This window comes from Calonectris borealis, chromosome 10 (genome assembly GCF_964195595.1).
Source record: "Calonectris borealis chromosome 10, bCalBor7.hap1.2, whole genome shotgun sequence".
In the NCBI taxonomy this organism is placed as follows: domain Eukaryota; kingdom Metazoa; phylum Chordata; class Aves; order Procellariiformes; family Procellariidae; genus Calonectris; species Calonectris borealis.
The window spans coordinates 2,231,819-2,467,640 of record NC_134321.1 but is presented as its reverse complement, the minus strand read 5'-3'; the positions used below and the strand labels follow the sequence as shown (position 1 = coordinate 2,467,640).

General features: G+C 42.7%; 2 protein-coding genes across 5 annotated transcripts; one reads left to right on the top strand and one right to left on the bottom strand.

Moving 5' to 3' along the window:
• Nucleotides 1–800: 800 nt before the first annotated feature.
• On the bottom strand, nucleotides 801–44,818 carry SUMF1 (sulfatase modifying factor 1). 4 transcript variants are annotated; one of them, XM_075158593.1, is made up of 10 exons: nucleotides 44,723–44,818; nucleotides 43,911–44,065; nucleotides 33,138–33,311; nucleotides 30,797–30,871; nucleotides 18,742–18,824; nucleotides 16,428–16,550; nucleotides 15,606–15,720; nucleotides 14,572–14,685; nucleotides 4,130–4,189; nucleotides 801–1,605 (listed from the first exon to the last, which is right to left on the bottom strand). In XM_075158593.1, the coding sequence occupies exons 3-10, from the start codon at nucleotides 33,309–33,311 to the stop codon at nucleotides 1,495–1,497; spliced, it is 855 nt and encodes a 284-aa protein (XP_075014694.1). In that variant the 5' UTR covers nucleotides 43,911–44,065; nucleotides 44,723–44,818; the 3' UTR covers nucleotides 801–1,494. The 4 variants fall into 4 exon arrangements, with proteins under 4 accessions (XP_075014694.1, XP_075014690.1, XP_075014692.1 ...); XM_075158589.1 differs by lacking the exons at nucleotides 43,911–44,065; nucleotides 44,723–44,818 and adding an exon at nucleotides 38,070–38,286; XM_075158591.1 differs by lacking the exons at nucleotides 43,911–44,065; nucleotides 44,723–44,818 and adding an exon at nucleotides 38,070–38,286 and having other exon boundaries at nucleotides 801–1,591.
• ITPR1 (inositol 1,4,5-trisphosphate receptor type 1) lies at nucleotides 38,399–226,775 on the top strand. Its single transcript, XM_075158588.1, has 61 exons — nucleotides 38,399–38,602; nucleotides 59,425–59,532; nucleotides 63,309–63,379; nucleotides 97,591–97,706; nucleotides 101,226–101,312; nucleotides 102,936–103,094; nucleotides 104,368–104,466; nucleotides 104,920–105,003; nucleotides 105,087–105,233; nucleotides 106,655–106,750; nucleotides 108,158–108,202; nucleotides 111,207–111,361; nucleotides 112,652–112,751; nucleotides 113,207–113,367; nucleotides 114,200–114,341; nucleotides 114,716–114,874; nucleotides 115,479–115,651; nucleotides 115,911–116,030; nucleotides 117,357–117,551; nucleotides 119,283–119,534; nucleotides 120,926–121,067; nucleotides 122,015–122,168; nucleotides 122,504–122,691; nucleotides 124,196–124,334; nucleotides 125,838–125,896; nucleotides 127,144–127,305; nucleotides 127,404–127,574; nucleotides 128,577–128,642; nucleotides 129,561–129,698; nucleotides 131,253–131,378; nucleotides 131,751–131,951; nucleotides 133,465–133,716; nucleotides 134,256–134,381; nucleotides 135,103–135,231; nucleotides 139,081–139,201; nucleotides 139,836–140,020; nucleotides 141,321–141,469; nucleotides 142,456–142,567; nucleotides 146,284–146,310; nucleotides 156,620–156,655; nucleotides 158,258–158,308; nucleotides 161,768–161,900; nucleotides 163,314–163,504; nucleotides 178,624–178,804; nucleotides 179,428–179,681; nucleotides 185,289–185,489; nucleotides 187,589–187,699; nucleotides 188,987–189,082; nucleotides 189,849–189,971; nucleotides 190,977–191,081; nucleotides 191,911–192,103; nucleotides 195,873–195,995; nucleotides 199,707–199,882; nucleotides 201,139–201,303; nucleotides 202,927–203,122; nucleotides 204,487–204,588; nucleotides 206,227–206,366; nucleotides 207,691–207,856; nucleotides 208,630–208,790; nucleotides 220,176–220,337; nucleotides 225,386–226,775. Exons 2-61 carry the CDS (start codon nucleotides 59,441–59,443, stop codon nucleotides 225,470–225,472), a joined length of 8,253 nt encoding a protein of 2,750 aa, XP_075014689.1. The 5' UTR covers nucleotides 38,399–38,602; nucleotides 59,425–59,440; the 3' UTR covers nucleotides 225,473–226,775.
• Nucleotides 226,776–235,822: the final 9,047 nt, after the last annotated feature.

Below are 235,822 nucleotides of genomic sequence, written 5' to 3'. Positions count from 1 at the left end.
GCTGGTGTTTGTCGAAGGGCTCCCCAGAGGTTCTCCGATATCTTCCCTTCAACATGAAACATGACTGGAGAAGGAGCTGGCAAGTGATGGATTTGCATTAACCCGAGGCTGAACTAAACCCAAACCCAACTTACTGCAGAAAAGACGATGCTGGGAAAGACTGGCAACAATGCCAAAGTTTTTGTTAATCCACCCCATTTTTCACTGTTGGGTCTCAAAGCAGCTGACAAGATGGCGAGGTTCAATCCCTGGTTTACACGCAGGCAGTTAGAGGCCTGTTAGAGGGCAGCAACGCTGCTGCTGCGCCGCGTTCGAAAGGGCAGCCCTCCCGGTGCGGAGCTCACTGCATAGGCGATTCCTTGTTCAGCCTCCGCTTGGAGCAAGCAACTGCCTGGCACAGAAATGTGACCAGATACCGCGTCCTAGAGTGAGTGACAGTGCAGGACACCTTGTGAGAGGCCTGAAATACATTCAGATCCCAAAATGAGGTAGCTCTCATTATTCCCATTTGCCCTCCTCCTTGCTAAAATTCCTCTCCTTCTAAGTGGGATTTTTTTTTTTTTTTTTTTTTTTTAAACCAGAGACAACAGTTTCAAAATTTACCTTATTAGGCCTTAGGGCTCAGTTACATCTGCCATCTTTTCACTTTTACGATCTTTAATAAAAGATTATTGTTTAGCTTCAGCTTCTAACGATGCCATTTTTGCAATTTGCAAGTCCCCAAAATAAGCCTACACTATGTCCAAGAGAAATTCAAAGGAAATTGCCAGTGTTTTTCCATCAATAAGAAGTCTTCAGTGTAAAGAAATGCTTGAAATTTTATTCAAATATGTACATCATTTCTAATCATCATCACCCTGAGGATTATCATCCCTCAGTTGCAGAGGCACTTTCTAAAGAGGAGCAAGTATCTCATCAGAAAAAGCACGTTTCTGGACCTGATTTTCACTGCAACAGGAATGTAATACAAGGGCTGCGCTAACCGCCTGGGTTGATAGCCGTCTGTCTTCCACTCCTCACCTCTTCTTAACTCCTTCACTTTTCTTTTAAAGCTGTCTAGACTTTCTTAACTGCTTCAAATTTCTTTTAAAGCTATCTAGAAGTTTATAAAGTCCTTGTTGAGTAGAAATTGAAACTATACATAAATAAAACTATTTAATAAAAATCTTTTCTAAAGGAGCTATTAATTAACCTTTTAAATCAGCATGTTTCTGCGCAGTTTTGTGCTAGTTAAGTCCAGAATACTCTCGCTAAAACCAACAGAATTCACTGATAAAAAGTTTGGTCAGGATAAGAGTCCAGGCCAGCTTCCCCAAAGATAAATACAGGAAAGTTCTTCAAGCAGTGTTGAGTAGTGTAGGGTTTTTTTCTCCCAGCAGGAAGTTTAAGCACTAGATTTTCCTACTCTGTGTCATCAGCAAGTGACAGTCCACACATCTCTTCTTCCTTGGGTGAAATTCAGCCCTTCACGTCTCAGTGCGACAGCCCACTTGGTCACGGTCGCTCTGGCGAGGCGTCTGCTGCGCAGCGGAATCCCAGATTTGAAGCTGAGCTGTCAGGAGTGTTCTGGCTACGGGCCACGCAGCGATACCTGTAGCAGTAAGACTGGAGAGTAAGGGGGGGGGGAAAGAAAAAAAGAACTTGTAGAGTATATCACAGCTTGTGTTTCCTTAGGCAAGAGTTTGTTAGATTAATATAGCCAAACATTTCAAATGCTGTTGGAAAGATCAATGAACTGACACAGACCAAAATCACTGTGTTAGAAATAAGGGAAATCCCACTATATAGAGACCAGTTGCAGCTGATACAAAAGGTAGTTTGAATGGCAAAGTGATAACACAAATGTCGACTAGTAATACATCCTGCTCCCAGAAAAAGCTAAAATGACCATTCTGCTTTCCTTCTCAGAGGAAGAGGAAGCACCTCAGTGCCTTGATCTGTGCATCAGTATTCCAAGGGATGACTGGGCTTTCATTCCCAGTTTGTCTTGTGCTTGTAGGATTTGATATTTCTGTGATAGACCACTTAGATCAAAAATGTCATCTTAAAAGATTCAGAAAAGGACTGCTGCAGGGTGCTTTGTACAAGTTACTTTGAGAAAGGCTGTTAACTTAGACACCACGAAATGAATCGAAACAGGACAGGGTCAGTCACCTTTACAGCAGGGTATAGACACTGGTCTATAACGTGTTTTGTATGCTGCCTGGCCGTGCCGATTTGGCCATGTCTCAGTGCACGTTAATATACTTGCACTCCTTGAAAACAAAAACTTGTGCTATTCACGGTGCTACAAATTCTCAATTACCTGACATTAGGAATGGTGGTTTCCAAACTGCAGAAGTAACCGGTTTAAGCGGTTTGCTGCATTAAGTTAGACTGCCCAAAAGCAGTTACCCATCGTAGCATGGAAGGAGGACAGCCACACTGGTAATTTCACTAATAAAGCGCTGGGGTAGCAGACCGTGCGTTTATGTAGCAACTCCAGTACAATCCATCCAAGTTCTGCCCCATTTTGCTGTTACTTCAAAAGATCTGGCTCAGGCTTTTTGTTCCTATCCTCCCGCTACAGGCTCCTGGCCTCTGACAAAAACACACCACTGCCATTCGGGCTGGTTCAGCTGCATGTAGTCAGGCTCCAAACCAGACCTCTGGAACGGCTGGGTTAAAAAGCACACATATTTTTTTTCTTTCCCCCTCCCTTGCTTGTTTTGGTTTTGTTTTGGTTTGGGTTTTTTTGTTTTTGTTTTTTTTTGGTTGGTGTTTTGGTTTTGTTTTTGTTTTTTTTTTTTTTTTTGGGGGGGGTGGCAGAGAAGAGCAAGGAGGAGAGGGTAGTTTTTCTCCTCTAAACCCAAATCCCTTCAGGAGTTTGGGCACAGTTACTGAACAGTCCAATTTGTATGACCAGGAGGGTGATGACAACCGAAACGGGCTCTGTCATCACAGGAGCAGCCCTGTGAACCACGCCGTCCCCGCGGAGGCAGCAGGTCACCGATGTTTGTCTCCAGGAGTTAACAGCATCTCCATCTAAGGAGATGCAAACAACGGTTCCTCACCAGCTCGGGCAGCAGTGCAGAGCAGGGAGCTGCTGCCCTCAGAGAACGGCGCACGCTGCTGCTGTCGCACACTGCAGAGGTCTGCCCCAGACCTCAGCTGTACACCCTAGGGTTTAGAAGCTGAACTGTTTTGAAAATAAAAGTAGCTGCTAAGCCTACATGTAAAAAGGTGCAAAGTTTAGCCTTTGTCAACTAAGAGAGGTAGAACAGCAGTAGAATAGATTAGTCTCAATAGATTTTTAGGCACGTAATAAAGAGCCCTTGTACTAATAGTATTCAGTGGGGTTTTTTGTCTGGATACACAGCCTAGTTTTATCACCTACAAAAAAGACTAGGACAGGCTAGAATCTTCGCAAGCCTTTAAAATGGGTCACATTATTCATCACTGAAGACGAGTCTATTCCAGTGTTAATTTAATCAAAACTGCTAATTAACATCTGACATTGATTTCACCTAAGAAGGAAATCAGTGTAGAAAATGGGATCTCACTGTAGAAAATTTAATCTAATTATGAGAATGATTTGCCAGCTGCAGGCTTTGAAAGGGAAAAAGAACAGGACAGCTTTAATGAAAAAGGAGATCTACAATAAGCATTTTTACCAGCGCAGCATGAACAGAGTTCAAAACATGATTTGTGTCATGAACGGCTATTGCATTCTGGTGGTAACCAGACTTTTCAGAAAGAATTTCAAGTCTGCTATCAACTAAGCTGAAACATTCATCTCCCAGCAATCTTTCTGGATCGAGAGTTATTCTAGAACTGAAAAAAGTCACATCCATACTTTCTACTCTTGGAAGTATCACTCAAGCACTATAATGAAAATAGCATTAGAGGCATACATAAATTTTAACTTCTACATCTAAGAAAACATACTGGGTAAAGCAGTTTGTTTGTTTTAATTTCCAAGCAAACCAGAAAGAATTCCTTAAGACCATTAGGTATTGCTCTTCCTTAAATTGCATTAAACCCCTTAACAAGATCCAGGCTGCCAGGAAACTCTGTCAGGAGATCATTTCATTGTCAAGTCAGGTACTTTCAGATCAATATGAAAACACCACAGGCCTTTTCACATTACCTTATGGCACATGTAGGATCCACCCTTCTTCACTCTGTCCGTCCCAGATGAGGGCCCTTTCTGCGGAGGAGAGGACACTCATGAGTATTCGAGGAAGAACAATTGCCAATTACAGGGTAAAGGCAGAAAGCTGTAAGAATAGGGAGACAGATAAGGAGCAGCCATAAATACTCAAAATAAACAAATTTCAGCTGCGTCTGCCTGAACCAGAAAGCTTGAAATAATTATGTTGTAAATGACTTGCAGACAGGTGAGAGTAATTGTTCTCCCTCCCCGCTGTTGCAAATATTTAGCATTGGAGTTGCTGCCCACTGGCCAAGAGTGCCTTGTGCTTTGTTTCTGTAAAGCACCTGGTGACACGCTGCAACAAGCCCAGTGGCCATCATGAGAGAGTACCGATCTCTGAAAACAGGTAAGCTTCTGTAGTTTCAGTCTTTTCCTAATGAGAGATTAGGACATTTTCACACGCAGGCTTGCACATGTAGTGAAATCTGCGATTCTCATCAGTTCCACTGCAACAAAACAAACATATGCGAACCCATGAGCCTCCAAAAGGAATGCAGGGAACTCCCCCTTTTCCAAACACAGTTCCATTGTTTGGTGGCCAGGTGTGATGAGGGGCTGTAATGCCCAGTGTTTGGTGCTTATTCTCTTCCCAGTCCAAAATGAAGTCTGAAACACAAATTAGTGACTGTGCAGCAAGACATTCTGCATCATCTCCCAGTCACTATGTACTGAATTTGCTGTTATGTGGGATCCTGACAGCTAAAGAGGTCTGCAGAAAGCACTGCACTTACCAGCAACAATTCTGTAATTGCTGTACATTTGCAGAGTAAGGTATATGATTTATTTGAAGTGCTTATGAAATTCGCCCTAGAATTGATTTAAAGAGGTTATTTCACTCTTCTTTTTCAATTCGAACTCCAAAGGATGGCCTAATAGTTCAAGGAGAAAGCTGGGCTTCCTTGATAACGCACTCTTCTGCTTGCTTTGATGCGTATTTATTGCGCGGGTGAGCAATTCTCCCACTTCATTCCTTTTAGCTGTGAAAGTTACTACTGCGGTCATCTAATGCGTAGAGACTACTGCTATACTTCATGTTTCCACTGTTGATATTCTTACATTTCTATACTCCACGTGCATTGAGAAACTACTTTTAGGAGGGAGCCACGAGAATGTGTGTCCTACAGAAGTGACAAACAAGATCAAGAAAATAAATTGTGTTTTATTAGTTAATGGCAAGCCTAGCCTACAAGTTGGTACTGCCTCTAAGAATCCTCTCAAAGTTGTAAGATTTGCATGTATTTCTATTTCTGTAATGTTACACTGGTGTGCAACAAAAACGTTTCCTTATCATGTACAAGCCTCCAATAAAGAATTTTTCACTTAACTCGAGGTCCAAGCTGTTGTTTCCTCACTGGTTGATAGGGTGTATAAATCAAGTCCATATTTCTAAACAAAACCTTATCAGAAGAATTTGTGGAATACAGGAAGAAAAAAAGAGCTACGATGTTCTCCAAATCCCTGCATTTTCTTTATCAATATATACAGGTTACAAGAAAGTCATCAGCCCAGTTTTTAGCAGTTAGGAAAAAAGAATTCATTGCTACAGAGTATGTAAATGATGCATAATAGTATCATAAAAAAAGTACCCTAATAGGTTAAAAACAGAAAACTGCTGAAAAAGAAATTGTGCCAATTATTTTGTCTCCTCCTGTCCAGCAGCCATTTATCCTGGAAGTATCTGAAGGGTGCTGGGCTGTTTGCAAAGCCTTAAGAACACCACCTTGACCACTATAAATGCAGTCACCAAAGAAAAATTTCACTTCTGTAGTACCTCCTGAATCCAGGAATAATCCCCCTTTAAGTAGCTCCTAAAGAGGGGATTTCACAGGGCATGACGCTGTCCACTGATTTGACCAGTTTGGTTTCACCTGGTCACCACGCTGTCCCACCCTGTCTCAAGGGATATAGTTGTCTCCCACCCAGCTCCGGCATTACCAGAGGTGAAGCTCTAGAGGAATCAACACAGGACAAGATTTGTAACACTGAGTATAAATCACGGGGACTGTAAGAAAATCCTGAAAGTTGATGCTAGTACTACAGAAGCTACTGACAGCATCCCCTGAGTTTGACTGCTTTGAGAGTCTCCATATCAAAAGCTTACCATACTGAAACTTCAGCAGTTGCACGTTTATTGCAAAATTTTATATGATAGGGGAAAAAAAAAATTAGCTTACTACTGCATTTAATACCCTACAAACACTGAAGGAAAACCACACCCACAGGCAGTGGCCGCTCCTTTCCAAGCCAGGGTGCTCCTCCACAGGACAGGCTTACTCCATTTCCAAGGTCTCTGGAAATTGTCTTCACAAAACTTGCATGCAGATGCGCTGAGCCCCTCTCTAAGGTAAGCCACTAACAAGCACAATCAACTCAAAGAGCCTGTTAATCTCATTTTAAGGGAAGCCAGGGTAGAGCCAGCCAGAATAAAACCGACCTAAAAAAAGCTACATGAGAACAAGACAAAACAGAGAACAATGGAGCTGTTGAGCAGGATTTCCCATTAAAAATTGTAATGCAAATACAGAGCAGCAATCTTTGCTATTAGCTCCAAAGTGACTTTTATAAACTAAGAGGAGCACGCTAATTTAGGATTAGAAGGTTTATTATCCAGCCATAAGACTATCGTATGTTTCAGCAATGACACAGGGATAACATATACCGAAGAAGCATGTGAACCAAAGAAAATGGTAATTGCATACAGTCTTTTTATTAATTACAAATATCTTCTGCCAGGCAAAAATTGAGCATCAAAGGTTATTTGGTAACAAAAACCCAAGTTAAATTGAACCCCACCCTCAGCCTCTGAAGCAGGATTACGGCACTAAAACGCTTTACCACCTGCAAAAATCTGATATAGTATTCTCCAATAATCCATTCTGTTACAAGACATTATTGTCTTGATAGATAATTTTTTAAAAATCACTGAAGGTAGAGAGTTAATCATAAAACAATTGGCATAGTTCTTGGAAAAGCAGAAAATCACTAGACATTAGTTGGAGAAACAATCACTGCCTGTTTGACAACTGTCCATGGGCTATGTTTAATTCTCTTGCTGTTGATATTTCCCTGTCTTGCTCTGCAATTTAGCAAAGGAGAAGATAAAAGGAAGTTGGGATAACCAGATTTCCCTATAGTTGTATCCAGCTACTTACCTAGGTACAAAATCAGATGCGCAAGAGACCAACTAGACTGATACCTTTCTCAGCTCGTGACTGCACTCAAATTAAATTAAGGGAGGTTAAAGAGCCACAGATCCTCAAAGGCAGGGCATGGTGAATTCAGTTCTCCTTCCTAGTGTTAAAAATTCAGCTAACAGACTCGCCTTATTTGAAGGCTATTGTGGAGTTAAAATTAGGACCATAAGATTGAACAAAGCAGGCAGTGATTATGTTTTCATTCACATGTAGCTCAGTCTCTCTATAAAAGGCACCATGTATCACCAAGGTGCCCAGCAAAGCCGTGTGAGCTGACCTGAAAACAACCAAAACTGTGTGAAAAAGGCATTCGTATTCCAGTCTGATGAGCATCACCATTTACATTGTTTTGTACTTTTGTATCACAGGTTTGTCTACCCAAGGAGAACATGGTGTTGGAATCAAGCCTTGTCTTTCCTTTCTATGGTTTGCTTTTGCATCCTGTGCAAGCCCCCTACCCAGCGCTAGAGACTGAGGACTTCGAAGTCCCCCTGATGATTTCTCAGCATCCCCAGCCAAGGGCCATATTTGCACTCCTTTACTTCAGGAGCCCTTTACTACAGCTCCCAGTAAGTTCACAGCTCAGCTGCTGTGGCAAAGCTCAGGGCAAGCAGCTCTCCGTCCCCCGTCTTATTTTTATATTCCTTTCTCTACCCCAGCCTTACTGAAGAAACCTCAAACATGTCACATACAGAAAGAAGCATCTGGACTCTATTTTCTTAGCTTATGAAGTTGATTTTGTCTGGGTAGGTAGAAGGGTGCTGCAGCTCCTTGGTCCACCTGTAGCGTGAACGATCTCCATTATCCAAAACAAAGCCCTTTTATCTCAGTTTGGAGCTGGGAATGGAAGAAGCCAAGTCCCTACAGACAAACTGGAGTAAGAGATTTCAATTTCTTGAAAGGTGTTAAGAGCTAGATGTCCTTACCAGCGACACCCTGCTTCTGATGCTGTACACAGGAGTTCCATACATGCCCTTCTGACCAGAGTCCTTTTCTCTGGGTAGTCTTTCTCCTACCTATATCACTTGCTTAAACTTCTTTTGTTTTACAAAGAACGTTAGCAGTCCTTACACCTGCAGATGTAGAAATGTAAACTCATTCCTGCCTGAGCACTGGCTGCTTAGAGAGTATTGAAAAAAAAAAAACCCAACCAAACCCCAAAAAACTTCACTGCTTTGTCTTCCACAGAACTACAGACTTCAGGTATGGCATCCTGAAAAGCCAAGATCCCCCCAGTCAATAGCTTTTCTAGAATGATGCATGCATTTAACATACTTGGTAAAGTAAGAGTGTCCAAACATTATCTAACTTCGGCCAGACAATGTTACAGCTCAATATCACATATTTCTTATAATTTAAAAAAGCAGAAAGCCTGCAATGTCAGTATTTGCTCCTGCTTGTATCTTCGCTGTAGATAAAGGAAACCTGCTTTGATTGTGCTTACCCATAATAAAAACTAATCAGAGCATGGCAATTAAGGTCACATTAAAACAAGCGAGTCTTTGTTCCATCAAATAATATTGTTTTACGCTATTATCTGGAGAAGTGTACCACCTGGTACAGAAGTGGAAGGACATTTGCTGTCCATATGTAAAGAGCCAGAGCCGTCCAGACTTTGATCCCAGATTTAAAGAACAGGATTTAGTGTATATTGGCAAGTTTATTTTGTAGTATAATGTTATAACAGACATATTATAGTCTGATTGCATAATTACAAGTGCTTGTGCATTCAATTACCAAAGCTTGTAAATAGGATTATTCTTTAAAGAGTTACTAAAATACATCACAGAAGCTTTTTTTTTTTAAAAAAATGAAAAAGAAAGTTGTATTTCTGTCATTACATCAAACAAATGCCTTCTGAAGTTGCATCATAATTTTCTATGCACAGTCAGCTACACGGCCACTCTGTTTTGAGCTACATCAGTTTTCAAACAGAGAACTGCAGGTCATAAAAAACTATGCACTGTATACAAAAAAATCTGAGCCGGAAATCACCACAATTAAAATGGCTCCATAAAGGGATTGTGGTTTGATTGATCTCGCACACGCTTTGCTACTGTCTGCCAAATGATCATTTACATTTTTCAAAGGAAAAAAAACACACCCTGGTGCTTCCTAGTCCTGCTCTTGCACACCAAATAGTAGCTGCAAGATGTATTAAACATTCTTTGTAAGTTTGTCTTAAACTGGATTTTTTTCCACTCATGAGAAAACTCAGCCCAGAACCACTTATTTCTGACAAAAGCAGTGCTCTGGTTTTTCACCCACTGCCAATACTGCAGGAGTTCAAGTATCAGTTTTACATTTGCTCAAGTGGATTTTACAATTCCCTCCAAACTGAGTTTGACCACACAAAAACCACTTCACCTACATGATTAAGACATACTGCAAGACTGCCTTTGTACTGTGGCCCCATTCTGTGCAACTCCAAGATGTCTTCAAGTGCAAGCAGAAAAATTTCAGAGAACAGCAGCAAGCTAGCTCCTTGATCTCCTGGCACTCACTCAAGTAAAGAATCCCTTAATAAAGTATCCCCAGAATGCACAATGTGTACTGGAAAGCAGCCATGGCAGGTAACAGTCTGGCACCCTAAATCTAAATGCACAACAGAGTTCTGCTTAGAAAGGCTTTTAGTGGTTCGTGAACATAGAATATAGACAAGAACTATGCTGAGAGGTGAGGGGAAGTTAGAAGAACAGGTCACAATTGAGAGACACTATTCCACTTGAAATTCAGAAAATTTAGAAGTTATTTCCATTTCCATGTGTAAAAGAGTTTTCCACAGAGGCTATTTTAGATTTGGCTTATTCTGGCTTGTTCTGGATTCCGGATATATGAGATTTCCACTGGACCACCCTGCTGCACTAAGTGAATGTTACTGGCTTGGATGCTTCCCATTTTTTTCTGGGAGAGTAACAAGCCCATTGTCTCACACAAAATTGAGGGACCAATCACTATGTTCCAGATGACAAGTGAGGTCATTCACTACATACAATTTGTTACTTAAAACCCCTCCAAATATAATATTGTTTATTTGCTTTCACAGCTAGTCTAAGTACAGCACACTAATCTGCACAGATCCTGCACGCTTGTAAAATGGGGAGACTTTCATTAAGTCAAAAATGAACAGAGACATTTGCAGCTGACTACACAAACTGATGAGAAACAGAATTCAAAATAAAAGCCACTTGCTCTTTATGTTTTGAACGAGCCATCGCTGCTATACAAAGAAGTGTCTGGACTAGAACAGTTGAGGAAACTTTTAGTTGTAGAAGTGTCTAATTAAATTCTTAAAGAAAGGTCTGTACAAACAAATCTCCAGTTATACTAATGCTCTGCTCTTAAAATTTACATGCATAACGTGTTATGATGCCTTTCAATGCCACTAACTTGAAAGTTCTGGCTGCATCCCCAAAACCCCAAGTGTCCAGTGTTCCTGGCACTTCATAGTTTATAATTTCAAGGACACAGTACCAAGCTCTGCATTCTATATACTTCTTGAGCTGCATAAAAAACTTTCAGTGTTGTTTATTTGGCTTCAATACTTACCTGCACAGGTCCTACACCTGGCAAAGAAGAGGAAGAACATTGTTTGTTCCATTGTTAGAGCATAATCTAAATCTAATACCTTAAGAAGTAGCAAACAAATTACAAAGCACTTTCAGGTGTCCCAGTTTATTTTTGCTCTTGGTAATTATTTGTGAATGCAAGCCGATCAATTACAGGAAAAAAAAAAAAGAATCTGTGTGCAAAATTCCATACATTCCTTGTAACCAATCCACAGTATATCCAAAATCTCTCCAGTACTGCTTTGAAGATTTCAGATGTTAAACTAAATATGTTAAAAAACTTTCAGTAAGCGCTGACCCTCTAGAAGAATTCCTAGTCTTTTAGGCAGAAGGAACACATCCTATATATAGGTTACGCTGACTTGTACTCTGGAGAGACTTAAGAGATTGGCTCTGATAGATATGGTGCTAATCATTTTTAATGTCTCAGAAGATACTGCAGCCTGGCTATTTTGGGACACCTTTTCACATTATGAGATTCAGTTTCCTTATCCATTTAATCAGAAAAACCCTTTGGAATTCACTTTGAAGTGCTCTGTCTCAGACACTAGATTCTGACAAGTAGTTTCCAACTGAAAAAACCCTAAAAGCATCATTGCTAACACCTAATTTTTAAAAACTTTCTGAAGCATCTGCAAAATGTTTGTGCCAAATTTAAAATCCTAAGCAAACTCATAGCCACTTAAATTTAACAGAGAGCAAGAGTCACACGACACCTGTTTCTCACCATCACCTTAATTCAACACCGAAGCACTGCTGCATTGACATTATAAACACAAAAGCATCTCATTTAAATAAGTTATTCTAATGAAGGTGCACCACTGCAATACTTAAGAAAAAGGATGTTTTTTCAAGCACCATACCGCAGTAGCTGTAGTTCAGCAAAATACATGATTCTAGCTAGCTGGATTTTGTGCAGCTTGGACAAGTTGGGAAGGCTGACATAGGCAGAGAAATCTGTTTCTTTATAAAACAAAATAAGATGAAGTTAACTAGTATCAATGGCAGGGAATGGATTAGCTGAAAGCTACATTTTGAATGAAGACTCCTGGAGGTTCTTTCCGTTATTACCACAGTAACTTCCACACAAATTAGTTGTTTCATGCCTTTCACCTACAAAAGCCAGTCATCTTACATGAAAAAAAGCTCTAAGACTTTGCCAGTGATGACACAGAGCCTTTAAGAGATATCTGTTGAAACAAATAATGCACATTACCTTATGCTAACCTACAGACAAAAAAGCAAACAAAAAACCTCTAGAACATATCTAGGTGCAATAGACCCAAGATCTGTGACTTTTGTGTTCTATATATACACAGCATCAAAAGTGGTTTTATTCTCCAGGCTCGGCCTAGTTACTCTATTTTTGCCTCCCAGTGTTGCCACTCCTTGCTAGGCAGGAAGACTTCTAGAGAGCTGTGCACTTCTCCCTGCGCCGAGAGATCACTGTCCAAACAAGCAGCCAAACCTGAAGTAGCTGTCAGACCGAGAGAGAGATGAACAAGAACAGGGACAACTGCAATACGCTACAAACTGCCAGACCTGTGTTCTTTCCTAGGGACACAGATGCTGTTTGTCTCTGAAAGGGTGCGGGTGGACGAGGGGTCTTTTCCCCCTGCCCCAATTAAGGCAGCGTATGCAGATCGTGGTGCACTGGTTCCAGGCACTGAGGTGAAGCTCCAGTAGCGAGAGGGGTAGAGCAGAAGTTTCCCTGGTACAAACCATGGTGAGGGACCACACAGCCTGGCACGGAAAGCTCAGCTTTGCTCACTCTCCTCCTCCTACCACGACTTACCAGGCCGCAATCAAATCAGTACTCACCTACTCTGACATGGGAGAGTTTGCTAGTTTTATTGTTCTTCACTTTCAACCAAATTTACATTCTGCTAGATACTCAACACTTCATCTTTAGAAATGTTGCTCTTAAACTGGCCTTGTTTCCATTCATAAGGTACAAAAAAAATGTATCCTTGGTTGCATATAAAACACCCACCAGAATGGAAACAGAATTGCAAGACAGCAGATGTTTTCTTTCCTAATCAATCAGTATGCAAACAGGAAAAAAAAAAATCTAAAGAATCAGTTTGAATGCTAAGTGTAAGTTCTATAAATTTCAGCTGTATATGTATGAAAGCCTTGAGTCAATGTTGGAAAAAGACAGGTGTGTTTATACATTCGAGAGACAATTCATGCACTATAACTTTCCATTATTGCTGAATTACAGAAACTGGCAGAAAATTTTGACTACTGTGAAATATTCAAATCACAACATATGAATTTGTGCAGTAAGTGAGAAAGGTAGTAGATGGAGATACAACACGGCCAAGGTCCCAAAGGAAAAGGAGGTTCTTTAGCCATTGCTAGGCCACTAAGACGGCCTACCAGCAAAAATTAGAAAACAGTCCATCGTATTTTAAATCAAACAAGGAAAAGAAAGCTACAGTCCCAAGCATTTCAGTTACTTGGGAAGATGTATGTAGCGCATTGTCCGACACAGAGCTGAAGTCACTAGAGAGACCTGTGGTAGCTTACTGGGATTCAGGTAACTTGAAATTGGCCAATGTGATTGGTACGGGTTAGGAGGTCCCCAGATGTTCCATCAGTGTGATGGAACTGCTAGTACAGATCTAGACCCCAAGGTAGGCCTGATTTCTTTTGCTAGACACATCCTCCTAGAAGAACAGCAGAATGTCAACCTCTGAAATGTACAGTACAGCAAAAAAATTTTAGCAAGTTCCTCAAGCTACTTTCAATTGCTGACTTCCCAGAAAGGCCTCCAATTATTCCAGCACACCAAAGAAAGACTACACGTATCATAAGAGACCACAGTATGGGGATACTCAAATCCTGCAGCAGAGAGCTCCTGCCCCGTGAGGTTTAATTGGTTTTCTCATTACAGATAACTGTGTCCGAACAAAACAAGCTCTGTGAGAGCAGAGCAGTCTATTTCTCAGATTTAATCATCTTGGATAAATGAGAGAGAAGGAAATGTAATACTGGAATTTGAATCTGCTGAGAGATACTGCATGAGAAACCCCACATAAAAAGCTTACCCTGGAGGACCTCTTTCTCTGCTTGCCTCAAAGAAAATCAAGGATTAACCTCTCAAAGCCTGGTATCCTACTTTTCCCCATAAACTTCAGCTTTATTACACGTTGAGTTTTAAACGAGCTAGTAGAAGCCATAAAGATAACTCACAATGGTTTGTTTTCTACCTAGGAAAAAAAAAGCCAAAACCAAAACAAAAAAAAAAACAAACCCAAAAAGGTAGTACAGCTTGTAGTAACAAAAAAAACCTTTTTTTTTTTTGGAACGTAATTCCACTGCATTGGCATATTTTTGGTTTATGTAATATGATGCCAGTTTGGAAGTACTCAACTGCTAACCAGTTGTGGAGGTCTATCCAACAACAACAACAACAACAAAGAATTGCACTACAGGACTACAATTCCAGTGTTGATGACTTGTGGTGTGATACGTCCTAACTCACCAGAACACAGCCCATCCCAGACACAGCAGAAAGGAGCAAAGAACAGTAGGTTTTCAAACAGCAACCAGATCAGAGTAGCAAGAGGGAATTCTATACTTCATGTGATGCCAATAAAATACTTACAGGGTTGTGAACTTCATCTGTTGAATGATGAACAGCCCACCAGTCAGACGTCCATTCCCAGGCATTTCCTACAATGTTGTACAAGCCATATCCATTGGGAGGAAATGCAGTGACCTATACAAGATACGGAACACAAGTGGCAGTTCTGTAAACCACTCAACGTGAAATAAGGTTTTTAATCCTGAAGACCAGTCTGCTGAAGGTGCATTTGTCTTTACCAGGAGCTGCTGCCTTCCTATCTCAAAAGCAGACACCAAATTAGTAGTGCAGAACTATAACACTTTTACATACTCCATCTAAATAAGACGGAATGAAAGAATGAGCTATTGCCATCCTCAATGCTCTCAGCACCACATTTCCACTATGGCAGATGGCATCTTCTCATTGGTTTTGGAGACTGATCCTCTAAAGAGAGGCACAGACACAGACCTGCACATAGTATTAGCAATCTGACCTCCATGCCCACGCTTACAACTTCCAGATTCCCCTTCCCATCAAAGAAAAGCAAGGGTGGCTATCAAGTCATGCATATGCAGACTTGCCTACTGATGAAACTTTTACTTTACTTTTACTTAAACTACCATTTAATAATTCATTCACGTTCTTGACTGCCTTTAAAATTCCACTCCATTGTTTGCCATACTAGACAGACTCAACCTTTCCGAAAAGGGAAGTTTCATTTCTTTTAAACTATTGCATAAACCACCCAAAAAATGAGAGTTCAAAAAATTGTAATACCAAAAGTGCAGGCAGAAAGTATTTCAGCATCTGACTATGAACCAACTGGAAATGGGGGAAAAGAGGTCAGTTTGAGAGGAACTAAAAGTTAAAATGAAAGTAATCTTTACTTTTCAATTAGCTTTTAAAAAATGTCCCTTGGTAATACTCAAGCCTGCAGTGAAATATACTGTAAATCTAAAGGTGAAAAGTACAGGAATGGAAAACAGCCATGGTACATTGTGCTGAACAAGACCTCCATTTTAGGAAGACTAAGTTCATTTGCATATGATTAATTCACTTTGAGACACACTTACAGGCGCAGTTCCTTTGTATCCATCTTCTGCAGTGTTATTAGTTGGGAACGCTCCCTGCCAGATATTGGCATAATGTTGACCTTTTGGCTGAAGCTTGTTGCCCCATGGAAAAAGTCTGTTAAAAGACATATAGAAGAACAGTTGTCAAACACTTAATAAATAAAATGAGACACACCACACACACACCCCTTCCTCCCCACCTTACCCTGGAGAACTGTTTGTATTCCAGTTCCATTTGTACCAATATCTAGCAGGTTTTCAAGGAGGGCAAGGGTTCTACAAGGACAATTCACACATGGAGGAGGGAAAGGCAGCACTTGCGCTGCCCTGTGCGGTATGTAGTCCAGGCCACGGGATAGAAAAGACATAAACCTGCTATTCACCTTGTCTTCCCCTCCTCCCCAAGCCCACAGTCAGATCTGGATCCAGTGGCCCTACAGTTTCTGTGCAGTGATGTAGTTATTTACTTCTTAAGCCCTTTTGCAACTCTTTTGGCCTTGGCGCTAAGGTCCTTCGCTATACCTTTCATCTCTGCAATAGCAGCAGTCCTGTGTCTTGGCATTGTGTCACATCTCCTCCTCTCCTGGGCTCTGTGCATTCTCCTCCCATTATTGAGTTCCGATTACAATATACCATTTAGCTACTTAGGGAAATTCACTTACCTAAAGGAATCTGTTCAGATTAAGACAGAGTTATATTTACCACAGATGTGCATATTACGCAAGAAAAAGACATTGAGGGTAATAAAAACCTACACAGCTCTTACCTATCTTGTAAATACCAGTTTTAAACATTTAGCAGGGACACATTTGTGACAGGTACCTATTTTCAAGGCCCCCTCGACAGCTGTATTCCCATTCAGCCTCAGTTGGTAATCGTTTCCCTGCCCATGTGCAGAATGCCACAGCATCATTCCAGGAAACATGAAGAACTGGATGATCCATTCTGGGGAACAAAATAAATAGGACAAGATCATCAGCAGAAGTAGGCAATCTCGCAGCTATGCAGCACAAGCTCTTCATGAAACTCTTTTAAGAGATGGCCACAAAGGACTGTGAGGAAGTTCACAGTTCAGTTACAACTGGACAAGGCATCAGATTACTTTTACAGACAAGAAGCTATTTAAAGAAAGACAGCAAGCTACTAGTAGATGCTGGGTGGGAAATGCAGCCAACAGAAAAACAAGGAAGAGGAAAAAATGAAGTTCTGTTTGTCTGATCGTGCTTTTATGTATAGCTCTATACAGTTAACAAAGACATTTGTAGCTTGTGCTTTCTCCTGGTCTCACCTCAGAAACCTGCTGCAGCCAGGAGCTGGTGAAGAACCATTGACACACTGGCTTCTGTGGAAATGCAGGTGCTCAGAGACCCAAAGGAAGACACCAAAAGCCTGCAGCATTACTACTCCTTGCTAGGCTAGTTTAACAGTATCTTAACAAGAAGCCAAGATTCTCAACGGGAAAAATTACTCTGCAATTTAATGGCAAATGCTCTTCACTTCCCTGGGCATTCTTCTCTTTGCTGCAGCTTCTCTCTTTGCTATCAGTTGTGGGGTTTTTGAGGGAGAGGTGAGATGAGAGAGAGTCCTTACTCTTAGCAACATCATCTTTTGCAGCACCCAATCCAGGAAACAGTGAACTTCAGAAATTTAACACAAAAGTATTTTTCTTTGGCTGTTGCAAGCAGTCCACAGTTTACACAAAAGCGCCCATCTTCCCCTTGGTTTCGTTCCAGGATTGCCCTTACAATCCCGGCCTCTTTTTCCAGAAAAAGACAGAAACAATGCCGAGTCATTCTTGTCACAAGGATCCTCCCCATCCAAGCCTCTAATAGACCAAGATACTTCAAGAGCTGAAGGTACTGGTCCAGAACACAGATACAGAGGACTTCCCATTAACTTGTCTTTCCTGCCTCATTTAACAAGCCAGCATACGCCTGCTCCATGTGGCAAGTTCACCAGCAGTTGGACTAGGCTAGGTTTGCACCATACTTCTACAAGACTAGATTTACATGGCAGGTTTCCAACCCTTATCTGCTGTGACCTAAATTTCTGTGTCTCCCCCTAACAATGCCTCCTGATACTATCTCTATTTTTGTTTCAGATAATTCTTTCATTGCCCTTGGAGAACAGACAACGGACTTGTTACTAAGCAGTTCAGCCATCAGATGATGTTACACTAACATAGCCCTGTCCTTAGAGGACTCAAAAACATGCCAGCATCTACTAGATCTAGGCTAGAGAGTATGACTTTATTTCAAACAGCAGTTTTGAAATTTTAACTAGTTGATTAAGGCAGCTAGTGCCCACTTCATTGACACCTGCCAAGCGAGAGAAAGAGTTGCACTATAAGAAGTCCCAAATTAAGACAGCCACATCCAAGTAAGCATACAGTAATATACATAACTGAACAATGGCTTTCAACATGTGCAACCCAGGGCTAGTTCTGCAGTATCCATAAAAAGCACCTGAGAATAATGAAGCCTTTTGATTTTCTAGGCATAAAATTCATACCAGTTCTGAACTGAAAGAGACTGTATAAAGACATGGATCAGCAAGTTTCAGGGTTCATGCTCGCAAAGCATGGCACTAACTATAGGCTAAGGAAAAATACAGTTTTCCAAAGCATTTAGAGCTTCTAGATAACAAAGTCACAACTGATTTTCCACAATAATCAGCCTGCAAAGTCAGAATACACTAAAAAGCACAAAACTCTTCAGTCATCTGCTGCCAGAGAGATAGGCCTCCAGGCCTAGATAGGACTCTTACAGCACGCATGCAGCTCCAAAACCAGATCTGCACTGAATACTCTGAAATTGCTGATCCTTTAAAGATCTACTCTGTTTCACTGCTGATATATAAATGTGAATAGATATCACACTGAAGCACGTTTCAGTATGGTCTCTTTTCCCTTGGGTGGAAAGCACTTACAGACCTTTTTGAAATACTACTATGCCATTGACCATACGACCACTGATTATTGCATGCATCACATTAGAAAATGTGAAAATACTCACAGAAGCAGCAGCAAGCAGGTTACTAATTAAAAACCCTTTCTTGCACCTCCACTCCTGGTGCAAGTTTACAGGTATATTTACAAGCACTGAGTATTATAATTGAATGGCCATTTATGGCTTACCTGTTGGAGATATTTGAGTCAGGACCCTCAGGGTGCTTCCAGTTGGCTCCCTTCACAGGCAACCACCAGGGAGCAGCTGCAACCTGAAAAGGGACAAGAATGGCCAGGGAAAAAGACTTAAATTCCCAGCTAAAGGCTATTGTGAAAAATCACCATGTGACAACAAACTACAAAGCTTTCACTCACAGCTCACGGCTCTGCCTGCAGCCAATTGACCTATTCCTCTGACCAACCAAGATGATAATTTGATCCACATTACAATACTGATAGCCAGGGAATAGCCCAAGGTATGGAACAGCACAAAGAAAATACCACCCAAAAAACAAGCGAGACGGAGACCATACTTCACTGAAGTACTGCCCTCTGGCTGTCTCCCCTTCTACATTTTCTCATCTGCAGGTCTGACACAAGGCACAGTTTATTCTCTTTGAAGGCACAGCCTTTAGCACACTACCTCTGGTGGACCAGACTGTTCCCTCAGAAATTCTCAGTTATAGTTCTTCACCTCTGAAAACATATGCCAAGAACATTCAGATGGTAATGAATGGAAGAGGTCATCTGGAACATTACAGTTTTACTCAATTCTTTTACAACAGTATGCCCCCAGTACAGTTAAACCAGCTAACCTCCTGTCTGACTTCAATCTGACACATTCTGCAGAGATGATAAAAAAAAAAAGACAGTTTGGGCTTAAAGAGAATTTTGATCCCAATTATTTGCTCCCTAGACTCAGTGTTTTGGATTAACTAAAACAAAATCCTGATGACATCCTTTAACTAGAGTCAAAACACGCATCTTGAAAGACATTTGCTTTCCAGTTAATTAACTCAGTAAGCTGATATTAAGTTATTTGCTATCAGCTTCCAGAAGGTGGAGACAGAAGAGCCACAGAAGTTAAGTGAAGCCTTTTATTTTTTTTTTTCAGTTGGTTTGCTGAGCAACACCAAGCAGACAAAATACTCTGTAACAATGCAGACATCGAATACTTCTCTCTAACCAAAAGTCTAAAATTTGGTTCTGCAATGCCAAGGAATTATTCCTGGAATACATTAATTAAGGATTTCTTCTATTAAGCTTACTTCAAAGCTGAGAAGGTCAGTGCACAGCACGTTTAACTATTCTGTTCTGATTCGCATTCGCTTAGAAATACTTATCTTAATAATGGGTCCCTTCAGAAAATTGAGGCAGAAAAGAACACTTACGTTAACCATCACTAGTGGTTTTATTCCAGCAGCTTGAGTGCTTGCTTCCAAAATATTCCTATTACAGAGATAATTTCCATAATGAACAAAAATCAAAGTTAATAAGCCTCCACTGCTTTAGGAGTTAAACAATCTACCAGCTGGTTAGCCCTAGACCTAGGAGATCCAGATGCCACTCTAATACTGGCCTGTAGAACAACCTTCTCAACCCTCAGCTCTCCCTGCTCTATAGATAGCAAAGGGAAGTAGTAGAATATTTATTTCTCTTCATCATGCTGCTAAACCAACTTTGTAAAGTGTTATACACACAGGTAGGAATTGTGCCAAGAGTGTTATCCTTTAACTCACCAAATCCTTCACAGGAAAGTCCAAAAGTGAAAGTCACTGAAAGCTGGTACTCAGGAGACAGAGCGTCTGCCCCATCAGACAATTTTAACAGCAACTTATAGGAGGAAGCACCATCCTTCAGCAGTGACAAGTATTTAACATGTAATGACATGTGTGTGAGAGAAAAAATTATCTATGACAAACATAAGTTGTTAAAAAAAACTCTGGTCCAAACTACACATCACATCCCTCATTTGAATGTTTCAGTAGGAAAATAAACTGTAGCACCTAAGAAAAAGAAGTGCTGGTAATACACAAAGACATATTATCTTATTTTTAAAGCATCTGATCAATGCTATAACAGCTCCCATGACAGCTTTTCACTCTTCTCCCATCATCACATACAGATTTTGCCTACAGCATACATCTGGGTACCTTACCTAAAAGCTCATTGTAAATCAATAGCAATGCTGGACTAAAAGCTGCAGAGTTGTTGGCTTAAGCGCAGCTGAAGAGCCCACAGCTCTTTGCTAGCTCTAGGCAAGAGCCCTGGAATCCCTAAACATGCTGCGGGACTCCTCCAGGCTGGGAAGCCATCCACATGTGGGTTTCTGATGCTCTCTCTTCCAAAGCAAGTGAAGAGAAGACATCGGTGTTAAATACACAAGAGATAAAGATGCTCTCAGCAGCTTGCTGATGACTGAAATGTTCTGTCCATGTGCTCTCCATCTAAATGGGACCCTTCAGGCATACTACTAAAGTAATGACATTTCTTAAAGATCCTGCTTTATGATTTCCCTAGCATGACAAGCACATAAATTGACAACATCAACCACATAATTCTGGCTCAGTATCTAACAAAGCCAACGACATTCTCCCCACAATCGGAGCCCCTACCCTTTCCAAAAAAGCATGAGAAGTATTTGATCTCTTACTAGAAACTACAGCTCTGTTACTCAGCATTCAAACCCAAAGATGGGATCTTCATTCAGACAAATACTCAGCTCAACTCCCAGAGCACTAAAGCTTCAGAATGACCAAGCTGCTAAACAGATACAGTCAATAGGCTTAAAACTAGTCTGATTTAACCAATTCCGTGTATATTTTGGCTTTAAACTCTAATCTATTCTCAAGATAGGACAGAAATCCAAAGTTAGAATTTTACAGCTCTTTAAGGAAAATAAGAGAGCCGCAGTACCATTTGCTAAAGCTTCTCTGTGAATCTGAAAGATCATGAGTAAGACTTCATCACGATAGTTTTAAGCACAACACATTTTTGTAAATTAAACTGCTCGGTTTTGGATAAAAATCTCTGCAGGAGACTGCAAAGACTTATGCTTTAGAAGACTTTAATTTTGGAAAACATTTTTGTTATGCAAAAGAAAAAGCAGATGCTTTCAATCAAAATGGTTTATTTTAAACCAAGAAAAATATAACCTCTCCGCATGAGAGCACTACGTGTGCACGTCTTCTGTTTCTGGCTCTGCTGAACTGAACACCAAATGGCTGCCAGTCTTTGCAGAACACCCAGATCTTTAGAGAAGTTACACATATAGTACTAGGACAGCGCTAACAGTGATAGACTACGTACAGCCTTCAATAATTAACTGGAGACTAATCTAAGCCAGCCACTGACACCAGTGAGCATGCACAAAGATGCTCCTTCCAAAAGAGGAAGTCATGTACCTGAAATTTACAGTCCTTTCAAAAAACTTCTCAGAAGTCTTTAAAGCTTTTAATTGCTCTAAATCTAATTAGTAGAAGAGCTAATTAGACAGAGATATTACAACATCACAGTTAATACAGCAAAGCCCTCCCTTGCCACTAATGAGCTTAGTTACTTTCATAATGCTGGGCGTTCTCATGCTTCACTCAGAAACGTATTCTGTAGACTGGCAACAGATTCATTTTGTAAAAATAGCAGCATATGCTGCTGAATAGATCTTGAAGAGATACTGAATTAGAGGACAATATCTCCTTCACTTTGATTAACTCTTTATAGCATAGCCTATCACTTGTAACAGAATTGGTTAAACATAACTGCTCTGCAAACGTTACACAACTGCCTCGATATATAAGGAAATGCAGTTCTAGGAGCAAAGCACATTTCAGAGGCAGAGAAGCTCAATGCTTGTTTTGGTCTGATGCAGCTGAAAACTTGGATTATCCAGCTCTCTGCTTCAGGATTAAACTTGAAGAACTCACTGTTCTGCTTATCACAGGCTCATAGCGCTGTCAAGAAAAGAGAACACGGTATGATAATACTGGGAAAATATACTAACAGTCAACTCCGACCTACAAGTTTTCCACTCAAATGAAGCAATTTACAGAACTGAAGCCTATACTCCCACTGTCAGCTTGCATAAAATTCAAAGTTTTAAGTATTCAATTTTCTTTTCAAAGAAGGCTGGGACATCCTAACTTTAATTGCTCCATTAGCTGGTGATTTCAAGATTTTTAGACCACTTTACAATTATCTTGAAGAAAATTCCTTCCTAAATATACATAGAAAAAATGAAAGGGAGGAACATCAGGAAAGTCAGTTTCATCGTCAGCATTACATCCTTACTGGCACTGCAAAAGCAGCAGGGGAATACCCTTAAACACACACACAAAACCTCCGCAAAAAACCCAGCCAATAACTACGAAAACGTTTGTATTGGTCTTGCATCTAACATGGCACTGGCCATGTTAGATAAAAACAACCCCCCACTTTAGCTCCAAATTTTGAATTCAAATCACATTTATATATTAGAAGAATTACCAAAAATAAACTCAACTGAGTATCTAATCTTGGCTCTAATTCCATTTCTAACATGCAGCAAGTCACTTGAAATAACAAAGCTGTAGATTTAACCTTAAGTCAGGCCCATAAGATGATGAGAAATTCATGCTGTTATCCAGTCATGTAGCACCAAACATCTTTTTTTGATGTGCTACAGCATTACAATGCTATTTTAATATAATAAGGCCTGCATACACTAAGTCAAGATAAACATCTGGAAAAGCAAAAGTTATTGCAGAGTAAGAACTTTAGCAATTTAGGAATCAACTATCTGGAAAGAGATTTTCTGAGTGAAAAGTAGTCTAAGACTGGAAAACACTTTAAGAATCATTTATTAAGTGGTGGGTTCTTAAAGAAAGATACACACACTTCAGACTTAACAGGTTACCATTTGAATCAGATTGTGTTAAGCACTGTACATCTTTAACGTGCAAAAGCATCCTCATGGCTGCAAAAGCAATGTGTGCATAGGCTGGAAGCAGGGAAGTTATGAAGCATTATCTCTGGGGAATAGACCCAGTGGTCTGGATACCCTCATTGCTAGCACTGGTAGGACATGAGAAAAAATTAGTTATTCAGTAAGAAGATAAGTTTTGGATGAGGTTTTATTTTATCCATGTAAAGCAGATATACATAAATCTCTGTCAATTTTTCCTCCTCTAAGCCATATCCTAAACCCTGAACAGCTGATTAATGAACTACTGAAGAAAGAGCCAGACAGAAAATAGAACATTTTTAGTAAGGCGGGGAGTTTAAGAAATAAAAGTAATTACTGTGCAGCAGATAAGCCACTGTCATTTTCCCCTCAGAAACCACAAAGAAATCACATTAGGTGGGTCCTGGTCACAAGTAACTTTACACCTATTTTTCTAAGTAGCATTAGTGTACCTTCCCAACAACCCTCAAAAACTTCCTCCCGCACTAACATTCAGGGCAGAGCTTTCTCTCCCAAGCACGTATCTCTACAGCCCACTCTGCCAGCCAGGCACTGCCCGTAAACGGATAACGTTAACCTACACCTGCCTGCAGGAGCCGACCACGGTATGAACAGATCAATGGAGCATTGGGATGGTGATTCAGCAATCCCAGAGATCAGCAAGCAGCAGCTCCTCTGGGCTGCTGATTAGCACAGCCCAGCTCTCAGCTGATGCTCACCCACGCAGCGTTTTGGCTGGCTGTTGTCACTGCCTCTGAAGTCCTGCTCTGGGTCAGAGAGGGAGCTCAGTGGAGGGCAGAGGCAAAGCTTAGCCCCCTCTGATTCAGCTCTGCAGTCAGATTCAGAACACATCGCACCATGAGGGGCAGTCTGAAACAACCTGGAGCCATGTAGTGGTCCACTTGATTTTAAAGCCATTTTCCAAATGCAAGGAAAAGCCCTTCGGCAGATGCGCGCTCCCTGTTCACCTTCGCCAGTCTGCAGCTCCGCTTCTCCTCTTTATCAGCGCACTGAAAACTGCACGAACATGACCTATTTCTCATCTCCATAGCAACGGGCATGTGTTTAAGTTGAAACAGCTGTAACTGAGTCAGGGAAACATTGCAATGTAAATAGTGTGGAAGTGAATACCACTTCAAGGCTCAAGACAAAGAATAGATCTCTCCTAGCCAGTTATCAAGGTTGTCACAGTAGCTGCATAAGGGAGACATAATCTACAGATGCAGCTATAATTCGTATTTGTACTTTAAGATACTCTACAGAGAAGAACAAACTTTCTATAATTACGTACATAAACTGAACTGAAACATGACTGTCAAATTCTCCACCAAATCAGTAATTAAGCACACTGAAACAGCTTAGTAGACGACAGTTGAGTGTTTTTTCCAGAAGATAACTAATACTTGATGTTGCCAGCTTCTGCGATGCTACTGCAAGTCTCATGCTATTTATTATATCAATTAAAAATCCCAGCTCCCCAAAAACTCTAATTACAGAAGAATCTGTTTTCATTCTTATTTTCTAAGGTTTCTAGCCTCCCTCATTAGTTCAGAAATGAAAGCAATAAGGGGTTTTGTTTAATATCGAATATTGATATTGTTTGCCATGAGTTAAGTCCCAATATTTTAAAACAGTTTGAAATTGCAGTACTGCAAAAGAAAAGACAGCAGCTTTATAGGATAAGAATAAATATATTTTAAGTCATCAGTTAGTGAAAGGATTTCAGACTTAATTGGAAACTAGCACTTTGCTTTTATGAAGGGACTTTTCCTTTGCATAAGGAAAGGTCATTGAATCTCATTCAAACAGCGTAATACTTCACAGCTATGTCAATCCTCCAAGAAAAATAACCAAAAATATTTGATGCTAAAATCCAGTAAGATTCATTAAGTGCAAGTTTTGGAATCCAAAGAAGCTTCTTTTGAGGAACTGATATTCCTGGTGAGTTCAATCTCTGGAAGTCTATTTTTCAGCCAACATCTAAATCTGCACTCAAGCTAGTAATTTTTTCCAAAAACCAAATGAATATGAGCTTTAAGAAAATGAGGTGTGCACAGATATCTCTACAGCCTCAGGCATAAGCAAAGCCCCACTTTAAAGTTGTAGTTTATACTGATAAATATCCAGTGAGAGATGCTTCCTGCACATCGTTCTTTATCCCAATAGTAGGAGTACAGCATAAGAAGATAGAGATGAACAGTTCAGTAGCTCCATCTTCCCACCTCATTACAGGGGATATCTGAAGCACGGGGGTCTGCAAGAAATAGGCTCACTCATCTCTTCCTTTGATTTCAGTTTCCTCTCTGAAAGGCTTCTGAAAAAGCAAAAGCCAAGCACAGTAGAGATGAAATCTACCCTTAAAGTAGCAATAACTGTATTTGTCAACTTCTGCTTATGCATCCTATGTATATTGACATTTTAACAGTATCAGACAAACTACACAATAACCTACCTGCTCTCGCCCCAAGCCACAGATAAGAAATTGCATGCTGTCAGAAGGTACATTCTCCATAGTAACTGCTGCAAACGCTAGCATTGCTATCCTACCTGCAAACATTGCTCGTTTCATTATTAATTTGAAATACTCATTTGAAACGCACAATGTTTGCATTGTTTTTAGAACGGGACTATACCCTTTGAGTTAAAGGCTAGAGGCACTGCTATAAATAACTAAATTCACAGCTCAAGACCACTGCAGAGGTTTCCATACAAACAGGCATGAAAAGAGCATCCAATAGTTCTAGATTGACCAGAACGCCTTAATAGTATTTGCTCAAGTCTGCTAGTGAACTAATTCCATTGCATTCTCAGATCAAAAATTTAATACCTCCTAAAGACAAATGAAGTATACAGATTTGTATGCTTTCAGTCTCTTCATTGCAGAGTTTATCTGGCCTAGAAGTAAAAATGAATTTTGCTATCTTCCACAAGCCAAGAATAAAAATGTCCCCACTACTCTCCAGTGAGCAAATCTGACTTATGCTGTACTCCAGTCTCAGTAAGTGCTATTCTGTTTACCTTTTTCATGGTAGCTGCACAGCAAGCGAAACTCTTGCAGTTATTTGCAAGAGCTCTCAAATCCCCTCACTGGCAAGCACGCCTCAGTACCTTCTCATTTCACACGCACAATCCTCTTTTGCTCTAGGATACATTAAAATGCCATATAAATGGCATTTTACAATGCCATGGAATAATAGCACCGGGCATGCATTTCTCCCTCTCTATTTCCTCCTTAACTCGGTCAGGGACATAAAAAAGCAGGAAAACAGTTTCATCATAAAATAAGAACAGCATAATCTCTAAATTTTGAGCTTTTTCCTTTTCCCCAAATTCTCTCAAAAAAGAAGGAAAGAAAAAAATAATCTTCAAGTGCTAAGCTATTGGCAATTCTAGGCTACGTTTTATCTATGACATCTAAACCAAAGGCCAAGTAGCCAAGAAAGGCCATAACTTCATAGCTGTAATAGATGCAGTAATTAGTTGTTGCTTTTAATCTGCCAGTCTGAGAACTGATTTTAATATGTGAAGCTATCAAAACTTGCTAAGTCCACACAAAACGTTTTGGTTTCAAGGGACCTTCCACCCTTGCCCTACAAAATCCTTTTTTATTTGAAAAAGTCCTCGCCAATTCTATCAGTAACACCCTCATCTGTTACAGTGCTAAATTTTCGCTTTCTGCCATGTTACCACCACAAACTCAGAGGCCAAAAGTAAAACTCGAGTTCCCAGAAATCTAGAACAATTCAATTATTGGCTGCTACGCCCCTTTTTACTGCTTCCCTTCCAGAGGAGGGTTAGGTCCGACCTACATTCCTGTAGCAGTGGCTATCTAGGAGACCACCTCACCTCCAGGAAATGCACACCCAAAGCTCCAACAATTATTCTACGTGCTAAGCTGGTTTACTCCTGCATTAGCTTTCACCAGCCCCACCTCTAATTTAGCTGTCTGCTTCCTTTGAGGGCCTATGATAAATTTGTCTGGTTTAAGAACTGGAGAAGCCAAAGTAGCCAAATAGAGCAAAACTCCCAGATACTCCCCAATGGACACATGCACCTCATTATTTATAGGAGCTGTTATATACCATGTAGTTCAATATCTTCACTTCCACCTTTCCCCAATTCTTTCACTGCATATGAAATACTACTTCCAAAATACACATCCTGTTGCTCTTCCCCTATATTCACATTTGCATTTAGCACCCTTGTGCTTCAACTGGAGAAAAGCCTTATCAAAACACGTCTGAGTCACTAAGGCAAAGTAAAAATACAGCCCTTTCTCCCTTCAATTTGGTGGAGGGATTTTCAGTATCAGTAACACACCAATGTTTATATCTTATTTCTGCTTTTCACAGTGATAGTTATGATTCAAGAAGGTACATACCACAAGCTAAAATATTAGTTGACTAAGGTATACATTGAGAAAAAAGTCTTAATCTTCTCTATTGCTGATTATTACAATCTGCTGATGCAAACCAACTTCACGCAATTTACACTTTTTCTGATTACATTTGAACGGTTACATTGCAGTAGCCAAGTTTTTTAAAATATGCTCACTTTAAAAAAAAAAAAGTAACTGAATACTATTAGATTCCTTTCACCGTTTTTCCACAGCAGACACTAGTAGAATTTAAACATTTGGGGCAATGTAACAAGAAGCTAGCTTTTATTTTCTGTTGTTTAATTTAAGCTTGCAGATCCCTAGGAAGAATTTGCTTTTGTAGAACCCTTAGTCCCTGCCCCATAGTTGGGATGCTTCTGCATTTTAGCACTAAGAAGTTTCTTGCAAGTTGTCTATAGAAACTTATTTCTTGATAGCACAATCTATAGAAAATTGCTAATGCAATTAGCCAGGATAAGCATGGCCTACACAGAATTCAGTTGTCTGAGAAGCAGTCTGACTACCTTATATTCTAACACCGCATTCCCATGGCTGATGCTTCCCTACCCCACAACTGAAAGATGCTTGCTTGTTCTAGTCTGCAAATTGCACTGTCACAAAAACCAGCGATCCTCAAAACAACTAAGGTCTGCACAGCCTCTCAACATTTATAACCTCTCACAGAAAACGCATACTAGAACAAAGACAGAGTTTTGAGAGGCAGAAGCATATACAGCTAAAATTCTAAGCTGTATCTTCAGACGTTAGACTTCTCTTTCCAGCTCTACCACTGAGCTGTCTTCTGACACCTTCTCCTTGCAGACAGAAGTCTCTTGCTAAAAGTTGGATTTCATGGTATATAGCTGGTGAGGGGGCAGGCAGACAGGAGGAAGAAAAGCAGCTTCTAGTTTCTTTTTCACCTCCTCGCAATATTACCATGTTTTAGAACATAAGTTTGTCCACAGCATCAGCATAAAGTTAAGAAGTGCCAAACTACAAGGCAGGCAGTCACTATTCCCCAGATCACTTTACCAAAATAATTAGTACAATCTTTCTCTGTGTCTATTCCAACAATGCTCTGCATGCCAGTAACTCGCAAAATGACCGAATAATAAATACAGAAAAACATGGCAAAAGGACAGTCTCCTAAAGTTTAGTTTTAACAAATACAGAAAACCTTCATAAACCAGCAACCAAAAAGACCAGTTTGGGCTCTATTCCAGCTCTCTGGCATAATACTTGTTCTGTTAGCATTACACCCAACACTTCAAAATTTGGCTGACACACCCAGGAAAGTGGCTCCCAACACTCTGTATGTGTTTACACAAATAGCCAAGACTGAGCTAACACCAGCTTCTTAGGGTTGGTTTGTTTCTCTTAAGACAGAGTGCCTGATTTAGAGATTTCTGCATCACAGAACTAGGGCAGGAAAAATAATTTCTCTAATACTGACAGCTGAATTTTCTGTTGTGAAGATGGGATGAGCCCATCTGCATTTATCCGATCTTCAAAGAAGGTGCTCCTCTATCGGTGCAATTTCACTTAAGTTATTTATGTCTAACTGAACTATTTCCAAAAGATGCGGTTTCAGTCCTGTTACTACCTTATTCCTTGTGTACAACCTGCTTTTCTGTGTTGATTCAAGCAGTTGCAGAATGACCCAAGTTAGCTTCACTGATCCAAAAGTAAATCAACCAAAAAAGCAAAGAAATTCCCATCCAGAGTAAATGCATCTTGAAGCCACACCCCCCTCAAAATTGCCACACTATGCACATCAGAATGCTTCATTTCTAAGGCCTTTTTAAAGGCATGGGACAAGAGATCTGGAAATTATCAAAGCTGAGGATAATTCTGATGGGAAGGGACCTCAGGAGGTCATCTTGTCCAAACTTCTGCTCAAAGCAGATAAATTCATCCAGAAGATGACAAGACATAATCTGCTTACTATCAGGAGCTGTAAAGGTTAAGTCACCTGTTAAGGTTAAGGAGGAGGTAAATGAAGCCTAAGAAAGGCTCAGCAACACATTCACAACAGAAAAAGAGGAAAGGGCGGGCAGGGAAGCTTTGCTACCGAACTTTTTGGCGTTTTTTTAAACCAATATTCACTTCCACTCAACAGGAAAACTGGATCAGCTCCAGTTTAATCAGCACTGCACCTACCAAGATCACTATGTTGCCCTAGCAAGATGAAGGGAACTGAAGAAACAGCAAGGCATACAGGATCTGCTACAGAGATGGAGGAAGCACAATAAACTTAAGCCACTCACAATATAATGAGGGGTCTTACAGACTCAGGTCTGCCATAGAAATGGCATTTTGTTGGAGTATTTGCCTCTATTAACCTAGAAAAAGCACTCATGCAAGCATTTGCTATCATATCAGATACACAGATTATCCTCATTTTCTTAAATCGGTAGGATCCGGGATTTACCCACTTTGTTTGGACATAAGACTGCATTGGCAGAGCATGCCAGTCACATGTACATACGCTCTCGGGGCCAGAAGAACTCCTGTTCTTTCCCTACAGAGCACATCACTCAGTAGAGCCACTACTGACATCCGAATGTCTGAAGCATTACTGTGTTACACGTAATACAAATAAACAGCCTTATATCTGCACCACTTACTACAGTCCTAAATATCTCTCATTTAGGAGACAAAAAAAGACAAGAAGGGGTTAATACTATCTTTTGCTAATCAGGAGCAGATTTTTTTTTTAATTGTTTGTTTAAAAAAAGAGAACAGAGAATAGACTGTAAATTCTCCACACTTGAGGGAGTCTATTATTCTAGCCGAACACCCCTCCATAAACCCCATTTTTGTACATGGCCTTGAGAACACCACACAATTTAGATATTACTGCCATAATTGCTAACACATCTACCCCAGTGATTGCTAAGTAAGTTTTACCCTGCTGTGTTACTCACTGCCTGGTGGATGTCAGCCTTCACTTCTTCACTCAGCATTCCCTCAAACACAAAGGAATCGCCAAATTTCTCTGCCTGTAGAAAGAACAAAAGATTCAATATTATCAAAGGAATGTTAATCTTAAAACGCCACTCATGTACAGCTTTATTTTATCAAGGATAAGGAAATTCTAATAGTAATTTTGAGTTCGCCTTCAAGGAAGCTATTTTGGAACAGAAGAGAAGGCATTTTATCTCTGGATGTCATTGTTCTTCAACAGCCACTGGACAGATGGCAGCTCACAGAGCTTCTGCAAATGTTTTTACTTTTATTAATTAAAAATGCAGTTCCAATTGTCCCAACTGTTTTAAAATGCTACAGTCAATAATCTAACATTTAAGGGCATATTTCATTTCTCTTATTTTTCCTTTGGGAATCACCATAAAAGACTTAAGCCTTGCCACTTACTGCTCCTTCATCATCACTAGCACCATGCATTAAAGTGCTGTTACAAAAACAATAGAAGAGTTAAAAGTAACCCAATCATTATATCTAGCATTATATAAAGCCAAAAGAAACAAAAAATACAAATAATTTCAATGAATCACAGTACATCATTCCAACATACGGTTTTTTCCCTTGGTAAACTAAGTTAATTAACATACCAGGGAAGTCAAAACATGTTGTCAGAATTCAACATATTTGCCCTTCTCAATTTCTTCATTTTATTATAGGCATTCAAAGACTGAGAATGATCACCATGAGCTGCTTCTGCATGCTCAGGACTCTTCAAGAAGCACAGTTTGAAAGAAGGATCCCATTCACCATGCAAATTGCAAGAAGTTTTAGCATATGACCATAATCTTTATACATTCAGTTTCAGAAAGGAAGGAGAAAATAAAAAAACAACCTAATTTCTCTCACTTGCCCAACCTAAAAGACCCAGACAGAGGGAAACAGGTTTACCATGTAAAGGACCCCAGATTTCAGTCTGACAGCCTCCATCAAGGGCTTTTTTCTTTTTTTTTGGAAGTTTCTTTAAAAAAAACCACTTTTGGTTCAACAAGATAGCTGTACATCTGGAGATTTTTTCTTCAGCTTTCTATTTACTTTCAGGTTTCATTTGCCACTGGAGTTCAGTCTAGTCCGTAATAAAAGAAAACCAAGAAGTAGCTTGGCTCTGTTAACCCATAGTAAGTAATGTGGACGTTATTTAAATACACAAAAACCAGCTCAGCTGCATCCCCAAAAAAACCCTGCAGAATCAGTGCTGTTTACTCTAACTCTGAGTTTATTTTTCCAAATCCAGCATAAAAGGGGGCCCCTGTGAGGGGGGAAGGGAGAAAGCGTAAGCGGAGCACCCAACTACACCAGCTGAGCCATGAAGCGCTGTCTGGAACATACTCCATCTGACGCAGTGCTACATTCAAATACCACTGCACATGTGCTCATTCCAGAAGCTGTTTGCAACAAGTAAGCCCTGTTCAAACTCAAAATTGTTAAGCAACCTTTTTTCATAATTATTGAGCTAAGAACTTAAAAACAGAAATAGTGCCATAGATAAAGCAGTCCTTCAGCCAACCAGAAGGATCCTGTCTTCCAAACGAGAACCAGTTTATCAAGTGAATTCAGCAAAGTGCCTCCTTTGAGACCTGATCATTACCAAGACTTTTATTTGCCTAAAAGGCCTGTCAGGGTTTTATAAAAGTTGCGTAGGAACAGTCAACTGTCAGGAAAGATCAGAGTCTCAGGCACAGGTAGCTTCTTTCTTGGAAGAAGTTTAACATATTCTTTCTTAGTCCATTGTTCCCAGTAACATGCACATTATATCTTCTTTAGACAGCAGGGCTTTCTATTGCTCAGCTCATTAGCAAGGAGCTGCACTGAACTAGCTGCAGAGTCCTCAGCTATCATAGTTTTTTAAATCCCTTCTCCTCTGTTCCTCTAAAAAAAGGAAAATCTAACAACATAGTTGTACTGGCGCAAATATGTCCTAGGACCCAAAGATCAAAAAAACCCCAAACAACACCACCACCACCACCCCCAAAAAACCCTGCACAGACGTCTTCAGCCATCTGTTAGCTTCACCTAGGCTGCCTCAGTCATATTGCAGGGAAGATATTAGTTCAGATATCAAGACACGTACTAAATGTAACAGTATACATCTAAATGCCTTTTCAGACACCTGGGCAGCAAGGTAAGACAATTTTCTCTCTACACTACTTACATCAGAAACGTTCTAGTATGCAAATCCCAAGCAAGTATTGTGACATCCTTCAAAAAAGAAAAGCCTTCATTTTTAACGGGGCTTTTGCCAACACAAAGAAAGATGACAGGAGACTGTATATGTTTCCACCTTACCTCAGTAACATACCCAGTAGAATTCACAAATCTCTCAAACTCCTCATTGCTGACCTCATACTGATCCATGTAGAAACTGTTAACGTGGACTCTTCTAGCAGGCCATTCTCCATCTTGCTGTATTTCAGGCTCATCAGTGCCCATTGTGAACACTCCTCCTGGAATAGCGACCATCTGCAGAGAAAACACCACCCAAAAGATTATGAATATGAAAGACTGAAAAGTCTCTTATCGATCTTACTCCTCCGCCACCTCATCTTTGGAGGTGCTTTTGCTCTGAGCAGCATTTCACTGACAAAAGCAGCACAACAGAATGGCAACAGTGGCATCTTCATCACCACCTGTTTGGAAGAAATAGCAAGCAGAACTTAAAAGTGAAAACAAAAACCCCATTTGTAGCTCTTTCCACATGAAGTCTGGGTAATTCAGAACTTTTACTGAGGGTAATGCTTGTGCTTTAATGAGGAGAAATGTTCCCTTACTGTACCCAAGAGCCAAGAAATAATCCAGAGTCCTTTCTACTCATTTTCAGATGAGGAATTTTGGCATTTCACTCTGTTCCTAGGAAGACTCGATGCATTAATGAAGAATCTGGAGATAATGAAACTGTAAAGGGCTCTCTTGTGGACAAGCCTGTGCTTGTTTGCATGCTAACTACACACGGTTTTTCATTTAATAACAGGCACGTGCAGCATTTTATTACCAACCATGCTGCTAACTGGCAGCTAGACACAGCACCTGCAGCTCTGTGTGCCAGAGATGAGACTAACTTTCAAGTCAGTTATATTCCACTCCTCTGGAAGACTGGCCTTGGGCAAGAGCCTCAAGCTTCAGAAGTAAAGGATGAGTGACAGAATAACATTTTAACTATTTCAATAAGATGTTTTCCGCTTAGGGCCTCTGCCAGTTTCCAGAGAAAAAACAAACACATTTTCTCTCAGCTTTAAGTGGGCTCTTTCCAGGAAGACAAAGGCTCCAGAGATCTTGTCATGCCTCGTCAGATGTTTCCTGGGAGCCCTCTAAAGACCACAGAGTGAGCAATGCACTCCTCACCCAAAAAACAAGAGCACCCACGATCCCTGCTCAGAAGCCTGTGCTGGAATGAAGAATGACAGCTCAGGCTGTGTAAAATCTTCCCAATGGGCAGGTGATGTTTCAAGGGCTGACGCTACCCAAGAGCTAGCTTGCCAAGAAGCTTGCTAGCTTACCCAACTCATCATCAACAGATGAAAGAATTAGGGAAGAAAACTTCTCCTTTCTTTTCAGCATTCCTGAGCTACCTTCACCCCCTAACTCACATTGAATTCAGCCACCTCATGCCTCCTCTGGCAATGGTCAGAGGTTTGTGAGTTGGTAAGCCCCCAAAAAGCCAGCCAGCACTGACATAGGCACCCACTGTGGAAAATAATCTGGCATATCATGTTGCACCTGGACATACCCTGGCAGTGATCTGTGATCACACACTACTCTTGCAAGGAATTCAAGCAGGTGGACCAGTGACAGAACCTAAAATGAGCAAAGCCAGTTCTAAGAAATAGCAGCATTTTTTTGCCAGATCCTGATCTTTGGTATGCAGCAAATTCAAGTCTAATAACAGAAGTATTCAACGAGAGAGAAGTTTCCAGAATAGCACACTTATAACACTACCCCAGAAGTGTAGTTTAAGTTCTGACAGAAAAAGAAGCCTGGGTTTTAGATGTACAAGAGTTCAAACAAAATTCCCTACACATATGGCAGAGTAACACAGTATGAAACGTATATTAGAAGTAGCCAAACTGCAGAGATAGGGTTGTAAAAAATGTGAACTGATGTAACATTATTTAGATGAAGAGGCAGGTTCACAGAACCCAGCGTGAACTTTGGACTTTATATATATAGCCATTTTGCAGCACAACCTAGATTATAGGACCCTGATTCTTATATAGTCGGCATTTTGGGGGTTTTTTCTTACTTTACAAGATTCTCTTGATAAAGTTGGATGTTTTCACCAAAACAATTTATCTGGATGCCCACACTGACTTACGAACCAGGAACACAAAAAGAATCATTAGTTGCCTTCCAGCTTCTGGAGTTTGTTGTTATTTAATGTTCACACCAGCTATCCAGCACCTCTCCTATTCTTAAGGGAATTTAGAGTATTTGATGTAACCTTACATATCCAATTTTATTGTTTCTTCTCCACTATAGATCTCTCCTTTTGCCTGGGTCTCTCCCAGCAACACTTAAAATTCACGCAACTTGCAAAAGGCCTGTAAGAAGTTCTGCAAATACTTTTTCCTTTGAACTAACCACAGCTAGCTGCATCCTCATAACTTTTTCTCCATTAAAAAGAATCTGAGCACTTACAGATTCCTTTAACTGAATCCATAAAAGGGCTTCAGGATAAATTTGCTTACATTTTTCAGGACTTGGGGAATGACAATGTGGTACAAAGTTGCACCACCTCCTTCCTTCCAATCTCTCTCCAACCCACTGTAGCTAAAACAACTCCTTGAAGCAGTCTTCAAAGCAAGATTCAGAGCTCACTAGCAAGCTGCTGTCTAAAAGCATGTGAAAAATTAACTCTTGGTTTACAGCCTAGCGTTCATTCCCAAAACCCGAAAAATCTCGATAGATTGCCAGTGTATGTTCAGCTAGGAATGTCCAAAGGCTTCCTTATGAACCTGCTGCTTTTGCAGCCCTCTCACGCAGTTGCAACTGAGACTTCTGGCATGTCCACCAACGTTGTGTCAAACTGATACCAAATATTGATTCCACAGGATTATCCTTCCCACCAAGGCTCATTTCACAGCTCCACCTCCTGTTTGGAAATAGGACCCTCCTTTGACAGCCAGCTTTATGATAACACCACATCAGAGGATGCAAGGCTTAGACGTCTGACAGCGCTCTTCAGCTGAGAACAGTGGAATACAAGTGAAGAATGGATTTTCTGCATAGATGTCACATCCAGAAACCATATTTGTATAGCTAATTAAGCAGCTTTAACATCCAGTTTTAAAATACAGGTAGCTAACACCAAGGAATTAATCTCTAAGAAATATCAAAGTTGAGCTGTGGAGGCAGAAATCTAACAGCAGAGGCTGACAGATCCATCATTTACCATATTAGGTAGAGTGTGCAACAATAATAGCCTGTATCTTCGCAATATTACTTAGTTACGCATGCAGTTCATTGTCCTCAAAGCTCAACTTCAACAACAGGGACCGCATTTGCCTATGGTTATACTTATGTTGAAAGTATTATGGTAATGTAGAGCAGACCCACTAAAATACTAGCTCCCCAGTTCTAAAAATGTAGTGGAAATAAGTAATCTCATTTGTGGTTGAGGTAGAGGCTAATTCTCCCCTCACTTACCTTTTGGTAAAAATGTTTTCTAGCTAAACATAATCAAGTCATGTTGTGAACATAGCTTAAAAACCAGCAGTAATTAGTTTTCATTACCTACTGTTGAAGTTGCCAGCTGCCTTGCGTAAAGCAAGAGTCAAATGACTTTTTCACCCTACAGCAAGACCCACAGCAAAATGCTGAAATTTATTACATGAAACATATATTAGTGATATAAAGCCCAAGTGCAATATGGATTATTTAATTTATACTCTTTAAATATTTTCAAATTTCTTAAGTGCAGCCTGCAATAGTAAAGTCGTAATTACCACTGTGCATCCTTCCCTTTACTTGGTAAGTTTCCATACCGCCTGTGTGACACAGGCTTTTTCCAAGCTGACACAGCTTCCCATTGTTGCAACACCGAGAGGCAATTAGAGAGGCAGCCACTCACGATTTTACTATTTGCAAGCCGTCCCGCACAAGAAAAAGATCCAACTCTGCTGTGATATAATTTTGTCTGCCAAAGTTCACTAGCACCCTTCATGAAATGAAACAGCAATCCCATTTCTAATAACTGAAGATATCTCATCCAGTGAGGCATTTGGTCTCCAACGATACAAAAGGACCTAGTATCTCTTTGCAGCAAGCACCGTCATAGCACATCAACCCACTTTAAACACTGCCTTCATCAAGAAGGCACACTCAGCTCTGGATGGTGTCTTTCAGAAGAGCAGCAACAGCAGCAGCAATAGAAAGGAATAAGCAACTACAGACTTTCACCTGAAGAGAACCTGAAAGGATATCTAGGTATGGATACATAAATGATGGCTTTGCTGAAACACACACAGGAGACCCGACACATCACTTTTCGGCATTTCAATTCCATTGATACCAACACAGACCTAAAAGAGACGGGCGGGGGGAAACCAGAGCCGCAGTAGCACTGATATTCACTGGGTAAGGGTCTACGCTAACAGAGCTACCACCTCCCTGGGCCGTACAGCCACGGACAACCCCACTTCAGTGAGTCCTCTGGCACAGGTATGCCCAGTGTTAGCCAGCTGAAGGTGTAGGGAGGCCTGCAAAACAAACGGTCGACAAAAACACCTCGACTGGGTTTGTCATGTCTCAGCTTTGCACGGAGAAGAGCGGTCAGGGCGGACACGGGTGGGGATGGAGGGAAGGCCACCAGGACACGGGCACCGCTGCCCAGGCCTCGCTCCATCTTCAGGAGCACCCAAACGGCCCGGGAGACGGTCTCTGAGCGGGACCAGCCGAAGCACCTGCGCCCAAGCAGAGGTTCTCGCGAATGAGGCCCAAGAGGGCTGCGAAGCAGCTTCAACTTGCGTTTCTACACAGAATTCCGCTCGCTCGGGGGTCTCCGTTCACTCCCGAGCACCGCAGGAGGCCCTGCTTCGCCCAGCACCGCCGGGGACGCCCCACGGTCCGGCCCAGCCCGGCCCGGCCCGCGGGGGCCGCCGCACCCGCCCGCCCCCTCAGCGCGCTCGGCCTCCCGCCTCAGGGCGCGGCGACAACGGCCTGGCGGGTGGGGCAGCGCGCGACCCCCCCCGCCCCACGCGCGCCTCGCTTCGCCCCGCCGCTCACCGGCCTGTGCCCAGCGCTGCCGCTCGCCGCCGCCGAGTACCGCCACGCTGCTGCCTCCCGCCCGCCCCCGCCCCGGCTAGCGCTGCACCCGCAGTCCCCGCCGGGTGCTGCCTCCCCGGCTGCTCCGGCGGCCGCCGCCAGCCCCAGCAGCAGGAAAAGGCAGCGGGGCAGCCAGGCGCGGGCTGCTGCGGGCGCAGCCATGTTGCTGGAGGCACCACGTGCCGCCCGCGGTCAGGTGACGAGCCGCGCCTTAAAGGGGCGTTGCCGCGGCTCGGAGGGGACGGGTGGCGGGGGTGGGTCCTCTGTGCCTGGCCCGTCCCCGCACCGCCGTTCCCGCGCCCCGGGGAGGCTGTTCGCGCACCTCAGAGGGAGCTGGGGCGCTGCCGCCTGGCTCGGCCCCCACCGGGACCCCGCCAGCAGCGGGTCCCGCGGAGAGCGGCGTGTGGCTCTACCCGAGGGCCCGCCGGGCCGGGCCGGTCTCGCACCACGCGAAGCGCACAGATACTTGTAGAGTTTGTGTTTTGTCTCCACAGGTACGTGAGGCTTTGCGAGAAGAGTGAGGGAGCGGGGGGAGCACCGGTCACTGGAGCGAGGGAGACACCTCCCGTCAGGCGCACCCGGGGAGGGTGGCCGTGCTGCCCGGAGCCTTTGCAGCCATTCCTTAGTTGGGTCTGAAGTTTGCCTTTCCATTGTCTAAAAATAACTAGGTGCTGAAGCAAACATGGCCTAACTAAAGCACGCAGACCTGTGCTTTTGCAGAGACGCTGTATCCAGTGCTCTGGTACCTGACGGATAGTATTTAATGTATATTCAAGATGTATGTCCAGTACTTGTTACAATTAACATTCTTGAGAAAAATATGTACATGAAATGAATGCAGATAGGTCTGTGTTCCTGAAAATAATTTCTTAACTATCCATCAATATAACCTCTTGGCACAACAGTCATTTACTGCTCATTTCACCTCCATAGGAAAAAAATAGGGAAATACAGATGCTGCCTTTAAGTATTCCCACTTTTAGATGTCAAAAACTGCAACTAGGGGTCATTGTAGTTGACCGATTATGTTACTTACTAATATTCATACTAAGGGGAAGTTCAAATTGTGTAGGTATCGCTCAGCAGAAGTGAGGACTGGCCCTTTTGTAAACTCTCTTGGAAATCTTTGCTAGTAACTTGCACCAAGGATAGTGTTCTCGAGGCCTTGGTCTCTAGCTGAGGCCATCAGTATTCATGTGTGTTTTAAGCTCTTTCTTTCTTTCTCTTTTGCAGCAGATTGCTGCAATGAAACTGCAGCTGAAGGACAGCCAACAGCATGTAGATAGCATTAAAGTCAGGGACTCATACAAGGTGCAGGTCTAAGCCCCAAAAAGTAAGTGCTTACACCTTTGACTGTGTTCAATAGCAGTATGTAATATAAGAGTGTATACATGCCTTCCTCCTAAGAGAACCCTCATCTCCTCTGTTAATGATGCAACTCAGCATCATTTCAGAATAAGGACTTAGGAAAAAATAAATAAATGGTATATTCCTTGGGCACTTCTGTTTGTGTATCTATCCTGGGATTTCGATTTTTCACACTTAAAAATGGATTTTACTAAGTATGACACAACCAGACTTTATGGCAAAACATCACCATGGAGGGGGGGAAAACATCACTGGAGGGGGAAAAGGAGAAACCTGCTTTTCTTTCCACGTGAACATCAAATCCTGTTACTGCAGTTTTGGGGTTTTTTTACAGGAGTTTTGAGTTCAGGTGACGGAGAAGCAGTTTGTCACAAACGAGGTGAATGGCAACATACTAGTGTAAAGCCAAGCAGGGCAGGAATGGAAACGTACTTTATAGAGGCACAATGGCCTCCTACTTTGCTCTTGGGAGAGGTAGCAATTTGCCATTAGTAGCAAGAAGCAAATTACTACCCCACTCTGTGCCTGCTTGGCTGGCTGGAAGTTTCTGATCAAAGCAAAGGCTCTTCCTACTCTCTGTCCCCTTGCTAAGGAGCTGCGGAAGTAGCAGGTGCAGATGGCTGCTTTCTTGTGTGACATAAATCCAAAGTCCTGCTATCTCATTCACAGGCAGAAAGGGTGCGCTGCTTTTGTATTCCCGTGTACACATTGCACAGCCAAGGTACATAGCCTAAGGCAGATGGTGATCAGCTGTCTCAATGCAGAACTGTCAATGCCTTCTACATCAGGGAACTGGTAATGCCCTTGTTTTCCTTTGTTTTTCCTCTGGTTCACTGCAGTTGTTAAAGATTTTGGTGCTCTGTCATTGTCCTGGCTTCAGCTGGGATAGAGTTGATTTTCTTCCTAGTAGCTGGTATAGTGCTGTGTTTTGGATTTAGGATGAGAATAATGTTGATAACACACTGATGGTTTAGTTGTTGCTGAGCAGTGCTTACACTAAGTCAAGGACTTTTCAGCTTCTCATACTGCCCTGCCAGTGAGGAGGCTGGGGGTGCACAAGAAGCTCGGTGGGGACACAGCGGGGACAGCTGACCCCAACTGACCAAAGGGGTATTCCATACCATATGACATCATGCTGAACAAAAAATGGAGTTAGCGGGAGGGGTGTGGCTGCTTCTCGGGAACTGGTTGGACATCGGTCAGCGGGTGGCAATTGCATTGTGCATCACTTGTTTTGTATATTCTTTTATCATTGTTATTATTTTCCCTTCCTTTTCTGTCCTATTAAATTGTCTAACTCATAAGTTTTACCTTTTTTTCCAATCCTCTGCCCCCTGGGGGGAGTGAGCGAACGGCTGGGTGGTGTTTAGCTGCCTGCCGGGTTAAACCACGACAGTCATGTAAACCTTTACTTTGTGTGGGAGCTTCTGTTCAGGACTGTCAGCAGAATGGATTTTCTTCTGGATCCTCCGCTATGCTGAAAGAACTCTTTACTCATTCTGTGGGATATTAATTCAAAATATTTAATATAATTTTTCCCTGTACAGATTAGGACTGTGCACCAAAAAGGAGCATGGCCATAGTGAAGGAGGGGTGGGTTTTTTGTTGGTTTGTATTAGTACTGGAAAGGAAGAGTACTCAACTGTATTTGCTGTATGAAATTTTACTGTGTGTAAAATGACAGTGCTGGCAGTCTTCACAAGCATGCATTTCAATTATCCATCATTAGTCCCTTTTGCCCTGTGACGTACTTAGAAAAGCAACAGAGTGCAGGCAAACGAGTACAAATTTAATTATAAAATCAACCCTTGCTGCTTCGGGGTCAGAAAATGTAAACATTCCTTTTATGTTGAAACAGTGATCTTAGCCCTGTGCATTCATGAATCTCTATGAAAATGCAAAATGAACATAACTTATTTTCTCCTTCCAAATTTCCAATGCAATTTACTGAAATGACAGCAAAATCTAGGTATCCCAATTCTACAGTCTTCTAGAACTGAAAACAGTGTGTCAGGATAACTTCCCTTAATTAAAGCCATGGGATTCTGGCTGCGTCATGATGGAATTCAAGAAAATAAGCTAATTTCCAATGAGCTGGGACAGTTCTCTAGTGTATCTTGCCCAGTCATTCTCATTGCTTGTTTTCCTAGAATTCTTTTCTGCATCATTTGTGTACTTCCATCGGGAAGGTTTATGTTCCTTGTTCTCCTGGGAGACTAGATGAAATAATTACAATTACAATTTGCTTCTGAGCAACATCCAACTTCCAGTTTGTAATCCTGAGGACTTCTGAGAACTTCTGCTGGTGTCATTTATTGATCATGTTTGTGTTCCTAGGTCATTTGTTCACAGGCAGCTAATCTCTTCCACACAGGATTTAATTATTCTCTTTCCTCGCACTGTGTGCACCATGCTTCAGGATTAAGACACTGATTTCACTGTTATTAAAATATTACAGAAATGAGAGACTTTTCAGCACTTAGCTGATAAGCTGAGATGTTGCTTAGCATTTGTCCCTATTGTTAGTAGTGCTTTTCATCTCCTAATGCTGCAGTGCTGGCATGGACAGCTCTGACAACAGGAAGCTTTTGTGATCATCTACCTCGTCATGAAGACCAGCCACGAGTAAGATTAGGCAGTTTGATCCTTAGAATCCTGGTGGCTGCCTGGAATATCTTCTGTTCTAATTTTTCTTCCAGGACTGCTGATTGTGCAGCTGAACCAACAGCAGAGACAAAAAAATGTGCAAACCCACCCAGCAGGCTGGAGTGCTTTCCGCCCAAAATAGTCCAAAGAAGTCAGTTAATTGCAAATTCAGCAGCATAAAACAAGATAATATTGTTCTTATTCTTGGCAAATAGAAGACTTCAAACTTTATCTTGACATCTTTCATCAATGTTGAATTCACATAATTGCTACAAATAAGGTAGTGATGCACCAGAATAAGGTTCAAAAAGGAGAAAAAGAACAGAGTTCTCCAATAGCAAAAAAAAAAAAAAAAATCTCTTGCAAGGTGTTTTCCTGTGACTGAAATCACATATGTGATTGGGCTGAACATTTATATTCTAGCACTCTAAAGACTGAAGTGATACCTACCAAGTAGTATTTTTTTTTCACTATTTCCTCTCTGGATTCTTGAACAGTTCTCATTCCTTAGACCCTCTTTGTGTAGGTGCGTGTGATCTAAGCCCAACCCCTTGTTTGCTACTGAGCGAATAGGACTCTATTCCCCATGTCAGGGTTACCTGCTGTAGTTCACATTATCAATGAAACGGTTGCTTTAAGAGAATAACTCTATGGTACTTCTGTGAAATTTTTCATTCCCAGACTGCCCTACTGTTTCATCTCTTCTTAAAGCTGTAAGATTATAGGAACCTTATGAACTCACATGCCTGCAGCAGCATCCCAAAACAAGTTCCTGAAGAGAAATGGAAACATTTTCCACTGTTGGAAATTTTCACGATTATCTTGTCTTCAAATCTAGCAAGTTCTTTGCAGTACTTGATCAGTATTTTTGGCTGAAGGGCCTTCAGTAGCATAAACTTCACAGCCTTTGAAGAACTGACCAAGACCCAGAAGCACATGTAGTCCATGAGAAAAAATGTAGCCTTTGATATTCTACCTTCCGGAGAGGCTGCAAGATCAGAGGACTGGCAGGCTGCAGAAGGAGCAGGAGACAAATGACATGACTGCTGTAGGAGAAGCATGAAGAGATGTATGCAACTCTTCGGACAACGAACTGGGGATTTGCAGACTGGGATAGAGCAGAATGTCCCCAGGTCTCCTCTGAAGTTCATAGAGCTTCATACTGTCAGGCTGGGGGACCCGTGTGTCCTCTGTCTGTGGGAAATCGCCCAAAACTACATTACATGCAATTTCTAACTGCTGCTGCTGTTATTTAGCAGTCAGTAATGAAGATAGTTCAAGGCATGCTGCTAGCATAACCACTGAAGGTGTTCAGTGGGCAAAGCTCCCTGCCACTGGCTCTAGTGACAGTCCTTATGTCACTGCCTAAGTGCACCAGATGTTTTAGCCATTCACTGTCCTCAGCCTACTAAACTCATCCAGAGATTAGATTTGATTACATGAGAATTCATTAGGATTACCTAATGATATTAGGCACCATTACTCTGCCAAATTTCTGATGAGTAATGGCTTGTATTATTGCAGCCATTTATGAAAATGATAGAACTCTATTCGCTGACCTTCGCTTAAGTTCCTAAGTCGTGGATTTCCACTTCTGCATAGTCTTGCTTGATAGCCAGAATTACAACTCCTCTGATGTTATTTTTTAAGGAAGAACCATTATAGAGCGAGGTTGAATCGGACCACTGGCTGATCTGGACTTGTTCCCTTTCTCCAGCAGCGGTCCGCTGCTGTAAAGAGGGAAACAAGCAACGAGCATGGCAGCAGCAGTTACACACCATTTCCTACCTGTTGTCTAAGGCAGCAGGTGGGTGCGGGTGGAGGTGAGAGGAGGGACGTGTTTTCTTCATCTTATGCCAATTAAAGTGATACAGCAGTTCGGCAGCGCAAACATTGCATCCACTTCAGAGAGGCACTTTGTGCCAAACGTAGCAACTTGTACCCTACAGAGGGCATAAAAATGACAGTATTATCTTGGACAATATACCTTGACTAATATTTTAAGGGCAAATAATTGCGTAATGAAATAAATAAAAGGAAATATTACTTATTTTTTATCACTGCTGGTCATTCCGGCTTAAGTTGCGTTGTCAGTAGACAGGCTTTAACGTTAGCAGCATGCCTATGCCAGATAGTCTTACTGAGGAGGAAACCAAGTAAAACTCGCTGCTTTCAAAGTTTTAAACTGTTCTTCTGCAAAATAGCTGGTTTACCCCACAGTACCGCACCTCCGTACAGCTGACGGTTCCCAGCGAGAGGCTCTTACCTTCCAGTAACTGAATTACCCCAGAAGAGAAAGCAGCGTGCAGATAACCCAGCGAAATCTTAATCCCGCACATGTAAACGCGTTTAAGCGTGACGTCTCCGCTATTTTGCGCTTCCCAAACCGTGCTCGCACCTGCATTTACTGAGTATTTATTTTGCCTGGCTTGATTTTCTTGCAGTTTGCGTGGCCGGTAGAGCGGTGCCAGTGCATCGTTGGGGAGCGCTGTCCCACCCGCCGCCCGCTCGCTGCCAGGCCTCTGTGTGAACCCCCCCGGACGAAACACGGTTTCGAGCCCCCCCGACTTCGCACGACCGCACGTTTTTAACACACAGACCTATGAGAGTCTCGGCCACCGGCGGCAGCCGGCAGAGCCCCGGCCCGGGGAGCCCGCGGCACCGGTACCTCTCCGGGGGTCGCCCCGTCCCGCCCTGCCCTGCCCTGCCCTGCCCGCCGGCTCGGGGCGCGGCACGCCGGGAGTTGTAGTCCCGCGGGGGCGCTCCCCGGCGGCGGCGCGGCACGGCCAGGACTCCGCTACCCAGAGAGCCCCGCGGCGGTATATAAGGCGCGGCGGCGAGCTCCGAGCGCAGTAACCATGTGGATGTGCAGCTGAGGCGGCGGCGGGCGGGGGGAAGCTAGGCGCAGCCTCCATCCTAACGGGACCGGGCAGCGCCGCGCCGCCAGCATGGGGCTGCTGAGCCGCCGCTAGCCCGCCCCGCCGCTACCGGAGCCAGGTAGTGCCGGGGGGCGGGCAGGGGCTGCGGCAGCGGCTGGGGAGGGAGGCGGCGAGCCCGCCGCGCTCCGGCCGCCGGGACAGCCCCGTTCTCCAGGCCGCCGCTGGGCTGCGGGCGCGGGGCCGCTCCGGGCGGGGCGGGGGGGCTGGGGGATGCAGCCCGCTGCCGAGCCGGTGCTGCGGCTGGGCCGGCGGAGCGGTGCGCGGCGGGGATGCCTGGCCCCAGGAGTCCCCGCAGGACGGGGCAGAGACCTCTCCGCCCTCCCGCCTTCCTTCATGGGTTCCGGTGTGCCGGGCGGAGGGGTGAGCGCCGCCGGGCCGGGCCGGGGCCGGGGTCGCCGCCGCTCCTCTCCGCGGAACGACCGGGGCCTCCGCGGTGGAGCAGCGTGTCCGCTCCAACTTTCCCCGTGTTTTTCCTCTCGTACTTGAGGCACAGTTGCAGGGGATGTTTCGCGTTGTGTAAACACTGGAGAGCGCTGATGGGGACTTGGCTGTGGGCGATCTTATTCTTAAATGGTCAAAAGCTGGGCAACTGTGGGTGGATATTTCTGAGGGTCTTGGTAACTGGTCTGACAGGCCAAATATTTAGCTGTTTCCTGGACTACAATAACTGGACTTCGGCGGGGGGGAAGGGGCACATGTGCATTCCCCATGTACGTGGGACGTGCCATAATTCTGAGCGGGTTTACGTCTTCATGCTAAAAGCTCAATTACTGCTAGGTACGCTGGTTGCTTTGGGGCTGAAGGCTGTCTTGTGGCTCCTCTGCCTGTGCAGAGAGGCTATGTGTGCCTGTTACTTCACGGACCCTTGTGTTATCCTGGATGCAGGGGGGTTTGCTGTAGGGCTGCATGCAGCAGTGCAATCAATGGCTTGGGGTCGGTCTATATAAAACCCTCTAGTATAAAACCTCTTTGCCCCATGTGGGTTCAGTCTGGCTCACAGTGGTTTGTATAAAAAAACTCCAACAGGTGAAAGGTTTGAATTACTGCATCAAATGTATCGCCTTACGCACTGTGCAACAGTTCGCATATGCCCGCTCAACTGCAGATGGATTGGACTGTGGTGTTGCTACTCGCAAATCAGGAAGGGAAAACGTGGCTAATACAATCCAGATCCTTGCCTTATGAAGATTTAGTGACTCGAAGTCATGCGTGGAGTAGTGTGCGTGTGTGGTAGCTGTTCCTTTTATTTATTAATGAGGGCCAGTAACTGTGCATGTGTTTTATTTCTTAAATATGCACTTTGTTATTTGCCTTTGAGTTTCTTTTCCTGTGCTCGGAAATTTGCCTGGTATCCCAGCACTTCCAAACCTGTTGAGCCAAAAGACTCGCTGACTCAGAGCCCAGTCCAAAGGCCCACATCTGAATTGCTTTCCTCGCAGGGTTCAGCTGCATGAGTGTGGGACGCAATGTGAAGCCAGTTTCCATTTCTTTCCCTTGGTGGTTTCTCTGTGGCTAAGTTAATGGGCTACCAGGCACTGGATTTTTGTTTGTTTTCTGAACCTCTACTTTAAGCCAATTTCCTCGCATAGCAAATATTCCAGGTTCTAAATGCTCAGTGGTTTTGCTGGGGTAAGGTCAGTGCCTGAAACAATAACAGTATTGCATGGCGTCGTGACTATAGCAAAGCGTTGGTTGTCCAACACTGGTTGTTCAGTGAGTGGAGAAAACCGGTGGCATCGATCAGGCCAAAAATTCTGGTGTAACAGGAGACTTGACGAAACAAATGTGAAAGTTGACTGCTACGGAAACCAGTGACTTGAAATGGTGCAAACTTGCAGCCGTCAGTGTGTGTAAGCCGAAAAAGGTGTCATTGTGGAAATGAAAAACACAGTTCCAGTGTTTTTCAAAACACGCTGTTATAGGAGTGCTGTCAAGTAAGCTATTTGCTGAGCTGGTTATTTCTAATGTGTTCTTTAAGCCATCTTTTGTTTGTCAATAATGATTTTTTTTCTTGTTAAAATACCTTATTCCACCCTGAGATTAAAGTGTTTGCTTAGACGAGTTTTTTCCCCATCTGCTTGTTTTGCAGGGTTGGTTAAGCCTTAAAATAGGGAGTGATCTTGTTTCCTCTTACAGGGGTTCATAAATTAGGAAGTAAACAAGCAGAAGAGTAACTTTGGTTTGCCTTTGCAATCATGGGGTGGAGCTTAACTGTGGGAAATAGTATATTTTTGTAAGATTTGCTAGTCCTGAACACCATCGTTGGAGGGTGGAAAAGGCCGTAGTGAAGAACACTGAAGGGGCGAGCACTTGGTTGGTGCGTTTCTTTGGTGACACTGGTGTTGGAGCTGCAGGTCTGGGTAAGAACAGGTGGATGGAGGAGGTGTACTGGGACTGATAAACAGGGTGGTGCAAACAACAGCAATGGTCTCTGGTTATAAACGAGGGGTGTAATGCAATCTTATTCATGGCACTGTCAATCCTCTTACATCACCTCAAAAAATCAGCGTTGGTGTGGGGTAGACTAGAAAGTGGAAAAATCAAGTTCAAGTGAAGAAATAATCTCAAGTCCTGGCAGCTCACAAGTGCCATTGCAACTCAGAGTGAGACTTGCAAATCATGACGTCCTGCTGCTGTGTGGCGTGAGGTCTTGATCTAATTTTATAGTAACTCTTCTTGTAAAGGCAGCGCTGAATGAGCATTACCATGTGGCAGTGTGAGAAGATGGCCAGTCACCTGCAAGGGTGACACATTTTGGATGAAATGTGCAAGCCAGGTTCCAGCTCCTCCAGTACTCTGTGAGTGTGCGCCAGGGGAAAGGTAATAGTCCCGGTGGCTGATCAAATACCTACTGGTGTGGTCCAGAAGCCCATTCTGGAAGCAGGAGCTCCTTCCAGCTGCTACCTGTAAGATGAGCTGGTCTCTCCTGATAAATTGCTGAAATGGACAGTATTGAGGTGAAACATCTTTTTCAGTGCTATAAAGCAGGCTTAAAACAGGACCCAGGTATCTGGAGCCTTTGTCTTGTACCTGCCTTTCGATGAAGCAGTCAGAAGAGCAGGAGTAGCCCATTCTGGTTGTTTTGTTGACTGTGCTGTTCCCCTGTGGTGCTGCGCGTGGTAATTCTTCAGTGTACTCCTTAGGAGTATCTGATGTGTCAAGTTGCAGAGCGTACTGGGAGTCTTTGAGACATTATTACCCCATAAATATAAGATAGTTGCAGGATTATGTCTTAAAGACGGGAGGAATCTTAAGATCCTGTGGGAGGTGGGATGAGGGTAGTGGCTCTGTAGTAGCTGGTAGACGAGCTGCTCGCTCGCCCGTGGGTGAGTGTGAGGGAAGGCAGCTTCACCAAAGCAGCTTATGGAGACCAGAGGAGTTTAGAGGTAGAAAATGGTGTGCTGCTAGAAAGTTATGTAAATATAATGTTTCTGTCACAATGTGACCGTAGTATTAATCCGGTTTTGTAAAAATCTGCCTTACGGTACGTTCCAAACTAGTTTCTTCAGCTGCTGAGATAGCACCTTCACTAGTTTCTGTTGCTTCAGTAGCCTGGAGCCTTTTTTCCGCTTCTTTTGTGTGATAGTACAGAAGATGAGTTAAAAGCCATTGAGCAGTTTCATATAGTGGCCTATGCTGGGTACGGACAGGTACTGCTTCGCTGGGTGCTGTAAAGGAGAAGACTTGGAAGAGCCAGCGGGCAGCATCTATGGGCTGCTAAGCCAGATCCTATCTGTGTCCATAGCTATTCAAAATGATTCTTGCGCTCTTCCGCTGTGCATCTCCCAGAGGCTGCTGCGGGAGGCAGGATGCCAAACAGCACGAACTTTGATCTGGCTCAATATTCCTTTCTGATTTCTCTTCTAACGGACGCTACAAAAGCACTACAGCAAACATTGCTGGTTCTCTGTCTTGGCACAGATGGATGGTGGCTGGGTATGGAGGCAGAACTCTCTTTCCAGGGTGCTGCAACTGCTCATTAGATTGGCAGAGGCAGCCGCAGGAAGCGTGTGTTATTCTTGCTTGTTCTGTACCTGTTGAGAAAGTACATTTCCAAGTCTTCAGAGCAGTTGTTTTTTTTATGGGGCCAAATCCCTTTGGGGAAAAAAATTAAGATAAAATCAAAACTACAGGAACTGTAATTCAAACGAGGAAAGCTGCAAAATTTAGCTGTGGATTATGAACTCAGAAAAGTTTCATTTTCATAGTTGAGGTTTTGGTTAAGCCTATCAAAACTCAGATCAGAACTTAATTTTCCTTCCTAACAGTGTTATGTTGAGAATAAAATATCACTTCAGATCTGAGCAAGTTAACCCTCTGGAGAGAAAAATGCATTAGAAACGTGCATGGAAGTGTGCATTATTTTGCTGATACGGCTTGCGGCAATGTAACTGCATCCTTGCATGCCAGAATGCCAACATGAGGAGTGTTGCAGAAAGCTGAGCGTTCATCCCTCACTGATCATTTGGCTGCATAGTTTATGAAAGGATGATAAAACTGAATGCCAGATGAAGCAAATTTCTGGGTTAGGATGTTAGATAATGTTTCGGCTTTTGGAGTAATCTGATACTAAGCTATAAGGAAAGAGGCTCAGATGCTGGATCCAGATGTAATGATGTACACAAACAGTTCATTCTCTCCTCATCCCTGCCATGTGCAAGATGTCTGCAGTCAGAAGACTGTAATCTCTGTGCGTATAGATGTAAGAAATTTCTGATCACAGTAGGCCAAAAAATGGCTGCTGCTGTAGCTTTTTTTTTTCTTAAATTTCTGGGAATTGTTTAGTAGCAGTTTAGTATGAAACTTCTGCAAACGTTTCTTTTGTGCCTTGGCCCATCCTATCCACTTCTTCAGAAATTCAGAAATCTGCCAAGAAGTTCTGAAGAAAAACGTTTTGATTGCGGTCCATATATGTCCTGTCTGCATCCCACTTCTTCTCACTCTGAGAAGAGATGCACGGACACAAAAGCAGATACCTGAGTTGGCTGATGATGCTTGATCTAAAGAGTTAATTGAAAAATTATCTTATGATTAAAATAACTCCACAACCTTGGCCACTCCTCTGTCTGTAAGGGTTAAGTAGATTCAGTTGCTAATGCTTTTTATGAGATAAGGTGGTACAGTATTTTGAACCTTTGCTTCGGAAGAATGACTCATGCTTGCATTCTAGAAAATTACTGTTGGGGGGTCAATGCGTACAAGTCAAGTTGGGAACTGGAGCCTTCATCTGTAAAGGAGCCCAGCCCATCGGGTTTTTTTAGATCAGCAGGGCTCAAAGTAGGTCCCCTGGCCACCAGTGGTTCTCCACACGTGCTAATCATGTGCTGGTAGTGGCTCCTCCTCTTCGGCTGCTTGTCACAGGTACTTAGGTTTTAGTCTGCAGACCTGAATGCCTGCTGAGGTGTCTAGGAGGGAAGAGCAGCGAGCTTACCCTTGTAGGGGTTGCTGCCTCTGGAAGACGAGAGAAGACTTACCAGCCTTCAATAGGAGAGATTTGCTAGTGGAAGAAAAGCGTTAACTTTATCGCCGGCGGGGACCCAAGGCTACCAGGAGACATCCAGCAAAGCCCAGTCGTGGAGAACGACGCCAGTGCCGCCATGGAGGCCAGAGAACCTCCACCAAGGTGCAGTACTGGTGAAGGGAGAAATGGGAAGTGTAGGACATGGGAAGGGTGAGAGTATTGGGCAAGTAGGGTCATCTCAAGGGAGATGAGCAGATGCAGGCGGATGAAGGCTAGTGAGGTGGACAGACAAGGAAAATACGTGATAAATTTAGGGAGTATTGCATTTGCTAAAGAGTGTGTATCTTGTGAGGAAGGAAGCGTGGAGGCTTGATGTGAAGAACAGGGCTGTAGGAGACAATCCATTCTGTGGTGAAGCCTCAGTAGATATATGGCCATGCAAAATGAAATTGGGACTGTTCCGTACCCTCTTCTTCCCTGGCCATTTTTCTTCCTTGGCCAAACTCCAGTTGGTGTTATAAACCAAGCTTGCTCTCTTTCCCCATGACATTGGTTGCCCTGGTTCTTTTGGCATATTCCAACTCTTTCCTTCTAATAGAAATATGCTGGAAAACACAGTGTGCTTGTAGGGACCTCATCCAGAGGCTGACGTCTAAGCTGCTTTCTCCCATCAGGGTTAGAGCCAGTAAGTACAACCTTCAGTAAGTATCAAATTCAGTAAGTGCTTCTTACTTTTAATGGGATTAAAAAGATGCTGTCAGGTCATACTTGGTTTGAAACAAAAAATGATTTTTTTTCCCCTGACAGTGTATCTCTAATAGATTTTCTTTTTTCAGCTTTCTGCAGATGCCTGTCAATAGGATCCATCAGTCGCATTTCTTGCATCAGTCTGATGGCTGCTGTATAAGATATCGCTGTCAAAGTGTAACTTCTGCCTAGCACGTTGTTATGAGCGTGTTACTTTCGACCTGAATTTTTTGTAACTAGCTTGTCTGGTTGCACTGTGCAAATAAAAAAAAATGCAGGTGCTCTTTCTGAGGAGAAGAGGACATCGTGCATGTTTGCTTTCCTGTATAGAGGATTTATTGAGGTTTAAGTTAAGAAAATTAGTTACTTTATCTCCTTCTCCCTTTTTCTTAAACTGACTTTTGTTGCACCTGTGAAATAGTAACTTCTGAATAACTTTGTCATTGATATGGTAAAAAAAAAATTTAAAAATGTATTTATCTGTGGAGTGGCAAATAGTATGAATAGAACATAATTAACTTGGCCATTGTCTTGCTCTATGAATTCACACGCCTCTTCCAACTTCCTTCAAGAAAAGGGGGAAATGTATGCTTGATTAGATGTGCAATGAGACTGAGTTTCCTCCTGGGAGAAGAGTGGCGGTGTGGACCGGTGGATGGGGATTCAGGAGACCTGGATTCAAATCTGGGCTCCGAGTCTGACCCACTGTGTGTCCTTGAGAAAGTCATAGCGCTGTGCTGCTTCCTCCTTCCCCTCTTCTACCTCTCCATCTTGCCTGTTCAGACTGCAACTATAGAAAAATCTCCTGCGTTATAAGCGTTAAGAGGAAAAATACTTTATCTGAGAAAGTGCATTTCTCCTTTTTAATCTAACGGTTCATCGAATGACAATTTGTCAGCAGATAGCAGGCTCCTGGACATGAAAGGTCGCAGTTAAATGGAAAACAAGATCATGTGGTAGATAAACGAACCATGCTGATTTTTTTTAATGTGTAATCTCTAAAATGTAACTACATGTGCATAAAATTAGCAGTGCTGAACCCTCTTAAAACCTAACACGATTCCTGAGCTGCCTCCCACTGCAAGTGTGCAAGGGCGAGGATCCCCGCATTCGGGATGGCGTGGCTACAGGTCCCCTGTGCTGTTGTCTTTTTCCACGTGCTACGAACAGCGTTGGTGGCTGAGAAACTGCAGGATTTCACTCTGCTGTTGACTTGGTGCTCAGCTGAGGAGCGAACGAACTTCCCTGAGATGGCCCGCTCGGTGCGTGGCACTTATCCCAGCTGCCTGTGCTCTGCTACCCAAAATCTGTTGTATTTGTCTTTCTCTGGTGTATGCAAAGAGCTCCTTTTAGATTTGCTAAGTCAGAAGCTTTGCAAATGACTTCGTCCTGCAGCCCCAGAAGAGTCATTATTCACTAGATGATCTTTTAAATAGAGCACTTCCTCCTTGCTTTGGCAGTTTTAATGGGATTCTTGTGAATCTTTCTCACAGCCCTCAGGGAGGAAACCTTCCTTTTTTATTGAAATAAGAATGGGAAACATCAGGTTTTGGTTTCAGTTTTTAAAAAGTTAGCTGCACCTGTAAAAATAGATACAGAATGCTGGGTGGGTGTTATCCAAAAATCCATGGAAATCATTACAGAAACATTAGTTAGGAGAAACGTTGAATCAAGCCTGTAGGGCTAAATTTTCGGCAAAGTAATCCTGTTGTAAAGTTTGGATTGACCAAATTATTTAAGCACTGGACTTTCACTTAAATCTAGAGAGTCAGGGTTTGGGTGCTTTTAAAAAAAAGTTAGCTCATTTGGCCTAATTTACAAATATTAAGGACCCAGTTCCATCTCATTTGAACACACTGACTTACCTGGTCTTGTGGGTTCTCACTTGATCAAGTCTTGATGTAATGTAAGCGATATCTGTTAATTTATGGATGATTCTTCAAATGCATGGCAATAGCTTATGCCATTAAGCCGTCTTTTATGTTTGGTTTTTTGTTGTGTCTCTACTCTTAAACTCTGATGTTCTTTCTGTTAAAAACTGAACCAAAATTAAACTTTCACTGTGGAGTTTCCTGTCTGCAGGAATGAAGTTGAAGCAGTTAAGTACAGTTTGAGATTCTATTCTTTTCTATTCTTACCTAAACAACTTAAATAGTGAAAAAGACTTTATCAAAGTGCTGCTCCAATTTCTATAATGGTACATATAAAATTGCCCATCTCTATTTAATTGAGCACTAAACCACAGTGAAAATATGATAATAGAGGACTGAGTACATCATGGGACTGCAAGGCACAGCAAGGAGCTTTTTTACTCAAAACAAACATCATTAGAACCATCTTAAAAAGATTAAGTCATTTGTATCCCAGTTGCTGGAAATCAAACCGTCAGCAATAAGACATATTTGGTCTTGCTTGTTTTACAAATAGGATTTGCAGTCATAAGTTGAAGTATTAAAATCCCACACAAAGCAGACGTGAAACATGGTATGGGCAAAATAGCTTCAGATTCTTTGAAAAGCCTTTCAGCATTAAATTGCTTGAGATGAGTAGCATACTGCAGAAATCTTGTTACAAACAGTCCCCATAAGGAGGGACTTCAAAAGGGGGCCTTGACTCCGCTATTCAAGGAAAGCAAACTTTCAGCATTGCTCTGAAGCCTGTTTTTTTCTAACTTAGCATCAAGATCTAGATGAGTGATGGGAGAAATTAGCGTGAAATGTTTACAAAGCAGTTGCATTTCCTATTCTCAGATCTTCAAAAAGCAGCTGTCTCATTAAGGTATTTGATATTTAACAGTCAGTTTGATTTCTAAGTGTTTGCACTCTTAATTCTGCTTTAACTACCATTATGAAATGTGTTTTCATGAGAAAATGGATTCAAGTGTCTGAGTTGAATTTCAGTGACTATATCAAACTTATACTGGCTTATTCAAGGCCATCAGGCTAAGCATATGATCTGCTTGTGCCCTAAAATATGACTTAAGTCCTCTCAATCTTCCTGAAAACCAGTGGAAACAGTTATGAGGGAGAGTCTGCAGAATTTCACCTTTGGTTTGGAGAGGAACAGTAGTGCTTATGGTAAAAGGCTTCGTACAAACCCTGTCAAAGTGCTTAGTTTGCATTTCAGGATTGGTTCTTTTCATTGGCTTTTGCTGTATGAAATGTAGCTTGTTTTGAGGATATGCACAAAAAATCTGTAAGTAAGATAAAACATGAACCCTGTAATTACGGCACTTTCTGTTCAGTCAGAAGACCAAACTTGCGGTCTTGTGATACAGATTTGTGTTCACCAAAGCAGTACAGAGTAGCAGGGGAAAGGCAAGTCCTAAAAATCTTGAGGTGAATAGAAAGTTTTTCTGGGTTTAATTCACTGCCTGGATTTAGCTAATGCGTTTTCAGATCCAGTCCTGTAGAGCAAAGCTATAGACTGGCAAAATGACTTGTAAAGCAGTACCTGCAATTCACATGAAATTCAGCAGGTTTCTGTATTTTTTTTTTTTGGGGTAGCTTCTTAAACAGAGACTTAATTTTATTTTCCTGTGCAGATAAACTGTATGTAAAACATAGTTAAAGATGCACTAACTTTTGTATGGATAATACACGAGGAAGTCATCACCAACATAATTAAAAGAATTCAAGCTGTCAAGGCTTAAAAAATACTGTAGAATATGTTCATCTTTCAGGTATTTTTTGACATCTATGGGTAGATATAGTCTACTTCTCAATGTACAGTCCACTTTTAGTTCAGATTTCATTTCTTGTCTTAAAAATTAAGTGTGTCTATCAAAATCAGAGTCTTCAGCTTAGTGGGAAAAGAACATTATTTTAAAATCTTATGTTGCTGCTGTCAACATTGTTGCCACCTGAGTTAAGCCTTGTAATACTTGTTTGGAGAAACTGGACTTACTTTTGCTAGATTTGTATGCTAATATTGCCACACTGCTATCATTTCCTTATCGGAGTACTTCTTTATCTTCAATTTTTCAAGTAAGTGTACCTAGAAGGATTCTTGTTTTCCCCCAGTGTTTGAGTGGAAGAGGATGACAATGCTCTATGGCTGGGACACTGCGTGTTACAGCTGGAACACAATGGATTTCTTGCAGGACTCCTTTCTTGCGAGGATGTGAGAATGCCATTAAAACTGGGATAACTGCAAATGTTCTCTTAGGGCTGTCCCTCCTCTAGTATTAATCGATTGCTCTTGGCACTGGCGTATCTAAAATAAATAAATTGCAGAGTAATGGTTGTATTTGTCTACTGAGCGCGATTGCTTTTTGAGCAGCGTGATTGTGCTTTTAGCCGTAAGAGCTGGGTACTGAAAGTATGTGAGAATCCTCTTGCCCTGCGCTTCCAGGGAGCTTCTGGTGGTCATCTCATGTCTTCGGCCAACACAATGCAGGAAGGGAAGCATCCCCACCCCAGCCAAGGGGACATGCACAGGTGCTTTGGCTGACATGTCCAGGAGGGAATCTGTTCTTTTAAGTCCTGTGGCCGCCTGTGCTACGAACTTCAGATAGATGTGCTGAGGTTGACGGATTTTTTAGTGCTTCAACTTCTGGTTTCTCTAGCTGAAGATTCCCTTAGAGGTCTGATTTCGGGGGGATTAGCGTGGTCAGGTGATGTTGACAGTCACAGCTGTTTATAAGAGGTTTTCAGACTGGGTACCTGGAGTCTTTGCCCTTGAAAACCTTCCAGTTTTACTTTTTGTCTCCGATATCCCAGTTGTTCTTCTCATCAGAGGTGGAAAATATTCAGTTTGTGGTAGCTGATCATTCAGTTTTTTATGCAAATAATTGATCAATTAGTGGAGTAATTTTGTCAGGTGTCACAAGTCCCTTGTGAGGAGACTATGAAAGCAGCATTGAAGTAAGCTAAATCAGTTTAGAAATTATTCTCTTTACTTGTATATCTTGTATGTAAGGAGGCCTGTTGGGTCATTTACTCCCTCACTCCATCTGCCAGTTCAGCATGTTCCTGAGCACCAGCCAACCTCAGAAACAGCATGTTTAAAGATGTCAAGTGGACTGATTTTTGGTATTCAGTTATTAAAGAATGTAACAGATGTAGACAGTGTTCTTCACACCAGTTTTGACTGTGGGTAAGCCTTAGTATAAATAGGTATTTTACCAAGAGGCTCACCCTACTTGGAATTGGCAGCATGCTTCATGAGAGCAGTGGAGGCACGCTCCATCTCAGTATCTCCTGTTGCACTGGAGATAACATCATGCTGATCGGTGTTAAAACGGTATTCAAAAAGAATACAAGAAAGCGATGAGTGAGGACTTAAGTGCTAAATACTGCATGCCTAAGAAACACCTTAAAAAATAAGGTTATTGTAGCCAGATCAACCCTTTCTAAGTCTTAACTCCAGCAAAGCTGGTGACCAGCAGGAAGCATGAGGAGCGTGGCTCTCCCATTTGGGAATAGGAGAGGCTGGGGTTCAGCGGTGCCGCAGGCAGCAGCTTGCACCCTGAGGTGCACAGAAGCAGAATCTGACTCTGTGGTGATGGCTTTGCAAGCTCACCCAGAAAAATTGAAAAAGGATCTGGTGAACAGACTGGCAATGAAACTCAGTCATACCGTGTACCTGAACTACTTCCAGACTTCAAACTACCTTTCTGTTATCCATAACCAAATAATGGTTATAGGTAAAGTTGCTAAACATTTTATTAATGGAAATGTCAATAAATTGCAAAAGGGCTTATTTTAGGGGTTACGCTATCACGGTATACAACATGGTATGTCGGGGTTACAATATCATTTTATATGTCATGGTCAGGCTCTTCCTGAGTAAAGAAAATACAAGAAAATTGAGGCTATATTCTGGAAAGTAATGCAGAAATTTGATTGTCCATCCTTGGACCTGATTTTGGTCAATGGTCTGAGATAATTTTTTTTTTTGCCAAGAAAAAATTATTCTCTTCTCTAGTGGAAGTCAATAATTTTGACCTTCACATTCTCTTGGGAACAGCTGTGGTGAACATCTGCCTCTTCTAAAGGAAAAATGATGTAGTCCAGTGAAGTAATCCCCCTCACACCCCAAATGGGATACCTTAAAAGCCGTTGTAAAAAGGGGTCGTTTGGAAGCATCTACATTTCTTGTTGACTTAGATACCTTTTGCTTTGGGCTGTATTAATTTAGGGCTGAGCTTAATTTTGAGAGCTTAAAAGTTTTTAGTATGACGTTCGTAGTTAACATCCAAGTCAGGAAATGAGGAAAGTTTTATTTCTAGTGATGCTAATTCAGTCACTCATCGTATTTCTGTACGTTTTGTGGCATATGTCTTAAAATAGGTAGTGATGTTTTTCTGTCCACTTATCAAGAGAGAATGGGAACGGACTGTATAACATATGCAGTGGCTGAAGGACTTGGCATTAAACAAGCAACCTGAAGCCAAATGGTTTGCTTCTGTATGCACACAGATTTGGTTTCAGAGGAGCTGAGACTTCTTTACCCTGCATATGAATTTGGCCTGTTATCTTTTGGTTTTCCTGAATTTGTTTTTAATTGTACAGATGAGACAGGGATTTACAGGCATGAGAATGTCTATAATGTGTTTTGACTTAATAATAATGAAAAATGTTACTATAATTACCACCACCACCAATACTTTGGGGATGAGGCAGTGAGGAGGGATAACTGTTTGCAGCTTTTTAGAAGAAAAGTCTAGCTTCAGGCTTTTGCTTGCACTTTCATATCAGTGCATTATTAACATCAACTTTTAAGTCTCCATGAATCTGTCCTTGTTGAGCTCCAGCCTTGCCTAATAAACTTGATCCTTACACTTTTGGTAAACAAGATAATGTTCAGTGAAAGGGAATATTTATCCCCTGTACAATGTCAGGGCTGTGCTCCATAATAAGCATAATTTCCTGCTGCTTAGTTCTCCTGGTGGTAAACCATTTAAAACTGATTTGGGTGTGATGTCGGAGAGGGTGAAAGTGTTTTCAATTATTTTCCCTTAAATCTGGGAGTCTGGTCCTGGGCAGTGTTCACTGGCAGGGCTGCCTTGCCGAGCAAGTCACCAGACTGCGAGAAGAGCAGCTTGGAAGAGCTGCGTTGCTGCCTACTGTTTGAAACCTCAAGCATAGAAACCTATTTCAGCGTTTTGAACTCAGTGATCAAAAAGCATGGCTTAGGAGGATCTCCAAGAAACCGGTAAATGGTCTTGGAAAAGATGTCTTTGAAAATCTATTCAGTTGGGCTTCTTTTTATCTGGGCTCACGTTGTTTGTCTCTTTCTTTATTGCTGTGACAGATAAATATAGAAAAGCGAGTTTATATTTAAATGACAGGTAGGTCCTGTATCATTCGGTCCAGGATTTGGGGCTTTAAAGAAAATAAGGATAGTTCTTAATACTGTGGAAGTTGACAACACTGGCTGTCTCCTCAGTGTTACATTTAGGCAATCTATTTTAAAAAGAGGATTTGAAGTATTCTTGATTTCACAGGGATTTGGCTTCCTGATACATACATAGTTTAAAGTATTTGACTCTGAAAAATCTTAACCTTTACGTTTTTTACATGCTAAATCTGTTGTCAGGCATATTCAGTGGGTCTTCACCTAATGCTGTCTTTGGGACCGCAGCTGTAAGTGGGTGGCTACCTCAGTGTTGGTCATGTCAATATTTTGACCTGACCAAAAAATATTGACATGAATCATGTCAATATTCTGCATTACAATTCCCATGAGCACCACTCCAGCACACCAGAGAACCTTTAAAATATGCTCAAACCTACCTTTGATTCTGACAAAGAATCTAGCAAAGAAACGTGTTGTGGATTAGATGGCACAAATAGTATGAGGCAGCCCTCTCTTCTTCCCCCATTCCCTCTCACAGGTGGGATGAAACGGGTCGGTACGTCTGGACTGAAATGGCTGTGAGCATCTGTTGGGATGAGTATGGCTACCCGTAAAACAGTCCCACACCGAATGGGATGCCAATAGCTGCGTGTTTTTCCCGAGTTTATTTTCCTAAGCAAGCATTTTGACATGCTGTGTTTTCTTTGATACCTGAAATTCCAGTGCAAGAACTTGTTCAGTTTTTCAAACAAATGAACAAACAAAAGTGAAGGGTCCTGTTGTTGTAACCTCCAGTAGCACATATCGAGGAATTCTGCCTGATAAATAGTAACGTTGTGCTCTATTCTTCTAGGGGCAGTAAGCCAGAGATGACTGACAAGATGTCGAGCTTCCTTCATATTGGAGATATTTGTTCTCTCTATGCAGAGGGCTCAACAAATGGATTTATTAGCACTTTGGGGTAAGAACAGCTGTTCTCTTATACTAAAAACATCCGTAAGAAGGACTAGCAGAGCTCAACTAGCTATCCTGAGCCTGACTGCCAGGAAACACTGGGTAAAGCAAGGTAGCTTTATGTACAGATTTGGCCCTAAATGTAAAAATAGCCTGAAGCTAATACGGCAAGCTAGATGTTGGGAGGATGGAGAGCATATCGATGGCTATGGTGTGGTTTTGATGTACTTGGTGGGGAGGAAGAAGCTTGTCAAGTTAAGGTGTGGGTAGAGGGAATGAATGCAAGCAAATGATTTTCATGTTGTTGTCTGTCCCGTGTCCATCCGTGTGTCCCGTCCTGTCCCTCCCTGCCCACCCAGTCAGGAATGAATATAGGCCCCAGTGCAATCTGCCGATTGGAAAAAAGGATGTAGCGTAGGCAATGTAAGTAGTTTAAAAAAAAAAAATTAAAAAAGACGCCCTGAGCCAAACCGTTTATATACCACTAACTTACCACTATGACTAGTTTTGTCTTTTCTTACAGTATTTGAGGTTTCTCATACAAACAAAATTGTACTTCTCCAGTCAAAGGAGAACATGTTTTCAATCTCCAGCTTTGCCAATGGCCAGCGCCCCAGAGCTGCAGTGGGAGCCGTGCCTTGCCAGCTCCTGCCCCCGGCGTGCTTCCCCACAGAGCTCCTTTGCGCTTTCTTCTGCAAAGACATCAGAGTAGGTGCTCTGTAGGAGAGTGCCTCTTGAGCAATAAGAAGTGTATGCCACTTCATTAAACAAAAAGTAGCCATTCACATAGGACGAGTTTGCAGAGAAAAGCCGTGGAATTGAAATACAGCTCCGACGACTGACAGGGTATGTTTTATTCTGCTCAACTGCTGCTGCGGAGAAGTCTCTCTGAACGTCAGAAGCTGGCAGTGGAGCTGTGTACTGACTTGGAAGACCTTGCAGGGGGCTGGATGAGAAGCTCAAAGAGCACATCTGCCACCTTGTTTCAAAGCAGTGAGAAGTTAGAGGGAGGGAAATAGCATGCATGACACATTGCTGTGGTACTTCAATACTGAATGAGTAGCAAAGAAGCAACCAGGAAGCTCGATGGTATGGTGAGTGGGCACGCACACAACATGCTCTTTCTCATTTCCAGTAGCCGTAAGGGCCTCAGGGTGGGTACAGTGACAGCAAATTTTTTGATGCCTACTGTCCAGATGCATCTGATAAATGGAGCTCCCAAGCAGGGTACAAAGACAGCATCCTGGTAAGTCTCTCGGCAGGAAACAATGGGCTGGAATCTCATCTGAGCAACTCCAAACTAACTTGTAGGTTTAGTCCTCTAGCTATTAGGATTCTGGAAAATAAGGGGGCAGAGAAGGAAGCAGACACTGAAGATGCACCATGATCTATTATAGGAAAGAGAAGAAAATATGGGATGCTGCCAGAAGGGAAAGAAGGTATGATAAAAGCAAGGGATGTAGTAAGTAGGGTTGGTTGAATAGTATTTGGCGAATGTATTTGACAAATTTCCCAGGTACTCGTCAAATATGACATGTACACTCTGCAGTATTCGATCAGCTGTGTAACTGGCCAAATACTATCTGCTGAAAACTGGCAAAACGAATGGAGCGATACTATACATTTGGCTATTTTTTTTCTTCCTAGTATTGTAGCAAGTTTGGCAGTAAATAATTCCAGAACAAGTAGAAAGTTGTTATGTTATGTTTAATCCCATACAGTGCATGATGAACATTATGCAGTGGCTGTGGCTTTTGATGGCATTGCTGAGCAGATATTTTTCACCATGGGTAGTTCTTTTAGACATTACAGGCCCTAAGCACGTGTATTTTTTAGGCTTGATGAGATGTTCTCATGGCAGGTCTAAAGATCCCTTAGTGATACAAGCATCCTCTTTGATTTGATTAGGACTGTTTTAAGGTAACTGCGTTATATAATGGCCACACATCTTCTGAGCCTAACTTAAGCCAGAAATCCCAATTGCTATGTGAAACATGAAATGCATTATCGTCTTAATAAGCCTTCATAATCAAATTAGTTTTGTCCCATATTTAATTTAGTCTTTGTCCTGGAGAAAATTAAAGAAGCAAAGGAAAGATTCAGTGTAATTGTACTCTATACCATGTGGAGTTTTGACAGTCTTATGTCATAACAATGTGTAATGACTTGTTCATGTGGTTAATGAAGGTTGAGAAACAGATACCACTATACATTCTAATGTCGTTCTAAATCTTTGAAGAGTGTTCCTATTTAATATTCCTATGACATGACTGTTGCTTAATCAGGACTTTACTCTTGCTGTTTCCCAAACTCAGTGCTGTCATCATTATGATTACCGGTGTACAATATATCCTCTTTTGTGTTTTTCACCCTGTAAAATTTTTTTCTTAGTAGTTTGGGAAGTTCCTCTTTACTTTCAATTTAATCTCAGGATGAGAGGGATATATTGCACTGAGATTATCTCTGTGTGGGATGATCAGAGTAACCCATTTGACTTGATTTTTTTTTTGGCCCTTTGTTCACTAGAAGCAGGTGTTTCAGTCAGCTCAAATATTAATACTACCATTCTTGTTGGAGCACATATATGTATATATGATACTGAATAGGGAGAAAATCCATGGGGAAAAAGCAATTTACTCTGAATGTTTGCATATGCAAATTTTAGATGCATAGAACTGTTGAGTCCACTTAATCTCTCTGATCTCTTAATTTTTATGCACTTCATTATTTTCCATAATTGTTGTCTCAAGATGCTCCCTGCATGTAACCAGCCTCTGCAAGGAACAACTCTCATATTCTAGGTCTCAGTCTTTCTCAAGTTGATTCTGCATGAGAATGGACCTCTCAAACCTTTAAGACCTTGGAGTTTTACTTTCTACTTTCGTGTAGAAAGCCTCTTTGACAGATTGGTTTTAAGGGGCCAAATTGAGTCATTTAGCATCAAATCTGAAACTACAAAATACTTCGTTACAGTTGCATTTTCACAATTTGGAAGTAGTGTTTGGTAAAAGTGCAATTCCATGTTGATCCAAAGCATGCTAAGGGCAGAGCATTGGTGACAGGTGCATCTTAACTATTTTATTTATTCTGTGGGATTTGAATTGACCCTGTGTTTTTTTGCTGATGCATATTCACAGGAGAAGCTCTGTCCTGACATTCCCTATTTGAATCTCTTGGGTTCACTCGTCCAATTCACCTCCTTCCTGGGTATAACAGGAGGAGGTTAGTTCGATCCCTTGACTCATCTTGTGTTTATGACTGGTGAGCAGGAGGGTGTATTTATGCCTTCCTTTCTCTTGGGAGTCAATTTTTATTGTGGCAGTTACTGTTTCTGCCTTTTCTTAATACTTGAGGGGTCATAGGGGCAGTGTCCAGTTTGCATAATCGTCGTATTTTCCTGTTCTCTACCCTTCATATAAATACATTTGCAACATTATTCAAATCTGTCCAAGAGGCCATAATTGTTCTAAGGCTGTCTCTCACCTAACTAGAATATGGGCTGTTCTGTCTGCACCTCAAGGAGGGGACATAAAGATGATGCAGTATACAGGAGCAATGACTTATTTATTGTCCCACCTATCCAGGAGCATAGCTCTGGGCAACAGTAAAAATTAGCTGCATGCTTCTTAGAAAGATTTGGCATAAGTTGGCATTTGGGGAATGTCTTCTGCTGAAGTGGCCACTCGGATAAAATCTTGCAAATAAACGACTTTGCTTAAATCCTTGTTAGCAACAACAATTGCAAGGGAGTAGAATCTCACTTTACTTCTCATTTCTTTGCAGCCTTGTGGATGATCGGTGTGTTGTACAGCCAGAAGCAGGTGATCTTAACAACCCACCCAAAAAATTCAGAGGTAAGTTTATTAGACAGTTTATAACCCTTCTGATTGGAAGAAGTCCTTCATTTTGTACAATCACATGTAACTATTTTGGACCTCCACGCTTTCTATAGAATATTTTAGTGTCGTCTTCTTCCATGAAGGGGCAACTCATGAGTAAAAAAAAAAGTCATGTAAGCATGAATGTCTTACGAAGTGAGTCGTGGGACTTAAAAAGAATGCTTTGTGAGGGGGTGGAGATGGGGTTGGCAGCTGAGGTTGGCTTTCAGATCTGTCCAAACTTACAGGGTCTCTGTAAGTTTAATTTCTTCTTCTCCATACTATCATACATGCCATTTAGTACCAAACCTATCTCAGAGAAGAGGAAAATGAAAAGGAGCAAACGTTTGTAACAACTATTGTTGTTTGACCTCATTCGATATTAACTATGTTTGACTTTGCTTTCATTCTGCCAGGAAACTTATGCTTAGTGATAAGAAATTAATGCCTACTTCTTTGCACAGTTTGGCTAGGGCTGATTTGTTTAAGAAAAATCTCAAACAGGAAGAGAAGCACTAACTGGGATTTTGTTTCAAAAAACTGTCTTGAATTCTTCTTTTTTCGCCCCTTGGTTGCATCTTTTACCCAAAGGATAGCTCAGCCAAATATTTTAAAAAATTGATCTATCTTTTATTGCTGTTCTTGGATGTAGCAGCAACTGTTTGCCCTGTTTCTTTGTTGGATAAATCTTGTTTCCTTGGTTATACTTTGCCTTTATCAGGGGCTCAGAATTACTGTAATTCTATTCAGGTTTGGCCAGAACTGCAGTGATTGCCCTTGAAAATTGTATACCTTCTGTACTGCTGGTTTTGTTTGCTGTTGTTTGTTTTTCTGGTTTTTGCCATGACATGAAGATGTCTCATATAATGAAACTCTCTTTTTAGAATATTGCTGAAGTCTGTGAGTTCTTGTTGGTTTTTCTCCCTTTTTTACTGGAAAACTAAATAGCTGATGATGCAAATATTTGAAGAGGTAACCTGGGGAAGTTTTAGCATTCAATGTTAAGCTCTCTAGAAAAAGAACAATGGTGTTATGTGAACTAGAGCCCTGACTGTAGGCATTTCTTGATGTTAAAATCACATGAAGGAATAAAGCCAGATTTAACTGAGACTGCTGGGTGTAGAAGAAGGGGAGGGGAGAGAGAGAAAAGAATGAGAAAAAGGCAATTCTTGCTAGCACAGTTTAGGAACTGCAAGTACAGAGAGACATTTGTCTGACATAAAACATTGTGGTTAGACATTGTAAATGTTCTCATATTACTTATAATTTATACATGGAGAAAGAATAGTGTGAACCTTTTCCAACCTTTGTAGTTACTTCACTAAAGCTTTCATGGAGAACTTTATGCTTAATGGTAAATGGCAACAAAAGTCATAAAATTTTAGCAGGCATTTCTGTTATTTATACACATGCTTTATAAGTGTAGTCTAAGATAAAATGCTTTCCACGATAAAGATGTTCAGAAGAAGTAATAATGAAGTTTATCGCACCATCTTCAACACAAATGAAAAATACCCCTGTTTTATTATGAAGCAAAGGCACCAGAGGCTTGTCTGGCGTGTTGCACGGGAAGTCTCTGGCAAAGTTGGGAACTGCAGCCACGTCTCTGCAATCTTGGTGTTTTTATGATACCTTGCAAAAATACCTCCCTTGCAAATGGAACACAAGGTCTTCCTAAGGTGCATTTACCCAAACAACACCACTTACATCTGGGATATAAAACAATCGTGGTCATCTGGTGAATGTAATTCAGTAGTCCCAGTATTTAGTTTTGTCATGCTTGAGATTTAGTCTTCATTGCCTTGGGCAGTGTCACAGGTACAGCAGATCAGTACCACAAGATACCTTTTATACAGTAGCAGCGTGAGGTGGGAACTGATGTCGAAATGTTCTAGTATCCAGTAAACTTTGTACATGGTGCCCACGTTTGTTCAATGATTTCATATAGTCCATACTAGTCATCACAGCCGATAGGATCACTGCAGCTTGAGGCCTGAGAAGAAGCGTGATCTTGGTTTGAATTCGAATAGGTGCAGAACACTGGCACTGGTAACTGAGAAGTAACTTTTGAAAATCTCATTAGAGCAGGACCAAAATTAATCAAATGTAAGTGACTTATTTATAGTTTACACAATACTGGAAAAACGCCTCTATGCTGTAACCTGTTTCATATCTATGTGCAAATTCTCTTTCAAACGAGCTTTAAGGTGCTTTAAGGTGTCCAGACACATATCAGTCAAATCTGAAGTCACCTTCTGGGAGGAACACTGAATGTGTGACTTCATGGCCAGTATTGAGGATCTTGCTTCGGGTAATATTTTTAAGAAATGTAATTCTAAGCTTCTGTGAGCAGATCTGTCTTCTGTGGGCAGATGTAAAACAGTTGTAAATGTAATTTTCATGCTTAATCGAAGTGGTGAGAGATATCTAGAAGCAAGATTTACTGCTTAGATATGCATACATGACTCTAAGAAAATGCAGTGTGAAACTAAAGCATATATATCCAGTAGCAGAATTAATCCATCCTGCTTTTTTCTTAGCCATGGGTGTTTCAGGTTTTAAGAAGTCTTGTTGCCTAGGCTACACTTAATCAGTTGCATCTCGTGGCAGCAGCAAGGCCCTGGTCTAGAGGGTGGTGATTTTTCTTTCCTCTCTGCTTTAGACCCCTGAAATACAGCAGAGCTGCTGTGCACAAAGTGGTGGTGTGTATGCCCCATTCTTCCTACTGGAGAGAGCCCCTCTCATATGAAAGGCAGTTGACAGTAATACTTAGCCGTGAGTATATGCTGTCACTTAACGTGATAACCTGCTTGTGGTGTGAAAATAGTCCCTGCCTGAGGAATGCGTTTCTAAAAGCAAGCACTTCGTAGCTGAAACGGAGGTGGGTTTTGTGTGCTAGTAAGTCACTCCTTTTAAAAGTGTTGGCTTCGAGTTGTCCTAAGGAAAATTCAGTGAGGGAAGCTTGAGGTATGTTTGGATGAGCTAGGTTGAGCAGAATGATTTGCAGCGGCACGACTGGAGTCGGAGATGGGAGCGATAGAGCCTTTCAGTCTGCTTGGAGGAAAACGTACAGAGGTATCCTGAGGACAGGAGGGCTTGCTTTGTTGACAAAAGTTGTGGAAAAAGTAGGCTGACAGATTAATCTGGCAGTGGTGGAGCCCTGAAAGGTATGAAATGCAAGAGGAGGCTGAGAGTAAGGTGCGATAGAGTTCAGGTAAGATTTGGGGTGTGATGTAAAAGTGAAAATGAGACATTAAAAAAAAAAATAAAATTCAGAGGTGTATTAGATGGAGAAAAACTGACGTGGTGGAGTTGGAAAGAACTCTAAAGAAAGGTATTAGTCCAGCAACCTCAAGTTACTATGAGTGTTTACTAGTAGTTATTTCACATATTAAATGCTGTTGTGCTTCTAGGTCCTTAAAATATTAGCTTGATCACTTGAAGGTGTGAAGGCTGATTTTTTTTTCATTCTTTTTTCCCATCCCAATCAGAAGTAGATAGCACCTGAAGTTAGTGGTTTGAGGTTGGATGGTAATTATGATCTGTGAGATTTCAGTGGATTTTTTTTTTTATTCTGGCTTTCTGAATCCGCTTTAAATATGGTGGTTTGGGTGTGTTGTTTTTTGGGGTTTTTTTGGTTTTTTTTTTCTTTAAAGTACAATGTTTCTCTGGCCCTTCATGTTTTCAGCTCCAACTAATTCAAAAGTCCTCTAAAACTGCCTTGCAAAATGTTAAGACTTAAGAGTACATTTGTTAGGGTGTTTCTTTTTAAAAATGTTAATATGAAAATTCTTGCAAAAGAGTATTTTACTTAACTGGTCTGAATATACTGTGTACAGATGAGATTCCTGGAAAAAATCCTAGTTGTATGAGTCTCCAAAAAAAGAAAGTGTGTGACAGTTCCTTGGTTATCTGCACTGCTTTGAACAAAAAAAGACATTTTATGTATTTTATAAAGCTGGAATTGCTGCTTAATTGCCATCTTTGAGTATGACTGTGCATTTGAATAGTGATTATAAATGAACATCTTTTAATATGCAGGGTTTTTGTGGAAAGTATGAACTACAGCTGACCCTCTAGCCTAGGCTAAAAGCACCAGTGTTTCATTAGAAATCATTCGTACTTAAATGCACGGAGACGGATAGCTATTTTGCAAATTAAAGTCGGACCTAGCAATAGTGGTGAAGCTGAGACAGAGCCCAGGGCTGATAATTTTGGGCTCTAGCTGCTGGTTCTGTGCTCTATTAGTTAGTTTGTGTGTGCTTTTGCAGAGGTTTTATTTGTGTTCAATTGGTATTGGAACCTAGCGCTGCGCTAAGCCAAATGTGTTTGCTTAATGCAAGACACTACTACTACACCAAAACAGTCTGTCTGACAGCCTTCTCAGGAAATTCCTTACAGCTCTTTATTTTGGATGCAGATCTGTCTGCCAGAGATCCAGAGGCTTTGCAATGGCTGCATGAAACACAGGAAAAAAGGGCACTTACTGGGTTAATTTGTCCAGCAGCTACCTCCTTCCAGAACATTGTTTTAGTAGTTGCTGGGCAACACTCTTTTTTTGGCAAGATGTTCAAGGAATGAACCCATATCTTAGACTTAAAATACCCTCATGGTGAAGCAGAAGATGAGTAGTTCAAATTCTGTTTGTTCTTTTGATCCTAATCCATACTGTATGCTCTTTCTGAATATTGCCTTCACGAAGCCCTCGGTTAGGCTCTTCTGGTGGTGTTAGGGGCTAGCAGTGAGGGCCTCAGCCTTTGAACTACAAGTTCATCTTCAGTAGAAGAAATTACCTGGATACTATAAAGACGCTTTAATATATAAATATACGTATAAAAATATATATCTGCACACCCCAGTTCTTTTGATGGATGTCTCTTAAATTCACACTGTGCTCAGCATTGGTGAAAGTCAGTACGCTTCTCCATAACAGAAATGTTTTGAGTTATGTTTTGTTCTTCATAGCTTTGCCATCAATGATCTGAAGCCTATACACTACTGCTTTGTTTAATATGAAGGAAACTGTATAATTTATGCAGTACTGATAGAGGCCATGGAGTTATGTTGCATACATATGGGATTATTTAGCCTTATTTAGCCAATGCAAGCTTGTTTATAGTTTGGCTGAGGTTAAGGGAATTTTCAGTTGAAGGGTCACATACATAGTTTTCCCAAACACTTCAGAATATTAAAAAACAAACTAAAACAAATACCCAGATCCTTCTGCCTGTTAGTTTTGGAAAAATATTAGCAGCATATAGAAGAGCACTTTCTAGATGGTGAGGTAGTTCAGTACCATCCCCTGTGCTCATCAAGAAGAATTTTTTGCGGTACAAGCCATTAGGTATCACGCGTTCAGCTTCAGATAAGCGTGTTGCCTCAAATGCTATTGCTCTCTGTATGTTCTCCATGCATACTTTTCCAAATCTACTCTGGTGAAAGCAATTATATCAGCTCAGATTGCTTTTTAAACTTTGATGTGAAATAGTCTGAATTGGATGACTTTCTGCATACATTAGATGAGTTCGAGTGGGTGTTTTGCAGAGGTTTGAGGGCTTATTCCTGGAATGATGGTGAGAAGAGGAGGGGTGATAGACCTGGGCTGCATGGCCAAGTTTAGGCTCCTTTTTCTCTTTGACCATGGAGTTTCTAATGCTGGTGAATTGTTTGGGTATGTTAATTATTAAGGTCCCTAGATTCCTTTAAGGAATATTTAAACAAATGTCTAAATATGGCCTTTTTTACTTTGATAACCATGTATTAGCAGATAAAATAACAGGAGTCCTTTTTCATTCAGGAGGCAGAACTTTTGAGGGTGCTTGAGTGCTAAGTTCAAAGCTTAGCATGGTGATCTTGAAGAGAAATACATCACTTGCAATATAAAAATGACTACTTTTCAGTTTTGAGATGTCCAAGACAGATTAAAATGCACACGCTGAATACCAAAAGTAGGAAGTGGGGCAACAACAGTAAATACCTACCTACCTAACTTCTCTGTTTTATGGCCAAACACCATAAAAAGAAAAAATTACGCTTCTTAGCCCCTTTTCAAAAAGAGTACTAATATAATGATTTAGTGTAAAATCAAAAGAAACTTTTGGGTTTCTATGATGGAAGAGAAAAATTATAAAAACACAGTCTAATGTTGTGCCTATAATTTTTTTATTTAAAATTGACGCATTGGTCATTTTGAGTACGAAAAGATTTTTATATCTTGCTGAATTAGGATATAGTTAAAATATCTAAAATATACTTTCACTGCCTTGATGAGGAATCCTTTAGTATGATTCTCAGTATTTATAGAACTGTACTAGAAAACTGCCAACTGCTAGTACGCATTTGAATTTGATGCCCTTTATATGATGAAGAAATCCTGAGCACTGTCTCTAAAATGTGAATCTTTAGCCCACTGCATCCTACGTACAAGCAGATGTTACAGGCAATTGTCACCGTGGCATTTACGTATTTCAAAAAACTGGAAAGTCAGAAGTGTTGCATTTTCATACAGACAAGTGTGCTTTATATGTGCTAAAGCTTGGAAAACCCTGTGAGAGAGAGAGTCCTAATCAAGAGTTGATGCACCACTGACATGAGGACACCCAAGCCTCCTTCCTCTCTGCAGGTGAGATGGTAGGCGATGTACGCTGCCTTCTCTGCTGGCCTTGGTGACTTCAGAGGAACACCTGAACACCTCATCTCCAAACATTTTTAACCACAGGTTTTGTGGTAGTGCCAGGCTCATCAAGGATTACTTATGTGGCTTGCTATATTAGCAAGCAGAGGAGGAATTGGAGTTTTCCCGTTATGAGCACAGCTGGAGAATAGGTATTATACTCTAACTTGTGTAGCTGCTGTGTCCTGTAATTTATTTAAACGTGCAAAAGTAGCTTGCATTGCTTTGAAATCCAATAGTGATGGGATGCAGGAATCAAAGGGAAGCATTTTTGTTTTTTACACAGGAAGGTAAGTATTGTCCTAGAGAGTGAATTGGGAAGCTGGTTTTATTTAATTTGCCATGTCTACTGCAGTGTGGTTCCTTACTGGCTTATTAAGCAAGACAAGTTTGTAGTCCGGTTGGTAGCTATGCGTGCTGAAGTACCAGGACATCCTAAAGACATCCCAACTCCATGGTGCCGGATATGCTTTGCCGAAACCGTGGATAAATGATTGGCTAAATAATTATTGGTTTAATTGAGATGCTTTAGCATGGTTTTGCTGTGTCCTAGTGATGGGGTACCAAGACCATAATGGGAAAGGTCTGTATGGCACAGATTACAAGAGTGTCTGTTTAACTTGGTGTTAAAAGTTGTCAGTACTGAGCAAGAGGAGGAGACAGGTCTGTTTGGGATACAAGGCGCAGGCTGTGAAGATTGGCTAGGCTGTGTTTGCATGCTGGTCTGTACTGAGAGTACTGTGGTTAAACAGCTGTCTGCCAACTTCTGGTTTTAAAGTGCTTTCATCTCGGATGTTTTGCATCTAGGTGAAGGCAGAGCAAAGCCCCTTTGAAATAGAAAGCGGCTATTAATATGCATAACTGGAACGCTGTATGAAAAATGCAATCTGTTGGTTAAGGTACTGCAAAAGAATGAGGGGGGACCTAGTTGAACTCCTAGTGTGAAGTTTTATGATCTGTGCGCTTCATTTGCCCATCTAAAAATGTGGGTAGTAATTCTGTACTGATGAGACATACTGTGCAGGACAACAAGAGAAATGTGCTGGTATAGTGACCATGTCCTAAAAATGAAGAAATAAGCAAAGTGCTGGTTTAAATGTTCATTCTTTCTCAACAGCTCTCACAGGTCTGAGCTTTTTCCCCTGCAGAAAGTTCAGGGTATTTCAGGTAGGATCAAGGGAGGGATTGCCAAAAAGCAGTGCTTAGCTATTAAGTAGAACAGTACTGTTAATAAACCTAGCCCCAACCTTGTAGACAAAAGAATACTGTGGCTTTGTTGCCATAGTTTCAGTGCAAAATCTGACCTTAGCTACAATAACATTCGGTTAGAAAGAACTAGCTAATCAGTTTTCTAAAATTAGTGTGTTCCCTAGTACATAAGCCAGTATGAACAGGATATTTAATGAAATATTATACTTAGTCACAAGAGCCCAAGGGAGTGAAATGCCTTGATGAGTTGTGGGGGTGGGGTGACATTGGTGCATATCTTTTAATACAGCAAAGTTATTAAAATTTGTGGCTTGTTTAATATTTAGGGTGGCTCAACTGTTGTGTGCTTCTGTGCACTCAATCTACTTTGCTCTGTTCCTTTTAAAAAGCTCTCAGAGTCTGTTCTGTATGCTGGGAAGACCGAGATGCTGGTGAGTGTCATCAATACTAAGTACTTCCAGAGGACCTTCAAATAAACTTCAGAGCTAGTGTTGTGCTTTTTGTTAGTACAGCCTCAGTGCTTTGCAGATGAAGGAGTCTTACTCATATAGAAGGATGCAAATACTGAAGCAGATGGATAAAGTCATGAAGTTTGTGGGGAAAAAACTGTGTGTGAGGGAAGCAGTCTCCCAGGTCTTGGGTACTAGACATCTTCAGCTTTTCACCGGTTGTCTAAAGTGTTGAGAAACTTAAGGGAGAGATTCAGAGAGGGGCTGGTTGGTAAGGTCTGGCATGTAAAATATTGCCATCAGTCCAGAACACCTGACTTGAGAGTACATTTATTACGCCTGAGACTCCCTGACCTGGCCTTGGGTGAGATTTTATCAAACTGTGGTAACTTAGAGTCAAAGATTGTTTCTTGGCAGTATGGGAACTGTGATGAATTATCAGGTTTTCTTATGTGCAAGTTGTTATTTGGGTATTAATATAGGAAAAATACGTAATATGCAAATTTGCGGTGCGGGCTAGGTGAGCTGTCTGTTATTCATTTCTGTTTGAAATTTAAGTTCTCATTCAGCCTGCTCAGTGGTTCTGCCTGGCCGAACCGTATTGCCCATGTAGCTTTCCAGAGTCACCAACACACTGAATTTTTCTCACTGTAGGGCTTGAATAGTAGCTTGCAGCTAAAGAAACTGAACTGCCTTCTCTGCAAATCTGTCATACAGGATTGTGCTAGTGAAACACAGCTTTGCTGGCAGTACTGAGACAAGAGCCTTTGCCATCCAGCTCTCCATCCCGACTTGTCTGCTGTATCATGCAGCGCTGAGCAGCATTCCCTTACTGCTTGGTGCTTGAGAGATACCAAATGCATGGGAAGAAGGTTTAGAGAAGGCAGGCAACTCAGGAGGACTACAAGGATGTCATGAGGGGAGAAAATTAGAAGGGCCAAAGCCCAACTGGAACTTAATCTGGCTATTGCCATAAAAGACAGTAAAAAATGTTTCTATAAATACGTTAGCAACAAAAGGAGGGCTGAAGGAGAATCTCCATCCTTTACTGGATGTGGGGGGAAACATAGCGACAAAGGATAAGGAAAAGACTGACGTACTTAATGCTGCCTTTGCCTCAGTCTTTAATAGTAAGACCAGTTGTTCTCCAGGTACCCAGCCCGCTGAGCTGGAAGACAGGGACGGGGAGCAGAACGAAGCCCCCGTAATCCAAGGGGAAATGTTTAGCGACCTGCTACGCCACTTAGACACACACGAGTCTATGGGGCCAGATGGGATCCACCCAAGGGTACTGAGTGAGCTGGAGGGAGTGCTCACCAAGCCACTTTCCATCATTTCTCAGCAGTCCTGGCTAACCGGGGAGGTCCCGCTTGACTGGAGGTTACCAAATGTGACGCCCATCCACAAGAAGGGCCAGAAGGAGGATCCGTGGAACTACAGGCCTGTCAGTCTGACCTCGCTGCTGGGGAAGGTTATGGAGCAGATCATCTTGAGTGCCATCATGCGGCATGTGCAGGACGACCGGGTGATCAGGTCTAGTCAGCATGGGTTTATGAAAGGCAGGTCCTGCTTGACTAACCTGATCTCCGTCTATGACAAGGTGACCCACTTAGTGGATGGAGTCTACTAGACTTTAGTAAAGCCTTTAACACCGCTTCCCACAGCATTCTCCTGGAGAAACTGACTGCTCATGACTTGGATGGGCATACTCTTCACTGGGTAAAAAACTGGCTGGATGGCCAGGCCCAAAGAGTTGTGGTGAAAGAGTTAAATGCAGCTGGCAGCTGGTCACAAGTGGTGTTCCCAGGGCTCTGTATTGGGGCCAGTTCTGTTTAATATCTTTATCAATGATCCCTCAGTGAATTTGCAGATGACACCAAGTTGGGCGGGAGTGTTGATCTGCTGGAGGGTAGGAAGGCTCTGCAGAGGGACCTGGACAGGCTGGATCCATGGGCCAAGGCCAATGTATGAGGTTCAACAAAGCCAAGTGCCGGGTCCTGCACTTCGGCCACAACAACCCCAGGCAACGCTACAGGCTTGGGGAAGAGTGGCTGGAAAGCTGCCCAGAGGAAAAGGACCTGGGGGTGCTGGTTGACAGCCGGCTGAACATGAGCCGGCAGTGTGCCCAGGTGGCCAAGAAGGCCAACGGCATCCTGGCCTGTATCAGAAATGGTGTGGCCAGCAGGAGCAGGGAGGTGATCGTGCCCCTGTACTCGGCACTGGTGAGGCCGCACCTCGAATCCTGTGTTCAGTTTTGGGCCCCTCACTACAAGAAGGACTTGGAGGTGCTGGAGCGTGTCCAGAGGAGGGCAACGAAGCTGGTGAAGGGCCTGGAGCACAAGTCTGATGAGGAGCGACTGAGGGAACTGGGGGTGTTTAGTCTGGAGAAGAGGAGGCTGAGGGGAGACCTCATTGCGCTCTACAACTACTTGGAAGGAGGTTGTAGGGAGGTGGGGGTCGGTCTCTTCTCCCAAGTAACAAGCGATAAAACGAGAGGAAACGGCCTCAAGTTGTGCCAAGGGAGGTTTAGATTGAATATCAGGAAAAATTTCTTCACCGAAAGGGTTGTCAAGCCTTGGAACAGGCTGCCCAGGGAAGTGGTGGAGTCACCATCCCTGGAGGTATTTAAAAGACGTGTAGATGTGGTGCTTATGGACATGGTTTAGTGGTGGACTTGGCAGTGCTAGGTTAACGGTTGGACTTGATGATCTTAAAGGCATTTTCCAACCTAAATGATACTATGATTCTGTTCTATGATTCTATCTATGCTTACTAATTTGGTAGTAGCTTTTGTTGTTTCTGTCAGCCAGAGTGAGTTACTAATGAATCCTCGCTTCTTCTGACAGTGCTTTGCAGTTAAGGTTAAAAGTGCCTGTAATTAGTCAAAAGCAACTGTAATTCACTTAGTGAATTCCCTCAGACAGCCTTGGACTGTCCTGGATATGTAGAGGCACAAACGTGTGGTGACAAATGCAGTGCAGTTTTATTCAGAAAAACGTTTTTCACCTTGAATGCACTGGCACTTGCATAGCTGAGCTGTCAAGCAGATCTCGGCTCTCTTGGTTTTGCTTCTGCGACATGTAGCTTATGATTCCTGATACAGCATGCAGTCACAGGAAGGTGTGATCCGTATTCTTGGATCTTCCAATTCAGATTCGGATTAGCATGGTTATGCTTCAGGGTTTGCATTTTTCTGCCTTGTAAACCCAGCTGCCTTTCCCAGTAAACTTTAGGAAACCATACCTAGCTTTTACTTTGGCAGAGGTATGGACAATATTCTCAAGTTTTTTCCCCTCTACATTTTTATGTGACCAAATTTTATTTCCTCTTAATCCTTGACTTAGTGTGATCATGAGGTGTTTCATTTTTCAGTGGGAGCCAGCTAAGTGTGGTGTGACACCCCTGAGGACCTTGTGTGTGTCTAACTCTTCAGAGTCTGTTCTGTAGGTTCTCACTTTGCTGCTGCTTCTAGGATAGAGTGAAGTTCTGTGCTGCTTGTAGTAACAGTAAGTTATACTAAAAGCTTACATTATTTTACCTAAAAAATAAGGCTTTATATTTTGCAAGGATTTACAGTTCAAAAGTATTTTCAATTTAGGTCATTTACTTAAGAGCACAAGAGATAAATATGCGAAGTACCTTCACCGAAAGAGGAACCCAGCCTCAACCCAGAAGTCAAATATTCACTTTTCATTTTCTGTGTAGCCTTTTCTTCACTGAGCGAGAGTCCTGACTAAAGCGATGGTATCTCCTCAGCTGTAAGCTCTGGGAAATAATGCTGTAAGTACTTCTGTTTGAGAGCAGTCAGAAGAAAAACGGTAAGGCTGCCAGCATAGCCGGCCATAAAAATGTGCTGTTACGAAAACCAGACCTTGCCAGTTGTCTTCAGTGAGCAGTCTGTGACACTCGTATCTTCCTCCATTGCCACATTGCTGCCGAAGATTCCATACCCTGTCCTTCTCATTGCAGAATTTGGATTCATCTTTCAAGATGAAGTATAGTACTTAATCTGTCAACACCTGAGTGCGATTTCTCTTCTTCAATTATTCATGCATTAATAGCACCTCCGGCTGAGTTCTTCACATTGCAGGGTGGAGATCAAGGTGCCAGTGCTAATCTGTCAAGCTCCTTGTGATTTGGGACCTGTCTATGTAAAAAAATCTCGTCTTTCCTGCATAACTTTAAATTTTGTGATCCAAATGCTAGGAAACGAGTTGTTGGTGAAGTTCTTGATTCTGAAAACTGCATTGCATTTTTTGCGATCCAGAAAAGAATTTGCTGCTTTGAGGTCAGTCTTGAAAAGCACCTACTGGTTGTTCAGGAATAAACTGGAAAATATCAGTTTGTCTCCTTGCTTGACAACAGACTGGCTGGGTAGGGAGTTATAAAAATCCCGGGTTAGCATTTAGTGGCCCCTAACAAATGCAACCGGTATAAAGAAGCCTTGGGTTTCTCACCTAGAAAAAGTATTGTTTCGAAACAGATCTATGCTGATTTTTCTCATTTGCTTTATAAAAACCCCAAACAATTGGCATATGTAGGAGGCTGTTTCTTATGCACTGCACTTGCCTTTTAAACTTCTGACTTTGTGGTCATAGCGAAGGACAAAAATGCACGCAGTGTTCAGCGTAATTTTGTGGAAGCTCTGGTGGAGGCTTTCTGCCATCTGGTAACTGGTAATGGAGCCATTTGTGCTGGTCTGGATGCAGCCTAGCAGAGATGCTGAGAAATCTGAGCTCGGTAGCTCTTATTAAATACTGTTATCTTGCTGTGAAAGGCAAAGCGTTTAGGTTGGCATGTCTCATGCAAATGTTTCAAACACTAGAATAGCCGTTACAGATTGACTGACACTAAATGCAGTGTTCCTCAAAAATTTTATTCTAACGAACAACTTATTACTCAGTCAAATAAGAGAGTTACTTAAGTGTTAGGACTAACACTTCCTTCATACCTAATTTGTGAAAATAATCAGTACTGAGTTCTCAGTGTTGGCAATTATCATCTGTTTTGATTATATAATATACAGAAGTTCAATGAAAACATGACTCCTTGTATTTTGGTTGAAGAATCTTTCTGTAGCTCTGTCAGATTTTTAGAATAAGAAATCACCTCCAAGCTCTACTGACAGCGGAGAAACAGTGACATTGCTAGAAAATGCTGCGACAGGATCCTCTCCTGCTTTAACTAGAACAAATTATCTCAGAGTCAGATTTTTTTTTTAAGGATACAGAAAGCTTTCCTATGCAAAAGCAATCTGGTAGCACTTAGACCTTGTATTTAGTGAATGTCAGCCCTTTTATTTGTCGAGGTTAAAAATTATACAAGGAAAAAATAAACACAGAACTTGTAGGCATGAGGAAGTGAGAGAGCTGCATGAGGGAGCAGCCATCCTGAAAAGGAAAAAATCTTAGCTATATCTACAAAAATCCTTTCCCCCCGGTTCAGAGCTGTGCATGATGTCCAGCCAGCACCAGTTAACTTTAAACAACCCCAGGCTGATGGTGGCCCGGCAGTCTCTAGGACCGGGGTGGGGGCTCAGTACAAAAGGACTTGTTTGTGTTAGGGATTCCAGTCCATGACTGCTCCTTATGCTGTAAAGCTGCGTTTTATTTTTGAAGAAACAAGAATAAATCTTAGTATTATTAGAATGTAACCAGTACCTATGTGGAAAGAGGAGAAGTTTAATCCCTTCACTGCAGACCTCTGAAGTGAAATTCTTAGAGCCTGATGACACTGGGATACTGAACGTGACCAGAGCGAGAGAGGATTGATCTGGGTTTTTAGTTGAGTGTTTTTTCAAAACACCTTCAAAAAGCAGGAGTTGCAGTACTGATCTGGCAAATGCTTCACCAGTCCAGCCTGGAAGTTTGGATTAATTGGCACCAAAGGGTTCAGAGAAAGGCTGAGGAACCAAGTGGTGGATTTGTGGTGTCGCTGGGTCACGGATGGCACAGCACTGATGGAGATGACTCTCAACTACAGCGTTTTTCTGTTAAATTAACCAGATGTTCCTTTCAGAAGCATCCAGGTGCCTTTGACTTCTCGCTCATGTCTTAACATCAATATTAAGCAAAGGCGCTTTTTGGAGCGTATATATACATACAACTTTTTGGGGGGTTGTGTTGACTTACTTAGTTCTGTCCTTTGAAAGTGCATTTTAGCTGTTTAAAAAGCAAATAATTATCCATACCCATGTGATCACAATGAAGTGACACTAGAAAGAACAAGAGTAACCCAATTATCAAGTTTTTCTGGGAAACAAAAATTGCACCTTATGTGGTTGCTGTAAGAGCGTTTAGCTATGGAAACACAGTGGTGACTGCATGCCCTGCATGTGCTCAGTACCGAGCAATCCTTAGGATAATAATCTTTCCCTGCTGCAAAGTACATACTCTAAATAGGAGTGACAGCACCCTATGAGCTAGTGTCTTAGGGATCAGAAGGTAAAGTCTGAAGGCAACATAGGTTTTACAGGTAATTCTTGGTTATCATTGACAAGTTTTAAAATAAGCTAAGAATTTATATCCTCCCACTCTTTGTCAGGCAGATGGCCTTGGTCATGGAGAATGACAATGAGGCGAAGATCCTTCAAATATGATCTACAAGATTCCAAATATATTTTTTCCATATGCTGTCAGTCCTGTGCTTAAAGTTTCTGTGTTTTGTGGAGACTTGGGAGTCTTGACAGATGATAATTCTGCATTGGGATCAGAATTTGTCTGCAGAGAACTCTTTGGAATTTAACAGCTTATTTGTCTTACAGTCTCCTTACAGGTTGGCTTGTGTGTTTATGTGTGTGTGTATATAAAAAAAAAAGAAAAATTGCAGAAGGGAGTACACTATATATAGGGGATTTTATACTTAAATGTAGTATCTTTTGTGCTGAATATCCACTAAAATTTCAAATCAGTTTCTTTTAACCTTAATATTATGCTTGACATTTAATTTCTAATTTTTATCTGATGCAAAAATTGAGAGGGTGTTTTCGTAATTATTTGGTTTTAGTATTTAGCTGAAGTTACCTTGAAAAGTCAGCAGCCATCACCATAGCTTTTCAGTCTTCACAGTCCTCAATGCTAAACAGTAGTTTTGAGGACCTTGAAGGCATATGGGTAGCAGAGAAAACCATAAAGGGAATGAATGTGAGTAATTAGTGCTTTGCCTCTATGAAATGTTTGATTGAGGGGAAACCCTGCAGCTATGTTGAGACTAAACTCATTTCTGTTGGTGTGAACTTGGCCTGAGGAATGACTTCAGACCAAGCCTGCAGTGGCAGGCAAATTTATCAAGGACTGTGAGGAAGCTGCCCTTAAAACGGCGTAGTGTTTTTGGATGAGTGTGGAGTTGGGGTACAGGAATTGAGACAGAAGTGATGGCAGGCATGGCAGTTTCCAGAGGGGTGCCACAATTCACTTGTGCTGCCTCTGCACCCTAAGCCAGCATCCATTAAATGGGAAGCAGAAGGGATGGGGGAGAGGGAGTAGTGCAAGGGAAGGAGGAAAGCCCTTTGCAGGCTTTTGGGAAGATGAGGAGTTCATATGGGATTCTTATTCTTTACATTGGTGAGAATAACTGAATGTTCAGAATAAAACTGGGTAAGATATTTTATTCTTGTAACTTCTCCAAGAAACCTTTATTGAAAAGAATATGAAAATATTGAATTTTTTCATTTTCTGAAGTTGAAAAGAAAAAAGAAACACAAACCAAAACTGAGGAAAACTGTAAGAGTCCTTGAGGAAAAAAAAATTGCTGGAAAAAGTAGTTCTTTTTTCAGACATTTTCTGGGGGAGGAGGGGTTTTCTGTTTGCAGAAATTTCTTTCTTTCAGCTTTCTGTGTTAAAGCTTTCGTTACCGATACCTTGCATACGTTTGTGCTGTATTAAGGATCTTTGTGATCCTTTGCTGAGGTTTGTTCCCGCCTAAAATGCATCTGATAACTGGGGAGGGATTGAGTGGAGCTGTCTGTTTCTCATGCAAAATGAATTCCCTCTTGCTGTACCTTGCTTTCCCTTCAGGTACTCCCAATGTTTACATTTTCTGTTCTCTTTATTGTACCTTTTCGGTGCAGAAACTACTGGATTTGTTTGTCTGCTCTGGGTTTTTGTAAGTATAGTGAGCCTGGTCATTGTTTTAATGGCCCTGCTGCTACCGTAGCTGTAAAACCACAACTGGAGGTAGTGGGGAGGGGGTGCTAATTGTAGAGTTTGGAGGGGGGGGTGGGGAAACCTTGAGGTTTTACTAAAATCTCAGATTAGTCACACAGGTCCATTGCCACAGACTGTTTTCCTCGCTACGCATGCCAAGTGTTGAGAGTCCTGACTTAGAGAAGTACCTTTGAGACGCTGTGGTTTGAGATCCCGAACAGTCAACGACTCTGAAGAGCAATGTGATATTCGTGCAGGGTGTAAATTATGGCTAATAGGGGATTAAAGTTAAACATTGTGTTGGGAACTAGACATCAAAGTACTCAAAAAACCAAAACAAAAAAAAAAAAGAAAAGGGGGGGGGGAGTGTCAGGAAAATGAGTCACAGCCTTAGACTTAAAAACTCAGTAACTTTAGAAGAAAAGCTTTTATCCTTCAGAGATTTTGAACTGCCTGTCACTTAATGTTCCTTCCTTCAAGTCATGGTTAAACGCCCATTTCAGAAAACCACAATGACTCAGCTACTTTGAATATCTGTTCAGTTAGCGTGTGGCTCATCTTGGAAGCCCTAAGATTTTCTCCCACCTCCAGAGATGGTTTTTATTGGTGGATACTTCATTGGAAGTATCTTTTGTGCTATGCTAATTTTAAACATACTTTAAATGTTTAGATTTTTAAAGAAGTGTAAAGGCATAGTACCCTGATATTGATAAGTAGAAAGGAGACCATTTGTTTATAAATATTTATTATTTTGCAAATGCAAAGGTAAGTTTATCTAGATTATTTTTTCCACATGTGAAAGCGACTGCTCCAGAAACACTGCTGTCTAATGTTTATTGCAATATTGTGCTGGATTATTCTGATCTCTGCTGAAGGACTGAAAATGAGTTCCTTGAATATTTTCTGGATTGAATCAGTTAACTTGAAGAAATGAACAGTTCCTCCTACAGTGCTTTGGCCTCTTCAGATCTGTGTGCTGGTCAGGCGGCACCTTCAGAATAGTCCAGGGACATCCTTGGATGCATCAATATGTACATCTTGTCTTTCTGGTTGTGACCTCAGATAAATTCTTCTGTATTCCTCTGTACAGCACAACATGTTCTTGAGGACAGGATCTGCCTTGTTCTGTGCTTTATGTCCTCAAGCTCTTTGCTTGGGAATGGTATGGGTGGCTTAGAGAGAGTTGGTTCTGGACAGAGCTTTTGCAGAATCAGTTGGGTGACTTGGTGAGAGATGTTTCTGAACCCATCAAAGGGAATTTTTGAGCAAAACCGGTATAAATATACGTAAAACAGAACTAGTAGATTGTACAGGAAGGAACTGCGTGAATCTATCCTTCAGTGTGGTAAGGCTGCAATATATTTTTATATCCGTATCTAGTGGACAGAAGCTTGAGGGTGGTAAGAGGAACAGATGATAGCGACCAGGTATTTGTGATGATTAAGAGAAGTAAGGTGTTTGATGGAATAACCCTTCCTTAAGACATGGTGTTCTACAGGATGACTTCTTTAATAGTCTGAGATTGAGCTTTGTCAGGCAGCATCCTGTGTGGGTTTTCTGTGCTTACAAGTCTGTGGCACAACCAGCCATCAGGTTGGGCTTTTTAGACTCTCATGGAGCTAGTCCAACCTCTCGATTAAAATTTATGCAACTGACTGAATTGCTGAAGTGGACATCTTGCTTTGCAATGATTCTTGATTAATAGCATCATGCTGGTGCTAGATCTGAGGACAGAGGAATAATCTGTTACTCTTTTTTCTCTGTATTTCCCTGTTGGTACATAGAAGTGTTGCCATGGAGGAGAGCGTGGGGTGGGAGTAGGCAGGAACCAGCTGCTTTAGGGCCACACTGAGAGGACGACTGGGGGAGGATAATGCATGAAGTCTGTTCTTGCAAAGAGTCCTAGGAACTTTGCTGTCAAGTGTTGTGTGCATTCTTATGGAAGGGTTTGAAGGCATGTAGGGAAGAGAGGAAATCAGCTTTCTCTGCACTGGTTGGGAGGGAAGAGGTTACAGAGCTAACGTGCAAGGTGGACTTCGTGGGTCTTTGTTTTTAGCCAAGAGTGCCTTGGCAATCTTGTGCGCCTTCATGCATTGTTTAAACAAGTACTGCTTTTTAATAATGTGGCCCTTCAAGGATCTGCAGTACAACTGTATTACTTTCAAAAAGTGCTTTGCAAATTTTTAATCTAGCCAGCGCAATAAGTTTGCTGATAATTAAGTAACACTCCTTTACCTGGAATATGTTTGTGACCTGGCCAGATGGCGTTTTTTTGTGTGTATTAACGTTTGTTTGTCTCTTCTCATGAGGTCACGTGTTCCTGCAGTTCACTTTGGGTAGCTGTGTGCTGTTTGAGGCTAAGATTTACCATAGCTTTGGAAGCCTTTTCCTGCAGAGCAGCAAACTGACAGTGCAGGACTGGATGTAATGGTAGAATTACATGAGGTACCATTATTGCAATTGGATGACCCCTTCTGCTTGCTTCTGACCATATTATCTTTTTGTACGTGTAACGCAGCGGTCAGTCGTGGGGATGACTGCGTACAGGTTTGATAAAAGAAGTGCTTCTTAACCGCTCCCGTGCATTAGGAAGTGGAAATCCTGAGTACCAAGAGATCGAGGAAGATAGTGTGGTGTGATATTCTTTCTGCATGCCTGGCATCTCTCAGTGTTGCAATCATTTTGACCCATTTTTGTTACCATTTTCCAATGATTTCTGAAAACTTGCATCGTAAGTATACTAGACCTTACAAAATAGAGACTGCAGGGTAATTTCTTCATCAGATTTCATTAGAATAGAGCAAAAGGGTGTTCTGTTGCTGAACTGAAAGATCCATCCTTGCTACATCACGGTGGGTATATCGGCAGTCTCAGTTTAAATATCTTTAGTAAAAAAAAAACTTGATTTGTATACATAACAAGCATATGGCTTAAGGCTTCTACTCAGCAGTTAGTTGGATGTATTTATTAGTAAAAGTACCACGCGGGGATGTTTGACAAGAAAAACTTGTTCTCTGCAATAAGGTTAGGGTTTATGAAGTTAATTAGTATTCCATGAGCAGCTCTTGAGTGAAGGCTGAACGCTTTCTGATTTTAGCGGTCATTTGTGTCCCCAAACGTGGGTTGTCTGAGAGCGTGGGCAATCTGATGACAATTTTCAAGACATGTTATTGTAAAGAAATGGAGATAATGTGCATGAAAATTATAATATTTGGCAATGTTTGTAGTAGTGCAAGTTTTGGGATGGAATACAAAAGCTCTGTTAAATCCTTACTCTGGCAGGTCATGTGTTGTGACCTACCATCACGGTTCCAGCCTCAATATTTCCTTTTAGAAAATGTAATTACTCTCACAATATCATAGTAGCGTTTTGGCTCAGAAACTTGCTGTGCACACGGTTCTCCAACGCTTTCCTTGAGCAGCTCATCTGTTTCTCTTTTAAATATTGAGTCTTTGTAATGTTTTTAAGCATACTTTAAAAGGCTTCACCTTGTAAAAGCCTTCAAAGCTTTTTGAATGACCAAGGGAGGAAAACTGCATAGCGGAAGCGCCTGTGCTGCCACACCGCAGGAGGATGCAGGGCACTAATGGCCACTTGAGGTCTTTCATAGTCCTCTGTTTCTATGACAGTGGAAGATCACGGAAGAATAATTCACTACATATGAGTACTACAAACTCATATATTAACCAATATCTTTTGGTTAAGTCTCATAATCTTTCTTTAAAAAGTTCTTCATTTAACTTAATGTGTAGTATCGCTAGTCCTCTGATCTTTAGTACGAAAATAATGGAAAAAATTGTGCCTGAATATATCTAATGTGCAGTTTGTATACTTGAATGGAAAAGTAGCAGGCTTTTTGAATATTTTCAAAGGGCAAACAGGAGACATGCTTGCTCTCTTGAAGTTTACCTTTTAAAAATCCAGAAACCTGGCAGACAATTAAATTTAAACCACTGCTTCTGGTGACTTCCTTTTCATATTGTGAGTGACTTATTAAAATTGAAAGTGAATGAGGAAAGTCTCAAGTGCTCATCCAGACATAAAAGCTCAGGAAATTATAGATAATGGACTTTTCACATCTTTGTCACTTAGTTTTTTGTTTCGCATAACATACATATCCTCAGGTGTTTTGAGGGGAGTCTTTGTTCTGCTTGTATCAGTTATCTTTGAATAAGGTCCAGATACTTAATCAGTACTGTTGGCACTTTGCATGATTAAGCCTTTGGATAGCATGAGTGTCTGGGTTTCATTTAAGATTTTCTGAAATAGTCTTTACTTCTGAACTCCCAGGCAGAATCTGTTTTGAGCATCTCTAATATCAAGAATACTTGCAATCCATCTTTCATAACTGGTGTCTAGTTTATCGTATGAGAGTCACTTGTTGGTTCAAGAGGCTGATGTACTTGTTTTTCCAAAAACATGTGTTAAAATTATTGTGGGTAAAAATTATCCCTGGGGTCTACAGAGGTGTAACATAGTCAAGTGTTACTACTGCAATTTTCCTCTGAAGTTGTAAATCTAGAAAGCATTGTTTCAGCCCTCCGTGGGAGAGCTGGCATGGGATGGTGCATTGAGTGCTCTTGTTGCTGTTGCTGCCAAGGGCCATTTTTTAGTGGTTGAAAACAGCAGCTGGCACTGTAACAGGTGAAATGACACTGTTCAGATGTCACCATTGATGTAGTTTTTGTGAACTCCTGTTAAATTTACAGCGGAGCAGGAGCGGGCTGCAGTAATTGCTAAAACATTCCATCACGTCTGTGAAACCAGCGGGGTTAGGTCCTGCCTCCGAATGCTGTTTGGTCCGTGTTTAAGTGGGGCTGCCTTGTCCGTGAGTCGCTGTTTCAGGCTGTCCTAGCATCCCCCACCAAAGGATTTCATCTGCCTGCACTGTTACTCCGTTCCACTCTGCAGACCAATAGTTGCGATTTGATATTATCAAATCCATTGGATGTAATCGGGTTTTTTTAGTTGTTTCTGCTGTTTCTGAATGCCAAGATCTTGTGTAGAAAAGGAAAATTAATCTGAAATCTGATTAAATGAATCTGAAACCTGAAATCCTGAAAATCAGGGCATGAATCTGACGTAGATCTGGAAGTAGAGGCTGGACCACCTAACACAACCAGAAAACAGTTTTAATACAATTATGATACAAATAATAATTGGAAAAAAAAAAGACAGCAATTGAAACAAATGAAGGAAGAGAAGGGACAGGAGCAGACAATGTTAAAAGAGGACTTCAGCGCATTTTTCTGAGCTGCGAAGGTTATTGCTGCTTTGAGGCTACTGACAAAGGTGCTATTCGACTATCTTTGCTGACTCTGTGCGGATATGAGTGTAGGATGTGTTCAGACAGTGATGCAGCTGGTGTTATTTAATAGCTCTCATCAGCCCATCCATCACTTTTGAATCCAGCTTTCTTCCGCGCTGATTGATATGTTACCATTATGTCAATAAAGCAGCTTGAAAGATGGCTTAAAACATTGAAAATACCCAACTATTGTTCTTTACGGAAAAGGAAATTTTTAAAATGGATGTAGCACTAAGTGGTTTGAATACATTTATTTTTCTCTAGACTTTTCAGAAACAAATACAGGTAGGGATGTATGTTGTGGTGGCAGTGGTCTTGCCTTGAGGGCAAGATGGTAATGCACAGTCCTTTTTGGTGCTTCCCTTGGCAGTGCAGATGCCGTGATGCATTGTTGTTATGATCTGAGGGCTTCATTACAGTTCCATTACAAGGATCAATTAAAGGCTGGGAAAATGCCCATGAGTCTCAATGTTAAGGAAAAACTTTATCAGTGCTGTAGTGATAGCTAGGTAAAGGTTTAATCATCACTTTTTTCCCTCCCATTTTTCAGTTGATTATGTGTTGCTGCGAAGGTCTCCCAGCTGCAACTGTCAAATGCCACACTAATGTACAGATTTGCTCATCTTTTTGCAGCTGGCAGGAGAGGGGACTGAAATGAATGGATCTGTTGATTCACACACACTGTGAGAAGGCAACAATTAATAGGCTTTGAAATTCAATGACTGGTAAATATTGTGTTCTTGAAGGTAAATTGGCTTAGGAAGCAAGCAGAATTCAGGATTGAATGCACAGGTGGGTACTCCTTGCTTGGCTTTGGTAGAGTGCTGGTGGGACGGCTGCAGAGAGGGAGTGCAAATTTAGAAAGCCAAGTATTGCAAAAGTGGAGCGTCTGAGAGCATGGGGCAGGGGAGCTCCTGCTTTGGCTGGTGCAGCTCCTGTGACAGAGGGATAAGAAGACTTGAGGTCCATCACTTGCATGTTTTTACTGTGGTATCCTCATAATGGGGTTTTTTTGGTTGCTCTTGTCTCAAGGATTTCAGGGAAATAAGTCAGGCATTGCCATGTAAAATACAGCACCTAAAAACAATCTTCTTGGTCTGCGTAATAGTTGGACAAGAAGTTAAAGAAATGAAACTGATGGTTTCCTTTACAGATATGTTTGAACCCCTTGATTTATTGTATGAAGTTTCGGTTTTCCTGTTGCAGGCTCTTAAAATCTGTTCTCCAGGGACATAATCAGCTGTGATAAACCGAGGAGTCCGAGAAGCTGCTGTGTTCATTGGAAAATAGACACCAAATTAAAATAGTGTTTATTTCTGCAAAAGGCTTACACTTGGAGCCTGTATGAAACACTTCTTAGAGATGGATGATAGCGTGTTCTACTTCTTTTTTCTGTAAGATAATGAAGTAGTAGAGCAGGCTAAAATAAATTAATGACATCTGTGTGTTTTTAGGAAAAAAAAAAAAGGAAAAAAGAAAGAAAAGAAAAAACCCAACTCAGTTTCTTTTGAAGTTGAAAAATGAACAGTATTTTCTTTAGCAACTCCACCGTTGTGCTTGTCCTCATCTAGTAGCATATCGGCAGCTTTGTACAGCAGGGTGAAACGTGTGTCAATCTAGGATACACAGTGCATTTTTAGGATTTGATTTTTGTTTTTGCATGCTCACTGCACTCAGGTGCCAAGCACTTCAGGTGATGGTAAGTGCCCCATCAGCATCTATGGTGATTCTGTTGCCTATTTAGAATGATAGCATTGCATTGCGTTTTAAAAAAAAAAAAAAAAAAAAAAAGAAAATAAAAGGAAAAAAAAAACCCCAAAACACCACACAAACTCCAGTAAGAATGTGCTGTCGGCTCCTGCCGGCTAGGATAAATGCCTTCAGGCCTCTGCTGGCAGGCTCTGCTTCCGCTCATGGTCGCTGAACATTTGTTCTTCCCATTTGCAATCCGGTCTAGTGAAGCTGGCTTACTCACTTTTCTATTATCCAGCTGTCTGGCTTTTTTAATACAGCATGGCTTTGCTGCTTTGGCGTCCAGCTCTCATTTGCCTTATTTGGTAAAGCAGTGCTCTTAAGCTGTTCCTGGAAGGGGCTGTTTTACTAGTTTAGAGACTATTTTCCACTTTCATTTTTGATCTCTAAAGCTATAGATTGTGTTTCAGCAGCGGTGCTGGTGTAGCTTAACTCTTCAGTGCTGTCAAACTGGAATATTGTGCTTTTTGGAAGTGCTTGAAGTGTTTTATTCTCTGCTGTGACACACTGGTATGCTGCTGCAGACAATTTGAGCAGAGGCAATATATGGCAGCACTTGTGTTTACAGCATATATATACCTTGTCAGCATAATCTACTTTATAAAATGACAACCAGAGCGCAATCTTCAGTGCTAAGACTACGTTATGGAGGACTCGGCCAATTTTTAATTAGCTGCATGATTTGTTGGCGTCTTCTGTGCTCTCTTCCTGAGAAGGGGAGTGGCGTACAGTGACAGAGTGAACTTGGACGGATTGAGTAGCATCATTTGATAGGCTTCAGCAAGAGCATCTCTGGTCCCGTGCCAAAAGGATGGTGACTGTTTAAAGTAGAGAGAGGGAGAGGGCCTCAGTAAGTGAGGTGAAAGACTCAAGTCAAGCCTAGGAAGACTAAGCAAGGAGTAAAGCTTTCAGACTTCAGAAAACAGATGTGGACACTGGTGTTTTACTCGTTTGCCTGGGAGTGCAGCACAGTTCAGCAGCATGACTCTGCTCTGTTCAACTCCAGGGTGGCATTTCCTATAATTAAGGCAGGTCTGGGTTTTTTGCATTTATCTTTGCTTTGCTAAGCTCTTCAAATACTGCTACTCAAGTCCCTCTATAGCCAATTTGCTGGAAGTCTGAACATCTGTGTGGCAGCACACACCTTATGGATGCTGTCTGCTACTGCCAGCGTAGCACTGGGTGTCTGCTGCCACGCTGCTGGTAACTGCATTTTTCACAGCTGGCTGTCCTCTGCAAGCTCCACAGAGAAGAAGATGGCTTGGGAATTGACTCAGAATTACCTTGAAAATTGAAGAAACTATCTGAAAAATGGCGTTGCAGTTCAATGGGGGCATATGTCAAACACTGCACTTAGTTGACTGCATCCAGGGAGAAGGAGGATGGGCACACGCAGCAGTGCGGTAGGAAAGGATCCGGCGACTGCAGGAATCACAGTTTGAATAGGAGTTGTCGATGCTGTGCTGTTAAAAAAAAATGCAATTGCTGCCTTGGAATATATAAAAAGAAACATTGCCAAAAGACGTAGTAATTATTTTTTCCAATTTTACTTCCTGGCAGAGCCTCGAGTGAAGTATCTTGTTTAGTACTGCACCTCATACTTCCAGAAAGATATGAGCCAACTAGAGAAAATCCAGAGCAGGGTAATGGTCAGGAACAAGACCGATTAGTCTTGCATCTCGGCAGTTGTGCGACAGAGGAGCCTGCAAATACTGCTGGGAGAGGGAGGAGAAGATCTGTTCTGCATTCCCGCATGGAGAGGGAAAGAAGTAATGGGCTTAAATTGTAAAAATAAATAGGTTAGATACAGAAATAGTGGAGTGCTGGAATAGATTACTTCAGGAGATATGTCAGGAATGGAGTAGGCATAGTTAATTCTGCCTTTGGGAGGGAGGGAGGGATGAGCTAAGTAAGCTTTCTAAGGGTCTGCCAGTCCTGTGAACTGGTGGTATTGGCAATTCTGCAGAAGGCAGTGGGGCCAGAGGTTGGGCAGACAGCACTCAGTGCAGAAGGAAAGAAAGAAATATTCATTTCAGGCAAGGGATCCCAAGCACTTCATTAGTGTAAGAAAAATTAAAGCACTGAATTCAGCTTTATTATTTCTTCAGTTCTTCCAACCTAGACTTCAATAATATTATCAAATATTTATTTAACTTCCCTATATATTATTTTTTGGCAATGTGGGTTTTCTTTAAGCCAAATGCATTTAAAAGCTGAAAATCAAGGTACTTTACTGAACAGCTGAAAAATTTGCCTTTTATTTTGCGTGACACCATGGTGGCTTGTTTCTTGTGACATGCACGCGAAACATTCTTAAATAGAAACGACTTTGATTATGCTGTTCAGTCACGTCAGCTCTGTCTAATAGCACAACTGTATTCTTTCCATACTGCTCAACATTGACGCTTTCAGAGAGTGTTTGAAATTTGATCTTTCTTGTCCTTCCTGTGCTCGGACTGTCCAAGCCGTTCCCCGCTGCCTGCCCCCACTTCCTGACCCGTTTTGAGCAGGAACTTTATTCCGGAAAAGCAGGAACAAGTGAAGAAGCAAACGTGAAAATGAAATCCAAGGGGTGAGCAGTCAAAATAAAATGAAATGTGGCCAGCAGATGAATACACTTTGATTTACTGCTGGTATAAAATGCTACCGACGTACACTGAAAAGACCTGAAGATTTTGAGGAAGAAAGTCCCAGGGTTCATGTTCCGAGACTTGTGTTTTAGTGCCTCGCAGGGAGATTTATCATGGAAACCGTTAAAAGGCAGATAGTGGATGGCTTCCCGGGTTAGGAATACAGCTCTCAAGGCTGGGACAAGGCTAAAGCAACGACTGTTCACTTAAAAATGCTTCCGCACCTCTTATGCACATTGGTTTGCTGAATTCCTTTCAAATAAAGTACAAACGCTTCTCCTTATAGTGTGTAAAACTTGATTTTCAGTACTTGTGGGAGAGAGAAGGGGTTGGCTTTTGGACTTCCCTCTTGGCAAGGTTTGCCTCTAGTCCAGGATTTCTTTTCGTGCTGGACCAGAGACGGAGATGAGCTCAGACAGTAAAAACACTCACTGAAACCAATAGCTTTCTTGAGGTCCTGGGTTACCTCAAATTAATGTGTGCAGTTGTGAACTCTTCTCTTGGATTTTTTTTCTTTTCTTTCCTTTTTCCCTCTCCTTGACATTCAGAGGGTTTTTTTTCTGGCTTATATGTGTTACATCGTGGTGCTTTGACTTTTTCTAAAGGTTCTTGAGCTTGTTCTTAGTTTAATTTAAGTACCTTCTCTTGGTCCAAATTATCCTTTGTGTCCATAAATAAGACCTGTTCCTTAATGCTTTCAAGGTTATCTAGCATATTCTCTCTCTGTCCTTAACAGTTTTCTCTGAGGAAACTCTGTGTGTTGTCTTCATATATCTCTTGTAGCCCCGTGTATTGCCCATCCAGGGACATGTTATCCATCAAAGTGCCGCATCTCAGTGACAAGGACGCTGCCAGTTTTCTTCCATTCTTTAACCTGACCCCCTAGATGTCAAATGGGATATGTTTTAGTTAAATGCATCAGTGTTTTTTTCTTTCTACTTGTGTTGCTGTCCCTTCTGGCTTTGTGTTTTCACAAAGCATCTTCACTCAGCGTTGCTTGTACCAGACATTGAAAAACGAATCTGGTCTTTCCTGCAAATGTTTCCTTTTGGAACTGCCTGTATATCCAGTGTCTAAATATTTCTCTCTTTTTCGAGTAGCAGTTTTCTTTTTGAAGGAGACCAAAGAGGTTACATGCAGAAATAAAACAAACACTGGTGTATTCTGAACTCTTTGGTACCTACGATGTTTACTAAAAGGTGCGTTTCTCATGTTAGTCTTTTGGTAGCTGTTTGGGCACTTTGCTACTATTGTGGTCTTGAGGGCTTTGGAGGGTGTTTGCCTGTAGTGTTGGAGTTGTGCTTTGGTTCTTAATTTACCCCGAGGCATGGCAGTGTGTCCAGAGCCTCGCGAGATAATTTTCCCTGCAGGTGAGGAGCTGTGTGTTTGCTCTTCCTTGTTAGGGTAAAGTTATCTTGCTCAGTTTTCACTGAAGGACAGCCTTATCCCACAGTAAATTTCGGTGCATCTAAAATGCTGTGTTTATTATTGTGAAGTCACTAACAATGTTGTGTGGAGTCATATGCTAATTTGCTATGTGTTCAAAAAGCCATTGCTTTTTAATTAATGTTGCATTAATGAATACTGTTGATTTAGAAGGCGTTGATATTCAGTGTCCAGTCCTCAGGTCTGTAATTTTTCACTTTCTGAAATCACTGTTGTAGTCTCCTCCCTTTGTTTGGTTTGATACATCAGCTCTAAGTTAATAACAATTACATTATTTCCTATGTTGTTAGAGCTTCAAAAAATGAAGTAGCAGTTTCCATTGGTAGAACTATGCATAAATGAGTACAATGGCAGGAGAGTGGTTACCCTCATGTCTGGCTGATATGAATTGTGGGTGTTATTTTAACATAAAAATTAAAATATATTTAGATCATAAATCATGCAGGCTCTCCATTTAAATGCTGGTTGCAAGGATGATTTTCCTCCTTTATTCTGCTTTAAAAAGGAAAACATTGAAAGCCCGTGAAACAGGTAAGATGCAACAGCATGCAGAAGGGAGGTTAGAGATTTCACAGCAGCAGAAACCTCTAATATATTTTCTCATGTAATTAGTTCAGCGTTTGAATCCTGAATGATTGGGTTGCTTTGCAGTGACATGTGCGATAGTGATAAGATCTTTGGGTTTGGAATACAAATGCCCTTCTCATCTGCGCTTAAACTTTCCCCACTTGTGGCATGGCAGAACTGTTGGCAACGTGAGATTTGACTTCAGTCGTCGTCTTCCACTGGGCTAAATGTGTACACTTCAGGTTTGTTTTCCTGCTTGTTTTGCTGGAGCTGCGGATGGAGTGGGCTCCGCTGGGACAGCAGGTCAAGCGTTTAGTGCATCCTGACAAAATACGAATTTTGAAAAGAGTTGCTGTGCTCCCAGCAAAGCTTGTTCACTGCAAATTGAAAATGAAAGGATGTCTTCTCATCACAAAGACAGTAATTTCGGTAGGATCAGGTTCTTTTTTCTCTCCCTCTTTATGGAAATGCAGGAATGATTAATAATCAACACATTTCTGTAACCGCTTTTGTTCTATATTCTTTGAACCTCTTAGGCTGTCATCTATTCATTTTAAAGCTCAGAAGGAACAAGTGTAGAAATAGACAATGTAGTAATCCAGGGGCTTCTGAGGAGATGAAACTTTCCTGTGATTGAATATATGCATTTTGTATTATTCTATACATCTCCTGCGTGAAAATATTTCACTTAAACACAAAAGAGGTCTTCATTTTGTCTTTAAATAAATAATCTTTTCATCCTGTGGAGTGTTATCATCCTTGTGAGTGTATTAAAGGTGTGCAACTTTCGTAAATATAAAGTCGAGAACTTCTATTTGCAGTATTTCCATCACTTCCAGTTATGTTACTTTTTCGTTGCCTTTGCTGCTATTTTTTATATTTAAAATAAAAATAAAAAAATACTATCCTTATATTTATTCTCTACTGTGAGCCGGCTTTGGCCTCAGGGAAATATCAGGTATCTAAGTATAGAAAAGTCTGAAGATAAACTGCTAAATTTCAACAGGGAATTGCTAATTTTCTTTTAATTTTAGTATTGCTGCGCAAAAAGGAGTTTGGTTTTTTTTCAAGTAACGAAGAAACAGCTGTGTTGGTGTTAAATATTCAGTGGGTTTTGTAAGTGACTTATTTAAATATCTTCATTTTTATAGATTTCCCTTAACTGAAAGTGCTCTGAAGTATGATTTTTGAGAGGGAATAATTTTTCTTGAGTCTTACCTTTCTCCAGTTGGCATTTTGTAAAGTCTGGGTCTGTGTTTGAAAAATGAAGTAATGACACACCTTTTTGTTGCCAACAAAATATTTGATGCGTGCTTTCTCTAACTGCAGAAAAGTTGGTGAAGACTTTCTACTGAATGCTTAAAATAGCCAGGGGAGATTTGGAAAAAATGATGAGTGGTGCATTACACAATCAGCCTGGCTGAAGCTAAAAGTACTTCCAGATCATTTAGAAACGAGCACACTAGAGAATGGCACAGTGAGAAAAACTGTGTACTCAGAACTGATCTGAGCTGATCTCTGAAAGTAGCAAAGATGGAAAGTTTTAATAGTGGCTGGTGTCCAGCTGTCACCCAGGAAAGGACCACTAAGCTTTGGATGTTGGCAGTTTAGCAACTTTCTGAGCTGTCCTCATATACCGAGGGTAGAATTGACATAATAACATCACTTCATGCCCCAGGTGGTGGGGAAACCCTCTGAAGGGAAGACTGGAATTGCATAGGTATGTTTGAGTTACGTATTTTTAGGCAGCTTGTGGTGAAAGAAGGTGACTGTATCTTGGGTGGGCTCTGAAATACTCCACTCGCTTCTCCAAATCGTTCCAGCCTCTTTGAAGTTAGTGGGTAGTTGCAATTTTGGACAAGCCTTGCATTATAGTTTATAATAATCTCATTAACATACTGCCTAAATGCTACTTAAATTCTCATACAAAAGAGTCCATTTTAAAAAAAGAAAGAAAAAAATCAGTCTGCTCAGGTTTTTCATTTTGCTATGAAAGCAAAAGTTGTGCGTACCCGATTGACTTGAACCCGACAGGTAGAGCAGGACGGGGTTAGCCAGCAAGCCACCTGTCATGGGAGCTTGCTGGTGTTACGAGATGTGAAACAGCGATGGTTTCTTAAATCAGGTCCTGCATCTGTGAGCCCAGATGCTTGTTACCCCTTTAGAGGGACTGACCATATGATAATTTTCACTTGCCTAGCAGCAGCTTTCCTGCCCCCATGCAATGCAGTTCTTGTTCACTACGGGGTGGAGGTAGAAGCACTGCAGAGGCTCAAGGTTGGCTGAAAGTTTCCATTACGGGATGCTTTTGCAGCCTGATGTTTTTAAGTTTTGCTGGTTTTGCTGATTTTTGTTTTGTTTTGTTTTCTGCCAGGTACTTTTCCCAGATGTGTGTTTAAAGAACGGTCTGCATTCCTAAAAAGTGATTGGCAAAATACTGTGTTGATGGTTAAGGAAAAAAGCCCAGCCTTTTCTTTGTAAAGTTCTGGTTCCTTATGCTTTGGGAACGTAAGGTGCCTTGGATGATGAAGTTGGGAAACCTTGGGAGATGAGGATTGTCTGGGCAAAACATAATCCCTCCTCAGGTATTAGGTGGAGACCTGTACATTGCTGTCATGGGGAGAAAAGAGAAGGGATGCATTAATCAGTTGTTGGGGGCTGAATAAATTAATTGGGATGGAAGTAGAGAATCTGACTGTGGTTGGGCTTGGCCTGGCAGGAAAGGTTGAAAGTTTGGAGAGTATGACTGGGCAGGAAAGAAGCAAGGTTTAGTACCAGAGAAGGGAACGGAAAAGGAAGAAGAGAAAATTAAAAGCATGGGGTAGAAAGAATTGCAGTTGACGTGATGTAACTGGCAAGTTTATCTCTTCATTGAACCCCAGAATACTTCAGAACATAGAATTTTCTCGTGGTTCCAGTATCGTTGATTTTGATTATTCCTCTCTGATGCTGGTACGTGCAGAGATAACCAAACACTACTGAAAATATTTTTGTGAGCTTCAGGTGGCAGAGACCCATGTGGGGATCTAAATGTCCAAACAGTGAGAGCATTAGTGTATCACGTGGTGCAATTATGGTCTTACTCAGTCCACTTTATTAGATGCAAAGCAATTGCTGACGAAAGAACAGGATTTAGCTTGGAAGCGTTGAAATGCACATTTATTACATGTCCATATAACCTTCATTCATCATCCTTGTGTATGTGCATGATGGGGTAGTATACAATTATGCAATCACTTTTTCCTGCAGGACCTTTGTTCGGCATTCAGGCTTGATGGTGTGTCATCATTTCATCAGCAGCTACGTAGTATTTTATTTTTATACTTATTCAGTGTTCAATTCTGCCATTTTTCACTGTATATCATGAAGATCTGAAAAGAAAATGCATTCCTTCATGGTTAATATTCAACAAACAGTGTATAATAAGATGTAATTACTTTGCAGTAAAAGCTTTAATCACCTTTCCTATGTGGCTAAAGCTGCTTGAATCCATAATTGGAGCAGATAGCTGATTGTTTCAGCTGCTTAGGCTTCTTTTTGGATCTGTTAGAAATAGACCTAACTTCCATAGTATAGTGTCTGACAAGTAGTTGGTTTATCTTACACAGTCATCACTACTGTGGGTTGCAGATTGCTGACCGTGATGGTACTCAGCTAGCACATCCTTGCATGTTGATTTTTGTAAACATATAAGCCTATGGAATCTGGAGATCTAAAAGTCTTCTGGCCATAAAGTTCATGTAGTTTGACCATGGTGAAATACATTCAGTACTAACCAGCCTCTGGTGGTCATATTAAGGTGAATAAGGCTAAGTTTAACTCCTCAACCACTTAAGAAATAGATTTCATAGAACAAATACTAGAAAAAAAAATGTTGCATGCTTTTGATTGTTAGTTTTAGATCTGTAGCTTTGTGACTAGGAAGAAAACCTAAGAAAAACACGTTATGTTTTGCCTTCTTGCGTTGGACAAGGTCAAACACTTGTAGACCTCTCCGCTGTGCTACAGGGAGGAGCGGGAGTTGGTTGCAGTTAACAATTTAGGAGTTAAGCCTAACTTGACAACTTTCTTGACTGAAATTGCATTGTGACTAAATCTAGCATACAATTAATTCTTCTGTGCAGTTCTGTGTGTTAATTGCTGTCATTGTGTGAACTGATGGTTTAAGCAAAAATAGAAGATTTTATAAATGGTGTGTTGCTTACAATGCATAGTCTTAGCTTAAAGTGCCAGCCTGCAGTGGCTTTTTGAATCTATTCTGTGCTGTCAATCTCTGTGAATCATCTTTATGTAAATGAAAAATACGTTGAAGAGAGCAAACCTGGGAAGTGTGGTTTGCACTTAGTTTTCCACTTTTCTTGTTCAGAATCTATAAGCTGGTAGTGTCAAAGTGGAGGCGAGTATTTCTGGATAGATGCAATTAAATCTCCTTCCATATACCCTCAGCTCTTTCTCTCCTTCCCCAGTATGTGTCACTCCATTAAAGATCCCCAGCGCCATACCCAGCTCCTACTGTATCTTGCTGGTATACTGGGCCACCAGCTAAGCTGGCTGCAGCAATTGCTGTGGTGGTTTGGGACAAGTTGATCAGCGCGTTTGGCAGTTGGTGGCTCACTGTGAGATGAAATGACAATCTGCCACTGGTGCTTCACCCCATTAGAAGGGGATTTAGTTTTGAAGACAGAACTTTGCCCTTCTGTGAAAGGTGTTTGATATTGCCTGATGTGCTCTAACGGTGCTTTGAGAATGGATTAGGCAGGCAGAGCGACATCAAATAGGCCTTTTCTTTAAGAAAGGCATGAAAAGAGTGAAGGTGTCCATCTCAAATGGCATCCCGAGGTAAAATTATCAAGGTCTGTCTCTAGCAGGGCTCAGCCCCTTCAGCAGTTTTAACCCCTGGCAGAGCCAAAATGACTCATCTTCAGTGTGGGGTTTTTCCCTTTTTGGTTGACATGCATCCATTAACAAGGTAGCCCATAAGCAGCTGTGCTTTTCAGACAGTGAAGATAAAACCCCCAGGTAGGTCTCTCTTCAGCTTGCTGCTTCCCAACTATCAGTACTTGCCTGTAAGAATACACCAGGAGCCTTGAGAAATACCATGTGAATTAGAAGCCTGGAGTCTTACATCCACACCATTGCCAAAGAGGCACTGGGAACAGCTTTCTGGCTTTTTTGGCACTTTGGTTAACTTCTAAGCTGCTACTTTAGGCACTGTCTTTGAATAGCTTAATTTATTTTTTTGCATGTTCAGTTGCTTAGCAACAGAGAAGAGGAAAAATAGTAGATGCAGCTAATTTGGTTTTATTACTGATGAGTTAGCATCTCTTTAATATAAAAATGTATTTTTTAATAAGACTACTGATCTGTGATTCCTGGCTTTTGCCAGGCAGAATGTTAAATAAACAGTGTTGATGGACTGGGTAAAGAACCCGACACCCAGAAGAGTTTACTGTTACCTGGAACTATGCTTTGAATGTCTGTGCTTGTGTGTGCTATTGTTTGGGGATATTTTATGCTGCTGCTTCTTTATTAGGTGAGTTTCTCCAATTTGTTGTGCCTCATTTTCCCTAGCAATAAAAGGGATTTGATTTAAAAACTAAATAAACAACATCAAAAAATCCAAACCAAAAACCCCCAACCTAACATTAATTGTGTGAAGTAGCGTACCTGCTAAAGTAGAAAAATGAAAAGTCGTGAGTGTAAAATGGATCTGTTTGCCTGGGAAAGCATTGAAACGTGTTACCATTTTAGTATGGTAGCGTTTTTGACTGGGACAAGTTATAAATTTTCTGGTCTTGCATCAGATGTTTGGCAGCAACAGTTAATTTTTATCATTCATGGGGCAACATTCCTGCTGCTCGAAAAAGCATTTGTCTGATCAAGAGCTTTTTGGAATTTGTTTATAAACCTTTCCTTGCTGCTGGAATAATTGGACAATGTTACCAGCAAAAATCCAGATAATTACGAATGGTTAAAGCAATCTCTCTGTTTTTCATCTGTTTTTATAGATTGCCTGTTCAAACTATGTCCCATGAACCGGTACTCTGCTCAAAAGCAGTTCTGGAAAGCAGCAAAGCCAGGAGCTAACAGCACAACAGATGCCGTGCTACTCAATAAACTGCACGTAAGTATTCATGTTTAGGCTGCTGTTGATCATCAACACTCTTATCCATACTGCTGTAAATAAGTATTTCCAATCAACTTGACACAGTTAACCCGGAGACACCAAGAAAGTAAGTAGAAATCAGCATACAAGACTCCTTTTGAGACATTCACTGAGATCTAACTCTTTAAACATCGTCTGATTTATGACAACAGGCTTTTCAAGGTCTGTGTGTCCCAGTATCGATATGATACTGGGTTAGAGTCATGGTAGCCATTTAAGCTTTTGTCATTAACCTGTGCTAACCTGTACTAGTGCTCTACGTGGGCATTTTGGGTGGTAACAGCATAAAAACAGGACCCTGCAAACAACTACACAGAGTAGAGGATTGTCAGGCGTTTCATCTGGATGTGGGAAATCACGGGCCTTGGCTGTGCTGGTAGATGCCATCTGAACTACTGGTCTGATAAATCTGTTGGGATTCCTCAAACAAACATAGCTGCTGTTGATACATGTAAAGGTTGATGGGTAATTATGAGTAATTATAAGGCCAGACAGCCTCTCCTTCCTTATTAGCTTGCAGTATTTAATATTTTCTGGGTAAAATGTTGACATTCAGTAGTTGAAAACCGAGTAAGGCAATTGATTGCTGTTTTTAGAGTTCCTATATTAAAAAAAAAAAGCCAACTTAACTTAAATACCATCTGTTGACTGTAGAGTTAAATAAACTCCATGTTTATGTTAAAATTACATAGCTAGAGAACTTCATGTCAAAATTACAATTCTAAATATTTTTAGTTTCTTTAAGCCTATATTAAGCTCATTGTAGACTGAAATACAAAATGGCCCTGTAGGAGAGTGTCATTTGCTGATTGCCATATGGCTGCCTTGCTCCTGCATTTCACAAAGGCTGAATGTTTGACTCATTTTGCTTCTGAAAACATAATTCTATAACCTAGAAGTATTAACTTGACAAGGAGAAAGCTGTTTTGGTACTGGCTGTAGCACAAAGGTCCCTCACTTGTGCCGCATTTCTCCTGCTCCTTTAATGATGATTAGAGAAGTAGACCATGTCAGCAAGGTTTAGGTAACGGGGGATTCTGGGTTTGATTTTTCCTGGTGTATAAGGGAAGGGGAGAGTTTATGCCCGCAGGTTATGTGTGTGAGTTCATGGATTTTAAGAGAAAGTATGGTCTATATACTGCGTCATGTAGAAGAAAAACAGTGTAATTGGCCCGGATTACAATGTCATTTAAAGTTGTCTTCTCTTTCCTCAGTACGTGCCAGTTCAGGTGTTTGGGACCTGTTCCTATTCGTCTGACACTCTACCATTTTGTGCCGGGGTCCCTATGGAAATACAGGATTAGATTTTTCCAGTATTTAGCCCCAGCTGAGTGATGTTCGTACAGAAATGTACCACCATGCATGCTTGCTTGATTTGGTGAAAGGATTTGAGTACTTTACAGTTTTACTGGAGATTATTTAATATGCATCACTTTGACAAAAAGGCTAATCTTTTATGTAGCATGTGCCAAATCAGGTCTTCAGTGACCTGGGGCTGATGCATGGCTTTAAAATAATTTGGTCCCATGTACATCACTCACATATCAAAACTTATTTTTCTGCCAACCATATGGGTACATGTGTCATCTTTTCCATTTGTTGGCCCATGGAATACACTAAAAACCCCTGCGTTTTGCATGATGTGTATTGGGGGGGCTGTGCCCTGAAACACGTGCATACAATTGTTAGCTCTGCCCCTGATTAGATTTCTTTATCAGTGCATATAATTTCTAACGAAATTAGTGATGCAAGATGCATTGGTGATGCATCATCACTTGCCTTTTTTGGCTTCTGTTTGTCTGCTGGTGGAATTTATTGTCTGCTGTGGAGTGCTCAATGCTGAGGTCAGGTTATTTTAAGATAATGCCATTTAAGGGATTTAAAATCTGGGACACTTGTCTTTCCTTGGTATTGAGAATCAGTGCTGGTTGAGAAGCTGACATCTAGTGGCCGGAGAAAATGATTCTTCTTGAATGATCGTTAGTTTCAGTGTGTGCTTTTGCAATGCATCCAAAGTCTTAATATATTTTCACAGAATACACTATTTTTTTTATTTATAATAAATGTGGCACCCAATCCAGTGCAGGGAGAGAAGGCCTGTCTTCTGTGATTGCCATTGGTGGTTGAGAGGGCCCTAGTGTCTTGAAGAAATCCTTTCTCGACAGAATACTTTGAAATCAAGCAAAAAAAGTTGTATTTCAGTAATAAAGAGAGAATTTTGTTGCATTATATTCCTGAATATATTTTTGAATTTGAATGAGCAGCTGTATTCCAGGTTCTCCTGGAGCAAGAGCCAGCTACCATACCTAGCACAACTTCTAAAAATAGCACATTTTGTCTAAGCTGAAGATACTGAAATTTTATAACAGTATACAGATAGCTCTTCCTTTGCAGTAGCTAAGCTTTGTCCTGTGTTATTACTACTTTACCTCACTACAGTTAGGAACTGTGGGCACTTTCTTCTCCTCCAGGAGAAAACTGGACCTACTATAGTCCTTGAGATCTGAGAACCAAACCATAAACATTGATGCTTGGCCTCCAAAAAAGTCTAGTTTTAAATTACTCTCTACCACCAGATATCGGTTAAAGTAAATACAGAATTTTTTTTTTTTTTTTTAGTGAAAAAACTGTCTTTCATGTAAAATAAGAGAGAATTTCTTTACCAAATTAAATGGTTTAAAACAGCCTGGGCAAAATAGCTCTCTTTTAAAACAAAACAAAGTGCAAGAGACTAGTTATAAATTAAGTTATTAAATAGAACAATGTATGTCTATGATGATTCAATTTTGCAAGGGCTTTCCCTTTTATTACCATGTTAGTGTGATACAGGTATGCCTAGCTGTATTTTCACAGCCGGTCTATAATGTAGCGCAGAGTATCCTTCAGCCTCAGGAAGTACCAACTCTGTGCTGCTGGGAAGTTGGGAACTCATGTTTTCAGAGCTGTAGTGGGCATTTGTAAATGTCTCTAAATAATCCTGCTGCATGGTGAAGATGATTAGGGTCATCATAAAAAGACAGGCTGTGGAAAAGTTGGGGCCTATATTGGCAAAGTAAAATAAAGATCCAACGTTGAGGTCCTTTTCTTTCAATTTGTATAGAAGTCAGTAGAAAGTAATATAGACTTCCTTGCTTGAGTTGTTACCTGTCCCTTTTCATCTTCCTTCCATAGGTGTATTGTTGTCTTCGCACGGCTTGTCTTCTATCTTGTCTGAGTTTTTCATGTCATGTTTTATTCCAAAATTTTGTCAAATTCTACCCAAATTACAGATTGCTCAAATGGTGTGTGTCTATCATCCTAAACAACTGAAAAAGGGAATTGGAAATGACGCTGTTGGAAGTTGGAAAAAAGAAATTGCGCTGTTTCAGATGCTCACTGTTTTTTCCAGTTCTTTGAAATACTTTTAAAGAACCTTGAGTGTTTGGCCACGCTTTTGATAAAACAGTCAGCAATTGAATTGATCTCCTTTAATTTCAGCATGCGGCAGATTTGGAAAAGAAACAGAATGAAACTGAAAACAGAAAGCTGCTGGGAACAGTCATCCAGTATGGCAATGTTATCCAGGTAGGCTGTGAGCATCTTTGCAAGCTGTATAGTATTTTGCTCAAACTCCCCTGCTCAATGTGACTTTAAATTTCTGGAATTCATGGACAAGAGTCTGTAGCTTTGCAGGGTGTGACAGTGTCCTGAAGCGGGATCCTGTGAAGCAAGAACTGGACATATCGCTATGATGGAGTCACTTTTTTTGTTTTGGGTTAATTGTGCTTTTTTTTTTCACCACATGATTGCTTTCTTCAGAAATACTTCTTAGAGCCTTCATTAGAGTTGGCCATTTGGAAGATGGCACAGGCACTGTACAATGCCACATATGGTCTCTCTCAATCAAATGTTGACACATCAAATAGTAAACGGACACAGAGAAGGAAAATCAAGCCATATAAGTAACTGCAGTCCATTGAAGCAAAGGATATCCTAGGTCCCAGGGAATGGAGGGGAAAAAAAAAGCATCAAACCCAATAAAAACGGGAAGTACAATAATTGCATAATTAAAAAAGACAGGTCTTTAATAAATGGGGAACATAATATGCAGCAGGTGGGGGTTCACCCTGGAACCAAAGCAGGCCTGCTTCCAGCAGGTAGAGTGCCTCAGCACTTCAGAAGTAGGGATAGTTACCTGAGCATTTGGAGCCTTAGAATAAGAAATTGGTTTATACCAATGGTTTTTATTTTATTCTGCTGACATAATACCCATAGAGGGGGTGGCTAGGAACACAGGTGGACTGGGCTTTCTTGTTGCAAGGAGAAATTGGTTGGCTGCCCTTCAAAGCAATTGCAGGATTTGAAGCAACCTGATGGAGGAAGGGCAGGGGAGTCCCTGCCTTGGTTGAATTAAGTGCGCTATTGGCCTATGTGTTTGAGGCAAAAAAAAATCTACTTTTAATGATGAAAGAAAAATAATAATATCCATTTTTGATTGGACTACAAACATCAACACTATTAAAAGCAGTGATAAGTTTTTGCCCATATTTTCCCATAACTCCCAAACCTTCTGTGAGTAACCACTACTTATGGTAGCCAAAAGGCATGAAAAAGCACTTTCTGTACAAAAGTACCTGTCTGCTAAATTTACTGGAAATATAACAACAGTTGGTTGGAGCTGGGTAGATCGGGAGCTGGAATGTGACCTGTTGCAGCTTACTTAATCCTGCTGATGGTGTGCAGTCTGCGAGGTGGTACGCAGCGGAGGGTTGAAGGAGGGAACTTTTTTGAAGAGAGTCTTCAAAGAAGCAGTCACGTTTTTCGTTAAATCAGACAGACCAAAGCAAGATAAGAGCAGCTTTACTTCTCACCACCCCCTTCTTACCAGGGAAAACCACTTAGTCCCCAGCATTTTACAACTTTTGATCCTAGGTTTTTGAACAGACTGTTGTAAAGTGACAAGAGCATTTCTAAGTGTTTATCGTTTGCTGGAGAAGGGACAGTTGGATTAGCTGAAGATGTTTTGTGCTTTATATATACTGAAAAAAGTGTAAGTGAAATTGTGCCCGAATTCATAAATATTTCTATATAATTTAGTTTTTATTTTAATTCCTGTATAATACTGTGGTTATCTTATGCACACTCACTTATTTATTGAGGGGAGGAAAAATGAGCATTCTTAGAACTGAACTCTAATTCTTATTCTAGCTGCTTCACTTAAAAAGTAACAAATACTTAACAGTAAATAAGAGGCTTCCAGCTCTACTAGAGAAGAATGCTATGAGGGTGACCTTGGATGAAGCTGGAAATGAAGGTTCCTGGTTCTACATACAGCCCTTCTACAAACTGCGTTCCATTGGAGACAGTGTAAGTGCTAAGAGGAGTGTCTTCACGTATTACTTTGTGCACATCTTGGCAAAGCTTGTTTCAGGAGGCCTGTCTTGCAATTAATGAAATGCACAGATCTTCTGGTGCGTGATGTTGCAGGAACAACCTTTTTCTTATGCTATCATGAGGGGGAGGAAAATTGCTATGGTAACTTGTATTTTGGAAATATGGAATGATTTAACGTTGGAGGGAATAAGGGACCTAATTACGCTAGCCTTTCACAATTCCTGTCCAATTCAAAATGGTAGGAAATGTTGAGTTCCTTCAGCAGATTTGGAACAAATAATTAGCATCTTGGTTTTCAATGTTGTCAGTTTGAAATCAAAATTCATCATCATTTTGTATATGAGAATTGGGGTGGTAATGAGGTTAAATAGTCCTGTACATGGGAGATCTGGAAAATAATTGGTTCTGAATTAAATGCATTACCGTTTTAATCATTTAATCTCTTTTTTACAAACCTGAGTGACCTGGGTATACTGTCTGCCTAAAAACATGAGCTAATAAGCTTCAGTGTGCTCTATGGTATAGTCCAGGTATATATTTGGCACCTAAACATGGCAGCCTTTATCAAATAGGAATAATTTATCCTGTAGAGTAGCCCCATACATTTTGATGCGACTGTTGCTTTTCTACAGACACACACACGGTAAAGCCAAAGCACAAGGTAGTGCAGTCGTAGCGGCCATTAAGCTCTTTTAAATCGCACCAATTCTCAGATGCTTTATGACTAAGAACAGTTCTTTTCAATACAGAAAAGGCCTTTTGGTTTTTAGTTTAAGTAAGACTTTGCCCTAGAAGAAGGGAAGAACAGGACTTTTACTGTCCATAATGAAGTGCATTTGTCTTGAGTCATATGCCAGCCTGGTCAAGAATCTGATTCTACAAATTAAAGTGAGTCTTGGAGGAGGAGGATTGGCTGACTTTTTGCTATAGGAATTATTTGTTAAATGTTAACCAATGAAACAACTTCATGGAAAGCAGCAGATAGGTTAGTTACCAGAACTGCAGTTTGTGTTTCTTCTGCAAGCCTGTGAGTCCAATAGTATAGGGGCTTTTTTCTGCCTGAGTGACTGAGTACGATGAGCCAAATTCTGAAGTAAACAGAATCCTGGTTTTCATACGCAGACTGGCATCTCTCCAAACTGTAAGAAGGTGATTTCTTCCCATCACTCCCATTAAAAAAAAAAAAAGAAAGAAAAAGAGCTTTCTCAGGTTGCAAGTTTCTGTCTGATGCTGCACTTACCTACAGGTTGTCATTGGAGACAAAGTAGTCCTGAATCCCGTCAACGCTGGCCAGCCTCTCCACGCCAGTAGTCATCAGCTTGTCGATAATCCAGGATGCAATGAGGTAAGGGCAGACTGACACAGCTGGAGCAACTGTACAAACCTCTGTATGTTTCAGCTAAGCTGCTAGGACTTGTGTTTTATGAAAATCAGGTTATCAGTAAGTTGGTTGGTACCTGTGGCAGTGTGGTTATCTTGTTAATCAGCAACTTAATATAGCTATCAGAATTTCTTGTATCTGTTGGGCACTGGACAGAGGTTTGAATTTAATCTCTTCTGCTTGACTGGCTAAAAATAAAATTTTTCTTAATCAAAAGTCGTGGCACAGTAATACGGAGCAAGCCAGCTCTGTAGTTACTTGTTCTGGAGTAAATGCAGAAAGGGCTCTCCTCTAGAGCAATGCAACAGGGACTGCAGTATTCTGCTGAAAATTGTCTAAAAGGTAAGGCGGTACTTCATGGCAGTAACTTGTACAGGCACAAGACATTGGGACTAATGGTTTTAGTTCTCCTTTTAGGTCAACTCTGTGAATTGCAATACAAGCTGGAAAATAGTCCTCTTCATGAAATGGAGTGATAACAAAGATGATATTCTCAAAGGGGTAAGACTCAAAACTCTACTTGCTTGTAACTTGTTCACTCCTGGGTAATGCCTGTATTGACCATGCTGCCTGGTCTTTGACAGGGGGATGTGGTGAGGCTGTTTCATGCAGAACAGGAGAAGTTTCTGACTTGCGATGAGCACAGGAAGAAGCAGCATGTCTTCCTGAGAACGACAGGGAGGCAGTCAGCCACGTCTGCAACCAGTTCAAAAGCCCTGTGGGAAGTAGAGGTAAGAGTTGTAACCCAGGCAGGGGGTGGCTTTGTAGGAACAATTACTGTTTCTGTTTAAAAACAGTGTACCTGGATTTCTTTTTTTAGTCTTCCTGGTATTAGAAGTTTAATCTTAAAATTCCTTTACTTACTGTGCTTTCTGTGCAAAATCAAAACGGAGTTCTGATCTCTAATGCTGCAGCAGATAGCTCTCAAATTCAGGTTCTTGACAATTCAGAAAAAGGGGACAGAGAAGCATCTATGAAGTAATTTTCTTACCAGTCACTGAAGTTTAACACCGGCTAATAATTTCAACTGTCCTGCTGAGTGTACCGAACACTCTATTTTTGCTGTGGAATGACGTGATTATGCATATCCTCATTTGATAGGAGATTGTAACCCTTTGCGAGTCTCTGTGCGTTGCTTGTCTGGACTATTTTTTTTTTTCTTTACTTGGCTTTTTAAAACAGTGACTAACACCTTGGCCATCACTGGCTTCTTAAAATATCCTCACTCTATTGGTGTGATTAGCGTTGTTTTATGATTTTAAATGTTTGCCATGTGAACTGCAATGCGAGAATCATAAAATTAATTGTATTGGTGGATAGGTGTTTTTCATACTGGCTTTCCAGAAGTATCTGCTTTGATATACAGTTTTTCCCCTATTTGAATTGAAAGCCCACCTATAATTAACATTACTTTGACATGTTACAACACATCAGTAGCTTCTGTAGTAACTGTCCATGTGTATGCAGTTACCTGGTGGTAAATGCAAGGCAGAGGTAAGGTAGTCCTTCCCCGAAAGGCACAGCTCAGCTGTGCTGACTTTTCCCTAAGGAAGTGGGTGCACCCACAGAGGGGTCGATAGGAAGTAACAGATCATCTGATGTTGGAGGCTCTGCTTACAACAGAGAAGTGAGAGTAAATATGACAGTCTTCATATTCTTTTATACAACACCGTTGTGTTTGAAATTTCCAGGTGTCTTCCCTCACCTACTTTCAGTAGGTCAGAAATTAGTTATACCAAAAAGTTAAAGTAGCTGTTGCATCTCTTCAGGAGGTTTCTTTCAAGGCCTTTCAAGACATGCACATCTAGAGCACCTTCTTTAATTACTTCTCTGCCAGCTTGCACCATAATCTTCCTGCCATCACCCACCAGACTCCAGTGGAGTACTAGCTGTGGTCAGTGACTTTGCAAACAGATATTGTCACTTGACAATGAGCAGAAAATCAACGTTCGTAAATTGTTGAGGTGAACTAATTGTAGTCTGCTCAAAGTATTTACTGTGCTGTGTGTTGTTCAAGTATGAAAGGTGGTTTCATTTTTTCTGGAGCTCCTCATTCTGTTTCCTCTTACCTGTACGTGAGATACACTAGATGCTGTGTTTGGAAGGGAGGTCACTGACATACGGTGTAAATGTGGTCTCCCTTTCCTTGTAGGTGGTGCAGCATGATCCTTGTCGTGGTGGCGCGGGGTACTGGAATAGCCTTTTCAGGTTCAAACACCTCGCTACTGGACACTACCTAGCAGCAGAGGTAGGTGTTGGGGCTTGCTTAGGAGCTCTGCCTTTCCTTCCATGGTATTTTCTTCCTTTTACATCTTTTGAAAATCTTTCATTTCCTGCCCTAAATATAGACACAGGGGAGGGGAGGAGAGTGGTGTTTGGGTCCTTAGTATTAATACAAAAGTAGGTGGCTAAACATAGAATACAAGATGAAAGAGGTTTGAAAGAATACCACGGTACAGTGGTAGTCTTGAGCTTATTTCACTTTTTGTATGAATTCTGGAGGCGATAACTCTTCTCCTGCAAAGAATAGACACTAAATAGTATCCTGTCATGTGGGCAGTAGAATCAAGATGAATTTATTAATAGATGAATAAATTGCAAATCGCTGAGAGCCTTTGCAGGAAAATGAATTCAACTATTGTTAGTTTCTCTTGAATCACTGATTTCCGAGTGGAATTGTAGAACTGACTGCAAAATGAAAATGCAGTTAGACTTCAGACCAGTCTTGTAAGAACTGCAGATAACGCTTAGCTGTCCAAGCACAAAACAAATAAGTCTTTTTCTCTCTCCATAGTGGACATCTTTCCACCGTTGAAATAAGATTTCAAGACATTTTATTTTTTTAAAAAAAAAAAAGTTAAAAAAAAAAGTCTTAAGGGTTATAATTTTGTGAGTTTTGCTGCTTAACTCTTTTAAATGTTTATTAAAACTACTTCTATTTACTTTAAAGCATGGATATATCAACATGCCAATACACAAACCTCTGTAAGTAAAAGCTGTCCTGGATGTAAGAGTGCATAGCAGGGCAGAAGGGTTGTCTCAGCCCACACTATTGACCTGAGAGCTTCAGTGGGAAAAGTCCAGATTAAATATCCCATTTTATATTCTTCTAATAAGCAGATTGGAAAAACAGCAGCGTTTTGTCATATGCGCACTTGCAAATCCTTTTCAGTAGTGATCCAGTATAGAGCTTTTCCAGTAAATCTTGTGTTTGCTAATCAGCCAAAACAAAAACGTGGTCTTACATCATGCAAAAATGTACCAGAGGAGATTGCTCACCTGATCCATGGTTAGAATAGTGTTTGTTCTAAAAGATTTCTGCCAAGCCAGTAATTTCTAGTTGGAAATTCCACTTGGGATTTTTTAAAAAAAAAAACTGAAACTTGGTAACTCTACCCCTCTTGCGCCTTTAGTGATTATCCTGAACAAGATAAATCTCTCTGCATGCTTGCAGATTCCTTAACTGCTTAATTCATGGACAGGCAGATGCCCGATTAGAAATGAATCGGTTTGCACAGTATATTTGTTCTGCATGCCTGGTAGTGCTGTAGCAGTAGAGTGCATTTTTTACAACGTAAGTTTAGACCGTGCTGAGGTTGTTTCCCACTTCCAGCTCTGTTAGAGTTTTGACGTGCCTGTGATTCTGTTTCATCAGGTAAACCCTGACTATGAGGAAGATGACCTGGAGTGTCAATCCTCAGTAAGTATAGGCAAGAGTATGATCTTGCCCCTAATTGAGGAGGGCTTGACACAGGCCCAGGTGTTTACCTGGCCAGTGCATAGATGGTCCAGGCTTTGTTGCTAGTGAAGAAACTAAAAAACTGAGAATGATCTGAAGGCTTTTAAGGCCTATCCAGAGAAGTGGATATTGAAAACTGCATTAGGCTTTAGTGAAGAGCAATGCACTTGGAACCAAATTCATACGTTACCTGGACCCCCTCACCTCCCCCCTTTGTAGCATCTCTTTTTCTGTCTTCCTATTTCTTAAAACTTTGCTTCCTTGAAGCACTTTCTTGAATAGGTCTGAAAAGCAAGTTGCTCAAGGTGACACCAGATGGCAAGTGTCCCACATGGGATGTTCTCGTAGTGCTGTTCCAGTCAGTCGTCTGACCTCCTTGTTTAAGAAACGAATTCCCTCTCTTGTTTTGGCTTGTCACAGGAAAGCCAGGATAAAGGGTCTAGAGAGCAAGAATGGCAGGCTGAGAATTATTTCAGTGCCATTCTTCTGATTTTCCTGTGAAAGCAAGTCTGTGTTGTTTTCGGTAAATGTTGTTGTGTCAAAGATTGAGTGTGCTGATGCTTTGTACTAATAGAAGCTTCTCTTTGGTGTCAAAGAGAAACAGCATTGCTTCAGTAGTTGAAAACAGATAAAAGTGGAACAGCACTTTCCATTGTGGATTACATTTTTTTAGTTGGATTGTAGGCTTATGTAGCTTTCTTGGTCATTTATCCTGTATTATGGAAGATTTGCTCCATTTGGGTATGAAAAAGAACTACTCCTCTGATTTTAAAACATGCACTGCGATGCTTTGAAATCCTGTGAGGTGGAGTTCTCCTCCTGAAAGGATTTGTCATTATAGCCTGGCCATTAAAACACTTACCCTTGCCCCCATATATTGAGCCGTTATCCTGATTAGTTCTTAGTGGTATTTGGCAGCAAACACTGATCTTCTGACAGCTTAACTTCAGTTAACATATTGGAAAAATGAAAAATGACACCCCCTCACATGCACACAAAACTATTGTTGGGGGAGGGCAACATTGAACCATTTTGTTGGCTTAACTTTTTGCAAGTTAATCAGTGTCGAGGTCTTTTATGTAGACATCCATCCTACTAGTGTTATGCTAATGTCTCCATCTGATAATAAGTGCAGTAATAACGATAATGCACTGGCTTCAGAGTTGTGCTGATTTTTCCCTGCTCTGTCTCTTTACCACTAGGTGGCAAAAATAGACCATAAAGAATAGGATCAGGAGCCCATAATTCATTTCTGACACAAAATTACTGTATCGTTTAACATTCACTAGTGACTACGATGGTGTAGGCTGCTTTATCCAAACTCCAACTGTATCTAAATGTGAACTCTCTGCAAGATGGCAGGTTTCTCAGCACAGCACTGTGTTTTGTTGTTGTTTTCTCCTTATACCTCAGTGAGCTGTACAAGAATGGGGTTTAAATGGGCATGGGTGAGATGCCAGCTAGTACCCTTGCAACACGAAAGGGGATAGCTTTTGTCAACTTTGCGGTTGAAGTTTCAGTTCTCCCTAAATTGCCCCATTTCCTACTTTCTGATTTACTACTCATTTTCAGCTTTGCCACAGTACCAATAACTGACCAGTTGTCTCCTGAAGTACAAACTGTGAATACAGAGCAGCTGCCTTACTGTGGGGAGGAAGGAGACAGCTGAAACTCAGAGAATTCATTCCAAGTGAGCGAATTTCTCCTGGTGTAAAGCCTCCAGATGGACGCTATTCAGTGTATAGTTGCTTCTTCTCTTGAAGGCACACTCCCAATGTGTATTTCTGTTCCATACAGCTGTCTGTTCCCATGTGCAAAATCAGACTTTAAATGTCACTACTTTGCAGACAAGTTCATTGACTACAAATGTGCTAACTACAGAGTATCCTGAGGCACAAGCAACATTAGATACCTTTTCTCTATGTTTAAGGATTGCAATGCCTTACACCAGGACTTTGAAAGACAGATACTTGAGTGCTGACTACTTTGGGTGCCTACCTTCCACTGGTGCCAAGATCACAGAGAAGCTGATAAATTGGTTGCTTGATCACTTTGAAAGTTACATTTAGGATTTAGATGCTTATACATGGACAGCTGGCTCCTGTGTTTTGTCAGACAGCAACTTTTTTATTGATTAGTGATAACTGGTAGTTCCCTAGGAAAGGTTTTAGAGAAACTTGTTGTTCCTTTTTAGTAGTTTATCTTTATGTTTTCCTACCCTTTTGTCCTTTCATCTGAAAATCCAGGGTTTTGCTCAGATGATGTTAGTATCTTTACTTTGTTAAAGGAGGCTGGTAATTTGCTAGCACCTTGGAAATAAAGATACTTCTGACGCCATGTCCTTTGTAGCGTATCATTGTGTTCGAGTGCATCATAAGCTGAAGTGTGAACAGCAAGACAGCTAACTTCTTGATTAGCTTTTGTTTCATTTGTCTGTGATGGATAAATGCGAGTCCTGTTTGTGCTGCTGAAGTTGATTATTTCCCAGCAAGATTGTGGGTACATAGTGCTGCTGATTTTTTAATATTTGCAGCTCACATAATTACTTTGTAAGAATGATAATTGCAGTACATTGAATACATTTCAAAAGCCAGTAGTGTCAGGGGTGGGGATCTTAGCAGATGTGGGTCATCTGAAACTAGTCAGCGTTCCCAGTGCGCTGTGGGGTGAATGGCCGTGGGCTTTTGAGTCTCTTCTGGCAGTGTGTGCAAGACATAACCTCTGTGGTTTAGGATTTATTGTGTTTGTGATCCAGAAATACTCAGAAGTTACTAGCACCAGGGAACGCGAAGACATGGTTGGCACACTTGTCAGTTTTACTGGTGTATTATAGCCCAGCTGTCTTAACTAGTACTTGGAGTGGTTCAGAGTTATGTCTGCAAACTACAGGACACATCTATTTAACACTAGGCAGGTGGGTCTGGAGGGCTTGGTCTGACTGTGCGTGATGGGACTTCTTCCACAGCTGGACCCTGAGCAGGATGCCTCCAGAAGAGGCTTGCGCAGTGCTCAGGAGAAGATGGCATACTCTCTGGTGTCTGTGCCTGAAGGAAATGATATCTCTTCCATATTTGAGTTGGACCCTACCACCTTGCGAGGAGGAGACAGCCTTGTCCCCAGGTACAGCTAAGCACACTGTTAGAACTGACTGTCTGCTTTGGAGTTTGATTTTTTTTTTAATTATTGTTATTATTATTTTAAGGTAAAGCTGTCTCCCATATTTTTTTTTTTATCCTTTGGAATTAAGATTCTTCTGCAAATTAATATAGAAATACTTAGCAAGTGCCTGAAGCTTTACTTTAGTACTTTACAATTGAGTTATAAGTAACTGAACCCCATTTTACAGATGGGACAATTGAGATTAAGTGACTTCCTTGCCAGTGAACAAACTGGGACTAAAAGCCTTGGGTGTCCTATCAAGCTACTCCCATGCCTGTCTGTATTATGTTAGCTAGGATGTATCATCAAGTATTTAGCACTTCATTTTCTATTGTTTACACCTCCTTTACTGTTCATGTGGTACCTCTTGCTACTTAAAAGATGCTGTACCCTTCAAAGATACACAGTCTGTGTAGGCTCTTTGCTGTCTGTTGCCACTGAGAAAGCGCAGCGTATTTGTTCCATTTACTTAAGCAACTCTCTAAATCATCAGGTACTCTTAAGTTAGCAGAAGTTAACATGGCCACCAAAAGCAGCCGTCCTGGCTGCCTCTTCTGTCCTTCGGGCTGCCACGGTTGTGTGGAGAGAGAAGGTTCTACTGCAGCTGAGAGACTGTTTCTTATCCTGGCCTACGATGCTTGTCTGACTGTGGCTTGACATCTTCTGTCAAAGAGCTGGTACATGCAAAATAGTGTCATTGCCAGAAATACCTGAGAAAACTATGTCTGGGAATTGCTGTCCCCATAGGACTTCTGCTAGAGAAAATTGTTCCATGCTAGTCTCGTGTTCTGGTGTCTTAATGGACCTTTGATGCTTGTACAACATTGACTAGCTATACAAAGAGTCAAAAAATTCTCAGTTTAGAAAACACGAAATAGATAGCAGGGAGTTATGGGCTGAAAAATACAAAGCTAAGGGAGGAAGCTGACAGCTCAGATACACTATAGCGTGTTGAAATGTGAGGACGTGAAGAGGCTTAATTTGTTACTGTGCAGCAGCTGATTTACAGCAACAAAATATAGATCTGTTTTACAGCAGAATCTGTTTCATTATATAAGAAGACTTCTTAAGGTGAATTTATAGAATGAAATAAGGAAAGAAGAGTCTTATTCCTGTTACGGTATGCAGCATGTATAAAGATGACACTTTTTTTCTCCACTTGTTCCTGCCAACATCTTGCAATTCAAACAATGTGAAGATTTCCCATCTGGGAAACTGATTCGTGCTTTGAAACTTTTGACTTTCTTTCAGGAACTCTTATGTCAGACTTAGACACCTTTGCACTAACACCTGGGTTCATAGTACCAATATCCCTATTGATAAAGAAGAGGAGAAACCTGTGATGCTTAAAGTAAGTCATGTTACTTCACGTAAGCAAATTCTTTGATTCCTGTACTTTCACGAAAGTGTTGTTGGTAGGAGAAGTTCCAGTCCCTTGAGACTGCTGGGTTTGTCAAACAGCAAGCAACTTAACAGCAATGAATAGTGCCTATGCAAAACGTTTTATCTAAAAGGTTAGGTTTTCATAGTAGTTTGTTACACTGTTCAATTTCTACCGCCATCACAAGGAGAATTTTTTCCACTGTTTAAAGCAACATTTTGCAATCTCTCCTGATGTTTCTCTGGACTTCGGAACACCACTGAGCTTGCACAGAGTGGTACTGTTCTCAAAGCTTGACTTCATCAGTAGCCTCATACTGTCTAAGTGGAGCATGCCTTTTCTTCTACTTTATTATCACTGAGTATGTGAGTCACTACTTTGTTTTCTGCCTTTTGGTTTGATGATAAAACTTCTCTGGGTTTCAGATTGGTACTTCTCCAGTGAAAGAAGACAAAGAAGCTTTTGCTATAGTACCAGTTTCCCCTGCAGAGGTTCGGGACTTGGATTTTGCAAATGATGCAAGTAAGGTTTTAGGTTCCATTGCTGGCAAGTTGGAAAAGGGAACAATAACCCAGAATGAAAGAAGGTAAGGAAGCAAGAATTTGCTTCAGATAACGTTGTTTCCTTTACTAAGTAACTGTTTCTTTGAAAATTTTGTCTATGTACGCTATCTTTGGGAGAGGGATTTTTGTTTCCCACTTGATTAGATTTAAAAAAAAAAAAAAAAAGATGATGGTTTTGTTTTTGATGTGTCCATAGTGGAGGTTTTCAAGCCTATTCTGTCAAGCCCTCCCTGTTGCTCTGAAATGAGAGCATGAGAACTGTTGTTGCGAACTTGGAGGAATTATCCACAGCATACCTTTCTTGATGGGCTTTGCAAATTGAGTGTGGGAATTTATAATCCATCTTGTGAAGACTGAACACATGACTTCTTGCAAATCCTCTGACAATGTCCGTGAAAAGTACATGGCCACACAAAAAGAGCACAGAGTCGGCTGTGTAAAACCAGGGCCCATGTGCTTCTATAGCCAGTGTCTCTTATTTGGCCTTGGGAGAGATTATCACCTGATTCTTTTCTTTTCTTTTTTTTTTTCTTTTTTTTTTTTTTTATTCCCTGGCAGTTTAAAGAACTGCCAAATAGAACTTGGTGAGCGTCTAGTTGCCCTAAAGTGATACCATTGTCTTACTGCTTGCTATGGTTTAGCTATTAGACAGTAAAGCTACAGCAGCAGGAAGCATTAGTTCCTAATTTTAAGTTCTGTACATACCTATGTGCCTTATCAAGCATCTGAGTCAGTTTCTAATTGATGTTCTTTTTTCACTTAGCCTTTTGAAATCTATGTAAACTTACACTGGGATTGTTCTTTTAACAGATAGAATTTGTAGTCTCGTATTAACAACATCTGGCTTTTCTATAGATCCGTTACCAAGTTGTTGGAAGACTTGGTCTACTTTGTTACTGGTGGAACTAATTCTGGACAAGATGTCCTTGAAGTGGTATTTTCTAAACCTAATAGAGAACGGCAAAAACTGATGAGAGAACAGAATATTCTAAAGCAGGTAGGCTGCATTTTTCTCTAAACTCTGCCTACAAGAAGGGTTGTCAGAAAAGAAAAACTAATAACAGAGAACCTGGCCAAATTATTGGGATCAAAAGATCCTTTGAGCTTCTAGCTTTCAGCAGGCTCTTGGTGGTGGACTGTAGGCATACCATCGCTAGAAGAAAAAGTTACAGAATATGGTGTTGAGTAAAGGTGATCAACAATGACTTCTGTCCAGGCTACTCTATGGCCAAGAAACTTGGTAACTATGGTGCGTTTCTGATGTACCTTTTAGAAATTTAAAGATGCTGACACAGTGCTTTGACACTAATTTTAATCAGATGAAGGCAGTGCCTCATGGGATTTTATCTTTTTTTTTTAATAAATCCATAGATTTTCAAGTTGTTGCAAGCACCATTTACAGACAGTGGTGATGGCCCAATGTTGCGGTTGGAGGAGCTTGGAGACCAGCGTCATGCTCCCTTCAGACACATATGCCGGCTTTGCTACAGAGTGCTGAGACACTCTCAGCAGGATTACAGAAAGAATCAGGTTTGAAATATGTCTATAGGTTTCAATAGTACTAACATTGTTCCTGTGCTCCAAAAAAATAAAAGCTACATCCCATTAAACCCTGCTATGCTGTGCTGTGATTGTACAGTCAGCAAAAAATGTTTGGATTGCTCAGTTTTACTCTATCTGGTATTTTTCATCTCTGTCAGAGACTATATGCAGTGTAATTAGTACCAGTTGAAAGGGGAATCTGAGAAAACAACAGAATTGCTAACTGTCAAACTGTCAAATCTAGGTGAATTCTGAATTCTGAATTCTGGATTCACCCCCTTTCTTCACTCTTGCGTCCTACAAGCTCCATTGTGAATTAAGGCTGTACATTTTTTGTTGCCATTTATTAAAAACAAACTCCTATCAGATCAGGATAAATGCCTTGTTGGTGTCTAGCCCGGGAGGGAGGGAGGTGTTAAGGTTATCTGTCATCACTTGCGTTCTCTCAAAAGAACAACAATTTGAATCTAGTCCAGTTCGCCTATTGGGTTGTTGATATTGACAAACATCTTATTGTTTTCTGTTATTGATTGTTTTCTTAAATTCTGAGAATTAATTACACCACCTTCCTTCTTCCCTCTATGTTTTGAAGGAATACATTGCGAAGCAGTTTGGCTTCATGCAGAAGCAAATTGGCTACGATGTCTTGGCTGAGGACACTATTACAGCACTGCTTCATAACAATCGCAAACTCTTGGAGAAGCACATCACAGCTGCCGAGATTGACACCTTTGTTAGTCTCGTGAGGAAAAATAGGGAGCCCAGGTGAGATCCACATTTTTGAGTATATGATTACCCTTTTCCTCTTAGCCTTCTGAGAAAAATCTGTACCTGCCAACATGCTAGTAAGGAAGCACAGCTAGTTCACTTCTTTTTTGGCACTCGCCATAACTTCCCCCTCGGGCAACAGTCTCGCTCTGCAATGTTAAAACGGAGTTCTGAATGTTTTCTTTCTGAAATGTAGATTGCTTCAGTCTAGATCTCAACAAGGATTTATACCCTTTTGGCTCACGTTTTCCAACAGGTTTTTGGATTACCTCTCAGATTTGTGCGTTTCCATGAACAAGTCTATTCCAGTGACACAGGAGTTGATTTGTAAAGCCGTGCTGAATCCAGCAAATGCAGACATTCTCATTGAAACTAAGTAAGTTAATACCTTTAAAGATAGTTTTCCTAGCATGAAACAGAAGGAAGGTGATTAAAGGCTGAAAGCATTGCTGGCACATCTGGAGAATGCAGTTAAGTATGTGTGGGGTCCCCTTCAAATACACAGTAAATGGGTATTGATGACAGCAGATGTCTGCCATATGCATTCTCAGTCCTGCAGTCAGAGAACTCTTTCAGGTATCTACATTTGATCAAAGTAGACAGACATTGCAGGAAGGTGTGCAGGGTCCTGTGGGCCTGATCCTCCTCCGGGCTTCAGGCTTTCCTCGATAAGCTGTCTGAAGCGAGCGAGCGCTGCTTGGGTGCGTGCCCACTGAGCTCAGCTTGCAGCAAAGCAGAAGCTGATGCATCTCTGCTCACCCATTTCTCCCTCTGCGGTTAGGATTTTGGTCTCCACCTCTCAGCATTGCCCTGCCATTGCTGAAGCATCATAGCAAGCACCAAATTCCAATTATCTTTCATAAAGATGGGTTTATTCGATATACGGAATAGGGCACAGATAATCGTTATCAAAATACTGTAAAAGGGAAGCAGGTTTTTGTCAGGTAGTATTTAAAACTCAAACGGATGAGAGTATTCTTGCACACTTATTTCTCTTCATAAAATCATAAAGACTGTATTTATTTCCACCAGCACTTAAAGTTGCTACATCACTTATTTGTTCTTATCCTCGTGTATTTAATTTGTCTTTTTTTCAGATGTATGATCTTTTTTTGCTGAAGAGCTAAAAGCCCCCAAAGCCTTTTTAGTTTTAGTAGCTGATTTGTTTTGAGTTATTTTGCCACGTAAACAGAAAGAAGTTCTGATCCAATTGGCATTTGTGGGATACAGAACTAATCAATTTTTAGATATTTTTGCTTACCAAATCCTTTCCTAGTCTGTTGAATGATCTTTGAACCAGTTCTGTAAAGATGTTTTCGAAAGTCAGTTAGATGTGCCTTTAACTTCCTTGTTTCTTTATCTTCATCAGTTGAATGGAGCTGAAATGTTGGTCTTCTTGAGGCTGAATGGAGAGTTTATAATCTAAATTCATTCTAACCTAATGCTTTTAATAATAAAACCCAAAGATTTTATGTAGTAAACTGCTACTGCTGAAAGAGTAAAATACTCTGCTTCTACTTCGCAGAGTTGAGGAACAAAATTTGCGTTTTCTGAATGCCGGTGAGATCATAAAATTAGTTACTTCTATATCACCAGTACATTTTAGCAGGTGTCTTTTTTAGCAAGTGTCTTAAAAGAAATGTTCTAAAAGATCTGCCTGGGTCTTGGCAGTTTGTAATCTAACCTAACTTCCTTCTGGCAGGCTGGTCCTCTCTCGATTTGAGTTTGAAGAAGTGTCAAGTGGAGAAAATGCCTTGGAAGTTGGAGAAGATGAGGAAGAAGTGTGGTTGTTCTGGAGAGACAGTAACAAGGAAATCCGCAGTAAGAGTATCAGAGAGTTGGCTCAGGATGCTAAGGAAGGGCAGAAGGAAGATCGGGACGTACTCAGCTACTACAGGTTAACAGCATGTGCAGTAGTTGGCTAGCAAAGTTCATCAAGGCTGTGTGGGGAAGCCTTTGGGATATAGGCTGTACTTGGTTTGAGAGAAAGGATTCTGGTTTCGTGGACAAAATAGCCATTAGAGAGTGAGGATGAAGTCTCTTAGAAGTGAGAGCTAAAACCACAAAATTATGCATGGCGAGAAGTCAAATTGTCAGCATAAGCAAGTTTAAACTGATGTAAAAAAAAATAGTTGAGGCTTAGAGTGCATTGATTTTGCACAGCGCTTAATGCCTGTATTTCTGCTTGGTTTCCTGATAAGTGGGTGTTATGACAGAGCCTGTATATTAACCATTTAGGTTACCTGTATTCAGATGGTAGTTGGGGTGAACAACTGCTTGTGGGAAGAACAGGATTTCAGCGTGCAAATGGCTTTGCTTTTGATTTTAAAGAAGGCACTGCCGTTCTCCCTGTCTTCTAAATTTCTCTGTAAGCTCAAAGCCTGTAGTGGCCCAGTAGTTCTCAGCAGGACAATATATGAAGTTATGAAAATGCCACAAGTTTGGTTTGATGAATGTGCAGTGCTCTTTAGTACAGCTTAAGTTATGCTTTTAGCAGTTTCTGACATGAAGCGATGTTTCCAGATGACTTGACAAGACACCGAGTTCTTGGCATAGTGTAAGATCAGGTTTCAGCCCAGACCAAATTCCTGTGTCTGGGTTATAAACTTCTGAGAGTAGTTTGATGGACCCGATTGTGGTGATGCAAAAAGTTCAACTAGATTTTTTTTTTTTAATTTTTAATAACTTTTGCATTATCTCTTCCATTGAAATGGTTCTTGCAGTAGACTTCCTAATACATGTTTTTATTTGAGCCTATTGGAGGGCTGAGCTCAAAAGGAGACCTCTTGTACATATTTTAAAAAAATGTATCTGCTTTCAAAATAGATTTTCTTGCACTTGTTTTTAAGTAGAATTGATAGTGTTAATTATTTTTAGACTACATTATAGACTTGCGAAGATGCTTTAAACAAGGGTTTAGGGTACAGTTTGGTCAAATTCCCATGAGGAGTGCTGAGAGTGAAAAGGAGTCTGCTTTCAATTAAATGTTCTTTTCTTTAGGAAGCCTCACAGTTGACACTATTCAACACAAGCCTGTATGAATACTCATGAATGTTGGACATGTGCTTTATGACTAAAGGCTAATTATCAGTCTGTTGAATGTGCATACCTTAAATCCCAGTTGCTTGCTTTTAGTTTATGGAGTGAAAAGCTTAGGAATTAAATTTTGTTTTTCTCTACCAATTCTTTGACTGAAGGGAGCAGAGCTTAGTAATTGTTTAATCAGGTACCTGATTTTTAATGATTCTGTAGTCCATCTACGTTGTTGCATTAGTGAACAACTGTGGCTTCAGAATCAATAAGAAGTATTTGGTCTTCTACGGTATTTAGGCTGAGTTGCCTTAAGTGTTCTTTGGATTCTTCTGTAGCTTTCATAAACAGCATTACTTAATTCTGTGTAACACTCAGAAAAATACGATGACTCCTTGTATTCTATTTTTCCACTGTGTAACCTTTTACTAGTGTTTGATTAATACTTTATTCTTTCCATAGTAAGTATAGCTATATTAATGGAAAATATAAGATTCATTCTGTTAATACATACAAGAGCATATCAGTACTATACCCAGTGGACGTTTCTGGAAATTAAAGTGTAAGCTGTTTGTTTATGTACTTTTTTCCCCTGAAGATACCAACTAAACCTCTTTGCTAGAATGTGCCTTGATCGACAGTACTTAGCCATAAATGAAATATCTGGCCAGCTGGATGTCGACCTCATTCTCCGCTGCATGTCTGATGAAAACTTGCCATATGATCTGAGAGCGTCTTTCTGCCGGCTAATGCTTCATATGCACGTTGATCGTGACCCCCAAGAACAAGTAACACCAGTGAAGTATGCTCGTCTGTGGTCTGAAATACCTTCTGAAATTGCTATTGACGAGTAAGTACTTGCTGGAATGGTGTGGGAAAGGAAATTACATCACTCTTGATTTTTTTTAAAACAAAACCGGATCAATCCTAAACTCATACATTATTTATACTGTTTCTGTTTAAAAATAAAATTTAAAAAAAATCCGTAATGTATTCAAACCCAGTAGTTTCATTTGCCTGTAATGTTTGCTGGAGAACCTTTCTGAGAACAAAATAACCTTCCTGTATGTGCGTGATGTGAGCTATGAGGCAGTAGGGGTTTGTCTCCAAAACACACAGTGATCACAGTGATGGTCTGTCTCTGGTTTGGGTGATGTGACTCCCTCCCCTGGGGAGGGAAAGCAAGGGAGGACTATTTCGTTTTTCCTGCCTTATTTGATTGGAGTATAGACTCTTCAGGGCGGATTGCCCATACGGTAGCTTGCACAATCAAAAGAAAGAACAAGGGGGAAGACACTGAAACAAGTAGTGTGCTGGAGACAGTCATGTTCCTTAACCTCCAATGGAAAATACTCTGATACAGTGGTGAAAAACCTAGACAAAACCACAGCTAGGCTGGAGACATGATTTCTTGACCATAGACTTCTATCAACTTTTTATAGCACAAATAATTTAAAACTTATAGTACTTCAACTGTTCAGAACTCAATTTTTTTGGTTGGAGAAAATGAACATTTAAAATTCACGTTAAATGTTAGGAATTTGAGTCTTGTCAGCATTAGTACCGGTGTTCAGTGGTTTCTTCTTTTTCCCTCCCTTCCCTCCTTGCTAGCCTAGTTTTCTTTGCTGAGAGAGATGCAGCAGATCATATTCAACTTTAAATGCCAAAATAGAAAAACAAATGGCTTCAGCTCTGGCAGAGGCTAAACAGTGATACTGATCAAACAGGAAGACAGAAGTAGTTAGTGGAAGGTGGTGGGGATTGTCTTTTTTGAATGCTCTCTGCGCACGCTGAGAAACAAACCTAGAATTTGTATTAAGAAAAATTAATGTCTACTTTGCATATGTATTGTTTTTATTTGAAGGAAAATAGCATTCGCAGTCAGCATCTCTTGGCCACATCCATTTGCCTTAGTGCTGTACATAGCTTGTCATTGTTTCCACTAAAATAATAAGGGTTTCTTTTTTTATTTATTGGGGAAAAATTCTCTTTTTTGTTTTCCTCAGACATTTTTAAATAGTGCAAAATGAGCATATGGGATAAAACAGCAAAAGCCAGGAAATTATGGTGTCAGCTTCCCGACTCCTTTGTTTGGATAAATTATTTCACAGCTTTTAACTTTTCTTAGATTTTGACAAACCAATGAAAAATTGTATCGGGGGAGGAGAGCCCTGTGTATTTGCATGCTAAGTTTTGTGTTTTGTTTTGTTTTTTGTTTTGTTTTTTTTTTTTCCTCTTCAGCTATGATAGCAGTGGAACTTCCAAAGATGAAATTAAGGAGAGATTTGCACAAACAATGGAATTTGTAGAGGAATATTTAAGAGATGTGGTGTGTCAAAGGTTCCCTTTCTCTGATAAAGAGAAAAATAAGCTCACTTTTGAGGTAGTTATCCAGTTCTGATTTTATCCTTTTTTTTTTTTTTTGTGAAATGTTGGTACTTTTTTCAACACCAGGTAGATGGCAGTAGTCCTTTCTCCTCATGCAAGCAACTCCACTGAAGTTTGTGACAGTTTGCTATGCTAGTTCTTGAAATACAATTAATGAATGTGAGCTTATGTCTTAGATTTGCAGCAGCCCTGTTTACTTTTTGTGCTCTCACTGTTATTGCAAAGTCAAGCTTTACTGGAATAAATATTCTCGAAAACTAAACACTATGTCTGCATGCACAGATAGTCTCTATAGCTTACAGTATTACTCAGGAAGAGAACAATACAGTGTCCTGTGACTTACTGACCTATTAAAATAATCTGTGCAAATAAAATGTAGCAAATCCATGCAATAGTATTCTCTAAATAACCATTAATTTAAGAAAATATGTGATATTTCTTTTAAAAAAAAGTATTTGAGGGAATATACTTCAGATAATGGGGCCTACGTTAAATATTTGCACTATATGTGAAATTCTTTTGTGTGGATCTTGAAGCAGTGCATGTGGAGGACTTGTGGGGAAACTTTATAACTTGGTAGCAGTAAGCTTTAGATGTGTGATTTTTTTTTTTTTCTTCCTCTAAGACAAAACCATAAAAAGCATCTCTACATTCCCTCTAGTCTTGACCTCTTTTCTGTAATGAGACAAATATGGTATGATTTTGTAGCTGTAGAATATCAATTGCAGGTACAGACTGTTATTCCAGGCACTGCAGTATTTGTAGGCAAGTAGAAAACTTTCTGATAAAATGCAGAACTATACTGTCGTATGGAATTATGAGGTATTATGATAAGAATATGACTCACAGCCAGGTTCTTGATCTTTTCACTGTATTAAGACAACTTGATTGTGACAGCAAAATGTTTAGTATTAATCAGGCTTTTTATTATTATTTTGGTAGGTTGTTAACTTAGCCAGAAATCTGATATATTTTGGTTTCTACAACTTCTGTGACCTCCTCAGACTAACCAAAATCCTCCTTGCTATATTAGACTGTGTGCACATCACTACCATCTTCCCTATTACCAAGATGGCAAAAGGCGAGGAAAGTAAAGGTAAGGCTGAAAAATGAGAGACGGAACAGATCATTCTTTGGTAATTGCTAGTTCATCTCAAAATGTCAATGTGGATTTGAAATCTTCTACTCCTTTCTGTCTATGGCTTGGCTGAACAGCTGGGTAATGCCTACGATGAAAGAGGGAGAGGGCAGGGGTTTCTGAAAGTACTGCAGTGCTTCTGTTGTCTTCCATCTGTTCCAGGGATTTAGTGTCCACCTGGCCTTGTTTAATGTTGAGACAATTTCTCTTCGTAGGATGTGGAGGGTCCTTGCCCTGTTAATGCAGTCCCATTACACCATCATAACCTTACCTGTTTACCTACCTCTCTGAAGGGAGCAATGTGATGAGATCAATCCACGGAGTCGGAGAGCTGATGACCCAGGTGGTGCTCAGAGGCGGTGGGTTCTTGCCCATGACTCCGCTTGCTGCTGCTCCTGAGGGTAACGTCAAGCAGAGTGAACCAGAGAAAGAGGACATCCTGGTAATGGACACAAAGCTGAAGATCATCGAAATACTTCAGGTACTAGCAATGCAAATTAATGTAGCCTCTTGTGCTGTCTTTAATCTAAGCATTAACATAGTGCCATGCTGCCTTTTAATTCACTCCTGCCTTGAATGTGCCTCTTTAAACTGGTGAGGCATTACAAGGGTGACTTTGTCAGGCGTGCAGCACTTGCATATGACAATATTACGCCATTACTGAAACAATTTAATAGAAATGAGTTTGCAGTAGACATCTGCACTTTTAACAGTGATTTGTAAATACCTGACTTGCTGAAGTGGAGAACCCATTTTCCAACTTATTGTCTTGGTAATTTCCCTGAATATACAGGGCCACCTTGTTAAGTGCCCCAAGGAAGGGGGAGATACTTGAGACTCCTCGTACAGCCATCAGCCTGAAATGTTTTTTACGCATGCACATTTGCCAGCCTTGCTGTCTCTTCCATCTCTGTCTGGCTTTTCTCACTTGTGTCCCAAAGACTTAGGAGTGAAAAAAGAGAAAAGTTTTTCCCTTTTCCACAGTGCTGTCTTGATCTAGATGTTGCCACAGAATTACTGCACTGAAATCCATCTTCCCTCCCTCAGTGTAGGAGTCCCTTTTCTGTTCGGTAACTTCATGGGCAAGTTCACGGAGGCCAGAATGCTGCAAAAGCCTGTGGGCGAAAGTATGTGAAGCAGCAGGAAAGCCATGGTGTACTTTCCCTGTGCCCCCGTGGGAGGTTTCGCACATAGCTGGGTTTGAGGTTATGCCCTTCCCCTCAGCAGCAGATGCAGCACGTAGGGGAGGCTTGGTTCACTTCCTTCCAGCATTGCTAATTTTAGTTAAAGCCAGAACTTCTGTTATGGCCTGGCATGTGCAGTAGGATATTTTAGTGTGCCAGTATTCCCCCTGTTACTGCGGGTTATTAAAACTGGCATTAAACGTTTTCCCCTAAATTGGAGAGAACTGCAAGTGTTCTTCGCGTTGTACTGCTTTCCTCAAGAGGGAGGAAGACCACCGAGGAGGTGGCCTCTGCTACACTGGAGGTTTCACTGGGACTAGCTGAACTGGTAGCTGTTGTATGGCAGCAGCAGGCTGCGATGCTGCGCCTGCGGCAGCAGCTCGTGTTCAGCCTCCTCTGCCACCGCGCCCCGGGAGTCGGCGAGGAGGACAGCAGCGCTTGTCTGTCGGATTCCTGCTGGTTTCAGAACGGAGATAGAAATGCCGCCTTCCTTTCCTGGGGGGCAGGGTGAGGATGCCTGCGTTGAGCAGTAACGAGGGATCAAAACTCTGCCAAAATCTTTTACTCATAAGTATTTATTACTGTGTGCATATCATACACTTATTGAAATCACTGAAAAAAAAATACTGAATTCTGAGGATTTTTAAGAAGACATTTGTGTACCTCTTTTCCAAGTTAAATCCCCATTTTTACTATGTTGATCTTGCGTGTTTGTAGCACTGCATTATGTGTAAATTGTCTGTACGTGTGCTTGGAAATAGGCAAGTTATTTCAGTATTTTTACTACTTCTGTGTTATCAGTTTATTTTGAATGTGAGATTGGACTACAGAATCTCCTGCCTACTTTGTATATTTAAACATGAATTTGATGAAAGCAATGCCCAGATGTCTGAATCACCCACTGGAAGCAGTAATCAAGAAATGCCAGCTAATGTACCAGGTTAGTTATTTTGCAAAGAATGAATTTGTGTGGGTTAGTGAAGACTCTTTAATCTTAGAGGTGCTAATTGGATAATTGATTCAGGTTCTTGCTTTGGCATATGAACTGTCCAGCTGAAGCAGAGTACCCTGCTAGCAGCGGAAATAATGGTAGGGATCATTTCCATATACCCCAAACAAAACCCAGGATTTATTTGTACTCTCTCCTACTTGTTTCCATGTGTTAAGTGTGACCAAGAGCCTGAGATGCATCCTTTAAAGAAAACCTGAAATAAACAGTATCACGTGTGACCTGTCATCAAGCTCAAATTAAATCTTCTGTATTAATGTTTCTGGGTGAAGGAAAAGGGTCCCCAAAGTAATCTGATTTCCTCCATCCTTTTCCCCGGGCCTGATGCCTCTATCCACCCAAATTTCTCTTTTCCAAAGGTATTGTAGGAAGGCAGGACATCTGGAGGTGTCTGTATCTCAGTGCTGCTAGGCAAGGGTATGAAAGTAAGCTGTTAAGGAGCTTGTCATGTCCAGTGTTGTTCTTAACTGAAAGCCGGATAGTTAGTGGACTGGGTAGATGGGGTGTTGTTAATTGCTATATCGCTTTCCAGGGGAGGAAGTGTCCTGTAGTTAGGACCTGTACTGTGTAGGAATAACTGGACTTTAAAAGTGCAGCTTATTAGACATCAAACAGTTTTTCTCCCTCAATTTGGAGACTGTATCTCTAGATGCAAAGGAGAAAGATAAGGAAAATGTGGTTTAGATGTGAAGTCTTCAAAGGGAGGAGACTGTTTCTTTTGATCTCGCTTCAAAGGAGATGTGTTTACTTTTTTCTTGGGCTGCCTGTCCAGCAGCCCCCCGGGGTGCCAGGGCCTTCGAAACTGGGCTGGCGGGGAGAGCTCTATCTGCGAGCTGAACTTTGGAAGAAAGAGGGTAAATGTTTTTGGCAAAGATGTAAAATCCCCATGCTCTTTCCGTTCCCCTTTGCAAATGTTTGTGAAAGATCAAGAGCTCCAACACTGTTTTACCTTTTTTATTTTTTTATTTCAGAATATTAATCATTGCCCATGTGATAATATATACCTTATACTGAAAAATGCAAAGACCTTTTTGTCTCTTGAGCCACAGGAGTATTGCTGTCATCGCTGAATTTATTGCTTTATAACTTCTCAAGGCTGAAGTTTGGTGTTTCTTGTGGCTGGCCCCTCTGAATGACATCAGGTCCCATTAGTGTCCTGGAATGATGCTGGTGCAATCTAAAAATAGGCAAGAGAAGAATAAGCCTGGGTGTTGAAGTGATTATGCAGTTTAATTTGTGAGCTGAGAACAGGTTAATTTATTGTCTTATGTTATCTCAGCAGGCTGCTTCAGTAATCTCTCGGTGTTCGTTTCAGCTTGTTATGACCCTCTTGTTTACAGCTACATCACCACTTGCCATTTAAAATGGTTTTAGGCTGCAAAAACACCTCTGGTGCCATTTTGACATAACGTATTTGTCTTGTTATTTTCTCAGGAGCCCTAGACTTTGAACATATTGAAGAACAAGCTGAGGGGATCTTTGGCGGAAGGAAAGTATCTCTCCACTAGTGCTAATAAAGGGGTAGCTCAGCAGTTCCCAGGCTGCAGCCCTCAGGGCTCCCAAGGAGAGGGGATTGCAGTTGAAAGGGAGGTGGTAGCTGGGAAAAGATTGGAAACAGCTGTCACAATTATCTAGGCTTCTTTTTCCTGAAATGCCTTTGATACAGCTCAAAGTCGTGTCCATTTGGATTAAAAGCCACAGATAAGGGACAGGGGTCCTTCAGCCAGAAAGATCTTCATGGGAGGGCTTCGCTTGTGTGGGTGAAAGCCAAGCTGGAGGATTAGTGCATCTAAGCTGAATGCTGCAGCAAAATCTTAGGTGGAAAAGTTTGTGTAGGCAAGGATTGGGACTTCTACTGAGATAGATATATATTTAGCCATCCTTTTTTTGTATAATGCAGCATTAAACTGCCCATGCATGACAGAACAAAGCAAGCTGTACCTTCCATACCTGCCTTCCTTCCGGAGAGGCTTGAATCCTTTCTTAAATCACAGGACAGCAAGTCAGTGACAGACTCCAAGTACTTCAGCTTATCCTGATACTCCACCCACTATCTGCTGGAGCACCATGACGCTGTATATTCTACGTGTCCTTAAGCTGCTCAGAGCTGCAGTTGTTTTCTGTAATCCTAAGAAAACTGATTTCTTAAATGAAGGCAGAAGGGGAGAGAGAGATTCATTTACAGAATTAATAACCAGAATTTTTAATGTAAGCGTGCAGACTCAGTTGGAAGCAGAATACGGAAAAGATTCAGGGGGCACTGATAGGAAAAAAAAATACAGCGTGAGTTTCTCAGGCTCAGAAAAGAGGTGCAGGGGAAAGAGAGGGAAGAGGAGGATTTCAAGTGCTTGACATAATTAGCATTGCAACCTGGATACTGAGGTAGGGTTTTATTTCATAAATAGTGAGAAAGGTTAGTACCAGGAATGGGCAAGAACTCTTTGAGCAATAAGGTGAGGCTGACATAGGGACAAATATTTTGGCGTAGTTAGACCCTGAAAAATGTAAGTTGATTAATGTAAGCTGAGTGAACTGTGATTAATGAGACTCTGGAATAGCCTCTCTATTAAGCAGTATACCAAAAAACCCTGTGTGTCCTAAGATAGCACTTTTTGTTTAATTTCACCCTTATTTAAAAGTAAGAAAAAAAGGTTTTCTGCCACCGCTGACTGGACTTAAGAACCTGGTGGGACATTCAGTTTAATATGCTATTTAACTCCTACACTCTGTTTTCAGTGAGGAGAATACACCACTGGATTTGGACGATCATGGTGGCAGAACATTTCTCAGAGTTTTGTTGCATTTAACAATGCATGACTATCCTCCTCTGGTGTCTGGAGCACTTCAGCTACTCTTCCGGCACTTTAGTCAGAGACAAGAAGTCCTTCAAGCTTTTAAACAGGTACGTGTTTGTATTACGAGTGTTATTCCTCATCTGAATGTATATATTGCAGCTAAAACCAATCCTTTTGTGCAACTAATGGATTGCATTCATGTAAGGTTCAACTGCTTGTTACCAGCCAAGATGTTGACAACTACAAGCAGATAAAACAAGATTTGGACCAGCTGAGGTCTATCGTGGAAAAATCAGAGCTTTGGGTGTACAAAGGCCAGGGCCCTGATGAGACTATGGATGGAGTGCAAGGTGAAAATGAACACAAGAAAAAAGAGGTAATTAGGTTCTGTTTGCTCAAATAAATGAATTAATAATTTATGAAAATGTAACTGTTTCCAGAACTGTGACTAAAAAAAACCAAACATCTTTCCAGCACACTGCATAGCCTGGTGAGGCTATCTGAATTGCTTTTGGACTAAGGCAATAACAAGAGGAGAACTTGAGCTAAGTGATGCCAGTTAGTCTCAGGTGGAAACTGCTCAGGATTAGCACCCACTTACGTGTCATCTTTAGGCTCTAACAGAACACTTGGTTTGGGTTTGCTCTGGCTCCTGAGTTGTGTCCTTTCAGCACTGATAGATTGCATGGTTTTTATATGATCAAAAGTACCTCAAATAATAAAAGGGCAGAGCTGTGAACTGTTCAGGTGATGCATTTTGAATCATGGCACTATTATTAAATGGCAGAAGAGAACAGTGCTTGAGAAACCTGGTAAATGTTGCTGCTTTATCTGTACCTGGTAATACTCGACTTCCCTGGCATGCACATCTAGCGTAGAACTAATTAAACACCTTTTGTCTCAGTATAATTTGCAATCAAATAGAAGAGACCGGGTGAGGGAATGCAAGAAATAGTCCGTGGGTTATGAACATTTATTGTTGGAAGTAAATAGAAGTAATTTACTCATTGCTTTCCTAGTGTGTAATTCTGTGAGGTATCTCTTGATATCTATGCAATGACAGTTTAATAATGGTAGAGAGGGAGAGAAAGTACGAAGTTTTTTTGGAGGAGACTTGATTACAGACAAAATGTGACAAGCAAAGGAAAGGACAGGAGGTTGCTGTCTCTAAAATCATCCCACCCTCACCTTATTTCATGTTATAGAGGTCAATGTGACTTGACAGGATAATTATAAGTATTTTTCTGAGACTGTCAGAGAATTGAAGGATGACACTCCTTTCCAGGGAGAGAGCACGCGCTATCCTACAATGCTGATTTTAGCCTTCATGAAGACAATACTATAGACTAGTAATAAATTGTCTGATTTTTATCCACAGGAAGGTCACAGCAAGTCCCAAAAGCCTGAAAGTACTAGCAGCTACAACTACCGTGTAGTAAAAGAGGTAAAACTTTGCTTCTTGATGCTTAAATGGAAGTGTAAATGAGTAACACAGCTCTGGAGAGCTGCAGTCAGAGGGAGACACCCAGGAAAGTCTGAGTCACTCTTCCATTGTGGAAACTATTTGCTGAGTAATAACATATCCCAACTTGAATGAGAAGCCAGGAGTATAATAAGCACGACGAGTATTCTTTCCTTAAGAATGGTTTAGTGAGAAACGCGACGTTTTGCTGCTGTTTCAATGGTAACACAATATTTTTATTGGTAAAGGCTATGAAGGAAGCAAGCAAGTGAAGAAGCTATTTGATTTGCCCTATCCTGAGTATCTTGCACTCAAAACCACTGTGCTGTTGAAATTTAATTTTAAAAATACCAGACAAAGAGCATGCGTTGGTGCTGGTGTGGTGTTAGCTAATGGGCTTTCCGTGGCACCGTGCTGCAGAGCCTTATGCCAGGTTCACTTGACACAGCTGAATTCCTCAGGACCAGCCCAGGTCAGAGATGCGATGGATGGCGCCCAGGCCAGCAAACCACCAGATGTGACGATAGCGCTGTTGCCACACTGCTTCCCTTGCCTGTGCCGAGTGCCGCAAGGCTGTGCTGGCTGCTGCGTCCCCGGGGGGTGGTAAGGGGGTGGTGGCTGCCGCCCAAGCGGGCAGCAGACGCCGTCGCTGCCTTCTGCCCCCATGTTTCCCGGAGGTTCTTGGATCCAGCTCAGTCCTTTGGCACCTCTGCTGTTATTGCAGGAGCAACCAGGCCTTAGCCTGGTCTTAGCTCTTCACCTCAAGACCCCAAAACCTGATTTTCCTGCCTGGAGCCGCTGTAGTCCATGCAGATGCCTTTTTCACTGTTGCTGTTCTCTGGGAGCTGTGTTCTGAAATAAAACCCAGAATTTCGGCTCTAAAGCATGTCTCTTCTCCAGATCCTGCTGCGGCTCAGCAAGCTCTGTGTTCAGGAAAGTGCCTCGGTCAGGAAAAGCCGTAAGCAGCAGCAGCGACTTCTGAGGAACATGGGAGCTCACGCGGTTGTGCTGGAGCTGCTGCAGATCCCTTACGAAAAGGTTGGGTTTCTGTATGGCTGTCGCCTTGCTTCATGTCATATTGACAGCTTTTAATACCTCCTCTGAATCTTCCTGAACCTTCCATCTTTATATTGGATTCAAAGAGGCTATTTTGTATAGCCTCGTAGTCTATGAAATATCCACACTTCAAAAATAATTGGGAGCTTATATAAGGTTTGTTTGAAGTCTTTGAATGTACAGCGTTACGCACTATTTCCTGAATATATTTGTCCATCGTAGCTCAGAGTAAGACCAAGGCTCAGCTCTCGCTTTTCATGGGAGGTGTGCGCTGCCTTGAAGTTAATCTGTGCTGGTAGAAGCAAGACCCTCGTTATTGCTACGGGGTAGCTGTATGACAGCCATCCCGGGAACACTAAGGGAAACGAGGGTGCCTGGTCCCTCGTGGGATTTATCAGCAGGTCTGCACCGTAGTTAGATACAGACACAGAGTCCCTCAGTTGCAGAGTCCCGAACTCCCCCTTAGAAATGAATAAATATCAACCGGCTCTCCAGGTGAGGACTGCTGTTCATGATTAGCCATATCAGAGTGCCATGTAACGTCAGTGGTGCAGTTTGAAGCCCACTTTGACTGGGTTGCTGTAGAGTTTGAGCTTGCACAGCACCGCATTGTGCTGATGAAGCGCACCCTAAGTTCATCACGTTGGCTGCCCATTAGTCACAGGTAACAGGTACTTACCATTGTATAGGTGAGGGAGCTCTTCACACTTCCCGGTCACTCTGCTGTCCTCTGTTCCAAACTCTACAGATTTCTGAGAACCAGTAATTCTAGACAGCTTAGCTAAGTCTCATGCTATCTTGCTTCGTATTTTGTTAAAAAATCAGCAGCAAAAACACCCTCCAACACTTCTTGTCACCTTTCTGTCCCGTGCATATGAAAACATATTGGACAGGCAGTGTGGAAGATGTTTCACCCTTGAAAATATATGAAACTCCTTAAAAATAAAAGCAGACACTAATTTTCCAAACTGCATTTTATACCATCAGTGGACTGCTAATCCACACTGATGTCAGAGGAAAGGCACTGATTCCTGAACTGTACTTGGAGGCATGCAAGTAGTGTGTGGATTCCAGTAAATATAAATTGGGCTTAACTGTTGCAATAATAACTTTCCATCTCTTCTTTGCCATGAACTACCTATCTGTTGCTGTTGAAATGCATTTCAGTGGAACATGGCAGTTTTCCTCTGTAGCCCCAAGGTGGTGATGTGTGGTTTGGCCAGTGCACTGGTATGTTCAGAAGTGTAAAAGTGACTAAAGCACGTTGCTGGCAGGCTTGGCCATGGAGTATGCAATTTTAGAGAATAAACTACTGTAATTTCTATTATGGTCTTTATTTTTGATGATCTTTAAAACTGAAGCAGGCCAAACTCATCTCTAATGTCTGTGAACTGGGTGGAGGTTTGTTTTTCTTTGGAGTGTGAGAGAGACGTGACAGTTCCCTTGCAGAGCTGGAGCTGTGGCTCATCCAGTACTCACCTGAAAGTGAACCTTCAGATTCTTTTTAACCCCATCTTATTTGTCATGCAATCACAGGCTGAAGACACGAGGATGCAGGAGATAATGAAGCTTGCACATGAGTTTTTACAGAACTTTTGTGCTGGGAACCAACAGAACCAGGCATTGCTGCACAAGCACATAAATCTGTTCCTTAACCCAGGGGTAAGGATAACCTCATGCCATGATTTATTTTTTTTCTAGCAAGAAAAGAGAATGGATTGTCCTTGGTGATTGCCTCTGGGCCTGCTCTGATGCAAGACTGGTTGAAGGGGTCACATTTTGTTTTCATTCTAAAGCCTCGAAAGTTGGCAAGATCTGTTTGTTTAGGACCATTTGAGTGTAAAAAGTTCAAGAGGCTGAAGTGGACTGAAAAATAGGCTTAGATATGAGCTGTTGTGTTGAAAGGCTAGGTCCTCGGAAATGTTCTTTTCAGTCCTGCACCCTGCAGGAGTGTTGACTTTATCCTGACCTCTGTGTGGGTTTGGTGGTTTGTTTATTTTCTAATTTCTTGCTTTCTTTCATCTCCTCCATTAGATTCTGGAAGCAGTAACAATGCAGCACATTTTCATGAACAACTTCCAGCTTTGCAGTGAGATTAATGAACGCGTTGTTCAACACTTTGTCCACTGTATCGAAACACATGGCAGAAACGTTCAGTACATCAAGTTCCTGCAGACAATCGTCAAGGCGGAAGGAAAATTCATTAAGAAATGCCAAGATATGGTAATGGCTGAGGTGAGAGCTGCAGAGATTTGCAAGGTCTGAACAGAAGTTTTCACATACCATTTGGTGAAAATGACAAATTGATCCTCTCGCTTCTGGGACTGCCAAGAAGCTGACAGTTAGCTCTCTCAATGCAAAAAGAGCATACAGCTACCAGAAAGCATAGGCTTTTTTCTGACTGAAAGCTTTCTGAGCTCTTCACCTATGGGTATAATGAGTAGTTGGTTATTAATGGTACTTATGAGCTATTTTCCAGGCCTCTGCACAGCAGAGTATAGGTGGGCTTACAAAGCAAGGGTGCCTTTCTCTGGCAAAATTGCGTAGAATGGAAATAGTTTAAGATCACTGATGCAGAAGGAAAATTTTAGCATGATAGTAGAGTATTTTGATGGGAATTTCTTATCTTACCAAGACCTACATATTCAGCTGTTTAAGTGCTGAAGGCGGAAAAGTCTGAGGGTCTTCAGAAATTTAGATGTGTAAGTAACTGGGAAATTGGAGTGTCAGGATAGAAGGGAAAAGTAAGAGAAGGGTGAATAAATCCCTTTAACTTGCATATTGGACATGATCTGTTTGACAGCACGTCTGATGGGATTTTTATTGGCCTCCTCAGCAGGGGGAGCCCGAGGATCAGATTTGTCAAGCTCTGGCTTTTGTGTATCAATCTTACTATGATTCATCGAGGGTCTTCCATATTTTGTCGTTCAGTTCAGAAATGGTTTTGTGAGCTTCTCAACACGAAGTCGAGTTTGTGAGATGCTCAGCAATCAGCTTCCATGGGGGTCAGCAGCTGCTGAGAAAAATGGGTTGCCTTGGGGGTTGCCTTCTGCATTTTATATAGCTGTTTGCCAGAAACCCTGCAGGAGGACAGCCTCAGATCCCTCCAGCTGCGTGCTCAAAAGTGCCCAGCCTGGAGCAGGTTTCTGTTTGCTCATTCTCCTTCCCTTCATTGAGTTAGAGGAGGTCTGAACTGCTCTGAAAATGTGGCCATCCGGGTCTCAAATGTGAAGCTGATAGAAATCTTCAGTGTGTGACTTAACGTGTCACTCACTAGCCTTGGAAAATTGATGATGTTTGTTCAGAAGGGTGGAATTACTGAGCCCTGCAGTCCTCCCATCCGGTGTGCCCCTGGGGCGTTTCTCTGAACAAAACGGTATGTCTACAGCTAGCTGTATTAAAAAGTCAGCTGAGGCAGTATACGTGAAATAAAAAAGCACAATGGAAAGTCACAAGCTTCTTGGCACAACTTCTGTCTAAGCAGTCAGTTGGGCTGACTTTGAAGTTCTTCAGCAGTTCAGAAGTGGTAAATTCTTTAAGAGAAAATGTCATACTTGAGCCCTCTATCCCATGAAGGGAGCACAAGAGGAATGCCCAGCTGACTTGGTGGGCTGCACTCCTTTTAAGTGTCTAAAGAATAGCTAATCGGGATTTGCACTGTAACAGTCAGCCCACAGATTAGGGGAGGATGCTGCGGGGAGATGCACAGGCTTTGATCTGCTGATGGAATATTTTTCTTTCTCGGTAGCTGGTGAATGCGGGAGAAGATGTCCTAGTGTTTTACAATGACAGAGCCTCCTTCCAGACTTTGGTGCAAATGATGAGATCAGAGAGAGATCGGATGGATGAAAACAGCCCCCTGATGTACCACATCCACTTAGTAGAACTGCTTGCTGTGTGCACAGAAGGCAAAAATGTCTACACAGAAATAAAATGCAACTCCCTTCTTCCTTTGGATGACATTGTTAGGGTAGTAACCCATGAGGATTGCATACCCGAGGTGAGGGCTGTTTGGAGGCGCTGGCCTATATGTATTTGAAATGTGCTGGCTTTGGGTGAGAGAGATTTGATATTGCTGAGTCTGGCCTGGGAAGGGTGGTGGTGCAGGTGGAGAGGAAGCTGTGAGCTGGGAAACTGGATTCCTTCCCTGGTTGTGCTATCAGCCACCCCAGTGAATCTGGATAGTTAAGTTAAATCCTTCTATACTTGTTTCCTTGCCCTTAAAATGGGGATGTGATGCTGTACTTTTTTGTTTTATAGGGTTCTTGAGGCAGAGAGGTTTATGGAGTATGCTGCTAACCTTGAACAGATGGTTCTGCAGAACTGGAAATGATTATTATGCTGACGTTTTGTCTGCAATAATCCTGTTGTTTTTTATTGGATGATGTCTTGCTATTCATGGCATTAAATTTCACCAGTGCTTAAATGAAAGGAAGAAGTAGAATTACAAATGATTTACATAGCAGTTTTAATGTGATGTTATATTCATTCATAATACCATTCAGGTTTTTTTAATGGCAATTTTTTCTCTACTCTTAGGTCAAAATTGCGTACATCAACTTCTTGAATCATTGCTATGTGGACACAGAAGTAGAAATGAAAGAGATTTACACCAGTAATCATATGTGGAAGCTATTTGAGAACTTCCTGGTTGACATCTGTCGGGTAATGATTTCTGTATCTAGGAACTGAATTTAAAAAGCTTAAATGAACCTATTTAGTACAGAGCAGTAAGAATAAGACATAACAGTGCATCAAGACAATAAGTACCCTGAATACTGTGTTCCTTCAAATTTATGTGTGCCTTCTTTTCCTTATGCCTGTGGATTTCATTAGTCATATTCCATGGAACACATTAATATTTTCCTTTTAAAGAGGAAAAAAAAAAAAACCCAACAAACCTCAGAAAAGCCCCACGCCCTGCCCTTTTGTCTAATGCCTTTTTCTGTTCTGCCACCTGGCTTGCTTATTCTGGCCAGGATAGTGAGCTCCTTCCCAAGCAATAGTCAATGATTTTTGGCAGGTCAGGACCAATTTTTTCCAAGCTTGGCATTTGTTTGGCCATATGGCTTTTTGCCTGGGATTCCAAGTATTTCCCCATACGAAAGCATTACACCTCAGTCCTCCCTACCCTACTACTTTCTTTCCTCTAAGGCACTCTGTTTTTTTCCCTCCCTCCTAAACATGCTATATGCCAACACATTAAAACAGTAACAGTGTTGGGCTTCTGCTTTTTCATGCTGGAAATCCAGAGATCCAAGTGTCATAAATATCATTGTGGCAGGGAATTGCTGTGAACAGTGCGAAATCAAGAATTCCAGTCTGTAACACTTATTAATCTACCTTGGTTGAGCTGCTTCTGACCTAAGAATGAATTGTCTTGCAGGCTTGTAACAACACCAGCGACAGAAAGCATGCTGACTCCATATTGGAGAAGTACGTTACAGAAATAGTGATGAGTATAGTCACCACTTTCTTCAGTTCCCCATTCTCTGATCAGAGCACTACTTTGCAGGTAGGAAAATGTAGAGAGACAGAAAAGTGAAAATATGCTGCAAATGCAATTATGTTCATTCCTCTTTGGTTCCATTTACCAGTTAAAAAGAAACACGTGTTTGTAATGGGGGAGCAGATATGTATTCTTTGTGACCAGGATGTTTCTTTTGCTGTAGAAGTGGAAAGATTTATAGGTCAGAATACAAATGTTTTTCTAGAGAGGCTGAAGTGTCACATTACTTCATTAGTAGATTCAACTCTGTACTACCACCGAGATCACACAGATCTTTTGGAGAGAGTTTCTACGTGTCATTATCAGGATGCGGGTGAGAAAAACACACTGCAAGTAGGGAAATGAAGGATTTTTTGTATGTTTTGTATTGCAGTTGCATCTAAGGGCTCTGGTTGTCCTCCTTGTGGCCTTAGATCAGAGTACAGTTGAAAAAGACGATGTGGGCAAGTGTAGGAGAGCAAACAAGCAATTTTGCTCAGCGATAGTTTGGCATGCCAGCTGTCTAGCAGTGGTAAAGCAGTAGCACGGCAGCAAGGAGTTCTCCAGAGTGCCATCAAGAAGGAAGATAAAGCTTTGGTGGCAGGCTTTCCAGACAGGAGGAGAGGGTGTTGCATTACAGGAGAGTGCTAAGGTGATTGTTTAAAGAAAGTATGTTTTTATAGGAAGATTCTAACTTCCTTTTAAAAAAAAAAAAATTTCTAAAAGCTCTACTGTGTTTCATTAAGCTGAGTAATTTTTGTCTTGTTCAAAAGTTGGGGAAACGTGGAGGAGAAGCTTGGAACATTGGTGAAGTGACAGAAGGTAGAGATTTCCACTGCAGAACAGCAGTGTCAGGACATTGCCCTAATATTTGTATTGCAGCACAAAGATAACATCATTCATGTGTTCATAAATAACTTTTTGGGAGGAGTGTGGGTGGAGTGGTCAGGTGCCTGGCAGGTCTGTCAGAAGTTTGAGTATGGTAGTTGTTGAAACTTGATGCAACCTCATCGTGCCAAAGGCAGTTGTTCACAGTGCAAACTCCAGGTTTGTAATTGAGTGCAACTGGCAGCCGCTTAGGAGGAATCTGGTTCCCAAAAGTGGCCATAAAGGGCATCTGGCAATTTGACATGTCAGTCCCTTGTCAAAGAATTCATGCTAACCCTTTGGATCATGGTGTGCTGCCTGGGTGACTGCAGTGCTCCAGGGAAGTGTACGTAAAACTGCTGCATGACTGCGCATCAGGTAAAGACTTCCTTCTGCTCAGTACGAGCAGTGATGTTCCTGCTTTTCTGACTGACTACCCATATCTCTTGTGTTGACAGTCTGTCCCCCTTGAATCAGGACACGTATTCGACCCATGTCTGGATGACCGGTGGCCAGCCTGATCTACCAACTGTTTAGCATTCAACACAGCCCTGCTTCTCATAGGCTTCGGCAGCCCTCCTTATTCAGACAAGGAGACAGTCACACTGAAAGCAACAGAGCTGCATTTGAGATTGGCTCAAATGCTCTTAAATTGCCAAACTTGGGGCATTGCCTGTGAGAGCGCAGGGAGCTGCAACAGCTGTGTTTGGGCTGAGCAGCTTTATTAAGGTTCCGTCTTAACTCATGCAAGTCTGAGCAGTCCAGCAGTTGATTTGCTTCTCGTGTGACTTTAAAATGTCAGCCATTGTTGCGGTATCAGCCTCCATGCTAGTTTGTCAAAACTTCCGCAAAAGAACACGAGAACTTGAGATCAAGTTAGCCTTGTCCCCCAGGGCTCTGCCCTTCTCCTGTCTTCCCTGTCATGCTTTCAGTTGTCATCTCTGAGTGTACAGCATTTGAATACATTTCCTTACCATTGTATTTTAGTGATCTGTTAAGTTTGTCAGCAACTTTTCTTTAGTTTCTCAATCTCTCCCTCTGTTTAGCAGGATGAAGTAACTTATTTCACCTCTCTCTTACCACCTCAGTTGAAAGTTCTGTCTCATCCTAGATTCATCTTCCCTCTACATCTCTAAGTTAAAAGCTCTGTTTCTCTCCCTGTTTCTGCCTGTCAGGGCTCTTGCCCATAACCAGGGACTCTCCATCTGAGGAGTACAGCCTGTTGGACCACCTGGCTGTTTACATCACTCCTCCGGGTGGGATTTTTCCCTCCCGTCTGAGATGCTGCAGGGCAGTCTGCAGACACTGCTGCCTGATCTGGTGCCCCTGTCTCCAGGAGAGTGACGGTTGCCACTCTCCTTTGCGTTGCCTTTGGATTCAGTCATTCCCCGTCCTTTCTGCTGCACCTTGTCATCTCATTTCTTCCCATGTGAGCCTCTTCTCGTCTCATGCTCTTTCGTGTTATGGCTTGTTTGACTTAATTGTACCTCCTTTGAGTCAGGACCAGCCTTGCTTGTTCAAGGAACACCTTGTACATCTGTCAGGCAGTTCAAATAATATAAAATTAGGAGAACATAAATATGCCTTTTTAAAGAACATCTGTCCAAAACTTTTCCTCTTTAACAAGTACTCTTTAGCCTGTTTGCCTCCTAAGAGTGCTGCTGCCCAAGGCTTTCCTTCGCAAGTATAGTTGGAGGCATGTAGAACGTAGAGTAAATTTCTTATTTGATTTATTGACCTAGTTTAAGCAAATGAAACATCTTTGAAGCATTTTAAGACGGAAAAGTCTTTAAATATGAACTGGAAGGAATATGTGGGTGGCTTAAATCCAAAAGTGCAGGTATTTTCAGTGCCTTTGGAGAATGCTACTGTCTACCATGTTTTCAGTGTTTGGCTTATTTCTAGAAAGGATAATAGGTATTTGCCTCTTAGTAGTTTTTGGTTCTTGAATTTTAATTCTCTTTTTGTACATTTCATAATGGTGCTATATGATGAGTGGATCTAATAGATTTAATTATCTAATAGATTTGGTTTTGTCATCTAACTCCATTTTTTTCTTACAAACAGGCATTAATCTTGACCAGAATAAAAGAGGTATTTTTTCACTGGTTCCTAAGTCTTGTGGGCTTTGCACTGTGGTGTAGTTCACTTAGCTGATAGAAACATTACATAGCTAGTAGGCACAGGGACACAGGGTACTTCCTCTCCATGTAGGTTCATTTGAAATATTTAAAATACTCTTTCCTCTACAGGTAAAACCAATGAATTGTTCTACTAAGTAATTACTGTACAAAACCAAACAGGGAGTTTTGGTCAATATTGTTGGGGTGTTGCAAAGATGAAAGAACAAGAGCTCCTCTGCATGTGTGTGTTGGAGTACCTCACCTATCTATAGTGGAAGCTCACCTTGCGAAATACAGGGCTAAAAACCACACCTTAATTTTGGCTGATCCATAGCAGCTGTAGTGTTTACCACTAACTACTACCTGTGATCGAAGTAACAAACACACAGCTGGTTTCTTCAGTAAATTAGATACCAGCTAATAATACTTGAAATGATGAGTTTTCAACTCTGGAGCTGTGCTGTTTAGCCAAGAGCAAAGTCCCATTACCTGTGGACTATTGAGTCAGCTACTGGTCAAGGCTAAAAGAAGAATCTCTGTATGCCAGGTTTGCTGATAACTCTGATTAAACAGATGAAGATGACTGCTTATTTCCTTTGCTTAGTCAGGCTTCAATTACTTGGGGCTTTATGCTTTAGAAGCTATCTATTTAATATTTCCCTTCCAGCCTTCGTTCCCACCCTATCCATTCAGTTGCCGATTGTGTGGTAGATACGCTGTCTACAACATGAAGTTGCCTAACAAGTGGATGCAGACCAGTTAGAAATGACTGGTGTGCAGAGAGTCATGGCTGAAGCTGGTAACTGGCATTACCTCAAGGTGATGCTGCTACATCTCAGTATGGCGTGATGAGTTTGATTTTCTTTTCTTTAACCTTGTGTTCTAGACTCGCCAACCTGTGTTTGTACAGTTGCTGCAAGGCGTGTTCAGAGTGTACCATTGCAACTGGTTAATGCCAAGCCAAAAGGCATCAGTGGAAAGCTGCATTCGGGTCCTCTCAGATGTAGGTAAGAAATGGGTGTAATCAGAACTAACTGCTGCAAACATGGTCATCCAGTATTTGCTGCTTACATGTCATCCTTCCAAAAAGAAACTGCAGTTTACTTCCCGCAGGAGCCACCTGCAGATAACTCGGAGCCAAGGCATAGTACAAAGCCAAAGTTACGTTGATATACTGTCATCAAGCAATAGATGTTGTCACTGTAACCTGAAGTGCTTTCTCCGTTTAATCTCAAAACTCTCTGAAGTCCTGTTGATCTGCAGCAGGGAAATAGTTCTTTGCCCCTCCTCCCAGTAATTTGTTTCGCTTTTAGTAGCAAGAAGAGTAATTTGTACTCGATATGAGGCCAAATGCTGTTGGATAGGTGTACATGTGTGTTAGCTTGAGATATTGGGAGTGTGTAAGGACAGATTCCTACTCCCACGCTTTGAAGACAGTAAACAGCTCTGAAGTGTGAAAGCCTTTAAACGTAATGCTACAGAGAGGTCTGACCCATTACACCGGGACTGAGCACTGCATTGTTTAAAGTGCACACAAAGGAGATTGTAGAAGGAATTGCAAGTAGAGCTTGTCTTGTTCTTGCATTGGTTGTAATACATGGGCTGAAGGAGTCGATTCTTACTAACTTGTGCTTGTTGCAGCAAAAAGCCGCGCAATTGCAATTCCTGTAGACTTGGACAGTCAGGTCAACAATCTCTTCCTGAAATCTCACAACATTGTACAGAAGACTGCAATGAACTGGCGAATGACTGCAAGGAATGCTGCCCACAGAGATTCAGTGCTCGCTGCCTCCAGGGATTATCGAAACATAATTGAAAGATTACAGGTGACTACACAGCACCCTTCCTCCTTTGATAAGCATTTACTTGCATGCCTACACAAAAGGAGGAATTTACTAAGTAGAAAGACATTTGGGAATGAATTAACTAGTCAAAATGCTGCATGGTAATCAAGTTAGCTGATGCTGAATATAATAATACTGTAATACTGTATATAAAATAAAATGTAAACCATTGTATCAAGACAGGTAATTGAACGTGCATGGCTAATGGTATAGAAGTACTCATCCTAGGAGATGTTGATATTTGAAGGTAGTGGTACTTGAAGTACTCTTGTTCCACCATTAGTAATATTTCTTTGATAAGACAGGACTTTTTCAACATCACAGCCTTCCACACTCCTCCAGTGCTTTGCTCCTTGTACACCAAAACTCTCAGTACAACAAAAGGTGCCACAGCCCTGCCTGGAAACCACTGCAGAGCTTGAAATAAATAGACGTATTGGTTCCTTGTGAACCAGTTGCAGCCACAGTCATTCCCTGAAACAAAGTATGTGCATTCCGATACTGTTTTTGCTTAAAAGACTATTTAAACACAATGCTTTGTGTTGGAAATAGGGATTGATGTGTTATAGCTGTATTCTGTGTTCAGACCTGTAGACAGTTCAATAAGGCCTTTTTTATACCAAATGAAATTCATCATCTTGAATGATGCCTTTATCCTTTGAAGATTCATTCTTTGGCCAAAAGCTTTTTCTGGCAAACAGTTCTAATTTTACGTAATGTAAAAACACTGCCCAACCCATTCTCATTGAAATAGCTTCTCCCCCTTTATCCATTCCTGTCTATTTGTCCATTTCAATTTGATTAAGCTTCCTCGCTGGCTTCAGAGGTACCTTGGTATTTTCTGCTTGTTTAAGTATTAGGATAAATGTCGTTTTGTTTTAAGGTAGCTACAGCTTTCCAAACATCAATGAAAAGGGGAAGCTTTATTTTTTGCATAATTCTAACAGTAGTACTTTTTTGTCAGCTCATGTAAGCATAAATACCAATCATTATCACAGAGTTTCAATGCAGCTCTGAATCTGCATTTTTTTCTTTCCCCTGTATGAACAAGAGCACCTACAAAGATGGGGAGGGTAGGGGAACTGCTGGAAATCTGGGCTTCCCTTTTAAAGACAACTACTAAATGATAAAACTGAAAGTCTTACCTGGCCAAACTCTGAGGTCTTTGATCTAGTTTATCCAGGCAGGACAGACCTAACTTTTGTGGTTTGTAAAATTAATTTGCATATACATTTAGATGTATTTAATATTTGTTTAAAATCTTGATCTGATTATATTCTAGGACATAGTATCAGCTTTAGAGGATCGCCTACGTCCTCTTGTCCAGGCAGAGTTATCAGTACTGGTAGATGTGCTTCACAGGCCTGAACTGCTCTTCCCAGAGAACACAGATGCGAGGAGGAAATGTGAAAGTGGAGGTTTCATTTGCAAGTAAGTTGTCCTGAAGTCTGGCTTGTTGGGAGTTGGGTTTTTTGTTAGGTTTTTTGTTATGTTTTGCTTTTTCCCAATTTTCCCACGCCCTATGGAATGGTGCCCTCTTGCCCAGCTTTATGTAAGCAGAGTATTTCATGATATGGTAAATGCAATTTTTCCCAGGGGGAGGGGCAGGGGGAGGAGCTCTTGAGGATGGGGAAAGACGGCTTGACGTACTCTCACAGCCAATGCTTAAAAATTTCTGGCTTTGCTGCAGGATAGAAGTGTCATAAACAGTAGTATAAACAAGTAAAAAATTATGAGCTAATCCCTGTTATTCTATCCCTGCCTTCAACCCTAGTAATGTTTGCAAAGTACTTGATCTTGTAGCACTTAGTGCTGGGTAGTACGCCAGAATCGGTTGTTATCACGTGCATCACCCAATGCAGATGCCTCCCAAATTTGGAGGGAAGGAAAAGGAAAGATTACAAGGTCATTTAGAGGGCAATTCAGAGCAGAATCCAGCTTCTCAGATCACCCTCTGGAGGGGTGGATTGTATAGAGAGTTTATGGAAACCAGGTACCAGAGTAACAAACAAATGCTGGGTAGGATGGATTTCCAATTGCGCTATCCAAGACTCTTGGATATTTTTTTAACAAAGTAGTATGTGGAATGGTTTTCTTTCTTAAGTGTTTGTTCTGGAGGACTAGCAAGTCCTAAATCCCACTGCCCCTTCCCCTGATTCCTTTCTGCCTGCAGTCAGAGGGTTTTATCTGGCTGTCCTCCTGCCGAGGGGGATGCAGTTTCCTTCACAGCTCCACCAAAGCCCATAGTAGCTGGTTCAATGTCGCTCTTGAGAGAATGTCCCCAAGATGGTTGTATAATGGTATGATAATAAAGTTTGTTTGCAGCTTAAACCAATTAAGTAAGATAGCCATGTATATCTTATCCCATTTTAGAGTATTAGTACTAAAACAAGCTGTGATTGATTGGTTATTTTCAGGTTAATAAAGCATACTAAACAGCTGCTGGAGGAGAACGAGGAGAAACTATGTATTAAAGTACTACAGACGCTCAGGGAAATGATGACCAAAGACAGAGGCTATGGAGAAAAGGTAACATAATTCACATGTCATCATTCTGTGTTAAACACTGTCTTTATTCAGTAAAGAAAAATAAAATTCTCACTCTTTCAAGCTGTGTTTTGTATGTGTAAGCATTTCTGTACTGGATCAGGAACAAAACGTTTTTAGTCAACTTATAACTTCAAATATAATTTGAAAGGTAAGCTTGTTTCTGTTGCTTTTCTACTTTAGACTTGCAAGTTTAAGCCTAATTCCTGCGGTTGCTGGCACTGTAAAAATATCTAATTTCATTACTTTTTTATGAAGGATATAACCTCTTTATCTGCTCTCTGGGTCTAGGTGACTCTTCATCAGGTCACATAACCTTGCAACAAGAGGATATTCTGTAGTTCAATTTTAATTTATATACATCTGAGTCATCATCTTCTTGTGAATTATAGATGGAAACTGTCTGCACACCCACCCATGTGGTGGTTTTTTTTCTTTCCCTTTCCTGCATTCAACTCTTTTGTCTTGAGAACATTTTTCTGTAGGTACAGACCTATTCTCTATTTGCATCAGAAGGGTGTATATATGCATATATGTTTGTGTATCTAGGCATTCCTACAGTCAATACCTTAGATTAGGATTTTGTTATCTCATGCATTTTTAAGCAACCTAGGTTATTACCATGCCACATGTACACAGCAATATACCCTCCCAGTGAACGTGCTCATGAGCAGTTGAGAATTGCCAGTTGGGATCGGGGGAAGCAGTGGTGTGGAAGGATGCTTGCTGCAACTGGGAGTCCATGCCCGGGAGCAGATGGTGTCTCATATCCAATTCTCACTTACAGTAGGGTTTAAATGTTGCATAGTGCTAGATTGAAAGCACAAAAAGGCAAAAGCTTTAGAGGTAACAGTTTCATAATAATAATAATTGTTTATTGCTGTAGCTGTAGCTGCAGCCGCAAGGGAGGGAGATGCACTGAAGGCAGAGGAACCCGTAGCATCGCTGGGCCCGCTGGGATGTCGCACACAACCCCTGCTTTGGCTAGCCTAGCTGGAAATGAGGACACAGAGCAGAACACAGTGCTCTGTTGCCAGTCCAGCAAGAGGCAGGCGCTCACACACCAGAGCACAGGGACCTGGAGGAGGGAGAGCAAATGGAGCGAGGAGGCTGTGTGCGTGTGGGTGTGCACATGCACGCCTGTGGGCTGTTACCCGAGCACACCCAGCTGAGCACACAGCAGCGCCGTGGGCGGGCGGGAGACTCCTAGGAAAATGCCCGAAGGGTAGGGATGGCCGGTGCCGTGCTCCCTGCCCTGTCAGGGAACACTCCTCCCACGTGCTGCTGCTACCTCTTGGCTGTCAGAGGTCCAGCCCACCTCCCAGCCACTGCTGCTGCCTTGCTCTAGACCTGCGTCCTACCTAGGGATTTTTTTCACTTTCCCGTAGCAGTATTTTTTAATAAACTCATTAGGGGAATGCCCTAATCAACAGCAAGAAAGAAGCATATAAGCACATGAAGCACTGGCACAGGTTGCCCAGAGAGGTGGTAGATGCTCCATCCCTGGAAACATTCAAGGTCAGGTTGGACGGGGCTCTGAGCAACCTGATCTAGTTGAAGATGTCCCTGCTCATTGCAGGAGTGTTGGACTAGATGACATTTGAAGGTCCCTTCCGACCCAAACTATTCTATGATTCTATGAAATGTGGGATGACAAGGGGGGCAGGGTAGGTAGGAAAGGGCAGCAACTGCAGGTTTCAACCCACCTTCAACACATCGTCCTTTTTTTCTGAAGTGGCAGCATCTTGTGCTGGGTCATAACAGCACAAGATGAAGCCCTGTGAAGACCACCTGTCCTCTCCTCAAGCTCCCTTTACTAAGACATCTGCGATATAGTACAAGTCTGATCTGGAAGGGGACTGGTTGTGGCCTGCAGAAGTTAGTCTACTCCTACAAAAGGGAGCTGGGCTAGATGATCCTCTTTAGCAAGTGTAGAGTGCTGATATTTTCTGTGCCCAAAGCTGGGGATGTAAAAGATTCAGTGTAATCATAGATTTGGTTTTACACTTTAACACATCAGTGTATGTTCTCGTGTTAAAAACAGCCAAGAGAGACTGTCCAAGGTCACCTTAAGTAATAGAAAGGGTGGATGATATATGCTATATATACACTATACACCAACAAAACCAAAATGAGAGCTTTGAGGTTTTTTCCTTTTAAATGCAATATGCTACTCGGAGATTTTTCTAAATGGAAATTCATTTACAGGAGTTCCTTAGACTTTATTTGGCCAACCCAGGTGAAGCAGTATTTCTAGAAGATGCAGGTAACATAACTTGCACCATTCAGTCCATGGAGAACCCCACAAGATTCTAAAAATCTTCAAAGTGTAGAAAATGCATTGATTTCTGAAACAGTAGATTGGTTACATAATGCAAGATAAGAATATGCTTGCTTGTGAAGTGGATTTCTGAATATGAAAAAGCAGCTGATTGCTTACAGATAGACTGCGAGTAGTAGTAGAACAGCTTTTACTGTCTGGCTGTGAGAAGTGCAATCGTATTTATTCTCCCTTGTGACTCAGATAACTGTATTTAGTCACCACTTAAAAGGCAATACCTTTTGTTTTTAAAATCATCCTGGAGTGTTTAAAAAAAAAAAAAAAGAAAGAAAAAAAAACCACTTATGCACCCATTCTAAACACAGGAATCCCTACATACATAAAGGTGACAAAACTTACTCTTGTGACTAGCATATTGATCACGCAAGCAATATTGCTTGTAGGTCAGATGTTCACAGAACTGACAGCAGTCACTTCAAAGTAGTGTTCAGCAGCAGAGCGCCATGGAAGTTCTGGCATAGCATGTGATTTTGCTGTAATACCATGTGGTGCTCGCTGGAACAATCTGATTTATAAAAAGATTGTACTCCTCCTCTCGCACTTAATCTTCCAGCACAAATAATAAAAATGTCACACCCTTCTGGCCCGTGCGCTTGTCCCTTTTGTAGGTGGGAAACGCAATGAGAATGCAGTGTTGTCTGCTCCCATTAGCAAAGGCCTTCATTAAACAGCTGGGATTCCTCTGCAGCATGCAAAAAACGTGGTGAGAACACAGATGTACAGAAGCTTGTGGGAAGGCTTGAAGTTTTACATATTGCTAAAGACTCCTCATCTTGGCATGCGCTCAGGTTCGCTCAGTGATGGGTAGCATACCGTGGTACATTTAATAGGCAGGAAACTTTACTACTTGACAGTGTAGGCTAGACCCAAGTTTTTTTACTTTGCTGAAACATGTCATTCATACACGTCTTCCTGGGTGCCTACCAGATGATTAGCCTCAGTTCTGCAGGACTTAAATTTTAAAACTCCATTTCTCTTCCCAAACTGGAAATCCAGCCTCTGCGCTCCTAACGCTGCTTACAGCTCACACTGGTGACGACTCTTATGCCCAAGGGTGAAGTTCTTGGATCTTGGTCAGCCAGCCCGCGTGGTTTGTCACCTGGCACAGGAACAAAGCCAGGGCGCATCCTGCCTCCGAAGCTGCCTGGTGCAGCGCTTCCAGCAGTGTCGGTTCCCTAACCCACCGCATCCCGGGCACTTGCAAATGTTGCTCATGCCAACTGTAAAATATTCACAATGTTGGATTGCAGCATTAAAGTGTTAAATGATTTATAAGATCCTAATATGAAATTTATTTGTAATTTCTCTTACTAATGCTTGCTTTCAATTCTTCCCTTCCTTCTTTCTCTTCTGGCAGATTACCATTGAATTGGATAATGCTGAGGTTTTTAATTTTACTTATTTTCTACAGTGTTGTTTCTATGGTGTTTGTTTTATGACTAGCCCTGTGATCTGTCCTGTTGTCTCTTCAGCACTGAGCTTTCTGATTTATATGCCTGTGTCAGTGAATTAGTTGAGTTTTCAGTCTGCCATGTGTCTACGCTGGGAATAGTTACCATAACGAATTCCGTATGTCGTTACTTGGAGTATTAATCCAAATGCAGTTATAATTTCTGGCAGTCTGCAATCATCTGGTGCCATAGTAGATCCCATGAAGTTTAGGACCAATTCCGAGTGCCTTTGGAGCATCAACTGCTGCAAGCACCATTAAAACATCAGCATTTAGCACTCGGCCGCGATCACCGTGTCATCGGTGAACCGGCTCTTTCAGCAAAACTAAATACTGAGGTTTAATGGTGTTCATACAAGTTGGAAGAACTTGCCAAAAGCCAGCTGGAGAAGACCCTGCATGCGGTGTCTCCACTTGCTGACTAGTGAGAGCCATTACATCCCAGGGCACGGTGCAACTGGGTGCAGGCAGGGCTGCAGAGGGCTGGGTCCTTCTGCGGAAACTGTGTTGTTGGCTTTACCGAAAAAGGCGACAGTCATGCAATTCATCAAAGCATCTCGCTGTCCTTCCTGTTGCGTCTTAGTCAAGGTTTGGTGTGTAAAGCCACGTAAAACGTTCGGATGTGTTGTGAAAGCGATGTGGTGTAACCCTATGAAAATTACTGACTTCTGAAGCTATTTCTGTGTGAAAAGCTTCCTACCATCAAAAACATGCCTTCACTTGGCAGTGCAACAGCCCAGGCTGTGTTTATGCTGTATGTAGCTGTTTTACAGGCAGAAAAGCCATATTTGAGTGAGAAGTTTCAGTTTAACTGATATTAAGCTTTCTAAGGACTTTTAAAAGCAGTGCGTCTCGTTTGGGCACCGGCGCACGGGGTGGAGGGAGGGAGCTGAGCTGTCTCTGCTGCTGCAACTTCCTCATCCAGCTAAAAAAAACCCACGTGTGGGCGCTAAATTTGAGATTCTTTTTGCATAAATGTATAATACTGAGAACGTGATTGACTGGCACCTTATTTTACTGAAATACCAGGACAAAAAGAAATATTTTCCTTTCTGTGCTTTGTTTCCTGCATTCTCTCCCAAGCCAATCTTTTATTTGGAACAAAATTCAAGCACTTAAAACGCTTAAAATGTTACTGCTCTTTATTCAATAGAGTAGATAATAAAATACGCCATAAATTGCTTTCTGTGGAACTTGTTAATTTTGATGTTGATCAGCGGAATTCACCAGGATGAACTCCATTTGGAAAACCACATAATATTTGGGGACCTTGCCTGTTGAAATGGATTTGAAATCTGAACTATTTGTCACAAAAGTACACCAAAAAGTGTACATATCTCTCCTTGGGTTGGGGCGTCTTTTCTGTTCAGCAGGGCTTTTAGGGGAGGGAAGGAGCAGAATTCCTCATGAGAACAAACCCGAGTTGTGGCTTTTTTGGTTTGTTTTTAACCTAGCCTCTGGTTGGGATGCTCAGACCCCTGCTGTGCCGCAGGTCAGTGCCGTCACCGTCATCCCGGCGTGCGCTGGGGTCCCTTCTCCAGGCTGGAGCAGAAGGTCCAGTCAGGGTCTGAGATGCCTTCCCCATCGCCAGTTTCAGCTTCAAGAAAAAGCTCTTTATCAGAAAAGCCTCAGCTAGAGCTGCTCAGAGTATTCACCCTCTGGTTGTTGGTGGAAATTTTCTGCTCTTAGCGTGCCCTTCCCGTTAGTGTGCGTAGAAGACAGCTGATGGGTAGGATGTTTGCAGAGAGCAAGTCTGATTTTGGCCTGAAGGACAGCAGTTCGTGTGGCGCAAGTCCACTTACAGCACTGCCGTCGCCTCTGACCTGGGCTCGTATGAGACAGGTCTGTCTCCAAGCTTCGCACCAAACTTCTAGTATTATATAGTTACAGAGGTGCTGCGGTGTCTAACCTCTCTGTAATTATTTTCTCTTTCTCTTTTACAAACCAAGATTTTTTTTCCCCTCTACCTGGGGAGTATGCACCAGCAGCGTGCTCTGTTTTTGAAAAGTTAATCTGTAGCACATTAACGCTTCTGTCAGGCGCTAGACCCCTTAGATTATGTGGTGCTACAGCTTCCCAGAATAGCGCATATATATATATATATATAATTTTACCTTGGAGAAACTTCAGACAAACTTGAATTGTTTAATTGCAAATTAAGTCATAATATGAAACTCTTCAGTTTCTGGCTGTAATGTGCTGTCTTTGCCTGCAATAAATCAGCCAGAGTGTGTGGAGCAATTTAGGATTTGGTCTGGAGGCTGCACAGGATGAACTTTATTGCTCCTCGATGGAGCAACTGTGTGGAGGGAGCAGGTGTGTTTATAAGCACCATCAGCAACGAGTGCTGGCTGCTTCCAGAAAGGGATTGGGACAGGACTTGAACCACTGACAGTCTCAACGGGAATTCCTGGTGTTTCCTCTTCCCCCAACCCCCCCCATGTCAACCCTGGAAGCTGTAAACATTTAGGGCAAACAATACAGAAATCTCCATTACTAGTAAAATTACTAACTTCCCTTTCTGTCGAATTCTGCACAATTTATTTTTTTTCTGATCAGCTGAAATGCTTTTTATTCCCTCAGGGTAAAACTCTATTAGTTACCATCATACGGCATGATTTCATAGTATTTATGTGATTGTATATGTAGATAGATTTATATATCTTAGTTGCTTACTGCAAGGTAATTTCACTGAGCAGCGGGTCCAAATAATAAAAATAAAAATTCAACTCATAAAATGCCAGGAGGTCCATGCACTTATTACTGAAAGTCGTGATAGAAAATTGGTGTTCCAGTCCTCCTTAACATTTTTGCAAGTGAAGAAAGGGAGTGCCCTTTTAACTGGGTGAATAATGCTGGAATCCACCTCGATGGTAGGAAATCCCCCGCAGAACAGGAAGGATGGTGAACGCTGCGACCTGAGCGCGAGGTCGGCAGCAGCCCCTGCAAACGCCTGGCTGAGCTGTTGGGCTGCTGGAGTATTTGCAGTGCTGGAGAAGTGGTTTGGAAATGGAGAGGAGGGGTAGTACGGTTCAGTGTTACTGGCCTAGTTCACGTGCCTTCTGTCGAGGGGTTTGTCTGGAATTCCCTTTTTGTTGGAAATGAGGGACAGGAAGGAACTGTAGTTTTCTAAGCAGAGGCAGGGTAGTGTGGTGTTTTTTTCAACATCTATTATAGTCTGAGGACCATGATCTGGTCTGGCAGAAATACGCTGATAGCATCTTTAAGCTCTTGTAGATGTTTTTGTGAACTCTGCAGCATCCGCTGTTGTGGCAGGATTCATGTAAAAGGTTTTTCTTCTGGGGACAGAAATTAGGATACACTAAGAATGAGAGTCATTTTGCAGTATTTCCAAAACATTCAGGTTCCTGTAAACTTGTAAAAGTTTGGGATAGGGGCTGCATAAGACAGGTATTAAAATAAAAAGCAGAAAAGGTATCTTGAAAGATGGATGAAAAACACAATTTGTTTTGATAGAAAACCAAAACCATCAGAAACTGTAAACCATTTTGCACCTTATTTGCACCTTACTTGCAACATGATTGTGTTGGGTTTTGTCCTCACCGTGGGGAGTTGAGTGCTCAGAGCTTCTCTTTTGGTCTGCGGTGGGACTCCTGTTTCTCTGGCTCCACGGGCTCTCCCGGAGCACCAGGCAGGCGTTAGGAGCAGAAGGGGTCTGACTTCAGCTGAAGAGCTAAATAGGGTGGTCTTAGCATTGGCTCTGTGCAGGTTTCTCAAGTAATAAAGAAAGTAGAAACCCCCAAGGCAGGGCACTGGCGTGTTGTCTATAAAAGCCCTTGGGCTGAGTATCTCTTGATCGACTCCTTACTGAGCTGGAACTGCTGTAATCCTGTTCTTGATGGAGCTGTTGACAATGCTGGTCTTGCAGAGAAGAGGTTCAGGACCAAGCTTAATTTGCCTCAAATGCCATCAAGTGTGAATCTTCACACAACAGTGATAACTAAACCCCATTTGTAATTAGACACAACAGCTTAATTTACTTTTAATTTAATCCTAAACCCACTAAAAAGTCCAGGCATGATACAAATGCAGATTTTGCGGTATTTCACAACAGAAGTTGAGATGGTGAGCTCCACCGTGGGTTCCCTGTGGTCCAGGACAGCTCAGGCAGCACAGCTCCCTCCCCGCTGAGGCATTTCTGTTTGCAACGAGACGTTCGCGTCCACTCTCCTGGGTCCAGATAGGCGTTTGGGGACAGCATGGCCCAGTTTCCACCTGCGGTGCGAGTCTTGGACACTAAAACGCATACGTCCTAGAGAAACACATTAATATTTTATGGACTGAAAAGGAGAGAAGTGTTAGTGCTGACCTGCAGGTGGCATGCTCAGGATGCTGAATGTGGCTGGGAGATGTCCTACTTTTTTTTTTTTTTTTTTTTCCCCTTCCCTTTTTCCCCCCTCCCAGCCACATTGCAGGGAGCTGCTCTGCTGGGCACCTGCCAACATTCAGGCAGCAGTTACATAAGAACAGCTTTTTTTCCTGGAATTTAGGCCCGCTGCTGATGTGTGACCTTCAGCGGTAATTGCCAATAAACGCGGTGGAGATGTTTACAGTCGCCGGGGGCTGTGCCGGGGCTGCCGGCCCCCGAGCCTGCGCCGGTAGCAGCCGTGCCTGTGGGGCTGCCGACGCTTCCCAGGACCACCGGTCCCATACCGTTGGATCTGGATTTTATTTTTCAGGGTGAAGGGGGGGTGCTCTGCTGCTTCCCCCCCACGGGGCTGGTGGGGGCCAGCAAACACCAAAATGACCAAATGCAGCAAAACTCTATCAGCACCCGGAGTTTCCCATGTAATTGGTTAGTCCTTTTTAGGATTTGAAGTTAAAAAACTGAATTAAGTAAAACCCCAGGTTTTTTTTGTTGTTGGGGTTTTTCTATTTTTATTCAGTAATGACACTTCTTTATGCAGCTGATAAAACGGTATCCAGCAAAATACACCTGCAGACCCACTCAATATAGTTTTGGGGTTGTTTTTTTTCACCTCTTCACTTTGGTCTTGAGGTTTCAAGTAGGTGAAAAGGGAACTGAAAATCCTGGTTCAAAGTGGTTGACTGAAGTAACCTCCTCAGTGCTCTTTATCAATGATAAACTAAAACTACGATGGCTGAGTAAGGTGCAAAATATGTGCTATTTTATGCATCTTCTGATTGAAGTTGGAAAATTTATTAACCTCTTAAGTGCTGGAGAGATGCACTTATAAATTATATTCCTCATAGAGAGAGCTTATTCCACAGTCATTTCTCTTGTGTATTTTGCACCTAGACAGTGCTTCACTTGTTATGTCTCAAGCAGAGGAAATGCAGGCTCTCATAAATTTTTGTGGGCTGCCTTATATTTTTTTTCCTTCAGAAATCCTGCAATCTTTGGACTGCTTTTATTGCATGAACTGGAATTGGTGAGCTCTTTGGAAAAGGAGACTGGAACATTTCTTACAGTTATTTGTAACAAAAAAAAAAATATTTACACCATCTTACTAGTTAATTAAAACTGCTAATGTAAAATGTGTAGTGAAGATAGTTCTTATTATATTCAGTTGTAAAAGACCTGCAAGATTGAGGATTTAAAGAGAAGCAAGTGATTGCACTCCCATTAAAGGTCGGTGGCGTATCAGAGACTGAGGTCTCTAACTCCAGGAAAGCCCCAGCCCAAGTAAAACATGCTTTCTCAACTGAAAACTGGAAAATGCGAGAAGGCATTCCTGTAGGCAGATCCTGGTGACCTTTCAGTGCAGGCACTGACAGCCCTTATGCCAAATTTCCCACCTCATCGTCTGGCAGCACACAAAGTCTCTGCGAATTCACTGAGATAAGGCGGGGGGGGTTTAGCCACGTCCCCGATCCGGGTGTGCGCCGCAGTGGCGAGGCGAGGGGGTGTAAGCGTGTGGTTGCTGCTCCATCACGTGCCGGTGGGAGCCGGGGGGCTGCTTCTGCCCCCCGTAAGTCCCACATGTCTTCTGCGAGGGCCTAGAGAGCTGTGTGGCTCAGAGGAGCCCGTGCCAGGACACGGCTTCACATCTCGTGCTCCCTCTTAATTTATGCAGGTGTGAGATCTGCACCACTGAGATCTCCATCACTAAAAATACGGTGTTCGGCAACTTTGATGCAGGTCTGTTATAATGGTAAACTGTAATGTGGGAAGTTTGTCAAAGCAGTTCAGCGCTCTTAGGTCCCAATTACTCCCCTCTGCCCTGAAATTTATCCGTAGCAAGTCAAATGTGTGTTTGACGAACACCTACATATCATCTGCAGAGACTAGAAATTTCCTACTCACATTTTTTCTCCGTTCTACAAGGTAACAGTATTGGCCTTACAAAGGAGACTTGGCAAGCAGGTAACGTGGAGTTTTCTGGTATTATTGAGGAGTTATGGAGGACAGCAACATAATTTGTGCTCCAGTCTGTTGTCATGAGTCAGACTAGCTGGTGCTTTTGCTCTGTCTTTCAAGTAACAGCTATACTGAATGTATTTCACAGAGAAAAGAGGAGAAATTCAGAAAAGGGAGGAAAAAGTGGAAAGGGACTTCCAGGACTGTATCTAAACTGGAACTCCAGCTGATAGGGGAGATGGTAATGCGAGAGCTGAGGCAGAGGAAGCAGAGGTCAATGGTTTCAGAATAACGTATATCTGACATCTTCGCTGTAGTTCTTTGCATCTGGATATACAACTTAGCTATCAGAAGCTTAATGTGATCTTTGGCTGACTGACTCTCTAGTTGTGTTTTTCCCCTTTTTATTTCCTCCTCGATGCCAAATCTCTCCCCCTGCCACCCCGATAATTAGATGCCATATGCATGGAGTTGGGTTGGTTCCTGAATTCACAGATTTCAGGACCAGAAGGGACCGCTCGGTAATTTAACCCGACTTCCTGCACAGCACAGGGCATCTCATTTCTCGCCATTGCTTCTCTACCGAGCCAAATTAATTTAGTTTGACTAAGCTTCTTCAAAACGCTCAGTGTTGATCTTGAAGACCTCCCAGGACAGGTGTCAGTTTACTCCTGCCTGTCACCTTCGTATCTGATTTAGAGGGATGTTCGGAAAAAGACCTAAAGGAGATGTGTGGTAGTTTGGAAAACAGCATCAGCCTGTGGAAGTTAAGCAGTCTGAGGTTTGTCACCTCTCAATCCTTTGAACTCGGAGGTGCCCTGAAGTGGAGGAGGTTTGTACTTGTACGTGTGCTGGTTTGTCTATTATTTTGTCACAATTCCAAAGTTTGGTGAGGCTGAAGAGAAAAGGATGAGGTTTTTGAAAGGTGAGGTTCGTACGTGTGTGCTCACACAAACATGCAGGTTTTTCTGATAAAATTACTTCCCACCCATTTTTAACGTTACAATATGAGATGTTTTCCATCCTGTTTTGCCGAAGCCACTATCTGGAGTAGACCCAGTCTATGTGAACTGGAATCTCCAACTGTATTTTAAATGCATTTCAAGCCTTTTCAGCGCTCAGTGTTCTGGATGTTTACTACATAGTTGAGTTGAAAAAAAAAAATTGAGAAAAGCAATCCTGAGGCTTTAAACCTGAATGACAATCTTTCTGGATTTCCTCAAACCGTTTCCACTTTTTTATCCACAGTGCTAATTGTTTGAATTTTCTGTGAAAGACAGGATTAGACAACTTTCGTCTTGATAGTTATTTTGAAAGCAAATGAAAATGAAACTTTCATACCTTCTTCAAAATCATAAAGGAAAAGGACTGAAACCTCTTCCATATCTCCTAAGTTGAGCTGTGATGAGTTCACACTTGAGCTGTCGCTTGCTTTGGTGGTTTTTGAGGTAGATACATCCACTGTTGAATCAGATAAAGACCATTCTGGGAAACAAACGTAGTCTGTGTTGGGGAAATGGATGCTAGAAGCATTACGGTCACCAACAGGTCAAAGAAATTGTAATTCTCCTGTTACGGCTAATGATGAGTGGTTTATTTGCCAGCCTTGTGGGAATGGAAACTTCAAAGGAAGAGGGGTTTTTGCACAGCAAGTTGAAAGGAACTTTTGCTACTGCGAGCAAAAAGGAAAGACGTTGTACTCTTCTCTGACCCTGCCACCCACTATATTTCAGTTTAAAAGCTGGCCACTGTGTCTGTGGCACTCACCTGGCCGCTGTTCGGTATTCCACAAACTTGCCCCTGCCCACCAAACCATCACTTTTCTTCTAGGTGGAGAGCTGAGGTATATGGAGGCACAAGAAATCTAGCAAAATTACTACTTCAGTCTACTTTCCCACCCTATTCAATCCTTCTTGTAAAGCATAAGCTGATACTTTGCTGTTGCAGCACACAGGATACTGCAAAGTGTAGCACAGTAACTATAGCTCAGTAATTCTTTGCTATTTTAACCCATTTTGACTCAAAGAATAACAATTTCAGTATTTGGAGTTTATATTATTACTGAAAGATTGCTGAAGGCCATGCTTATTTGGAATGATCCATCCGAGCATTGCCAAGGGCAGTAGCTTTTGCTTGCAGATGAGTTTGTGGGGCTGGTTCTAACATGCTGATCTATTTATACTTGCTGTCTGTGCTACAGTGGGAAGGCAGAGGAATTTGCTAGCTAGAATATGTACTTTTTCCTTCTCCACTTAAGTTGAAAAGATCAAACTAATTTCATGCTGATTCTTCATCTGTGCTGGTTTTCAGCCCCAAAATGTACATGTATGTTTGATTAAAATGGGGTCATGTTATAAGCCCAGGAATAAGGAAGCTTTCATTTGGAATCCAAAGTCCAGTATGTTATCTTGCGGCAGTCACGTCCACTTGACCTGCCAGCTTCAGTCTCCCCTTCTCTGGAAGGAAGGTACCTCATTTCCCTTACAGGGGAATATGCACGATTTCCTTGCTGCTGTTGACTACTTAAGAAAGGAGGAATTTTTTGCTTTGGTTTCAAGCAAGTTGTGCAGACGGTGTCTGCAATGAGAACAACGTGCTGAGACTTCCTAATGACTTGATACGGCGCTTCCATGGTCCAGCCCACAAGCAGCAAGGGTGTACAAAGCGGGCTGTGCAGGAACTGTGTGTTCCTCTGCATAAATGAGGTTCTTCCTGTTAACTTTCAGTCCTCTGGCTTAAATACTCCCTGCTTCAATTTGACCAAGAGAGAAATGGTTTGCATGCTTGTGAAGTTTCCAAGAGTGGTGACAATGCAAGGAAATGGTGTACCAAAGGCGGTGCGAATTAGCCAGGAGGAAAGTCCATTAGGAGAAGAACGGAGAACGGTTCTTCCTGGCCAAGGAGCCCCTGCCCACGGAGCACTGCAGGGGAAGCGCTTGCTTCCCTGGCTCCTTCTTGGGAAGTGGAGTCTCTCCGTATTTAGACTTCTGGATCTCGTGGCCTTCCTCTCCCTTTTCTGTGCATTGCCTATGCTGCAGCAGATACCGGGTTAAAATACCATGGTTGCTCTCCCAGCCGATGCTTGGTTTGTCTGTCTAGTTCGTGTGCCCTCTAGGCAGACACGGACAATGAGTGGCTGACTTAATTTGGTATTACTGTATCGTCCTTGTCTTATTCCTTAGTGTCTGTTCCTGAGAAGTTAAATCAATTTACCCACGATTTAGTAGGCAGTTTCATTTGAATGTTTAGGTCTCTGTTGTATGTCTAAGCTCTACTAGATAAAAGTTGCTTGTCTTCATCTGTTTCAATGTGATGATCAGCATTTTAAATTTGAAAAGCTGTCACCGTTAAGCCTCTTATTTCATTGCTCATGTTTTGGTGCTGTATCACGTATCTTTTATCTCGGGAAAAGTATGTTTATAAATGAGAATCCACTGAAAGCATTTTTTTTAAACTAACATTGGAAGTCTGCTGCCTTTCTGTGACATGCAGCCCTGGCTTCCTCCTCCTCCTCCCCGCTGGGGATGGGTGTGCTGCCTCCGCCCTCTGCGAGTCGCGGATCCCGGGTGCGCGGTCCCAGCAGGCTGCCCAAAAGTGCATTTCTGCATTGCAGGCCTGTGTGCACCTGCAACTAAAGCTTTTTGCTTCTGCCTCTGTGTTCATGCAAAGTAGTTTGGGATGTTCAAAGGATACCTGCTAAATTTTCAAAATGTAGCCCTTTTAGGAGCTGGGTGGGTGGGAGGGTGTAAACAGTAATTGTGGCTGTAATTCATTGGTGATGACTCAGCTAAGTCAAGTGCTTTGCTAGCTCCCTTTCCCTAAGTGTTGACCACTAGATTTCTGTTGGGATGAAAGATTCTTGAAGAATGACTAATTTTTCTGCATTTTACTTTCAACTAGCTGCCGCAACCTCCAGAAATGGAAAGCTCTGTAGAGGTGTGTCACCCACCTATATTTGTACAACAGGCAAATATTGGTGTTTTGAAGTAGTCCTGGTGGAGTGTCTTGTTGATTAAAAAAAACTGTGGAATGTGTGTTCCTGCGTGGTGTTAGACAGTGAAAAATAAATAGACTTGTTGAAGTGGTTTAATCCAGTACAGCATCAGCGTGATAGTCTGAAAATATAAAAAAACCCACATGTAAACCAGCCCCAAATCTTTGTTCCTTTCAGCCATTTCCCTTATGCTTTTAAGGGAGGCACTGTTTGAAAAGTCTCCTCTCAAATCCACCTGCATTAGCAAAATGAGACCGTTTCTCAGGCTCCTAATACAGAATTTGGTTTTCCCTTTGTCTCAGATATTTAAAAACTTTGAGAAGGAAATGGAGGTGTCAGAAGTTGTTAGTGGAAACTTCATAATGCCAGAGCAGCTGGGTGTCCTGTTTAAAATGCCACAGTTGGCGTTGAAACAGCTAATGGTCACTTCACATCTCCAAGGTTACTAGCTCTATATTGAATTGGATATGTAGGCACATTTCCTTTGAGATACACCAGCATTAGTTTGCATAAGACAGATTATTTGCCGAAATGAAGACATAAGAATTTACAAAATCTCAAATTCTTTTGAAATTAATGGGACATCCAGAGATGGCATTGGTAGATTGTACAACTGGGTGTTACACCAGTGCAAATCTAAGTGAAACAACATGGAAGTCTAAATCTAGGATAGCGTCAATTCTCTGAGCTATATAAATATGAAGATTATAAATATGTTTTGAAATCATGAAGGAAAAAAATTAGTTTATGTGGTTTAGACCTTTGTATTTGTAATTTTTGTGGAATAGTGTTTAAACGTAAATTGAAAGTCTGAGTGGTCATAGAATGACTTTGAGATGTTTGGGAGATGGCTCCTGGTTTAAGATGGGTCCCTGTGTAGAATGGTTGTTCCTACAAATTTTAAAGCAGCTTTAAAGCAGCAAAACCTCAACATACTTCAGGTTTACGAAGTGCAAGTTCCATTCCTGAAAATTAACATCTGAAATAAGAGATTTGATTTGGAAACATGCACATGCCGAGGGACTTTGTTTAGTGAAACCCCACTGAAGTCCGTGGCATTGGAGCAGAAATCCCACAGGTTTTGTCAGAGGCCCTCCGCAGTCTCAAAAGAGCTTCATTGGCCACGGTCAGATATGTTGAAGTACCTACACTTCCTCCAGAAGTGTGCGTATAGTGGGACGGGGTGTTTGTATGTGTGTGTGTATATGTATGCATGGGCATGCATGGTTTGAGTTCTTAAAAACTTCTGTGTGTTACTGGTAACTGTAAAATTAGACAGACTTTGTGTTTTCTTTAAATCCATGAGAATGTGTTGGCATATGTGCATGCCGTGGTGGCCTGCTGGAGGGTGGCAGAGCAGACTGGTTAAGTACTACCAGAGCTAATTGAGGGCAGATGTTCTGTGTAGATAGCTTGTCAGTCGATCTTCCTCATCTCCCCCCTTGCTTTCAGCTGTGACTTCCTTTAATATTTTCCATGAGTGCAAAGATGTTAGTGTCTCTTTAGTGTTGTTCTGCTTTAAAATGAAATTTCTGCATGCACAGCAGGAGCTTGATCAAAGTCTACCACAGAGGCAACTGGAGGATCATAGAAGGGTATGTACAGCAGTCAAGCACGTTCAGAACTAATCCTCTACCTTTTCCTTTTAAACAGTGAAGCGTAAGTCATGTAAGAAACTTCCGTGGTTAACTGCTCGCTGTCAGCCTCTTGGAAAATCTAAAATGATCAGCCACGCTTACAAAACGGGGTGCTGGAGCACCTTCACTTGTACTAAATGGAAGGAGCAAGTGCTTGGCTGCTCTGAATTAAACCTCAGATCCTGGTCTAGTCTGTTCACACTTTCAAAGCACTCCCCTTTGGTGATGATCACACAATTATAAAGTGAGATTAATCAGTGCTTGGGCAGTTTGCCTGCCTTGGCCACACCTCCCCCTTTGTAAACAGCCAAGCTGCAAAATCAGCGTCGTTAATACATTTCTCGATTTCTTCTGCTCTTGTAGCTGGGAACAGAATAGCAGCAACTTATAACTGCTTCACGCTTAAGTATTATTAACGATTCTCTGTTTTAAAGATTATGACAGGTTTTTGATATCACGTAAACTGAGTTGTGTATTGCATCTGCTTTACTGATAAATGTACAATAATGTTTGTATACTACTTACTGTTAGTTTACCTTGATGGTGAATGCAGATGAAACTGAATGCTGTTGGGTTTTTTTTCTAGCTAGCATATTTGATTTTTCTTATTGCTGCCAAACATCTGATATTTGTTTGCATACTGTACGCATCAAAGTGGTGTACAACAGTAACATGATGGTTAAAGAACTGTTCTGGAGCCAAGCATTGCAGCTGAATTAATTATAACATTTCTTAAATACCACTTATTTTTTCTCCCCTCTGCTTTGATCACGTACTCATATACTTGTTAGCTAACACAGTGGGTTTGAGTAATTTTGTAGGAAACAAATTTTTTTCTTCCCAGTTAGAATTCAAAATGCTAGTGAATGCACATTGCCAAACTTCCAAAATTATGGATCAGCACGCTTTCAGACTAGAAATAACAAATGCTCGATACATGTTCCCACTTGTATTTTCTGGTTACTTGTCCTGTTTTGGATACACTACTCCTATAGACAACGGAGGTGCTGCAGGTCTGTCCTCGGAGCTGGAGCTGCCAGTGAGGTTTCTCCACTCACCCCAACTATTTTGACCATGGAATAGAAGTTGCCTTCTGCTCCACAGTGTACCAGAAGGAAAGTCTAGAGCCAACCCCAGGAGCTTTAGTTACCCTTCTGAATTCAGGAGGAGGTGGAGTTACTGAACAGCAGTTCTTGTGGTTTGATGTATGTTGTTATCTTTGTAGTAACTAGTAAAAATTACTGATTTTAAGTGCTAGTTGATATGATGACAGCCAGTTAGTTTAACAGAAGACGAAAAAGGTAATGTGAGAACTCCATTGTAACTTGATTTTTGGCATAGGGCTTACATGGATATCAAGTTGCCCTTATAATCAGTAAGGAAGATGTAGTTAAGGGGTTTTTTTGTCTGGTTTGACCTTGTTCTGCCATGTAGCCTTCCTTACCTGCCAGACTGAGAGCAGAAAGATGGTTAGAGCACTACATCATGTACTCAACACTCACATGTTGCTGTCGGTCAAAGTAGCTCCTCTGGGATAAGATTTTGCTTGAGCTTTTGAATTTAGTCTCTTGCCTCTCCTACATGTTAACTATTTGGCCCAAGCAGTGACAAGCCTATGCCCCTCGGAAAAGTGCTGCTCTTCTACTGTTGCTTCCAAAGTAACTTGCCTTTTTTTCTTTTTTTGGGACTTTGGGAAGCAGCTGGTTGGAAAGCTCTCTTTGTGTTTATTTTACAGCTTGTCTCCCTGCTGCCTCCCCCGTCCCCATCTGGTTCCATAAAATGCAGCTCCTGTGCTGCAGCTTTCACACTAATGATCTAGAGAAGCAACTCTTAATCTGCTGAATGGTAGTGACCAGAAGCAGACGGGGGGAGCCCTGACATTAGCACCAGCCTGGCGGGGAGGGCAGTGATCCCTGACCAGCTGCAGGCAGGTGTTGAGCTTCTCCATTTGGAAGTGATGTCTGAAATTTGGTGGAGGACTATTAATTTCCAGATAGGTTTTTGTCTTTCCAGTGCATTGGGGTATAAGGATTTCTCTAAGCTACCTTTTGTGGGTGCCAGCTTTGTATCAAAAGCAGCGTGGCTGCGGCGGTGCTGGAGTTTTGTATGAGCCAATTAATGCACATTTACATTCTTCCATTTACTTATTTGTGTTTTAAAGGTCTCTTGTGAAAGTTTAAAAAGTAACGCTTCACTTGCATGACAGCTAATATTAAACCTCGTAGTTAATGACATTTTGAATGTATAGTCAGACAACTAATTTCATTTGAAATACAACTGAAAATCAGTGTCAAGCACTTGTTTTGTGAATGAAGATCAAGATACCTTAGTTCATCCTGACAGACGTTTAATATGAAATTATTCTTGGCTAGATCAATTTTTTAAATCCCCCAAATTGCTGTAACCACAGCACGCTGCCATTAGCAGAGTGGTAGCTCCCAGTTAAAATAATCACCAGTTTTCCTTTTTGCACAGAGACCTTATAAAAATCTGTTAATCCAGCTGCGGTGTTTGTGTGTCTGCCCGTTGCTGGCAGCACCGCCAGCTTTTGTACGGCGCTCTGAATTGCTGGGAATTCCTGTAAAGACTTAAGTGAGAGCAGTGCAGGGTCCGCAGGTTAACATTCAACCTGGGAGGTGTTTTGATCTCCTCTGGCCTCCGCTGACGGCAGCGGCGCGTGCTCCGCGTGGCCGTGCCGGGTGCTCCCGGGGACGCGGGGCCGGGGTGTCGGGGTTAGCTGAGGACCGGTGCCCCGCAGCGTCCGCGGGCTCATGTGCTCGGATGCTGACTGCTGGCGTGACCGGGCGGCTCGGGCAGCTGCCAGCAGGGACACAGGGAACAAAGAGCTGGGATGCAGTGGCTGCAGCGGGGATCGCTCGGGTTTCCGCTCGGCGGCTGACAGCGTTAGATCGCATCAGTTGCTGATGGAGGGGAGAAAAGACTGTGTCCCTGTAACACTGGTGAAACGGCAGGATAGGATAGGTCTGAGAAGATGGGATTGCTCACTCACAAAACCATTTCTGATGTTACTCTTTCTCTAATCCTCCTCTTCATTTTGTGTTGGTGCCACTTTTTTACATTCAAGACTGAGACAATAGATCTTAATTAAAAAAAAAAAAAAGCTCTTTGAGAATAAAATCTGTCTAGGAAGCAAAGCTTTACATAAAAACTGAACTGTAGCTGTTTCTGGTGCTGGGAACCTATAATCTTATCTGAGCCCCGTGAGATCCCCCGGTGTCCCAGCCTTCCCGAGCACATTGGGAGTTGCTCAGTGGATTTTTCCAAATCTCCAGTTTTGGTTCCCCCTCCCTCACTCAAGTAGGCTAATGATAACAGCAGTCCCCTTGCTACTTAATATTACTAGTTTGTTTATTCATTAAGCTCACATCGTGATTTCATTATCCTCTTTGAATCAAGGGTGAGGCACTCAGGCAAGTTTTGGTCAACCGTTATTATGGCAACGTGAGACCGGCGGGACGGCGCGAGAGCCTCACCACCTTCGGCAATGGCCCCTTGTCTGCCGGAGGCGCCAGCAAAGCCGGGGCAGGAGGTAGGACATGTCCTGCTCATCAGTGGTTCGTGTGATCTGCCCTGCCAGATGCTGTGTGTCTGTGTCTGCCTGACAAATCAGTATCTTACAGGTGAAATAGGGGTTTTTTTCCCACCTCTTTTGGACTTCTCCCTTACTGTTCTCTTCTGTGAAATCCCAAAAAAGAAGGAACTATCCACATGGATGGGGAAGAAGTCCTGCTTGCGTGTAGCTCCTGGCTTTGCAAACTCCAACGTGTTCTAACTCTCCTTGAGGGATTTCACTTTAGGCTGAGCAGAGCATCGCTCTCCTGTGTCAACTGCTTTTTCCTCATGCAGATGCAAGCAGTGGTGTTCTTCTCCTGACTGCATCTGAGAAAGTACTTTAAAATTAAGCAGGCAGAGCTTTTTATACTTTCCAGAGACTGTCTTGGGTTGGCTTGAATTTTGTGATTTTGCTTTGAATGTACTTAGAAAACCTGATCAATTAATATTTGCAATAATATTTGGGAAATGTGCTCATAGGGATGTCAGATTATTAACCATATCTGAAACAGAAACTTTTCAATGTAGTACAGAGAGGCTGCAGGGTAGGATGAGCAAAAATTCAGTTTGAAGTCAGTTATAAAGTGCAGTTTATTTAATTTGAGACCATTGCTAAGAAAGTCAGTAATGTCAAGCACATTTTGTAAAAACACGGTTCGGTGGGTTTTGCCTTTTCAAACTGAAGACTGTGGGTAATCCCATTGAAAGCAGGCCTAATCACAAACAACTGAAAAACACTAATTCCCCCTCTTTTTTGAAGTTGATATATATTGCATTTGTCCTTGTGTTGTGCTACCTACCACCATACTCTTTTTCTTTCTAGAGCATTTTGCTTCCGTTCGCATTCTTCCTGCCTCTTCCACAAACTTGCCTGCTTAGCTTTTTTGGTCTATTTATCCATGAAGTTCACGGTTCTGTAATTGTACAGAAGCATAGCGTTGGCTTTGCCATCCTCTGGAATTTGTCTCGCCTTTTCACCATCCCCTCACTGGTCCCGCAGAGCCTCTACCTCTGTATGCCTGAATCCACGCTGTTTCCAGAATCCTCTTCCAATACACCAGCCTTCTTTCCATCTTCTGCTGCTCGTGAAGGCAGCAGTGGCAACAACCCTTTCCCATTGCCAGCCCAGGCTGTCCTGCCTCAGGACACCTCCTCCCACAGACTCGCACACGTTAAAGCGGTGTTAAGTGCCCATCTTACAACGTGCCCGATCTGTGCTCTAAGTTACAAACTCTTCCTTGCAGAAATGCTAGGAGCCAAGTTTATCGCTGTTAATAAACGTGTGCACACCATTTGGGATAGCTTAATAATTTAAACCAGAAGAGAGGTGCCACCACTGTAGGGTGGCGGGGTTTGAATCTCAGCTTGGTTCTCATTATCACCTTTACAGGAGGAAGCTCTGGATCGAGTTCAATGAGCCGAGGTGAGATGAGTTTGGCAGATGTCCAATGTCATCTGGATAAAGAAGGTGCATCCAACCTGGTCATAGATCTCATCATGAATGCCACCAGTGACAGAGTCTTCCATGAGAGCATCCTGCTAGCCATTGCCCTTCTGGAAGGTGGGAACACTACAATACAGGTAGGGAAATGGAAAACTTTAAGCTTATAACTAAAACATGTTGGGAAGGGAAATGTTTTTATGAAATCCAGGAAACTTGAGGAGGTTAAGGAGGTGGGAGGGGAAATGACTAAATGATCTTTGACCTGTAAGTAAGGGAAATATTAGTGTCTACCATGCAAAAGTTAACTTATTAAATGTTTGCATGGGCATTGGGTGATTTCCCAGGGCAGCATAGAGGAACGTATAACAAAACAGTGTTGTAGCGTAAGTTTATGTGACTACTTCTATGAGTAAGTTTAAGCAACTGCAACATGCTCAGAGACTTTTACAACTAGCTCTTAGATTTCAGACTGGAATTTAAAGTAACTGTATGGTAAACTCCAGACCACCACTGTTCTCCTGTAATCTTGCTGTCCTTTGTTTCTGTGTTTTAAATCAGGATTTGGTTTCCCTAAATAAGACTTGCACCTGGTATGGATTTTAATGAACATACACCAACTAGTTTGTACAGTATTCTTCTAAACAGAAAGTAAAACCTTATTATGGCAAAACATGCTTACATAGATTATTGAACGTGTAATATCTTATTCTTTTGACTTTGCATGTGTTCTGTTTGCAAACAGTCTGATTCAGTCTTGGACAATGGGCTTTATGTGTAGCAATGTAGAGAGTGTTATCCCTCTCCTACCCCACTGCCATGTGTTTCACATGTCTGGACAAAACAATCCATGATTTGTTTAAGAAGGTCAATTTTGCAGATTGTTCCTTTCACTCAGAGAAGTGATACATCCAAATGTTTGATATACATACAGATTTAGGCTTATAATTTGATGCCATTTGTGCTGCATCCTAATTAGGAACATTTATTTAGGTACTTAAAGATAAAACACACTATCGTTTTCAGAAGAGCTTGGGCAAAGAGAACTAAAAATATCTTGTGTACGTGGCCCACTGTTCCCAGTATGGTATAACCACTCCCCAGTCCTTTATTTTTCTGCCCTGAAAACCAAACTACCCGAAAGACGGAGTCTGTCTCTGGTATCGCTGCAGCAGCTAAGAGCCACCGCAGTGACAACGCCTCCATGGCAACTTCTGGGAGAAATGTGTGACCAGGCTGAGGGCAGCGCTCCACGTTGTGCTTAATCGAATCTAACTGTGGGCCGTTGCCAAAACGGCCAGTCCTGTTCTGGTGCGCTCTGCTTGTCCCCTCGTTGTACGGCTCGTGCAGCTGTGGGGCGAGTTGGATTAAGTGGCTGATCTGATGCAAAACCGGCCTCCCAGTGAAAACGGATTTGATCCCATAGAAATCTCTGGCTCAAACCTGACCAGAGATGTCAGAGATGACCTATCCTTTGGGTAGCAGTACATGTTGAGATTTGATTAAGTGTAATGTGGGACTGACTAGTTATAATTGATCACTGTGGTTAAAACATGCACTAGATCTCTACAGCAGCACCTCTCGTTTTTATGCAAACTTCTGTTGAGAGGAGAGAGAACCTTTTGGGACTCCTTCACTGGCTCTGTAATCGCTACCCTCTTTTTTTCCCCTGCGTATATGCTCTAGATTGAAGCTTCTTTGCAAAAGACAAAGTGGGAATCAAGCATTTAAAATCCCGTGTCACCTTAAACTGCAATGACAAGATTAACATTCCTTGGGGAGAGTCACTTTTAAATTTCCTGCTCTTCTCCAATATAAAGGAAGCTGAGCTTTCATCTTCCTAGCTCTCAGGGAGCCTCAGGTAACCTCACACTGTCATGCTGGAAGGAAAAAGAAATTCTGCACCAGCCTGACGTGGAGAGATCCTTCGCTTGTGCTGGAACCCAGAACTAATGGACTAAGTAGAGTCACTTCCCGCTGCGTGCGAATCAGTGTTGGAAGCAGATGCCTTAGCTCATCTGGTCAAGGGAAATCTGCAATCCATTTCCAAAGACACCTTTTTCACCAAAAAGGGAGATTCTCTAGTTTGCATTTGCTGTCTTTAGCTGGGAGTCTATAAAATAACTACGCGGTTAGGAATGAGCGGTTGGCATAGGGTGCTTATAGCAAATGGCATGATACTTTCACATCCGTGCTTTACGGTCCTGCCAATTTCTGTTGCAGTCTTGTCTTTATAGATGTTACTTCCGCAAACCAGAGTAACTATCTTCTGTCCTTTCCCACGCAGGAATAAGTGCTTAGCAGTTGTCTTTACCTTTAGAAAATGTTCTGGGCAGCCAGCAGTTACTTTGTGCATGTGCGTGTACGTGTACGTGCTCTGATGCAGCAGCGAAGGGCTGGGAGGGGGCTCTGGTGCAGGGCTGCTTTTAAGTACAGCATGTTTTAGGAACCAAATGACTTGTGATGCCTACAGCTAACGCTGTAAACTCTGAGGTCTTGGACACACCCAGGAGCTCTTACTCATGCATGCAAAGCACAGATGAGACTTTATCGAAAATATCCTGTGGAGCAGTTGTAATGTAGATATTCTGTGCTATAGCAATCCAGCGACCTGATAGCAAAAGGCAAAAAAGAAGGCTTATCAGTGCACCAAGATGTTCTCTTACTTACCTCTGTATTGGTTAATCTCCTGGTGCTAGGTAGTGAGTTCCCTGGTGCTTTGCTTTACTTGCACTGGGTCTGGCACAGTCAGGGCTTGTGGGGAATACTACAGTATCAGTCAAGAACAGCACTTATTCAGCACTGCGATCTTTCAGTAGTATTTGAATCATGAGAGCCAAGAAAGTAAAACTTTAATGGAAAAAAACGCCAACCAGAAGGCTTAACTTCTGGGAGAACAGCTGGCTCAACACTGGTGAATCAAAGCGAAGGTGGAAATTTTGCTCTTCAGTAAAATCACGATTTCAGGTCTGTATCTCCCAGAGCAATTGCTGAATGATGTCCAAGTTAAACTGCTGTCCTGAGATGGTAAATTCACGTAACCAAGCTTTTCTCTCTTCACATAGGAAGAATAGAGAATCTGCTCACCCAGAAAATACAGAAGGCTCTGAGTGCAGCCAAGCTGTTCGGGAGCACTGCCTTTACAGGAGGGCTGCATGGGGTACTCACTAGTCTGCACAGCTTCAAATCCAACGGGTTTTATAAAGCAGTCTTTCGCTACAGCACAGTAGAGATTTATTGAGTGCAGCAGTCTGATGGTCTCCTACTTAGTAAGATTTCATTTTTACGAAATACACTGCAAAATTTGTCTGTTTATGGGAACTAGATGCACTTACAAAAATGAACCCAATACTTTCCGTGGTCTTTTATCCTGATCTTTCTCTAATCTGTGTTCTTTTGGTAAGTTTTGCACTTTAGGTAGGTAGGGCTTCACAACCTCTGCAACCTGCAGAGTGGATTTTCTGAAGTTTGACAGCAGTTTCCAGTAACTGCCAGTGGAAGAGTCATCTTCAGTCTCTGGACTAATAACTGCGTTCATTTTGCATCAGATACGTTTGTCATTGTGAAAGTCGACTTAGCCAAATCAGCCAGCTTTGTCTTTGAGGTCTAACACAGTTTAATCTTCATTTCACAATTTTTTGGTTATTATTAGCAGCTCTTGATTTTTAGTATTCTGAGCAAGTTCATTCTGTGCTCAAACTGAATAATTTTTACTGAACCTAAATTGCTTATATCTATAGGCCTTTGAGAATAGGAAACTGGTGGGATAGAGACAGGTTATGTAAAAAGGCTTTTTGGCAGCAAAGCCAGAAATGTGTCACCCCTGCATGGCATTTTCTTAACTCCAGGTTTTCACACGGGAAATGAATTCGGCCTGAAGTTAAGCAAAAGGTTTTTACTGACACACAGGAACTTGCACATGATGATTGTAATATGGTTAATAATGGGAGTTCCCGGGTAACTCCCATGAACGTTAGTGGGAGAACAGATCCCCATGGTGTTGGGAAGGGATAACTGGAATAGGTGTTACCGTTTCATTAGATACATGCAGGGCCAATATTAAGGCTAGGCAAAGTAGGTGGTTGCCAACTCTAGCAGAAAAGCAAATCTAGAAGTGTTCCTTATTATCATTGGCAGGAGTGATTTTTATTACATTGTTAAGAAAATTAATGTGCGGAAGAAGCAAGAAAAAATACTCCTGGTTTACCTTAGGAAAGAGGCTAAGCTGGTAGTGTGTGGCACGCAGAATCCCATGCTGCTCTGTCTTTTGCTATAGGGGTGAATGTGGATGTGATAAATCAGCTGTTCTGGGAGAAAGACAGAGGTCTTTGCCCACTTAAAGCTCTCTGGATGGAAACTTCTCTGGGTTATTTTTAGTTTTTGGAATTCACTGTCAGGTTCTTGGGTAACAGAGATGCTGATGAAAGTGTCGTAGCTGCGTCCGGTGAGCTCGTCGCTCCCGCTCAGCAGGAGCTCTGTTGTTGTTTTTTTTTTGTGGGAAGCCTGCCCTCATTTGTAAGGAGACAGAAGTGGAGGTGGAACTGCAGGGTCAAAACTGGACAACAAATTAACTTGACAAATGCTGCTGCTCGCTGAACTGAAAATTACATAAACGCCTTTATTAATTTATATAACCCTCAGCATCCACCTCCAGAGAGCTGGCGTCAGCGGTTCTGCATGGAGCAGTCCTGGGGGGGATGCCCCGCCAGCCCCACGCTGTCCTCCGAAATGGCGAGGGGCGAGCGTGCCCTGCATCCGGGGCGCAGCCAGCCGGCGCGTGGCGCCCGTCCCCCCGGGGTGCTGGCTCGGGTGCGCTTTGCCGGAGCTTGCGTGGCAGGTGCTGTTGCTCGTAGGCACGCTGCACGCAGAGCTACGTCTCTGTCCTGGTTTTGGCTTCGGAAGAATTGAAAGCTTGGTCCGTTCCCTGCGCACACTGCAACACGGCGAGTTTTCCTCTGTTAAAGCAACCCTGACAAATGAATGACAGTGGAGGAAATTGCTGAGTACTTCTCCTGTAGCACTTGTGTCTCATCTGCTAAATAAAAATTATATGGACCGTTACTCTGCCTCACCTCCGTAGAGTTTCGGGTTTCCTTGGTCGATGGAAGCTAATGGCAAGTAAAGTCCCTTACATAACTGCCTCTCCATGGAGACTTCGGCCCGCTCATTTAATTAGGGATCTTCTCAAAAGTTAGATTGCGTGACAAATTACCCACACGCACATGTTGGTATTTTCAGCAAGGGAAGGTGAAATGAGGTTGATGGCATTAGTTTAGTTTAAGGCATTTTTTAAGCGCTACCTCAAAGTGACGTGATGCAGAGCTACCACTTTGAAGTGCAATGGTGCCTTATTTCCCCCTTCATCCACAGTTCTTCCCAAGATGGGCTGCAAGCACAGAGGATGAGGTGGTAGGAGTCAGCACCTAAACAAAAGGTGATTATTTTTCAGGAAAGAAGTGGGATTTGCTCCTAGTTTCCGCAAGTCACTAGCTTTAAGGCATCTGAGCAGAGTCACTGCTCCTGCACAGAGGATGATGATGGGATCTGCTCTTCTCAGCTATTGGGGGAAGGAGGGATGTCCGGGATGAGGACCAGGGGCCACCACGACTAAAGATAGCACCTAGGGGCCTGTGTTGGTGGACCGGCGGCTCATGCCTCCATCATGGCAAGGCAAGAGCAAATCAGTGTTGTGCTGAGCCAAGATTTGGGGCTCACCACATGTATGAGGCTCCTTTGAGATGTGACTGTACAAAAAGCTGTGTGGCTTTGAGTTGCTTTAACTTCCAGAGCTCTTCAGTTCAGCCTGTAAGGAGGAGTCATGCGTTTTGTGTGCCCTCCTTTGAGTGCTCGTTAGGGTTAGGGGCTATGGCTGCTGGTACCGTGCTGTGTTGCAGAAGTCCCGAGTGGGGCTCTGAACAACCAAGATACCAGAAACCATGGCAGCCAGCTCTCCATTAGTGTGTTTAGTAGGAAATACTGGTTTGGTTAAAATGCTGGGCTAACATGACTATCCTGTCTCCAGCTGTCTTGCATCACACACGGACTTGGACTTAGTTGACATTTCTCCTCGTGCATTGCCACCAGTAAGAAAACTCCAGCACGGTGAATCGTGGTCTCCTTTGCTGAACTCAATGCCTCAGACTGTCCAAAGATGATCGATAGTTATTAAATAATTGCAGAATTGTTGCACAAAAGGAATTGAACCCAGAGGTATCTAATTCCTGTTCGTGTTTATGGCACATAGGAAAAGGGCAGAAACCAAGTCACCTAGGGTGCTACCCGGCAGGCGGGGAGACGGGGCTCGCTTCTGTGACCGTCCGCCGCAGCCCTCGGGTTTGATGGAGCAATAACTTTGAGGCAGATCTGTGTCCTTCAGCTTGCTGTAGCGTTGACTGTGGAATACTGTGACAGAAATGGAAGGATAAGCAACGCAAAAAAGATCAACAGTGAAATAGTTGGAACCAGCCAGGCAACCCGCTTTGTTTTTTTCACTTTCCCTGTTGGCCTAAATGTGTCCTGTCCTATTCGGTTGCCAAAACACTTAGAGTTTCTTTTTCTCCGTGGCTGCATTGTCCTTCAAAATTGGCAGAAAATTTTACGAAATGTTACAGAAGTATTGGTGATATAAAACATAGATTTAGTGGCACAATGGTGCTTTAGGGTTTGTGGTTTGGACTTCTTAAACCAGATCTTCTACTTACAAAATTTGCAACGGTCACAGATATCTGTGAGCAGGCTAAACTGCACGTGATGGTAAACGTTTCAGGGGCAACAATATCTTTGGATTGTTAAACTTTTGTAAATAGCACTTGAGAACTTTTGGTCATTGATAAAAAAAAGTCTCCTAAAATGTCTACTGTTTGTTTGTAACAGGCAGAATTCTTTGATATTAGGATATTACATCTTTTTTACATTGTTTTAATAATACCTGTTTAGGAAACTAATGCAAGTTAGCAGCATGTATTAAGTAATCACCTATGTCTTTCACCATTTTAATGAGTTTTTCTCAAGTTAAAATAAACCGTATTTTTTTTTTTTACATTCTGAGTATGTTACTTCAGAATGTGACATTAAAAAAAAAAAAAGGACCTACACCAACCATCGCATTCAGCTGTGGGCAGTGATCTTTTCTGAAAGAGAGCCCTCTGCAAAACGAAGCACGCTGCAAATCCAGACCCTCCTTCACAGCGCAGTTACCTTCAAAACAAGGCACTGAACCTGCGCTAGTAATTAAGTCAGCACTGAGGAAATCCACGTCCTGATGCTCTGTTGATCCGCAGCACGTGAGGAGACTCGAGATGGCAAGCCCCTGGGAGCACATGATCTCTTTTGCATGTATTTCAATGTATTTAGCACAGTGAAGTCTCAATCTCACTTAGACATCACCATGTTAAAAACAAACGCGCCCTACTAATAATGCCCTGAGAGGCAGAGCCAAAAGCTGCGAGGAACCATTCCTATAGAGATTATTTCATTTTTATTGGGGGCAGTAAGATGCATAGGTGATAGTGAGAACAGGGTAGGTGAGATGAGATTGTAATGATACCATTTGTAGTCTTTCTACCTGAGCTGCAGCTGATGCTGCTTTTTGAAGTATTTTGGGGCCATCAGTATTCCTGTATCATAGCATCTTTCAGTCTTTTTGCCCAAAAGGGCATTTTTACACTTAAATTTCAAGGTGCCTATCTGTGCGATTGAGCAATACAGGTGAAAAAAGGAGAGGTGCTATGTCAGGGTTCAGCGGCATTGCTTGTCCTCCAGTCTCGGTAGCCTTGTATTGTTCATGGTTGTTGGGTACCATGGACCTCTTGCGTGGCCATCCTCTCACCATTCGGGTGTGATCCTGGTCCTGCGAGGATCAGGGACGTAAATCGCTAATTCTTCCTATTCCTCTTTGTGGGATCCAGGTCCAACATAAACTTTTAAGATGATCCCTAGCAGGATTAAAGCCCTCTACAAGCAGGCAGAGGCAAGCTATTCAGAAAAACAAGGTCATGCTGCCTTTTTTTTTTTTTTTTTTTTGGTAAGCACAGGAATCAACAAAGCGATGTTATATAACTTCTATTTATATCCCACTTGCTCACTAGCTGCAGGCATACAAGAGTAGCTGAGAAGGGAATTTAATGAGCTCTCAGGGCTTGCTCACCTTCCAGAGCGGGTAGGAGCCAGCTTGTTTTTGAAGTGCGTCAGCAAATGAAACCGGTGGTGGGTGGGTGGTTTGGGTAGGTGGACTGACTTGTTGCTATGGTTTTCTTTAATTCCTCTGTCTCTCAAGAAGATCTTACACATTTTTTTTTTTCTTTTGGGGAGTCTGCAGACTTCCTTGTTTCTCACACCTACACAGAGCTCACTGGTTCGGTAAGGAAGTGGGATTCATCCTCCTGCCATGCAGGAGCCTTGCACAGATTAACTGAGTGACCCGGCGGGTGCGTGCTCCCACATGTACGCAGGAGGAACTCAAAAAGGCTCTGTGCTGAAAGCAGGTCAGGCCCCCAAGTCTCCCACGCTGTGGAGGCCATCTGCTCCGTCTGCGGGGGGATTTAAACCCCGAACCCAACAGTCATGTTTCTACCTCTCGTTCCCCCAGTGTGCCTTCACCTCCTGGTGATCATCCCGTGTCACCTCTTGGTCCCCGGGGTTTTGTACTGGCTCTGGAAGGGCACGAGGGGACCGTATCTCTGTGAAGTTTGTTCTTACTTTCCTCTTTGTGAAATGACTTTAAATTGCATCAAGATTTTAGGTGTTGCAGTAGGAAAAGTATAGGGTACAAGAGATCTTTCCGAAATGAGTGGTGTAATTCTGCTGCTGCTTTCATTTAAAGCTGGTTGGGAAAGACGAGCGTTTACACGGGTCAGTCTGTGTACACTCGTACCCCTCCAAAAACCACCTCCGTAAGGTGGGGCAGAATCTCTAGCCAGGAGTAGAGCCTTGCAGAATGGCACATGGATGCCCATGGCAGAGGGAGTTTGTCTTATTTGTGGAAAATAGAACTGGAAGTCTCCCTTCTGCTTTCAGGAAAAAGTTTATTTTACAGTTTGTAAAAAAACAGGCAATTGAGGTGTTCTGGCAGATTTTCCTTATGGGTTTATTTCAAACTGTGAAGTATGTTCAGCATGAAATATTTCAGCTGCCATTTCCTTAAGCTATGCAAGACTAATGATAGCTATCACTTATGCCTCAGAGTGATGGATCTTTAGCAAGCCAGGATGTATGAAAGACTTCAAGAAAGGGAGGGATCAGTGATATTTAAAATAAATAAATGAGGGGCAAGAGAAAGCAAAGTTAGGTTTGAATTTTCTGCAGTGGAAGCCCTTGCAATATGTTTAGGCAGAATGTGAAGGGTTGGCATTTGTACTTAATTCAGCGCTTGTGTTAGCAGTGCAGTTCCCCCGAAAATGTGGCTGCTTTGAAGTAGTCCAGCTATAAGAAACGGTACGGGGGTGGCAAGCTCTTTCCGCAAACATGAAGTAGCACAGAAGTTTTGCATTAGTTCATGCTGGCAGCCTGTCCGGATAACCAAGAAGTTAACATCCCCGTAATAATTTCTCTCCAGCGCTGGAATAAAATGTCCTGAATTGAAGCCAGAGAGCTGATCTTTCTCTTGTATCTGGAGGGACTTTCCTCTTTGAAATATCCCTGACTAGTCAAGTTCATGGGGTGTTTTCTGTTCACTGCCATTAGAGAAATGGGGAGGGAGGTGACAACAGTTTGCTTTAATTTGTGAGGTGTTTGCTGGGGCTTTGCTTTCCCTTATTTACTGGTAATCAAATATTTGTTTTCGTGGGGAATTCTTTGGGATCTGTTCGGATGGTCTGGCAGGGTTTAATGGCTGTGGTCTGTTGAAACAGCTCTGTGAATTACAGAGGGTGTGGTCCAGAAAATACTCTGTCCTCTGCAGGGTGATGGCAATCTCTGTTTGCGTTCTGCAGCCAAATGCTTTCCTAACATCAGGCCACCCTTCTCTCAGGAGGAAGCACGCATCTGAGCAGATGCATCTTAAACCCAGCGCTTGCTAATAGGTTTTAGTGGTATTTCTCACAACGTGATCGTTCAGACAGCGCATACAGTCCAGCCTGTAATTACTGAGTCTGGGGCAGAAAGCCAAGCTATTCGATGCAAAACAATCAAACGGTTGTTCCTTTCCTTGGTTGGCAAAACAGTTGTGACTTCAGGGCAGATCCAGCTAACAGGTAACAGCGTAGAGGAAGGTGTTCCCAGCAAAGGTGACAGCACACACAGGCAAAACTGGATAAGCCTTTCAAAGGCAAGAGCTAGAAATAAGCTGCCTTCAGCTGGTTCCTTTGTTTTCCATTTCACAATCCTACACTGGGCACAGACTCAAGCATAGTTAAATTTATTGTGGATTAGTTAAATTTATAGTGGATTCGTTAGCTGGGTCTATACTCGGTACACCTTACACGAAGATATCAGTCTGCTGGGTTTTACAGCTTTGCTCTCCACAGGGCAGATGTCTGCTCTGCTGGTTAAAAAACCAGTTTGCTACCAATTGCTGGTATGTGAGACACGTAAGGAGCATTTGTACATGCCAGGTGGTCATCCTGCCTCCGTAATCCCACTCCCCTGAACTGCTGGGTAGTTAGCTGAGATTCTCCTCCACTCATCATTGGAAATTACGTATGTTCTGTGTCAAAGATCTTGGAAGGCGAGGCAGGAAGGAGGAAGAGGTGAAGAGGTAGTGCTAGGAAATGTGCCTCTTCTTTGCTGATTTTTTTTAAAATGTGATTCTACAATTCAGATGTTAATGATCTGCAATATTTAAGAACGTGCCGAAAAATAATCGCCACAGAAAATTATATTAATTCTGAATAAAATGCCAGCAAGCAAAAATAGTATTTTCAGTTTAGCAAAAAAGGTAGGTAAACGTTTAACAGTGTATGTAAATAATTTGAAGGGGAGAGGATATCAACTTTCTGGGAATAACTACAGAAGAGAAATAAACTTAAAAAATTTTTAAAGTTAGTGATATAAAAAGGAGCTTCATCACATGTTTCTAACAGTTATTAACCACTGGAACAGACTACAGACAGACATAGTTCATCTGTGATGATGCCCTCTGAAGAAAGATAGGATGCTTTTCTTGAAAAGACGCATTGCTTAAACACAACTTTGGGCTCAGTTAATGAGTGAGAGCGAAGGGCTGGTCGTTCTCAGGGGTGGGCCAGGCTGTAGCTGATCAACACGCTGCAATTTAAACTTGGCCTTCGATTTATTTTCTAGTGAAATCAGTCACTTGGTTTGCAGCTTTTCTTCTGCAACTTGTTTTGCGGGGACCAGGGAAATAAAATCGTCTATCATATGGTGATAGTATTTACTTACCGTCCTCCTTTGGCTCAGAGGCAGTATGCTGGAGGGCAAAGGTGTAAAAGGGATATTCTGCTGTGCATGACGTTTCGGGTTGGATTTCTTTAGGAGCAGAGTTGGGTGATGGAGAGGAGAAGGAAGGAGAAGTTATTGCACAGGTTTCCTGGTACCTGGTGTTAGTAGTTGTTTTACTCTGTGGTATTTTAATAGACCACTTTGGATGTCGGGAGACAGAGTTGGTGTGGTTGGCTTTGCAGACGTGCAATGCCTGTGCTGGGTGGTTCTCCTTCCATCCCTTTGAAACAAATACAGGCTCATCACAATGCTTGATGTATTGTATGCCTGTAAAAGAAGCAGCGTATATTGCTGCTTGCCTAGTGCTTCATATCTGCATGGAAACAGTGCACCAGAAAAATATGCTTATTCTCCAGTCACCTGAGACTTTGAACTTGCAAACCATTAACACAAGAAGATTTTCCCCTTGTGCTTCTGTACAAAGCTCTTTCCGTTGCCCCAAGTTAGTCTTGAATGAGTTCGTGTGGGTGGTGGTTGCTCCATCTTTAAAAATAATTGAGAACTCTTTGCGTGATGTCCTTGCGCATGGTGAGTGTAGCTATCGTGTTAGAAGCTTGTGCATGTCCTATGCAGATGTTTTGGAGCTTCTTTCATTCTGTGGCTGTGTAATTAATTGCAGTCACATTATCTCTGATATTCTCTTATCAGAGAGAAGTCTTGGTTCATTTAATCGGCGGGTTGCAGTGCTCTGGAGATGTATTGCATTTCATTGAGGTGTGTGTACTTGTAAAGCTGTTTGCTGAATCCGGCATTCATAAAGCAAACCTCATGATCTTTTTTTCTGTCACATGACATCTCTTGTTTAATGGCAATGACTCTTAACAGTCATTAACAAAACACAGTTGAAATAAAATACAGTTTCATACTGCATGATTTTAGCACTGTGTATGAGCAGGCACCTGGTCCACTGCCAGCGTCTCGAGTACAAGATGAAGCTCGTATCTTCACTTGCCTTTCAGGTAGCTTTTCCTCTGGTACCTCATACTGGAATAACCAGGTACAGTCCACATACTGGTATGTTACGGGTCACGGTTCCCTACCCTGCCCTGCTGCACGTTTCTAGGAGATCACAAGTCCCAGCGTGGTGGTGGCTAAATCAGCAGGGTCTGTCTGGGAGATGAGGAGGCAGCCTGCGCTTCTCTGCCCGGCACGGTGAGGACAGGGCTCTCTCTTGCTGTCAAGGCACTTGGCTTTTGGGTTTGCATCAGTTTCGTTAGGGGCCCTCAAAGGAACGGCTGATGTCAAATGCTCCCATGTCAGTGGCACGTTAAAAGCACTGTTCTTCAACAACGCGTACGAGCAGAGGTTTGCTGTTCTCTTCGTTCCAGGCTGCTCTCCTATAGCACGCTTGCTCTTTCAGCTCTTTTCAGCTTGTGGCTGCGTGACGTCTATGTGCAAGCCAGGACCCTGGCATATGGTAGTCTAAAATGGCCACTCTATTTCCATTTTAAAAAAGGAGATTTTTCGAGTTTTTGTTTTGAGGCTATATCTGTAAATAAATTTTAGGATTTCTGTCATAATTATCACCACCAATTACCTGCTCAAGTGCAACTTGCAAGATTACACCTCTTAAAATACAGTATCTTTGATAGCTGGCATGTGGTTGATTCATATGTGTGAAGGTGTTAGGCATCCTGACCTAAACTGAAACAATCATTTTGTGACAACCATTGAACGTATGCACAGCGCGCACAAGAAAGCTTTACTGGAAATGTTCGTTTCATTTGGTTTTTTTCTCTGAAGTGCAGTGGAAAGTCAGTTAAGAAGCTTGAAAAGACGACAAAAATCAAGCTGTCAGCAAGTAACAATTACTTGCATACAAGGTATTTCTTCAGTGTGGTTCATTAAAAAAAGCTTTTCCTTCACCGCTGCTTCATCACAGGGAAACTCCTCCTGTATAGGCTCTTGAGATGTGCAGCCAGGTGATGACCATCGCTCGCCTGACGAGCACATCGTGTTGCTTTTCAGAAGATGCTTACCCTTTCTAGAACTGACAGTTTGTGCTGGTCTATCTGTAAAATATTATTATTGGTATGCTAGTTGTATAATGCTGCTAGAGTAAAATTTTCAAGATGCAACTTAGATGCAAACTCTTCCTCTGTCTGTCCTTGTAGCCACCAAGTAAAAGACCGTGCTTCAAAGGGTTGGCTGTCTAAATAACCCAACCCTGGGCTTGGTTACTGGTCAGCAGCTCAGGGAAACCATGTTAATGCATCTCTTCATTGTGATTGTAATTTGATGGTCTTCTGTCCACTAAGTCTGATCAGGTCAAAGAACCAGTTTAGAATAAAAAAAATACCTGGATAAGTAAACTGTCATTCAGACAAAGGATGTTTGTATTGGGCTATGTTTTACGAGAAAACATTAAAATTCTTGCTATAAAGTATTGGATTAGAGAATAATTCTGCAAATACTGTTAAACAAATTGGGCACCCAAATCATTTCGTGTCATGTCACAGGGCCCAGCACAGTTTCTGTTGCAGTGACTTTTGGTAGAAGGCATCTCTTGCGGTGCTCGTGTCTGTTTTACTAGGCTGTTTGAATGGATGTCAGGAGAAGGTACCAGTGTGGCTGGCTTTGCGGACGTGTGATGCCCGTGCTGAGTGGTTCTCCTTTCCCTCCTCTCTGTTAATCACTAGAAGTAAGAACGAACTCTTAAAGAGTTTACCTGAGATGCTCTGGGCAGGTAGAAGGTATTGCAATGGTGGGAGGGATATCTCATGTGAATATTGACCAACTTTAAATAGTAGCGCTGCTCCTCTGTCTGTAATCAAAGACGCAGCTTTATTAGTGTTTCAAAGTCACTCAGCGCTGTTCTGACTGCAGCTGCTTGGGAGTGATCAAAGGCAGGCGTACCAGAGACGGCCTTGTGTGCTCCGCTTCGCAGGAAAGCGGGCAGGATATATTGCTATTCCCATTTTAATTTGTTTTTTCAATAAATCAGGCTTCATTCCTATTCATCATGTAAAGCTGTTGGATCGTGAGCCACTGCAGAATGCTAACTAATTTCATAATACTCTGCATAAGGTGACCCACTTACGAGTTCATCCTTCAGTCGTGTTTAAGCTCTGGTCCTGATTTATGTAACAGCATATTGGTTTCATCAAGAATTGTCTGATCGCTCACTGTGTTGGCTCCTTTTTGACCTGTACATGATTTGTATTCTCCTCAATTTTAGGAAGAACTTTCTGTCTCTGTGCACATATGGGCAGAACAACATTAATAAACCTGTTTAAAAGTAGTCAATGCTTTGAGTTTTTCTGTTACTTAATTCCTTCTCTAATATATCTTTAAAAGGAGTTTTAAGAAGTCTGTGGCAGACAGAGCAATGGAAACTTAGCACGAAGTACCCCTCATTACATTGCCCTGTTTGTACATTTTTGAACTGTGATTAACATTGACTATTGCATGTTATGAGTCACAGTCCCTTTGATTTGAGGGCAGGCAGGCAGGACAGTTCTTTTTCCTCTGTATTTTGCTCATACTCTTTTGTTTCTGAACTGAGAATCAAGTTATAGGTAATTCCATTGTCCTGTCCTTACCTTAATTCATTGTACTTAACCTTAATTCCATTGTTGAAAGAGAAGTGTGCTGCCTAAATGTATTAGAGCTAGCGTGATTTATTGCACTCACTTTTCTTTAAAAATATATTTGGAAGTTGTTAATAAGGAAGTTAATGTAGCTGAGACAGTTGGGCTTCCTTAACAATAAGGTACGAGTTTCCATTGCTCTAGGTTTTGGTTTACTGAAAACTAATTAATCTCCCACTCCTTCAGGATATCACGCAGTGCAGAAAGGTGAAATAATCTGTATTCAAACCTCTGTACAAAGATATAGATCCTGTTCCATTTTTTTCTTGTAGCATTCGTTCTTCTGCCGGCTGACGGAAGATAAGAAATCTGAAAAGTTCTTTAAGGTTTTTTATGATCGCATGAAAGTGGCACAGCAAGAAATCAAGGCTACTGTCACAGTCAATACTAGTGACTTAGGAAATAAAAAGAAAGATGAAGACTCAGACAGAGATGTACCAAGCAGAAAAAGAGGTAATCCCCAGTTGTTCCGTTTCTGAAGTGACAAGGGAGTAAAATGCTGTGTTTTGAACTCATTTCAATTGATGCAATAATGCTCTGATCTCTGATCCCACAGAGCAAAGTTCAGAGATCAGTGGTGCCCTGGCTCGGGATCTCAAGAGCTTCATCCCCTCTTCATCCATTTGTGAGATTGTGCTATTGAAACGATGAAAAGTATTTCTGAGATGAGACTCTGCCGCCTTGTCTATCATGACAAGCTGCCCAAATCTGATCCGTAGTAACGACCCTGGACTGTGGGTTGTGGTCAGTGCCTTCTCTAACAATAAGTGGAGAAATCCTCATTTTCTTCTATAGCAGGTCCTTTTATCGTAACTCCTGATAGCGCTAGATGTGTGTGCCCTAACCAATTAATACCAGAATTTATAACTTTAATGTGGTTCGCATAAAAGGTGCGAAGAGAGTGACATGATATCCTTCTAAACTCGAGACCCTCACATCAACTAAACATACTTACCAAAAGAACTGATGATGAATAGCTGGCCTGCGTGTGAAACTGTAATGGGAAATGCGTGAATAGATTTTCTGGTCCCCTTTATTCAGTTTGCCTAAGGAAGATCTGTTCTTGTGTGTTTTAGTGAGAGAGCCTATGACCCAAATTACCGAGGAGGTCCGGGATCAGTTACTGGAGGCCTCTGCAGCTACAAGAAAGGCTTACAACACTTATCGGAGGGAGGCTGATCCTGATGACCATTATTCGGCAGGAGAAGGAGCACAGTCTGCGGCAGACAAGAGCAAAGAAGACCTGGAGATGAGTGCTGTGATCTCAATAATGCAACCCATCCTCCGGTTCTTGCAGCTGCTCTGTGAAAACCACAATCGGGATTTGCAGGTACAGCCTGGTTCCCGAGCAGGCGTGCTCACGTCGCCTCGTGCAGTCACTGCTGTCGCATTGGTCTCGATAATCCCGTGCCTTTTTAAATTGATATATGACCAACTATTTTCTTTGGCCTTGAAGATAATCCAAAGAAAGTATTTATACTTTGCTGGACAAATACAGGGAGGTCCAGTTATCCACTGTTCAGTGGTCTTTTCAATGTATATAAAAGGTGGTGGGATCAACACTTGATGTGGCTTTTTAAAAGTATACTTAAAGCAAGCAAGTGTTCTGCTGTGAAGTTACTCATCTACTTTTGAGAGCGGAAGGAAAGAAAAAAAGGCCTTGTAGGAAAATAAAGAGAGCATTGGGACTTTGGTTCCAGCAGCCCTCAAGCACATGCTTACTTTCCAGTGAGCAGGTTCTCCTGGGTTTTCATGGATCTGTTCATGTGCATAGAGTTGAACACATGGGGATGGTATCAGGAAAGCCTCAGCTGGAGTTGAATCTGGTGAGGGACATAAAGGGCAACAAGAAGGGTTTCCAGGTTGTATCCACAGCAGGAGGAGACTAGGGAGAGTATGGGTCTGCTGCTGGGTGGGCCAGAGGCCCTGGTGATAAAGGACATGGAGAAGGCCAAGGTGCTCAATGCTACCCTCACCTTGCTCTTTACTGGTAAGACCGGCCTTCACAAACCCTAGGTCCTCCAGAAGGGAGGTCTGGAGCAAGGAAGACTTACCTTGGTGGAGGAGAATTGGGTTAGGAAACATGTAAACAAGCTGGACACGCACAAGTCCACTGGTGGGGTGCCCCAGGCCCCCTGCGGAGTGCTGGGTCCAGCCCTGGGCTCTCGAGTCCAGCAGGGAGTCTCAAAGGTGACTAAGGGACTGGAGCATCTGATGGGCAAGGAGAGGCAGAGAGAGCTGGGAGAGGTCAGGCAGGGGAGGAGAATGCTCGGGGTATCTCAGCCATGTGTATAAAAACCTGACGGGGGATGTGAGAGGACGGAGCCAGGCTCTGCTCGGTGGCGCCCCATGACAGGGTGGACTAGACAGTCTCCAAAGGTCCCTGCCAGCCTCAGCTGTCCTGTGATACTCGGGGGTGTGTTTGTGTAATTTTAAATAGCGAGCCCAGAACTTGTACGTTAGTAGTCTTATCTAGTGCGTGCCTCCGCAGGAGATAAGATTTTTGCTTACAAATGGACTGCAATTAACATGATTTTTGTTCAGCGTAACCATTGCTGCTGGATTAGAATTGAATGCAAGCGAGGAGCTAGTGAGATGCAGTACAATGTACTAAATGCCCTCATAAAGGAGGAATAATTGCCGTGATTGCATATTGTTGTACGGCACGCCAGAAGTGTAGGACCCTGCGTGAGTGCTTTTCAGCCCTGCCAAATCACTTCCGCTGAACTCGAATGCCCTGCTGCTGGCAATATGTGAAATCAAATCTGTATGGTAATGTTCCTGTGCTATGAACATGTAATTCTCTTAGCGTTTTGTAGGTGCCGGGGTTACGTACATCAGGGTTTCTCCTAATTTTTTCAAAAAACTATTTGATCTTTGTTTTGTCAAACAATTTTCGTGCCATTAGCGATGTCGGAGACGAGTAAGATGGCAGTTTTATGTGGCAGTAGTCCAAACCGCATGCACATGATCCTTTGCTGCTGCTGTCTTTGGCTAGGCACTGAAAGCTATAGGAGCAAAATTGAATTCAAGCCAACGCAGAAACTTGGCCTGAGTTGTTCACCATCCTGAACAATTAAATTCCCTAAACAGCAGGTAGTTGCATTCATCTCTGGGAGAAAAAGGTTTTTTTAAAAAAAAAAGGTGAGAGGAACAATTTTTCAAATATAATCCTCTTGCTGCTTGCCTGCCTTGATGCTTGCCTTTCTCCTTCAGCCCTGAAAGGGAGGCTGGAGTGTCTGAAGCTTCAAAATCTTTGTGTCTGCAGCTAGTACGTTGTAACTGAACTCCTTATCAATATTGCCAATGGACTCACTGCTTCAAGAAATAAGACAGACCTATTCTGAAAGCTGTGTGTCTTCCAAAATTGCATAAATTCAATTTGAATTAGAAGCGAATAGGAATCACCTGCCCAGTGCAGTTGTAGGTTTGTCAAACCAAGTGTTTTACAAGCCGTTAGCAATTATGAGTAGCCTGTTGTTGTGCAAAAACAGGAAAACGCAAGTCACGGCCGTAAGAATCGATAAGTGCTTTAAAGGAGGAGGAAGTCTTTGTGAAATGGCTTAGGGAGTTGCAATATTGTGCATCACTCAGTTGTTCCCTTCGCAGATAAAACTTGCAGTTTGTTCTGCATTGCACACAGTCAGGATCCTGTCCCCCTCCAGCTTACTCCATGGGCCTGGAGGAGGAGTTGCATTATCTTCTTCAAATTAATGCAACGACTGGGTCAAACAGGTGGATGCTTAAGTATGTTTTGTTACCCACTTCAGGCTGAATGCAGCAGATTTTGCTGTGGAGTTCTCTTGATACCTCTGTTTCTCTCACAGCACTCGGATACTTGGGAGCTCTTATTAAACTTGCATCAGGTCTGACCCTTCATTCTGCGCAAGAGCTCAGCCTTGGAAGCAAAGCTGTCACGGCTGTGAATGGCTGTAGCCAGCCTGTTGTCTGGTCTGCTTTGGCCCAGCTACAGCCCCACCAGTTTCCTTAGGAGATCTCTTCCGTACCATCTCTTTTCTGAATGAAGATGTCCCTATGTACTGCAGAATCAGTCACAAGAACTGAAGCTCATGACAGCTGAGTGAAGCATCCAGGGAAAGCTTTGCTGGAAGCAAGAGCTGCGCTGGCTGGAAGCGAGGAGGAGAGGAGCGGGGATTCCCGGTGGGACGGGGAGCAGTGCCCTGCCTCCAGAGTCGGCGCCTGGGCAAGTGATACCCAGCAGCCTTCCACACAGCCAAGCGTGCAGCTCCAGCCTTACACTTAAAAATCCTATCTTCATGGGAAAAACATAGCACTCCAATTCTTTTCTTCTTATCAAGTGAGTTATTTCTGTGAAATAAAAATATTGTAGTAATTGCTAGCCAGTCATCCTCAGATTAAAGGTCTCAGTTGGTAGGTTAAATACTGCTTTTGTGCAAAAAAAGCAGGAATTGATACAACTGTTAACATTGGATTTGACTGTTTCTTTTATTCATAATCCCTGGAGATATAGGCCAGGTAATAAAGAACAGTAAAGCTCTGCATGCTGCAGGAGAGTGATTCAAAAAGTTGGCTAGTGGAGCAGTACTCCAGAGTATGCAGAGAATGAGCTAGTTTAGCTCGTTGTGTTTTAGGCAAGAAGTGTGTGTGAGAATTAACTTTATAAGACCAAAGACCAAGCCTGTATTCTGTGAAAAATGTCTTGCTTTACCTGATTGCTTGTAAAGAAAAATCTGATCATTTAAAAATACTTCTTTACTAAGACCTTCTTCTTATTTATGTTCTTTCTTTCCAAAGTTTTTCCAATTAGGGATCAGATTTCTGCTAAAACACAGACTGTCCAAAGAAAACATTTAGGCTTTTGGGGAAATTACCCACTTAAATGGTAGAACTGTTCCTTCCAAGGATTCTGTGTTCATCCCTGCTTGAACAAACCAAGCTAGTATTCTGGAAGTAGCCAATTTTATTTTTAGTCATCGTGTTTTCTCTAAAGGGTACTCGGCTTTAGGCTGTGTACGGGGAAGCAAAGTCTCCAACACCCCGACATGCTGCAGAGGCATGAAGAACTGGCTGCAGATGCTGCCTTTGCAAGTGTAGCCCTATCTAGTCATGTATCCCAGAAATGGGGAGGACTGGGCTCCGTAAAAGTGGATAGTAGCATGAAGTCAGCTAAGTATCTCCAGAAGGTTATTCACAAAGGTAGGAGTTTAAAGACTGCCTGACTTTGAGTGCACTTCATCCCATCGGAAAGTATTTCTCTCTCAACTTAAAGTTAGGCAGTATGAACGCTCTTTTCCCCCTTTTCTCCTCAAGATCCCACAAGCTGCATATTTTTCATATGTTCTAGCTGAATCTGCAACTATAGCTCTTTACTCTGAACACAGGGTCTCATGGATGGTATCTCAGGTTCACTCCACATAAAGTTATAGGATGGCACGTTCAATATTGGAGAGTTGTGTTCCCACTTGGTAGCCTGTGAGATGCTCTGGATGACAGAAACTGAAGAGCTCAATCTATACTGGCTGAGATGGCAACAGGCATTCCCTGGGGCAGTTTCTCACAGTGCAGCAGGGTCTTGTTTTCTACAATTTTTCCTTCCCCTTGTTTAGCCATCTAACATTGTCCTTCTGCCTCCCGTGCCTCATTCCTCCTCTTTCCTTTGTGTTTATTGACTTTGGATCAAGAAGCTAAGGCTGGTATAAACCTAGCTATAATCAGAATAAATGCCATGCCGCAGCCGGGGAGCATTTTGTTTCATCGCTTTCAGTGTTATCCATTATTTTTGCCTTTTTCCTGGAGGGAAGGCATGAGCTCCAATTTCTGTAGCATCAACCTTTCTGTATGCTGACAAGTTAATCAAAAGTCAGGATACTAAATGAGCAATCAGTTGAAATGTGCTGAATCACTGTCACCTTTAGTCTGCATTCATAGACAGCATTTTCCTTTTTTAGCTTAGCCTTCAATTGAATCTGGCAAATTCTCAGACTGTTTGCCTTAAAAGACTTACGAGTCTCACGCACCACTAGAGGCAATCAGTTAGCAGCGCTCCTCTGCAGGCTGGCAGGAAAGACCTTGCTGGTTCCCGAGTCCCATGCATCTCGTTCGTCTGAGGGGTTTTTTCACCTTTGAAGTGTTTTGTAACCTGCTAGAATTAAGCTAGATAGGAGTTCTCCTGCTGAAACTTTGAGGAAAAGCAAGTGGTAGTGGCTGTCCGTTTTTACAGCGCGCTGCTGGAAACACACAGACAAACAGCATCTGAGTCACTGGGAAATTGTTTCTCGTTAATTGTCCTTCTTTGTTTTGGTTGGGTTAGGTTTTTTTCATTTGGAATACAGGAGAGAGGAAACATGTTTAATCCATGCTGATAAATCTGGCGTTGCGTTAGAGGAGCTGCTCCTAATCAGCAGCTTCAAACAGGGATTACAATAATTATGTGGGAAGAAATGGAATTGAGAGAATTGCATTTCAAGACGCCTTCCTTCAAGGCATGAATCAGGTGCCTCCTTGCCGCTTGTGCAGGTGGTGCTGCTGTGAAGCCGGAGCCAGGGAATTGCTGCTTCTGTCTCGGAGAAAGATCTTGAGAGGAGAGAGCCCTGAGTGATGGTTAGCAGTGAAATGTAGTAGGTAGGCTAGAAGGAAAGCTTCCAGGCTCAGGAGAGCTTTCTGATCCGCAGGGGATGGCCTACTCCGTGTTGGGTTTCAGTGTTCTAATGGATGCACTCTGTTTATTGCTGCTTGTCTTCTATAAAATTTGAAGCCAACAAGCTGCTCAAGAGAGCAGCGCATTGCAAGCAAGCCCTGAAAGAGGCTTAAATTGCCTGTCCAGGCTCCAGTGAAATTAGAGCAACATACCATGCAGTGCAATTGTGGGTTGATGGACTTAATAAAATGTTATGATCCAAACATCAGTTTGTATGTTTTTTTTTCCTTCCCCCTGGCTTTGACACTCTCCCTGCAGAATTTCCTTCGCTGCCAGAACAACAAGACAAACTACAACTTGGTGTGTGAGACACTGCAGTTTCTGGACTGTATCTGTGGAAGCACAACTGGTGGACTTGGACTTCTTGGTCTGTATATAAATGAGAAAAATGTAGCGCTGATCAACCAGACGCTGGAAAGTTTGACCGAGTACTGTCAGGGGCCTTGCCACGAGAACCAGGTAATGCATCCCTAGCTGTGAAAAGCATCACCCTTTCTCCCTACACCCGCACCGTGTGCTCTGCTGGGCTTGGGCTCTCGGTCTGCTAGACTTGGGTTGTCTTACAACGCTGCTCACTTTACTTGCCTGACAAAGGGGTTTTGGTTTTGCTGGGTTTTTTTCCCTAATAAACTCATAATAATCAACTTCTCTTTCTCGAGGCACCCTCTGAGGAGTTGAACCTCTCAAAGCAGTAGAGATTTTTCTGCTTTCCTAGGATTTAAGTTGTTTTATTAGACTTGACAGACAGGGAAGCGCGGGGAATTTTTGTACTTGAAATACTTTGTAGTAAAAATATTGCTAAAACCAAGCTCTGTTGCCGGTTGTAAATGAGGCCAGAACTGTGCCCCCCCCATCTTGATGGGAGAAGGTTGAGCTCTGTAGCTTCATTAATGAAGGCGATAACCATGTTGAGGTTGTTTTCAGGCGTAGTTTTGTGTGTAGAACCAGGTGCGTGTCGCTGCTGACTGTCCGTGCGCTTGCACGGGGATGTGGCGGTGGTTCCCAATGAGCAAGGGTTGGTGAGGACCACCAAGTGTCTGCGGGGGGGAGGCAGCCTCTGTCCAGCTCCCCCCAAACCACACTTGCTGTCAGCGGTATGTTCTGCTCCAAGCAGGAATGACTGTTGTAAAGCAAGCATGGTGGTTTAAGTAATCACGTTACAGGGAAGGCATAACTGAGTAATGACAGTAATCCTACCAGATAAAGCAGTTACTGACCCACGGCTGGGCTTGGTCTGCTCTGTGCCTCTAAGGTTGAATAATTAGCAAGGAGTATGTGAAGATACTCTGTTAACATAAGCAGGAGTTTTTAGGTGCCTAAGAATTATGGTTTGCTCCAGCGGGAAGGATCAGAGGGCAGGGGCAGCTGTACTGCTCAGCCTTGCTTTTCCACTTCACCTTCCCGCAGGTTGTACAGCGTGTCTTAGAGCAGCATCGCCAATTAGTCAGGCCCATTTTTTCTGCCTTTGGTCTAAATGTGGCTCTTTCTGTAACTTTCAATGAGTCAAATGAAGTCTGAAAGTCTAGAGTAAACCATACTGAAGAGATAGCTACCCCAAAATAGCTTTCCAAACTCTGGCCGCTCTGTGGCATTGACTCAACAAATAACGTGCTCGGTGTGTGTGTGTTAGAGAACACTTTTCCCATGGGACTGGCATGACCTGGTAAATCCTGTGTTCCGGGGTGGGCGTCACCCTTCTAATAAGCAAACCTCTGCACTTACAAACATGGGTATCTGCTTATTTTCTCCATTTGCATACTATTTGAACCATAGTGTGGTACAGAAAGACTGGAGTATGACTTTTCAAAAAGTCTTCAAGAATATCTGTCCTTTGAAGTGCCTTTTCCTTGTGCAGTCAGATGTAATTTACAGCAAAGCTAGCATAGTGGGGGGTGGCCGATGTTCAGATGAAATCGTATCTATGCGAGAGAATGCATGAGGCTGTACATGTCAGTTCATAACCCACAGTTTCTCTCCGTTATACGGATCGGGTGGAATAACAACCTTTAGATATAGGTATGGCTCTTCGCACTGGAGCTCAACGACAGAGCAGGGCTGTGGATTTTGAAGGCAGCAAGCTACTGTCGGTTTGTATACTTTAGTTATAGACCATTATAAAAGCAGGGTTAAGGGGTAAGCAAGAAGGTTGCGGAAATTCACATTCTTTGGTTAGACAGGACTGAAGTAGGTGTTGATTGGCACATCTAAAATAAAAAAACCTCTCCCTAATCTTAGTAAAACAGTGTTCTTCCTTAGCTATGTATTCAGCCTGGACGCTTTGGCATGTAAATGCTTCGTTTATCAACTGTGTTGCTTTCTGCTTCCTGAGGCTGGGTGGTTTCAGTAGGACATGCCATGGCTGGTGATAGGAAAAGCTTGAAACAAAATGCCTTAATCTTTTGTTATTCCACTGACTGGAGTTTTCTGCTCAGTTATCCATCTCGAACAGCTTACGAGGTGATGAAAGAGGTGACTCTTCTGTTCTGGCTGGGTCACCAGCCTAGGCTGCCTCTTTAGTGTAGACAATTAGTGAAGTTTGATGAATTTTCTTTGGACAGAACTGCATTGCTACTCACGAGTCCAACGGTATTGACATCATCACGGCATTAATTCTCAATGACATCAACCCTTTGGGAAAGAAGAGGATGGATCTTGTGTTGGAACTGAAGGCAAGTGAATATTTTGTGTGATCCACGTTAACAGTAAGATGAAAAATAATTTTACTGTTGGAATTATGTGTGTGTTTATTATATCCCAATATTCATAAGTGCCAAAACATCATACGCATCAGCGAGCTGGAGGCAGTGCCCAAAGATTGTTTGTCATGGGTATTTCATCTTTTAAATGATAACATGGAGCCACCAGTTTTCATATGGGGGGGGATACAGGCAGTCAAGATACACTGAGGAATCCTAAAATAATTTCCTATTAAAAGTTTAAAACCGATGAAAACTTCTGTGTTGTTGGTGAGCTTTTACATATACAATGGAAGTAAAATTTCTCATGCTATGTCTAGTTTCCTAATATTTCATTGCTGTTGTTTAATCAGTTGATGTTTAATCATCAAGAATTTTTTATGGCTGTTCATATTGATGCTGAAATAATTAGCCCTGGTGCTGGTTTCAAAATACACTAGCAGGTTGTCTTCTAGCAACAGTAGTCACAGAGCACTCCTGCTTCAGCATATGTTTTAGAAATATTTCCTTTCCGACTTATTGTCCTGTCTTATAGTGCAATGTCTAGTTGCTTTCCGTTGCCGACTCACACCATTATTACGGCTAATGTGAGTTTTTTATTATTCTAAATAAAAAATGCTTTTAGACTCAATTAGTATTATACTTCAAAATTAAATACTTTTATTAGTTTTTATTGTCAGTCATGATGGATTTTAATCTTAATTGTTCATATTAAAGTAGTCTGGTGCCTTGTGGTAGTTTCCCATTTCCTCCCTCTATTTCTTGGCATGAGCAGGTCGCAGAACAATTTTCAGTTAAAAGCAGTGAAGCACGTCTGTGTCTTCAGCCTTGGCTGTCCTTTGATTGAATCAACAGTATCTTGAGTAAAGCTGAGCTGCACCATTTTGGAGTTGAGAGCTTGTAGTAATGCTGCGGTATCTTCAAAATAATACAAGCTTGAAACCTCAGCGTTTCAGAAATCTGAACCTTAACTTGGGTTCATTTGATGGCCCCCAATAAGTAGGGTTTGGGAAATAAACTGGTAAAAAAATACTACTAAGTTGTATATCTCAATAACTAGAGGAGAGGGAGTGCTCGGCGAGGTGAGGCTGTGGGAGTCCTGCAGTAGGCTGGCTGGGAGGCTCTGCCTTGCCTGCGGCTCGAATTTGTAGAAACCAGGTATCTCAAGCCCTTCTGGGCGCAGGGAAGGTAGCGCTCAAGCTGGGTGCCCTCGGTTTTTGACTCCTGGCAGTGATTGGTGTTATTCATCCCTCCCTTCAGAACAACGCTTCAAAACTGCTCTTGGCAATCATGGAGAGCAGGCACGACAGCGAGAACGCGGAGAGGATCCTCTACAACATGAGGCCCAAAGAGCTGGTGAGTCCCTGGATCACTCCGAAACTCCCAACTCCTTCACGCCAGGTGCAGCAGCACTGGGGAGACTGGGGTGGCTGCGTCCACCCCAGGCGTGCTGCGAGAGGTCTGTGCATGGATCACTGGCAACTGGAAGGCCCTTCAAGGATTTGACTGAATGAGTGCAATAGCCACAGGGGACAGGTCTGTCTTGTTCCCAGGCAGCATGAGCAATTAGGGAAGCCATGCCGAACGCTGCGGAGGAGGCGTCTAGCATCCTGCGTAAGGCAGGGAAGGAGCATCATTTGACGCTTTGGAATCCACGTGTAGAAGCCATTTGCAGGAGAGACAGAGAGAAACAAAAATTTCTTGTGACCTAAAAGCTGTTCAGTAGACTGTAACAGGCTTTTGGGCTGGTTAATGTATTAACTGGTGAAAACACAAACAGGACATTCAAAGTACAGCTGAAACACTGTCGGCTTGTCTCGGCGCACGTAGCTACGGCGGGGGCCAGAGGTCAGAACGTGATGCCCTGTGCCGCAAGGGTGGCCCAGAATATATTACCTAGAGGGGAACATGAAGTTTAGCTTCCCGTGTTAATAAGCAGAGCTGAAGGTGCTGAGTTCAGGTCTCCTGTTTTATCCTGGATGTTGAGAAGCCCACTGCCCTTCCTCTTGAATGTGTATGCTCAGCTCCCTTTCGCTTCTGTAAGAGTGGCAAATGTAAACTGGCCTGAGCAGACTTCAGCCCTCAGCCTGAGCTGTCTCTTCACTGGCCTGTGTCTTTCTAGGTGGAAGTGATAAAGAAGGCTTATCTGCAAGGAGAAGTAGAATTTGAGGATGGAGAGAATGGGGAAGATCTTGCAGCATCTCCGAGGAACGTGGGACACAACATTTACATATTAGCTCATCAGGTAGAATTTCACCTACAGCTTTCGTAGCACCAAGTGTCACAAACCATGAATAGCAACAGGTCTGCTTTTCCCGGAAATTGTTTTAATAAGACAAACTCGCTGCACGTTCTCTTTTTATCAGAGCAAATCCTGATCCTTAAAGAATCAGAAAAGAAAATTCTGTAATACAAGAAAATTTTTGGAGTTTTCTTTTATAATGGGAAGCAGGCAGGCTCTTGACCAAGTTGCTGAAGACGCATGATTCAAGTTCTTGGCAGTACTGGGGAGCAAGGTATTATTTTTCAGCTGTATCAAAGGTTACTTCATACTCCCAAAGAAATTCTAATCACAGATCACTTAAATCGTAAGCAGAAATCTCACTCTGCTTTTATGGTTCTTGCCACATTCTCTCTATGTTGGTGCCAGTCAGGTTTGTTGAATTGATAGGATGTGGTGTTTGAAAGGTAAAAGGCCAGGGGGGGCTGGAATACATCTAGATCTATTTAATATATTGATGCTACATATATCACTCCATTAGAGACTTCTTGTTCCTTTAGCATCTGAGAAGAAAAAGCATCATTATGCTGTAAAATGAATTTAGAGCATCCAGAAGCATTTTTGGAGCAGTGCTCTGTGCATCTGCTTTTCAATTGATGCAAATTTTCTCTTCTGTCCCTGCCTAGATACTTGTGTGATTAGCACACCTTTGAATTAGGGTGGGTGTAGAAGGATAGACTGAACGTGAATGTTCAAAAAGTCTCCCAAGTCAGGTGAAGGGTGGGAGAGGATGGGTAAAAGAGGAGTACAACATGGATATTAAAAAAAATACATATTTGAATCATTCTGACTTGCTCCCAAAATAGAGCTGCAGGGTGTCTGGTTGGAATAGAACAAGTCTTCTGACAACTTTGCCCTTTCTTAGCAGCTGACTGCGTACTATTTCTTTTTTTATGCCAAAAATCAGAAATTTAATATCATAGAGAGACATCTGGTGTCTCCCACTCCCTTTGCATTCCTTTATTTTAGTTGGCTCGTCATAACAAAGAGCTGCAGAACATGCTGAAGCCGGGAGGTCAGATAGAGGGAGACGAGGCGCTGGAGTTTTATGCCAAGCACACGGCACAGATTGAGGTAAAGGGAAGCCGGTGGCTGCTGGGAGGTGGGGGGGGATGATCTGCTGCGGAAGGAGCCACCTGGAAGAGGAACGGTGGAGTTAAAGACTGGTTGCATTATACGTGGTATTTTGATTGAACAGACTACCTGTGTGTGGACTGTCATCTCTGACATGAGAATATAAGTGTACTTATTTTTTTATTTTATTTTTTGACAGCCGCTGGGGGGGAGCTATTTTTGAGCTGTCATGTGGGGGCTTTAAGATGGAGCTGAGCAGAGCTCTGTTGGCAGGAGGAAGTGTAACTTCGCTTCTGTTACATTTTGGCCGGTACTATTGCTGTATCCGTAAAGTTAGCGATAGCTTTTGCCATTCTTTCTGTATTAAAATGACATTTTGGCCTGATGCACAATCTAAGCTGCTTTTTAAAAGTAGAACATGCACAAACATGGAGAATTCACAAAACTCTCTAATAAGCAATATAAATGTAACTATTATTCCTCATACTCGCCTGTGGCTAAAATTTGCTAAGATTCTTGAACTGGGCGACCAGATTGCTCTGAAATTCAGCGCCGCTTTGGTGCAGGATTCACTGGGCCCCTTGGAAATCCCAGCTAAGTATTGCCAGGATAAGACCACAGCCTAGAAATTATCAGTTTTGGAGCTAAATGTAGGCCTGCTTTGAAAGGTGAATTAAGTGAAGTCTCTATCAAGCTGCTGTTCTACAAAACGTGTCCAAGTTTCTAAATGTACCTGGTTTGAAAGGGGAGGAGGAAAAAAAAAACCAGACAAACCAAGAAATAAAAGCATTTAATAACTAGGAAGAACTCTAATAAGGCTGCTGTTCAGATTGTCAGGTCGGACCGTACTATGGAGCAAATAGTCTTCCCTGTGCCCAGTATCTGTGAATTCCTCACAAAGGAGTCCAAGCTACGGATATATTATACCACGGAGAGAGATGAACAAGGCAGCAAGATCAATGACTTCTTCATGAAATCAGAAGACCTCTTTAATGAGATGAACTGGCAAAAGAAATTGCGAGGTAGGTTGCTGTTGCCAGTGTGGTTGTGTGGAGCATTACCAGCAGAGCGCTGAGGTCAGGTTTGCGGCGTTCGAAACGTTGACTTGGTAGCAGATGGTTCCCCAGTGTGGCAGCAACCTTGATAATTGTTTGAAAGAGTCTGCTCCTCTGCACGGTGGCAATATGTTGTAATGCAGTCAAGCTTAATGCAAGAGCAATATGGACCAACTGGAGGGGATCCAGGGGAGAGTGGTAAGAAGGATCACAGGTCGTCTTTTTTAAGATCCAACAGAAAGGAACAAATTTGTGGAGGCTTAGCTTAAACGAGAGAGCATTTGGTGGCAGGGAGAAATGGAGAAGACAGAGCTGAAGAAAGCAGTGGTCTGTTCTCCTTCCCTGCACTGGATGCATGAAGCAGTTCCCTTGCACTGCAAGGAGGAGTGAGGCTGGGTAATGCAACATGGGCTTACGGCATCTCCAGCAATGGAGGTATTTAAGAACAGGTTAAACATGCATTTTCCAGTAATGGTAAAAGTACAATTCGCCCTTCCTTTGGGCAAGGAATAGGCTGGCAGATGTGCCAACTAAGTCCCTTCCAGCCCTGTGATGCTAAAATAGCTGAGAGCAAGCATTTTCAAGCACTGCTTTTTCCTCTGAGGTTCCCGCTGGCAACTAGGAAAACTTTTAAAATTATATTTTAATTCATACAGTGCCACCACTTCTCCCAGTAAACTTTCTGACTCATTTGCTTAAAAGTATTTAAAAAAAAAAAAAAAATTAAAAAATCTTGTTTTCCTAAAGGAGAAATGTTGCACATGAGGCTCAGCTTCAGTGGGCAGCGATGAGTGGTTAGAATTTACCAACAATGACCCTCTGAAATGTGAGAGAGAAAGCAGCTATTCCCTGCTCAAGCCAACATCTGCCATCTGATACCGCTGTTGTTCCCCATGCTTGAATCGGCTAAACTCCAGTTGTTAGCGCGGGAGCGCAGACTGGCCCAGAACCCCCTCCTAGAGCAAATGTCAGAGTGGACTTGTACAGCTGCCTGCTGCTGTCAGCCACCGAAACCTGCCGGCAGTGCCAGGCACCCCACCCCAGCGCGGTTAGCAAAGGGTTTCCCCCTGACGGAGACCTTACCGGTACTCAATCAGCATTGCATATCATAGGAAAAAATTAGGTGAGAAGGGACCTCTCGACCTTCTTCATTGTGAAAATTATTTTTTTATAAAATTATTTCTCTTCTTGCAACCTCTGATGATTGCATTTCGCCCTTTCACTGTGCACCTCCGAGAAGAGCCTGGACTCTTTCCAGTTTGTTTTTAGGATGCATATGCACAGTTCACACTAGAGCTGATGATGTGTTGCACATTTGGTAACGGAAACTCAATATTTGCTTCTGATTGTTGGGATATGTGTGTGTGTGTGTGTGTATATATATATGTTAATAGATCTTTTAACAGAGAAAAGCAATTGTAATCATATTATTTAAGATTATCAAAGTCGGGTGCAGATAAGACCGCTTGAAACTTGGTCAGCTCAACTGAAATATTTTTCATGTGTATGAATTCTAAATAGAGTGGAGCTATTTCCACTGAACAGTGGATTAGTACTTCTGACAGCATGAAAATCCCCAGGAAGCTGCTTCCTAAAATGACAACTTCTAAGAACTCTACAAGAATATGGGAACATTTGACATCCTAAACAAATAGGCAACTTTGGTTTTGACAGCATCTATACATTCTGTTAGATTTTGTTATTTGAGTTACTTTAATTGTCTTCGAGGCTATCTCCAGGCAAGCTGTGAAGACATCCATAATTAACAACAGACCACAAATTGGTCAAGATCCACCTGCAGAAGTGGAGAATATTTCTTTTTTCTTTAAGAAACTAGAATCATTTAGTCTGTCTCCTAATACTCTGGTCTTGTTTGGCCATGATATTCTACATTTATACAATTGTTTCTCCCATCTTAAGTACAGGTTTGTGTTTTCGAGACATGATGGGCTGGCAGTGCTCTGTGCTGTGCTCATGTGATACCACTTACAGTTTATTCAAACCTGAGAAAGACTTTGTAAAGACCTGTGTACTTCCCCCTTCAGCTCATAGTGCTAGCTTATAATCTGAGCACCATAAGTCTCCCAAGGTCTTAATTAAGAATTGAGCCTGCCAAAACCAGGCAGAGATGCTACACCGGCAGATAGTCTGTGCCCATCCCCAACTGAAGGTTGAAAGTAAAACCTGGAACTTTATAATGACCCTTCGTATAACAATTTCATACAAATGAATTCAACCTGCTTACAAATTCTTCCAGTTAAAATGAAATTGAGAACTGCAATAATATAGAAATCAATGCCTCGTATATTCAAAACATTGCTACATCACATTTCAGTGAGGCTTAACGTGTGCCTGGCTAATTAGGCGCACTGAAGCTTGTGTTCCTACAGTGCCAGGCTATCTTTTTGTGGTCCTTGCCTTTGCATTCAGCTGTTCAATACGTTTGCTTTTTATGTGCATTTCAACTCACTATAATGAAGCATTGTGTAATTCTTTTAACCCTTTTTTTTTGCTTAAGATGCTAGAAGAGGTGATTTGCTGAAGAGAGGTGGTGGCTACTGCAAGGCTCAGAATTGCTGCATTCATTAACTTTTCTCTTCAGCCCCAGAGTTTGCATTTTCATCTCTTCCCTAAATTTCACCGTGAGCTTCTTTTTCTTTGCTCTCTGGTATCTGTACATGTTACCTCCTTCCAACAAGGAAAAACATTAGTTCTTTCCCTTCTTTGAGAGCATTTTTAATAGATTTTTTTTTTTGCCGCTCTAGACTTCAGCAGTACACAATTTGCTGTACAACAAGCCTGCAGGAGCTAAAATCAGGGGGATTTTGCCTTGATGCAGAGGGAATTACTGTAAGGCAGCTTCTTAGCTGTCCTTGTCGTCTTCTGGTCCACGACCACTGCAGAAAATGAATCCTGCTTTGTGTGCCTCTTGATTCTTGCTGCAGAGATTATTAAAATTAGGGGTCTTTTTGAGAAGTATTTATATATGGTGTTAAGAATTTAAAATGTGCAGCTGTTTTAACTGTTTAACTTAGCTCTGTGCAGATGTGCTTTGCCCACAGGGCAGAGGGAAGGCCAGCCGAGCTTCGACTCGGTTATTATTCTGGGGCTCTAGGGTCTATTATCAGCTTGAAGTAAAGTTGTCTTACTGGCTTGGCAACTAGTGCTAAACATTTTAGCTTTAGTGTTATGTCGCTACGCTGCGTTTTGTGTCTCAGTTGTCCACCTTGCACTGTCTTTGCTGCGTTTTTCCTGGCCTGCTGCCGCGGAAGGGAAGTTTGAAGGTGGGCAGTATCTGGTGCGGGTGAGCTGCCGGCAGCAGCAGCGTAACTGGGAGGGATGGGGCTGAATCTCACCACCATTGATAACGTGTACAAATTTTCTTCCTCCTAATTGTTCTTTGTGTGACTCTGAGTACAAAGTATATGGGAAACCTGAAGTCCTTGACCTCTGCCATTTCTGAACTCGTTCTCATGCTGCTGATGATTCATGTTTGAAAATATGTTCTTTTTTAACATGAGTCCTTTGCCTTAAAGCGCTATCCAGGAAACTGGAAGTACCCCAAAGATAGAGTAATAAAATAAAATTCAGAATAAGCCATGAATATTACTACTGTTGATGCTGTGCTTTTGGGCAAACTGAAAATAAAATAAGTTTTGGTGGAGATGAATTTTTTATATAGACCTCTTATTTTTTTAAATGCTTCATTAAAAAGAATTACTTTTCTCTTTTGCAGCTCAACCTTTCCTATACTGGTGTGCTCGCAACATGTCCTTCTGGAGCAGTATTTCCTTTAACCTGGCTGTCCTTATGAACCTGCTCGTAGCATTTTTCTATCCATTCAAAGGAATTCGAGGAGGTACCAATATTTAACATAAAAAATATGTGAACAAATGAGGTATAATGAGCCAAATTCTGTCCCCCGCTTGTGTCTGTGCATCCCTGTTTACTTCAGTGGAGATAGGAGAACAGAAATTGGGTTTTTTTAATTGCCTTGATTTAAATTGTGCTGTTCTCTTACTTTTTCTTGAGGCATTTGCAAGGAAAATGTAGAGCCATGCTTTTTCCTAGGGGAAAAAATTATCAAAGGCAGACATCCACCTTTTATTACTTGACTGTTCTACTTTGTGTTAAAGTTCTGTAATTAACTATTGAACTAAAAATATGAGGAATGTTAATTTGTTGTTTTCCTTGAGCTTGCATTTTATTAATGCCATTTTCCATAGAACTTTCATGGTAACATAGCACTCCAGGAGGCCTCTGAGTGTTGGGGCTGGGTGAGTGAGATTACCCTGCGTGGGCAGGTGAGGCGTACGGGAGCGAAGTGACCTGCCTCGTGCCGTTAGAAATCTATGGCAGATGCAGGAAAAGAGCCCATCTAGAAGTCCCGTACGCCTGCGAGCACTTAGAGCAGAGGTTGCCCTAGGGAGTGAGGAGGAGTGCGCCAGCCACGTCCCCTGGCTCGGGAGCAACCTGCCGCTCCGAGGTTCCTTGCCACCAGCGGGTGGCAGCTGGCCTTGCTATCATTTCTGACATAAAGTATAGGTTAACATGTGCGGTTCATGTGGGATTGCACAATCTTGCTGTAATAGGTCTCATGGAAGTCGCTTTTGATCCAAATAGTGGGTTTGTGTGACAGTGGTGGTTCTTAGAGCCAATTCAGTAAATACTCCCAGTGGAGTCCTGATGAGATTCAGCTGCTCTGCCTTAGATCCAGCCTCTCCCAAGAGGTGCATCCCAGGGCAGGTCAAGGGGTGGATTCATGTCAGCAAGAATCAGGAAATCTGGAGAAATATTCTTGTGAATGCCTCTATCACGTTTATCGCTTGCAAAGCTGGTGTAAAGGAAATACCTGGGTAGGAGCTTTTGCGATGTCCATATCAACTGGAGTAAGTAAGGACCCCAGCAGTAAAACCTCCTCCTCGAGAGGGTGATTCATGTTCGAGCCTTCACTTCCCTTTCTTTGAGATTCGTAATGCGACAGGGCCAGTGAGATGCTTATCTCTTCCTGTTGGACTTCCCTCTGCATCTTCCTCGCGTCCATTGCTAACTGCAGAACCCAAAGACAGTGCAGCTCAAAGACAGCAGTAGCCTGATCATAACAAAATTATCAGCTGAGCCCTCTGCGTGCAGCATAAAAGCCGCTTTTGCAGCTCACCAGTTAATTTCGATTGAGGAGAGCCGTAGTTTTGTCCAAGTAGTGTTTGATAGCAGCTTGTGGTCACAGTGGGCATGGAGAACTTGAATTTAGGGGTTCTGCATCCTGATAAAGCCTGTGAGAATATAGGGGATATTTTAGACCAAAATTGGGCGTTCCTGAGAGAGGGAAGAGTTACAGTTACCTTCTGCAACATCAGGCTGTGGTTTTGGCTGCGGTACCTCTGCATCGCAGCCTGTGACAGCAGACCATGGGGCTACCCGGATCCCGTTCTGGCTAGCAGCTGGTTGAAAGGTTTTAACAAGCACGAAAAGCAACTGAAATTTCTGTCTCTAGCTTCAAAGATTGCAAGTTAAAATTTAAAAGTCTGTATTTATGACTGCTAGGAAAGCTGGTAATTAGACGAGTTCATTGAGATTACAAGTTGCAGGACTAACAAGGGGATCATTTGGCATTTTGAAGATGCCCTACCCTGCATATTTGAAATACTTTATTTATCAAGTAACATTTTGATAAAATCTCTTCCTCTTCTAATTACAATCAAAAATGTAAAATAAATAAACACATGTGTATTTTATACTTAGCTTTAAAAAAAACAAAAAAAACAAAAACAACTTTGAAAACAGACCGTTTGGGGGAAGTTGTTAGTGTCTTGAATTGCTCAGACACGGTGAACTGAGCAGCTGATTAGCATCTGACTGTAGCAGAAGCAGTAAAACTTCTGACTTGAGGAGCAGAAACAAAACTGGATGCCTGGAATTTGGTACCGGAATGGTGAGAATTCCAGAAACAGGGAGAGCTCCCTACCGGGTGCTCCCGGTTACACGCTGCTCCTGCCAGCAGTCGTGTAATGGACTCCACGTGCTCATAGCAAGTCTTTGATGTTAGGTTGGGAGCAGACAGCTGATGTCAAGTGACCGCTGGCTTGGTGAGCTTCGTTTGCCGGCGGCAAAGACACCGCTCCCAGTTTGTCTCTCTGCGTCCCCAGGAGGGAGAGACGAGCCTGTGCCCTGAGCCCCACTCCCTCCTGCGAGTACTGCCCTGACCCGGGTCCCGCGAAGGCCTTTGTGCGTCATGGCATTGCGCTCCTCGTGCTGGCGAGCAGACCGTGGTGCCGGGCCTTTCCGAGGCGGGTGTTACAGGCAACAGTTGAGGACTTCATTAACTCTAGTTATTTTTGCAAGCCTGCTGGGAACTGCTGCAGCTTGTGAAAGCAAAAATATTCATGTGCTGTGGATGGCTTTGTAATAGCTGGGATGTTCAGACACCTGTGCAGGTGCAGGCAGGATCCTTCAGGATCTGCCTCTCACAGCAACTCCCAAGTCATTCCTAAGTGAGCTTCTGCACATTTTTCTCTCTCTTCCCTCTCTGTGCTGTTTATCATTCCCACTTGGGTGACTCTGTTTCAAGCTCTGCACCTTTTGCTGTTTAACAGCTCAAGTGGCGGTGGCTGCGTTGCTCTGGGATCCCAAACTCCCTTCAGACAGTGGAAACATCTGTTCAACTTTATACGCTTATTAAGTTTTAATTTCCATCTATCCTCTGCTGTCTTTATTAATCTACAGTGATTTGGAACAAAATTAAATGGCTGCTCGTGGTAGTCAGATGAGAGTAGTATTTCCTAAGCCTTCTGAGTTTGGGCGGGGAGGAGAAAAAAGCCCTCAGTGAGTATCTTGCCAGTAAGACACAACAGTCCTCTGAGTACGTTCTTGCAGAGGGGCTGCAGAGTGCTGTGAAATTTGAGGGGTCTTGCCTTTTTGTCTGTTGAGGTACCAGTTGCTTGAAGAAAAGCATTTTTGTTAATGTCAGTTTTAAGAAAAAGATGTCTTTTATATTCTGCATAAACCCAGGGTAAACGGTATTTTCGGCTGAGTATTTTTTATGGCTCTTTCAGAGAAGTGTATTTTTAGCAACACGGGCTGATGTTATGTAAGCAGACAGTCTCATGGGACAGTCTAAATAGAACCAGAAATAGCAAGAGATGACAAAAACTGGTACGAGGTTTTTGACCAAAAGCATAATAGGAGAATCTGCTGTGAATCTGGACCTGGAGGAGTATGTTGTCTGTCCTCACCCACCCATGCAATGCCTCTACAGAACGCATTAGCAAAATGCCTCTCCTTTTCAGCATTTAAGGTGTGTAAGTAATGAACACTAAAATGAAGAATCCTATAATACTGGTGCTTATCATTTACATAATGCTTTAGTAACAAGTTTGTAATTAAAATCTGCTGAAGGCATTGGGCTCAGATGTTCCACTTACCACTTTGAAATCAGCAATGTCTGAACATGAGGCTTAATGATACTCCACCAAAGATAAGATAAAATGGCATTTATTTGGTTATTTTGGTTTTATTTCGTTTGGTTATACAAAGTATTGGAAAGGGTTTTGTTTTTTCCTCTTCACCCTAGGTACACTGGAGCCCCACTTGTCAGGCTTGCTGTGGACAGCCATGCTGATATCTCTGGCTATCGTTATAGCCCTTCCGAAGCCCCATGGCATCCGAGCCTTAATCGCTTCTACAATATTACGACTAATATTTTCAGTTGGTTTACAACCCACTTTATTTCTTCTGGGTGCATTCAACGTAAGTATCGAGTGGGCTTTTTTTAAGTTCTCTTGCATCTTACGTAAGGGTTTCTTACCTGCTCGTGAACACGTCAGGCAAAAATAGCCAGGGACATTGGAGTAATTCCTTCTTTGGACTGTTTCTAGCAGAAGTGCTTTGCTGCTGTTCATATAATCCTGGTTCCCCAGGCTGGAGACCTCGAAGATTCCACTCAGTTTGGCCAGAGTCTAGAAACAGATCCCACTCCAGCCATAAATGCAAAGAAGTCTCTGTGACCCTAAAGTACACGGTTATTCGCTCAAACCTGTCTCCCGTTCAGTGACTAAGCTACAGTATTTTCGGGGTTGTGTAAGATTCACTAAACGATGCATTTCCCAAATGTCTGTCTGCAGTCTACCTGCCAGCCAAAAGCTGACACTAAGCAGTTTTGCTACAGTAATGTGTGGACTGAGCATGTAAGCTGAGCCACCGGAGAACTTCATTAACGCTCAAACCCGGATACTTGTGGTCTCTTCTGGCAAGTAAGCCAAAAGTGTTTCTCTCTGACTGAGTCAGCAGGAGCTGTGCAAAGATGCGTCTTCTCAAAGTACTTGTCTTTATTACGAGGTGCCCAGCTTTCAAGTGCATCATTTAATAGCACTCCTTGTCTTCAAAATACGTCACTGAGTGCCGTGTACTACAGAGTCAGAGTTGCATTGTGAGGGTGGTTGTTGTTGTTACTGGTAATTGTAGCATTTAACAGGTTCCAGGTAAGTTGAAGGCAGCCTTCCTGCTGGTGCTACACAGGAGGATTACTGGGTGCATGATCCGAGACTGAATTGCTGAGGGAATCTGGAGCACTTGCTTATTAGCAAGCAATAGGGGGTGTTTCAGTAAGTGTTGCTGTAGGCTGGAGAGTTACTTGACTGCAGAAAGTGCCATGCTTAGAACAGGGTTGGTTTCTTTTTAGGAAGGTTTACCTCTCACACCAGGGAGTGTTTTTACTTTCTTCTTTAAATCTTAGTCTTGATGCCCTTCGACAACAAGCTGGAGACAGGAGTCAGCGCACATGTCTTATTAGATGTGCAGTTTTAGTTTTGGCTCACTGTCTCAGCTGTGCAGAAAATGCAACAGAAAGCAGGTTTTGACTGACATGTAAAGTGCTGTTGTGTAACAGACAATTCAGCACGGTTATTGATATCATCATGGAGCCGAGTTATCTCCAGCTTTGAAAAATTGCCTTTTTTTCCTGAAAGACACGTGTTGTAACTAATTTATGGTTAATCTTTCCTTAGGTTTGTAACAAAATCATTTTTCTGATGAGTTTTGTGGGTAACTGTGGAACCTTCACTAGAGGATACAAGGCAATGATCATGGACGTAGAGTTTCTTTATCACCTGCTGTACCTTCTGATTTGTGCTCTGGGGCTCTTCGTACATGAATTCTTTTATAGTTTGTTGGTAGGTATTCACTTTGCCCTCAGAATGTTTTTGTGTCAATGTGTTTGCAAAGTCCCATCTCAGGCACATCTAGATGTGTCATACACCATTTGCTTTCTGTTTTGCTACTGGGCAACTGTTGTACAGGCGCTCTGGAGATTTTGCTTGGGAGAAGTTACGGTGGGAGGCTACGGGACTCCTGCCACAGCTCTTCTTCCCGATTTCTACAGACAAGCGGAGACTTTTTTGTTCTTTTGAAGTATATTCTACAGGACGTGTTTAAAGTTAAATTTAGTTAAAATTGCTCATTACAGTAAATGTGTATGCAGTTGCAATGAAGATTTTTAGCATTTCTCTCTGTGTTACCCCTCTTCTCGACTTCTAAGGTACAGGTTTTCTAGGTTAGATGTATTGCTTGTGATCCTGCTCTGACTTCCAAGATAATAAAACAATTTAAAATGTTGTGACGCCACACCACACCTGGTGAAGGTTTAAGCCTTCTAAAGGTCATATAAAGAAAAAAAAAATCATTGAAAAATCTAGCCATAGAAATGTTAGCTGAACAGTGGGCACTTTTGGAGTTACCATGCTATGAGTAAGAGGCACACAGTCTTCAAGATGGCTTACTCTGTTATTGTCAATAACTATAACATCGCGTCCCTGCTTTCTGAGCAGTTGGTTAACTCTGGAGTGTCTCCTTAGCTGTAGCTAGACTTCAAACCTCACATGACTGACACGGATGCCTGGCATATGTGTTTTTTCTGTTTGGGGTGGAATTCATCTTGCAGAGCACAATACTTACAAGAATAAGCACTGAAGGAGTATAACTAGTGTTGGTGGGGAAAACACTTTAAAGCAAACCTTAAATCCCATTCAGAACACTCTATTTTTGTCTCTTTGTTTGATGCTTGCTACATCCTCTGGTAACTGAATTGGTTATTTTCTATATTCATGTAGGTCCAATTTAACAGTATCTGTCCTCTCACTGTCAACCAGCATAGCCAGCCACCTGCCTGGGCTGTGCTGGTGAATTGTCACAGACCCAGAGGAGTGAAAATTGAAGGAAACATCTGTAAAGAAATTTAAACAGAGAATTTGGGCAAAAAATATTGCTCATTTAATTATACACTCAATAAACTAAGACTTAAAGGAAATAGCCAATTGCATTTTGAAATGAGCTGTTTTGAGATTGTGATGGGGCAGATAGTACTAAAAAAAAAGATGCAACAGTATGTGTTAGCATCGTTGTTTAATGCACGTACTGTATATCTAGCACTTAAGCGAGAATACCTGCCCTCACACCAGGTAGGAACTTCTTCCCATGCTGCTGCTCAGCACCGGAGTCCATGAAGTGCAGGTGAAGAGGAGGGTACAGCTGCCTCCGTTCTTTGTGTTTCAAAGCGCATGGCACAAGACTGGCACAGTGGGGGTGAGGGACCCTGTCTTCCTCGCTTCCTGCTCTATTTTTCTTTGCCAATATGTTAAATTTCAGGTAACTATAAAAAGGAAAAAAAAAAGCTCTTTAAAACATCAGATCGGTATCGTTAACATGCTGCCCCAGGTCATGGCAACATGTAGCATGCCACCAGTGGTATTGGTAGTACATGTGAGAAACAGCCTTTTTTTTTGTTCGTTGTCCTCCAGCTCTTTGACTTGGTGTACCGAGAAGAGACCTTGCTGAACGTCATCAAGAGTGTCACTCGCAATGGACGTTCTATCATCCTGACTGCTGTTCTCGCTCTCATCTTGGTCTACCTGTTCTCCATAGTGGGGTACCTCTTCTTCAAAGATGACTTCATCCTGGAAGTAGACAAGCTCCCTAATGAAACATTATTGCCAGGTTGGTACCAGTGCCTCCTTTCAACGGTTTGTGTTGAAGAAAGTATTGGGCTTTTGTTCCGCGGGGTGTGCTGAGTGTCTCCTTTTGGAAGACATGCTGATTACCTCACCAGTCTGACAATTTCTTTCTTACAAAGGACACTGTTTAAATAGAAAATAAAATTTAAAAAACCCAAAGTGATTGGGGTAAACGGATACCCCAGTATTTTTACAAGACGCTGCAATCTGCTGCAGCATAAAGAGGGATGGGGAGGAAGAACCCCTGGAGATAGCGCTTGGGCTCTTTTGCACACAGTTGAGATTTCTCCTCTCACTGTTTGCTAAAACAGTTGAGATTATCTAATTCAGCTACACCTACTCCCTCCCCCAGTTTAATTACAAGCAGACTTTAGGTAGGCCATCATGGAGAAGGCTCTGCACTGGGCGAATTCAGTTCCGCCTCGGTTTGCCAGAATTTGAATGCTTATATTGGCATTTAATGGTGGGGTTTAATTTCAATGTAACAAAAATTAATATTTTATCTGAAATAAGAGACTGAATATATATGATGGGCATCAAAGGGCATCAAAGAGATGCTCCTGTGAAGTAGAGGTTTATCTCTCTAACTCTGGTTTGCTCATAGTTTTTAAAGACTGTATTAACCTGCCTCAAATACTTGCTACAGTTTAAATTCCGTAGCAGACTTCTCTGTGCTGACCTTAGATTGCTTGTTTTAAGTTAAAATTTGGGGGTTTTTTACCACCCTGCAGCATCAAGCAACTAACTCAGTGGGTGGGAAGCACAGAAATGAAATTTGTTAGAGGAGAGGTTTGGGGTTTGCCTTGGTTTCTTCCTCTGACACTTGAGCTAGTCAGACAAATATTATTTGACATTCCCTCTATTTTTTCTAATTTTACTGCCAACCCCGTGAGAGACCCAAACCTCACTGACCCTATTATTTCACGTTTCCATGCAGCTGGAGAAATGCCAAAGATGTCTTACAATGTGGCAGTAGGTTTGTTTTGAACTTGCAAGGCATTGAAAGGCAGGTTTTCAAGGCACCTTGAAAATTCACTGTGCACTAGAACATAGTATTTTTGGAACAATTTCAATTAGTCTCTCAGCTTTGGAGCTGATGCAAAATAAATGCACAACTTTGGTCTTTAATTCATAGAAATAAGAAGAATTTTATGTTTGAATTTAAAATTCCTGAATGTGTAAATCACAAAGTACTGTGCCCTTCTAAACTCCAGGATAATATACTATTCTAAATCTACCTAGTAATTGCACACTGAATATGATGGGGTACCTTAGTATCTGAGAAGTAATCTTGCAAAACGTACAAACGTTAAAGTATCCATTTGATTCATCACCTCTTGTTTTTAGATCGCACAGAACCAGGTGAGACCATGACTGGAGAGTTTCTCTATTCAGATGTATGCAAAGCAGGTAGCAGTGAAAACTGTTCTTCAATCATTCCTTCAGACCGTAAGTATCTGCTGTTGAATTCATAACTCTCATCCTTAAATTTAAAAAAAAATTAATTTCTTTAAAAATCCTGTGTAATAAATTTGGGATCAAAGCTATCACGAGACTAACTTGAAAAAGGATTAATTTAGGGCAACAGCATAAATGACACTTGTTACATGAAGTGATTAAACTAGAGGAACTTAGAACTGAACCATACTTTGATAAAACAGTCATATCCTTTAATTTTCTGCCTTACCAATTTGAGAAGGATGTGATGCAGTTTACCTCTGCAAAGTTTATTATTTTAAAACATTAGGCTATCAAATGTGATCTCAGAGGATAATACCCTGTGAAATATGGAGCAGAACATCGTTTATTGTCAGCATTATTCAATCTAGCTAACTAAGGAAACTTTTTAATATCATGGCAGGAAGTACTCGATGAATTGATGAAGTAGACAGTGTAGTTTGGGGGTTTTTGAGATCAAAGAAGTGCATGTGAGATATTACTTGTAGCATAATCGCCAGCCTCAGACTGGGTATTGAAATATTTCAGTTTTATTTTCTAGAAAATGTAATTTACTTCTTGGGGATTTATGATGCTGGCTGTGAGAGCCAGACAGAACACCACTATTTCTCTTAGAAGTGGAGCTCTTACATGGTCAAATGTTTCAAAGGTCAATAATGGCCGCGAGCCCGTGCTCGCAAGAGGAGATGGCTCTGTTGTGCTCAAGTGTCCTCTTTGATAAACTAAGGTTCAACATTGATACAAGAACAGCTGCTTTATTCGGCTTTAGTAGGAGTGTGCTGCTTTGTCTTTATACACTCTGGCTGCAGAAAGGAAACTCCAGAGATGTTTTTATACCATAAATAATCAACCTGATATCAGGGTCTTATGTGGCCAGGGATATTAATGATGCCCAAATCTTTGGCCATTTCTCTACCATCTTGGCTTTTGGCTATTTCTGGATTGCGTGGGGCCTTTCTAAGGCTGTCTGTGGGAAGGTGGGATCCGCTCATGAGCATTTTTATGATGAAATGAAAGTCATGAGACTTCTAATAGGTACAGGGAGAGTATATGAAATTAGGTAACTAATTCTAGCAGTTCTGCAACTGAAACAGTGAAGTTGGGGGCTTCAGCCAAATGGAGAGGGTCAAAAAAGTGTGTTACTTTTTTAGTAAAATGCTGTTTCCATAAGCCGTGATATTTTAGCCATTTGAAAAATACAAGTCGAAGTTGCCATTTTGAGTGCAGCCCAAAGGCTGTGCAATCTGTTAGGCACCAAGGGAGAGTGTAAGAGGCAACACTTTGTCCTCTGAGCTGTCAAAAAGCTATGATTCTGTATAAACAGGCATCTGGTGATCTGAGCTATGCCTGCTAACAGAAATGGAAAGAGATATTTAACCAAGTCGAAGACAGCAGTTCAAGCACAAAAGTAAACTCTGCTGGTGGGGAGAGGAGGCCAGGCTGGAGCCAGAGCAGAGACCTGCTCCGATGGTCGGCTCTCTGCAAGAGCTAAGGAGATTTGCAACGCTAGCTGGAAATCTGGCAGATTTTGCAAAGGGAAGAAAGAGCATAACCAGCAAAGAATGGAGAGAATTATTTAAAACTGATCATCTTGCCTTTGAAACGTGTCTTTGCTTGCTGTGTTAACAGAACTGATTGCTGGAGAAATGGAGGAAGAGAATAAAGAGCATACGTGCGAGACATTACTGATGTGCATTGTTACTGTACTGAGTCATGGGCTCAGGAGTGGGGGTGGAGTAGGTGATGTGCTCAGGAAACCATCCAAAGAGGTAAATTATCACTGAATGGGGGCGGAAGAGTGATAACCATGTAGGGCCGGGGATCTAGTTCTGCTGGGGAAAATGTGTATACGCTCCCTTTAAACAGATGTAGGATACATCGCGACTAGAAGGGACCACACTTTCTCTCTGTGTAATATAGTTAAATCTCTGTAGGATCAGATTAAGCAGCAGACAGTTCAAACAAGCTTCTAGCCATCCTTTTTTTAGGGCTTTTTTAGCTTGAGGGCTGTCCAGATGGGGCCCAAAAGAACAGAAATGGTGGAGTCAACAGTCTGTGCTTTGGGAGTTCAGGATCTGAAGAAATAAGTACAAGCTAGTGAAAGAGTAACATGAGGTAGCAGAATGAAAATGCAATGGTAGCTGATACCATGCTGGTGGCATGAGTTTCTGTGGAGAGCATCCCTAGGGAAAGGTAAGATGTGTAAAACAGGGAATGGATGAGAGGACAGGGACCAAGATGGTTGGAGCTGGGACTGTGGGAAGTAAGGATGTTGTTTGGAGCCATCATCAGAGAGCGAGGACCAGTCAAAGCAGCAGGAGTTTTTCATAATACCCAAAGCTGCCCATATAGCTGCTTCTTTAGCTGTTTGTGCCCATTTGAGTCTCAGGCTCTCCTCTCTCTGGTCATTCCCCAAAACCATGTTAGAGGGCAAAGGAGCAGTCTTGGTCAGAGTGAATGCTTTTCTGTATTGTGTGCAATTTCAAATTGTTTTCTAATATTTAGCCTTATTTTCAGCTTACAGTGGTTTAAAAATTACATAATTCTTAATAAAAACTTGGCACCCAACTGGCAGGATGATTCTGAAAACGGGGGCTGGGGATTAGGTATTCAGGTATTCAGGCCTGCAATAAATATGAAATGGGTACCGAGAAGTCCAACTTAATGTCCACATACATGGTTGTTAGCATAAGTGAAATGAATACTATTAAATTCCAGTAAAAGACTTTATGGTCAGCACTGATACTATATTGATATATAAGCAGATTAATATAAGGACATAATTTGGGCGGAGGTGAGGAAAGAACAAATTTCAGTGTGTGTGAGAGAGGACAGACTTGGACACAGTAAGCAGAAAGAGCAACTCTCTAGAGATCGCATAGTGGTAGCTGACTAATTTGGCTTTTCTTTCAGTAATCTTGCATTTTAGTTTCACTTAATGTTTTGAGTTGTAAGCGATCATTGGAGAACATAAATGGAGATTCTAAGGGGAGGGATTGTGGGGCAGCGTATTCTGCTGAACTGAGAAAGGCATGGTAAGGGTTAGATATGCATGTATTTGAGTTGTTAATTATTAAAATATATATCTTGCAGGAACCTCTCTTTGCTGCTAGAGTGATATATGATCTGTTATTCTTCTTCATGGTCATCATTATTGTCCTTAACCTGATATTTGGTGTGATCATTGACACTTTTGCTGATTTAAGGAGTGAAAAACAGAAGAAAGAAGAAATTTTAAAAACGACTTGCTTTATTTGTGGTAAGTGTAGAAACACACTTAAGAATAAGGGGTTACTCTGTCAAAGTCCAAGGTAGCTGCAACCTAGCAGGAAACAGGAGTCTTGAATTACTGGCTGTTCTTACCTTGCGTTCCTCAGCTAGTTGATATTCTTGGGTACCACGTGCGTAGGAGCTTGGCAGCAGGAAGAGATGGGGAATGTATGCTCCGTATACCGTTTTTTCCTCAAATCCTTAGTTTCTGTTTCTCCTGTGCTTCAAAGAATAGTTTCCTATTGGAATGCGAGAGATTTTTTATAAACAGTCATTTTTTCCAAGGCTGCCAAGCGTTGAGTAGTGCCTGTGAAAGTTTTTCCCATCAGATTGGGAATTAAGCTGCCGAGCCTTTGAGGCCGGTGCGGTTAAATGAGATGGTCATGCAGAAGTTGCATAACACACATACTGGCAGAAGTAACCTTTGGAAGTTTGCTGCAAAGCAAATGTTGCATTTGGTATCATTTTGCCTAAAAATAGGAGATGAGTTATGAAATCCAACAAACTGATTGCATTTTTTTAACCAAAAGTTTTCTGTTATGTATAATAAGTGTGAGCGGTACTTGTTATGCCTTCTTTCCTCTTCTCACTACGTTGTGGCCATTTGTTAGAGAGTTTATCCCTGTTACTCAGTGTTCATTTAAGAATGATTGTGACTGTTACGACGTGCAGCAGACTGTAGAAACAAGTTTTGTTCTTAGAGCTCATTTTCGTAGTACCAGTTCATAAATACTAAGGGTTATTTATGTGTCACTCTTGTAGGTTTGGAAAGAGATAAGTTTGATAACAAGACAGTCACATTTGAAGAGCACATTAAAGAAGAGCACAACATGTGGCATTATTTGTGCTTTATTGTGTTAGTGAAAGTAAAAGATTCAACAGAATATACAGGACCAGAAAGTTACGTGGCAGAAATGATCAAGGTGAGTTTGGAGTTCTGCTTTCTTTTTCCTAGATTAGACCAACCTACTGGCATGGTTGCTAAATTTAGTACTCTGTATTTTATTTATTTTGTAAGCAAAAACTTGGAGTAAGACTTTTTCTACAATAATAGGCTTAATCCAATGCCTTTCCTTTTAGAAGCATCTTTTAAAGATAATATACTTAAGATGTTCTTGGCAAGATAACTCAGTAAAAGACATTGCGTTGATGGCAGCACATTGCAGCTTGCTGCAAATGGATGGTGCAGGCAGGGGCACTCGTGGGAGCCGACATGTGCTGCAGCACCGCAGTCACACGGCGATTTGCATCTGCGTACCTGCAGCTTCTCAGCCTCTAAAACACTCCCGTGTGTATGCCAAAGTAGGTGGCAGCGAGCAGTGACAGCTAGGTAGTCTCCATGGTTTTAAATCAGGTGAAGAAGCAGCTATTCTGTTTTGAAAACTAGTGTTTAAGGGAGAGTATTTTCAAGCTGGTGGAAGTGTCTGTAGTATAACAAACAGGTTATAACCTCTCCTGGTATAAATATCTTACTGACTTGTAGGATTGGTTGTCATATGATTTTATTATTGTAAAAAACTAAAATTAATATCTACTCAATTGTAAGGCCTTTTAATGAGAGAATTAAAGCCTCGCCTCTGCCAAGCTGCAGGTTCAGAGCTCCTGGAGTTAGATCCTAAACCCCAATTACTAATTTGTGTGTCTTCTGGATGGTTAGCAAAAGCTGTTTCTGATTTGTAAAATTTCAGTTAGTTACTTCTTTATCTGCCTTCAGACAAATAAATAGCAGGATACTTTTCTTATTTGTCTCTAGCTTTTTTGCTACGGAGGTGCAACCTACCTTTAAGCAGGCAATTTGTTGTGGCCTGGTCAGCGTGTAAATCCCACCAAGATCTTAGAGGTTAAACACGTTACTTCGGGGTCACTAAAGTGTACGTCCTAGTTCTGGATTTCTGCCTCTGTAATGAGGGCTTAAAGAAATCTTGTGAGCAGTCACCTGATAGAGGATTAGCACAGTGAGATAACTAAGTACATCACTGCTGCTTTCTAGTCTGACTGATTATATTGCTCCCTTTATTTATCCCACTGCAGCAAGCATTACTTCAGGGGGAAGCAGTGTAGTCTTTAAAATGTTTCTGCTTGTAAAAGATGATTTTGTGTTGTGTTAAAACTAGTTTTTAAAAAAAAAGTTTCAATTAACGAACAATTTATTAACAAATTATTATTTCAGATTAACACTTCAAATTAGATAAGAACCAAAAAACAGTCACTGAATATGTTTGCAATAAAGACAAAAGCTGGAGAACTTTTACCAGAATTCCCATTCATAGAGGTGTCAGCAAAGGCTAATTACTATGTGTTGAATGGGAATATGGATAAATGATGCATAGACCAAGCGTCTCATGCAGATGCAATTTTAGGTAACTATATGCTCTAGGTGGAGGTTTGGAGTATGTCTTGTAGTTGGTGGTTTTTTGCATTTCATGAGCCAGTTTTCAACTGAGAACTAACAGCAGGGTCTCACTGCAGTGCTGTTGAAAGCGTGGTGTAACCGTATGAGCCGTGGAATAGGAAGTAAATTTGCTTTGCACATCAGTGGTCTGCCATGACCCGGCACAGGCATGACCAGAGCAGCTTGGGCTGCTGCTGCCCTGACACGGTAGTTCTCAGCAGCATTTTGCAGTCATCATACTCCTTATGATCTGGCAAAGCTTACTCTGGAACTCAGAAGCAATTTCTTTCTCGTCCTTTAATATTAAAAACATTCTTTTCTCCCTAGAAAATCTGAATGTAAAATATGATGAATATATTTCTCTACCAGACCTGTTTTAAATACTTCTGTAAGAGTCAGAAATCTGCCTAAGGTGTAGGAGTAACTTGGGGCATGGTTCATCTTTTACTCAAGCCTTCTGTCTTCGTCCCATGAATCTAGAAGGACAGGCAAAAGGAAAGCCTTGAGTATGTCAGTGGTTCCAAAGACTGAGATTCACCTGTTGGAGGTGATGGTTTATTTTGTGTTTGTACAGAGGGCCAATGGGAGCCTGTGGTTGCTTAATGTCTGCAGCTACCAGGAAGGCCTACTTATGTCATGGTTAGATTTAAAAGGGATTTTCTCCCCACATTTTCAGACTGAAGGTGGCACTCTAACATCTTTGATAATGGCAAAGATGGGGCATGTCTTTTCCACGGGCTGTTATGCGGTACCATTGTTCAACTGCAATTTATACCCATTTTTAGTAGTTGAGGGTAGGAAGCATAATGTGCTCCAAATCATACAGTGATGACAAAATACACCTCAAATACGCTTCGCCTTTGCTCTGACTCCCAACAGAATATCTTTAGAAAACTCTCAGATTTCTACCTTTTGGCAATAGTAAAAAAAGAAAAAAAAAAATTTAAATTGCCTCTGTCATTTAGTATTTGTGGGTTGTTCCAAAACCATAGAACATTTAAAAAAAAAAAAAAAAAAAAAAAGCCAAACAACAAAACCAAACACACACCACGAATTTAGGACACTAAAATTATATTCACCATCAGCTTGTGAGTTGCATCCAGTGCTGCTTGTACAATGCTTTAAAGATATTTTAACCACTATGGTATCAGAAGAATCCTGGACAATTTCACTTATGCTGGTTAGTGAATATTCAGAAGCTTTAAGAGTGATCTTGAATTTTGATGTTTTCTTGTCTAAAAATAGTGTGTGTAGAAAGGCAATTTTGAGGCCATCCACTGTACTGGAGATGGCAGAGCTGAATCTTGCTCATCGAATTCATCTCGTAGCCTGCAGGAATCTGACCCAGCATAAAAAGAAATTGCAGCCTTGAAAATCAATGATTAACTACAATTCTTTAGTGAATTTTATATTTTTTCATGGATAGAAGCTCATTAAGTTAAAACGCAACATGCAGAAAGAAGTCAACAGTTAAACTTGGAAACAGAGTTTAAGGTTTAGAAATATTTTGAACACTGTAAGCCTGATAAAAACAAATACTAAAAAAAACAGTGATCTGACAAAATAAAATCTAATCTACTGTGTTTTAGTACTGATTTGTAACTATACCTTCCATAACGTTTTTCTGATACAAATACGGGTCTGTTGGTGCTTGCAATCTCGGACTGTTTTTGTTCAAGTTCCCCCGTGTTTGCGGAGCCCCGTGTCTTTGTGTGCCGCCGCGTGGGAGGCCAGGCTGCAGTGGTCTTGTAGCTGCAAGTCCAGACTTTTGATAGGAGGCCTGGAATTCATCGCCAGCTTCTCCCCCTGTAAATAGGGATAATATTCGCTTTCATCACTAGGGTGAGCATGTGCCAGCTGTGATGTATGATGTAAAACTTAGGATATCTTAAGAATCTTAGCTGGGAATTGCTAGAGCAGTGCAAGGGGGGAAATGGGATTGCTGGTTCTGTTTGATGTAGAAGCTGAGCTTGCGTACACACCCGAGCTGCTGCAGTGAATCATCCGCTGTCCTGAAGTCCTTACCAGTACCGGCGTGGTTGATAACCTCCTGGATTTCAGGAGATGGCAAACAGAAGCTTGGCATGAAGCTGCACATCTTCAAAATGCATTCTTGAGCCACCTTTTAATATCTGTTTAATAGCACAGGCAGTACTGTAGGATGTGAGAAAACATCTGGTGGTAATAGAGATGGTCTTTAATTCCTGGTGTTTATAAAGCCCTGCTGGTGACCTAGCTTCTGTTCATCTGGCTAAATCTCTGCAGATGTGCACTTAAGATAGTGAGGCTTCAAGATGGATCAATGTCTTTTGAAAAGTGTTTATCTGGAAAGTATGCTAATGGTGCTGCAGAGCTGGTAGCCCCGTGCTTCCTGCGTTTCCCAGGAACAAAGGCATAGGGTTCAGCTGCTGGGTGGCTTTGTAGTCACCAGGGAAGATCAGGTGATGTCTGAATAATACCATGTGTGTAGGAGGTGGGGGGATCCACTTATCGTGTTGGCCAGACATTGACATCCCCACCCAAATGACTAATGTGAACTCGGTGCAACTCCCTACAGAGTAGTTCATTTAAATGTCTTATCTACCCATCCTGTCTTGAGAATTTCTTCTTAAGTTTTCTGCGTTTCCCTGCAGTTACTGTGGCAGCCTCGCTAGCAGCAGCCCCAGCAGTACAGCTGTCACCTGAGTCTTGGCAAAGGTCTGCTACAAACAGCTGTTTGCAGGCACTTATAATATGTAAAAGTTCTTACTCTGAAGCTCGATACATAGAAAACCACACATACACTTTGGTTTTGTGTGCATTTATAAGCCGCTGCGCATGCAGCTGCAGTGTGCTGTCACTTGCATGGACAAATATTTGCATATGCAACTCTTGCATACCCTAACGTGGGGATTTGCATATACACCTTCACATCAACGTTTGATCAGTGTGAGTGATTTCATGCACGCAGATGTGCATATTAAAAAATGAAGGCTTGTTTGGAAGTTTTTAGCACAAAGCTTCCTAACTAGTTCTTGCAATTTCCATAGATTTTTTTTAATCTAGTGTTGCACCAAGCAGGATACATGTCATTAACCTTTATTACAAAAGCAAGGTAGAGAGGTGTAAGGGATTGCCCAAGCTCACACGTCCAGATCAAGCACGCTGAGTCCTGAATCTTCAACTGGGTTGTGTTGTCATTTGACCATTTATAAATGGGAGTGATGGTGCAGATATCCTTAAAGAAATTTGGAATGGAATTGAAGGCTAAAGATTTCCTTCTGTGCCCTAATTAACCTCTTCCTACAAAACTGGAGATTTAAATACACTATTGGGCTTTTTTTCTTTTTGTCATGAACTATATGCCATGCCATAATTGAAAAGTATTTCTTATTACTGTTTTGAGTGTTCAGTGTAGCCTGTAACTTCTGCCAAGGTGTAGCCTCTCCTAGTAAGCAAAGGCAATGTTTCATCAGCGTCAGGCTTTTAAAATTACATTCTTCCAGAAGTGCAAGTTTGACTTGAAACCTCTCCTAAGGAGTTAAACACCCAGCCACGATTGTTGCTGTGCTCTGAAACTCAGCAGAAGTGTGTGATTCACGATCTGCGCGAGGCTCGCGTGATGATGGCTTTGAAGGGTTACCGTGTCCCCAGGCTCTACATCGAATATGGTTTGGTTGGAGATGGCCGAGACTGGATTTCAACTGCAGCACCTATAGGAATAAGAAGTGGCAGGCCATGATGCTTCAAATCCGAAGCGTTTCAAAGGGGGCTTAATGATTCCAGCATTGGTGAAAGACGTGTATACAGCTGAAATTACAGTCTGAGAGTATTAGGAACTTAGTTACATTCGTGTGTAATTTGTACTTGGAAATCCTGTACTTTGGGGCAAAATCGAATAGAAAAGACTTGTCATATCAATACTTACCAACCCAATTGCAGACGCAGAAGAGAGCAGCCCGTACAAGTAACTTGTAAGCAGTTCCTCGGTTATAGATGAAGAAACTGGGGTTTCAGGGCTCCTGGTCGCAATGACACTGGGTGCAAGCCGGGAGAGGAGGAGGACTGGGGAGGTCAGGATCTGAACTGGAGCTGATAGTGCTTAATTTGGTGGTATCTTCCCAACAAGCTGCATCTTGAGATGCCTTACCAGAGTTAGCCAATTTAATTACAGGGTTAAACAATAAATAATAGCAGAGGCATAGAAGAGCCAGAGGTGTGTTTGGCAGAAGGCCCTTGGCTGCTGGAAACACTGTGTCATAGGCACGGGTCCCGAGCTTTGCATTTAGATAGCGAAGCAACTTGTTCCACCCTTGAAATCGGCATTAAGGTGCAAACCAGAAGCTGCACAGGGAGAAATGGTTGGTCAACCTCATCTTCCCCACACAGCGTTAGTAAGCTCTTCCCTCCGGAGGTGTGCAAGCTGGCGTGCCTTACAGCGTGCTGCAGAAAAAAAACTCCTGTTGCTGGCATTAACCTTACGTGGCCGAGTTCTTGGTTTTCCCTGATAAACCACCTGGGCGGGCATCTGTGCTGGGAATATCGGGTTAGCACCCTCACTAACAAGTCAAGAGTTTCACTTTGGCCGAGCGTGTGGCAGGAAAAGGGCCGGGGCGGGTGAAAACAGAAGCAAAGACTTCAGCCCAATTCTGTGTAATGGTTTGCATAACACGTTGGGATACGGGTGGATCCCAAAGCAGCTTGCAGGGTGGGCGCGTGTCCTTGCTGCTGGGGCACCGCCAGCACACGCCTGGGAGGGAGGGGGAAGGTTTCCAACTGGAAACCATCGAGGGTGACACGCTGGGGAAAATAAACCGCTCAGTCTGCAACGCTGGCCAGCACAAAAAAGGCCTGTGGGGCCGTGTGTGCCGAGGAGGTGGCCCGGGGCTGGGGCGAGGTGGCCGTCCCCTGAGTCATCGCTGCCGCCTCCTCCAGCCCGTGACCCTGTGCCGCCTGGGCCATGCCGGATGCGTTGTGCAAGAGTAGGTGGGTGACTGCAGCCATCGCCACCAGCAGCTGTTTGTTCAGCCTTTGCATGCTTAATTGTTTTGTCCTGCCCAGCTGATCGTGGTGTAACACGTCCTACTTAAAATGTGGATCCAAACAGCCAGAAGTAGGTTGCTGCGGAGAGGTGGCACTCTCCTTTCGGCAAGAGTAAGGAGATCGCCTTCAGGGATTCCCACCAGGGCTGTCCGCCTCAGTTGTGGCAAGCTGGGTGATGCTTGGTGGGGTAACTGCACCGCTGGTAAACACAGCGCTCGGCTCAAGTGGGTCAGCTGCAGCAGAACTGTCACTGGGATGTACAGGGGGGGTCATTTCATATAGGGATGCGGTCATCTTCCACCTTTGGAAATGGCGTCTGTCTTCCCGGTTCCCTGCTCTGCACCAGAGCAAAAGCCACTTAGGTATTTAATCTATGGAAACGGTGAAAAAGGAGATTTTTATATCATTAGCCTTAATCATCAGCCTCCTGTTTAAAGGCGTGGTGGATGTGAGGGTTTGAAAATACTCTTGGTGTGGAGGGGGGGCACTGTCAAGTGCCCTTCTTCATGGAGAGGAGAGAAGTGCGGCTTGGTGTGGAAGAAGTGACAGTGAGCCCTTTGCAGAAGAAGGACAGAACCTGACGTGGGGCTTTTTCCAGGAAGCACAAGAAAGAACCAAGAGGAGTTTCATCTCGCCACAAACAAACAAAAAAAATTATTTTCAAAGCGCTTCACAAAGCTGTTTATTAGGTGTATGGGTATGATTTTCAATGACACAAGACAGAAACTGAAAATTGCTGCTGCCGCCTTCCCCCACTAAATGACGGCTGCTGGGCAGCCTTCCGATGGCAGGCTATAGGGATTTATTTTGACGAGCATTGAATTCGCCCTTCAGCACCCCGTAAATATTAGGCGGTAGCTGAATAAATGGAGACCAGAAGAGGAGCGGTGACTTCCTTGGGGCGGCCGGCGGCACGGCGGTGCCGGAGGTGAGGACAAGCCCCGGTCCCTGCCGTTAGCGGCTGCCTCCTGCCCGAGGAGCGGAGCTAATGCATCTCTTGGCATGGCTCACGCTGAGGTTGCCTCAGAAACCTTTCTTAGAATAAACTCTTCGGCAGAAGCAGGGAGGAGCGGGCGCTTCTCAGAATGAATTGCATCTGCATCATGCCACGCTGCTTCCTCTTTTTCAAATTTCCAATCGTGGACGGTCAGCGTCGCCCCCATGTCTGAGATTTAATGATACTTGCTTTACAAGAGGGACTTTTCCAACTTTACCTAGAAAAGAGCTAACCCGAAACCCAGCACTTGTGGTTAGCCAGCTTCCGTCAGTGGCTTTAGTCAGCTCGTCTGTTGAAGCAGAGGAAGCTGCGACTGTGACGGGAAGAGGGAGCTGACTGCACACCAGGATCCCGGTGCCTCCGCTTGCAGGGGGACCGCAGCAGACAGTGCATAACTGCATTGGTATGCGAGGTGCCAGCAGCCGGCAGGGCGCACGGCGGGACGAGGGCCAGGCAGGGAGAGGGATCAAGGGGGACCCCTTCCCTTCACGGCTCACTTAGTGCCTCTAAAAAACTACCAAACCCCCACTGAAGGATGTAAGGCTGTATCTTTAAAGGCACCCCGGTGTTCAGTTAAAGTTCAGCAGAAGCTAGATCATCAAGATATAAATCTTTTATTCAACCTTGAATAGAAGCGCTCTGCAGAGGGAGCGCTGCTGGCAGGCGCGGGGCCGGGAGCCGGGCTGGCTGCCGCACGCTGGCCCAGCGGGCTTGTCAGCGACTGACCTTTCTGCATTCCTGCTTATTTCCGTTTTCACCGTCTCTGCTCGAAGCATCATTATTTATTTATTTAAAAGAAAACACCCCCACCCCCTGCCCAAGGGACAGGCGCTGAGGCACAAGTCTGCATTTCAGCAGGCTGCTCGCATCCAGGCTCTCGAGCTTCTCTCTGCGGTGCTGGTGGAGGTTGGAGGAACAGGCTGAAGGTTTCCCATGCGATGCCAGAGCAAAGGGGTGCGGGATCATGTGTGCAGAGAGGAGGAGGAGGAGGAAGAGGTGTGCCCCTGCATGCTGGCAGCATCCCTGCTGCCCTCCCCAGAGAGGTCTCAGCAGCCCCCATGGGTCAGCGAGTTCGCTGGTGCCCGTGTTACTTGCGTCGATGCAGTTTTACCTGCACGTCTGTCCCCACGGTTCCTCATCTCAGGGTGTTTGCCCAGGCTGTTTGGGTTGACATCCCCGTATTTCTTGCTGGGTGGCAGCTGGACACTTCCAGGTGAACTTTGGGTTTGAGTCATCCAACAAGCTGCATGAAACCTGAACAGGAGAGCAGGTTACGTCCAGCCCCGTGATACAGGCAATGCGATCCATAGGTCCTTCCCTAAGCCTGTCTCGCACAGAAAATTGAGGTGCCCTCATTAACTCCTTCACAGCTGGATCAGGGCTTAGCAGTGGCATTGCCAGTTCCAGGCTCAAAAGTGAGTCCTATCCCACAGCCCAGGAGCCTGTCTTGGGGAGCTGTGGATCTTGTCTCCTTTCTTTTAGCCTTCTCCTTTCTCAGCTTGTGGAGTTCACGTGGAGCATTTTTGTTTTTAATCTTTTCACCAATCTTGCCATGAGAACTAGAGAGGCACTTTGTTGTTTTTTTCAAGTGAAAGCCAAGATTTCCCATACTCAAGTGACTTCAAGAGCTGGGGCTTTCAGAAAACCAGTGAGTATGAAACTTCTGACAAGCCTGCAGAAGCTGTCAATGCTATAATGCTTGCCGGTTTGATTTCACCATCCGAGACTGCCCATCACCTTCCCTGCCTGTAATGATCAAGTTGCAATCTCTGCAGCAGCTACAGCATTTGCTTATATTGCAAAGTAACGTTAGAAAACGTTTGGGGTATTTGTTAATAAAATGTTGCAGGTAGGAGAAGGTTGGTGTTTCCAGGTCCTGCTCCCCTCGTCCCCTTCATCCTTCACAAGCACGGGGCCTGGGAGCGCTCTGGGGATGGGCTTGGAGAGCTCACCTCTTTGGGAACAAGCAGAATAACAGTATTTCCACAGCAAGTAAGGAGTGGGCAGGAGCTTCAGGGCTCTGCTCTTGCATCTGCCTAGAAACCGCAGGACACGGACCTGAGCGTCCAGGCAAACCTGAGAAAATAAATTGCGTTTTAGTCTCATTTGCCTTGTCCTTGAAAACCTCTCGCCTGGAGGAGAGCAGGGAGGGGAACAGCAGTTGTTTTAGTTTGTTTTCCCGGGGTGCGGAGGGGAAATACTTCGGGGGGGAGGTGCTGGACCTGAGCACAAGTGACGAGCCTGCCCTCTCCTCCCTAATGAGGATTTTACTATGGCTGGAAGAACGCAGCGAAATGTTGCCTGTTAGTACTATTAAATCTTAATTGTGGGATTGTCGTTTCCTAAAGTCCAAAATATTTTGGCACTTGTCTTGATACAGGCATATTTTTTTGTACATATATTTTTTCTTTTATTAGCAGAAACCATCTGCCCTGTAAACAGAGATCAGGAGAAAAAAGCCTTCCTGGCAGTTTTGCATCATGTGGGAATCCTGCGGTGCGCTGCATGGGAAAGGGCCTGCTTTCTGCCTTTTAATCTCGGCAATAGTAAACTCTAAGCAGATCAGAAGCAACTAATTTAAGATGATGAATCTTGGCATCGCATCTGAATTGCAGAAAGGACGTGACTGTAAATCTCTGTAGAGGTGCACAACCCTGATTTAAGCAGGATGGATGCTCCTGGGAATGAGCGTGGAGGGGGAGCAGAGAGAGGGGGGAGCGGGTACAAGTTAGAGATTTAGGCAGGGAATGGCAAAAAGCCAAAAAGAGTTTGCAGTGCCATAAAAATAAGCCGTAGGTTTGAGAGAAAGCCAGCGAAGAGCCTGGCCTGCGAAGCGGGGCAAACTTTGGTCACCGTTAATCAGTGACGTTGATCGATCCTTGGTTTGGGATACTGTTAATCCAGTAGGCTATTACCGCTTCATCTGGCTTGCTTAAAATACTACCAGTTGCTGCAGTGTCACCTATGAGAGTGCACACATCCTTATCTCATCCAGCGTTAGCTTAACTTCCATTTTAGAGAGTATCTCCAGCGTGGGAGGAGAACCAGACTAGATAGGAAACCAGTTCAGTGTTGAAATTTAAGGTGTCAAGATGCGGTATGCACCCCTCCTCCTCTTTTGTGGCTTTCTGTTCCGTTCCTGCTTTTATTTTTAACGTCACGGGCGTGTACGTGAGTGTATGTGTGAGCCTCTGTGTACTTATTAATAAAACCGAGCGTGTGTCCACTGAAGTTCCTGACTGTAACTTAAACATGGAATATTAGAGAATTCGTATGCCTGAACAAAAACTTTATTATAAGCAATTCATTGTAACTTAATCTTTCCCACATTTTAGCCTAAACCAGCCAGTCAGAATATGATTTTTTTTTTCCTCTTTCATTAAAAAGGAAGTATTTCAACTATGAAAATATTTCCAGGTAGAACATGGTTTCTTTCATCAGAAATCGCAGCCAAACTTTGCTTGACCAAAGAAGTAAACCAGCTTTATCAGCAGAAAATCTCCAACAAACACAAATTAAAAGATTATAAGACGGCAGATGATTTCTAGCACTGGAAAATGTTTGTCCAGACATGAAATCTGGGGTGGTTGTTTGTCCAGTGTTCATGTGTTACACTGAAATGTATCCGAAAAAGAAATGGCTGGGGAGAGCGAGTTGCTGGAAAGGAAAAGCCAACAATAAGCAGCCTTAATTTTCAGTAGTTACGTCTGAAGTGCCTCATTGCCTCTAGCGGGCAATTTTGCAGGCTTTTCAGTAAGATGCAAATGAAAACAAGTACAGAGCTTGTGTATCTGAGGAATGTCCCCGCGTGGCATTGAAGATGTGTCTGCCCTCAGCCGCTCGGGTGCAGGTTTTCATTTGGCAAACGCTAATTGTGAACTCGTGTGTGATTCTCAGGAGAGAAACCTGGACTGGTTCCCCCGGATGCGGGCCATGTCGCTTGTGAGCAGCGACTCGGAAGGAGAGCAGAATGAGCTGAGGAACTTGCAGGAGAAGCTGGAGTCCACCATGAAGCTTGTGACCAACCTCTCTGGCCAGCTGTCAGAGCTTAAAGATCAGGTAAGGGAGAGCTGGCTGCGAACGTGCGGCCACGAACTGGTACGGGCAGGACAAAGGTCCTGCAAGCCTGTTGCACGAAGTGGTGTTTTACAGCTCCGTGCTTCTGCAAGCCCCGCAAAGATCTTTTCTAAAGTAACTCGTGTTTAGGAAAGAAGTGAACAAAATGTCCTTCCAAAGCCCCGTGTCCCAGGTGACCTGCCTGGCAGCGCGAACCGAACCGGTGTAGTCCAAAGTGGCCACCTCCAGAAAGGGAAAACTTGCATTAAAAAAATGGAAGCTGAAGTTAACTTAAATCAGCCATCGCTGGTGCCGGCAGCCTGTATGTATGTAGTGTTGTTGTTGTTACAGGTTTTAACCCCAAGACCTTAGCACGATCCTGTAAGGCAGAGGGTGTGATATTGATAGAAGTGCTGTGTTGCTGCGCGGACCTCAAAACCCACTGAGAAACTGGAGAAATACTTGAGTGGTTAGCTTGCACTGGTCTCCTCCGTGCTATCGCTGCGCTGCTAATGCAGATACAGTTTGGCTACTGTCACGCTTTAGACTGCAGTATAGACAGACATACCACAGGAATATTTTGCACTGCGGCATGTATTGCTGCTGCTTAACACGTGAATGCTGCATAGACCTCTGAGTATTTTTTTGGTGCAGCAGCTCATTCTGCAGCAAGAGTTCGAGGACTTGTGTTAACTTTTGGCCTGGCTGGGGCTCGAGGGGATCGTGGGGATTGTTCCCAGCCCAAACCCAGCGACGGCTTTGTGAAAGCCACAGAGGCAGCAGGGCTTTGTTTCATGTTGTCCATATGGATTACAGCCTACCTGGAAGTAAAAGGGAAAATGCTGTTGCGTGCGCTGGTGGGAACCGTTTGTGGCGGCAAAGTGACCAGCTGCTTATCTTTATGGATTAATAACCTGAGCCAGATAGTTCAATTAGTTAAGTTTATATAGATACTGGCACTGGATAAAATTAATTGCTGACTTGCACATGACGCTATCCTAGGGCAATCGATGGAATTGCCCAGGGCAGAAATGGCCAACAGATTTGGTTCGTTATCTTTTCAGATGTGATCTGCCTACTATAGCGCAGTTGGCACAGCTCTCTCCAGTACTAATGGGATTCCTGCTTCCCATCTCTGCTCTGGGTTGGCCGGGTTTCTCTCTAAGCCAGTTATCTTCATGGAGACTTGAGTCTCTGGAAGCCAGTATTGACTGAGATCGCGGCTCCCTGCCCTTCCGATCACGCTCTGCATTTCTGATGGAGCTGGGCCCTTTTGCCCGACACCCCACGGAGCACAAGGAAGGGATTAACGTGTTGGATTGGGAGCAGAAAACCTTGCTGCTCTTGGCTGTAATTAGTTTTCAGACACTGTGCCATGGACCCCCTTGCTCTAGTTGGTTCTGAGGATGGAGGACAGAGGCAGTTGCTCTTTTGTCTGTGCTTTAATACTTGCCGGGTAGTGGTTTTGCTGTTTTGCCTGGAAACAATTATCTTGAAAGATGTGTCTTACGTCTTCTTGTTGAAGGGTCTGACTCAAAGTGGTCTGCAGTCACCAGGAGTCTTTCCATCAGCCACAGCCAGCTCTGGATCAGAATGCATTTATTTCTGAAGCTGCAGCTCTTGGCTGACCAAGCACTAAAACTCCTTCTCGCTCTTTGTGAAAATAAGAATGAAGGATTTAGCTTTTAGAGAGCTATTTGACTGTAAAAGCAAAAGAGGAAACCAGCTTCATTAATGTTGTGATAGCTTTTAGGAATTCCCCTAAGTACCGTTATTGAGAGCCCTGCTTAAGTTGCAGGATGCTCCAATTATGTGACAAAACCAGTATATCCCTCCTCCTGATCAGGCACTGTCTCCAGGAAAAGGAACTAACTCAGGGAACTTTTATTTGTATTTATTTTCTTGTAATTAAATAAAGGGGAAACCTCTCATTCATTTGGTTTTCAAGCTCGTTAGGTTTCCAGAGACTCTAATTGTTAGAAAATGAAATCCAGCATGCCTGCTTTCACAAAGAAGTGCACCAAGAGCCATTAAAATCTTGATCACTTCAATTCTGTGCGAAAAGATTACAACATAATTGTCTGCAACAGCAGGGGATTAGATGTAATCACCCAGAAGTCCTTTCCAGCGCTGTCCTCCGATGTCAGTGAGTGCGAGGCATCTCTAATAGACGTTGGCTTCTCGCTCAGGACGGTCCCCTCGCGCCAGCCCCCGACCTCCGTCGCCGCAAGCGCGACTGACGGCGGGAGCTGCTGCTCAGGTTGGCTCTCTTCGCGCGGGCTGGCGAGCAGCGCAGCGGGCAGACGCTGGCGTGTCCGCGTGCGCACGTACGCTCGGTATCCTGCTCGTGCACTTCGCACATGCCCTGCTCCTGTTCCTGGAGTTAACTCCAACCCACCCGTAACCTTTGGAACCAGGCAGCGTGCGTCTGTGCAGCTATGTATGATTATGGGAGAGTCCAGCTCGACTCGGGTGAACTTCAGGCCCCTTGGTTTCATTTTTTAATCCTGTCAGCATTACTCCAGTAGCTGACAGCTCCCCTGCAATACGTTGTGCGTAGCTTTTGTTGCCTTTTAGGCCCAGGTGTACAGTCGCTGCAGCTGCAAAGCTTTTGCAAGAGATTCACTCTCCAGGTAAATGTGATAGAGATTAAAGTTGCTCCATCTTGCAGCCCTGTGCCCTCTAGACAAGCATTACGCATCTTGCAGGATTAATAAGGTTCTGCATCAACATTGCAATTGCATTTCTCCCTCTGCTTTATGCTTGATTGCTTTATTCTTCCCTTTTTTTAAAAGGCACGTCTTCTATGCACACCTGCGTCAGGGTGCACCATCCCTTTTTCTACGCAGCATGAAAAATACCTATTACGGTCCCTTTTCATTGTCCTTTTTTCTTTCCATTTTTATTTCATGTGTCCTGGGAATCAGTTTATGGGCTGTGTGAAATTGTGGCTCTTAGTTTGCTCAGTGAAGCTAATTAGTGTAAATGGGCATTTTTAAAGTCCTCATTGCCTCTTTGCATTTCCAACTTGTGGGCTATCTTAGAAACAGTTAAAAAAAGTCCCAGCTGGTTCAGCAGGGGAGTAGCTTGTGTGCGTGTCTGAGAGCAGAGCGCGATGGGAAGACCCCTCTCCTCCTGCTCCCGTTTGCCGGTGAAGCGTTCAAGCCTTTTGTGAAAACAGACTTCCAGAAGTGCGGTACAGAGGGCTGGGAGGTGTGACCTGTCCTCGGGAGGCTGCGGTCATCTTCCTGGAAAGGTAAAATAACAGTTCTGCCTCCCTTGGGTCGGGCGATGAGCAGGGCACTGGGCTGCAGTCGAGTTTAATTATGGTTTCAAGAGGAATTACCGTATTTCAGTCCTTTCCCTAGTGGTTAAATGAGTGTAATTATACACAGCTAGCCTGAGTGAAAGCAGTGGTGTGCGCAGTGCTGCACGGCCCCTGGGACACGGAGGAGCCTTGGGGAGGTTGCCCAGAACTGCCGGTTTTGACCAATTCCTTTCCCCACAATGAACTCCAGACCTGAGGTTGGCCACGGGCCGGCTGCCCCCGCACGCCGGGTACCCTGCGCCGGAGACGGGAAGACTATTCACCATCGCCAAAACCGGAGTTTTTAAACAAATACATTCAAGTGCATGTTACAAATGAACTGAACATGTGAGCATGCTATCTCCCTTCTCTCCTGGAGTTACTTCCACAAGCAATTATATTGGCTAACATTTGTCATTAAATATCCGAAAACTGAAAAAATTAGTTTGTGGATGTTACAGGCAGAGAGTTGCAGGGAACTTAGTTAATTCTCGTAAAGAAAAATACTCTAAGTTGTATCTTATGCTTGAATGAAAAATTACTTTATCGGGCAAGGCAGCCAGGTTTTCCGGGGCGCGGGCGTGCTGCCGGAGTCGCCGGTGGGGTCCTGGCGAGCCGGCTGGCCTGCGCCGGCACACCCGTGCCTGTGACCGCAGCCGGGCGTGCTCAGCCCCAGGGAAGGAGCAGCAGAAGCGGGGCGAGAGCGCGGCTGCTTGCGCACAGCGTTGGTGCCACCACGGACCACGGGCAATGGCACGGTTGTGCGTTTGCACGTTGCTTTGAGGGTGCGGGGGCTCTCGGTGGAGCCCGGGTGCCCGAGGAGCAGCGTTGGGCTCCCCTCGCCTCGGTCCAGGGGCGAGGCGCTGGCCTGGCATCCCCCTCGGCACAGCTGCTGCGAGCCACCCCACGTGTCGGCTGCTCCGAAGCCGAGATGCGGTCGCAGAGGGAGCAGCAGAGGGTGCGTGCAGCGATCCAGCTGTTCGCTGCTGGAGACCCTGCCCACGCTGGAGCTGTTCCTTACGTGGCGTGTCGGCTTATGCAAGTTGTCAGAAACCTCCCAAGGTTTGGAAAAAAAAAAAAATAGAGTGGGGAATTGGATTGTGGCCATTTTTCAATATCAGTAATGAAAAAATGATGATCCATTTTCAGGTCATGATTGCACTAATCAGGAGAAACATTATTTTACCTGATGGGAAGTACTGCCAAAGATTTGGCTGTCTGGCAGTGAGGTGGTTAACCTCCCGTCCCTGCCTTGCGTCTTGGCTTTTGGCAGATGGAGAGGGATGTTGGCTCGCTCCTGACGAGAGCGGGAGCGCTCGAGTCTGTTCCAGCGAAGACAAGGGTATTCCCAGCCTGACTTGAGGGCTCGCCCCTTTTTTCCGCCCTCGGCGTCTCGTCTGCCTTGTATGCTGGATCGGTTACAAAGAATTTCTAACGGGGGAGGTTTCTGCGAGCTGCTCTCTGCACTAATTTGCGCTGGCCGCCTGGCTCTCCCGAGCTCTTCTCTTGCAAAACGGTAGCCAGACACACAAGCAAGTTCATGGACGTCCCCGATGAGTGCACGAGACGGGGCTGTAGTTGCCTCTTCCATCTATTAGCGCTTGGCAGAGTGGACGGAGGAACGTTATTTGTACAAAGTGGGTTTCAGAGTAAACGCTAACCACAGAAGGCAGCGCCGGGTCCTTCGGCGAGCTGACGCACAGGAAGCGTCTAGGCCTAATGAGCAAACTTTTTAATTTTCCAGATGACGGAGCAGAGGAAGCAGAAACAGCGCATCGGTCTCCTAGGACACCCTCCGCCCATGAATGTGAACCCGCAGCAACCGGCATAAGCCAGAAGTCACTTACCCCTCTCGCAACAGCACGAGTAATGCGAACCCAGAGTTCAGATCCGACCACTGAGGCTGCTTCTGTGTACGTTCGGTTCATTGTGTAAATAACCTGTTTTTATACTATATGTATATGACTGCTACTATATAAAGTTTTGGGCATATGTATTGTAATTAGAACTGTTGGCACAGGACAGAGGTTAAACTTTGTGCCAAAACTATCAAAATTGCCTTTTTCTTGGAAGGACTAAAGAGAGCACCTGAATTGCACTTGAAAAGAATATTTGACTATGTGACATGTATTTTGTATTTAAAAAAAAATAGAATAGCTAGTATTTATGTTTTTATACAATTGTGCAATATGAATTATGCAATCACAATATATTTGTAACTCCTGAATGTCCTAAAGGGAGTGCACATCCTTGAATCTGGTGTGTTAGTACAATGTAATAAATGGTATAAAATTACAGGTGTAAATGAGGCTGCTGCAAAATTGTGTTACTGGTGATTTTTCATACCCTTGGACATTTTTGTACCATGTGTGTAAATATCTTGCAATGCCATATCTGTTGCCTCTTCCTCCCAGAGAGAACACTGGGAATCCGTGAGCTGTTAAATTGGTATCAATTAAAGCAAAACATTACTTTGAAGCTTCCAAATGAGGAAAGCAGGAGGTATTTTTCAAGTGACTTCTTCAAAGTACTGAGGCTAGAAGAGCTCAGATACCAGGTTTTTTAAATGCTAAGATTTCTTAAAGGGAACTTTTTATGCAAAACGAAGTTTGGGATGAGGATGCACTACTGGTGAGTCGGTGCAGTCTCCTACGGGCATTTTGTGCCACGACACCTAAAACCTATCACGAGGCTGTCCAGGCTTTGCGTTCTCAGTGTGTAGGATCCTTTCCCTTTTATTTTTTTCATTAGAGACCTACGTGCCTGCTAAAGCTTTAGCAAACAGGCATTGACCTATCCCGTTAGGACGGTAGCTGAGCACCGACATGCGTAATGCTTGTGCGAGAGCCACTGGTTTGAGGTTGGTCTGTCCCACCCCTTCCTCTCCCTCTCCCCCTCCATTCAGTCACTTTCTTTGGTTTCTGATTCTAGAGAGTATGAAAGGAAACCTTTTTCCCCCCTCCAATCTGTTGCATAGTTTTATACATGGACCTCATTTTACAAAAGCTAACTTCTCTGCAATACTGTCTACAAAAAAAAAAAAAAGAAAGAAAAAAAAAGCTACAGAGCTATGAAAATTTGTAAATGCATAAATATAGGTATTTAAATAAATGATGCAAAATACTCTACAGTCAGAGGCTGCTGGTGGTTTGTCTCCCTGCTCCAAGGTGGTGTGTGGTTGTTTGCTGCTGCGCTTGCCCGCGCCCTGGAAAGCCGAGCCACAGGGGCCTTGCAGGTAAGGACGGTGCTTTTCCCAGCTCAGAGGTTGGGCTTTTAATACCGGAGCGAGTCCTTCCTCCTCCGGCAGCAAAAGGCACTGGTGCCCCAGGAACCTCGCCTGCCATTGCTCCGGTTTTGGATACTTCAGGCTCTTACCACTGGTATTTTAGGCTTGTCATCCTCAGACTGGAGTGTGCGAGAGTTAAAAAAGAACCCGCTCCAGCTCCAAGTAGCGTGTGCGCGGGAGCGTGGCTGATTATGTGTATTTGATTAAGATGTAGTAGGAACTACCTGGTACAATTAATCATCTTTAATCTGCTAAGTGCACACAACTGTCTGAAAAGGGTGCGTTTCCCTACCGCAGGTCATCGCGAAACGTCAAAGCGAGTGCATCCGAGGGGGCAGGGAGGGAGGGTGGCCTGACCAGCAGTCTCCGAGCCAGAGATTTATTGGTGAGCTCGTGACTTCTTAACCACGCGTCATTTCCATACGTACCTGGTAAGTCTGTCTTCCTCCCCTCTGCAGCCACTGGCTCCTAGCAAGGTGTACGCAGAGGGAGCGCGACGGATGCGACTGCCATCGGGGTTGTGCAATGAAGGAGCAGGATTTCGTTTGCTGTGAGCGGCAGAGACATGTATCTGACTCATTTCTTCCCTTCGTGCCATCCAGGGATAAGCAGACACACACAAATTTGTCAGGCTTCCTGGAGTCTCCGCCAGTCAGGTGAGAGGGAGGAGGCTGCAGCAGCCTGGGAAGGCAGCTGCTTCAGGAAGGCATCGGTACAAATGCTCAACGTTGCCTCATCTTTACCTTAAAAAGGCAAAAATACCCGGTGCTTCAGCAAAAGCACAAGCCCCGGTCTGTGCGGTGATCCGTGTGAAAATCCGCTGTGTAAAATCTGGTGTTTTCACACGTGGTTGTCCTTTCCCAGGAGATGTGGGGAGATGCAAAGAGCGATGGTTTTTTTTCTCCCTCTGGTACAGCTGCAGCACGGCGACTGAAGCGAAGCACAACCGCCGCCCTGACAGTAGAAACAACTGCGGCGTGGGGCAGGCGGGTTGGCTTGGGGGGGGTTGTCACCCGGCGACGCGGAGGGTTTGCGTGGACACGCTTCTTCTCCGGCCCCAGCCGCGGCTGTATCGGCTCCTGGTCAGCAGAGGAAGCCTACTGCCGCCTTCCTCCCCTCCATCCACAAACGGGTCGTTCATTTCTGCAAATTCACTGCTGCAATGAAATTTCACGCACGGCCATCAACACGTTTTAACTTTTTTCCTTCTTGCACTATTTGGTTTTCAAGGCTTTTCTGGATTTTGCTTCCTGGCTTGGATCATTCTGGATGCACTGAACTCCTCTGCCCACCGTGGCCGTGGCAGAGGAGGTGAGGAATGGAGAAAACCCTCCTCTGGTTGGCAGCGGTTTTGACCCTGCAGCTCCTGAGGTTAATGCCTGGGTAAGGGGTTTCCCGATCCGGACCGAGATCCGGCGCCTCATGGCAGCTTGTCATTGATCTCAAGGAAAAGCTGCGTGAGGGATCTCTCTAAATACCACATTTCAGGTATTTTTTCCACAAAAGCTGAATATCTCTTGAAATCACACAAAGTTTTATTAGCGATTTGTAGACTCAAAAGTGGGAAAAAACCTCCAAAACCCGAGATCAGAGTCTGTAACGATACCTTTAGTTTCTTTAAGCCAGGAGCTGGCAGGCTGAGCATCACCTCTGGAGATGCTGTAAGATAAGGTACCTGGCTCTCGCCGCCCACCTCCGCAGAGGTTTGGCAGTAGTGTTTCTCGGGGACATCAGAAATTAACTGAACACGGGGAATCCTTCAGAAGCGTTGAGATTGGTGCGCGCTGTTAATTGGGTGGAATAGCTACAAATATCAAAAGATAACTTCAAGGAACAAAACCAGCGCTTGCAGACCGCAGCCAGAGGCGCGGCCGGGGCGAAGGAGCGGACTTTCCTCTCGATGCAGAGCCCGCGGGTGGCGGTGGCCAGGAGGAACCGGCTCCTCCCAGCCCCAACGACCCGGCAATGGGTGCAGAGCAAGGGGAGCTGGTTAGGCAGAACCCCTCCGGAGGAGGTCGGGGGGTGACAGTGGGCACCAGGGAGGGTGGGTGCTGCTGTGGCAGAAGGTAGCTCGCTCCTGGGTGCCGGGCAGGGGGTAAAGACGTACAGAAAGTGCCCGCTCTGCTCCGGCCGTGCCCCTAAAGCCCATCTGGATTCTTCTGCTCTGGTCCCACCTTCTGAAAAAGCGGTGTGGGCATGCCAGAGGGGGAAAGCAAGAAGGATTTCTGGATTTGAGAAAAGGTGACTTGTGAGGAACTGGGATTGCGTAGCCTGGAAAACAGGGGTGGAGGAAGGAAGATGTCCTGTGGACTATCAGGGAGAAGGCGATGTTTGCTCAGGATGTAAGAAGGAACCGCTCAACTGAGTCCAGGAGGTTTAGGTCCTACATGGGGGGGAGCTTTTTGGCTCTAAAATCAGTTTCCTGACATCCAGTAAAATTAATGATTCGGTGATGCTGACAGATGGCAGTTAGTGTGAGGACTGGATTGAAACTGGGGAGTTTCCACCTGCCTGAGATTTCGTTTGGCATTGGATTTCTGTAGGCAGGACGGCTGTATGTTAAAGTTTGGGAAGATGATGATTTTGTCTTTGAAACAAGAACTTTCATTCGGAGGTGAAAATGAAAGTGACCTTCCGAAGAGGAAGGAACAAAAAGAATCTACCAATTTTGCTAATAACGGAAAGTCCTAGAGGGGAAGGATCTCCATGTATTCTTCAATTTGCATGAATGGCTGAGCCTGTGGATGAGAATTTTCTTCGCTAATGAAGCAGGTGACATGCTAATCAAGGCAATGCAAATAACTGCTCCGAAAGCACAGCCGTGGCGCCGCGGCCCCGGGACCGCCACAATGGCAAATTTGAGCCTTGTCCTCGATTTCGCAGCAAATTGGCAGAGGGCAGGACAAAGGAGCCGGGATTACAGTCTCCGTGCTCGCGGCGGGGACTCGCGATGGGGCGCGTGTGATGGATACCTCGTTACATAATGGGGTCTTGATTGATACCGTGTCGGGAAAGTCATAATATAGCTCCACAGAACAATTCGACTTGTCTCCCAGAATGGGAAATGCTCCTACACACATACTTAATAGGGTTTTTTAAATTGCCCATTGTGTTTCTGAACAAGAGAAACTTATTTGGAGTACTTTCCTTTTTACGTTTCCAACATAAGCATCTGAAGACGTTGCCATGTGTGTTCCTTGTACTCCCGCAGACCCACTTGCCATTTTTCCAGGCAGCTATGCGATCGCCCAAAGCGAGGTGTTAAAGGGATGCCCGTGAAGTGTACCCGTGCCAAAACACCCCAAGTAAGTACTGCATCAAGTAGCTGCTCCAACACGGGACGCAGAAGAGCCATAAGCCTACCGATGACTGATTTGGGTGGCTCTTTGTTTTAATTGGAGACTACCTGGTTTTGAGCTGACGTGGCCAGGTTCTCACACGCCGTGATGGAAGTTCGGTCCTGAGCTGAATTTCCTGGCCCTGAACAGTGTAGGCTGTAACCTGTACATTTAACTTTTGGTGCATTTACTTTTACAAACAGACAGACCCACGTCGCCAATCCTTGAACTTGGTCCGTACGAGATGTTGACATTTGGAGTAAAATCAATACAAACACTCCACCTATGTGAAACTGGCATTTTACTGAGACGTAAGGAGTAACTTCTGGAGAGATGCAGTGCTTCTGCGTCCAATTTTTTATTTACTACCTTTCCAACCTTCTTTCAGACTAAACATGTTAATGAGATGAATGTCAAAACCACCCACAAGTAAACTGCGTTGTCCCATCCAGTAGGCTAATGTTGATTTGTTTTTAGTAACTAGCGAGGATGCTGGAAAACCCCTATAAAGATTTCATTTTTAACAAAAAGTACCAAAAACTCCACCAGTTTTGCATCACAAAGTAGTGGTTAAAGTAAAGATTTGAGTAAAGCAGCATGTCTGTGGTTTTTGTGGGTGGATGCATCTCGGAATGACTATCAATCTGTCAGAGGGGAGATCTGCATGTCATCTCTGCATATGACAAGCAAAATCTGCAGTGACAAATATCTTTCCAGTGCTCGGCTGTGTTGTGAGCCTCACACCCCTCCTGCCATCCATAATACTGAAGTCTTGTCAGCACATCGTGTATGAACCCGCTGGGTTTTTTTTTTTCAAACCGAGACAAACTGAGGAAGGAAAGACAAATATGGAGCAGTAAAGATGCAATCGAACACCACTGCCGATGTGCTTAGTCATATAGAAATTCAACTCTGATACGCACACGGGAGATGCCACCCCGAATAGTTGTATTAGACCAGCTAGCCCACTTTCGGCATGCTCTCATGAGTTTTTGCGATGCTTCTCTGCTGCAGTTACGTGCGAGTGGGACACTTGGAAATGAAATTATGTAAGGCTGGAGGGAAAAAAAAGATGAGAACAATTCTTGACTGAATCAAAGTAAATTGAGAGAAGTTTGAATACGGATGCAATCGGAATTGCAACTAGAAAAGTTGGCAGAAGAAAACAGAGAATGCCGGTTGATTTAGACCCGAATTGCTGGTAGGAAAATGCACAAAATCTGCAGTGCTTTTGCAGAATGTGGCGAGGCCGTAGTGACGGCGCGCTCCATGGTCCCCCAGCTGCGAGAAGCCGTTGCTGCAGCTCGGCTCCGCTGGCAGCTGGGGCCTCTTTTTTCCCGGCCTCAGGTCTCCGTGGGCAAAATGGAAGCGGTTTGTCCCAGTGCAATGGGATAAACGTCTGAAATTTCAAAAATAACCACGAGGTGGGAAAACCACCCTGTGCCTCGCCGAAGTCACGATCCCAGGGTGCGTTTACGGCCTGTGTGGAGACAAGCTGACAGCTGGATAAGTTGCTCAAGGCCGGTGCTTCCCCAGGAGCACCGGGAGCAGGAACAGCCAGGCCCATTTCAAGTCAGGCTTTCCATCCAAAGAGCTATCATCCTTCAGATCCACCTCTCAGCTTTCTCACCCGTTAGTCCTCCTCAGCTGGCTGTTCTCACCCTGGCACTCAGTCCTTTTTTTTTCCCCCCTTTTTTCCCCTTTCTCTCTGTTGTCTCATTTTGGGAATGACTTTGCAGCTCTCGTTTGCCCAGAGCCCTTCCACTGCCTGGAAACGGTGCCCGGTCCTAAGGGAAAGGGCAGAAGCAAAGCCTGCTCTGGGGCTTATTGAGGCAACGGGTTTGTTTTCACTTTCCTTTTCTAGCGCTAAGTAAATACACAGAGCACCAAATCTGAAGGCAGCAAAGAGTGGAATTACTATCTGCTCCATGTGTTTCAATATGACTCTTAAAATAGTGGAGATGCTATGTTACGATTTCCATTTCACTTGTGTCCATAATACTGTTTTTACGCAACAGGGATGGAAACACAATCTGTTCAAGTCTGTAAGAAACTTTTACTTACGAATGGTGGGAGCAAACATCGCGTACAATTAAATTACAGAAAGAAAATTACATCCCCTCAGTGTTAGCATACCTGAAAGTAGTTAAAAATTGCAGTTTGCCTCTATTTACACACCATGGGACTTTTCACATCAATTTAATCACAGAATGATTCATTATTCATAAACCAAAGAACCATTATAATCAAGTAGCGCAACTACCTGCAGGATCCAAATCACAGAGTATCTCCCAGTGGTTCCCGCGTCCAGCCCCACAACTGGTGGGTAAACTGCCCCACATCTTCAAGAAAAGTATCTCCTGGTAAATTTGGTGTAGACCTTTGCAATGTGCCCCAGTGCCTAACTGCCTTTACTGGTGAATGTACTTACTGCCTTCAGCCTGAACTTTTGCAGCCCTTGAATCTCATTCAAGTGTGAAAGCTCATCTCAATGGCCAGGAGATTTTTGCAGAGAGAGACCTGGGCTGTGTCCCCTGCGATCTAGAGCTGACAAGAGGATTAGGCTATCTAAACCCAAAATGCAGATCCTTGGAAAGCCAGACTCACCCTGAAGACACCCCCAAACCTACGGCTGCTCTGCGTCTGGAAGAAGCCAGGACTAGAGCTACGGAAAACCTCAAACAGGCCGGGCCAGACAGGCGGGATGGGACGTCCGCAGGGAAACGCTGCTGATGGGCTCGCCTTGAACGTGCTCCCAGACATCCCGCTCCGCTCCATCGGGGAGCCTTTCTCCCGAAGGTGTGCGCTTCTGGCTGGCAACCAGAGCTTGCTCTTTTTTTTTTCCCCCTAAACTTAGGAAGTGGGAGGAACAGAAGGAAATGGTGGCCTCCAAACCTGCTCAATGTAAATGCTGGGAAGAGAGATGGAAATGCAGGTTTCTCGCAGTGCCTTTGATGTCAGTGCCATCACGGCCGCTCCCAAGTTTCTTCATGGCCCCGTGAAGATTTCCTGCACAGCGCCAACGGCAGCGGTGCAGGGGGATGGATGCCCCTGAAGGTGGGGGACCTGGCTTGCACCACCCCGAACAGGACAGTCCTTCATTTTCGAAGGGAAATCCAGGGACTGGATGAGATCCTGGGCGCTGCAGGCACGAACCGAGGGCAAGTATTACGGGAAATAGTGACGTCCCTGGGGAGTTTGAGCAGGTGAGGATCTGAGTGGGGGTTCGTGCCAGACAGTTCATGCTGACTCAAACCAGGCGCCCGTGTCACTCAGAGCCCCCTCTCCAGCAGCGACCAGCCGAAACAGTGCTACCAGAGACTTGGGAGTCTGTCTTCCCCAGCCCCTGGGACAGCCTGGGCTTTGACAACACCTAGTGCCTCACACCTCGCACGCGTCCAAGCCCCCGAGCCCTCGCCTGGGTGATCTGATCAGCGCAGTGTTCAGAGCCTGTGCAACGTGGAGGGACCCAGCGGAGCAGGGAGCAGGGCCGGGCACTAGAAATGTTAACGGTTCAGGCCCAAACCTTGCTTCTGATGGTGCCTACCTTCCAAACAACCATTTCCACAGCCAGAGCAGGGAGAATGCCACCATCTTCTCCCGAAACTGTTCTGCTTTGCATCTGGCAGCATTTATTGGACTGCAGAGAGTGATGATAGCACTGGTAGCACTCCAGGAAGCAGCCCTGCATGCAGTTGCTGTTTTAGTGAATATTGAATAAAAATACTTACCTGTTGCCTGGAGCAGGCAGGGACAGCCAGGTTGCTGCACCCCAGAGCAGTGTGCTACCTGATCTTCTCACCGGGAACAGTCAAGTGTGGCAGGGTTCAAAGGAGTACACGTACAGAGGAGTGAAGGAGCTCCTATCTCAGGGATATCTTGCCAGTTAGAGCTTTTACCTGGAAGAACTAGATTAAAATCTTCCCTGGGCATGAAAGGGCATTGGCCCTGGTTCCCACTCCGGGAGTGCTCTGCGTGGCTCTTCCACGCTGCTGCCCGCGTGTACTGCGGTCACCTCCCACCGCGCCCCCGGGCAGAGCTCCCCACCGCACCCCCGGGCAGAGCTCCCCACCGCGCCCCCGGGCAGAGCTCCCCACCTCGCCCCCGGGCAGAGCTCCCCACCGCGCCCCCGGGCAGAGCTCCCCACCTCGCCCCTGGGCAGAGCTCCCCACCGCGCCCCCGGGCAGAGCTCCCCGTTGGGAACCCGGCGTGGAGAGAAGCGGCTCGGCGCCTGTCACCTGCTGACCAGCGGCTACACCTCTCTGCCAGCTGCTGCGGGAGGTTCTCCTGCCTCCTGCCCCCTGCCCCCGCACAGAACCCCCCTTCTCTCCCCACCGTCTGTCTAGGAACCCAGACCCCAAACTCGGGGCTTGAGCTGGTGCCTATAAGGTAAGAAATGAAACGCTCAGATTTTTGTTTTTCACACCTTTTGTGAGACCAGTCCCTAGTCTTTTTGTGGGTCCCGTGCTCAATCTAACAGTACGGGAGGGAAAAGTCTTGCTCCTTACCCACATCCTCACCCTAATTCTGAGCAATCGGAATTGTAAAGCAAAAGGGAAGATTACACGCTTGTAAAATACCTACAGTGCTACCCCCTAACCTCTCTCCCAGCTTCCCTCTTTGGGAGAGCAGGGTTATCTCAGCCTATGCCAAAACCAAATCTTATACAGTGGAAAAATAAATAGGCAGAACGTTAAATTTTCCTGAACCAAAAAACCAGAGGTGGTGCATGAAATCGTGCAAGAGCAAGCCGGGCAGACAGAATGAATCAGAGGGAGCAGTGACAACATGGAGGAGGAAAGCCCTTCTGGCAGCCGGCCAGGATGAGGCAGAGCTCCTATTGCGTGCATTCCCGCAGCATCCTGCCCACCCAGCCTGACAAACCCCTTCAGTCAATAATGAAGAACAGTGGGAAGCTGGCGACCAACGTCCTTCATCTGGCGACTCAGCCGTCTCATTTGGGGTGACTATTAAACACGCCATCTGAAAGTGAATTGCTCTTGAATTCAGAGTTATCACGCTTTGGCTTGCACGGGGTAGATCTGTGATTCAAGTCTATCATATACGAATAGGAAGTATGCATGATGAATAATCATATATTAACAGATGAGAAATATAAGGTTGCCACCTCCAGAAAGAAGCAGCACCTGGTTTCAGTTCTGAATGCCCTCGAGTGCACGGCTCAGCTGCTAATCGGCGCTGAAGGCAGGAGCGGGTCTGGCCCCTTCCCTGCCGCCCCGCTGCACGAGCCGTTGCCGTCACCTTCTCCGGTTGCAGGTTAAATTCGGCTGCCTCTGCCTGCTGCGTTGGTTACGCTGTGCACAGCTGCTGACCTGGCTCTTAACCTTCGTACATCATGTTTATGGTAACTATGGGCTGACTGATGTCTATAAATTATTGTACTCGCATTACATTCAACCGTTACTACACCTTTTTTGGGGATGAACTTAATTTTTAACTCAAAATCGAGATAGAACTGATATAAACCATTAACCCATTAACCCTGCCTGAATTAATATACTGCAGTCTTTTAACATATATACTGATAAGCGCGCGT

Coding starts and splice junctions, on each gene's coding strand:
- SUMF1 (XM_075158589.1), bottom strand. CDS start 38,270: ATGGCTGCGCCCGCAGCAGCCCGCGCCTGGCTGCCCCGCTGCCTTTTC. Junction 30,872..33,137: donor CTACTGGGTATGTTACTGAG/GTAAGGTGGAAA, acceptor TTCTTTCTACAG/GCAGAGAAATTTGGCGATTC. Junction 18,825..30,796: donor AGGCTGACATCCACCAGGCA/GTGAGTAACACA, acceptor GTCCCTTTTCAG/GTTGCAGCTGCTCCCTGGTG.
- ITPR1 (XM_075158588.1), top strand. CDS start 59,441: ATGACTGACAAGATGTCGAGCTTCCTTCATATTGGAGATATTTGTTCT. Junction 115,652..115,910: donor AGGAAAAATAGGGAGCCCAG/GTGAGATCCACA, acceptor GTTTTCCAACAG/GTTTTTGGATTACCTCTCAG. Junction 121,068..122,014: donor AAAATAAGCTCACTTTTGAG/GTAGTTATCCAG, acceptor TTATTTTGGTAG/GTTGTTAACTTAGCCAGAAA.